The following is a 286,594-nucleotide window of genomic DNA, read 5'->3' on the forward strand; positions in this document are numbered from 1 at the left end:
AATTGATGTTTTTGAACTGTGGTATTGGAGAAGACTCTTGAGAGTCCCTTGGACGGCAAGGAGATCCAACCAGTCCATTCTGAAGGAGATCAGCCCTGGGATTTCTTTGGAAGGAATGATGCTAAAGCTGAAACTCCAGTACTTTGGCCACCTCATGCGAAGAGTTGACTCATTGGAAAAGACTCTGATGCTGGGAGGGGTTGGGGGCAGGAGGAGAAGGGGACGACTGAGGATGAGATGGCTGGATGGCATCATGGACTCGATGGACATGAGTCTGAGTGAACTCCGGGAGATGGTGATGAACAGGGAGGCCGGCGTGCTGCGATTCAGGGGTCACAAAGAGTTGGACACGACTGAGCGACTGAACTGAACTGAAAGATTCAGAAGCTCCACTGCTAGTTTTTCTTTGTTACAAACTTTGCATTGAATAAATAATTCTAATGGCAAGATGGATGTGCAGAGCATGCAGATGTCAGCAAAATGGCCAAATTCAGGCAGTATTAAAGTTGGGCCCCAAGAACTAAGAGATAAAATGACAAAGGAAATAAGAATATTCATCGCTGCCTGAAAGGCAAATATAGAATGGTTCATTTTAGTGTCTCCGACTTGCTTACATCAATTTCCCTTCTAGTCATGTTAATGGGGTGACTAAGTGCCATGGTACAAACCACATGCACATGAAGTGAATGAGCCCCAGCTGGTAAACATGACATGGAGAGTCATAGGACTATGTTGAGTATGTGTATATCTATCACATGTTAGACAAAGAGAAGAAAATGAAACAGAAATTTTTCCCTTCTCAAGGTAGTCAGTTCAGTTCAGTCGCTCAGTCGTGTCCAACTCTTTGTGACCCCATGAATCGCAGCACGCCAGGCCTCCCTGTCCATCACCAACTCCTGGAGTTCACTCAGACTCACGTCTATTGAGTCGGTGATGCCATCCAGCCATCTCATCCTCTGTCGTCCCCTTCTCCTCCTGCCCCCAATCCCTCCCAGCATCAGAGTCTTTTCCAATGAGTCAACACTTCTCATGAGGTGGCCAAAGTATTGGAGTTTCAGCTTTAGCATCATTCCTTCAAAAGAAATCCCAGGGCTGATCTCCTTTAGGATGGACTGGTTGGATCTCCTTGCCGTCCAAGGGACTCTCAAGAGTCTTCTCCAACACCACAGTTCAAAAGCATCGATTCTTCGGTGCTCAGCTTTCTTCACAGTCCAACTCTCATATTCATACATGACCACTGGAAAAACCATAGCCTTGACTAGATGAACTTTGTGGGCAAAGTAATGTCTCTGGTTTTTAATATGTTATCTAGGTTGGTCATAACTTTCCTTCCAAGGAGTAAGCGTCTTTCAACTTCATGGCTGCAATAAGTGTAAACCCAGAGTAACCCAACTCTTGGGGCTTTTAAGATGTAAATATGTCAGGAATATATTTTTCCAAAAAGAATCCCCAAAGGATGGCTCTTTGTGTTATTCCCCTTTGCTGAGCAAAACATGATTTAAATTGTGAAAAATAGCAAGTACAATGAATATTGCTATTAATTGTGTTAAAGTGAAAGTGAAAACGCTCAGTTGTGTCCGACTCTTTGTGACCCCAAGGACTGTAGCCTACCAGGTTCCTCCGTCCATGGGATTCTCCAGGCAAGAATACTGGGGTGGGTTGCCGTTTCCTTCTCCAGGGGATCTTCCTGACCCAGGGATCAAACCTGGGTCTCCCGCGTTGTAGGCTGATCCTTTACCTTCTGAGCCCCAGGGAGGTCCAATTGTGTTAGAAGTGGTGTGGTCACTACTAGCCACTATGCTCAGGAGTTTTTTTGATGGATGTAATTTCAAAGCGAGAGGTAGGGGGGCATTGGGTTTCTGTTAAAAGCAACTCTTGTGTGTTACATGCTCCAGAGATGTTAAATACAAGACTTCCCTGGTGGCTCAGACGGTAAACCGTCTGCCTACAATGCGGGAGACCTGGATTCAATTCCTGGGTCAGGAAGATTCTCTGGAGAAGGATATGGCAACCCACTCCAGTACTTTTGCCTGGAAAATCCCATGGGCAGAGGAGCCTGGTAGGCTACAGTCCTTGGGGTTGCAAAGAGTCGGACATGACTGAGCGACTTCACTTTCACTCTTTTTTTGGAGTCTTTGTTTGCCATGCATTCAAGTTAAGGTAAAATCAACACAGAAGAAATAGGTGAATGGATGTATAATACTGAGATTAAAATCAATGGGTGCAGATTAAGTTGCTTCAGTTGTGTCTATTTGTGACCCTATAGACCGTAGCCTGCCAGGCTCCTCTCCCATGGGATTCTCCAGGCAACAGTACTGGAGTGGGTTGCCATGTTCTTCTCCAGGGAATCTTCCTGACCCAGGAATCAAACCCACGTCTCCTACATAACAGGCAGATTCTCTACCATCTGATCCAGGGAGGCCCTTTAAAATTAATGTTAAAATATAAATAAAGTGTCAAACATGTGTTAAAAAGAATAGTAACAAGCTGAGAGCCCTCTTAAGTCATGTGAGACATTCAGTTACTCTGGCAGTAATCGTGGGGGCCTCCCTCCTCATAACAACTGTATTAAATACATCCTCAGTAGTGATAATATTTGTTGAAAGTTAACTTGATTTTAACAGTTTTACTAGGAAAATGATCATTGATTTTGTTTTTCCCTTTCAAAATTTTTGAGTCATTCTTTCATTCCTTTTGGAGCTGGACCATTTTCTGCCCCCTCTAAAAAGCTCCTGGAGTTTGGGCGTTGAGCTGATGGAGTCTAAGGGATGAAACAGCCCTGTTACTGTGGATTTTGGGTCTTAGTTTCCTCATCTGTGAAGGAAGTGTTTGCCAAACTGAAACACACAGTGGCTTCATTGGGATGTAAATCCTCTCTCGTGGGCTCCTGGTGGAGGTGGGGGCGGGGTTGGTGGAGGCAGGGATGCATTGCATTGGAATCTCCTTCTGAGGCAGGGTCGGGGTACAGAATTTGCCTTTGGTGAGCGTGTCTCTAGGATCCTGCTATGGCCAATGTTTTCCTGAAAAATCCTCCATGAAGTCAGCTGTCTAGCCGCATCCCTTGCATTCCCTGCAGCTGCCCTGTCCAGTACGGTAGCCAGGAGCCACAGGTGGCTGTGTAAATTTAAGTTAATGAAAATGAAATAAAGAATTCAGTTCCCCCCTGGCAATAGACAAGCTTCCAGCAGACACGCTGCACAAGGCCAGTGGCCACTGCACGGGGCGGTACATGTGCTGGCCACCCCCATCACTGTGGAAAGTCCAGTCGGACGGTGCTGTTCCATAGTCTTGGCGTCTGGTTTCCTTTCAAAGGAAACCACTTGCTCTCTCAAGAGCCAAGTGAGTTAAACAACAGCAATGTTTGTGAAGTATAATGTATACACCCAAAAGCTCATCCATTTTACGTGAACAAGTCAACGATTTTTAGTAAATTTACCAGAGTTTCTTTTCTGAAGCAGAAAACACAGAAAATGATTAAAGTGACAGTTCTCCCAAGGATGGTACATAGCTAACACAATTTCAGATGACAAGGAGAAAGGCTGATCCATTATACACTTGGATGGGTGTCTTAGGATCTTGAAGCGTAATTCTCTCCTGGAACTCCAGGTGAAAAAGACAAAGCTATTAATAATTTGGCAGCATTTTAAATTATATAAGAGAAATATAAATAAATACAGCTGAATATCCCTAATTCAGACAGCGGTGCAACTGCACTGTATAACCAAATTTGGCAACTATTGTGGTTATGTTGCAATATAGCACAACCTTTCCCTTCCTTCCTTCATAAACAGAACTATCTTTCTGAGAAATGGAGACCTCATAACCATCACATATGATTAACGTAAAACTGCTTTGAATCTACTCACACACTGCACTGTTATGTCAGTATTAATACTGCATTCCTCATGATTCAGGTATTGTCTTTGTTGTTGCATAAGCATTCTTTTTAACGCAGTTGTAAGGGATGTTGCATGTTGTTTTGCTTAGCCTTTGTTTACTTCATGCATCTTTACAGTCTCATTTTCTGGGATATCAACAGTATCTATAGACTTGCTACAGAGCATTTTATTTCATTGATTTCACACCATGTTCTTACCCTGGCCCCTATTTAGTGCCATGTCCATATTTCCAGTGAATTGGCCTTATAAGTAAGGCTACAGTGATAATACCTGTTGCTTAGGTGTGAATATTTGTTCCTCCCCCTCCCCCTACCACCCTGACAAATTCACATGTGGAAATCCTGACACTCAGTGTGATAGTGTTATAATTCAGGGCCTTTAGCAGGTGATTAAAGTGAACAGGGTGGGGCCCTCATGAATGGGATTAGTGCCCTCATAAAAAAATATCCCACAAAGCTCCCTAGCCCCTTCCTCCATGGGAGGACATGGCAAGAAGATGCTGGCTATGAATCAGGAGTTGGATTCTCATTGGAAAGAGGCCGTGCTGGCACCCTGATCTTGGACCTCCCAGCCTACAGAACTCAAAGAAGTACATTTCTGTTGTTTATAAGCTACCTGTATTTAATATTTTGTTATAGCAGCACAAATGGGATGAGAAACTTATATTCATTTTTTTCTTCCAGGTCATTTATAAATGTGTATGTTATTTATATATATACATAAATACATATGTATATATAAATTGGTATGTATATACATGTGTATAGTTTGTGAAATATTATCATTATCTATGTTGTCTTATCCAAAATAGTAGCCATTAGCCACATGAAATATAGCTAGTCTGAACTGATATGTGCTTTAGATGTAAAATACACACTGGATCTTGAAGATTAATGTGAACAAAAGAATGGAAAGGATATCATTAATAATTTTTATATTGCTTATATGTTGAAATAATAATTTTCATATTCTGGATCCTATACATTATTAAAATTAATTTCCTCTGTCTCTTTGTACATTCAAACTGTGGCTATTAGAAATCTTAAATTACATATGTGGTTCACATTATATTAATATTTCTTTTGGATAGCACTGGTCTGATGCCTTTAAATTATTTCTGGATTTTCAATTTATTTAATTAATTTTTGCAAATAGTTCAAAAGAATCCGAAATGCAGTTCTTGGGTGCCATCTCGAAAATGACAGAATGATCTCTGTTGGTTTTCAAGGCAAACCATTCAATATCACAGTAATCCAAGTCTGTGCCCCAACCGCTAATGCCAAAGAAGCTGAAGTTGAATGGTTCTATGAAGACTTACAAGACTGTTTAGAACTAACACCAAAAAAAAATGTCCTTTTCATCATAGGGGACTGGAATGCAAAACTAGGAAGTCAAAGAGATACCTGGAGTAAAGGCAAGTTTGGCCTTAGAGTACAGAATGAAGCCAGGCAAGGGCTAACAGAGTCTTGTCAATAGAATGCACTGGTCATAGTAAACACCCTCTTCCAACAACACAAGAGAAGATGCCACTCATCGACATCACCCGATGGTCAATACCAAAATCAGACTGATTGTATTCTTTGTAGCCAAAGATGGAGAAGCTCTATACAGTCAGTAAAAACAAGACTGGGAGCTGACTGTGGCTCAGATCATGAACTCCTTATTGCCTAATTCAGACTTAAATTGAAGAAAGTAGGGAAAACCACTAGACCATTCAGGTGTGACCTAAATCAAATCCCTTATGATTATTCAGTGGAAGTGACAAATAGATTCAAGGGATTAGATCTGATAGACAGAGTGCCTGAAGAATTATGGACAGAGGTTTGTGACATTGTATAGAAGGCAGGGATCAAGACCATCCCCATGGAAAAGAAATGCAAAAAAGTAAAATGGCTGTCTGAGGAGGCCTTACAAATAGCTGAGAAAATAAGAGAAGCTAAAGGCAAAGGAGGAAAGAAAAGATATGCCCATTTGAATGCAGAGTTCCAAAGAATAATTTACTTATACAAATACTTTATCTCGCTCAGTCGTGTCTGACTCTTTGCGACCCGTGGACTGTAGCCCACCAAGCTCCTCTGTCCATGGGATTCTCCAGGCAAGAATACTGGAGTGGGTTGCCATTTCCTTCTCCAGGGGATCTTCCTGACCCAGGGATCGAACCCAGTTCTCCCACATTGCAGGCAGACGCTTTAACCTCTGCACCACCAGGGAAGCCCCTCCAAAGAATAGCAAGGAGAGATAAGAAAGCCTTCCTCAGTGATCAATGCAAAGAAATAGAGGAAAACAATAGAATGGGAAGGACTAGAGATCTCTTCAAGAAAATTAGAGACACCAAGGGAAGATTCCAGGCAAAGATGGGCACAGTAGAGGACAGAAAAGTAAGGACCTAAGAAGCAGAAGATACTAAGAAGAGGTGGCAAGAATATACAGGAGAACCATACAAAAAGGATCTTCATGACCCAGATAATCACGATGGTGTGATCGCTCACCTAGAGCCAGACATCCTGGAGTCTGAAGTCAAGTGGGCCTTAGGAAGCATCACTATGAACAAAGCTAGTGGAGGTGATGGAATTCCAGTTGAGCTATTTCAAATCTCAAAAGATGATGCTGTGAAAATGCTGCACGCGATATGCCAGCATATTTGGAAAATTCAGCTGTGGCCACAGAACTAGAAAAGGTCAATTTTCATTTTAATTTCAAAGAAGGCTTTGCCAAGGAATGTTCAAACTACTGCACAATTGTACTCACATCACATGCTAGCAAAGTAATGCTCAAAATTCTCCAAACAAGGCTTCAACAGTACGTGAACTGAGAACTTTCAGGTGTTCAAGCTGGATTTAGAAAAGGAAAAAGAACCAGAGATCAAATTGCTAACATATGTTGGATCATAGAAAAAGTGAGTGAGGTCCAGAAAAACATCTATTTCTGCTCTATTGACTATGCCAAAGCCTTTGACTGTGTGGATCACAACAAACTGTGGAAAATTCTGAAAGAGGTGGGAATACCAGACGACCTTACCTGCCTTCTGAGAAATCTGTATGAAGGTCAGGAAGCAACAGTTATAACCGGACATAGAACAACAGACTGGTTCTAAATTGGGAAAGGAGTACATCAAGGCTGTATATTGTCACCCTGCTTATTTAACTTATATGCAGAGTACATCATGAGAAATGCTGGGCTGCGGGAAGCACAAGCTACAATGAAGATTGCCGGGAGAAATATCAATAACCTCAGATATGCAGATGACACCACCCTTATGGCAGAAAGTGAAGAAGAACTAAACAGCTTCTTGATGAAAGTGAAAGAGAGTGAAAAAATTGACTTAAAACTCAACATTCAGAAAACAAAGATCATGGCATCCAGTCCCATCACTTCATGGCAAATAGGTGGGGAAACAATGAAAACAGTGACAGACTTTATTTTCTTGGGCTCCAAAATCACTGCAGATGGGGACTGCAGCCATGAAATTAAAAGACACTTGCTCCTTGGAAGAAAAGCTATGACCAACCTAGACAGCACATCAAAAAGCAGAGACATTACTTTGCCAACAAAGGTCCATCTAGTCAAAGCTATGGTTTTTCCAGTAGTCATGTATGGATGTGAGAGATGGACTATAAAGAAAGCTGAGCGCTGAAGAATTGATGCTTTGAATTGTGGTGTTGGAGAAGACTCTTGAGAGTCCTTTGGACTGTGAGGAGAGCAAACCAGTCCATCTAAATGAAATCAATCTTGAATATTCATTGGAAGGACTAATGCTGAAGCTGAAACTCAAGTACTTTGGCCACCTGATGCGAAGAACTGACTCCTTGGAAAAGACCCTGATGCTGGGAAAGATTGAAGACAGGAGGAGAAGGGGACAACAGAGATGGTTGAGATGGTTGGATGGTGTCACTGACTCGATGAACATGAGTTTGTGCAAGCTCCGGGAGCTGGTGATGGACAGGGAGGCCTGGCGTCCTGCAGTCCACGGTCACAAAGAATTGAACATGCCTGAGCGACTGAACTGAACTGACCTGAATAGTTCATACCTAATTCCCGTGATTCTTATAATTATTTTAATAATTTATAGTAACTTGAAATATAACATGAGTACAATGATACCTTTAGATAGTACTTGGCATTAGTGATTTCTATGTTTACAGATGATGTGTTCCACAAATTTATAAAGTTCTACATATTTATATCATGAGAACTTTTACTTTATAGTTCATTAAATCTTTTCATTAGCTTAAAAATATTGTTATCTTTTCTAATTTTAGGCTTTGCAGGTACCTCATTTCTGCTTTATTTATTATATATTTATTTTTCTATTTGTATTTTACATATTTTAAGCCAATTTATTCTGAGTTGACATCATTGACTTTTTTCATTTTTTAATAACTTTTTATTTCTACTTTCTAAATATAGCTGCATTCACTTACCCAAACAGAATTTAAAATTTCATTTTTTTCCTGTTTTTATATATGATTTTTTTTCTTCCGGAATATAGCGAGCTAATTTTGTATTTGACTTTTGCTAAGGTAGTAATCTGCATATTTTGCTTATTTTTATGATTAATTTTTATTAAATATTTTGCTATAATATACCAACTTTGCATTCTTTGAATAAATCCTGCTTTTTCCATATTGGACAATTTTCAAACCTATTACATTTTGTTTGTTAAGATTTTGCATCTTTGTTTCATTAATGAGAATTTCTAGCCCTGCTAAGGCCCAACAAATTTACTAAGGAAATATTGTTCCCTACAGAAACAAACCATACTTAAATATATGTATTTGGGGAATAATTTAAGTAGTGTAAGGGGTTATTTATTCTTCAAAAGCTAGAAAATTCTCCAGTTAAGTGTCAGGGTCATATGTATCTCACTTTTCCTGTTCATATATCATGAATTAACAATATTTTCTGTTCCTTACTGCATATGTTTTTTGTTACGTTTGTAAGAAATCATACGCACATGATTATTAAATCAATTAGCCGTAGACTTATAGCCAAGAGCAGCTTTACACTCTTTACACTCTTTATTTTTACGGACTTAGTCACACTCCTTATTTGTTTGCTTTTACACAAAGATGAGTAATCATAACAAAAAATGGCAGCTGACATTAAGTGGAAATTTGCTCTACACCAGAAATGCGGTGGGTTCAGTATCTTCTTCGCACCTTCAGAGAAACTCCAGAAAGTAGACACTATGTTAAGCCTCACTTTACGGAAGGTGAGGCTTTGAGAGATGACATCCTCTTCCCAAGGTCACCCAGGCAGTCAAAATTAAATGAGCTCAAACCCAGGCTTGTTTGCTTCCAAAGGCATGACCAGCATAAAGCACAATGAAGCCTACGGTGTGAACAAGAACGAAGCTGGAACAGATTTGCCCGCCGTCACCCAGGCCCCCCCGGGCTTGGTGTAGTGTGAAACCCAGCTGCTAAGTAAGAGTATGAGAGAAATTCACACTCCCAGTGAACTGGTGCTGAATAAATGAATTACCCTTGGCCTCAGAAAATAAGCCTTCAAACCTCTGCATCATTCTGTCTGAGCAAAACTCCTAGGAAGGAAGATCCCTCTGCTTAGGCCAGGTCACAGGAGTGTGGGTCCCTCAGACCTCACTCCCCTGCTTCAGATCATCCGAAGCATCTCGAATCTAAGGGCCGAGATGCTGTCTGCCGGAGAGCCCAGCTTCCTCTTCCTCTGTCCCCGTTTACCCACCACTGAAGAGGGACATATATTCCACAAATACCCTGAGTGCTTCTGAACACAACTTTTAGCTGTTGCAGTTGTCTTCTTCCTGATTACACTCATTTGTAATTTCTCCTTTTCATTAGGCCAATGATTGATCAATTTTGCCCATTTTGTCAAAATGCAAACTCCTATTCTGTTGGTTTACTGTGATTATCCCTCCCTTATTTAAAAACTTCCGGTTGTATCTTTTTTGCTTTCCTACTTTAGTTTGGTTCATTACCTTATTCCGTTTTAAAGCTCTTTAGGTACAGAATTAATTCGTGATGTTTCTGTCCTCATTTTATTGTTAGTATATATTTAAGGAGATACATTTTCTGGCCACAGTTCTGTCGGCATCTTATTAATTGGAAGGATCTGTTGCGCTTGTATGGTTGCTGTGTTAAAAAATACCTTCGCTGCTGTAACTTTACTCTATGTAGTTTAATCCAGGATTTAAAATTTTAAGTCCCATGTGATTTGTTTCTGCAGAATTTTATTTTTCCTACTTAATTATAATTGTATTGTTACATTGTGGTGTGAGAATATGGTTTCATAGATTTCATGCTATTGTTTTCTGCATTAAGTTCATTTTCCTGTCCCAGTATATGATTAATTTGTATGACTAGAAAGAATCTGTATAATCCCTTGTCCCGTGATTCAATACCTTCCCTGTGTCTGTTGGCTCTGCTTTATTCCTTCTATTTTTCAGCTACGGTTTCTCTTTATCCACACACTGTTGTATTCTTTTAGTTCTGAAATCTACAGTTTCTATCAGTTTGTCCTTGCACTTGGCCAGCTGTGCCTTAGTCAAGCACTGGCTTCAAGGTCATTCCAACACATGCAGTGTTACAGGGTCCTACTCTCGGAGGGACCCTGTACTTAGCGTAATGCTCTGCTGCTACTGTTTTGAAACTCTTAGTAATGTCTGAGCAAAAGGTCTTGCGTTTCCATTTTGCAATGGGCTGCTACAAATCATGTGGCCGGTCCTGCTTGTTCCTTATATCCTGAGACTTTATGGAGCTCATTTTTGTTACGAGCTGCTTGCAGATGCTTTGTTGGATTCCCTAGATAAGCCATCCCATCATTTATGTGAGAGCCTCTTCCAAGGTGTCCCTGGTGGCTCAGCTGGTAAAGAATCCACCTGCAGTGTTGGAGACCTGGGCTCAATCCCTGGGTTAGGGAGATCCCCTGGGGAAGGGAAAGGCTACCCACTCCAGTCTTCTGGCCTGGAGAATTCCACAGACTGTATATAGTCCATGGGGTCGCAAAGACTCGCACCCGAGTGAGTGCCTTTCACTTCACGTCTCACTTCCAGCCAGGCAGCTTTGGGAAAGCCCTGTGGTTAGCTCTTGCCCACCGGCAGGGTGGAATCCCTGCTGAAAGTCCTCTTGCCTCCTTCACGTAACGCGATTGATCTTTCGTTACTTCCAGGGGCGCTGGAGGAGCTTGCGGTCAGCTGTCGCACCGATGAGCCTCAGCTCAGCCTCAGCAGGACTCCTCCCTCGAGTTGCAGCAGGAGCCAAAGTAAGCTGGGCCCCTCGCCTCGCGCCCTCCCGCGCCCAGGTCCCCCGGCCTCCCCGCCTCTCACACAGAAAGGACGGGGCTTGCTCCCCCTTCTGCTCTGCGCTTGTCTGCCTTAGCTGCGCACACCGTCTGAGGGGGCCCAGATTCACTTCCCTTCCAACACAGCCATTCTCATGAGGAGCAATGGAGGCAACGCGTTTTCCATGTATCCTGGGAGTCAGAACCGCCTCCAGGCAGGATGGGGTTAAAACCCACTGGAGCATTCCTGAAAATCTGAACTGGAGATGGGCTTGTCTCTTATCTATGGGCCCGAGGCAGTCACTTCACCTGTCTGAGCCTTCTTTACCTGGTGGTGGTGAAGTCGCTCGGTCGTGTCCGACTCTTTGTGACCCCGTGGGCTGTAGCCTACCAGGGTCCTCTGTCCATGGGATTCTCCAGGCAAGAATACTGGAGTGGGTTGCCATTTCCTTCTCCAGGGGATCTTCCCGACCCAGGGATCGAACCCAGGTCTCCCGCATTGGAGGCAGACGCTTTAACCTCTGAGCAGCTTCAGTCGTGTCTGACCCTATGAGACCCTCTGGACTCTAGCCCGCCAGGCTCCTCTGTCCAGTGAAATTCTCCAGAAAAGAATACCGGAGTGGGTTGCCATGCCGTCTCTAGGGATCATCCTGACCCAGGGATTGAACCTGAGTCTCTTATGTTTCCAGCACCGGCAGGCGGTTCCTTACCCCCAGCACCACCTGGGAAGCCATATAAAGCGTTAGCCGCTCAGTCATAGCTGACTCTTTGTGACCGCAAGGACTGCAGCCTGCCAGGCTCCTTTGTCCATGGGATTCTCCAGGCAAGAAGACGGGAGCGGGTAGCCATTCCCTTCTCCAGGGGATCTTCCCGACCCAGGGATGAAACGTGGGCCTCCTGCACTGCAGGCGGATGCTTTACCGTCTGATGCACCAAGGCAGAGGGAATGAGAGTGGCTCTGCGTCAGCATGTCTGTGATGGTGAGGGTTGGGGTTCGGTTCAGCTCAGTTCAGTTGCTCATTTGTGTCCGACTCTTTGCGACCCCATGGACTGCAGCACGCCAGGCCTCCCTGTCCATCACCAACTCCCAGAGTCCACCCAAACTCATGTCCATCGAGTCGATGATGCCATCCACCCATCTCATCCTCTGTCATCCCCTTCTCCTCCTGCCTTCAGTCTTTCCCAGCATCAGGGTGTTTTCCAGTGAGTCAGCTGTTCGCATCAGGTGGCCAAAGTATTGAAGTTTCAGCTTCAGCATCAGTCCTTCCAATGAACCCTGCTCACAGAAATCCTACCTCCAGATCCTGGAGACAGAGTCTTGATGAAACAAACCCATAAAGCTTGAATCTCCAAGCAGGTCCACCCCAGGGCCTGTTTATTCACCCCCGAAGGGCATATGTTTAGGCCTGGATTAGGGTTGAGAGGCTGCTTCTCAGATGTCCTGCTCGTCTCAAGATGCCCTCATGGCCTGCCCTGAGGCCTGAAACGATGTGCATTTGCCCGGGGACACTAACCAATTCGTGTCCCATCCCTGCCCTCTACTCAGTCCAGAATCAAGCAGGGCTCTCAAGCCAGCCCTTCTAGGAACCCTCCAATTCCACTAATGCTTGCTTTCATTTCGGTGTGTTGGAATAATCCCATTTCCAACCCAGTAGCTGTGTTCGTCATCCATCTTTCCAGGTGGATAAGTGGTTTTCCCCAGTACAGTCACTGGTTGCTGGGCTCGCCTCTCTGTTTCCTCTTGACGAGACTGTAATTTAGGACACGATTTCTGTCCTCTCGTGGTTTTATGTTTCTCTCTCTTAAGAATCATTAGCTTGTGAGATGCGCTGGAAAGACTAATGAGATTTTACAACACACAGTGTGCCCACCGGTGGGTTAGTGGGCAGTCTCGGAATCCCCAGGCCAGCGTAATGTACGTTGAAGTCAGTTGTCAAGGTCATTAAGGGGATGGAGTGTGTATGTTCCAACAAATACCCATGTTTTGCGATTGAGCAGACACTTACTACATTCAAAGTGAAAATAAAGGGGGCCATTGACTGGGGCTCTGAAATGTAGGGGCATGGAAACTTTTACTGGTAAATGGTTTTCACACCCCAAACTCACCTTTATGGGGACCAGTGAGGAGGGAAGTACATTCAATACAGATGTGGCTGAGACTTCCTGTGTGTGCTGGAGGCAGAAATCTCAGGGGTCTAATTGACCTTTGGGGGAAATGGCTTGTGAGCTCAAATTGCTACTTTTTGATCAGCGTTCCTGGCCTCCTTTAACTTGTCAGCGTTGGTCTGCACCCATCCCAGGGGTCAGGTTGGGAGGCAGGGCAGCCGTTTTCTTCCCTGTGTGACCAAAAAGGATAATGAAATCCCTATGGTTTAAAGGATTTGTCTTACGACAAACTGACCAAATGGCAAGGGTTCAGACTGGAGCTCCCCAGCCAAAGCATCTCGGGTCCGGGGGCTGAGTCACGCAGCCAGACTGCTTCTTGACACCCTGCCTTGGCCAGAAGGTTTGAATTTCCCGACAAGTAGGAGTGAGAACAGTAGATTGTGGGAACGAAATGTTTATACACCACGGCGGAGAAAGGGGCTTATGAAAGACTTAAGATTTAAGCTGTGTGTTTAAAAGGAAAAAGGAAGCAGAGCAGAGATGGTTGGGCTCATTTTTATGGCTGAAATGTCACTGTAGATTAATTTGGTCTTTGCAGGGAGAATGGATGAATTAAAGAACACAGAGATGATGGATCAGTGTGCAAAGTGTTTATGGAGGCAATAAGCCTGAGTTTGACACTGGAGAATATGGTGATAACATGTTTTATTTTGGATACAACCTAGAGTTAAAAACCCAAGGTACCCAATATTGGACCTGGGGATTGAAGGCGATTTCAAATTATTCCACATACTCTAATTGTATTAACGTTGTACTCGGCTAGACACTTTAATTTCCCCTGTTACATAGACATCAAGACCTCAGCATCAAAGAAGTGACCATGTCAGGGAAAGGACCCTTTTATAATTCACCAAATGGAGACTCTTCCCAGAGAAGAGAATGTCCTGGGATAAAGACAAACCAGGGAACCTAATTTAAACAGTAGGAAAAGTGGACAAATTTAGTGCAACGATTGAACTCAGACTATGGGAATACATGAGTGCAAAGGCGTTCCATCTCAAGACAGCAAATGATAGAAAAATCACTTCTCTAGTCAGAAATACATAGCTTGGGAAAGAAGGCTCACACATGACATTACATGCAATAGTAATTCCACTAAAATGAAGACAGCCAAGAACAGGAAAAAAAAAAAAACCAAAACAGCCAAAGAAACAAAAAACCCAACATCTAATTTGACTTTAAAAAATAGTTTAAAAATCTGTGACTAAACACTCAGAGTCAGCAGGTCAAAGGAGTCACTCATATGACCTTTTGCCTTCAGGCTAGAGCGGTTCATACCATCCTGGTAGATAATTGCCTACCCTATTCTTAAGGTCCTTGTGCAAAGGAAATTCCAGGGCCCTCCGGTGCGGAGGACTCGCGCCTCGTGGCACAGAAGGATTTCCTCTCGGTGGAGCCTGACGTCCCCGCGGCCCTGGTGTGTCCACTTCCTCTTGCTCTTGCGCTAGTCCCCGCTGAGCTCAGGGTCCTCTGTTTTTATGATCACGTGACATGAGAGATCATTTAAGGCTCCCTCCTTCTAAGGTCTTGACAAAGGTCTGAAAAGGCAAGGAGCATCTGCACAGCAGCTGGGGTCAAGGCGGGGGCCTTGGGTGGGTCTGAGTTTGGGCCCTGTCTTCCCCAGAATGACCTTCTGAACCTTGTTCAACAAGCCAGCCTGTTGCTTCCTGGCAGCCTCAGTTCACTCGTCTTGCTCCCACCCCAAGCCCCCTCCGAGGTGTTACTGTGTACCCAGGCAGATCGCAAAACGGTGAGCCTGGCTCTCAATCTCTTCGCACTTGCCCCAGATTCCTTCTCTGTCTTCTGAGTTTTGAGGGTGGTGGTGTGTGTCCTGAACCCTGTCGGCTGCCTCCTGGGTAAAAGGGTTTACCCGCCTTTGCTCTCTCACGTCGTCTCTACGTGTCTCTGCTGAAAAGGCCAAGGTGGCATCTGGCTAACTTTTTGCTTACGTCTATGAGAGTGGATGCTGTCTAGGGAAGCTTCCTTCTTTTGCCAGCCTATTCATACATCTTCACAGCAGCCTTCTGGAGACTTTTGTCTTCTCTCCTGGGCTGTGACTGCTAATGGTGGGAAATTCTAACTCATTAGAAAGGAGCTGGGCAGTGTGCCAGGCTGGAGGGGGTCATGGTTTCGGTCTGGTCAGGTTTTGCTGCGTTGCACCTCTCAGAGCTAGGTCAGGATTTCTACTGACCCATGGCAGGGCTGGGAGGACTCCTTTAATTGATTCTTTGAAACTACTTTTTAAACTGGAGCTGTAACACATGCATAGGAAATAAACCTCCCTTTGACCCCAAACTCTCAGCTGCCTCCCCCATAGCATCAAGCACAGTCCTTTCTATGAAGTACATGCATGTTTAACAGACCAAAGCTTCGCGGATGCCTTTATTTGTAATAGATAATATGGAAAAACAAGAGTAAAAGTCAGAAGGCAGAGAGTAACACATACTCGCAGATCCAAGGAAAGAGACCTCAAGGGACTTCCCTGGCAGGCCAGTGGTTAATTAAGCCTTTGCTTTCCAAAGCAGAAGGGTGAAGGTTCAATCCGTGGTTGGGAAGATGAAATTCCCACATGGCTTGTGGCCAAAAAAAAAAAACCCAAAACACAAACAACAGAAGCAATATTGTAACAAATTTAATAAAGACTTTAAAGATGGTCCATATTAAAAAAAAAATCTTTAATAAAAAAAGAGGCCTTATGAAGAAAAAAGATTTTATAAGGATATGAAGGACAAAGGTGGATTTTCAAAAAAGGTGTATTAAAATCAACAAATTTATTGAGAAGCTATTTATGTTCAGGTTCTGGGGTGGTACAGAAAGCCTAAAGCTGAATCCTATACTGCTTTAAGAGCCAAGATGAGCCACATACTATGTCTTCTGGCGTCGGGAACATCTGAGCATAGGAGGACACATTTGTGTTTCTTGAAGGATGCCTTTGAGTCTTCCCATGGAGGTAGGGAAACAGGAATTCTAAACCTAGCAAACACCATGAGCAGCCAACAGAGGGTGAGGGTGGGCAGCTTTTCGGGGAAGTAGTCAGTGTGACTACTTTGGAGGAGGCAAATCTGGCTGGAACGCGATTCCAGAATGGAAGCCAGGGGCAAGGTTAATGCGGGCTGTGGGTGCCTGAAAAGAATGAAGTCTTTCTTGAATTGAAATGTTGGAGACTTTCACTTTGAGAAGTGATCCCTCCAGGGACAATTCTGATGGTGGTTTGAGAGCTAAATTGAAGCTGGGAGGGACCAAAGTCGGGCAGGATTAGGAGGCTGCTGCAACAGTCCAAGCCAAGTGTGGTGAGACCGTGAACCAGCCACACTGGTGGAAATGGTTTGAGAGACCTTTCTGGATGGATTTACACGTTTAAGTGGGCCAGGGGGATGTGAGGACTTGAGGCCCACTCTGAGTTACACAGGCAGGCTGCTGTGTACGTAGGATGCTGTAGAAAGAAGCACGCAGCACGGGAGAACAGGTGAGGGCAGTGCGAGTCTGGGGGCCTCAAGCTAAGGCATGTTGAGCGTGACATTCCGGGGCCAGTCAGGCCCAGCATCTCAGCAGGGAAAGAGGAAAGGCAGCATCACCAACTGTTTCACAAAGGTCAAGAAAGCTGGAGATTTAAAAAGTAGCCATTGGGTTGGTTACTTAGGATGTCAGTTTTGACCTTTGGGAGGGCAGTTTCAGCAGAAGCAAAAGGAAGTCAATTACATAGACTGGTAACTGAAAACTTGGGGAAGGCATTCGTATTTAAATACAGAAGGAAAGCGGCTAGTGGAGAGAGAAGTGGATGAGGACACGGGACCAAGCAAGGCAGGAGAGACAGGACAGCAGCCCCAGGCTGCCAGGTTTGGAAAAGAGAGAAGCCGCGCCTCTGCCTCGGGGTTTCCCCTTTCCTCCCAGAATCTCCTTCCTGGTGCTGCAGCCGTCACACTGGCTGTGGGGGTGGGGGAAGCCGCGCCTCTTTTTTTCACTGACCATCTGTCCCTGTATCCACAATGGTGAGCTGGGAGGAGGTATGATACCTAACCCCTCCTCACTGACAGGTGGGGGGAACCCACCACCAAGAGCCAAGCAAGATGCCTCTCCTTAGAGCCCGCATTTCTGGCCTTAGGGCGTTTCTGATGAAGGCAGCTCTTCCCTTCCTGGCTCCTGGTCGCTGCCCTGGGGCACCCAGGGCAACTTGAGATGCCAGACTTAAGAGCAGGTGGACCAGAAGGCTGGAAGCATTTCCTCTCTCTTTGGTCTAAGGCTGCCTTCCTAAATCTTGATTCTTGTCCTTACCTGATGGACACTGAGACTGGCCACTCCCCCAGGGAGGACCCCACTCCAGCTTCCACCCAGAAGAAGGTTACCAAACCCTTTAGTACCCCACAACCCCTGCAAAAAAAGTCATATCAGAAGAGTCCAATAATGATACAAGACATTCATAGACCATTTCTGACGTGATGTGTGGTTAGCTTAAGACATGGGGTGGTGGGTTAGGTAAGGATACACGGGATGGAGGAAAAGTGAAACCAGTTCACTTCTTGACGTGTCTTATTGTCTCTGTGAAATCGGATTGTAGGGCTACTGCTGAGATGGAGGGGCAGTGGGTGAGTGGGGATTTGGAGAGGAACAGTTTGGAGAATGGAAATTGGAGGCAGTTAGCAAAGAGGAGCATGCCGCTTTCACAGCACCAAAGGCCCCACTGGACCCAGAAAGCATACACCTGTCCAGTCAGCAGAGCTAGGTTTTTTTTTTTTCCGTCCAGCAGAGTGACCGCCTTGGGCAAGCAGAGGGAAAGTCATGGTTGGATTCATGCAAAGTGTAGAAGGGCCTGGGCTGCTGGTGAGAATGGGGTTCAAAGTCTTGGTCAGGAAGTAAAGACAGGAGTGCTGATGAACTTGAGAGAGGGACAGGGGGCGGAATACAGGTCTTAGGAGGCTGGCAGGTGGTGCGTCTGGGGGAGGAAGGGCAGCGTTGTTGGCTAGACGTGGGTTGTTTCTCCTTCGGCTGCGTGGGGTCTGTTATAGCGCAGGGGCTTCTCTCGTGGGGTGCAGGCTCTAGACCGAGCGGAATAAATAGTCGGCATTTAGGCTTAGCTGCCCTGCAGCCTGTGGGGTCTAGTTCCTTGACCAGGGGTCAAACCCGCATCCAATCCCTGCATTGGAAAACAGATTGTTAACCACTGGACCACCAGTGAAGCCCCAGAGGTGATGTGTTTCTGAGTTTCAGCTTTCAGAGATGAACTCGTTCTGGGGCTGGACTGTGTGAGTGGGAATGCAAAAGGTAGAAGGTCGGGAGCCATCCACCCCACGCTGGGTGGGATGCAGCGAATGACGTGGTCATCAGACTTCCTCCACTCCTGAAAACAGTCTGTTCTTGGAACTCAGATCAACAAGACCGAAACACACGCCAGATCTGGGAGGCATTTGTTACACTTTGCTTATCATGCAGTCAGCAGCTGGGCAGGAAAACGTAAGCCTCTGTGTAGACCTTAGGTGAGACCTTGTTTTGTGGGTGTCCTTAAGAGAAGGCACTAACCCAATATCAAGTTTTCTATTCTAGAATCTTGGTTTCTCTGAAAAGATTAGATGATCTGAGCAGCACTGGGCCACGATTTCCTCTTGGCAGCAAGACTCCTCACCAGGGTATGTGAGTCCCCATGGCTCCGTAATGCTGCCTCTCACCTGGTTATCCATACCATCTTTCCTTCAATTAGGAGGGAAGTGAAATATTTCCTAAAACCAAGGCACTTTTAAAAACTGGAAAACCAGAGATAAGTCAGGATTCCTCTGTATTTGACATGGAAATATGTCACTGCTGACAACTATGATGGTATTAGGAAACAAATCCTTCCAGCTTTACCTGTTACATTATCTTCCTGGCTCCTACAAGCACTTGAGCTTGCAATGATTCATGTAATCAAATAACAGTGGAAATACAATCCCACACATGAACGTTTACGAAAGCAGAGCAGCAAGCGACAGTAACTTTTAGAGCAAATCATACTGTTACTTTTGCTAATAAACTAATCTTACTGAATCTCCGGTCATTAATAGATTCCCTCAAAATGCTACCTAACTCAGTAGGCACTGAAAAACACTTGATGAATTCACGCAGTGGCTCCTCAGAGGCTGGAAATCGTTGATGTAATTCCCTGAGTGCCTAACTTCTTGGCAGCTATATACATGTGTAGGTTGAATCCAAGCAAAATGGGTGAAGGATCTTCAGCATAAGAGGAGAGGAAGAATATGAAAATGAAAGTTGTTGGCAGGTCTAACTTGCCTCATGGGTGCCGAGGAAGAAAGGCAATTGATACATATTTCTTGCTGAGGAGCATGAAAAAATTACACATAATCCCAACCCTTAGGACCATAGTAGATTCAAATCAACGTCTAGGATTAATTTAGGAAGCAAATAGGTAGCCAGTGTGGGCCAGCACACTGATTTAATCTGTTATTTCCTTAAAGCATTTTGGTCTCCTACCTTCTGCTGTAGTTAAGGCTCACATTAAACATATGGGGAGCAGTCAAAAATGAAGGCTCAGAATTGTACTGCATCTTGAAAGAAATACAGAAATAAAATGGGGATAGAGGCTTGAGAAATGGAAATTATCATCACACATTGAGGGAAAAATAATCTGAAGGCCAAGTGTTCAGTGAGTCAGAAAAATTTAGAGTCGTAATGTTAGAGGCTGCGAACTGGAAACTAGATACGAATTCATAACCTACAAGGGTATCAGTGACGGCAAGAAGTCGGTAAGCAGCGTCAGTGTTATTTTGGGAGGCCGCAGGAAGGCTCTTACCCAGCAGGGAGCCTGCAGAACCCGTGTTTGAGGCACCGGATTTAAGTCACAAACAAACGGAACATCGTGCTGTCCAGGGTGACAACAATGATTAAAAGCCCAAGCAGACTGCAATCTGAAGAAAACTTAGAAGAGATGAATTGATGGCATGACAAAAAAAAAAAAAAACACGGGATTTTTAGAGGTATATATTTACTTTAAACATTATGAACAAACGACTGATTCATCAGCATCTTACCATTGGTATACAGAGACAATAAACTGCCATACACACCATATTCAGAATGAGCATTTTACTGATGTCTTGCCTATCTCTTATTGCTCAACTCTGAAAAGTCATCGGAAGGGACCATTCGACAGTATTTGCTGAGAGAGGACTATGACATTTTGGCTCCTTTTCTAATTCGAACTTCTATGAATTTTACAATGCCATAAAAACACTTCAGCGAGAATTTTGGCAAAATACTTACAATTTTTTTTTCGATAACACTGCTCATGGAATAGGAGAAGTGGAAAGCAATCACTTAGTAACTGGAGAAACAAGCAGAAAGGAGGAGGAACAATTGCTTCCTGTGCTGCTTGGGATGAGAAAAAAAAAATCAGAGTTTAGCTATTAAACAAAGCCTGCTGCGGGCTGAGCACGGTGCGCGTGATGGGAACACGCTGCTTCCCATGACCAACAGGGAAGAATGGTGCCTACAGCCTGGCCGTGTGCGTGACGCAGAAGCACGCCTCCAACACCTGCAGGCGTGCGACCAGCGACTCGCGGAAGATGGCGCTTGGGGGATAAAACAGAACCTGGCACAGGCCTTGGGCTTCTGGCATCATTCGGTACAGGTCTGCCAAGATGCTTTGGGAAACGTTTTAATTTAAATGCCAAGTCTATTTCAGTGACGTCTCCCTGGTTTGACCTGTTGGGAATCCAGAATGAGATGGATAGGTGTTCATTTTGGAAGCATTAGGAGAATCAGGTTTTAGAAAGAGCACCCTGTAGCTTTCAGTCTATATGTCCCCCTCACCCTAGGAAACTCGTGGTATGAGTTGCAAAGATATGACTCTCATAGCATATTACTGGTGATTGATAAATGCAGGAAAAGGTTGGAAATATCTTCAGATGTTTACTCAAAATATCAAAATTAGAAAACTGTAAGGATAAAGGCCTAGCATTCTTCCTTTCCTCCCCACAGCATACTCACAGGCTATTATGCCTATACATTTGATAAGGCAGCTTCAGAACCTGATTTGAATTATTTGAATATATTTTCCTGCAAAAATATCACAAGGTGGAAAAAAAAAAAAGGAACCAAACTAGAAAAAAGGGCAGAAAGAAAGAAAAGGGATATGACTGAATAAAATATTCAAACACTGTTGTTCATTGATGTGACATCAGATGTTCACACGTAGGCCCAGATTTGCAAGAGAGGGATAAAAGTCTGATAGGTTACGAGAACAGGAATCCAGATCAGAACCAAAACACCCCCAAGAATAACAGGTATCTGAAGTTGCTTCAGAGGCAGGGAAGTGGGTATGTGTATGTTATGGAAAGCTGCTTTCCTCCTCAGAGGCTCCTTGGCAGTTGGCTACAACATCATGCTAATGAAAGCAGGGTCTTTAAGTTCAGCCCCCAGCGGACGGTCAGTTTCTCCTTCGCGCCCTGCGGGAAGCGCATTCCCGGAAAAGGAAACGCACGCGCTGGAGAAGCGCTGGGGCGCGGGGAGAGGGCTGGAAAATGCGGGCAGGGCGTCTGGGGTGGAGAGCGGGGCGCCGAGCTGGGGATGTGGGCCGTGTCTGGCTCCAAGGGTGGACAGCAGGGGTGTGTGTGTGGAGGGGGGGGCGACAAAGAGACAAGATCGGGGTGTTCATGCTGCTGACTCGACCTGAAATCCTGGGGGAGGGAGGAGGAAGGAAGACCCGGAGGGGCCTGCTTAGCGATCCAAGTAGGGTTTTTCTCCCAAAGCGGAGGCTGACCCTGGGCGCAGGCCGCGGACCAGCGGGCATTCCCGGCGGCCGGCTCGGGGAGGGCGCTGGGGGGCGGACGATGTGACGAACCCCTGGGGCCCCCGGCTGGGCTCTGCCCGCGTCCCCGGCTTCTCGTCTCTCGCTGTCCCCTCCGCCGGCCCCAGCGTCCTCGCCACGGGTTGACCCCGCTCACAGATGCCCGGTTCAGGAGAACCGAGCCGGTTTCTGCACGTGCAGCGGGTCTGGCCCGCGGAGGGGGGCCCCGAGAAGAAGGCTCTGGGGCCTCGTCCCGCGCGCAGGGCGGAGCCGGCCCGTGGCCTGCTCGCTCGCGGCCCCTCGGGGCGCCGGCGGCTGACGGGCGGTTGCCAGAGCTCCGGAGGGGCCGGGGGCCTCCGTCGACCCTCGGCCGCCCACCGTCGCCGTCTGCCGGGCAGCGAGGTCCCCGCGGCCCGATGAGCCGGGCCGGCGGGAGCGGCCGCGACGGCGGCGACCTGGAGCGGGAGCCGGGAGGCCGCGGTGCGTCCGGGGAAGGGAGGGTCCCCGCGGCCCGCAGGGGGCGGCGCGGAGCCCCGAGGAGGCGGGGGGGGGGGGGGGGCGGGCGGGTCCCGGGCGCCCTGCCCGCCCTGCGCTGACCCCGGGGGTACGCGGCGGGCCCGGCGCGCGCCGCCCTCAGCGGGGTTGGGGTGAGGGGAGACGCCCCCGCCCGCCCGGGGCCGCGGGGGCCTCGGGAGGAGCCTCCGCGTGGCCGGGGCGCGTCGGGGCGCCCGCTGCTGCCCCGAGCCCGAGGGGTCGCCCCTTCCCCCCCGGGCCGCGCGGCGTTCTTGGCGCCCGCGGCGGCTCGTGTGCCGGGCGTGTTTCCGTCCCGGGTGGAGCGCCGGCTCGGGGCGCCCCGTCCCTCGGGAGGGCGCCCCGTCACCGGGGTGGGCGCCCGGTTCCCCGCTGTGGGTCCCGCGCGGTGGGTGCCCGGTGCCCCCGCGGTGGGTGCCCCGTCCCCTGGAGGGCGCCCCGTCCTCCGGGTGGATCCCGCGAGGTGGGTGCCCGGTGCCCCCGCGGTGGGTGCCCCGCCCCATGGAGGGTGCCCGGTCCCCAGAGAGCGCCTCGTCCCCGGGAGGGCGCCTCGTCCCCGGACAGTGCCCCTTCCCTCGTCGCCCCGGGCCGCGCGCTGCCCGCGGCGCGTGTGCCGGGCGTGTCCCCGGGCCCCGGGCCGCCTGACCGCGTCTCTCTTCTCCCCCTGCAGGAACCTTCCGATAGTCCCGCCGCCGCGGCTCTGACCGCGCGCGAGGCGAGCCCGAAGCCGACAGCACATCGAAATTAAAAAAAAAAAAAGAAGAAGCGGAAGAAGCGGCCGAGGCGGCGGCGGGCGGAGCGGCGGAGGAGGGGCCGCGCGGCCCGGGCGGCGGGGACGCGGGGACGCGGGGACGCGGCTTTGTGCTGGCGGGTCGCGGGGCGCCCATGGCGGAGCGCGGCCGGGGGGCCGCCGGCGGGGCCCTGCCCTCCTCCCCGGGCCCGGTCCTGGCGGCCAAGGGCGCCCTGCGGGCCGGGGCCGGGGAGGGCGGCGGCGCCGGGCGGCCCGGGCCCGGGCGGGCGCACTGTGACAGCGCCGGGGTCTCCAACGGAGACTGCAGCCTCGGCGCGCCCGGGGGCGAAGCCCGGGTCAGCCCCGCGCTCGCCGCGGCCCCCGGCCCGGCTGCCTGCCCGCTCCCCCGGGACAGCAAGCCGGGCGGCCTGCCCCGCCGGAGCAGCATCATCAAGGTAGGTGGGAGAAGGGCGCGCGTCGCCCGCCCCTCGCCATCCGGGGGCGGGGGTCCTTCCCCGGGCGGCAGGACTGGGAGGCTGGAGGGGGAGCCCCCAGCTCCCGAGAACCGGGGCTGCGCCGGCGGCGCTGCGGGCGGCAGAGCGGGGACCGGTGCGTATGGCGTTTGGGGAGGATGGAAAGGGGTGCAGGGGAGCTGTGCTCAGACCCCCGGGACTCGGGGCTGTCACCTCTGCAGGGCTCGCCTGCAGTGATGGCCCGGTACCTGCCCGGCAGGGCACCCTCTGCCAGCGGTAGCCTTGGCTGGTGGAACAGACCCCCTGCCCGGTCTCTATTGTATGTTAAAGACAGTTGGTGATCATGTGAAACATTTTCTTAAGAATCGCAGGCAAGGGAACAGAAATTCTTCAGTAGGGTTTTCTTCCGATGGGTCTGTAAGTTGCCTCTTGCCAATGATGAGACTCAGAGGGTGCACAAATCCCTGGTCAACTGAAGAGAAATGGAGTAGGTTTCTGAAGGTCCAGGCACCTTTCAGTTTTCTTAGGGTCAGAAGCTCTGGGAGATTATAGTCCTGCAGGGTTTTAATCTTTTGGTTGCTGCAGCAGGCAGGCCTCCAGTTCTGTGGAAGTTCTTTTGGGTGGTTTGCTTGGTATTGATATCTTTTTGCCTGGTGTTATTTGGCAGAAGGAAGTCAGCATTTGGTGCCTCTTAAACTCCAGGAGTAATACTAGGAACTCCTGAGTTTGTGGTGATTTCATTCTAACATTATTTTCTGGTCTGCAGGGTAAACCTATTTCTCGCGACATGAAGTGAAAAAAATAAATGATCCATGAGCTGATCAGATCAGAGCCTTTAGGCAGGACCAGCTCTTTCTGCTCAAGTTTGGAGCAAATATGAAAAAGTTGCTTTCTGAAAACTGAGAGGTCACCGGGACAGTGAGCACCAAAGCACCGTGATGGGCCTGCACCCACCCTTCCTGTGGGAAGGAGGGTAGGATGGGCCCCAGTGAAGAGGATTGGCACTTGGGGTGTTTGAAACTTAACTGGACCTACAGGGACCTTCTGAGGAGTGTGTCAGTGTCCGATGGTGCTATCAGCTTCTGCACTTATCTGGTGAAATATAGCACCTTGCAACTCCATGTAACAGGCAGTTGTGAAACTGCTTTTTGCTTTGTCATCTGTTTGCCCAGTTTACCTCTGAGAAAGGGCACGGTTGAAGGACTTAAAGGTCAAGTGCATGGACCATCTGCAGGAGGTGTTTAGAGTTGAACTAAGGAAAGCAAAGTAGATGTTTGCTGCACACTCACCTGGCTTTTAGTGACTTATATTTTCTTTTACTCTGTCACTTATGTTGCCATGGGAGTTGCTCTCAGCCATGCGTGGTAATCAATCCCATTGACAGAGTTACGTGTCATACCTGTTTTTATTGGTTGCTAGATAACTTGTGGTGATTTTGCTTTGTGGTGTTAATGAAGTCTGAGGTGGAAATTCCAGAGAAGGTGCAAGCTCATCTTAACGCCTCTGCCTCAATATTTTTGGAAGGCCTGTGTTTGCACTTCAAAAAAAAAAAAAAATTCAGATTTTATTGGTGTCTGCAATGGGGTTCACAGTGTAACTTATTTAATTATAGCAGCATCTGTTTTAATTTTACATTCATGGGAGATTAGGAAGGATGGTTTACCAACATTTCTGATATGTGGAATTGAGAACTTGTTGGTAGATATTCTTTCTTCCTTGAAGATTCTAGAAGCACATGGGGAACTGATTAATTACTCAGAAATCAATGGAATTTTGAAACTTACCCAGGTATCGTCATCATTTTTCTTCTTTCTAGTGAAGGCAGTTGTTCCCTTGTTCTCAGGTGTATCCCTAGACATTCATTGTGAGGAAGTTAGGGGTTCAGTATATTGCTTCCTGAATGAATGGAGAAATGGTAAGAAAGTATATGTTTTTTCTAGGTTCTTTTAATTTCTAAAATGGTTGGTTGGAATTTACCAGTCTTACCTTATTTATTGTCCTCTGTCTCCCAAATTGACTCCTTTTTCTTGCCCCTACTTTCAATGTGCATTTTCTTAATACCCTTTAAGATTATGGAAGTAGTGTTGAAAGTTGCTCAAGCCTGGGTTGGAGGGCAGGGGTATGCTATATTTAAATAGGTAATTACTCGGTATCTACTGCCTTTTAGTTGGCGTCTTGAAGGGTCCAGCTTTTTGAAATTTAGCGTGGCGTTTTCCTAAAGACATGGCAGCCTAATAGAATAAAGAGATCTTTTACTTTAATATCAGATTTCATAAAGCAGCAAATAGTGCCCAGATGTTTTTGTCACACGAATGGCAGAATTACATTTCACTTTTGTTGAACAAGTAATAAACAGCTTAGCAGGAGCGCGTGTGAAGGAGCAGTAGTGATCTCTCCTTGGTTTCTTTTGAACAGCGGGATGGATGCCGGCAGGTGATGGAATGGAGAGGCGGTAATACACTCGTGGGCCTGGAGAGGATGGGGCTTGAGGGAATGGCACGGAGTCTGGGTGCTCACTCCTGAGCAGAGGCCGTGTGGGTGGGTGCGCGCATCACCGTGCTGGGCTATGCCTGTTTTCCTGGCTTCCATCTAGTGCCTTACAGTCTTGACCTTCCTCTTAGGTGGGGACCCCCACGTGAGAGAGAGGAATAACAGCGGAAATGGGCTAAACGGTGGGCAGAGGAGGGGACTGTTGCTGAGTGCTGGACATGTGCAGAAATCCGCTGAAGGCTGACCAGAATGGTATTCCTTATTTAAAATTATTTCTTTGGAACTCCATCTGTTTTGTAAATATGGTGTTGAGAAAGAAATTGTTACAAAACTACATTTTCTGCCAAAATAGATGTACAGATTCCTACTAAGAGAGCTCCTTGCTTATGATAAGAGTGTCGGTGGAAATTCAGAGTGAGCAGCCTGGTAGGACCTTTCAAGTACCTTGTGAAGAAAAATAAATCATGGAACTCATCACCAGACTTTTCTGCTTTTCCTTAGCTGGTTGAAAATAATATAACACTTTTTTAGATTTTTTTTTTGCAGAGGTCCATTGCTAGATTTTTAGGGGAGAAGTCATTATATTTGTCATCTTAAGTAGTCTAGTAAACGAAAACATCACTTTCATTTTCTCTTTCCGTATTTCATCACACCATTCACTACAATCCACGCTTTATTTTGAAACAGTTAATTTGGTTAATTGTTCAGATGGCATTCTTTTTTTTTTTTTTAAACAAATAGCTCCATCTTTTAATTCTAGAGTTTGATCTAAAATTATGAAGTGGCATTTTAAGCCTTGGATTTTTTTTTTAAGTTTTGAAATAAATGAAGTTTAAATGTCCATTAGTTTGGGTGGTTTACTTTAATCAAAACTAATTAAATATTTTGGATGGCACATCAGAAAGCATGCTATGATCTGCATAAAGTAAAATTCACTCTTGCTACTGCCTGGTTCTGTGCGCCTTGACCATCACACGCGGTCATGTAACGGCCGCCGCAACCAAGATCTGGAACGATTCTGTCGCCTCATACATTTCTCCCAGTCTCTTCTCCTGCCCCGTCCCAGACCGCAGCAGGTGCTGATGAGGGTATTGGTAAAAATACGTTGGAAGTGTAGCCACTATGCTATTTTGGTATTTAAAAGTGATGAGAGCAGCCACTGTTTACTAAACACTGTTCATATGGGCGAGGCACGTGAGAGAAGTGTTCAGCTGGATTCTGTGGCCTGGTCTTGCTCCAGCCACGGGGGCTGAAGGAAACCCGCGCTGGGGGGGCTCGCTGCTTGCGGCGGGGCTGGTGCTAACTGTTGGACTCCGTGGGCATGGCTGCACGTTAGGCTGGCGGCGCTAACTGTTTTGTGTAGTTAAGGTAGTATTGATTTGGGAACACCAGACTTGATTTTTCCCCTTTAAATGTGGGGGATTCTGGAAGGGGAGAAAACATGTCACTTTCTGCTGTCAGAAGAAGTTGACAGATAACATAGCCAGCCAGCTGTCTAGTCCAGAGCCTCCAGTTTCACTGGGTCCAAAGGTTTAGCCTTGTCCAAGGAGGCAGCCCGTAGTTTCCCCTAGTATCTTTGGTTGTCCCTATTAGAGTATCACGGTGTGTAGGAGAAACTTCCAGTAACTTGCCGTGAACATGGATTCCCTACACCTTGATGCTGAGCCCCCAGCGTGGGAAGGCTTTTCACATCTATTATGCATATTTAAACAAAATATTTAAAATGTACCTTATGGTTTAAATAAACTAGACTCTCTGCAGGCAAAACCTGGGCTATATTTCTCTGTTCTGCCTAGAAAGCCAGCACTCAATAACCCTGTTTTCTGAATTTTATCTGAAAAAGTAGTATCTCCATTTGACTTTAGACTCTTTTTTTTTGTCTGAATGGGGGCCCCCCGGGGAGAGACTGCTGGGGGAGACAGCACCACCCAGCAGGCCTGCAGGTGTGTCATGAACATTCAGCCCACGGTAACCGAGTGACAAGGTGGGTTTGTCTGTAGACAGGCCGCCGGGGTCGTTTAGGTCAGAACCATCTGATGGCCCCTTGGCTCTGTCTGATGAGCCTGGCCTGGCTCCCTGGCTGCTGGGAGGCGGCGCGCCGGGCTCAGCCACTCAGAGCCTCCTGCACGGTTCAGAGTTCAGTTTCAGAAGGCGTCAGGGGTGTTCCTTTTCAGACACTCAAAGCTGCTTGCCCCCTTTTCGGCCTGCCTGCCCTGTCTCCCAGCCTCGCCTCCAAACACTTGTGCTGGCCTCCCGGTGCTTCTCGCCAGGTCCAGAGGCACACCGACAGGAAACTGTCTGGTTTTCTTTAATTGCTGCTTTTGGCCTCTCAAGTGAGTTTCTTAGAATGCTCCCTCCCAGAATCTGTTCAGTTCCTTTTATAGTTCTCTGTGCTCTACAAGGGGTCTAAACGAGACTGTTCTTTTTCACTTTTGCTTTTGCTTTTTTTAATGCTCAAGTTCCCCGTGCCTCAGGATTTGACAAAATAGGGCAGTGCTATCTGTAGCCCAAAGGCAGGTATAAGTGGAGTGTGAACATTCACGTTTCCCTTCAGACTCTTATCTTACACCTTTGTGTCCAAGAAGAGATGCTGTGCTCCTTACTAATGCTAACTTTTGGCTGTTATTATTTGCTTGTCTACCAGACCTCCGGATGAGTTTAGCTATTTTCTTTTTATTTCAAATGAATGGATTCTGGCGTACAGGGCGTATTCAGATATTTTTACCAGTCAGCCTCAGGATCTAAAACTGTGCACACGGCCTGGCGAGCATTTTCCTGTTGATGATAACGGTGAATCGAGGGTGTGGTGCCTGACACGGGTGTGTGTACTGACTCTGACGTGTCAGAACCCCTGGAGGGGTGTCAGAAGGACCTGTTTCCCTTGTGTCAGAATAATTCCATCCCTTAAGGGGACTCAGAGCATAGAGTGACTGGCACTCAGCTCCGGCGACAGCTGTGTGAGCGGGCCCGTCTGCTGGCAGGACGCTGGGCACCCACCTGTCTCAAGGGGCAGAGCAGGGCGGCTGCGAGGCCTTGCTGGCCTCTGGCATGGGGTCCCGTGGCTGGGACTGAGGCCAGACCTGTTCCAGGAGGGAGTCTCGGCCGGTCTGGACAGGCAGACCAGCTTTAGCTGTGCTTCGCTTGATGGCGCGTCGCGGGTAGTGCCCTTCTTACAGGTTGAGGGTTTCTGGCAACCCTGTGTCCAGCAAGTCTCTCAGTGCCATTTTTCCAACTGCATTTGCTCATTTTGTGTCTCTGTGTCCCATTTTGGTAATTCTCACAGTAGTTTAAAAAATTATTATTATATTTGCCGTGGTGATCGGTGAGCAGTGGTTTCTGATGTTGCTGTTGTAATTGTTTGGGGGCATCCCACTCTACACCCACATTAGACAGTGAACCTAACCCGTGTTGTGTGTGTGTTCTGTGTGTGGACTGTGGTGTGTGTGTGTGTGTCCTGACTCTTCTCTCTCCCTCCCTTTGGGCTTCCCTCTTCCCTGAGACACAGAAAGACTGACGTTAGGCCAGTTAGTAGGCACGCAGTGTCTGCTAAGGGTTCAACTGAAAGGAAGAGTCACATATCTCGCACCCTGAATCAAAAGCTAGAAATGATTCAGCTTAGTGAGAAAGGCATATCAAAAAGCCCAAACAGGCCAACAGGTAAGCCCGGTGCACTCAAGTTGTGAATGAATGCAAAGGAAAAGTTCTTGAAGGAAATTAAAAGGGCTGCCTCGGTGAACATGGGAAGGATAAAGTCAAACAGCCTTCTTGCTGGTGTCAAGAAGGTCTGAGTGGTCCAGATTGAAAATCAAACCAGCCACCACACCCCCTTAATGCAGAGCCACCTCCAGAGAAGGATCCTAATGCTCTTCAATTCTGGGGAGGCTGAGAGAGGTGAGGAAGCTGCCGAAGAAAAGGTTGAAGCCCTGAGGTTTAGGGAAAGACTCCGTCTCTGTGGTCTCAGAGTATGAGGTGCAGTGGCAAGGGGTGGTGTAGGAGCTGCAGTAAGTTCTTCAGAAGATCCAGCTCAGGTAATTCAAGCAGGCGGAGACACTAAGCAGCAGATGTGCAGTGTGGATGGAACAGCTCTGCATAGAAGATGATGTCCTCTAGGACTGTCGTCACTAGAGAGGAGAAGTCACTGCCTGGCTTCAGAGTTTCCAAGGACAGGCTGACTCCTATTAAGGGCTAATGCTGCTGGTGACTTTGTGAGGAAGCCCGTGCTCATTTACCATTCCTGAAATCCCGGGGCCCTTAAGAATGATGCTAAATCTACTCTGCCTGTAAATGGAACAACAGCGCTTGGATGAGAGTACGTCTGCTTCTAACACGGTTTACTGAATATTTCACGTCCACTGTTGAGACCTACTGCTCAGAAGAAAAGATTCCGTTCTAAACATGACTGTTTATTGACAATGCATCTGGTTACCCAAGAGCGCTGGGGGAGATGTGCAGTGAGATTCATGTTCCACACTTGTCAACACAACATCCATTCTGCAGCCCATAGACCAGGGAGTAACTTCAGCTCTCAAGCCTTACATTTACGAAATGCATTTCCTAAGGCTGTCGCTGCCATAGAGAGCGATCCCTCTTGATGGATCTGGGCAGTCAACAGAAAACCTTCTGGAAAAGAGTCACCATTCTAGACGTCATGAAGGACGCTCGTGATTCATGGGATTCATGGGTTCAAATACCAACATTAACAGGAGTTTGGAGGAAGTTGATTCCAACCCTCAGGGAAGACTTTGCGGGGTTCAAGACTTCAGTGGAGAAAGGAACTGCAGAGGTGGTGGAAACAGCAAGAGAACTGGAATTAGAAGTGGAGTCTGAATTGCTGAAATCTCATGATCAGACTTGAATGCATGTGGAGTTGCTTCTTATGGATGCGCAGAGAAAGTAGTTTCTTAAAATGGAATCTAGTCCCAGGGAAGATGCTGTGAAGGTTGTTGAAATGACAAAGGACTTAGAGTATCACATCAACTTAGTTGAGAAAGCAGCAACAGAGTTCGAGAAGAGTGACTGCAATTTTGAAAGAAGTTCCGTGTGGGTAAAATATTACCAAACAGCGTTGTATGCTACAGAGAAATTGTTCATGAAAAGGAGAGTCAATTGATGTGGCAGACTGCATTGTGTCTTATTTTAAGACATTGCCACAGCCACCCTAGCCTTCAGCAGCCACCACTGTGACCTGTCAACGGCCATCAATGCCGAGGCAAGACCCGCCACCAGCAAAAAGGTTACAGCTCGCCGAGGGCTCAGATGATGGTTAAGCTTTTGTTTTTAAACCAATAACGTATTTTAAAATGAAGGTATGTATTTTTTTTTAGACACAATGCTTTTGTCCACTTAATAGTCTACAGTATAGTATAAACGTAACTTCTGTATGCACTGGGAACCAAAAGATTCCCGTAACTCTCTTTATTGTGATATTCACTTTATTGAGGTGGTCTGGAACAAACTCACAGTATCTCCAAGGTATGCCTGTATCCCGAGGGTCTTGATCTGTCCTCAGGACACACATTGCATGTCCAGATTATTTGGGGGGCAGAATAGGCGGGAAACTAGAGGGTGTGAAGTTTGGTGCTTGGATCAGATTCTGGCTTCCTCTCTTCCTTCCTGTTGACCTTGGGCAAGATATTTAAGTCTGTGTGTCTACTTAATCCGTCTCTAAAATAGAGATAAAGAAATCTCCCCTGAACTGTTGTCATGGAGATTAAATGAGATGATGTATGTGAAATATTCAGAGCAGCATGTGGCCAGTGATAAACACTCGATAAGCAGTCCCCCCATATGCTTGTTTTTCTGATTTTTAGTTTCTCTCGTTTAGAGTTGATCCTGAGATGCGCAAACTCATTTGGCTTCCTTTGAAATGGAGATCGCTAACACTGCCATCTCCATTTTGAAAGCTTTATAGTTTGAGATAGAAAGAATGTACCCGAATAAACTTCGCAGACTTATCCTGAAGATGCTTCGCGAGTGACTTTTGTTTCGGTGCCTTTGGAAATCTTGATACATCATTATAACGGAGCACATACCTAAAAAGCTCCACTTCAAACGTCGGAGGGCGCTGGACATTAGTTTTCTCGAGCCAAGCACTCACGTGTCTTGGTTTGCCCAGGACAGTCTGGATTTTACACCTTTTGTCCTGACAAAATTGTTAAGAGTGCCTCCTTCCGCTCTCGAAGGGGTCCCAGCTTGGATGGTAAACAAGGTGGCCGCCCTGCTTATCTGCTTCTCAGGAGCCCTTTGCAACACCCTGTGCTGAAGCCCTAGGAAACGGCTCTGTGCCTGAACCTAGCCTGCCCTGGCCTCTCTCTTCTCAGCTCTAGTTCTGCCCCAGGGCTTGGCTCAGTCACCCGTCGCTCTCGATAGACTCTCTGCCTCCCATCTGCCCTCTGCCTGTATGCTGATGCTTAATGTATGGGCCACTCACCTTATTCACTTTGAGCTTATAAAGACACTTAGTTTAATATCTTGTGGAAAGCCTGTATTTAAGTATATATTTTTCAGCGAACATGTGCCCTGGTGAATAAGTGGGCACAAATGACGTGACTTACCTTGGGAGTTTGATGAAGGCATTGTTTAGATGTAGCTCCAGCTGGTTTCGATTGGAATATAAAACTCCGTGGGCTGTGCATTTCAAAGAAGAAATGTATTTCATATACATAGTTTTGGAAATGGAAGTACCTTCATTTAAGTTGGATCCAGGACTTTGGTTGGTTCCAGAACTGTTCTGCAAGATGTTAATATAAATGACCTGTTCCTTTTGTGCCCCTGAAATAAGAACAGATCTTTGAAATTTTCTTTGGACTTACGTTCTGCTCACAGAGTTTAAAAAGCATGGTGGGAGAGCTTTACCGTTTGTTAAGGCATTTAAATACAGTTTTTGGTATTTGGTTTCGTTGATATTTTCGGTTTTTGTTGAAGAACTAAATTGCTTAAACTTTCATCGCCATTGTTACTGTACTGTTCGGAGATATCCATTGGAAGTGCTTGCTGTATAGCGTTAATAATAGAGAAGGAAATGCAGAAAAAACAGCGTACTGGCCGCCAGAGCTGCGCAGGTGGAGCCCTGACTCCCTCAGCACATCGTGCCCCACGCTGCTGACATGACGTGAGCGGCTCCCTTTCCATTTCGTTTCTACCTGCCATTCGACCTTTCACTGCGACTCAAGGACTGGTGAGGATGAGCTACCAGGACACGCACTTGTCTCACACAAGTCGCCCCTCATCATGGGGGAGCGGTTGTTGGTCCCTTTTTATGCGCGAGGAAGCCTGTTCCTCAAGTTGTGAGGGTTTCCAGGCAAGATGACGAAGCCTGCGGGGCTGAGCCAGCGCCCAGACCGCTGCGATGGACTTGGAAGCCCAGGCTCTGCCTGCCTTTCCCCCTTCCCCCTTCATCTTCTCTAATGTAGACCTGACTTTTCCCTTGTTTTCCTGTTCGTCCAAGCTGCTCGGGTTCCTCAGTCAGAGTCACTTCTACCAGTCCTAAAATATACGGCTGATTTGTCATTAAAAAAGCTGGACCTCTTGTAGCTGAATCTTGAGATGAAGCCAGCGTGGCCCAACCAATAAAAGGCTGTAGCCATAGTCGTCCACCCCACAGGGTCATGTAAGATCTGCAAACCAGAGTTTTGTTCTCTCTGCTCTCTTTTGATGGATTTCAAAGCTTAACAGAAGGGGATTATTTCCTTTTTTTTTTTCTTTTACAAATTTGAGTTACACTTTTTAGGGTCCTGGAAGGTAAAGCAGATAATAGTAACTATTTGTTTTTAGGTGAGTTTTTTTTTCTGGTGACATCTATCCCCACTATTGTTTTGGGATTGTCAAGTAATTATAAAATTACAGAACATGGCTTTAGCACTTTCCTTGCTGTGAATTCAGTATTCAGGCATCTTCTTGGAGTACAGTGAATATATGGATTTGGGAATAGTGGATATTACCACCCCAGAAACTGAGCAGCTGGATTTAAAAGTGATTAATAATGTAGATTCATGGGATTTTTAGAGCAGAAAGAGATCATGTAAAATTCTTTTGTAGTTAGAGATACACAAGGCCATGCTGATCAGTACATTTAGCTTCTAGCTATGGTTGAGTTCATCTATTTGCATATTAGCATAACAGAATTGGAAAAAAGTTGTTATGTAATACTGCAGTATGTGAGTATTAATGGCACAAGATGTGGCCTTCCAAACATCTATCTTTGAGAATTTGTTTTTTTGCTATAGATAGCCGTGTGTGTACACATGCTGCACTCGCGAGAGCATATACTCTGAAGACTGTTTATAAATAGGAAAGATGAAGAGTGAACCAAATCGCCTAGTGGTGGTTGGCACGCGTGCTGTCTCGTGAGAGACTGATGGGCGGCAGGTGGCTGCGCTCTAAACTGAAAGTGCCCAGGCTGGGGCAGCCTGTTTTTATGGAGGTTGCTGATGAGGCTTCTGTTGCTTTTGACCAATTAGTGTGGCCACGGAGGGATAAGTGACCTCGTTTGCAGCTACCATTAGAATCACAAGCTCTGTGACTCTCTTCATATGGTTCCCTGCTACTTGTGATTTTTTATCTTCCTTCTAAGCGCTGATATCCTGTGGGCATAAGTAGATGTAATTTTTCTAATAGTTAAAATGGTTTACTGTTTGTTCTTGGAGGAAATACAGTGAGTTGCTTAGGCTTTTATTTCTATTAATCCATGCTAATAGATTATATTAAATACAAATAGAATTATTTGGAGGTTTTCATATTGGAGCTAATAGAATTCTTGATGTAATATGGGTTTAAAGGATGTGTTTGTCTTTGGAGTTTTTGGTGGTTTGTTGGAAGAGATTTACAGGTTCTTTGAAGGCCTTCTCTGGCTTATGTATATTCCCATAAATGTATTTTCTGTACTTTAAAATGGCATTGGAAGTTGAATTGCTATGTCATAGAATATGTGTATATCCCGCTTCAATAAATATTATCATGTGGTTTTCCTGACAAAATCAACTGACACACCTATCGGGTTACGTGAGTTCTAATTGCTCTAAATGCCTCCTAGTTCTTGGCATTGTTCGTGGTTTTGTTGTTTTTAAATTGTACCTGGGATGGTTATGTAAGTGTATCTCAGAGTGGCCTTTATCTTTTAAAAAAATACACTTTATTTTAGAAGCTATTCCTCGTGGGATATTGTAGTCTAGCACTCATTCTTTTTTTCGAGGGGTTTTGATAGTTTCAGTTATTGACTTTTATTTAATTTTTGTAGGCGTGTGGCTGCTCTGCAGTGGTGCGCCGCAGCGCCGGTCCGCCGTGTGAGCATCATGCCTGCGTCCCCTCTTAGACTTCCTTCCCGTCTGGGTCGCCGCAGAGCAGAGTGGGGAGCCCGTGCTGTGCGGCGGGTCCTCGGCGGTCGTCTGTGTCAGCTCCAATCTCCCAGTCCGTCCCACCCGCATTTCCCTCCTTGGCATCCACGAGTTTGTCCTCTGCCTCTGTGTCTCTGTTTCGTTCGCAAGTAAGATCACCTGTTCCATTGTTCAGATCCCGCGCTTGCTTTTCTCTGCGTTACTGTATGGCAGCCTCCACGTCCGTCCCCAGCTGCACAAGCGGCGCTGCTTCGTTCCGCGGCGTGGCGGCGCAATGTTCCGTCGTACATGCGCGCCGCGTCTCTGTCCGTCCCTCTGCTGGTGGACACTCAGGCTGCCTCCAGGTCCTGGCTGCTGTGAGCGGTGCTGCAGGGGTCAGTGGGGTGCCTGCGTCTTTGGGAATGGCGGTTTTCTCTGGGTGTATGCCCAGGAGTGGGGTTGCTGGGTCCTGTGGTGGTTCTAGTTTTGGTTTCTTTTGAGGAGCCTCCATCCTGCTCTCCATAGAGGCTGCACCAATGTACATTCTCCCCAGTAGTGTAGGAGGCTCCCTTGTTCTCACACCCATTCCAGCGCTGATGGTTTGTAGATTTTTTGATAATGGCCATTTGGACCGGTGTGAGGTGATACCTCCTTATAGTTTTGATCGCATTCCTTTCTCTAATAATGAGAGACGTCGAGTGTTTTTCTGTGTGTTTGTCGGCCATCTGTGTGTCTGCTTTGGAGAAATGTCTGTTTAGGTCTCCCCCCCATTTTTGACTGGGTATTGAGCTGCATGAGCTGTTTGTGTATTTTGGAGTTTAGTTCCTGTGGGATGCTTCATTTGCGCATACTTTGTCCCATTCTGAGGGTTCTCTTTTTCTTGTTTATGGCTTCCTTTGCTATGCAAAATCTTTTACGTTTAATCAGATCCTATTTGTTTATATTTGTTTTAATTTTCATCACTTTAGGAGGTGGATCAGAAAATCTTCCTGCGATTTATGCAAAGAGTATTTTGCCTCTATAGGGTCAGGTCTTCCATTTAGCTCTCTGATCCATTTTGCGTTAATTTCTGTTCACCGGCCTTTAGGTTGCGTTTCCCTGATGATGAATGATGTTGAGCAACTTCTCATGTTTTCTTGGCCATTAGTATGTTTTGCTTTGTAAAATGTCTGTTCAAGTCTTTTGCACATATTAAAAAATTGGGTTTTTGTATTTTAAAAAATGGATTTGTAGGACTTCTTTACATTTTCTGGCTATGCCTTTTGTGTCATATGTATATGGAACATTTCTTCTAGTGTGGGACTTTTCACTGTCTTAAGGGATACTTCTTAATGAATGTCAGTTGCTCAGTACTGTCTGACCCTTTGCAGTCCCAAGGACTGTAGCCTCCCAGGCTCCTCTGTCCATGGAATTCTCCAGGCAAGAATACTGGAGTGGGTTGCTATTCCCTTCTCCAGGGGATCATATTGTCCAAGGATCGAACCCGGGTCTCCCACATTGCGGGCAGATTCTTTACCACCTGAGCCACCACGGAAGCCCCTCTTAATGAATAATAGTTCTCGATTCATGGGGTTGCAAAGAGTCGGACACGACTGAGCGACTGAACTGAACTGAATTTTAGTGAAATCCAGTTTATCAGCATTTTCTTTGTGGTTGTCATTTTTTTTGTGTGTGTGTATTCTATTTAAGATATTTAAGACCATGAAGATATTCATCTATTTAACTTCTAGAAAATTTATTTTTCAAATTTAGATCTCCAATGTATCTGGAATTTATTTTTTTTTTAATGGTATGAGGTGGGGGTCAAGAGTTTTCTTTCCGTATAAGCATGCAGTTAATTTATCCAGCACCATTTATTTGAAAATACCATTTTCCTCCATTGCATTGCATCAGCCGGTTGTCATATATCAAAAGACTTTATATGTGTGGGTTTGTTCTGAGTCTATTTTGTTAGATTGGTCTGTTTGCCTATTCTTTTGTTCATACCACACTGTCTTTCTTACTAGGTGTATGCCCAACAGATGATTAGTCCATTTGGGTATCAAAAGACATGTATAAAAATGTTTGTAGCAGCGTTAGACATAACAGCCACAAACTGGAACCAACCCGAATGCTTGTCCTGTGAAATAAGCATATCACACAATGGAATACTATGAGGAGAGAGACAGGGAGGGCAGAAAGAGCTGATGACCGCACTCTCGCCCCTTGAGATAATGTTGAGGGAAACAGGCCGACGCAAAAAGATGCAAGGAAATGGCAACCCACTCCAGTGTTCTTGCCTGGAGAATCCCAGGGTTGGCGGAGCCTGGTGGGCTGCCGTCTATGGGCTCGCACAGAGTTGTGTCCGACTGAAGTGACTTAGCAGCAGCAGCATTTATGCAGAGCACAGAGACAGCCAAGCTCACTTGTGCTGGGATAGAAGTCATCATGCGTGAGACACGCAAGAGTCGTGTCTGACTCATTGCGACCCCATAGACTGTCGCCTGCCAGGCTCCTCCGTCCCTGGGATTTTTCAGGTAAGAGTCCTGGAGTGGGTTGTCATTTCCTTCCCCAGGGGATCTTCCCCATCCAGGGACTGAACTTTGCTTCGAACTCTTGCGTCTTCTGCCTTGGCAGGGGGGTTCTTTAACCCTGAGCCACCTGAAAAGCCTAGAAGTCGTCATAATGGTCCCATTTAAGACTCACGACTGGCAGGCAGGGACCCAAGAGGCTTCGGGCCGTCAGTTGTTTTGGTTGCTGGGTCTGAGAGTGAAGGTTCCATTTTGTGAAAATCCGTTGAACAGTGTATGCCTCTACATATTTCTGGGGGTTGAATTCTGCAAATCAACAAATGGTTGATTTGCACAATTGTGAATATTGATCAAAGTCAAATGCTTACAGGTTGCTTCACCCTGCACTGTTTAGGACGGTGCCTTTCACACTCTCTGGCTGTCCTGTTGATAAATGTGGAGACCAGCTTTTGGCTGCAGAGGGTCACTCAGGCTGTGGCGTGACCTGGCGGAAGCCCGAGCTGCGTGATGCTGTGGAGGGCAGGTGGGAGCCCACTGAGAAAGAGCGCTTGGGTGGCATCCTTCCCGAGCTGCGTTGGGAACAATGAAGGAGCCGGGCCTGGGGAAGGGCGGCAGCCTCTCGGTCACTGCTGTCCTCCGGCACTGTTGTGGTCGCCGCGGGCTTTGATGATTGCCGTGGTGTGATTCTGCGTGTTTCCATGCCTCCGGGTGCACGCAACAGGTTTGATATTCGAAACTGTGCCGCTCGCGCAAAACCTGGAGAAGCGCTCATCTGTGGAGCACCTGTTCCGTGTAAGAGTTTTCTCAAGAGCACTTTTGGTCTCAAAAGCAGTGAACTAACAGAAACCAGTTATCCAAGGTCATAGACGAAAGCGAGAGTTTGGGGTTGACCACCGAAGAGCAACCTACCTGGGGTCACAGGTGGTCAGCAGAGTTTTGGCTCTGCTGGCATTTATTAATATCTTGTCCCATCGAAATGGTCCTTCAGGTTGGGAGAGCACTAGCTCTTCAAATGGGTCCCGCTGGAATTCTTAGGGCACTGAATTAACCAGGATTCTAAAACATACTAATGTGCAGATCCACGCCAAACCAATTAAATCAGAATTTCCAGGGTTTTCCTAAGGCACCCTGGGAGATTTGAGAATGTGGCCAGGGTTCAGAAACGCTGGGTCCTTTCTCCTGTGTTGGGTCTTGGACTCTTTGGCTCCGTTAGGTATGAGCGAGCAAGCAGCCCCAGAGTCGTGGAGGTTAGGTGGTTGGTGGTCCTGTCGGTGGTGGGGAGCAGGGGTGGGGTCCAGCCTTCAGCTGCCTCAGCGGAGCCTCTCCTTCAAGGAGTCGAGCTGCCTTTTTCCGCAGCTGATACTTTGCTCCGTCAGGTCAAATCTGGAAAAACCAACTTACTCGTGAAAATGACCGTCTGCCCTGCATGCTGATCACCGTACCCTATGAACGTACTTTGGCTCCAGATAAAGGCGGAGGTTGCATCAGTGCCAAAAAGACGCAGGGTTCCTTCCTTGGAGCCTCAGCCTACCTGGACCGATCATCACTGTGCAGCTCCTGTCTCTTGGTCCATCTCTAGGCCCTTTGCCATCCCTCGCAAGAGGAGAGCTCTGAGTTCCTGGGCATTCTGTTATGGAAGAAGAACCTCCGCGGGAAGACTGGTTTTTGAAAGAACGCATTTGACTGAGGCATGGTCACTGTTTCTAGAGAGAGGCGACTGCACATTTCAAACTTTGCTGAAATGAGGTCTCGCGTTTCCTTTAACCACCTCAGGGGGCGACATGTAGTAAAAACGCTGTTTGCTCCGGGAAGATTGTACGTCGAACCTTGAAGACAGCTGTCTGTGCCAGTAATTTCTGCTGGTGACGCTTCAGTGCACCGCACGGTGGTGGGCCAAGAGTGGGGCTGGGTGATCTTAGGGCGAACGCCTCCTTTCTGAAGGCTGTAGCCTTTTCCTTGTGGTCAGGAGAAATGGCCACCGAACTCCCCAAACATCTGCAAACTCTGGTTTGTTGACGGCAGAGCAGTGATGGGAGGGATCCTGTGGCCTTCATAACTTGATGATGCGCTCTCTCTGGGACTTGACCGACCACCGCCCTTCATGCTCGTCCATGTAGGTCAGTCTTTTCTCTCTTCCAAACTACCGTGCGTGGATATTCCAGAAGAGAAGCTTGAGTCCCCTTGCCCTCGGTGGGCCCTGAGGAAGAGAGGCGATGTGAGAAGCCTTAGTCTTTGGAGACCCCCCTCCTCTCGAGGGTCCATGGTCTGCAGCAGGGAAGTGTCCTCAGGCTTTCCTGAGCGTGGTTGGGACCCAGGTATGTCTACCTAATTAGCACACCTCTGATCGTAGCTTTTATTTACTCATTTGTAAATGGGAGGAAGAGTGGAAATGAGCTATAACCTTCTTTGGGGAAAAAAGCCTACAATCTTTCTGTGAAAGTTTAGAACTCGCTAATATTTATCAAGCTAAGAACTGCAGGGTTTTGTTTCTTCCGGTGTAATTAGCCAGATCTTACCCGTCTTCTCTGTAAGGGAAGAAAGTATTGCCTTGCTTGTTTTTTAAATCTTGTTTGTTTTTGGCTGAGCTGGGTCTCCGTCGCTGCCTGAGGGTTTTTCTCCAGGGCTTCTGGTGGGCGGGGCCGCTCCAGTAGCAACGCGGGTGGCTGCTCTTGTAGGGCCCAGGCTGCTCACTGCGGTGACTTCTCTTGCTGCCGAGCGCAGGCTCGGGGCCCACAGGCTTCCGTAGTCGCCGCCCGTGGGTTCAGTAGTCGCGGCTCCCCTGCTCGAGAGCGCAGGTTCAGTAGTTGGGGCACAGGGGGCTTAGCTGCTCCACGGCACGTGGGATCTTCCCCAGCCCACATCCCATGCACTGGTGGGCAGATTCTTTACCACTGAGTCATCAGGGAAGCCCAGAAAATAGTGTTCAGGAGTATCTTAAAACAGTTAAATTTTGCGCACACACCCCCCCCCGCCCCCCCCCCCCCCCCCCCGGCCAAGAATACCTGCCATTGATGAGTGACGCCCGCAGAGGTTTAGAAGCAGGAGGGTGGACCAGCGCGAGGCAGGTGGGCAGGTGGCCCCGCCGGCCCCCCGCTCAGTGGAGAGGCATCCCCCTGCGTGGCCACTCCCTGACCCTGGCGAGCTCATCCCGCGTCCCCTTCGTTGCTGCTTGGGCCAGACAGCAAGGCTCAAGCAAGGAGGGAGGTGGGGCAGACGGAGCCGTCCGCAGTCACAGACTCCTGACCCAGGGTGCCTGGCGACGCCCAGACCTGCTGTTCCTGGGGCCCCAGGGGCTGTGGGGCCCATAGGTGATGTCCAGGGGGGTAGTGTCCACCTCTTCTTCACCAGGCTGCGGGAAGGATGTCGTTGTGCAGCTTGGTTTGAAGAGATGCCATCTGGCTGGAGGCCCCCACCAGCCACGGTGAGGCCAGAGACGGGAGGTGGGGGGCTTGCAGGATCAGCGTCCTGGCTGGCCTGTGCCCCGCCCCAACCCAGGGGCCCCCAGGGCTGTGCCCAGACAGAACGCCTCTCAGGAGGCTGTGCTTTCCGCGCCGCGGAGGGGAGAAGAGAGGTGTGAGGGGAGGTGTGGTCAGCTCCGCGTGGGCGCCTGGCTGCCGGGGTGACGCCCTCCGACACCCAGCTGTTGGGGCCAGTTTCCTCTGGCGGGGCTGGGAGCTCGGCCCGGGGAGCGGCGCGGAGCCCTGCAGACAGCGCCCCCGGGCAGACAGTGCCGGCCCTGAGGACTGCGCCCGCAGACAGACAGGGCCAGCCGTGCAGACGGCGCCCGCAGACGCAGCTGGGGCCTGGGGCAGCGCGGGCACCTCGGGAGCCCAGCGTCTGTCCGCCTGGCAGCAGGAGCCACGTCGTGGGCGGAGGGCGCGGTTAGCCCGGGCATGTGCTCCTCTCCCGTATCTGAACAGAGCCGCAGGGGCTTCTGTTTCACACCATCAACAGAAGCGCCTCAGGCAGGCCGGAGGCTGCGCTCCTGGGTTTCTTTGCACAGGCTCAGACTCAAGACGGAGACCCCAGTTCCGGTGCTCAGGGCGCCGGTCTGTGGGCCCGGGGGCTGCGAATGGGGAGCCCGGGGCTCTGGTTTGGGGTTCGTGCCTCCGCCTGATGGGATGTACCAGGCACCGAGAGGACTCATCCGTGCCCTCTTTTGCACACGGAAGGTGTGGATTCTTGGCTGGCAGTGTTGAGGAAGGTGCGGATTCTTAGGTGACGCTTGGGTCAGTACTTTGAGTGACCGATGTGGTCGGTAAAACCCGCAGGGATCTCGAGGGGATCCCTTTATCTACACGATTTGCTCATTGCCGCCTCACTGTCGGTTCAGTTCTTTGCGTGAGAAAGGCCAGTGCTGTTCCTGTTGGTTCACACGCGATTCACTCTCCATCTTCGAAATCCTAATGAAGGACTCTACTGTATTTTAAGGACTTCCCAGGTGGGGCTAGTGGCAAAGAACCCACCTCCCAGTGCAGGAGATGTAAGGGACACACAGGTTTGATCCCTAGGTCGGGAAGATCCCCTGGAGGAGGGCATGGCAACCCCCTCCAGTGTTCTTGCCTTGGAGAATCACGTGGAGACAGTCCCACAGGGTCGGAAAAAAGTTGGACCTGACTGAAGCGCCGGGCCTCACGGTACACCCTGTTTCGAAGGTCGCGTTTAATTTCTCGCCTCTCTCATCATCTGTAATTTACGGTGTTTTCAGTACTCCCAGTTCCACCTTATTTGAATACCGTGTTTTGGTTTCATACTTTTGATCTGTTCCACTCTGGCTCTGGTTTGCGTATGGTTTCAAGTGGAAACGTGTGACCCCAGGCTTCATGCCTCACCCCCCAGCCAGTCACTTTTGTTGCCTTTCAGCGCTCAGGGCTGGTGAGTTGGCCTGCATAGTCATGCCCAGGACAGAGCTAGTGAGGTCTTCATCTCGGGAGTTGTGAAAGGGTCCATTATGACCTGAGCAGGGACTGTGATACTAAAGATAATGACCTCCATTTTTTTTTTGGACAAAGTAACAGTTCAGAGAGAATTTAGGAAGCCTCTTAAGATGGTAGCAATCATTTAAATGCAGTTATTTATGAATTTGCAGTGTTTTTCAATAGATTCAAAAAGACAACACAATTTTTAATTAATGGAATTACAAATTACACTTTTATTTTATTCTCGTAGGGAGTATCCCATTGAAGATAATAACGAATCTGAACTTCAGATCGTATTTTTGACTTTTAAGAAAATCAGTGAAATTCTCTGTATCTCACTATATTCTCAATACATTGAAATAAAGCTGTGTTAACCTACTCACTTCATGATTGTCCTGATGTTTGGAAATAACTTTAAAACTCATAAAGCAAGATGTTATGGAAATAAAAAATGGTGGTAATGGTACTTCATAATTAAAAACAAAACAGGAAGGTTCCTGTGTAAGCTAATAACACCTCACGTTTGCATAGGTCTTTCATCTCCACTAGGCGTTGTTAACACCAGCTCAGTTTGCACTCTCAACTCTCTTGTGTTCCTGTTTAACAGGTGGAAGAGTTGACCCACGTGTGCAAAGATCGCCCGGGTCACGTGAAGCGTTAGCAAGATTGGGCTCTGGCCCCAGGTCCCCGCCCTGTGGCCTTGGCCTCCCCTGCCCCCGCCACCCTTGTGTGTGTCAGCTGGGATGGTGGCCCTGCCTCCCTCACCTGCTGGATTGACAGGACACAAAACAGAACCCGGTCCTGGAACGGTGCTCTTTGGGAAGCTGCTCCCTGAGGTGGTGGGCTGTCCAGCTGATGGAAACACCGATGAGCTCCCTTTCAGCTGTGAAGGGCCTCGCGTTTAATGCCATGAATGTTCTGTGTGTGCCCTGCTCCTATACTGCTTAGATAAGCCAACCGCTTCCCTGCTTCTGGTGAGAAGACCGAGCATCTGGACATCCTTGAAGTTAGCAAAAAATATTTCTGCACTAAATTTGAGTGGCACCTACCAGTCATCCCAGGAAGGTGTAATAGCGTCTTGTCTGGTCGTTGGGAGGCCACCTGTTGCCTCCAGGACCACGGGGAAGCTGTTGCCCACCCTCTCCCCCCCGCCAGACCAGAGACCCTGCAGGATGTGGGGGGCTGTGTGTGCTTCTGGGAGGGGCCGCATGAGCTGTGGGGACGAGGCCACAGGCTGGCCTCCTTGGAGCTGGGGGGACAACCCCGCCTGCCACCACCCACCTCTGCGGCCCCTAGTCTGGGCGGGTGGCCGGCCCACCGGTGGGCCTGTGTTGGCAGGACGAGCTGCCAGTGGCCCTGCTCTCGCCTCCCCGCCCCTGTCCTTGGATGTGTCTTACCCCGTGCTTCTTAGGGAAGCCCCCGGCCTCGTCCTTGGGACCCATGCACCAGCCGGTGTCCCCTCCACGGTGCTGGGGGCTGCCTTCTCCCCGCACCGGCAGCCAGGTCCCAGCCTCTGCGCCTGTGCGTCTGTCTCCATGGTTACGTAGACGCGCTCAGGTTCCTAGCCCCTCTCTCTCCGGTCTTTGGCTGAGGCCTACAGGAGTGTCAGTGCCCCCTGCACTGGGGCCCCGCTCGGCGTTGACCCCCGCCCTTGCCCTCCGTGTGGGTCCTCGGGGCCCATGGGTGCTGGGCTTCCTCCCCCATCGGGCCTCATCCTGACCCTGCCCGCAGCCCCGCAGCGTCGCCGGGGACCTCCCCGTGACTCCCCGGCTCACCGCTGCCCTCCAGCCCCGGAGACAGCTGTCCTCGCGACACCTGTCCCTGTCGCCCCGTCGCCCGGCTCAGGCCCCACGGCCACCCACACCTCTCGTTTGGAGCGCCTTAGCTTGGCGTGCAGTGCCGCGTCCATTCTCCTTCCTTTGTGGTCAAGGAGTCAGTCTGGATGAAAGAGTTTTTTTTTTAAGGAGGTGGAAAGCTTAAGAAGTTATAGCAGCTCTTCTTTCCTAAGAAAGAAATGCTTGCGTTTACCTTTATTTTTTTTAAAGACATGATAGGTTCTGACATATGCTTAGTCCCTCAGGCATGTCCGACTCTTGGCGATCCCATGGACTGTAGCCCGCCAGCCTCCTCTGTCCATAGCATTCTCCAGGCAAGAATACTGGAGTGGGTTGCCATGCCCTCCTCCTGATATATATATCACTATTAAAGCTAAATAAAGGCATGATTTCTATAGCAAGAACACAGGCTGATTGAATTAAAATGGTTTGGCTGTAGTATAGCTTTCTAGTTTTCATTCTGAAATGGTTTGGATGGAATTGTTCCGGGTATCTTGGTATTCATCTGCCTCTCCCCTCAACCTCCAGTTAATCTCTGAGAGTATTTTATGGCTACTTGCCAGGCATTTGGTTCACTTATGTTGGCAAAAAAGCAAAATTTAATTGGCGTCCAGCTCAGAGACATTTGTCTCCTGAAGGAAAGGTGTTAGGAGTCGGCAGCGGGGCTATCCGTGACCCAGAGAGGAAGAAGCATTTTAAGCGTTTTGAAAAGGAGAATCCGCGTGCAGAAACTATTTTCCTTTAAGGCTCCCGTTTGGATTCTAACCGTCTTTAGATGAGGACAGCGGTTCTCGTTCTGTGATCCATGATGTGCCGTCATCTCGTGGATTTCTTTCTCACCGAAACTTGCTTCTGTGAAGGAAATTATTATTATTGTGTGTGTCACAGATAGCCCGAGACCGTGCTGCCACCGGAGAGTGTCAGGCGGGGTGGAGCCACCCTCTGCCTGGGCTGGGTGACCCCTGCAGGGACCTCCAGGCTTGGAGCTGCCTCGGGCGCCCTTGACAGGCGCTGCCTGTGGAGGGATGCTGGGCGCCTGCCTCCTCTGACGCTGGAAGATGCCGAGGGCAGCCAGGCGCGGCCCTTCCCGCTTCCTCTCCTGCCTGTTCCAGACTCACGGGAGGCCTGTGCTGGCGTGCGGCGGGCTCCCCACCTCCGTGTGGGCCCGCGGGCTGCCCAGGGGTGCTCCGCGGGCAGAGGCGCGGCAGGCCTGGGTGGGAGACGCCGCGCCCGGCCGGGGAGCTGGGTCGCTTCTGTCCCGGCGGGGCCTCTAGCCGTGCGCGGGGCGAGGACGGAAGCCGCCTGTGTCGGCTTGTGTTTCTAGAACTTGGCAGCAGGCTTTGGCAGGACGGGTCCCTTCCAGCCGCACCTGAGTGAGCCCGTGAGCAAGCATCCTTTATCCAGGCCCCCTTAGGTGTGCGTGGAGATTCAGAGACTTCGTCTTTGGTGATGGCTTTTCGGAGAGTGCGGTGGCCACGGAGGCCTCTGTCATGCAGAGCCGTGATGGGAAGCCCCCGCATCCCGGGAGCCTGCAGCTCTCTCTGCCCCTGCCCAGCCTTGTCAGAGCCTGCTGGCCGGGGCCCAGGCGCACGCCCGAGGCCTGCGGAGCTGTCTGCTCGGCCTGAGCCAGGCCCTGACCTTCCCTCCTAACCTTTAGAGGTCCTGAGTGAAGACCGCAGAGATCCCCTGGTCAGCACGGAGGGCCAGTGTGAGCAGCGCGTGCACGTGTCGGAACGCACCTTTGTTGGGAGAACGGGGGACGCCTGTTCCCACCGGAGGCCTTTCCTGGTGAGCCGGCTTGGTGGGGACCCGGCCCTGGAGTGAGGCCCGTTGCCCAGGTGCGGGCTTTGGATGCTGCCGGCCACCCGCGTGCCGGACGCCGCTGGGGCAGGCTCCAGGAAGCTCCCCGGGATGCTTCTGAAGGTTGTTTTGGTTTTACGGGGACGTGCGGATCGAGCCCTCTGGTTCGTGACAGGGACAGCACCCCCGTGGTGTGTGCGTGGTCCTGGGCAGTGATGTGAATGGACTCGGGAGAGAGGTGGGGGCTCCCCGCCCCTTGGCCCTGCCCGTCCTGGCCTGCTGGGCTGAGGGGCCTTCTATCATCACACGGAGGCTGGGACTCAGGGCAGCTTGACGGTCGGAAAACAGGACTCCGTTTCACCCGCAGTATCAAAGCAAAGGAGCTGCCTTTTTTCCCTGAAATTTTCTTTTAGAATGTGGTGTCCTTTCTGTTTTACATGCACTATTTAGATATATTTCCGTTTTCTTGAAAACAACCAGTTAATTTTGTATTTAAAACGAGAGTGAGAGGTATTATTCTTTACAAAGTTTTAAAAAATCTTCTATGTGAAGGAAGTGAATTTCCAATGATGCCATCAGTTGTATGCAAAGTGTTTTCAGAGGCATCGAAAAAAAAAAATCGATTCAGAGGGAGACTGCTGTGGTGGCTCTGCTTGTGGTTTAAGCCTCCTCCGAGTACAGGCAGTGAGTGTGTGGGGAACCAGTTAGTTCTGACCCCGCCCGTCTTTGAAGGAGACGGGAGATGGGAGGGGGTCCTTGCCCATGACTTTCTGGGCCCAGCCAGGGCGCCGCTAACCGTCTTCTGCTCTGAGGAACACAGCCCAGGCCCACGGGGAAAGGCATTTGGGACAAGAGAGTCGTGTGTGTAGCTGGGCTGCTGCACAGTCACTGGCGCGAGCCCAGCTCCTTTTCCTTGGAAAGTGGCTCCGTCCTCCATGGAAACGGCTTCCCTGGTGTCTCAGCTGGTAAGGCACCCGCGTGCCAATGCAGGAGACGCAAGAGACGCGGGCTCGATCCCTGGGTGCGGAAGATCCCCTGGAGGAGGAAATGGCAACCTGCTCCAGTATCATTGCCTGGAAAAGTCCATGGACAGGGGAGTCTGGCAGGCTACACTCCATGGGGTTGGACCTGACTTGAGCACACACGGACATCTCCATGAAAGAAAAACAGACTTTTAAAGTTATATTTTGCGACTATGTTGGTGTGAAGACAAATCTATTCATGTTATATATGAAAACGTTTTAAGGTTTCTTTTTATTCCTTCTAGTTTTAAAATAAAACCTTTTCTCGTGGCCTTCTTAGGAGTAGGGGTCTTAAGCATTGTGTCTACTGCCCAGTGGGTGAATTGGCCCTGATTTTCTTTCTAAAATAATGGAAGAGGTGGAATATCCAAATAAACTTGTTCTTTTTACTTCCAACCTGTTATTCTTAAGTAAAATTGAGAGAAACAGTTGGTTGTATTGTGAATGTAAATTTTGGAAAGAAGTTTGTGTTAGGTGATACACAGCTTGCGTTTTCAAGAAACCATTGGTTGTATTGTGAATGTAAGCTCTGGAGAGAAGTTTATTTAAGGAAATGTGTACCTTACGTCTTCAGTATAGGTTTGTTGTGCTGTTCAAATTTGCAAAGGAGTTCATTTTCAAAACTGTAGTAAGATCTGAGTTTAAAAAATTAAAAATTTATTGTATTAATTCCAGGAATTAATATTCTACAGAATTTAGTAAGGTTTATTCTTTTGAGTATAGTCAGTGGAAAATATTTTAAGCATTCTTTCTAGTTTGTTTTATGAACATATAATACATTCTGTGTAATAAATTATTTTCTAAACTAAGTCAGCTTTATGTAGGAGCTTATATATGTCTCCTCCTGATTGTATGAATTGAGTAAATATCGACTTTAAATGATAACAAGCAATAGTTTGTGACTTGGGAATTTCAGAGTGTCCAGGAAAAGCGTGCTAAAAATAGCTGCTGTGTTTATTTACTCTCTACTCCGCCCAGTCTAAAACATAGCCATGCGGTTTGCAGACTCGGGGAAGCTCAGTGGTGACTTGGAGGGTGTTTTTTTCCTCTTTATTTCCCCTGTTGCAGAGTTGAAGGAAGAGATCATCCTTTTAAGCTGTGAATCCTGATTCCTTCCTTTGGCAACTCAGATGAATTATTTTCACGTGCTGCTACCTAAAAATGAGTTTGACTTTTACGTTAGTTTAGTTTGGGGGTTCCTTACCATCCTCCTCTCTATTTATGGTTGTGATCGAAGCTTTGTCCCGTGAAAGGAAATTTTGAAATTGTGGGTTTTACTAACAATCACGTTTTTTTGAATTTGTCAGTTGATAGTTTTTATGCTCGGCTGTGTTTTCTGCGACAGTCTGGAAGGATGGCTGCTGATTTGGCCGTTGTGCTCAGCAGGCTCTAGAGGGTGAGTTAGATTCTTGCACAGCCTGATCCCCGGGACCGGGGTGTGTGTTGAGCAGACTAGCCTGTTACTTGTGTCACGAATCACGAGCACCTTGGGGGAGGCGTGCACAACTTCATGCAGAGCCGTGACCAGCAGGAGGGCAGCCCAGCGGTGTCACACGTGTTAGTCGTCAGGCGACTGAAAATGTACACCAGCGTCAGGACTTTCTGCCCAAGTGCACTTGGCTTTGCCAGCGCTATAGCGAGGCACAGGGTGGTGGTGATGCCAGCTCCCCAGAGCGCTGCTTTGGAAGGAAGGGCTTATTACTTAGGCTGTGGCATTAGCTGGCTCGGGTGTGCGTCCAGGTGGGATCAACTACCAGTTTTCGTTTCCCAGTCTCTAACTGCGCACATACAGTGAGGAGATCGGTGTCCCTGGACTTTGGGGAGAATTAATTGAGGTCATACATGTAACATTCAACCTTCAACATTCAGCCATTCAGGTTTTAGTGAGTGCTTTTGTACTAAGTCACGGAATAGCCAGGGTCTAAACTTACCATTTCAGGGTAACCCCTTTCAGATGGAATTTGACTGTTTTACTTACCTGCCTTCATGATGATGGCATGAAAGAAATGCGCATCAATTCACTTCCGTGTGTTTCAGTTCCGTTTATCTCAAAATGCATCTAATGACTTTTCACTGCATTTTTTATTCTAATGATATCTGTTCATTCCAAAGTTCTATTCCAAATAATGTTTAAGCAGATAAAAGTGAAAGTTTTATTTCGCGGGCTGATTCGTCACTATCCGGCCGTCCTTCCTGTGGCATATCTAACTCGCTCACCTGCTTTCACGGTTCTGCTTTCTGTGGAAAACAGACGCAAATGGAGAGGAGGGTGCCGTGAACCCGGCGTGCCCCTCCGTCGGCTTCGGCCGTCACCGCCAAGGGCCAGCCACGCTTCCTCTGTGGTCCTCCCCGGCAGCCCCCCATCCTGTGTCACCGTGTCGCAGCCCCCAGAGGCCATGCTATGCAGCAGCGTATTCATACGCGCTGCGTCTTTATTATACCAAGAGAGTAACAACAATTCCTTATGTCATCAAATATCCAGTGTTCAGGTAGTCAACTGCCTTTGAAAGTCACACCTTTAAAAATATATAATTTGTTCGGTTTACGGTTCAGACCACGTCCCTCACGTAGCAATTGGTAGACATGTCTCTGAAGGCTTATCAGTCTTTCTCTATGTTGGTCGGCCGGTGCCAGTGGACAGGGGGCATGATGCCCGGGCTAGCTGAGGTCTCTGGCCCTCAATACACTGAGCGGCTGGGGTGTGGGCAGGGCCGCAGTGTGTCCCCTACCTGGGGAGGATTTCTGGGCGGAGGGAACAGGGTGGGCACCGCCGTGTGAGCGCCCCAGCACAGACGTCTGGGAGAGGGGTAGGCGTTGGCTGTCCTGGAGGCGGGTGGCCTCGGGGAGGAGATGCTGGGACTGAGGCTGTGTCCCAGCTTGTGGTTTATCACACATTTTTTTTTCCAGTTCAGCTACATTTTATTTAAGTTAAATATTAAAAAAATTTACAAAGATATCTTATATTTTTGATGGTGGGCTTAAAATAGTGTGTTTATTCAGATGAAGGTGAAATTAATAAAAATGTGATGATGGCAGAGACTGTTGGAAGCATGCAGTGTATCAACTCAATGTCTGTTTTCTGATACTGTCTAAATTACCAGAAATATATATGATAGTTATGGTAACACTCTATGGTAATATGTCATAAGCACTGTGGCGTCTAAGTTAACTGGATGCTTGGGACAGAGCATGCTTCAGCCTTCTTTCTGCTTCTCCCTCGATTATACAGTTGCTGTTAGGAGCTGATGACATCCCAGAGGACGGGCTGTAGCAACTCCTGAGCCCCAGCAAGGTGCTTGAAGGGCTTGTGTTATCCACCTGCTGAACCCGGGTGAAAGTGGAGACATTTTGCCACCTGAAGAGATCAGTATCTTTATGTTTCATATAAACAGTTGTTATCCCCATTGATGTTCTTGAGCTGAGTTCTTGATGTGATACCTTAAAATGTCTACTTTTAACATAAGAGTTTTTGCTGTTTCGTGATAGCAAGACCTGGGCTTGAATTCTGTCTCCCACTTACTGTCAGGCAAGTGAAGTAACTTCTCTCCTTGCAGCTTCATCATCTGTGAAAAGGGGAAAAAATGGTAGTGGTGCTTCCTTCAGAGGCTTGCTGTGCTGGTCCAGTGAGTCGGGTGCATTACAGCGCTTGGCACAGGGCACGGCACATAAAGCAGGGTTTTCTGTGACATTATTCCTGTTCTTACCGTCACTGTTTTCTTTTCTTTTGAATAAAATTTATTGGAACACAGTCATGCCCATTCATTTCATCTATTGCTTCTTTTGTGGGGCAGGGTGGTGTGCACTGTGCGGCTAATGGGATCTTAGTTCCTTGAGCAGGGGTCTGCCTGTGGCAGTGGAAGTTCAGGGTCGTAACCACTGGACCGCTGGGGAATTCCCTGTCACTGTCTGCTCGCTAAGTATCTTTTGGAGTCTTGAGTTAAGGTGCATGGAACAGATCATGACTGAAGAGGAAACTTAGGAACAAGAATATTAACATTTGTATATCCTGGGGTTGAAATTTGTACCTTACAACTCAGATGTGCTTCTTTCATATTTTATAAATTCTTTTATGTTTTATAACCAATTTAAAGTTGCTCTGGAGTCCCCATTCCTGTTCAGCAAAAGGCAGCAATATGTCAAAAATGTAGTGTAGTAGTGAAAGTCGCTCAGTCTTGCCCGACTCTTTGCAACCCCGTGGACTGTACAGCCCAGAATTCTGCAGCCCAGAATGTTGGAGTGGGTAGCCTTTCCCTTCTCCAGGGGATCTTCCCGACCCGGGGATCAAACCTAGGTCTCCCACATTGCAGGCGGATTCTTTACCAATTGAGCCACAAGGGCAGCCCCATGTCAAAAACCGTTCTGATTTAAAACCGCCTCTTTTGAATTAAATGTATCTCTTTTAGATGAGTAGGAACCTTGGAGTTCAGGGTGGTTTCTTCCCTCTGTAAGGGGTCTTGCCTTCCCATCTCTGAGAAGCAGTAGAATTAGTCTGATCATCGCTACCGTTACTTGATCACAGCCCACTCATTCATCAGCATCACACCCACACCGTCTGCCTTCCTGAGCATCCCCAGGATGAGCTGGCCTGGCTTCCCCCTGGAGTCAGTCCCCACGGGCAGAGGACCTTCGCCCTGCTCCCCTGCTCGGCGCATTCGTAGAGTAGTTCTCTGCTCCCCCAGGGCGTCAGCTGTCTGCCTGCTGGGTCATCTCCACCGGCATCGGCTGTTCTGGGGCTTACTTGTTCCCTGTTCCCTCGTGCCTCTTCCCTGCTGGCTGCTGCCCAGGTTCTCCGTCTCCCTCTGCAGCAGAACGGCTCGCAGACCCGCCTGCCCGCTGGCTCTGGTGCCTGGCTCCCGCGACTTCGTGAACTGCCTCCCTTCGAGCCCTTAGCCCCGCCGCTCCCCAGAGCTGCTCCGGTAAGGCCACGCACCCAGGCCTCCCTTCACTGCCGTCAGGAGTGTGGGACCCGGGCCCTCCTCCCCGTCTTGACACCCTCTCTTCCCTGGCGTCCAGGGTTCCCCACTGGCCCAGCATTCCTCCTGCCCCGCTCATCAGCTTCTTCCGTCCCCTTGGCAGATTCTTCCTCTCCAACCTGGAAAGGTTGCAGTCATCTTAGTCTTTCCTCTCTGCTTAAATGCTCCTTTGAGGATCTCGTCCCGTCTCCTGGCCTTCGGCGCCGTCTCTGAGTCCACCACCCTCGGATTTCCTGCTCTGGCTCAGTGTCTCTTCTGCACCTGGGCTTGCGTGTCCAGCTGCCTGCTGGATGCCTCCACTTACCATGTCTCAACATAGCTCTCCTGCTTCCCTTCCATCCACAGCCTCTATCCTGCGATGGCCGCCTTCTCATCCATCCCTTGGGGTCTCTCTGACTCCTCTCTCTCACTCACCAGGTCCAGTCTATCAACCAATCCTTTTGGTACGATCTTCAAAATATATCTAGAGTATAGACTATTATCCCCGTTAGAGAGGAAGTCACAGGCGCAACTCTGATTTTCACTGTTATTTTGCAATTTATCATATTTCTTGTTTTCTGTTTGCATTTTTTAAAAAATGTCATAGCTTGATGGGAAAGTGGAGGTGGAGACACCATTCGGAACTAAAGGGCAGGAAAATATTCCAAGTGTCTTTAGAATTCACTTCCTTGGTCTCCCTCGTTCTAGGAAATTTAAATCTAATTCATAGATTAGACTCTGTTTCCTTCTGAACAAATATGGGTCTTCAAGAAACAGGAGTTGAGAAACTCCTCCTTCCAGTTAATAAGCTGAGTTAATAAGCTGTAGGCATTACTTCTGCTGTGATGGTGTTGGGTGCTCAGGGATGGAGCTGTCAGCCTGAATGAACAGGGGAAACCTGTCTCTAGTGACTGTTTGGTGGCCTTTGTGAGCAGTCTTCATGCCAAATGAAAATTACCACTTCTTTGTCCCTTTGCTGTCGTAAAATAGCATATGGACGTCTTGCCTCATAGACATCGTGCCCAGTGGCTTGGTGTAACCATTAAGTGGTTTTGGTTTTAAATATTTGATTTGGATTTGTGGGAGCATTTTGTTTGTCGATTTTAAAAAATATCCTTGTAGTATTTCAAAATTGTATCACAGCTGTGATTGGTCTTCAAACTCAGAAGCAATAGGTGGTTGCAAAATGGTGAATTTTAGTATTGATGTGTTTGGACATCAATGTTTTCATCAAAACAAAAAAGCATCCAGTATGATAAAATTGAAAGTCTATCTGGTGCCTTTTACAAAGATTTACTTATTAGCGGTTTAACATTTGTAGAGTAGTTTTCCTCCCAAGCTCTTTATTTTACCGATCTGAGATTGGGGGCAGGAGGAGAAGGGGATGACAGAGGATGAGATGGTTGGATGGCATCACCGACTCAATGGGCATGAGTTTGAATAAACTCCAGGAGTTGGTGATGGACAGGGAGGCCTGGTGTGCTGCAGTCCACGGGGTTGCAAAGAGTCGGACACGACTGAGCGGCTGAACTGAACTGGCTGAGTTTGTTTCCCTTCATTAACGACTCACAAGTTGTACGCGTTTGCTTTGCCGTTTTTCCTTGAGGGGGACTGAGACCTGTTCCAGTGCACAAGGTGGTGAGCAGCATTGCTCAGAAAGCCAGAAATAGACTGAGACCAGGTGAGCGCCACTGAGCTTTCCTGCTTTCTTTGTTTTAAAGAATGTTATTAATACATTGTACTGGATAGCTAATGACTGAGAGGAGTCTCTGGCAGAGTTATAAAAAGGTACTTCGTTGCCAAACCAAGCCAACCATCCAATCAGGACACTTGTTGAGATGCTGCTGTGGGCGGGTGGCCTCCCGCTGGCTGACGTGTTCTCCTTGTCCCCCGTGCTGTCCCGCCGTTTCTGATGCCGGTGCCAGGCTCTTGTCCCCGCACGCGTGGGCCGCCGACGCCTGAGCCCCTTCCTCCTCCCGCTCTCCCTTCCCCGCGTGTCTGTGTCCAGATGGTTTCTAGGTTGCTGCTCGCATAGCACTGCCTGTCAGTTTCTCACGGAGCAGCTCTGCGGTCCCCTTTGCTTTCAGAAGGGAGCCTTGGCCCGCACTGTGGTTTTGAGGGTACCCCTCCCCGCATCTGTCAGTGGTGTTCCTCCCGGACCCCATTGCTGCTTCTGGCCAATCCCCGTTCTAGTCCCACGGGGCCTCGTAGACTTCGACCATTTTTTATCCCTTTAGTTTTTATCCTGTGTCCTATTCCGGAAACGCGCTTCCTCTCCTCTTGGTTAGCAAGCCGAGCCCTTGTCCAGGGCACTTCGGGCTCACTGCATGAATTTTGGTTGTAGGGCTGGCCCGTGTCTTTGATACTCCAAACCTCTGCTGCAGGCTTACTCATGTCTTCACTTAGAAAGTAGGATCACTGCCTCGTGTGGGGTGTGGTGGTCAGTTTTTCTTAATCACACCGTCAGATTATTGTTGAGACTCTGTTACGACTAATAAGCATGTAAATTAATATTTTAATGGTTAATTTGCTTTCTCATATGTTTACTTGAAACCGTATCATTTAACATTTGGCCGTTAAGGGAAGCAAGTGTTTAAATTTAGTCAAAGATTTTGTGAAATGTGACGTGACTTTGCTTTGAGAATGGGAAATTAAATCTATGTAATGAATATGAATGTGTAAGTTTTTGTGTGTATATATATATATGAATATATATAAAACAGCTTTTGTGAAGTCATTTTTATGACAGTGTATTGCTAAAAAAATCCTCATTATCATTTTTTTAATGGAATACTGTGGTGCTGGGTTTAGGGATTTATTTTGTGGAAGTAAAAATAATCTGCCTGTAAATTTTGTTCCTATTAAAAAAGCAAAAAAACCCCTCTATTTTAGATTATTGAAATCCAGAGACTGTTAATGTTTTTCTTTTTTAAAATGTTTTCTTCAATACCCTGTGATGTATGACTTGAAAGATTCCTCTGACAGCGGGAATCTTTAACAACCATAGTGTGTATTACCATGTTTTAAATTTGGTAATTACAAAATGCAATTCAATTGTCAGTTCAGTTGCTCAGTCGTGTCCGACTCTGTGACCCTGTGGACTGCAGCACGCCAGGCTTCCCTGTCCATCATTAACTCCCAGAGCTTGCTCAAACTCACGTCCAACGAGTCAGTGATGCCATCCAACTATCTCATCCTCTGTCGTCCCCTTCTCCTGCCTTCAAACTTTTCCAGCATCAAGGTCTTTTCCAGTGAGTCAGTTCTTCGCATCAGGTGGCCAAAGTATTGGAGTTTCAGCTTCAGCATCAGTCCGTCCAATTCATCTTTTCCTTTCTTCTTATTTAATGTGGAACTTTTGATGTATGCTATTCCTTATGAGAAATTGTTTCAGTTGTGAGTGGAGAAAGTCATTGGAAGAGAAGTGACTCTAATATAGATCTTAATATAATCTATAAATTTTCATGAGGATAATAAAGTACATGGAGAAATATATTTTAACAGTGAGGGGAGAAATTAGGGAGAATCATACTAATTCACCTGAATTTTACTAAGCACTAATATTATGTAGAAGAAAGATGAGGTTTCAAAAGATATATTATGTAAGTTCACCCATTATTAAAAGTAGTATATTGAATTTAATTGTGAGCTTATGAAATATTAGTGTTCTTACATGATAAATTAAATTTGAGTTTTCAAGTTTTCTCCCCATGGTGGTCTAGTTTTACTGGGTTAAATATATGGGTATCTGTATTTTTTGTATAGAGTGTGAGAAGTCTTAGTTTTCATGAAATTGCATGATGATAGAAATGAATGATTAAGAATTCTTACAGAATTTGTTAGAGAGTTTTCTTGTTATACAGGATTCAGAGGATATGTGTGGTTTAAATATTTAAAGGTAAATTGAAAAAATACCCCTTAATATTGTAAAATAGTACTTTCAGTTTAGAGGAACAAAGATTTCCTCTGCTTGTAAAAGCTGTATTTGTCGATGTTGCAATACATTGGTTAAAACTTATCTCCTCTAGTATGGTAAAGAAAAAATAGCATAAACCAAACAGTGCATAAGGAATATTCTTTTCTCTATGAGGTTAATGCTTTGATTCAAGGCCTACAAGTTGCTAACACTTCATTGTAATCTCCACCTTATTCTCAGCCTTGCTTTAAGGTGAGTATTCTGAGTAATGATGTCCATACATTCAATAATGCTAACATGTAGCCAAAACCTGATATAGAGAAAGTCAGCGTGTATTTGCTGTGAGAACTGCTGGAATTTTTCAGTGAGGATTTCATGTCAGAGTTTTCCATGCTCCATAATTCATGGGTTTTTAAGGCATCGGAAGGAGTTACTTCCCTGAAGTCTAAACATATTCTCTGGTTGTGTGGGTCGGTTTGTTTGGTGTTCTGACTAATATTTTTCCTGTAATTTTATGACTTTTTCCTCTTTTTCCTCAGATAATGTTTCATGTCTGTCATTAGGAAATTGCTTCTCGTGGATTTATTCTGTTTATGCTGGTTTTCCTTTTATTCTCTTTGTTTGAACTTGGGAAACGGATTACTTCTGGAAAAGGTGTTTGGCACTGTTGGTCCAGGCTGTCAGGAAGGGACATACCTGCCCTGTGCCCACCGGGGTCCCACTCAGACCCGGGAGAAGCTGGAGAGAAGAGGGAGGTCACCCAGCCAGCCTCCTCTCAGCAGCAGCGGAAGCTACAAACAGCATGAGGAAAATCCAGGCCCAACCTGCTCAGACCTCAGGAAATGATTCACCAGCATCTGCAACAGTCCCATTATTTTTAATTAATTAAACCAAAGCATGCTTTGTAGGGCCCTGTAGTCTTTAAAAGTGTTCCGGGTTTTGATCTGGCTGATGGCTTGCTGGTTTGTTCTGTTTGCATTTTTGCAGGCTGTTAGTCTGTTTTAATGCTGTGGCACCAGAACGAACAGAGGTGCCATTGACTCAAGAAACCTGTCTCACTCAGAACAGACAAGTTTGGGAAAGAGCTGGAAATATGGGTTATACAGCTCTTTCTAAGACAAGGAATGACCCCATGTTTTGCTTTTAAGCTAATTGTTTCTTGTATATTTTCATCAAGAAGATATCCTGTGTTGGGTTCTAGGTTTTGCTGGGGGAACTCATCGTTCATCTCCTTCAGAGTATCTTTCCTGGGGTTTTAAAGTAAGAAAAATGGTCTGTAGGATGGAGAAATGGTCAAGAGGGAAGCAGCCTCTCCCTGGAGTGTTTCTGATGGGAAAACACATGCTATAGATCGGCCCCGAACTTGTCATATGGCCAAAACTCCAGTCGTACTTTCCCGCCAAGAGTGTCTAGTGCGTTAAAGAGAAGAGCCTCACAGAGGAAAACGCATACCATCCCTGTGAACCGTCAGGGGCATTGTGGCATCGTAGGAACTCCATCAGAGCTTCTTGTCTAGAGTGAATATCCAAATGGCTGGTGATGACTCTTGGGAACTATTTTGGCACGAGTTTCCTGGAGAGACTTAAAGTGTAAGTATATTGTCAACAAGAATTTTGGGGGGTGGAAGGTAAGGACAGTTACAGCGCTTCTCCCCACCTTTGGTGTTGGGGCCTGTCTGCTGATCATGTCCTGGGCTCCCTTCTCGCTCTTGGTGACACCAGCCACGTGCCGCCCTTTCCTCAGAGGGCGAAGGGGCGCTGTGTGTCTTGTGCCTGCCCCCCTCCCCTTGCCGGGTTTCTTGGTCTCAGGAGCCCCTTGGCGACCTGGAGCTTCCCCAGGCGGATCCCTGGCCGGGACTGCGGACCGAGACGCTGAGCTGGGCAGAGCCAGAAAAGGCGCCTCCTCCCCGGGCCCGGCCTTTTGCTGGTGCTCGGGCCTGCTCTGTCCTCAGCATCCGGGTGTGCACAGGGCACAGACCCTCTGCTGAAGGGCAGCCACACTCTGTGCACGCGTGGACGGCTCTTTCTTCCAGTTAGGGTCGGGCCTGAAGGGCCAGCGAATCTAGGAACACGTCTTACGACGCCTCCGCAGTGAGGGTGCGTTGCCAGGTGTGTTCTGAGCTTTTTGTCCTTTGGCCAGGACCCGCCCTTCTGGTTAGCTGCAGCTGTAGGGCAGCCCGCCTTGAGCTTAGCGGCTTGGAGCAGTTGCTGTCTTACTACGATCGTGGGTGCCCTGGGTCAGCAGATGGGACCGGACATGTCGGGGACGGCCCGTCTTTGCTGCCTGATGTCTGAGGCTGCATCTCAGGAAGACGTCAGTTGGGGGCGACTCAGAACGGGGCAGGGCAGGGAGGGTCCCTGACGCGGTGCCCCTCCACGGGGCATGGGCTCATGGAGCTGGCGGTAAGGACGGGCTGAGCTCAGCCAGGACTGTCCACGGGAGCGGACAGTGTGGCCGTCTCAGGGGGTCGAGTGTGCCCCAGAGCAAGCCTCCCAGAAGAACCAGGTGGAAGTTGCCGTCTCAGGCGACCTAGCCTCAAGTGTCACACTGAGTTGCTTGTGCCGCTTGCTTTAGGTTACGGGCGAGTCATTGGCTGGCCACGATTCGGGGAGCGGGGGTGAGGTCCCGCAGAATCAGAGCGTGGGGTACGGGGGACACTGGCACCGTCACTTTGGGGGCTTAGGCCAAAGGGGAAGCTGCATCTTGATATCTGGGTACTCTAATGCCAGATGTGTGTTTTCTTAGGCAGATCATTCAAACATCTCATCCTTTATTATTTAGTATTGTGTAATATTTTCTGCATAATATTTAGTATTATGCAGAAAAAAATTTGAATGATTGCCTGAATCGTCTTTATATCTGTGTGTCTTAGAATCTGACACACCACTTCTGTGTGACTGCAGGATCAGAGGAGGACTGCTCAACTTGGGTTTAATTCATACCCTTAATCTGAGAAACTGGAATAAGATGATGAGATTAGGCCAGGTTACTATAAGAAGGGGCAAATTGTCACCATGAACTTTACAATCAACAAGGCACTTATACCAGGAGGATAGGAGAGAAACATTAAAACGATGGAAATATTTGTCTTTTTGGATAATGTGCAAAAACTCCCCTTACGTCTGATGGATGTGCTCATTCTGAGTCCTTTGCAGAGACACATGCTAGGCTTCAGCCCCTGCCCTGTGCCGTCTTAGGAGTGGGGGTCGTGGGCAAATTGTGTTCCCCGTAGCACGGAAGTATCATGGCTTTGTGTTGGAGGAAAGAGACTAAGCTAATGGAACAGCCTGGCAACCCGTCACCTCAGCGGGTCTCAGCTTTGTCATCTGTAGAATGACGGGTGGCGATCTCTTCTAGCTGTAGGAGAGCTTTGACTTGTTTGTACTTACACAGCACTGGAATAAGGCAGTTATATGACAGCTCAACGTTAATATTAAATACAGAAATACAAGGGTCATTCAGTCAAGTTCCCGTTTACTCTTGGCTATATGTATAGACAAACTTTTATTAGCAAGTCCCCAAAGGTACATAGAAATACTGTGGGAAAACTGAATTAGGTCAATTATTTAAAAAGATATGACATCATTCTTTCTTTTGAATACTTATGAATCATTATAGATATGAAATATTCTAGTTGAAAGTCTTGGTTTTACTCTTTTGAACAACAACTCTGAATTCACTGATTTGGAGCCAAAATTTCAGTTTCTAATCTTGTCCCATCACTTCATGGGAAATAGATGGGGAAACTGGAAACAGTGGAATCAGTGTCAGACTTTATTTTTGGGGGCTCAAAAATCATTGCAGATGGTGACTGCAGCCATGAAGTTAAAAGACGCTTACTCCTTGGAAAGAAAGTTACGACCAACCTAGATAGCATATTCAAAAGCAGAGACATTACTTTGCCGACTAAGGTCTGTCTAGTCAAGGCTATGGTTTTTCCTGTGGTCATGTATGGATGTGAGAGTTGGACTGTGAAGAAAGCTGAGCGCCGAAGAATTGATGCTTTTGAACTGTGGTGTTGGAGAAGACTCTTAGAGTCCCTTGGACTGCAAGGAGATCCGACCAGTCCATTCTAAAGGAGATCAGTCTTGGGTGTTCTTCGGAAGGAATGATGCTGAAGCTGAAACTCCAGTACTTTGTCCACCTCATGCGAAGAGCTGACTCATTGGAAAAGACTTTGATGCTGGGAGGGATTGGGGGCAGGAGGAGAAGGGGATGACAGAGGATGAGATGGCTGGATGGCATCATTGACTCGATGGACGTGAGTTTGAGTGAACTCCGGGAGATGGTGATGGACAGGGAGGCCTGGCATGCTGCGTTTCATGGGGTTGCAAAGAGCCACACACGACTGAGCGACTGAAAGAACCGTTCGGGCTTCCCTGGTGGCTCAGTGATAATGAATCCACCTGCCAGTGCAGAAGACGCGGGTTTGATCCCTGGGTTGGGAAGATCTCCCAGAGAAGGAAATGGCAACCAGCTCCAGGATTCTTGCCTGAAAGATTCCTGAAAGACAGAGGAGCCTGGTGGGCTACAGTCCATGGGGTCGCAAAAAAGTCAGATACCACTTAGTGAACGACAACAAGAACAGTTTAATAGGAAATAGTGCGGTCGGGCTTATGGGGCCTGTTTTGTCTTCCTGGGCTTTCACAGGGCCTTTATAGAAATACTAGCAGAAGTCTAGGCACTGCACTGTTTTTATACTGTTTGGTTATATGATTTTAGGAATTTGTCCATTTTGCCTAGATTTTCAAATGTGTTGGCATAACGCGCATCATACTCCCTCACCTTTTCACAGCCCATCATACTCCCTCACCTTTTCACAGCCCAGTGTCTGTGGTTATGTCCTTTTCTTTGCTCTTACTGTTCATTTGTTCTTTCTTTTTCTTGGTCGGCCTTGCCCACGGTTTATCAGTTTCATAAGTGTTTTCAAAAACCAGCTTGTGGCTTTGTTGATCTTCTCTATGGCTCTGTTGTAGCCCTTTTCTGTTTCATGAATTTCAGCTTTTGTTTTCTGTTACTTCCTTTATCCTTATTGTTTCTTTTCCTTTATTCGGGTTTAAATAGAGGAAAAGAGACATTATATTTGCTGTTTTTCCCACTGGTAAAATTGTGTCTCTGGCTCTATAATATTTAGCCTTCCTTAGGGTGTGAATTCTGCGGCTCATATAGCTGGCTTACAGAAAATGGATGAGTTTTATGACTGGCGTTTTTTGAAGTCTGGTGGGGAGGGCATCTGGATTCCCGGAAGGGCTTCCCCCAGAGTAAGGAGGAGTCGCCCTGGGGAGCAGGATGTGAACGTCAGGTCCAGGGAATCCTCACTGCAGCGACCGTGTGGATGTGGGCTGCAGAATGGTGTTTTCTGGAAGCTGTGGCATAAAATAAGCAAAGCAATTGAAAATTTGTTCAAATTATAAAATAACTCATACCATATCTAGCACCTGTGTACAGTTTAATCACCAGAATATGCTCTTGCAAAACAGCCCAAGTTGTTTTTTTTTTTTTCCCCCCATCGCTGCTTCTGAGGGTAAAAAAAAAAAAACCCAATGAGGCAAAGAGCCTGTGTGTTTTAAAACACATTTAAAAAATGTGTCCATAATGTTTTGTTAGCGGTACTGTTTGTAGGTTTGATACTTTATTGTCTGTGCAAAGTCTTCCCTATTGGAGCAGGGAAATGTGACAGACCCTGGGGCCGCTTGACTGTGGACCACACATTTCAGACAGACTCTGTTCTCAAGGCTGGTGAGGGTAGTGCCTCTTGGCTTTAGAATATCACTTAATCTTTAAAACCTGTGTGCATTATTTAACAGATATGCTGATAATCTTTGCTTTTCTTCTTTGATTGTTAGATAGTATGACACAACTGTGTGAACTTCATAAGATGGTATGCAACTTCACTGTGTTATATTCCACATAAACATGTGAACTTTATTATTTAACATCTGATAAACTTTTATTTATTGAGAATCTAAACCGCTAGAAAGATCAATCCAAAATTTAGAAGCACGTATACAGATGAAAGAGAGCACGAGAGGGCAGGAAAGTGAGCCCTGTGCCCCTGTGAGCGGCTCCTGCAGCCTGCTGCGGCTGTCGGTGGGGCCAGCCCCACGGGGAACGTGCTCACACAGGCAGGATGGCAGTGCTTGTGTGCGGTTTGTATTCATTTTAAAAATAGATTTGCTTCTTGTTTAACCAAAAAATAAATTTACTTCTCATTTAACCAGAGGCCACCCAGTTTCTCAAATACTATGAAGAAATAGGAGTTTATGGTATTGATAACCATTGTATCATAACCACTGCTAATTGAGAATGCAGTGAAGCATTTTGAATATTAATTCCTCAGTATCAAATCACAATCTATGAATGTGTTTTTAGTTATCCCACATTCATAATTTTCCTTTGTCCTTGCCACTTGGAAGAAATTTAGTATGTGGTATCTCTCATTAAAATGATACCAATTATATCTCACCTTCAATTAAGGGTTGAATTAAGAATTTCATTCAGAAGGACGGGAAGATCAAAACCATAAGAAATAGCTTAGCATTTTGACTTAAAAACATCTTTGAGCATTATGTAATTTATTTGTATAACTCATGGTGAATTTTTCCAAGGATAGGAGACCAGCTCCTCTGCTTTCTTATGTATGGGTTTTTAGCAACAGATACCTGGTAGGTAGAGAGATGCTAGTCATCTATTTTAATCATATCTTTTAAAATGGGCAGTTCCAGAATAAAGTTGCCTTTGTAGAGAATCTTTCTTTAAGGTAGTTACCCATGTGGATTGTTTTTCATTTAATCATCTGTCTTTATAAAAAAAAAAAAAGGCTTTAAGTACAGTAACTAAGAGGTCAAGTGGCTGGTGTATTAGAAAGATGATTTACATGCTTAATGGGAAATTGTGAATTGGTGGTTCTCATAGCCAGTCTTGGCAAGCTAATGAAATATCTATCATGTGGTAAGATCATTGAACACATGAGCTGAGAATAAGCTTTGGAGGAAAGCAGCATCCAGATTTCCCTGAAAGGAGATCCTGTTTCACCAGGCTTTCAGAATTCTTCAAAAGCTGGGTCAGGACGTGGGTGAGAAAAGCAGGAGATACTCTGCTGCCTGTATTTTAGAAAAATGTGATGCAGAGGCATGGTTGGCTTTGAAAGAACAAGGGTCTAAGTTCCCAGAACATCACTATTCATTTTTATATGCAAGTGCAAAAATGCTTTCTAAAGACAGGTGTGGGTCATTTTAGTGTGATCTTGACTATTACCCCTTTCTATTAATCAGGGTATTGGATATAAAGAATTGGATTATGAAAGGTCCAAATAAAAATATTGTCTCTTTAAGAAGAGACACAGGAAGTATTAAGATAGCTGGGCGGAAGAATCTCATCCAAGAAACTGGTGGTTATGGGAAAACGAAAGTTGAAGATGCTTTGATTTTGGTTGGTTGGTTGAGTTATGCACATTTTTAGCAGGACAAAAAAAAAAGAGAGAGAGTTACATGCAATTATTTAAAAAGGATGTGATACAACAAAAGCTATTTTTAATCTGTGGCAGGGTAGAGGAAGATTTATGCTCTTTAATAGTTATGCACTTTTAAAATTAATTCCTGTGAAGTAGAATCTTCACTGCTAGAAGAATTTGACTCTGCAGTTTTTGCTGCATTAAGACTTATTCAGAATTTTTGTGTTCAGAATTTAGCACTGCGATTTAGAGTTTATGATAGCAATAGAGTTTATAATCCCTACCCAGGGATTGAACCCGGGTCTCCCGCATCGTGGGCAGACGCTTTAACCTCTATCATAGTTCCACCAAACAGCTATGAATGAGACCACATTTGGGAAATTAATCTTTGCATGCATGTGTTGATAGTATAATGTGTTTACCAGAGGGCTTAGAAACTATGCTATTCGGTGCTATTGAAATATATCCTACTTGATCACGGAGTATGATTCTTTCTATGTGTTGTTGGGTTCAGTATGCTAATATGTTGTTGAGGATTTTTGCATCTATATTCATCAAAATTATTGGCCCATAATTTTCTTTTTTTGCAGAGTCTCTGGTTTTGGCACCGAAGTTATAATGGCGTCATAGAATAATTCTGGGAGTGTTCTCTCCTCTTTAGACTTTTGGAAGAGTTTGAGAAGGATTGCCCTAAGTTCTTTGTGTATTTGGTAGAATTCCCCAGTGAAGCCTTCCAGTCCTGGACTTTTGTGTGAGGCAATGTTTGAAATTACAGATTCTATTTCATTTCTAGTGATCAGTCTGTTCAAATTATCTATTTCTTCTTGAATCCGTTTTGACAGCTTGTGTCTAGAAACTTGTCCATTTCTTCTAGGTTGTCAAATTTTTTGACGTATAACTGTTCATAGTATTTTCTTATGATTTTTTGTATTTCTGTGGTATCAATTGTTATTTTTCTTCTTTCATTTCTTATTTTATTTATTTGGGTCATGTCTCTTTTCTTCAAGACGTTATCATATTTTGTATATAGTGTGAGGGAGTGTTCTAACTTCAGTGATTTACATAAGCCCGTCCAGCTTTCCCAACACCACTTGCCGAAGAGACTATCTTTTCTCCAAGGTACTTGCCTCCCTGTTGGAGATTAATTGACCATGGGTGTGTGGGTTTATTCCTGGGCTCTCTCTTCTGTTACATCGACACATATGTCTGTTCTGGGGCAATACCATGCTGTTTTGAGTACTGTAGCTTTGTAGTATTAAAGTGTGGGAGGGTATACGCCTTGCTTTGTTTTTTCTTTTTTCTTAAGATTGCTTTGGCAGTTCTGGGTCTTTTTTGGTTCCATGTAAATTTTAGGATCCTTCATCCTAGTTTTATGAAAAATGTCATGGGTAATTTGATAGGGAGCACGTTAAATCTGTAGTTGGCTTTGGGCAGTATGACCATTTTAACAATGTTCATTCTTCCAGTCCAAGAGAATGAGATTGCTTTCCTTTCCTTTAAATCTTCTTCAGTTTCCTTTATCAGTGGTTTGTATTTCTCAGTGTAGAGGTCTTTCACTTCCTTCAGTTCAGTTCAGTTGCTCAGTCGTGTCTGACTCTTTGTGACCCCATGGACTGCAGCACACCAGGCTTCCCTGTTCATCACCAACTTCCAGAGCTTGCTTGAACTCATGCTCATTGAATCAGTGATACCATCCAACCATCTCATCCTCTGTCATCCCCTTCTCCTCCTGCCTTGAATCTTTGCCAGCATCAGGGTCTTTTCTAATGAGTTGGTTCTTCCCATCAGATGGCCAAAGTATTGGAGCTTCAGCTTCACCATCAGTCCTTCCAATGAATACTCACCTCCTTAGGTAGGTTTTTTCCTAGGTATTTTATTTTTTTGATGTGGTATTAAACAGATTTTTTTTTTACTTTCTGATATTTCATTGTTAGTATAAAGAAATGCAACTGATTTCTGTATGTTAATCTTGTATCTTGCTACCTTCCTGAATTAAATGATCAGGTTTAAGAGTTTTTGTGTGAAGTCTTTAGATTTTCTATATAGAATATCATGTTATCTGCATATAATAAAACAATTTTACCTCTTCCCTTCAATTTGGATGCCTTTTATTTTTTTCTTGTCTGATTGTTGTGGCTAGCACCATGTTGAGTAGAAGTAGTGAGAGAGGGCATTCTCATCTTATTCTAGAATTTAGTGGGAAGGCTTTCAGCTTTTCACCGTTGAGTAGTATATTGGCAGTGGGTTGGTCATAAATGACTTTTATTATGTTGAGATATGTCCCCTCTATATCCACTTTGGTGAGAGTTTTTATCATGAATGGATGTTGAATTTTGTTAGATGCTTTTCTTCTCTATTGAGATGACATGTGATTTTTGTCTTTTCCTTTCTGAGGTGGTGTATCACACTGGTTGATTTGCATGTCCTGAACCATTGTGATCCTGGAATGAATCCAGTTTGATTTCTCCAAGAGGGTATCATGCTGAGTGGAGTCAGTCAGACAGAGAAAGACCAAAATTGCATACTTATATGTGGGATCTAAAAAATAATACACAGAAGTTTATTTATAAAAGAAAAACAGACCTACAGACATAGAAGACAAATTTATGGTTACCAAAGGGGTGAAGGATGAATTATGAGATTAACAGAAACCACTATATATAAAATAAACAGATTTATTTAAAATAGGTTGACTGTATAGTGCAGGAAACAAAATTCAGTAGCTTGTAATAGTCTATAATGTAAAAGAATCTGAAAAAATACGTGTATAATTGACTCGCTTTGCTGTATATCTGAACTAACGCAGTATTATAAATCAATTATTCTTCAGTTTTAAAAAGAAACATACCTGCAGGTATATTTCTGTCAACAGAAAAATCATAATTGGCAACAGGCGAATGAAACATTCCATCTTTGAATGGACACAGTATCTTTTCTTAACCCATGGTAATTGAAATGAAAATATTTTATTTTAGGGAAAAAGTAGTCTTTTAGAGACAGCTAAATATGCTATCTTTAAAAGGATTAAAATACAGGGTTTAGTTGAAGACTATTTCTCTTTCATCCTTCCTCCATCACAGCATCCATTAATGCTTTGGACGGACAGACAGCTTCTGGAAGCAAAATTTTGCCTATAGAACCCTGGTTTCTCTATTGAGACCTGCCATAAAGGTAGAAAAGGGTTCACTGGAGAAAACAGTAACCCTTTCATAATAATAAATAAATAAATATTCCATAATAAATAGTAATATATAATTTCATAATAATTATTATTTCATAATAAATATTTAATACATAGCATCTTTTTCTACCAATGAGTTTAAATGATTACTAAGTATAGTGAAATACTGCAGGTGCTCAGAGTCAGCTCCCTTTCTGCCCCCTCTTCAAGCCGTGACTTAAGCGTAGCTCGTGTGAGACGTCTCTGCTGGTCCCGACCGGCAACCCTGGTGGCCTGGCGGTGGTGGGCGGGGGTCTGCAGGACGGTGGGCCGGCGGTGCTGGGCGGGCGGTGCTGGGCGGTGGTGGGCGGGGGTCTGCAGGACGGTGGGCCGGCGGTGGTGGGCGGGCGGTGGTGGCTGCCCCAGGGGCCGGCGGGCGGGGCCCAGGGGCCGGCGGGCGGGGCCCAGGGGCCGGCGGGCGGGGCCCAGGGGCCGGCGGGCGGGGCCCAGGGGCCGGCGGGCGGGGCCCAGGGGCCGGCGGGCGGGGCCCAGGGGCCGGCGGGCGGGGCCCAGGGGCCGGCGGGCGGGGCCCAGGGGCCGGAGGGCGGGGCCCAGGGGCCGGAGGGCGGGGCCCAGGGGCCGGAGGGCGGGGCCCAGGGGCCGGAGGGCGGGGCCCAGGGGCCGGAGGGCGGGGCCCAGGGGCCGGCGGGCGGGGCCCAGGGGCCGGCGGGCGGGGCCCAGGGGCCGGCGGGCGGGGCCCAGGGGCCGGCGAGAGGCGGGGCGGCGCAGACGGAGGCCGGGCTGTCCGTCTGCGTCTCTGCCTTCCTACCCGGAGGGTCTTCACCCTGGAGTCCGGCAGACGGGCGGCACCGCGCGCCTCTCACTGGGCTTCCGTCCACAAGGCAGAGTCTCCGCTAAACTCTCGCTCCTCCTGTTCAGAACCTCTCGGGGGCGCAGGACTCGGTTCAGTCACCTCACAAGACCACCACTGTTAACTGTGCCCTTAGGGAAATAAACTTCCGTTCTTATTTTTAATCGCCGTTGGGAAGCTTTCAGCCATTTGGTTCCCTAACTCTTCCTCTGCCTCCCTGTCTTCTTGTTCTGGAATTCTCCTTATGCACGTGCTCTGTGACTGCTGTGTCCTGGAAGTCTCTCAGTCACTGCTCACTTTCCTTCCCTTTCTTCTTTCTGCTCCTCAGTTCAGTTCAGTTCAGTTCAGTCGCTCAGTCGTGTCCGACTCTTTGTGACCCCATGAATCACAGCACACCAGGCCTCCCTGTCCATCACCAACTCCCGGAGTTCATCCAAACTCACGTTCATCACGAAGAAGGCAATGGCACCCCACTCCAGTACTCTTCCCTGGAAAATCCATGGACGAAGGAGCCTGGTAGGCTGCGGTCCATGGAGTCGCTAAGAGTCCGGCACGACTGAGCAACTTCACTTTCACGTTTCACTTTCATGCATTGGAGAAGGAAATGGCAACCCACTCCAGTGTTCTTGCCTGGAGAATCCCAGGGACTGCGGAGCCTGGTGGGCTGCTGTCTATGGGGTCGAACAGAGTCGTACACGACTGAGGCGACTTAGCAGCACGTCCATCAAGTCCGTGATGCCATCCAGCCATCTCATCCTCTGTTGTCCCCTTCTCCTCCTGCCCCCAATCCCTCCCAGCATCAGAGTCTTTTCCAATGAGTCAGCTCTTCTCAGACAGGTTCATATGTCTTGACCTGGTTTCAAGGTGTGGATTCTGTCTTCTGCCTGGTCAAATCTGTTAGTGAGCCCCTCCATTAGAAATTGCAGCTCAGTGATAGTCCTTTGGAAATCCAGAATTTCTATTTGGCTCCTTAAAAAAAAAAACAGTCATTTATATTTATTGATAATCTCTGTTGGATGAGACGTCACGCTCATGATTTCCTCTAGTTCTTTATACATGATTCTCTTTACTTCTTTGTGCATATTTAAGATCATTGATTTAAAGTCTTGCTCTAGTAACTTCAATATGAGACCTTCTCAGGGACAATTTCTTATTGCCTTTTCCCATTCCATATATGGGCCATACTGCTGTATTTCTTTACATACTGTGTAATTTTTTGCTGTTGAAAACTGGACATTTTTAATATTGTAGCATGGCAATTCTGGAAATAAGGTTCCACTTGTTGCTGCGTGTTGCGGTTGCAGTTGTTTGTTCAGTGACATTTCTGTGCTAAATTGGTGAAGTCTGTGTTCTTCGTCCTGTGTGGCCATTGATGTCTCGGTTTTATTGGCTTGGCAGTCAGCTAGTGATGGGGCAGAAATTTGCGACTCTGTCTCACCCTTTACTTCCTACTTGCATAGAATGTAAAGGTCAGCTGGAACTGAGAGTTTTGGGCTTTTGGGGGGCTTGCCTGAATACTTACCTAGCCCCATGCGTACATGTAGCTGTCTAGATTCCCAGGAATGTGTCTGGTCTTTTTAAAGTCCTCACTTGCCAAAGCATCTTATCCTCCAGCCTCTTCTCTTCTCAAGCTTTTTGATTTGCTGATTGTTTACCTCAACTGTTATCCATCCCCCACCCCCACCCCCGACCCCCAGGCAGCAGCCACAAATATATTTGCATTTAAGTGTTTTTGACAAAAGTCCTAAGGTATCTGCCTCAATGCTGATAGAGTTTCAAGTTGGGAGAGGTTAAGTCAAGCCCTTTGAGCGGAGCCAAAGAACCGGACGAAAACAAACAGCCGCAGTTCTTTGGGATAAGCTCTGCTTTGCTGCTTCTGGTGGTGGTCTGCGGACTGGGAACGTGGGCTGTTCTCTTCTAAGCGCCCCCACCACTGAGCTGGGAAGGAGAGCTAGTTATGATACCACAACGCTGACCTTCCCCTTGAGATTGAGCTGGTTTTTTTTTTTTTTTAAATTAAATATTCCCTTGGTTTTGCAATCTTTTAGCTGTTCCCACAGTGCCAAAAAAGTTGTTGGAGACAGTTTTGCCAGTTTATTTTCTGTGGAGGAGGGAGCGTTTAGAGCTCCCTGCTCTGCGTGCCCACTGCTGTCCCTTGGCATCTGACCTTGGTTTTGCCGGCTGCTGTCACCCTCAAACTGGAGCTGTTCAGCATCCAGCCCCGCCCTTCCTGATGAGTCTATTCTGCTGAAATGCATGAGTGGATACCCTCTTTATTGCTTATGTATTTTGCACGGCAGCATTTGCTTTTCTTAGTATATACTTTCCAGAACACTCTAGAACCTGTAAGTGTTGTAGCCATGCGTTCTAGGAAACAAACTCACTCAGAAGGAAAATGCAGATAGTGGAGTCCAGTTTATTACACTGGTGGGCCCAAGGCAGAGTCTCCTTTTAGCCAAAGACCCGGGCCTGTTTTTGTGAAAATCTAAGTGTACGTCCCCAGATTCTCTGAAACTAGTCTGAACAAAGGAAAAGAAAGATACAATCTAAGTTAACCTGTGATTCATATGCCTTAAGCCTAGGTAGTTTACAGTGGACAATTATCAATAGGCTTGTGGCCATACCCCAACAGGCATAATAGAATTTATGATTCTATTCGGTTATACAGATCATTAGAGTATTCTTTTAGGCCATGGAGAGTCTAGGTACGAGCCCTGGGGCTCTTTTCCGGGGGGGTCTGGTTTTCCTGTTGGTGTGTCGTTTCCATAGATACTGGGCATAGAGCTCAAAGTCCAGAGTCCGGCCCAGGATGGAGTCCTGCTTTCAAGATGGAGCCTGTTCTGTCTGTTTCCTCTTTCTTTAGCACTGCGCTCATGAAGGTCACGTTCATCTAGGTCAAGTTGATTATCCCAAGTTAATGTGATAAAAATTTAAAGTCTAATATTTTGTTTTAATAAAATAAGATTTCCTTGCATGACAGTGAATAGCATAAAGTTTAAATTCTGTTACTCTAAGATTCAGCTTTCCTAAAATTTGTCTAATTTTGAAGTCAACAGTGTTCAGTGCACATATTTTATAAGATATTTATTTATTTGGCTGCATGGGTCTTCATTGTGACATGTAGGGTCTTCAGTCTTGGTTGCAGAGTGTGGGATCTAGTTCCTTGACCAGAGAGCAAACTTAGGCCCCCTGCACTGGGAGCTTGGGGTCTTAGCCACTGGACCCCCAGGGAAGTCCCCAGTGTGCACTCTGAATGTGCATTTCACCGTTTGATTCATGATGCTCTTGCCCACTGGCCTGAGAGCCCTTTGGCGCAGAGACAGTCTCTGTTTTCACTCACCTTTGTGCCCCTAGCACTTGGCATGGTGCCTGGCACATAGTAGGTACCCAGGGAGTGTTTGTAGAATAAGTAAGGGGACACAGAGGGTGTTGGATGAGGACTATGGGGTGTAGGCTTGTACTGCTTGAATCATCTAAACCTTTAAATTGAGTTAAGTCGGATAATGGAGTAATGGGAAAGTCTCCTGGGTTTTAGCTTTAGTTTTTGTGGATTACTTAGGAAAAAACAAAACACCAGATTCTCTAGGACCCGTCTCTTTTAATCACTTCCAGTTGGACGTGTCAGGATAAATTTTTTTTTCCCTTGTTTTGAAATGAATACAAACTGCTCTTAGGTCATCTAACATCTTTAAGAGAGTGAAATCTAAAGTGGAAGCCCAGGATTTTAGCATTCCAGGCCTTGGAACTGTCAGCTGTGAGCAAATCAACTTTCCCACGACACACGGTCAGCCTCAGCGGTCTGTGCTGGATGAGGCCCGTTGGCGTGCATGGTGGGTGGTGCCTCTGCCCCCGCACCCAGCCCTGCTGGGAAGTGCAGCATGGCCTACTGGTTTACCAGTCTTGCTCAGCGTAAGTCAGGGACTGGGGGTAACCAGATACCTCTAGGTCAGAATTTCAGGTTTCATTCAACTATATTTCATGTATTATATGAAACTTAAATCTACACAGTTCAGGGCTTAAAAAAAAAAGGTATAAAATGATCTAAAGTCATTATGGTTATTCAGTGTGTCCATTTAAAATTCCAAAATCCCACCAGTAGACATATTTATCTTAGTTCAAGTTATAACTATATGCTTTATTGTTCATTTTGTTTATTGCATTTATCCAGTGTGTTTTTTTTCTTATTGGGTCGTGATTCACATAATTTCACCCTTTTAAAGTGCACAATTTATTGGTTCTTAGTATATTCAGATGTGCAACCATCAGCGCTACCTCATTCCAGACCATTTTCATCTCCAGAAAGAGCAACACCCTGCTCGTCAGTAGCCACTGCTGGCCCTGGCAACCGCTGGTTGACTTCCCGTCTCTTTGAACTTGCCTATTCTGGACTATTCATATAAGTGGAATCATATGACATGTGGTCGTTTGCAACTGGCTGTTTTTTTTAACTTAATCACAGAGTGTTCTCAGGGTCCCTCCACGTCACAGCAAGTGGCATCAGCACTTCGTGATCTTTCTTATGGCTGGATGATCTTCTGTTGTGTGGGTCTGTTACGCTTTGTCCGCTTGCTACCTGATGGACGTGCGGGTTCTCTTCATCGCTTGGCTCTTACGAGTAACGCTGCCCTGACACTTGTGTGCAGTCTTTTCTGTGCGGACAGTCATTTGCATTTTGCTTTGGCTTCACCCCTAGATGTGGAATTGAGGGTCAGACGGTCACTCTATGTTTAATTTTTTTGAGGATCCAGATGTTTTCTGAAGCAGTCCAGTTGGCTTTCCAGTGACCGTTTCAAGTTCACAAAACAAAGGAGTTGGCCATATTCGCTCTCAGTTCTATGAACTAAACATTCCAAGTGCTAACAATTTATTGGGAGCGTGTCTGCATAAAAACAGTTAAAATTATTTTCTTTTGATCACCCTCTTCCAGGACATCTAAAGGTTACTGCCATGCCCGTGAGAATGGAATCTTTTGCTGATCCTTCATAATGACTAGTGTTTCTTTTCTCAATATGTAAATAGTTATTAATTTATTTGGCTGCACTGGGTCTCAGCTGCAGCACGTGAGATCTTCAGGCTTCATTGCAGCATCTGGGGTCTGGATCCCTGACCAGGGATCGAACCTGGTCCTCCTGCATCGGGAGTGTGGAGTCTTAGCCGCCAGACCACCAGGGAAGTCCCGGTGGCTGGCATTTCTGCGTGAGCGGCTTTAGATCGCTCACAAGCAAACAGAACAAGGCCTGTCACTCATAAAGTCAAATACTCTAGAATCAGACAGAGGTGAGGGCTAGCTCTGCTGTTAGGTTCCAAGCAGTGTCACTCTGGGGACTGATTCCCTTTCGTGAACCTCAGTTTCCTCCTCTGTAAAATGGGATCAATAATAGTCCCTACTGCCTATAAGTCTTAGAATGAGATCATGTGTGAAAAACACTTGCCTGACGCTTCCCACGTTCTCAATGCATGTTAACCATTGTTAACCTTATTATTACTATTGTATCATTATTTAACTGCAAAGACTTTCGTTAGAAGAATACATTAAGTAATACTTAAAAACACATTCCTGACACTGCTTGGAGATGAATCTTGCTTTACTATCATGATCATGTTTTCATTCTAGCAAACAATTTATACTCAGAAACTTTTAAGGCGAGAGGAGAATGGGGGAAGGACAACGTAAATCCATTTGAAATTGCTCTTTGGTGATTAGTATTCATCTTATCCTTCAGTGTATGTAAAATTAAAGCATTTTTTTTCCTTTCCTTCTTTCTTGAAGCAAATGAAGTTTAGACTCAGAGAAATTTATTTTTATAGTGAAAATGAAATATTGAAATCATCCCTCCTTTTTGCACTACTTAGTTATTCTTTAAGAAAGAACTGGGTAAGTCCTTCACAGAATGTTTGCAAGACATTTGATTGCACAATAGGTTGTCAGCAGTCACATTTCTCTTTGGTTTTGCTTTACTTGTAAGTAACCAAAGTGATTTTTTTTTCAGTTATTGCCACATCATGTAACGCTACTAGTACAGTGTAAATAAAATATCGACAAAATGCAAAAGTTATAAGCATATGAAATAAACAGTTGAAAACAAAAATGAAAGCCAAGAACAGTTGGCAAACATTCCGGTAACACCCTGCTTGTCAGTTTGAAAGGAATGCCTCTTCGCCCAGGCTGTGTGCAGGATGGCCCGTTGTCTCCATCTGAAGTGCCGAAGTATGTTTCTGTGACTCTGTAGCATCAGCAGGTTCAGAGCTGGAAGGGGCCTGGATAACAGAGAGCCGTCTGGCTCAGGGGTTCTCAGCCCGGGCATTGCAAACATCTGGGGCTTGTAGATCTTTGTATGGGGGTGCCCTGTGCCTTGGGGGCTGCTGAGCAGTGTCCCTAGTCTCTACCCCAAGATGTCGGGGTCGCTCTCCCCCCGCCCCCTTTACTGACAGCTAAAGCTGTCTCCAGCTTTGCCAGATGTCCTCTGGGGGCAACGTTGCCCCCCACTGAGAATCGTTCATCTAGTGCGTGCCATGGTGCGTACCCCCTGGAGCACCAGGCAGTCTGCAGGGGCTGAGATATCCCAGGAGAAGCTTCTGCGGTCAGATGAGTTTGGAGACCCTCGTTTAAACAAGGGAAGATGGGAGAGCTGTCAGCATGCTATCTAATGGCAACCCGGGGACACACCGCAGGTCTCGTCTCGGCTCCTTTGCCTACAGGCCCCCTTCAGAGGGCAGCTCGCAGGAAGTGACACCCTGCTGTGCCCCTGATTCACTGCTTCCATTTTCCAGGTGGGGACACTGAGGCCCAGGGAGGATGCCTGCCTGGCCAGAGGCGCCAAGGGCTCCTTGATCGTTCACTGGGTCGCTGAGTGAGCCCTCGCCCAGCGCGAGGCCCCGGGGGATAGCGCTAGTCCTCTGGAGGCCCTGCAGGACGCTGGCAGCTCACAGGAAGGGGCCTGATGGGCCCCCGAGGCCGCCCCGAGCCTGACCGTCGGCGGCGGTGCCAGAGGACCCGTCGGGGAGGCCAGTCAGCAGCCTGGCTGGACGGACGGGCGGTGATTCCCCCGCGTAGTAACAGGCCGGGAACAGGTGAGGGCTGGGACGGGAGCCCCGGATGGAGCTCTGGGGGGCCTCCGCGTGTAAGGGGACCGCACCAGGAGCAGCCCCAAAGGCAGATGAGAGGAGGGCGGGGGAGACGCGGAGATGGCGCCTGTCAGCCTCAGACTAGATCAGGTCTGTGCCCCCAGGGCGGCGGGCGCACAGGGTCAGCCTGGAGGGGTGGGAGGCAGACGGGCCGAGGCTCCCGGGGGAGGGGCCGCGTGTGCGCCTGTGATTCAGCTTGAGGTTGGACAGCAAACAGCGAAATTCTGTAAGGAGAAGGCAATGGCACCCCACTCCAGTACTCTTGCCTGGAAAATCCCATGGATGGAGGAGCCTGGTGGGCTGCTAAGAGTCGGACACGACTGAGCGACTTCACTTTCACTTTTCACTTTCATGCATTGGAGAAGGAAATGGCAACCCACTCCAGTGTTCTTGCCTGGAGAATCCCAGGGATGGGGAGCCTGGTGGGCTTCCGTCTATGGGGTCGCAGAGTCGGACACGACTGAAGAGACTTAGCAGCAGCAGCAGTAAGGGGTTATCCTGCCCCCGCCCCCAACCATGGGACCCACCGTGTCCAGTGCCCTGGAGGTTGTGGGTGACCTTGGCAAACACTCATTTCATCGGGTGATATTTTGAGGGGGAGTGGGAGAAAAGTGAAGTGGGGAAAAGTAGAGACTAGAGTTCGGAAAATTTCTCGTTTAGTGGTGAGTGGTTTGAGGGGTGTGGCCAGAGAGATGGATTGTGAGGTCAGGCTTAAAAGAAAAAAAAAATGGGAGAGGCTTGAGCATATTTAAATGCTGGGGTTTGGGTCCTTTGTCAGGACTCGCCTTGGGGCATCCAGATGGAGCTGAGGGTGGGGTGTGTCAGTCAGCTCAGTCCAGTCCCTTACACGCCTGGCCTCCCTGTCCATCACCAACTCCCGGAGTTCACTCAAACTCATGTCCAGTGAGTCGGTGATGCCATCCAGCCATCTCATCCTCTGTTGTTCCCTTCTCTTGCCCTCAATCTTTCCCAGCATCAGGGTCTTTTCAAATGATTCGGTTCTTCGCATCAGGTGGCCAAAGTATTGGAGTTTCAGCTTCAGCATCAGTCCTTCCAATGAACACTCAGGACTGATTTCCTTTAGGATGAACTGATTTGACCTCCTTGCAGTCCAAGGGACTCTCAAGAGTCTTCTCCAACACCACAGTTCAAAAGCATCAATTCTTCGGCGCTCAGCTTTCTTTATGGTCCAACTCTCACATCCATTCATGACCACTGGGAAAACCATAGCCTTGACTAGAGGGACCTTTGTTGGCAAAGTAACGTCTCTGCTTTATAAGATGTGTAGGTTCCTGAAAATCACCCGTTTACTGCCTACACAGAGAGCCTTTCCAAATGCAGAGAAGGTTCCTGAGAAGGTAAAGTGCTCACACACGTCGGGGACAGACTCAGTGTCTAGTTTTGCCTAACATGAGAAAAGAGCCTCCAGGAGAAAAGAGCCACCCAGGTCTGACCGTGTCACGTGGCAGCCATCCGCTGTGTCCTTCTGGTGCCTCCGTGCATGGGAAGGACTTCGCCACCGCCGTTTCCTCTCCCTTGGGAGGACGGTGCGTGTTTTCTGACCAGGGGCAGCAGGCCCTTTCTCCCTCTGGGGGCCCCCCGCACTAGGCAGGAGTTCTCACCACCCCTGAATCTTGGACTGAAGAGGTGTGGTCCTCCCAAAACGTAAAGAGGGGAGAACATTCTCTCCTTCCCCAACACAGGATCGTCTAGAGCGTCCCGGGGTGCGCCCTGCCGAGTCCCTAAGGAGCAGGAGCGAGGCGGCTGCATGCCCTGCACAGGCCGGGACCCTCCCGGGGGCCTACGGTTGCCCCACGTGGACCCTCCCAAGGCCTTGCTTTGCGGTGGGGGTGCCTCCGGGGAGGTCACACGCCCGAGAACTGGAGGAGTCACCTGACCCTTAGGGCACGTTCTCTTAAGCCAGAATGTGCCGCCTGGCATGTCTGCCCTTCCAGAACCCAGAACAGGCCCTTCTGAGGTCCTGCCCCTGGTTCGTTCCCTTTTCGTCTAGTCTGAAAGGTCCTGTCGATAGAGGATGCCTTTGATGAATTCCCCGTTCAACCTGGGGAAGCAGCCTCCTGAGCGCTTGTTTTCGTCTCGCTCATTTTGCAGGCGGGCAAGCTCTCCCGAGTAGCTGGCACACCCGGATTTTCCGGCGCGTTCGCCGTGCGTGATGCCCGTGGCTGCGAGGCGGGGCGGCGGCCTCCCGCTCCGCCGCGCTGGGGCCAGCTGTGTTTGGAAGCCTCCTAATTGTTATTTATTCTGCCTGTAGGTCTGCAGCCCCACACATGTGCGAGTAGGACTCGTGCGGGTCATCTCGCTGTTTTGATCAGAGCTGCCGTAAATAAGAGCGCCGCAGGGCACTGTGTTCCCAAACGCCGGGCTTTCACTGCGAGTCAGTGTTTCTCTTCTGACGCCCCTCCTCTCGCCTCCATTCATTTCTGGGAGACTGAACCGGGAGTGGTAAAGAAGTGACGCTCCTGTCCACTCCCTGAGGGGCTTTCCCCAGATCCGAGACCCCCATCCCTCCTCTCAACCCGAGCTGCTGCTTTCCTTATTCCTCGTAGAGTCTCTTACAGCGTGGAGTCCACCGTGTCCCAGACACTGTTCATGATTTTCTGCTTTGGCCTGCCTTTCCTCTAATAATTCCTGTCTTATTACTGGCATCCTTTTTATGACCCAAGCAAGAAGCCTTGGAGCCACAGTTATGTCCTGTTTTTTTAACCTTGCCTCCTGTGTTCGTTTGATTACCCCATGCTCTGGGATGTCGCTGGACTGTTTTCCTCTGTCAGAGCAGGTGGTGAGTTGGGCCCTTATTCTTCCGTCAGTTCTTTTGCCTGACGCTCTCTTACTCCTGGCCGGTCCTCACTCCTTTGCCAAATGTTACGACCTCAGCAGAGCCCTTCCTGCCCCTTCCCCCGGCCCCCAGCCCTTTTCCCAGAAGATGCATTCATTCTCTTACTCTGGAGCCCCCTTTAATTATTATTTTACTCTGATATGCATGCCACTGGTCATTTTTTCTTTGCAGGTCAAGCTCTTCTGCTAGGTTAGGAGATTTTTGAGGGCTGGGACCCTTTTGGTGCTTAGAAACTTGTGGCTTAGAAACTACGCCAGCGCAGAAACTTGGGGCTAAATTTAATTGACTTGAATTTAGACAGTTATATGGAATAGAAGAGGAACCGTTGAGTGATGCTTATTATTTCTTGTTCGATCTCTTCTTAGTCTTTTTGTTCTCTTCTCCATTTGCTCCTCTCACTTAGGAAAAAAAGAAACACATAAAAGTTCCATTGCTATAAAAAACAATTTAAATACAGACTTTCTATATCTGCAAGTAGAATAACCCGGTTGAGGTATCCGTTCTGTCAAAAGACAGTTTAATTAGCATTTGTTGACATTAAGGAACAAAAGAAAACCTCATGAATAGCATTCGTAGAAGAAAGTCGTTGGTCTCAGAACCTGGGTGCCCAGGTTCCAGTCTCGTCGCCACTTACTGCCTGAGTGACCCAGCAAGGCTGCAGTGTCTTTTAAGTTCAGCTTTCTTCTCTGCAAAGTGAGAATAATAATACCTACTGGACAATCGTGGTAATGTAAGTTGGTATAACCTCTATGGAGAATAGGATGGGGGCTCCTTGAGAAGCTTAAAACGGAATTACCGCACATCCTAGCAATCCCATCCCTGGTCATAAATCTGGAAGAAGCCAGAACCCGAAAGTATGCGTGCAGCCCAGTGTCCACGGCAGCCCTGTTTACAATTTCCAAGGCATGGAAGCAACCTGAATGCCCATGGACAGATGAACGGGTAGAGAAGATATTATATCTGTATATATATAATGGAATGTTAGCCGTAAAAAGAATGAAATAAAGCTATCTGTGGCAACGTGGATGGACCTAGAGATGAACATACTAGGTGAAGTAAGTCAGACTGAAAAAGACAGATGCCTCATTTAAGAATTTCCAGGATACTCATTACGCCCTCCCGTGTTTGGGTGATACTGAATTAATGGCATCCTTTCTAAAAACTTGGTGATTAACTTTGGCAGTTTTGATTTTGCGGAATTTATTTTCATATCGGTGGGAAGACAGGAAACAAGGTGCTTCGTGGTATCGTTGTGTTTCGTGGGGTTTCTGCTGTGTTTTCTCTCCGTTGCAGTCCTCTGTGGGGAGAGAGCCTCCTCTCCATAGCCACATGCTGAGCACACAGAGATAGCACGGTGCCTGGTTGGCACTGGGGTTTACGCGGGTAATCCAGAGCTTGTTGCTCCCTTGCACACATCCTTAAGATGTAGGGGAAACACAGCAGAGGCATGAATTACAACTTAGCAGTGATAGATCGAGTCTGCAACGTGCCGCTAACAGAAGGAAATCGGCTTACCCTGCTATCTTGCGTGTGCCAAGGAAGAGGAAAACTCTTTACTTTTCCTGTTCTTGTTTCCTTTAGTCTCTCCGTTCATATTTTCAGCAGTTTACCCATTCGTTTTTAAAATTGTAACATGGGCTGTGAAAGCAGAAGAGATAGGTAGCACTGCTGGGCCGACAAATTCAGAGCTCTGTTTCTCCTGCGAGGCGGCTGTCAGCACCGCTCACCGAGAGGAGAGCCTGCTGGCGTCTCAGGGCCCCAGCGAGATGGGTGTCCCGAGGCTGCCCGGCGGCAGAGGCAGGGCCGCGGCTCCCCTGGGGTGGTCAGCGGGCAGGGCTGGGAGGGCGCTGGGCAGACAGAGGGAGAGGCTGTGGCCATCCCCCGGGGTTCTCCTGAGCCACCCCTGGAACACGCTGGCGCCCGGCCCTGGAGCTGCAGGGCTCTGTTGGCGGAAAGGGGACTTGTGGAAGTCAGCCTTTGTGCTTCTTATATGAAAAGAGCAGAGGATGAGATGGTTGGGTAGCATCACCGAGTCGATGAACATGAGATTGAGCAAGCTCTGGGAGATAGTTGAGGACAGAGGAGCCTGGCGTGTTGCAGTCCGTGGGGTGGCAAAGACTCAGACAAATGAGCAACGCCGTATCTACTGAAATAAAATCCAGCATAAGCTATCACTGAAACATGCAGTAGGTTACCAAGGCCGGACAGTGGGAGCTTACACATGGGACCGTCTTTCTCCCCATCCTGGCCCCTGCCGCCCAGTTGCACGCCTCACCCCGGCGCGTTCTCCTGGAGACGTTTGGTGTGTGAACCAGCACGCACGCACATGTGCCCCCCTTAGAGACACAGCAGGCTCTTCCAGCGTCCTTCGTCACGCTGCTCTTTCCCGCGTCACAGTGTTTTCCGATGTTTCCGAGTGAGTGTGTGTGCAAAGAGTTTCTCACTCCCATAGCCTCCAGCCCTGTGCCTCACTGACGGATGCTTGATTTAATCAGTTTTCTCGGGAACACTCACTGCTTTTCCTCTTTAATTATCACCAGAGGTGCTAGTAGGAAGGGACTATTTTTAAAATTCTCTCCCTGGTTTGTGAAAACTGTCCTGTTACACAGAGCACACTCTTGATATGATTAGCACTTTGTCCTAGAAACAGGAAGAGCAGGAGCCACGTGGGATCTCTGGTTCCAAAACCACAAACACAGTTGATCACGCTTACAGGGTTTCGCCTTTGATGAAGATCCAAGAGCCACACAGGTGGTCTGCCGGACGCACAGTGGTGGTCCCTGTGCCCAGAGCCGCATGCTCTCAGGCTATGACTGAGGAGGGGTGAGCTTCTGGGCACACAGAGACGTCTGTGTCCTCCGAGGGCTGAGCAGTGGGCAGGGTGTCCCAGGCTACCTACAGACCCCGTGGCCCAGACCCTTCGTTCCCACCCATCGTGATCAGCACAGTGACTAGACAACTGCCAGGCGGCATTCTTGCTCCAATGTGGGAGGGCAGAGGGTCCCCAGAGGACGAGCCCACGGCTCTGTGCCGCGAGGATGCCCTGGAGGAGGACGGGTCAGCTAAGGGGTGGGGCAGTGTGGGGACAGGAGAGGGAACATCATGGGCGTGGGGACCGCCCAGCCTGTCTCCAGGCCTTCCGAGTGTGTTCTGGCGGGGTCACCAGGGGTCAGCAGAGCCACAGCTTTTTGAAGGACTGAGGAGCTTGGACTTCAGGCTGTAGGTGCCCTTGGAATGCTCTTTGCCAGGGGTATGAGGTTGCCTGATGCGTGTTTTTAAAATCTTCCAGCGGTCAGGACAAGGGATACTGACCTGGAAAGGGGCAGATGGCATTTAGGGAGCAGTTGGCATCGTGTGAGTGCAGCACGGCGGGGCCTGCACGAGGCTGCAGGCGGCAGGGGTGGGCGTGGGGAGCCCGTTAGACTGTGGGGTCAGCAGGGGGCTGCCAGAGCTGGATGTGCTGAGACTCAGCCCCTGGTGGCTTAGTTAGAATGGTGAGCAGTGCATTTAATACGTGCATCTTTACCAGTGTCTGACGTTGTTTTTCTTGGATAAACCCTGGAAGCAGAACTGCTGAGTCAAAGGAAACAACATTTTAAAATCAAATTATCTCTGTGAAAGCTTTGGCTGTTTACAAGGCCCGCTGGCAACGAGGGCCTCGCTGCTGGCTCAGTGGTAAAGAATCTGCCTGCTAATGCAGGAAATGAGGGTTCGATTCCTGGTCAGGAAGATCCCGTGGAGGAGGAAATGGCAACCCCGTCTAGTATTCTTGCCTGCAGAATCCCAGGGACAGAGGAGCCTGGAGGGCTCCAGTCCAGGGGGTCGCAGAGAGTCAGACAGGACTCGGTGACTAGAAACCAACAGGCAAGGAGGAAGCTGGGGTCCCCTCCAGCCTCGGCCTCAACAGCAGTGTCCCCATCCCTCTGAACTGACACCAGTTGCTCGGCAGAGAACGCCTGTCTTGTCTTGTTCTCATCCGTGTTTCTGTGCGTACTGGCAAGAGGGAAGGTTTTTATGTGTATTCCCACCAGCTGCACGTTCACGTTTTTGCTTATTTTTATCGTCAGCCATCTAGCCTCGCCTTTTCTCTTTCTTCGGGTGCTGTAAGCACATAGCTGCTCCAGCTCCTCTCTGTGTGTCCGTTGTGGTAGGTCCCTGGTTTGTTGTAGCGTCCTGCTAGTTGGTTACGGTGCTTACTTTTGCTTATATTGTTTTGTTGATGACGCGAGTTTTTCTAAAATGGAGTAAACTGTTTTGCTCATGCTTTCTGCCTCTTTTTTGTTTGATTTTGGCCGTGTGGCTCATGGCGTCTTCGTTCCCTGGCCAGGGATTGAACCCAGACCTGGCAGTGAGAACACCAAGCCCTAACCTCTGGACCTCTGGGGATTCGTGTGCTTTCTGTCTTTAGTTTAGTGTTGAGAGAGTGCTTCCTTGAACTTGGCTTATCTAAGTAGTGGGATTTGTATAAATATTCATGTCTGTGTGCACTTTTTACCTTCAAATCTTTAATCACGATTTTTCTGATGTAAGATGTCTTGTAGAAATCTACCTTTTCAGTTCCCAATAGTTAAAAAAAAAAAAAGACACCACTTTTTCTAAAACCAAAAATCAGGACACACACCTACCCTAAAAGAATTTTTATGCAGTTTGTGAGGGAAGGCAGTCTCAGAGATGAGATGTAGAGGTATTTGAATTTCTAAGATATTATACATGGTTAAAAAACAATAGAATATTTGAAATCACCCTATGGGAAAGTTCAGGTCGTAAATATTGCTCATGGTTTATGTGGTTGCAGCCTGCATTTCACTGAAAGCTCAAAGTTCCTTCCTCTTTTAAACATTAATTTAAACATTGAAATGACTTTTCAAGTGGTTGGTGACTCTAATCTTTACACAATCATAAGTTCCTTTCTACGCAAAACATTTGAGACAGCCCCTTCTTTTGCCCATGGTAGAGGAAATCGGACCATAACCAAAGACTGGGGAGTCTTAACCCACAGGGTTAAATGGAGCCTCAACAAAACTGCTTAAAAAAAGAAAATGCTGCCTTAAAACTCAACCTTCAAAAAACTAAGATAAGGGCATCTGGTCCCATCACTTCATGGCAAATAGACAGGGAATATTTGGAAAGTGACAAATTTTTTTTTCTTGGGTTCCCAAAGCACTGTAGATGGTGACCGCAGCCATGACATTAAAAGATGCTTGCTCCTTGGAAGAAAAGCTTTAACAAACCTAGACAGCTTGTTAAAAAGAAGAGACATCACTTTGCTGACAAAGGTCCGTATAGTCTAGTCAAAGTGATGGTTTTCCCAGTAGTCATGTATGGATGTGAGAGTTGGACCATAAAGAAGGCTGAGCACCAGAGATCTGATGCTTTTGAACTGTGGTGTTGGACAAGACTCTTGAGATTTCCTTGGACTGCAAGGAGATCCAGCCAGTCCATCCTAAAGGAGATCAGTCCTGAATATTTATTGGAAGGACTGATGCTGAAGCTGAAACGCCAATACTTTGGCCACCTGATGCGAAGAGCTGACTCGTTTGAAAAGACCCTGATGCTGGGAAAGATTGAAGGCAGGAGAAGGGGACGACAGAGGATGAGATGGCTGGATGGCATCACCGACTCAACGGACACTAGTTTGAGCAAGCTCCGGGAGACAGTGAAGGACAGGGAAGCCTGGTGTGCTGCAGTCCATGCGGTCGCAAAGAGTCGGACACGACGGAGCCGCTGAACACCACCACCGCCCCAGCAGAACTGTGGAAGTCTCTGGAAATAAAATGCCACAGCCCCTTACATTTATCATCTTGGCAGCAAGGCAAACATTTTCTGAACTTTTAGAAATAATTTAGGTGCCTGATGGAATTCTAAATAGTTAAATTTGTTTTGTTTTTAAATTCTGGAGCTTGATCGGTCTTTTTCCTAAGAGAGAGCACTGTCCCGGTCTGGCTGTTTAGGAGAGATCTCGAGACGGGTCTGAGGATGGGCCTGTCTGTTGACGTGTGCTTGGCCTGGCCCGTGTTGTCCACTTCAGCCTGTGTTCCTGGCTGCCTGGCGAAGCCTGGCTTCTCAGTAAACGCCTTGCATGGGCCCGAGACGGGCTTCCGTGGCCTTCAGGCCACCCAGAGGGCCATGTGTATCTGTTTGATAAACTCTGTGGTTTGTCTGTTCTCTGTGTTTTTGCCAACTGGTTGTGAAAAAAAGAAAGAAAAGCAAGCAAGCAAACATACTATGTTAAGTGTTTTTCATTTTGCTTGAGTTTATGGAAAATGTAATTGCATTTCTAAAGCAACAAAAGATTGTTTCTCTGGGGAGATTGTGGGGGGCATTTAGTCTTTTTTTTTTTTAAGGCTGTGAATATTGCCTATGAAAATGGATATATGATCTTGTGAGGACGTTTATTTCAGCAGGCTAAGCAGTGTTTGTTCCCAGAGCAGGGCTGTAGCTGCTGACGCTGGCGTGTCAGAGGCTGGGAGGGGCTGAGGTTGGGAGGCATCGTTTTGCTCCTTAGACACAGGCTTCCGTGTTGTCCAGGTGTCGGTCCTGACCACTCATCTTACCTTTGCAGTTCGGGGTTTCCAGACTCAGCATCCTTGACAGTCGGGCTGGATGATTCTTTGTTGCGAGGGGATGTCCTTTGCATCCTGGGGTGTTTAGCAGCACCCCGGGCCCTCCTCACTAGATGCCAGCGCTCCCCTGCCCTCGCCAGCCCCGACAGTTGGAAGAACGTCCCCCTGTGCCTTGTGGAGTGGCGTCTCCGGGGCCTGTAATCCCCGTGTGAGAGGCCAGCACACAGGTTTGCCTTTTCCACGGAGTGCTTTCAAGTCGAATGGTTATCTTCAGGGCAGTAAGGGGGTCCTGGGAGGCACCTTTCCGTAGCTTCCGTGGAATGTCAGTGACCTTTCACAGCCCTGCAGTTCACTCCCTGAATGTGTTACGTTGCAGATGAGGCCTGTGAGCTGAGGGGTGGGTGGAGGCTTTGGGGGTTGTTTTCTAGAAACGCTGATCTGATGCAGGCGTCCTTCGACGCCAGCTGAAGGTGGGAGTCACACGGTGCTCCTGTGGTTGTTGAACTTGGTTCCTTGCTGTGCTCGTGGCGTCAGTCACGAGAGCTGGAGGCTCCTTTTCTAAACAACCTGCCTGCCCTTCTGGGCTGTGCGGGATGTTCAGGTCCTGGCCTCCTGTGGACGGCTGACCTACTGAGATGAAACGTCTGCCCGCTGGGGAAAATCTGGAAAGTCAGACAGAGCAGGCAACCAACCCGTACCCGACCGCGTGCCTTAAGGGCTGCGAGTTCCGCACTCAGCCAGGGTTTAGCGGCCTGCGTTTTCCTCACATGCGGTTCAGCTCCCCTCTCACTGTTGCCGATTTTTAAAGCTGCTTCCTTCTCAAATTCGCACTGACAGGACTGTACGGATCAAACAAAATGCAGAAGAGCCGAGTCACAGGCTCAGTCTCTAACACGAATGCCGTACTTGCATTAAGTCTGGATAAGATTTATGGTTTTCTGTTGGGTTTTTCTTAATAAAGCGATAATTACTTCATGAAAAACTGGTCTGAAAGGTGGCCATTGATGGGTAATTTTATGTTTCACATTAAAATTTACTTGTCTTGCATCATTTTTAGTATTTCTTTCAAGCATAACTGCCTAGATAATGCAATTATATTAACTTATTGCTAAATGTATTTTTATTAGTTACATAACTGGAGTGAATTACAAATCTCTTGCCAAAAGCATTGCTTTGCTTATACTGGACAAGCAGTTAATCATGTTTGGATCTGCTTTTCTTAACAAAGTTTTGATGATGTTGTAAAGTTTCTTGATGATTAGAATAAGGTGAACTATTGCTGCATTGTGTAAGGTGCCCGTTAATGTATTTTAAAGGACTATGGAATAATAATTAGAATTATAGTCAACTTTCAGTGATCCCTTCAAGGATGACTGCTATCAGAGGGAAGAAGAGGTGTTACAGAAAATGAGAAGCATTGGAAAGAAATACAGGAGACCTGGCCGTCCCAGCCTCTCTCTCCAGACCTAATGTTTCGCCTACGGCTGCAGGGGCCTGGGCCGTAGAAGGGGAGCCGCAACCTCAGATTAGGAATCTTCTTTGGAGGACAGGCACGCGCCGTCTTTTTTCCTCCTGCCTAGCAGATTCTGATCGGCCCTTGTCAGAATGCGCATCTGTCTGGACCCCAGAAACAGGCACCCATTGTTTGTTCCCTATATAATGCAGAGGTAGCATTTAGAAGCGTTTACTGAGGCTGACCCCAGGGTTGGGCGTGGCTGGATGCCTGCTAGGAAACGTGGGGAACAGGAGATGGTTTCCAGGCCCTCTCCCTGGCCCTCTTTTCCTTCTGTTAATGTCTCACCCACGCATGAGTATTCTCTGTTTGAGGATCTACATTCAGTTTATGGCTTTCAAGAAAGAGAGACCGCTAACACCGTCGCTCTAAAGATTAGAGAGGAAGAATCCAGAAATGTGAGGACCGTGTATACAAGCGTTTGAGGGGTGATATTAGCCCTGTCTCTAACTTATTCAGTGCTTGTGGGCAGCTAGCTAGCAATATAGTTTGTTTGAATCATCTGACCTTGTCTCTGTCTAAATATAGACATTTCAGGAATACAGCCCATCCATGCTTTCTGTCTGGCCTCCTGAAAATCAACCGAAGCCCACACGTGCTTGTATGGCAGAAGTGTGCGCCTCTGTGTAGACAGGACGTCGGGTGAAGGGTGGTCACACACTCTTTGTGGCCTCGTCTTCTTTTAGGGCAGTAGTCTAACAGCTGTTGGAGCCTGGATAGATTCAAACTCCGAGTGTTTATAGTCTGCCAGAGTTTCTAGATCTGTTGATTCAGAAACAAATGTAAATCTTTAACCTGTGGATTTTTATTTTTCAATGCTTATCTTAAAGAAGTCTGTTGGTTGAATTTATTTCAGAGAAGGTCATGGGCTTGAGCTCTGTATCCAGGACTTAGCTTTGCAGATTCCACGCTGGCGTTGTACTGCCTCCAAAGAGATGGTCTCCAGGGGGCCGTGTTCAAAGACGGCATCCTCTCAGCCCACAGATATCTGTGAGTGTCTGATGTGTTGGGTGCACACCAGGAAATAAGACGAAACATAAACATGTGAGCAAATGGGAAAACCATCAGATAAGGCCCACGCATTGTTAAAATTGAGTGAAGCCATCAAAAGATAGTTATTTCTGGAAAGAAATCAATAAAGATGGATTAGGCCTCAGCGGGACAAGAATGGTGGTAGAACTGTGGAGCGTCCGAACGCACAAAGGCCCAGGATGTCACTGTGTTCACATTACACAGAGTATTGGGGACCGTTTACATTGGAGCGATGTTTTCATTATTTCCACCCTGCTTCCCTGAAAAGTGGCGTATTTCAGAAAACCTCAGGAAAGTGTTTGCTCGCAGACACTATCGAGGAACAAGGAACTGCAGGGCGGCGGGGAGCCGATGGGACACCTGGGCCTGCAGGCAGTGGGTGGCACCTGAGTCCTTTGCTCTAAAGAAAAGGATTCATGCTATCTAAGCAAGAAATTCTGTATTTGAGACGTGCAAAACCCCAAATGAGCGGGATTTGAGGGAAACCAGAGAGGATAGGAAAGGACTCAGTAAATGAGAGGGAACGTCTGGATTACTTTCCTGTGCGAAGGACCCAGGCACGCCCCTCCCCCAGCCTTGGGGTGGGGGTTGGGGAGGAGAGAGCCTCTCCCCCAGGACCACCGCCTCCCGCCCCCGTTATCCCCTGGACCTCCCCTCACCTTCCAGGGCTTTCTCTGGACGGGCTTTCCTTGCAGCCTGCAAGGACGCCTGCCTTGCTCACACTGTGCACCAGCCCTTTCTGCAGGGCACCAGCCCCTGTGTGCCTCCCTCCTTGTCATGTTTATGGAAAAAGGAGTCTGCTCTCTGCTCTCACAGTCTCTCTTCCTGTGTCCCCCCCAACAGCTGGGTCATCCTGTGTTTGCTTTTGCAGAGGCTGCAACTAAGTTTCACTAAGTCAGTCCTTATAATAAAATAGGTCTACGGGTGAGGCCGGCACAGCTTTGAATACTGGCTCAGCACCCAGCAAGATGTTCGAAATACAGACTTGTCACGCAGTAACTCAGACAGTAAAGAATCTGCCTGCCAAGCAGGAGACCTGGCTTCAGTCCCTGGGTTGGGAAGATCCCCTGGAGGAGGGCGTGGCAACCCACTCCAGCATTCTTGCCTGGAGAATCCCATGGACAGAGGAGCCTGGTGGGCTAAAGAGTTGCACACGACTGAGCGACTAAGCTCACGGAAACTGTTTCTGTTTCCCCCATGGATTGTGAGTCCCTTAAGAGCAACACCTGTTCTTAGCTTTTCAGCTGTGATGTTTCACAAAGTATGTTGTCAGATAGAAAGCGTGTCACATGGAATCTCAAAGAAGCGAGGGTGATGGGAAACAGTGCAGCCCTGGGTTCCTAGGGTGAAAGCAATGGTCATGTGAGCAGCTGCCTTCCAAAATCTAACTAGGTTACTGACCCTGGGCCCCCTGTCCATGGACCAGTCCATCCCCAGGTGGGAAGCCTCCTGCGAGAGCCTGCAGGGGAGATGCTGCGGCTCTCTGTCCACACACCTGTGAGCAGACGCTCGGTGGTTCCGGGGGGAACGCGGCTCCTTCCTCTCTTTAGAGAAGCGGGGTTCTTACCGCATCAGGATGTGGAAGGGCCTCCCTGCGGCCGGGGTGTGAGAGGAGGAGAGGGCCGCCAGGTGGAAGGGTCCACAGTCTTCCTGGTACGGTTTCTGCTGGTCGACCAGGAGGCCCGCCCGAGGAGCAGGGTGTGTCCCTCTCCCGGGCTCTGGGGCCTCCACCTGCCCCCTGCCTTCCCTGGTGCCTTCCTGAGCTGGCCGGGCCCGCTCACTGCGCTGTAACGCGTGCCCCCTCCATTGTCCTGTTCTCTTTCTCAGGGACCCTTTCCTTCCCAGTTCCATATTCGCTTTCAGTGTTTAAACCGCTTCCTCTCCTATTTTCAGTCCACGGGGTCGCACAGAGTCGGACACGACTGAGCGACTTCACTCTCTTTTCCTTTCTCCTGTTTTCACCAGCTGTCTTCCTGCTTTGCCTTTTTGCTTCCCTGTTTTATCCCATGCCTGCCCTCTACCTCCTCAAAAGCAGGGAATAAAAGAGACAGCCGTTCACAGAACTTGGGAAAGAACGATGTTATCAGATGACAGTCCAGGTCACCGGGGCGCCTCCCCTTAAGACAGGGAGAGGAGTCTGTGACAGTGTCGCAGGCCACGTGTTAAAAGCGGCATTGGTCCTGAGCCGGCGCGCCTTCGTATCTTGGTCGTCACGGCGCTTAGCCGGGCGTGTGCACAGAAGGGTGAGCTCGGTGACGGAGTGCCGGCCAGCACACGCGAGTCGCTGCGTGTTCACACGCACGAGGCTCTGATGGCTTTTGGACTGCCTTGGCCCTGAGCATTTCCCCTGATTTCTGGTTCACGCCCTTCGCTGCCTTCTCCTTTTAAACGGTATCTTGGTGCTTTCCTTGATAATCCTCGAATAACTTTGACATAAATCATCCTTCTTTAACTCTTGACTGTGTGACTGAGGGCACACATACACGTACACACACACACACACACACACCTGTCCATGTAATTGGTGTGTAGCTCATCCTTGTTTAACTCTTGGTTGGTGTTTTACTGTAAGATTATTCCATAATTTTCTAACCAGCTACATTTATGCTATTCCCATTATTTTTGGCATTATAAAATATAGAGCATATTCGAATTCAAGTCTCTTCTGGGGAGCTTGGATGGGACAGATGGTTCAACCGCCTTTGGGATCTATGCTGCTCCTCCAGTGTGGGGCTGAGCTTGATGCACTCTTGCCATACCTAAGCTTGGTTTTGATCATATCTGTGGCTTCCTGCCCTCCCTCGTGGCTTTCTGTGCAGAGGAATGCAGACCGCAGTCAAGGGCACGCCTGCTGCATGCAGGGTGCTGGAACCCGAATCCCTTTTATTCACCTTGCTGTCTGAGTGACTTGGTGCCTGTCACGTCGCCTTGTCAGGGCTTGGCTTCCTGATTTGTGAGTGGGGATGGTAACCCTGACATTGAGTGCTTCAGTGAGGATTCAGTGAGGTAGTGAGCGTAGAGGGCTTAGTGTGGTGACTCACACGTGCCGAGCACCCCGTTCACGTTAGCGGCCTTTCTACGAAGGTCGACGGCTAAGCGGATGTCTGCCGCGCATGCCCGCCTCTGTGTGTCATTCAGTAGCGGGCTCAGGTGGTGCTCCGTCTCTCCCCTTGATCCGGCCAAAAGGCTTGGTGCCCACGACACCGCGTGTGTCTACCTGAAACAGGTATGGTTGGATGGCGTCACCAACTCAGTGGACGTGAGTCTGAGCAAACTCCAGGCGACGGTGAAGGACAGGGAAGCCTGGCGTGCCCTGGTCCACGGGCTCACAGAGCGCTGGACATGACCGAGTGACTGAACAACGCCAAATAGGGTTGTGGGAGTCTCAAGCCCCCCATGCCTCAGACTGTGACTGTATTTGGAGGTAGGGTTTAAAAAGAGCTGGTGAAGGTTAAGTGAGGTGATTGGTTTGGGCTCCAATTTCAGTAGGACCAGTGTCCCCATGGGGGGACCCCACGTGACGGCAGAGGGGGCCCACGGTGTCCCCAGGACAAGGAGGGAGGCCACGGGTCAGCACCTTGGCCTCAGGCTGCCAGCTCCCTGAGCCGTGAGAAAAGGGGTCGGTGTTGTCTGAGCCGTGGCCTGCAGCGCTTGTTACTGTGGTCCAGGCAAACCCACGCAGCAGCTCTCCTCCTGCGTCCCCCACTCAGTCCATTAGAGAACCACCCCCCCCCCCCCGCCTTCTCCAGAGCACGTCGACCTCTGACCACCTGTCCCCTTCACTGCCTTCACCTGGGTCCCAGCCCGCGCGTCTCCAGCCTGGCTTGTCCCAGCAGCTGGAGGGTGTGGTCAGGCACATCCCAGCACCCGTTTCCCTTATGTTCAGCTCATGCGGAATCATGTCAAAGCTGTGGTTTCTCCTGTGGTCGTGTATGGATGTGAGAGCTGGACTATAAAGAAAGCTGAGCACCGACGAATTGGTGCCTTTGGACTGTGGGGTTGGAGAAGACTCTTGCGAGTCCCTTGGACTGCAAGGAGATCCAACCAGTCCATCCTAAAGGAGATCAGTCCTGGGTGTTCATTGGAAGGACTGATGCTGAAGCTGAAACTCCAATACTTTGGCCACCTCATGGGAAGAGCTGACTCATTGGAAAAGACCCTGATGCTGGGAGGGACTGGGGGCAGGAGGAGAAGGGGACGACAGAGGATGAGAGGGTTGGATGGCATCACTGACTCAATGGACATGAGCGGACTCCAGGATTTGGTGAAGGACAGGGAAGCCTGGCATGCTGCAGTCCATGGGGTTGCAAAGTCGGACACGACTGAGCGACTGAACTGAACTGAACGCAGAGTCAGAGCTCAAATCCACGGTGTGTCCAGCAGTGATCCGGCCGCTGGTTCCCTCCAGCCTTTCCTCCCGCGATTCTCCAGCTCCGTCTCCTCATCACCCTGTGCCCCCACCCCCTGCTGGTCCTGCCGCAGGCTCTGCAGTGCTCCCCTTGGCCTGGAGCACCCCTGCTGCAGACGTCCGGGCACACAGCCGCACCTCCTTCAAGTCGTGGCTCAGACACCGTCTTCTCAGTGAGGCGCTTACCAGCATTTGTCTGTCCCCTACCCGTGGCCTCCTGTTCCCCTGGCTTGTTTTATTTTTCTCCATCATACTCATAATCATCTCACTGCACTGTAGTGGGCTCATATTTTTACGTATTGTGCTGTGGTTGTTGAACATCTCCTGGGTTCGCCACGCAAAGGTTGTAACTGTGGGCACCGAGAAGAGCTCCTCGGTCCTGGGTCAGGGTGCCCAGCAGGGCCTCCCACGCGCCGGGCACACAGTTGCTGAACAGCTGCGTGCATCAGAGCGCTCACACGGAGGAAGGCTTTCCGGCCCCGACCACAGCCTCGCACCCTGGGCGCGTGGTCCGGCTTCCTGCGTGGGAGGGGCCTTTCTGACCTGGGCTGTTTCCGCCCCCGCAGCCCCGTTCCCTCCTGCCCTCACCCTGGACCCCTTGGTTGGCAAGGGGGGACAGCTGCCCCGCCAGTGGGCATCCCGGGGGAGCAGCGGCCCCCTGCAGGTCAGGACCCCTGCAGGCAGAGGGGCCTCTGCGGGGGATGGAGTGATGGAGAGCGAGGCCGGGACACAGCGGGGTTTGGGCAGAGGGTGAAGCAGGAGAGGGTGGCGGCAGGACGTGGGGAGCGGAGCGGAGGCGGCCCAGAGCCCTGTGCCAGCCCCAGCTTCTCGGCTCTCGGGTCCCAGGGGCCTTGGGTGGCCCAGCTGGGGGCTGTCTGGACCTCGCTTCTCTCTACCTGCCCTTGATTGACGAAGAAGAGCAAAGCGAAAGCTAAAATCTTATTTTTAAAAAATGAATTCAGTTTATTTTTGTTTGGTTTACTTCATAGATTTCAGAGCACTTTGTCCAGTTGGAAAGTTTTCTTTATCTATCGGGCTGTGCCGGGTCTCCGTTGCCACACTCAGGGTCTAGTGCTGGAAATCAGGGACCCCCTGCGTTGGGGGTGTGGGGATCTTATCCCCTGAGCCACCGGGAAAGACCCTCTGCAACGTTAGTGTGGCCTGCATACATTATTTTAGCCACGCCGAGGGTCAGATAGGCCTGTCTGGGTCGCTCTGAGATCCCAGGCACCGTGTACCGTGGGAGAGAACGGATGAGGAGCTGCAGGCAGATGGCTTCCTCGGAAGCTCCGGGCCTCACATGTTGCTCGTCTCGCATCTAAGTGGGGCCTGGGGTGGCCGTTTCCCTTTGATGACGTAGTCCTCTCTACTGCTCACCGAAGAGCCCGAACAGGTAATCAGTCCTGTCGCAGGTAAACGGATTTCACATTTCTTCTTAGGCTAGAACTCTTCCAAAGGATTGATGATTTTTTTCCTTTCTGCCTCTTAATCAGATAATAATCAGGTCGTCGTTGTTTTATATTTCTCCCCCACATTGGAGGAGGAAGTGAATGAACACAGGATTCAAGACTTTTTCTGGCCAGTCACCCTTGTTTGCTGCTGGAGCTCAGATGGAATTGCTAGAAGAGCAGCAAATAAAGCTTTCCTGAAATGATCACCTTCAAGGGGTTGGGCCGCTTACCAGTGAGTTCCTTAGGAGAAGGGATGGCGCCTTCGTCTCTGGAAGCTCACAGAGCAAATGAGGCTGACGGCATAACAGTTTGTACTGAGCCCGGCAGGAGGCAGGGGCGGCCTGCAAAGTCTTCCGATGGCCTCGTCTCACCTGTCTGGTGCCTTTGCCCTTTGGAAGGGCAGTTCATTTGCTTCCATGGGGAGGAAGTGCTTGAAAAAGCATCGTATCCTCTGCTTTTCAGTAGTTCTGACTCCTTTTATTTTATCATTCCAAATAATTATTATAAAAATTCACTGCCAGTTAAAGTGTGAAGCATCTTTGCCACCAAAATGTTCTGTTACTGCTGCGATTGGAAAGATTTAAACAGCCTCCAGACCCCGCCCTGCTACAGTCAGAGAGCCCTTTCTCTCCGTTCTCATCGGAAAATTCTAATCAGTAAATTAATTGCCAGCCAAGAGTGTTTCTCCAGTTAGAAAAATTCATTTCTTAAGATTTAGTGTTTAAGAGAAGGTTAATATGAAAGCCAGTTATGGTTAGTATGATACCAATGATTGTTTCCTGTTCATTATTTTTTTTTTTAAAAAATGGCTCATTTGATTCATTAAGGATTACTTGTTTGGATGAATAAAGAAAAACATGTACTTTAATTGTCCTGCTTTCTAAATCATCCAGCATACGTTTATATAGAATTGTTCAGCCTTTTTTTTTTTTTTTTAATAAAAATGGGAGCATTTGGGGCCTTCCCTGCAGTCCAGTGGTTAAGACTCAGTGCTTCCATTACAGGGAGCACAGGTTCAGTCCCTGTTTGGAGAACTAAGATCCTGTGTGTTGTGCAGCGAGATACAAAAAGAAAAAAAGAAGAAGAAAAGTAAATAAATAAAATATTCTTAATTTTTTTAAAAAAAGCATTTTGACTCATACATGAATGTTCATAGCAGTGTTATTCATAATACTCAAAAAGTGAAAACAACCCGAATATTCATTAGTTGGTGAATGGATAAATAAAATGGGTTCATCCATTCCATGGAGTATTGTTAACAATAAAAGAAACATGAAGTACGTGCTGTATGTAGATGAACACTGAAAACATTGTATGTTAAGTGAAAGAAGCCAGTTACCAAAGGCTGCATATCTGTGATTCCAGAGGGCGCATCACTCTGATTCTCAGCTGTTGCCATCTTTGAAAGCCTTGCAGTTTTGTTTGGCACTGGACTCCCCCCTCCCACCTCCAAACTGTCTAGTCAGTCCTACTGATACGTTATTTTAGGTTCAAGTCTTTAATTACTCTGGAATTTGTGTGTGTGTGACTTGTGTTAAGAAGAAACTTTATTATTTTTTATTTTGTGCTTTTTGCAAATGGAAAACCAGTTATCACAGCACTGTTTGTTGAGTAGTTAATCCTCTTCCCATGATTTAGAATGCCACTTTGATTATATTTTGAATTCCCTGTATTCACCAGATTGTCTCTCAAGTATATGTTCTTGTCTATGAATCTGGTCATCAATTCCTGCGCCAGTATCATGCTGTTTTAATCACTATGTATTCACAATGGGTTATGTGTGTGTGTGTGTGTGTGTGTGTAGTAGTAGGGTAAGATGTGTTCTTTCTTTTTAAGATTGCCTTGTGCTTGCTTTGGTAGCACATATTAAAATTGGAATGACACAAGGAAGATTAGCATGGTCCTTGAGCAAAGATGACCTGCAAATCTGTGAAGCATTCCATATTTTTCTTAACGTTTTTAAAAAAAAAAAGATTGCCTCAACTATCTTGTATGTTTATTCATTTGCTTTAATTATTTGTATCAGCATGTCAGATTTCTTGTAAATTCCATTTGGTATTTCTAGAGGATTTTATTAAATTTATAAATAATTTGGGGGAAAGTTAAAGTCTCTGTGTGTTTCCCTGGCGGCTCAGCTGGTAAAGAATCCGCCTGCAATGCGGGAGACCTGGGTTCGATCCCTGGGTTGGGAAGATTCCCTGGAGAAAGGAACGGCTTACCCACTCCAGTATTCTGGCCTGGAGAATCCCATGGACTGTATAGCCCATGGGGTCGCAAAGAGTTGGACACGACTGAGAGACTCTCACTTTCACTTTCAAAGTCTCTATACTATTGAGTCTTACCACCCAGGGACAAGCTACGTCTCTGTTTTAATTCTCTATATCCTTTAGTAAAGTTTTATTTTCTTCGCAACAGTCTTGTATATCAGGCATTTTCAAATGGGCTTATTTCTAAGTCTTTCTAATTGATCGTTGCTAATGTACACAGAAGATAATAATTTCTATTTTTGATCTTGTATTTGGCATCCTTGCTGGCTGGCATCTTAAAGGATCTCATAGTTTACTGGTTGGTTCTCTTGGCTCTCCATACAGACATTAAAAAAATCTGCAGATAAAGACTGTTGTGTGTCTTTTTTCACTGGTGTATGTCTTACACAGGAGCTCCCAAGTGGCTCACCACTAAAGAATTGCTTGCTAATACAGAAGACACAGGTTCAGTTCCTAGGTAAGGAAGATCACCTTACCTAGAAAAGGAAATGGCAACCCATTCCAGTACTATTGCCTGGGAATCCCATGGACAGAGGAGCCTGGTGTGCTATAGTTCATGGGGTCACAAAGAGTCAGACATGACATAGCAACTAAACAATAACAACATATATTGTTCTTTTTCCTGAGATACTGCTTTGGCTAGTACAAGTCAATTCTTCAATTCTTCCAGCATTTCATCATTAAATAAAAAGTTTACCATTGGTTTTTTGTAAATTCCTTTTTTCGGGCTAAGGAAAATTTCTATTTCTGGTGTGTTAAGAGTCTTACCATGAATGTGTTTTGCATTTTATCAGATCTTTTCTCTGTAATCATTAACAAATCTTGTGATTTTTCTCTTGTATTTTATTAATACAGTAATTATCTTCATAGAATTTTCTCTTGCAAAACCACCATTGTATTTCTGAAATAAATTCTGCCTGTTCTTGATAAATTGACTAACCAGTATTTTATTTAGGGCTTTTGAACCTTTGTTTATAAGTGTGAATGATCTGTTGTTTTTGTTCTGGGTTGTTATTGTCTGGCTTGAGTATCAGGGTCATGTTAATCCATTCAGTCCACGGAGGAGCCCCTCTCTCTCCCAGCAATTAATGATCCTGTCCAAAGTGTCAAGAGTCCTGAATCTGAGAAACTTTCTGCTAGATTCAGAGAAGAAGCTGAGTGGCCTTCTGTTTTCCCCTTGAGTTCCTGAATAGTTTATCTAACATAAAATTTACCTATTATTTGAAAGTTTGGTATAATTCACCTAAAATGACCTGAGCTTGGTTCCTTTTCAGAGGCTACATCTTCGACTACCTTTTTGATTTTTTTCTACAATATTGATCTCAATGGTTTTCTTCTTTCTGAGCTAATTGTAATAATTATATTTTCTTGGAAAACTGATTTTTTCATTTGTTTCTAATTTATTCATATTAAATTGATTACATTTTTCTGGATTTAAAAAATAATAGTTATATTGTTACTGTTTCAGTCACTATGTCATGTCCAACTTTTTGCTACCCCACGGATTGCAGCACGCCAGGCTTCCCTGTCCTTCACTATCTCCCAGAGTTTGCTCAGACTCATGTCTATTAAGTCAGTGAGGCCATCCAACCATCTCGTCCTCTGTCGTCCCCTTCTCCTGCACCCGGTCTTTCCCAGCATCAGGGTCCTTTCCACTGAGTTGGCTCTTCACATCAGGTGGCCAAAGTATTGGAGCTTCAGCTTCAGCTGAATAAATATGCAGGGTTGATTCCTTTAGGATTGACGGGTTTGATCTCCTTTCATAGTAGTTATATTCTTTTTCTTTTTAAAACGCATTTTGACAAAGATTTATTTCATTTGACCTTGAAAATTAGCAAGTTTGGGGCTTATTGATCAGTTCTACTATTTTTTGTTTATTTTCTTTGAATTTTGGTTTCTCATTCTTCGTCTCTGTTATCTTTATTAACTGCCCTTGTCTATGTTTATTTTGTTTCTCTTTTCTAGTTTTTTGAATTGAAAATTTAGGCCACTTACTTCTTTATTGAAGTATTTATTTGCGGTGTTATATTAGTTTCTGGTGTATAGCAAAATGATACGTGTGTATTTTTTAAGTCTGATATATATACATACCCTTTTCAGATGTTTTATTAGCGTTTACCACATGATAGTGAATACAGTTCCCTGTGGTACACAGTGAATTCTCACGGTCAGCTGTTTTGTGAGTAGCAGTGTGTATCTGTTAATCCCATGCTCCTGACTTGTCCCTCCCGCCTTTCCCGTTTGGTCACCTGTAAGTTTGCTTCCTGTGTCTGTGGGCTCGTTTCTCTCTTGTGTGTCTGCTCACTTGCACTGTTTTGTAGGTTGCACATCTGAGAGGTGTCATGCAGTATCTGTCTATCTGTCTGGCCCCCTTCACTCAGCCTGAGTCTCCAGGTCCGTCCGTGGAGCTGCAAGTGGCGGCATCTCACTCTTTGTTACGGCAGCTAGTATCCCTTGTGCGTGTGTGTGTATCATTATCTTCTTTATCCCTTATCCATTCATCTGTGGATGGACATTTAGATTGCTTCCATGTCCCAGACACTATAAATAGTGCTGTTATAAACATGTGTGTTTTTGAATTAGAGCTTTCTCTGGATATATGCCCAGGAGTGGCATTGCAGGGTCATATGGTAGCTCTCTGTTTATTTTTTAGGGAACCTCCATACTGTTAACTGTTCTCTATACTCACTGCACCAATTTGCATTCCTACCAACAGTGTGGGAAGGTCCCCTTTCCTCCACACCCTCTCCAGCTTTTCTTATTTGTAGACTTTTTGATGATGACCATTCTGACTAGTGTGAGGTGGTGCCTCATTGGAGTTTTGTTTTGCATTTCTCTAATAATTAGCAATGTGGAGCATCTTTTCACGTGCCTTATTATTTTTTTTATTCTTATTTTCTGAACAGGGAGTTAAGGCAAAATTTTCCTAAGTGTTACTTTTCCAGCAGCTTGATGGTTTTATGGTTCATTTTTAAGCAGTGTTGTTTTGTTTTTTTCCCTCTAACCTGAAAGTTGTTTGCAAGCGTGTTTTAGAATTTCTACATGTATAGGATTCTTTTGGTTATACAAATTCTGTCTGATTATTTGGCCTGGATGTTTTCTGAGTTGAGAGTGGTTTTGAGTGCTCCTTTGTGGTCTAATTCAGAACCATTTCTGTGAAGGTAATAAAGACTAACACTTGTAAATGTTTATTCAGATGCTCTTGTCCCTAGTTTTCTGTCCTTGATTGATGGTTTCTGAGAAAACTATGGTAAAAGTCTTTCCATGATTACTGCTTTGTGAATCAAATATAATGGTATTCAAAGTTATGAACAATTTTGCAAAAATAAAAATGGACACGTTTATAAATAAGAATTTCAGCCGAGCCGTGGTGCCTGCCTTATGCCTAGGAAGTGACTCATCGCCTACATGGGTGGGGCTGGGTCTCCACACGAAGACACCCTAAGGGGTTAATGGCACAGAGACACTGTCATCATCCTAAGACAAGGAATCTGTTCCAGCCCTCTGAGGAATCGCTCTAACCTCACAGAGTACTCAGAGGTGTAGTCCAGTAAATCTTTGTGCATAATTTATAGTAATGAAAACTCAGAAATAAAAATCCAATGGTAACTGTTAAATAATTTAAGACCTATTATGTGGGCTTTTAAAATCATATTCTTTAAAACACTATTAAGTGGATAATCAAGAAGGACCCTATCTATGTATACCAAGGGAAGTCTGTCACCAGTCTGTAATAACCTATTTGGGAAAAGAATCTAAAGATGAATAGATACATGTATGTGTGACTGAAAAAGATTCTGTACACGTCCAACCCATACAGCACTGTAATCAATGTTACTCCAATAAAAAGTAGACATTAGTTTAAAAGAGAAGGAGGGGATGTATGTATACCATGGCTGATTCGTGTTGATGTATGGCAAGGACCAACATAATACTGTAAAGTAATTATCCTCCAATTAAAGATAAAGAAATTAACCCTAAAAAAGAGGTAGTGGAAAAATTTTTTAAGATTATGGGGTTACTATTCCTGTTAATTTAATAAATCAGCATATAAAATAGTATATATTATGATCAGCTTTTGAGAAAACCTATACAGGTGCATTAAATATATACCTAGAATAAAAACATTGTCTCTTAATGATGATATAATTTCATTTTATTCTTTATATTTGACTGTTTCCTCAAAATTTTTCCAATGGTGATTTATGTAATAATAAGATTATGTAATAATAAGACCTTTGGAAGCATCTTTTGTCACATAATCACTTTTGTCTAGAACGTATGTAACCCAGGATCAGATGAGTGCTGAAATTTAATAGTGAAATGCCTAGTTATAAAGACAGAAGTGCTTTAAATGATTATGGCGGATTTAATCTAAAATATACGCAGTGAAGTTTAAAATAGTATCAAGTGGACAGAGTAGAAAAGCCTGATGCATTTTGTGTCGGTGAACGCAGGCGGGGAATAGGTGTCCCGATCTGCCGTTGGGTGCGGTGGTAGGCAACTTGCGATGGCCAGTTCAACAACGTCTGTTAATATCCTGGCTATTTAATAGTCCTTGACTCAAAAAGTTCTCTGCTATGAATTAGTTCTGCAGCAATTTTTATAAAAGTACTAAAAGATTTCACTGTTTATAATAGTGAAAAAATCTGAAGAAAAATATCCTAATATCCATCAGTATGTACCTGCATGCTAAGTCACTTCGTGTCCAACTCTTTGTGACCCTATGGGCTGTTGCCCACCAGGCTGCTGTGTCCATGGGAGTCTCCAGGCAAGAATACTGGAGTGGGTTGCCATGCCCTCCTCCAGGGGATCTTTCCGACCCAGGGATTGAACCCGAGTCTGTTACATCTCCTGCACTGGCAGGTGGATTCTTTACCACTAGCGCTACCTGGGAAGCCCAAATGGCCAAATAGATTGTGTTTTATCCAAGCAAGGGCGTACTATACAAGCCTCAAAAAAGAGAGGGGAACGTTATGGATAATGACGTAAAAAAATGTCAAAGATGCATTTCTAAGTGAATGAGAGAAGTTGCGAAACACTACGTATAGCATAACCGCATTTTTGTAAAGAATGGGATGTATGTGTGCACATTTGCACACACACATATTTGCAAGCGTCAAAATATTTTTCAAGAAATACGTATGAAATAGTTAACTTACCTGTTAGCCAAGGGTAGAACCTGGGTGACTTTGTGTATTACTGTAATTTTGGATTATTATAATCTTAACAATAAACATGAGTTACTTTAAGCAAATTTTTAACTTAATGAATTTTGATTTATTTTTCTTTTGGTCGCTGCTTGCTGGCTTTCTCTGATTGCAGCGAGCAAGGGGAGGTGCCCTCCAGGTGCAGTGGGAGGGCTGCTCACTGCGGCGTCTCCTCTTGCCATGGAGCGCAGGCTGCAGGCACTGGACCTCAGTAGTCACGGCTCCTGGGCTCGGTTGCTCGGCAGCACGTGGGGTCTTCCCAGGCCAGGGGTTGAATCCATGCCCCCTGTTTTGGCGGGTGCATTCTTATCTCCTGTACCACCAGGGGAGTCCTCAGCAAATTGTGATAAAAAGAAATTTTAAAAGGTAAAAAAAGAAATGCTGTCACTATAATCAGATATTTCTTCTGCATTTCCTTTCTGTGTTTGGTGGTGTACCCAGCAGTGTGATAAGCATATAAAATAGGATGAATGCCCTGGAAGAGCTTGACCTCAGATTCTCTTTTTCACATGTATACAGCATTCACGTAATTATTTTTAATGGGTAGTAATATACTTCATTTGCTACAAGTCACATAATTACAATTCAGTAATTTAATATTTTGATTTTAAAAATTGAGATATAATTGGCATGACATGTTAGTTTCAGATGTACAATGCAATGAATGACTCAGTATTCATATACGTTGCAGAGTGATCCTCATAGTAAGTCATCTACAACTGTTTACCACCATGTATAACAATTTGAAAGTGAAGTCGCTCAGTCGTGTCTGACTCTTTGCGACCCCTTTGGCTATAGCCTCCCAAGCTCCTCTGTCCATGAGATTTTCCAGGCAATAGTCCTGGAGTGGACTGCCATTTCCTTCTCCAATAACAGTTTGAATTACTGGAGTAGGTTGCCATTTCCTTTCTCAGGGGATCTTCCCAACCCAGGGATTGAAGCTGGGTCTCCTGCATCCAGGCGGATTCTTTACCAACTGAGCCACCAGGGAAGATGGCCACCATTAACAGTTTGATAATTTCTTATTCAATGAACTAGTGCTAATTTCATGGATGTTTATCTTCTGTGAGTCAGATAATTTCAAGGTGGATATTTAACTTGTCTGAGAAAGGAATTTATTAGTGCAGACTTATGAAAACTCTGTAGGAGTTCCTATACAACATAATAAGCTTAGAATATCTGCATCATTGTATTTTTCATAGTAGACTCAGAAGTATCTTTGTTATTTATGATGGGTCACGAGTATCATGTAAAGTTAAAAAGATTAGTGCAAATATTTAAATTTTGTTTTTTCACGTTCATTTAATGTACCTGCTGAACTTTAAAATATCCATTAATTATACGGTATTAAACTATAATTTTCATCCAGTGGACTTAGATTTCTTGAGAAGTTCCATTAGTTATCCCTTCCTTAAATGCCTAGCTACCATAAAATTTTAACTAGAAGCCAAGCTTTGAGAAGGAGCAATAAGCCATTAATTGTAGGTTATTATGAAGCTGGATTTTAAAGCAGTGTTTATAGAAATGTCACATCAATACAGCTTCCATACTCTGCTTTATGTCTCCTTATATTTCTCATATCTGTGCTTTGTGCACAGGCTATGTGGGTGCGATGTTGAAAATAAACCTGTAATAAAGCAAATTGTAAATAGAAGCAAAAGGAACAGAAAGTAATTTCGCCCGCAATGTACTGCCTGAAATTTAGCTGGGAAATTAAGTCATTATTTTCTTTAGCATCATTGGCAGATACTCGAAATCAGTGACATTTGGAATGATTGAGCTAAAGTCCTGATCTGATGATTATAAAGACGAAAAAAATAGTTCATGGCCTGAAGCAGTGATGCCAAACTCTTTTCGTATGAAAAGTCAAGTCACTGTGGGTAATCTTGCAAGATTTCCACTTTTTAAAGTCAGGCATTCCTTTTGTCTTACTCTGTGGCACACCTGTTATCTCTAACTAAGGTGGAAGTTTGTTTGGGGTGAGTATTTAATTCTGTCCAGGACGCCTGGCTGCGTCAGGAGCGATGGTGAAACAGGGTTTGGGAGCTGCCCGAGGTGGTGTCTGGTTCCCTGTAGCCTTGGGTAGACCTTTCCCCGCAGCTCCGCACTCCTTTTGTTGGGTTAGGTCATCCCTTGCGTTCCGTTTGCCACTTCCAGAGCCTGACTTTGACGTGAAGCCTCGGAGGCACCTGGCCGTCCCTGGCTCTGTATGTGAATGGCGCCTGTCCTCCCGTCCAGCTGCGGAGAGGAGCTGCCCGCGCGCCCGAGCAATCCCCCTGCGCCCGGGGGCATTGCCCTCACCGCCGAGCTCTGGCTGCCGCGCACCCCCACCGGCTCCAGGCTCCTGTTCACCCCTCTGCCCCCGGCCCCACACGTCTCTGCGTCCATCATAGTATCTGCGCCTTCTGAGCTCTCTTCTCCTGTGCTCCTTTTTGCTCCGAAACACACACACAGGACGGAGGATCAGGCCTGCTGCCTCCCGGCCTCCCCGAGCTGATTTTCGCTTCCACGGCCCACCAACCGCTTTTGTCTTCTGCCGGAAAAGCCCCAGGCTCATTATTTCTCGCTTCGGCCTCCCCGCGGCGCTATGCTGCTGACTGCCCCTCGCGAGACCGTTCTTCCCCTGTGGACCCCGCGTGGCCCGCGGTAGTTCTCCCGCCGTGATGGCTGGTTGCGGGTTGCTGCCGCTTCCCTGTCTGGCGGGGCGCGCTCATCACCGCTCTGCCCCCGGTGCTCGCCCTCCCCTGGGATGCTCCCCCCAGAGCTCTCAGGGCAGAGGCACCCCCCGCACCCTGACGCGCTCTTGGCCCCCCGTCCGCCCGGGGCTCGTCCTCACCCGGCTACCAGCGCTGCACCCGCCTGCGCTCTGCACTTCCAACCGGGTGTTGCCCTCTAACGCCCTGTCCAGCTTGAGGACCCGTGATTCTTTGGCTAGAAAGAATCATCTTCTCCAAGAAGCTAGTTAACCTGTAAACATCTTTGTTTTAGCAGAGCACTCTGATCATTCTGCTCTGTGAAGGACACCACCTTAACCAGGGGGTTCGCGGAGCAGTGCAGACGTCTCTGACATCAGCCCCGGCTGTTACCCTCCACGGGCCGGGAGCTGACCTGCGGCAGGTCCCCAGCCCAGAGCCCGCCGAGCTCTGCCTCACCGCGCCCATAACTCCTCTCCAGGGTCACCGCCGTCTGATGGTGCTTCCCGGACGCCCCCGGAGTCAAGCTGCTCATCATCCAGCTGTCCCTTCTTCGCTGTGATTCTGTCTTAGCTCCTTTTCTGAAGCCTTTCCATTTTACACCGTTTCTTAAACACATTTTAGTTGTGTTTTCCCCGCTGTGCTTTTAGCTTCTTGAGGGTAGAATACGTTTCATGCCCTCCTCTCCTGTGACTACTTATTACACGAAGTGTCAGTAACTGCTCACTTATTGAGTGAGTGTTGGGCATCCTAGGGTAGAACTTCAAGCAATCCAGTCGTCTGTAGTCAATGAAATGCCAGAAGTTTCTGCTAGTTAACAGGCCGGGGGCTTAACATTCTTGGGGTAAAGAACTGTCTTCCAGCTGGGATACTTGTCATCAGAGCGTCTGCCTCCTTGTTTCAGGGGAGAGCCTGCCTTTTGTCTGGGGGTCACCTTCTAGCATCTACAGCAGAAACCCCTCCTGCTGTAGGTGCTGTAGTCGCAGAAGGCGGGTGCCGGAAGGGGCCTAAGCGGGAGTCTTGGCAGAACTTCGTCTCTTACAACTGAAGCCGGGGGACGTTCAGGGACAGCTTCTGCCACTCACAGATGTCGGGGCTGGGACTGGAAGCTGGTGTTCTCAGATCAGATCCAGAGCCCTGTCCACTGCGCGTCTGCGTGTGTTCCGCCCCTTCCTGCATTCCTGCAGCACACCGGCGTGTGTCGGTCCCTGCGCAGCGCACGGAAGGCGGCAGAGAACAAGCAGAGTCTGCCGGCCAGGTGGATGCCTCGACGGCCCGTGGAGGTGCCGCGGGGCAAGCGGTGGAGGAGGCGCTTTCCTCCTCTGTTGTTTTCACAAGGACGGGTCTGGGGAGGCTTTAGGCTGAGGGACGGCACCAGGAGGGGGACGTCTGCAGATGTGGGTGCAGGGCGCCCCTTTGAAGGTGTGTGAGGGCAACGGGGTCTGAGCCCTCAGGGTGGAGCCTCAGGTGGAGCCTCAGGGCAGACAGGGTGGCGTTTCCAACCGGAGCGGCATCGCAGGGGCACTGGAGCCCAGGGCTCTGTGCCCACCCGGCGCCTCTCCTCTCTGGTGCGGGCGGTGAGGCCTTTGGCCGAGAGGAGGGTGTGGAGAGTGGGTGAAGCTCCCTGGGGGTGCACGCGCTGACCCCCGGGCAGGAGAGAGGGGGGCGGGATGCAAGCCTGAGCAGCCCTCGCAAATGCCCGCAAAGGACCCCCCAGCCGGTGGCCAGGGCTTTGCGGGGCGGGCGTCGGGCCTCCCGAGGCAGCCGTGCCCCGGTGCCCAGGGTCGGCTCCCGTGGGGAGGAGCCCGGGGCGACGAGCGTGGTGAGCGGCGCTGCTGCAGGGCTGGTCCGAGGTCTGTGGTCCTGGGCGGGCCCCGGGCAGGCAGCAGCGGTGCTCACTGAGCAGGTCCTTCCCCTTTTGCAGCAGTTGATCCAGAAGGAATAGACGAGTCGACCGGAGGAGAGGAAGAGACGGGGTGTGAGTGAAGCCGTCGTGTTTGGAAGGGATTTGCTCTGAACTGTGTGGCCAGTTGATTCGGCTCCAGGTGGAACCCGAGGCCAGCAGGGATGTGCTCTCGAGGGGGCCGGGTCAGGGCGCGGGGTCTCCGTTAGAGGGGGTTCACTCAGGGTGCGCGTCTCTTATTAGAGGGGGTCTGGTCAGGGCTCACATCTCCTCTAGAGGTGGTCGGGTCAGGGCACGCGTCTCTGTTAGAGGGGGTCTGGTCAGGGCTCGGCGTCTCCTCTAGAGGGGGCCTGGTCAGGGCGCAGCGTCTCTGCCCGTGAGGACATGCCCCCGTGGTGCGTGCCTAGGACCAGCGTTGGGTGCTCTGGGTGCTCCCTGTTGTCCCCAGCAGCGTTGTCTAGGATCCAGGCCTTCCAGGACCTTCTGTGTTGGATCGTTCTTCAGTATGAATCCTGTAGCCAATTGATTTTAATAAGCTCACTGTAAATAATGAGTGCAGAGAGTTAAAGGCATGATCTACTCCTTGATCTGTTCATAACCCTCGCCCTGCCCTCTGGCATTGCCTGCTACTGATCCCAGTGAAATACACATGTGAGGAGAGCAAAAGCAATTAAAACAAAACCGCTAGACCATTCAGGTATGACCTAAATCAAATCCCTTATGATTATACAGTGGAAGTGAGAAATAGATTTAAGGGCCTAGATCTGATAGATAGAGTGCCTGATGAACTATGGAATGAGGTTCATGACATTGTACAGGAGACAGGGATCAAGACCATCCCCATGGAAAAGAAATGCAAAAAAGCAAAATGGCTGTCCAGGGAGGCCTTACAAATAGCTGTGAAAAGAAGAGAGGCAAAAAGCAAAGGAGAAAAGGAAAGATATAAGCATCTGAATGCAGAGTTCCAAAGAATAGCAAGAAGAGATAAGAAAGCCTTCTTCAGCAATCAATTGCAAAGAAATAGAGGAAAACAACAGAGTGGGAAAGACTAGAGATCTCTTCAAGAAAATTAGAGATACCAAGGGAACATTTCATGCAAAGATGGGCTCGATAAAGGACAGAAATGGTATGGACCTCACAGAAGCAGAAGATATTAAGAAGAGGTGGCAAGAATACACAGAAGAACTGTACAAAAAAGATCTTCACGACCCAGATAATCATGATGGTGTGATCACTAATCTAGAGCCAGACATCTTGGAATGTGAAGTCAAGTGGGCCTTAGAAAGCATCACTACGAACAAAGCTAGTGGAGGTGATGGAATTCCAGTGGAGCTATTTCAAATCCTGAAAGATGATGCTGTGAAAGTGCTGCACTCAATATGCCAGCAAATTTGGAAAACTCAGCAGTGGCCACAGGGCTGGAAAAGGTCAGTTTTCATTCCAATCCCAAAGAAAGGCAATGCCAAAGAATGCTCAAACTACCTCGCAATTGCACTCATCTCACATGCTAGTAAAGTAATGCTCAAAATTCTCCAACCCAGGCTTCAGCAATACGTGAACTGTGAACTCCCTGATGTTCAAGCTGGTTTTAGAAAAGGCAGAGGAACCAGAGCTCAAATTGCCAACATCTGGTGGATCATGGAAAAAGCGAGAGAGTTCCAGAAAAACATCTATTTCTGCTTTATTGACTAAGCCAAAGCCTTTGACTGTGTGGATCACGATAAACTGAAAAATTCTGAAAGAGATGGGAATACCAGACCACCTAACCTGCCTCTTGAGAAATCTGTATGCAGGTCAGGAAGCAACAGTTAGAACTGGACATAGAACAACAGACTGGTTCCAAATAGGAAAAGGAGTATGTCAAGGCTGTATATTGTCACCCTGCTTATTTAACTTCTATGCAGAGTACATCATGAGAAACGCTGGACTGGAAGAAACACAAGCTGGAATCAAGATTGCCGGGAGAAATATCAATAACCTCAGATATGCAGATGACACCACCCTTATGGCAGAAAGTAAAGAGGAGCTAAAAAGCCTCTTGATGAAAGTGAAAGAGGAGAGTGAAAAAGTTGGCTTAAAGCTCAACATTCAGAAAACGAAGATCATGGCATCCAGTCCCATCACTTCATGGGAAATAGATGGGGAAACAGTGGAAACAGTGTCAGACTTTATTTTTGGGGCTCCAGAATCACTGCAGATGGTGATTGCAGCCATGAGATTAAAAGATGCTTACTCCTTGGAGGAAAAGTTATGAGCAACCTAGATAGTATATTCAAAAGCAGAGACATTACTTTGCCGACTAAGGTCCATCTGGTCAAGGCTATGGTTGTTCCAGTGGTCATGTATGGATGTGAGAGTTGGACTGTGAAGAAGGCTGAGCGCCGAAGAATTGATGCTTTTGAAGTGTGGTGTAGGAGAAGACTCTTGAGAGTCCCTTGGACTGCAAGGAGATCCAACCAGTCCATTCTGAAGGAGATCAGCCCTGGGATTTCTTTGGAAGGAATGATGCTGAAGCTGAAGTTCCAGTAGTTTGGCCACCTCATGCGAAGAGTTGACTCATTGGAAAAGAGTCTGATGCTGGGAGGGATTGGGGGCAGGAGGAGAAGGGGACGACAGAGGATGAGATGGCTGGATGGCATCACGGACTCGATGGACGTGAGTCTAAGTGAACTCTGGGAGATTGTGATGGACAGGGATGCCCGGCGTGCTGCGATTCATGGGGTCGCAAAGAGTCTGACACGACTGAGCGACTGAACTGAAGTGAGCTTCTAAGCCGAAGAAACTGTGAAGAAGAGGTTCGAAAAGCAGTGCCTCAGAGCAAATAAAATCTCCTTCTTGATTCCTAAAGATAATTGGGTCTAGTTATAGAAAGTAAAGAATGTATGTGTGTGATATCACAGGTGTACATGTTTGTATGTACACACATTTAAGTATTTGAGGCAATATGTCTTACCAGACTTTGCAAAAAGAAACAGGCCATCCTAGTCATGAAAAAATGGCCCGAGAGAAGGGGAAACTGTATATTATTAGTTCATGAATAGATAATAAAATGGCAGGTTCAGATCCTATGCCAGCAACCTCTATATACCTGAGCAAGTACAGCTTGTCTGACTCTATGTTAAATTAATTTTTTTTATTAATCATTTATTTGCCTTCTTGACTGAATTCTTTGAAAGTGGAGAGCAGTCTGATTTAACTATGTCTCCAGCCTGTTCTCATAAAAGTGATCAAATGAACCTGGATGCTACTCCAAGGCCTGCATCACATATAGGGCAGGGGACGTGTTTCTCCGCTTTCTATTCCTGATGCCTAGCACTGTGCTCAAACGTTGTAGTTAGTCAACAAAAGGATTTTGACATAAAGAACAAAAAAGCTTTAATATTAAGATTTACCCAGATGTAGTGAATGAATGTTTCTTTAACTGTATCAAGTATTGGCAATTTCTGTATCTCTTACATATTTTAAAATCATGTTTAAGATAATGAAAGAGGGGGAAATGAGTCTAGAGAGTGTTGTTTCTGGAAACACTGAGGACCCTCCAGTGCGATCAGAAGGAGTCCTGTGGGAGTGAGAACGGGCACAACGCAGCTGCTCCCGCTGCCGGCCGCGTTCGCGTGACCTGGGGCCCCGTGAGGTTCATAGACCCATCACTCAGTGCGTTCTTATTTAGGGCCAAATCTCTGCCCCCGAGCTGGACATTGGGCACTGTTTCTAGCACTTGCCCAGTGTCTAGGAGCTTAGAGTCCAGTGGGAGAGACCGGCACGCATCGTGGAATGAAACTGTACATATAAAATGATAATGACAGATGTCGAACAGGCGAGGTCCGTGGCACTGAGACAGCACATCATAAAGAGAGCTGGACTTAACTCCGGAGACCAGGAAGCGACCATTGTTTTGAAATCTGAAGACAGACTAGGAGTTACCCTGGGCAGAGCCGGAGGAGAAGGAGGAGGCGTGCAGGCCAAGGAGGAGCCCAGGCCAGGCCGGGGGACTGCAGGTGGGAGGTGTCGGGCTGGGGCTGAGCCTGCACCCTGCGGCCCCCGCAGCCTCTTCAAGGCGCGTCACCTCCGTCAGAGGCGGAGGGAAACGGTGGGGGGCCGCGGGCAGGCGGTGTCCACACCGCGTCCCCGGCCGCGGGTGCGGCCCTGCCGTCTGGAGGCAGAGTCGGCCCGCAGGGGCGGGCAGGGGGCGGCTTGGAGCTGGACTCGGAGGGTGGGGAAGGATGGCTGGGTCCCAGACTCTCCGGGCTTCCAGCCCGGGGGGCGCGGCGTTCGCTGAGCAGCGGGCGTCGTTGTAGGACCAGCTGGCCCGTCCTGGGGCTGAAGGACCCTGAGACCACCGGGAAGAGGTGTCTGGAAGCGGCTGCACCCGCAGGTCAGCCTCGGGCACCGCGGCTCTCGTCCCGGATGCGGGGTCGCCGACCCCCAGATCCCACGGGCGCCTCTCTCGCTGCCGCTGCCGCTGCCGCTGCCGCTGAGAGTTCCTGTCTGGGGTCGCGGTTCTCTTTCGGAGCCTTGCGTTGCTTCCTCAGCGAGATCTAAATCCAGAAGTCCTGGCCCAGTAGCTCTAAGATGCAATCCCCTTGGAAGATGCAGTTACGTCTCACCTCGCCTAACACATGAAAGAGGCTTATGGAGCAGTCTTGAGAGCTGTCCTCCCGGGGCCCCCGGTGCTGGGAAGGGGGAAAGGCGGGGTCTGCCGCGGGCGCCCGCCTGCCATCCGCCGGGTCACAGACCTCCTACGTGGGGAGGTCTGCTCACGCAGGGGAGGGGCGCTTGCTTCAGGAGGTCGGGCTGGTCAGGGGTCTGCGTGTGGAGGAGAATCAACCTGGGCTCTTAAGAGCGCTGCCTCCTTCCCCGTCTCCAGGGACAAAACGTCCCGAGCCTCAGGTCACACCAGGGCAGAGGGAGGGCGACGGACTGGGTGGTCATGCAGACTTTCACGGGGCTGCTGGAGGCAGGCCTTGGGGGTCCTGTGGCTACCCCTGAGTAAAAGCTCTGACAAACCTAGACAGCATATTAAAAAGCAGAGATAGCACTTTGCTGACAAAGGTCCGTCTAGTCAAAGCTGTGGTTTTTCCAGGAGTCATGTATGGATGTGAGAGTTGGACCGTAAAGAAAGCTGAGCACCGAGAAATGTATGGTTTTGAACTGTGGTGTTGGAGAAAACTCTTGAGAATCCCTTGGACTGCAAGGAGTTCTAACCAGTCCATCCAAAGGAAATCAGTCCTGAGTATTCATTGGAAGGACTGATGCTGAAGCTGAAACTCCAGTACTTTGGCCACCTGATTTGAAGAACTGACTCACTGGGAAAGACCCTGATGCTGGGAGGGATTGGGGGAAGGAGGAGAAGGAAATGATAGAGGATGAGATGGTTGGATGGCATCACCGACTCAGTGGACGTGAGTCTGAGCGAGCTCCGGGAGATAATGGAGGACAGGGAAGCCTGGTGAACTGCAGTCCATGGGGCTGCAAAGAGTCCGACACGATTTAGTGACTGAACAACCCAGAAGAACAGGACCGTTAGGTCATGTATGTGTGTGAGAGAGAGAGAATGAGAGATGGATTTTATGGACTTGGCCTGAGTGCTCATCAGGCTTGCCTGTTTGGAATCATAGAATCCGCCAGCCTCAGGCTGGAGACTCGCCAAGAGTTGATGTCTTGAGTCTGATGTCAACTCTTCCACGCTGTCGTCTGGAGGCTGAATTCCCTGTTCTTGGGACACCTGTCTTTGCTCTTAAGGCCTCAACTGACTGATTGAGGCCCATCCGCACGATAGGGGCTAATCTGCTGAACTTCAAGTCAACTGACTGTAAGTGACAATCACAGCTATACAAGCGTTTGACCAAGCCTGTTCCACCCAAGTGAACACATTAATTGACAGCGTGATGCCCCGGAACATTGTCATCTCTCAAAGGAAGGAGGGTAGTTAAGGAACCATTTCCCCTTCGACATGGAGTGGAAGGTGGAGGAGAGGAGCGTGCTGCCCTTACCGGTGGGGTTTATTTGTCTCCATCTCTCGCTGCTCCTTGAAGCTTGGATCTTCCATTGGCCTCACTGCAGCGGCACTGGGGGGGGTGGGGGTGGGGGGTGGCCTACCATAGATCACCTCCTCCTATCAATAAAAAGCCTTCTCTCACCGGTGGCAGGTAAGAGTACCAGCCTCCTGGCTCCCAAGGGGCTGTGTAGAATCCGTGTTCGGTCATCATGGTTACCCCATGACGTGTCTTGGTGCTCAGCCTCATCCGTGATGGACGTCATTTATTCAAAAAGGTTTCACATCTTCCAAGTTCAAGATGTGAAACCACTCACTGTAGGAGGTATTAGAATAGCCACTGCACGTGTATTTATTGAGTGAACAATTTCGTATCACTTTGTGTTGTATGTATTTTCTTTCTTGCCAGTTGGAGGGGAATGATTTCACACTGGGGTATCATGGAACACAGACGCCCCGTGAGACTTTCCACTCTTGCAGCCTTCCTTTCACCTGGAAGGTCCGTTCTTGGCAGTTCTTTCTGGTTTTGCCCTGTTCAGACCCATGATTGAGGAGATGTGAGCTCAGAAGCTGCTCTGTATTCAGAGAGTCACGGCTGCTTCATAGACCTCTCTTGCCATACTTAGCATTTAGGTTTGTTTTCTTTTTTAAAAAAGGTCCCCTTTTGCTTTTTAGTCGTATGGCTGCGCTGGGTGGTAGTTGCGGCTCATAGGATCTCTGGTCGTCGCCGGGGCCTGCGGGGCCTTTTGCTGTGGCCTGCAAACTCTCAGTGTGGCATGTCGAATCCAGTTCCCTGTGTGTGTGCGTGCTCAGTTGCTTCAGTCGTGTCCGACTTTTTGCAACCATGTGGACTGTAGCCCGCCAGGCGTCTCTGTCCATGGGGTTCTCCAGGCAAGAGCACCGGAGTGGGTTGCTGTGCCCTCCGCCGGGGGATCTTCCTGACCCAGGGATTGAACCCGCGTCTCCTGCATTGCAGGCAGATTCTACTGTCTGAGCCACCGGTCAGCCGTCTAGTTCCCTGACCAGGGAGCAAACGCAGGCCGCCTGCATTGGGAGCGTGGAGCCTTAGCCACTGGCCCACCAGGGAAGTCCCATCACTTTGGTGTTTCTTCCAGCCTCTGTGTTGAAAGCTGTGCCTTGTTCCATGTTGTTTCTTGTATCCCTGCTTGGGACCTGGCCGCCCTCAGGAATGAGTGGAGCGGAATTCACCGTGGCCTTTAGCGGTCCTTGCACTGTGTCTGACCTGTGTGTTAGAAATCTATCCGGCCAGTGTGCTCTTATGTTGAGCTGATTGTCCAGTTCCTGGATGAGCTCAGACACTGCTTTCCTTCTTATATTTGGAATGGAGTGAGAGGAAGGAAGAAGGAATGAAGATCCTTCATTTTCTGTTGATAAGAAGCTAGTTACCCTTCAGTTGCTCAGTTGTGTCTGACTCTTTGCAGCCCCATGGACTGTATCCCGCCAGGCTCCTCTGTCCATGGGATTTCCCAGGCAAGAGTGCTGGAGTGGGCCATTTCCTTCTCCAAGGGACGTTCCCAACCCAGGGATCAAACTGGCATCTCCTGCTTGGCAGGCAAATTCTTGACCACCAAGCCGCCTGGCAAGCCCTTGACAAGGTAGTTGGCCGCAAACCCCACTGATATGAAGGTTTAAAACGAATGGCTGCAAGACAGCTCAGACCGTTGTGACTTTTATCAGGGGGCCTCGTTTCCATGAACTCGCACCAGTCAGTTCTTGGTGCTCTGCCCTGGGGGCCGGGGGCAGCGAGCCGAAGCTTCGTGTTTCCTGTGACTCATGCTGATCCGCCACCGGGAGCTCTCGGTCCAGCGGGACGAGAGGAGGCAGAGGAGAGCGGCTCTGACCGGGGGTGCAGGGGGCGCCTGCCTTCCTTTGCTGCTCAGAGCCTTTGGGTGCGGCCTGGGTGTCACCCCCAAAGGGAGGAGAGTGTCCTCACGGTGGAGGAGCCCTGCGGGACGGCGTTCCCGCGCTGTGATGACGTGAGGACAGCCTGACACGCTCGTTCCTTTTCTTACGGCAGAGACACTGGTGTGCGCACGTGCTGGACGACGCTGTGTCGGTACAACAGGCCCAGAATCCTGGCAACAAGTTTAAATGTTGGGAACCGATTGGAAATGACTCTCTTCACATTAGGAAGTTTTGTTGGCAGAGAGCAAAGCAGATTGTGCCCTTTGCCAAAGCACAGGAAGCCTTGTGTGCAGGCTTCTTTTGCTCAGCCCTGGCTGTTTTGTTAGAACTCTTGGCTGATGCAGGATGCTCACCCAGACAGAGAAACTGTCAAGTAAACATCATTGGAAGCAACGATGAGTCTCGTTTCTGGAGTGTTTCCTTTTCCATAGTTTTCAGCAGTATGTTGTTGCCCTGTTTACTTGGGGCTGGTATGCCTCTTGGACTATTATAAGCCCAAGTAGGAATTTATAAATTTGACTGTTATTTCAGAATCACCTGATGATGTGACTTGGACACTATAGGGGCATAAGGCACATTGCTTTTGTGATTAAAAAGCCTAATTAAGTCTCAGACTTGAACTCTTCTCTTACTTTGTATTGATACTTTCCCCTCCTCCCAGGGGGTTTGGCAAATATGAACTCTTCTTTGGTTTAAACTACAACTTTGAAAACGTAAAACTTATCAAACCAATTTTAACTATAGTCGTCATGACCTGTATTTGTTGGAGATACGTTTGTTTAAGTAGCACAAGACTGATAACATGTGGATCGAGTAGCAAAACCAAAGAAACATGCTCGCTCCCACCAGTTTACTTTCCATTTTAATTTAAGCAAATTTTGTATCTTTTTTTTTAAAAAATAATATACTTTGAAGTTTTAGATTGAAAGTTTGGAAAAAGAAAGCCAACAATAATCTCATAGCTAAAATTGTGACTCCATCTTCATTTTCACCTGGAGAGGGAAATGTCAGCCCACTCCAGTGTTCTTGCCTGGAGAATTCCATGGACAGAGGAGCCTGGTGGGCCGCAGTCCATGGGGTCGCAGAGAGCCCCATGAGGGCGTGTAGGTCGTGTCCGACTCTCTGCGACCAACACACTTCATTTTCACTGTCTATGAAAATGAGTAGTTTCTATGTTAGTGGGGCGTCATATGAAATCTTTAAAAAGGAATGAAGTTTTCTATGAATTTGGTTATTTGGTCCAAACGTGGGTGCATTTCCCAGAAGATCTGTGTGTGGCTTGCAGCATGCCTGGAGACCGTACTTGAAGGTTAATTTAGTTGTGATTAACTTTTAAAGTTTCTCTTTCCTGAGCAGGAAAGTAACTGCTGTCCACTTTATTTTCCAGTACTTTTTATGCAAGAAACACGGGATGAGTAGCATCTTGAATTTCGTTCCTGAAAGTTTTTCTTAGCAGGCGCTTTTGCTTGCTTCATGTTGCTGGGCAGTAAATATGAGTAACTCTCTGTTAATTGCCATTTGTAACTTTTCCATCCCCCAAATTTAGTTGATTCACGTCAGGTGTGTGGTGCCATCTTGTCTTAAATTCTCTTTAGATGTTCTGTTTTCTTCACTCCAAATTATCCTTTTACATTTTGCTGTAACCTTATGCCATTCAGGTGTGTAGGCAGGCAGGGTGCACACTTCTGAAAGCATGCTTTCTGGTTAACATGCCCATCCCCGGGAGGGGTGCAGAGGAGCGTCTGGGGCCGAGAGCGCACTTGCTGTCGTGTTCTTTAGACAGTCCCAGCCCAGAATTGCTGCCTGAGCCCCTGTGGATCGAGGGGCTGCACCGCATGCTGGATCCCCCCCAGACGAAAACCAAGACCCGTCCCCACCCGTGCCTTTCTGACTTCATCTGGCCTCTGGCCTCTTTTTCATTTAGCCAGTTGACTGAGACTTCTGCAAGTCTTTAGGAACCATGATTCGCCCTCTGAGGGCTCCGTGGGTGCTTCTGAGCCGCGGCATGCACAGGGCTCGCCTCTCTTGTTCCCTCTTCCTAGTTTGGGGTGAAAGGGGTGGTGTTTATCATCATGAATGCAGCCGTCGGGACCTACTGCGTTTATCAGAACCCAGGAGTGTGGCCCAAAGTCAAGGCAGAAACGCACATTTCTGGGCAGAGGGCTTTCCAGTGTCTGGAACTGATGAGCACGTGTCAGAAGCAGAGTCTGGAGCAGCCTGGCCAAACCCGCCTGGTGCAAGTTACTCGTTACCTGTGGGCCCCTTGGCGCAGGAAAAAGTGACTTCCTTTACCAGTGAAGTTGATGGCTCTGCCTCGGTGATGAGCTTTCTCCCCTTCTCTTTGCTCGGAGGACAGAAGCTACAACAGGCTCCACGTTCTCTTATTAGAAAACTGAAAAACTCAACTAAAAAGAAGAAAGCCATAGTGCAGGTTTCTAAAAATGAAATCCACCCTTCCTCATTCAATGAGAAAAATAAGCTTCCTTTAATCTGTGAATATAGTTTTAGTTCTGTCTTCACCTGTTTCTGCATTTCTGTATTCTGTATAGATACTAATCTGATAACCTACCATTAGTGGGCCTTTTGAGTTGTTTTTCCGCAGCAGTGGCATTTTTTTTTAATGTCTGAAAATGTTTTGTATTCATTTAAAGATGGCACCTTGGAGGAGGGCATGGCAGCCCATTCCAGTCTTCTTGCCTGAAGAATCCCATGGACAGAGGAGCCTGGTGGGCTACAGTCCATGGGGTCACGAACAATTGGACATGACTGAAGCAACTTAGCACACGCAAAGATGGCGTGAAGCGTGTATTAAAGAACATTTGAATAGCAATCCCTCTGGGTCGCATCACTCCCATTCAGCTGTTTTTACTGGTGCACATTGCCTTCCAGGTGTCTGTCACAGCCTAGAGGTTGTGAAAGGATGCTTTCTGTTTTGTTCAGGGTTTGACTTGTCCAGATCCAGCCTCTAATTCACCTCCTCTCCCTAGGATCTGCAACACGCCCAGGCATGTTAAAAAGAACAGCTGTGACTTGCAGCCATTTCAAAGCAGAGCTAAGTGACTCCCATGGAAATAAAATGGCCCACAGGGAGTAAGCGCTTCAATATCGTTAGGACTGTGCTCCAGCCGAATAAGGTGGCCCTAATTGTCCACCACTGGCCACTCATTTTATCCCTTAACCTGAGATGATTTTAATAGGGAGAGAGAAATTCTCATTGGGAAGACCTTTTCTACTTCATCCAGAAAAGCATTCCAAAACACTCATAAGATATTATTTGAGCAAGTTCTTATTTCTTAATTGACATGAGATACGTCGAAGGCTTCTGTGGCATTTTCGTCACATTTTTGAACGTAACGACCTTGTACCTCATCACGGGTCAGCAGCAAGCCTCACTTCTTTTCCGTATAAGACACCGAGTCAACATCTGAAAGCTGTTTATTTTCAACCATTTAGGTAAATTGTTATTTACAACCAAGACAGGGAATGGGATAATTCTAGGGTTTCTGCCAAAAGCCATTTTCTTATTTCTTTTCATACTTACATGTATGGAGAGAGTTTCTTTTCTAATAATAAGACCCCACTGACAGGTGTTGAGACTTGTTTTTAAAAGAAATGAGGAATTGTATAAAGAACTGATTTGTTTTTCAAAATTATGATTTTTTTTTGAAGAAGCAATAAAGGTCTAACAGTCTAAGAATAAAAGTAACTTACAGTAGCTATTTTAACCGGCTCTTCCTTTCTATTTCACCTATTGATTTTGCTTAGTAGACTTGTAATTGGTTGTAAAATTTGGAATTTGGGGGAAAAAGGTTTTATTAAGTAATGCATCATTGCCCTGGGTTTTTTATTGTAAGGCTTTCCGTGTGGGTGGGAATGTTAGAGTTTGCTGTTTCTGTGTGATTCTTTTCAGGGTTTACCTCTTTGGGCAAATCTACTTAGCTTCTGATCTTCATACATTAGAACATGAGAGTGACTTCAATCCATAATTGACATGAAAAGTCAGAAAGAAGAGGAGGATGTCATCAGTCAGGGAAAAGCGGGTTATGATTTAAGAAACAGACCCAACCCTCGCAATGTCAGGCATAAAGAGATTACCGAAACGAGCTAAAATGAGTCGCTTTTGTGAAGCAGAGGGCCAGGTAGATTCATTCCTGATTTTGGACATAGGATTGTTTCTTTGGCAAAGACAACTTTTCATAGAATTTCTTTAATTGCTTCTCTTCAGCACAGAATGCAGTAACTTTGGCGGTAGGTGTTTCACTTGTCTTCCGTGATGGTTCAGCTGGTAAAGAATCTGCTCAGAATGTGGGAGGCCTGGGTTCGATCCCTGGGTTGGGAAGATCCCCTGGAGGAGGGAAAGGCTCCCCACTCCAGTATTCTGGCCTGGAGAATCCCATGGACTGTATAGTCCATGGTGGCGCAGAGTCGGATGCGACTGAGCAACATTCACCTTCAGGAAGCTTCTGTGGACGTCTCGGCTGGGAATGGTGGCTGTCCTCCGGGTGCCCACCGCTCCCTGGGCGTGCCTCTCCGTTGCCTCTCATCACAGGCTTCTGGATTGTTCTTTCTGCCACCTCTGCTGTGAGCTTTTTAGTATTGATGCTTCCACAGGACCTGGCTCATGATACTTTGTTTGCTGAAGTAACTGAAAGCCAAAGAAGCGTTAAAAATACCCTTGAGCACACGCTTTCACTGTTACACACTGAAAGCACTGAAGGGTGCCCGCGAGGGAGCCTTCGGGCCCAGGGCTCTCATCCTGTGTCCCTTGCCATGTGTTTTGGGCCCGGGGCTCTCATCACATGCCCCTTGCCACGTATTTCCTCGGTGAGCTGAGTCTTACAGCCGCGTCGGTGCTGAATTTGCGGACTCCACACGGGGAAGGTGTGAAAAGGGTTTTGACTTGTTGGCTCTGCCAGGAGGCCTGCAGCAGCCGCTCTGCAGGGGCGGGAGGTGCTTTCTGTGCCCGGAGAGGAGGCCCCGGGGGAGGCTGCCTGGAGGTGGGGACTAGGGCCCGGAGGCTGCGGGCCCTGCTCCAGGGGCAGCTCCTGAGGACTCCGCAGAGGAGGCAGAGCCCCCAGCAGCCCTGAGGGGCAGCACTGGGGACTGGTCGTCCCTCGGGGACTCAGGCAGAGCAGACCAGAAACGGAGCTGGCCCGCGGAGTCGTGACGCCACGGGGTGTCCGTGATCGGCGCGGCCCTGCAGGGGTTGGCCCGAGCGGGCGGCGGGGTCAGGACTCGGGGCCCCTGACCCCTGAAGCGGGGCGCATCCGACCACAGGGAGAGGCGGCGGGGCGCGGGGGGACCCGGGCAGGCCTCCGCCAGGCTGAGGAGGTCGGTGAGCCCGCAGGTCAGAGAGCGGTCAGGGGCAGCGGTGCGGAGCTGTACCTTGTTCGCGGCAGAGAACGGCCCCGGGTCTCTTCGGTGGACATAGAAGGCAGTCGCGGCCGCGTCTTGAAGGGCTGGGGGCTTTGAACGAGGTGCCATGTGACCCCCAGCTCTGCGCCTTCACTGTGGTGTCCACCGCGCCCGTTCCTTCCTGACCCTGTGGTTCTTCTGGAGGGAATCACCCCGGGGGGCGGACTCCCCGCCTCGGGGGCTTGAGCTTCTGTTCGAGGGCTGGTGGAACTGCTTTCCCAGCTCCAGGGGCAGACCGGACAGTAACCTCACCGTCGACCAACAAGGGTCGTGTGTTAGGGACCCTCGGGCCAGGCCCCAGCTGGGGACAGGCTCTCAGGTTAGAGCAGCCCTTCTTACGTATAACTCCAAATCATTTCACATGGCTATTTAAGATGTTCCTCTGGCTCTTTGCTCCAAAGCCAGAGTGCTCCTTTAGTTTAGAAAGCCTTGTGTGTCTAAGGGGGAATGGAAGGAAGGAGGCTGACGTCTGTGGGGCTTCTGAGAGCCGGATTCTTTCCCTCTGCTATCGAACTGGACTCACGGCAACCCTGGGGAGTAAATCATCACCCTTGTGTAAGGGGAGGGGGCGGAATCACAGCTGAGACAGCACAAAGCCGCAATCTAAGGTCATCAGCACCTACCAGGCAGAGCCAGAATGTGGACCCAGTTCTGCAGGTGGTTAATGCCGATATTCTTTGTCTGAAATGCACAAAGGCTCCCTAGAAGGAGAGATTTCAAAGACACGATGGCGGCCCCTTGGCACCATGAGTGCCCGGGAGGCCAGGCTGCATGCTGTGGGTGACCCAGGGCCCAGCCATGCGGCTCAGGGCAGACTGTTCCCAAAGATCTACCAGTGAATGAAAGTCACAGATTCAGGCACAGAACTAATGATTGCCGAAGTGACAGGTTGTCAGCAATATGAGATCTGTCATCAGCATTCTCAAATTATGAAGAACGTGTGACGTGTGTTAGCAGAGGCTCCGCTCAAGCGGCTGTACAGCTCTTTAAAGGTCTGCGTTTAGAATTGCTCAATATGTGGAAAACTGACCGAGGATAACGTTCGGAAGATGCCAGCAGTTTTTCAGATGACTTAAGGGGCACACACTGCCTCTGAAGAGAAGTAAACTGATAAGCCCAAAAATAATCTTTCAAAAAGTAATGATGTAAATTTCAATTCATGTATTTGCGACTTCTTTCCTCGGAGTTGAAATGGTCAAAATTTGCCGTCATGGAGATTTTTAAAAGCACTCAGAATCTGCATGTAAAGGGCAGCACAAATGACTTTCAACCAGATTGAAAATTAAAAATGAATGTAATAATTGAAGAAGTACATATTCTGTGCCAGTTCTTGGCCAGATAAATGAAGCTATTAGCTGTGTGTTCTGTAAGAATCTTGTAAAGGGCTAGCTGAACCCTGGTGTTTTATTAGTAACCATAGAACCATGGATTCATCAAGCCTGGGATCTGGTGGAAATTCGGCAAGATTGAATGAATCAAGTTTTGGATAAATGAGGATTTTTCACCAATGGTGGAGAGGCAGTGAGTGTGGCCGTGAACTGTTGCACTTGGGTGGAGTACTGCAGCCTCGCTTCCCTGGAAGCTGGGAGCTGGAACCCGAAGGCCTGGACGCTGAGGTGCTTTTCCTTTGAATCCACTTGGTCAAAGTGTATTTAGGACTTGCAAAACCAACCCCATCACAGTAGAGAAGTTTTTTTTTTTTTTTTTTCCCAGAGAAAGGCCTCTTCCGAGTGAGTGTCTTTAGTGCCGGTCGGCTTTCCCCTAGAAGTTCATCTCACGGTTTTAATGAGGACGCCAGGTATTCAGGCAGTAGCGGTTTTAGTCACACAGTCGTGTCTGACTCTGCGACCCCGTGGACTGCAGCCCGCCAGGCTCCTCTCTCCATGGGATTCTCCAGGCAAGGATACTGGAGTGGGTTGCCATGCCCTCCTCCAGGGGATCTTCCTGACCCGAGGATTGAACCCAGGTGCCCTGAACTGCAGGCAGATTCTTTCCTGTCTGAGCTATAGGAAGCTATAGGGAAACCAGGTACTCTGCAGTTTACAAACTTCTGGTGAGGCTGCCTGTTTCCTTCTCCGGAGGCGGGGGACGCATCTGGAGTTTTGCGAGGAAGCCGCGGCTGGCGAGGCTGCAGTCTGGGTCATCCTTTGTGGGATGGCCGTGTCAGTATCCAAAGGGGCCTGGCATGTATGATTTCTGTGCCACAGGTCAGAAGGGGCTGTGCTCTTCCTTTGGTCTGGTCTGTGTTGTAGCGCTATAAATAGTGCAATTCTGTGGCCTTCAGGGCCACAGATTATTTTAAAGTGGTTATCTTGACTGAGCAAGCTAATTTGTATCAACTAGGTGAAATGCGACTGTAATTTGCGTGTATTAAACCTCTAAACCTCCAAGTGAAATATGCGTTTAGTAACCCCAAGGTGGGGGGAAAAGTCATCACTGGTCACAGATTACCTGGTTGAAATCTTAAGTTTTCAGTTCCTTTTCAAGTCACGCCTGTGTCCGAGCACACATCACAGCCTCTTCCATAGTATCAGACGTATGAGGTCACTTAAATAGTATCAGATAATTTATCGTGGTCATTTATTGTGGAGATCTGATCAGGGCCATTTTTTATTTCTCTCTTCAGAAACACCTCCCTTCCCTTTTTTTGTTGTTTTCTGGAGGCTAGTTACCCTCGCTTTCCTCCTTGTGTATAGTGCGACTTTGGGGGTCATAGGAGGGTGAGTGAGCCTTTTAGCAAGGATGTTCATTTGTAATTTTTAAAAGTGTAAGACCCACAAATGTCGTCCCAAGACGCTTGTGTTGGCTTTGCCTTCCTTCCTGAACGGCAGCCCTTCTTGCAGCTGTTGATTCCCGAGTTCCGTGATGACGTTGGCTGCGTGCTTTCTTTGGACAATGCGCCAGACTGGAAATGTTCAGAGGAGGTGAGGGGAGGGGGTTAGATGCAGCAGGGTCCTCTGAATCCGCCTGCAATGCAGGAGCCCTGGGTTTGCTCCCTGGGTCAGGAAGATCCCCTGAAGGAGGACACGGCAGCCCACTCTAGTGTTCTGGCCTGGAGAATCCCATGGGCAGAGGAGCCTGGTGGGCTGCAGTCCATGGGGCCGCACAGAGTCGGACACGCCTGAGCGACCAGGCCGCAGAAGCAGCAGCCTCTCGTCAAGGAGCTGGTCCCCTCGACCTGCTCTGTCTGATCCTAGGGCCCTGGAGGCCAGTGATCCCTGAGTGCTGCGCCCTGGTCCGCTGGAATTGAGCTGCGCTCTCGCTGTGCCCTGTGCTGGCCTTCAAAGGCTCAGGATGAAAAAAGAAGGCAAATGATTTTAATATTTTTATTATCTAGTGTGATTTTAATGTTTAATGTTGAAATGTTAGTGCCTGGGGTTAAATAAAATGAATTGTTAAAGTTTATTCATCTGTTTTTTGTGTGTGCATTTTTTAAGGTGGCTGCTAGAAAAATTTACATTACATATGTGACTCTCATTCTTTTTGGACACCACTAAGCTGGACAGAGTGTCTGTCTCCTTCCGGTGGTGTCACCAAGGGAGAGTGTCCGTCTGCCCAGAGATCTCTCAGTGTTTTCCCCGTAAACACTCGTGTTTGTAACCGCAGCAGACAATAGCCGTCAGAGTCTAACAGGATAGGAAATCAGAGTCTGTGTTTCTCATTAGCCCTTTAGTTGGCCTGTGATTATGTAAATATGAGGCAAAATAGCACAGGTTTTCTTTCATGAGTGTGATTAAAAAATAATGGTAGCAAAGATGAAACGAAGGTTCCCGTGTGTTTAGAATCAACATAAAAGAACGGTGAGGGGGGGGAAGCGGGGCAGCAAGGCATCGGCCAGCGGTGCTGGCAGCTGGAAGTGAGGCCCGATGTCCAGGAGGCCAGCTGTCTGGGGAGGATGTGGCGGAGGCGAAAGCTCTCACCAAACCCTCATAAACGTTCACTGCAGGAGAGGAGACTGGTGACGCTAATGACGGCGGGAGTGCTGAGATCAGCCTCGTGGCGTCCCCGTGACCTCTGTCGAGGGCCTCCAGGGCCTCTGCAGGCAGGGCCGCGCTGTCTGGGTGCCCTCCACAGTGGTCCTGGGCAGCAGGTATGGTTGCCAGGCGCTGTGTTCTCAGCCCAGGGGAAGGTCGCTGCACGGGAAGCTGCGGTGGGGAAGTCAGCCCTGGGTGAGGCGGCCGCACAGCCTTGCCGTGTGCAGACACTGCGGGGATCTTCGGCCAATCCACTTCCCTCTTGTTACTGGAGAAAGAGCCGTTTGTGAGCCTGCAGAGAGCTCTTAGAGGGAAGCTTTGTGTAGTTTGTACCCATTTAGGTCCACGAGTTTAACTTGGGGGTTAATTTCAGGTGAGCTCCTTTTGTACTGACCAGTCCTCCCAGTGATTAAGACTTGACGACCCATCAGTGAGGGAAGAGTCTTCGGAAAGTCCGCCTTCACAGTACTTTCACATTTAGTACCAAGCCTTCCGAGCAATTAAGGACAGACAGGTAATTACTTTCCTAGGACTTCCCTGGTGGCTCAGATGGTAAAGAATCCGCCTGCCATGTAGGAGACCTGGGTTCAATCCCTGGGTCAGGAAGATCCCCTGGAGGAGGGCATGGCAACCCACTCCAGTATCCTTGCCTGGAGAATCCCTTGGACAGAGGAGCCTGGCGGGCTGCAGTCCATGGGGTCGCAGAGAGTCAGACACGACTGAGCGACTAACACACACGCTATTACTTTCCTCATTTTATAAAACTGGTGGCTGAGGACTCAGGAGGCTTCCAGCCCTTGCCAAGGCCTCCAGCCGGTCCCCTGGGCTGTGGCCTCACCCAGCGGGGGCTGGTGGAGCGGCAGACCCCCCAGGAGAGCGGGGGACTGGCCACACAGCATTGGGAGCAGGCAGTGCTCTCAGAGCTACACCTTTGAGCCCCAACTCCCTCGGGGTCCTAGCAGAGTAGCAGGGCTCTCCTTGAGTGTTTGGTCGGGGGGAGTTGTGATAGTTGCTGGAAGAACTGCAGGCCTCCAAGGGGGACAGAGAGCCACCCAGAGGTCAGCAAGTGCGGAAAGCATCCCGACCTGCAGGGAGAGGGACAGGGCGGCTGGGTGTGGAGCCCAGGGCCCTGGGGACGCAGAGTGGACGCCCCACGGGGGCAGGGGGAGAGGGAAACAGCCAGCTTCACCCCCTGCAGGCCTGTCGGAGCCTCCCAGGCCATCCAGCGGGGCCCGGGGGCAGAGGGCCCACTCTGCACTGCGCAGGAGGAGGGGCTTGGGGAGGAAACTTGCCATCTGCCTGGGCAAGCATCCGACCTCTGAACTGGGATGGCAGGCCCCTGCCTCTGAGCGGAGGCTCCTGAGGGATCTTGTTTATCGGCGCCGCTCGGCGGAGCTCAGCCCACCGCCCCGCCCTGCTCAGCACTGGGTGCGGTGGGCTGTCGGTACCGGGTGGCCCCCACCCGCAGCTGGGTGACCGGGGCAGGGATCGACTTCCATCCGGTCCTCTCTGACCCCTGCACAGGCCAGGGGTCATCCCAGGCACCAGCCTCGCTTGACTCTCTTCGTCCTTTTCGAAATGTCCTCTTGTCTCAAGTAATTCATAGAGAGCGTCAGTTCACTAAACCTCCACCGCACGACCTAACTCAAGGCCTGCCACTATCGTCCAGGGCTGGGGGGCTGGTCCAGGCTGTGTGGAAGTTGCCTTCCGCACATTCCTAATCCTGTCTTATTTTGAAAAGCCCTTGGTCTCAAGTTCTAGTCTTATTAAATTAAAAACTGCTCTACACGAATGCTTTTAAAATCACAACCAAATTACTTGAAAAACAAATGGATAATTGGAATAAACATGGCTCAGCTGAAGCTCCAGCTCTTCTCAGAGAAGAGAATGTGATTTCCGTGTTGCCGTTATAATTTCCAGGAAACCCACGTGAACTTTACATCCTGTTGAGGGAGGAGGGGGAGATGCCTCAAATCAGATTAAAAGATTAAGGTTCAGGTCATCTAATTGCTAGGTGCGTTTCTCACATGCCATGAGCCACAGACCAACTTAGCAGCAGTTGACATTTTTGAACTTGAGGTGGGTTTTGAGGTGACGGGGGAGAGTCCTAGATGGTTGATGGTGACGCTGGTGATAGGGATGGTGTCGTATGCATATGATATGTTGTGTTTGGATTTGCAGTGAGAGCCACAGAGCACGTTCATGGGGCGAGGGGCATGATTTGACTGCCGGAGGAGCTTCCCTGGGTCGGTTGAGACGGTCAGTTGGAACAGCCCAGCCATCAGCCCCCTCACCCCGCCGCCTCACATCGTCTCCGAGAACCCTTGCTCCCATTAAAACATGCCCTTCCGCCAACCGTAGCCCTTCGTGAAGGGGGCAGGCTGCCCTGGTGTGGCCCCTTGGCACCGCGCTCACCCACCCCGTTTACGTCCAGCAGAACGTCCCTCCCGTTTATCTCACTTCAGGCCAGGTTGTGGACGAGGTGCCAGCTGAGAACGGGGACCCACCCAGCAGTGTGCGGGGGCACGGCATGGGCCCAGGACTCTGGGGGTCATGGAAGAGCAGGGCTCTGCACAGCTAGGAACAGGGGGCCGATTGCACCCCTCGATCACAGCCGGGAGCTGGGCGAGGACGCAGGGCGGCCAGGCAGGCAGGCGGTGGGGCTGAGGGTCCACCCCCAGCAGGACCGAGGATGCAGACGACTGTGGCATCCTCGGAAACAAGCCCCGTCCAGAGGATGGGCCCCATCCCCAAAGGGCCACCTGGGCGCGCGTCCTCGGATTCAAGGCAGCAGCGGCAGGGCTTCCCGGGGGGCCCAGTGGTTAAGGACCTGCCTGCCAGTGCAGGGGACAGGGGTTGTGGCCAGCTGGCGGGCTGCCTGCCAGTCAGGACGGGGCCACGCCTGAAGCTGGGAGTAGACTTTGGTTCCTCCTGGATCCCCAGTGCCCGGCTCTTAGCGGGGATGCCGCACGTTGCTCACAGGGCCATTTTCAAGGAGGGTAAGCGTGGATTTCAGCTTGCCCAGGACAGGCCCTGGTGTGGTGGCATACTTAGTTTTCAGGCTTTTTCTTTTTTTTAATTTTACGACGTTGCGTTGGTTTCTGCCATACAGCAGGGCGGATCAGCCGTAATCACACACACATCCCGCCCCGGAACCACCCTTCCCTCCCTGGAACCCCCTCCAGGTCATCTCAGACCGGGCCCCGGGGCTGCAGAGCACCTTGTGCAGCCGTCCACCCGACTCCGATGGTGCACGCACATGGACGCCACCTCCCCCCTCTGTGGCTCTCGGTCCCCCCCCACTGCATCCACAGTCCTCTCTCTGCATCTTTGTCTCCGTTCCTTCCTTGCAAATACGTTCATCAGCACCAGCTTTTCTGGATTCCATATGTATGCACGAAAAATACCTCCCACTGTGACCCACAAATGCCCCGGTTTGATGTCACTGTGCCCTGGGGAAGTGGAGTCCAGCAGCTGCCAGTATTCCCGACTGTCCCTGGGGTCTGTGGGTTCTGGCCCTGCTGGTGGTCCTCACTGTCCCTGGGGTCTGGGGTGCTGGCCCTGCTTCTGGTCCTGACTGTCCCCGGGGTCTGTGAGTTCTGGCCCTGCTGGTGGTCCTCACTGTCCCTGGGGTCTGGGTGCTGGGCCTGCTGGTGGTCCTCACTGTCCCTGGGGTCTGGGGTGCTGGCCCTGCTTCTGGTCCTCACTGTCCCTGGGGTCTGGGGTGCTGGCCCTGCTTCTGGTCCTGACTGTTCCTGGGGTCTGGGTGCTGGTCCTGCTGGTGGTCCTCACTGTCCCTGGGGTCTGGGTGCTGGTCCTGCTGGTGGTCCTCACTGTCCCTGGGGTCTGGGGGTGCTGGCCCTGCTGGTGGTCCTGGCTGTATCTGGGTCTGGGGTGCTGGCCCTGCTGGTGGTCCTCACTGTCCCTGAGGTCTGGGTGCTGGTCCTGCTTCTGGTCCTCACTGTCCCTGGGGTCTGGGTGCTGGCCCTGCTTCTGGTCCTCACTGTCCCTGGGGTCTGGGGTGCTGGTCCTGCTTCTGGTCCTCACTGTCCCTGGGGTCTGGGTGCTGGTCCTGCTGGTGGTCCTCACTGTCCCTGGGGTCTGGGTGCTGGCCCGCTGGTGGTCCTCACTGTCCCTGGGGTCTGGGGGAGCTGCCCGCTGGTGGTCCTGGCTGTATCTGGGTCTGGGTGCTGGCCCGCTGGTGGTCCTAGCTGTATCTGGGTCTGGGGGTGCTGGCCCGCTGGTGGTCCTGGCTGTATCTGGGTCTGGGGGTGCTGGTCCTGCTGGTGGTCCTGGCTGTATCTGGGTCTGGAGGTGCTGGCCCGCTGGTGGTCCTCACTGTCCCTGGGGTCTGGGGGTGCTGGCCCGCTGGTGGTCCTGGCTGTATCTGGGTCTGGGGGTGCTGCCCCGCTGGTGGTCCTGGCTGTATCTGGGTCTGGGGTGCTGGCCCTGCTTCTGGTCCTGACTGTCCCTGGGGTCTGGGGGTGCTGGTCCTGCTGGTGGTCCTCACTGTCCCTGGGGTCTGGGTGCTGCCCCGCTGGTGGTCCTGGCTGTATCTGGGTCTGGGGGTGCTGCCCCGCTGGTGGTCCTGGCTGTATCTGGGTCTGGGTGCTGGCCCGCTGGTGGTCCTGGCTGTATCTGGGTCTGGGGGTGCTGGCCCGCTGGTGGTCCTGGCTGTATCTGGGTCTGGTGGTCCTGGCTGTATCTGGGTCTGGGTGCTGGCCCGCTGGTGGTCCTCACTGTCCCTGGGGTCTGGGGGTGCTGCCCCGCTGGTGGTCCTGGCTGTATCTGGGTCTGGGGGTACCGGCCCTCCTGTGGAAGCCTAGCTTGGCCACTGCTTTGTTTCCCGGCACCCTCTCTCCAGAGTCTCAGTGGGGCCGTGGTGAATCAGGGCAGGGTTGCAAAATGAACTGAAGGGTCCACCTTCAAACCCCTCAGAAGTCTAAGCACTGTTTAGAAGTGGGGGTAATTCTTGGAGTAAAGCCTGCGTCTCACTTAAGAAGGGCTTTGGGGGATTAGTTTGCAGGCAGACCGAGAATAACGTCCACAGAGTCACACAAAGTCGGACTCGACTAAGGACACGCAGACCCAGAAGGAGTCCTTGTTTTTACTTCTGGATAACTTTCGTGAAATAAAATGCAATTTAATTAAATGTGGCATTTTTAGCTTAGGCTAGCAGAAATACATATAAGGTCCATGCATGCCTGATAAGTGCCTATATTTCATTCTCACACCAGAATTCTGAAGCATGTTAGTAAAAAGCGCTTCAAGTTCCATATCTCAAAATGAAAGTCTGCAGCATTACTTTGTAAGATTGCTCGAACTTCTTGGTTTTGTAATCAAGACAGTATGAGGCAGAGACCTTTGCTAATAGTGTGTTCTGTGCGTTTGGGGTGAACTTTGTACCTGCTGCGTGATGAATCGTGCATGGTGGCTCGTCACGTCTCAGCACTCGGGGCTTGGAGCAGCGAGGGCTAGAAACGGTGACAGGAGATTTCACTGAAGCCTGAGACTGCTTCAGTCACTGGCGGCACAGGCCCATTTAAAATGTATTAATGATGAGATTTTGCTGGGTTGTAAAACTGCTTTTCATTTCAGTTTGATGAGCTAATTAATTTGGAAGGGACTCGTGGTTTTAAAAGGGTCCTGGCTGATTCAGGGGAAAAGGCAGGACCAGACCTTCTGCCATCCAAATTGGCATCGCTCTGTTTTCCAAATGCTCTGGATTAATCGCTTGAGCCTTATGGATTCCTGCCATGTAGGCATTGGCATTTCTATTGATTTCTTAACCCAAGTGTAGCTTTTAATTTAAAAGAACGGGCCTTACTTTGGGCATGACAGAGAGCATGTGTATATTGTTGCTTCCCTCATAGCTCAGTTGGTAAATCATCTGCCTGCAGTGCAGGAGACCCGGGTTCGATTCCTGGGTTGGGAAGATCCCCTGGAGAAGGAAATAGCAACCCACTCCAGTGTTCTCGCCTGGAGAATCCCGTGGGCAGAGGAGCGTGGCAGGCTACAGTCCACGGGGTCGCAAGAGTCGGACATGACTGAGCGGCTCAGCCACCACCATTGTTGCTCATAGGGAAGTTGTTTTTGTGACATGTCAGTAGCTGTTTGCGTTAGAAAATCTTCTATTTGCATATAACACCTCTATATAGAAAAGTGGTGAGTTGTAAATTGACTATAATTTTAAATTTTTTTCAACAAATAAAGAACTTCAATAGTAATAATTTTTTAAAAAACTTACTGTGGTAATCATTGCATGATGTATGTAAGTGAAATCACTGTGTTGAACACCTTAAACATTTACAGTGCTGAGGATGGAATTATAGCTCAATAAAACTGGAAGGGGAAGAATTTGGATTATAACAAGTATAACTTTTTGAGATAACTGTAAGTGTTTAAAGAGTCATTTTAAAAGGATAGAGCTTTCTCTTTGGTGTTTGAAGTGATGAGCCTGTAAGCAGTAATCTTTGAGTTCATTCATTCATTTGGGGGGTTCAGAAATAGTGGAGTGTTTTATATGCTTTAGCTCAGTTGTTTTAGGCTGTGAAGGCAGAAATACCTACCTGAATGGGCTGTTGACTCTTAAAGTTGTAAAACAAATGAGGCCTCTCTCGATGTGTTAACCTTTTACAGCAGGTGGTGACTTGTCTTTGCACGCAGAAGACGTGCACTGGATTTTCAGCTTGGTACTTATGGTTAGTTCTTCGTCCATGGCTCTGACACGTGGGCTCTGGGCTGCAGAGGGCCTCCCAGAGGAGGCCCGAGTCCTCCGCAGGGCTGTGCTTCGTGCTGCAGGCCTCTTGCCTGCCTCCCCTTCTCCCCCCTTTCCCCAGGCCCCCCGAGCTTCTTCAGGCACCGCAGGCTCTGTCCCATCTCCTGCCTTTGCATCTTCGGTTCTTTCTGATTAAACGCCTCTCCCCTCACATTTCCCAGGGGTCCCACTCAGAGTCATCCCCGGGGTAAGCTGGTGAGGGCCCCATCTCCTCTTGCTTCGCTAAGGACTTTGCTCCTTCAGAGATCAGTTCCCTCCTCCAGGATCATTACTTTTCTCTTCTTCCCTGAACAGATCCCTTCAGCACGGAAACCTCTGAATAAAAAAAGAAACACATGCTCTGTAACTACTGATTCCTTTCCCTGGCTCCTCCTTTGCCGAGGTAACTGCACTCACCATCTGCATTCCTTATTAACCGCTGTCTCCAGCTCACTCTAGAGGCCTTGTGGCCTCTGCTCCTACCCTGAAACTGCTCTTGCCAGGGTCAACAAAGAGTTCTGTGCTTCCAGACCTCAAGCACCTACCACTAACTTAACATCAAAGAAAGCATTATAAAGGGGCTAGAGAGGTGAAAAGACATGGGGCAGACAGCAAAGCAGGTTGCGGAGGTGCATCCAGCTGTATCAGTGATGCCATTAAATGCGAATGGATTATGTAATATACTCAAAGGCAGAGACTGTCAGAGTGCGTTTTTCTTTTTTTTTAAGATGCAACTAAATTCAAAGATAAAAATAGTTTGAAAGCAACAGGATGGGAGAAAATGTATTATGCAAGCAGCAACTGTAAGAAGGCTGGAGAGGCTCTGCTAATATTGAGCAAGCTTCACTTTCTTGACCTTAACCTCTCAGGAGCATCATTGACTGTTCTTATATAGACACTTTATTTTTTGGCTGTTATAATACCACAGTATTCTGGCTGCTATAATACCTCCAGAATACTAGAAATTACATTTCTAGCTTCTGCTTTCTTGCCTCTTTTGGTAGTCCCTTTCTATACCCAACCTAAATTATTAGAATGCATCAGATTAAATCTGAGGTCATCTTTTCTGTCTCTCCTCCTTCAGTAGGTAATCTGCTGGGGCCATCAAGGTGCTGAGGCTTCTACATTTTTAGGCTGGGCCTCTCTTCAGATTTCCAGATTCATGCATTTAACTGCCTAATTGATATCTGCACTTGGATATCTAGAGGCATCTCAAACTTAGCATATTCAAAATAAAACTACTGATCGCCCCTCTCAAAAAACTCCTCCTTAATCTTCCCCGTCTAAATAAGTGGCGTTACTGTGCACCATTTAGTCAAGCCAGAAACTTGGCAGTCGTCTTCGATTCCTGCGTCCCACTCGTGTGCCTGTCGGTCCGTCAGCGAGTGTCGCCAGCCCCATCACCTAAGTCATCCTGAAACCGTCTCTCTCTCCGGCTCTGCCGTCACCTCTGTGCCCCCAGCTACCACCGTGCTTTGTCTGCGGTTCTGTGGTTGTCTTTTCACCACTAACATCTCCCTGTCCTCACTCTTTCTTCTTTCTAATCCACTCTCCACTGGGCACTGTTTGAAAAGAGTAAATCAGACCACGAAGCTCTCCTTTAAGCCGCTGCTCTTAGGATGAAATCCAGATGCCTTCCTGTAAGAATCTGCAGGGTCTGGTCTCTGCGCCTCCCCGTGGCCTCCTTCAGGCTCGTCCAGCTGACTGCAGCTGCTCTGGCCGCCTTTCAGTGCTGGAGCGCTCAGGCCCGTGTGAGCCTCAGTGTCTCTGCGCTTGTCACTCCTTCTCGAGGGCAGAGTGGAGTGAGTGGCAGAGGGCAGATCCACCAGCGGTTAGCGTGTTGGAGGGGTCTGTCCAGAAACCTGTCTGAATGAAGACCTGGAAGAAAGGGGAGGCACGGAGCCCCCAGCCCAGCTGGAGATGGAATCTTTGGAGAAGAGCTGTAGGGATTTTTGGCTGAGGGTTGCAGGACAGGGAAGGGACCTCCAAAGCCCTATGGGCCTTGAGCGTGGGACTCATGGTTTATAGCAGTAGTTGCTAGGTTGGGCAAGCATGGAAGAAAATATTAGGACTTCAGTTTAATTTTGTGAATGTTTTCCAGCCTGTACACTCTGTTAATAGACAGCACATGTATTTAGTTTATAAATAAATAAACAGTTTAGCAGACTGGTCAATAATGAGATCATGTAAATGAAAAGCACTTTGTTGTTGTTTTTTTTTAAATAAGTGCTTTGAATTTGTGAAAATCTCCAAACAAAGAAAAGGCCAGAAGCAGATGACTTCACTGGTTCTACCAAACATTTGAAGAAGAATTGACACCAATCCTCAAACTCTTCCTTTGTGGTTCTGTGTTATCAATTGTAACATTGATCTCTGATTTTACTTGAGTTCTCTTTCTCTTTTTCTTGGCAAGTCTAGCTCACGGGCTGTTTGTTCATCTTAAAAAAATAAATAAAGCTGCGCTCAGCCTCATGAATCTTCTCTGTTGTCTTTTAAGGTCAGTTCCGTTTATTCCCACTCTCATCTCTGCTCTTTCCTTCTGCCAACTTTGTTCTTAGCCTGGTCTTCACCTTCTGGTTCCTTGAGGTATAAAGTCAGGTTGTTTGTAAGCTTTCTTATTACGGTGGCCACTTGTCCTCATGAAGTGCCCTCTTAAACCTGCTTTTGCTGCATCCCATAAATTTTGGTATGTTGCATTTCCATTTTCATTTATCCCAGGTGTTTTTTATTTCTTCTTTGACCCAACAGGTGTTCAATGGCATATTGTTTAATCTCCACCTGTTTGTAAAGTTTTCCTGTAACTGGTTTTTAGTTTTACACCATGGCGGTCAGAAAAGATCCCTGATACGATTTCACTTTTCCATTTGTTAAGACTTGTTTTGTGACCTAGCGCGTGATCTGCCCTGGAGAATGTTCTGTGTGCGTTTGAGAAGAATGTGTGTTCTGTTCCTCTCGGATGGGATGTTCTACTATGTATCTGTCAAGTCCATCTGGTCTCGTGTGCCATTTAAGAGCAGTGTTTCCTTACTGATTTTCCATCTGGATGACCTAACCATTGATGAACATGGGGTGTTACAGTCCCTTACTATGATTCTGTTGCTGTGTATTTCTCTCTTTGGGGTCTGCTGATGTTCACTTTCCATGCTTAGGTGCTCCATCCGGTGCTGGGTACCTGCGTATTTACAAGCGCCATATCCTCTTGTTGGACTGACCTCTTCATCACTGAGATAAAAATTCATCAGAAGGTGTTACTGTTCTGACTGCTTGAGTTGGTCCAGCCAGGGGTTACAGAATATAAGATATGGCCCATTCCCGCAGAAAGTTTACTTTCTATTTGAGTAGATAAGACTAACCCACATAAAACAGTTGGAGATCTGACTATAATTAAGTGTCAAATTCTAAGGCAGAGACTATACATTCTGCATGAGTTTGGAGAAGAGACAACATTGAGGCCTGGACTACTACAGGCCCATGCATGGCCTGAGACTGAAAAGAATATTTTGTGGAAAGCTGAGTTTCCCTTTCATATGAATTGTGCTTTTTTTCCCCCTGATACTCCCACGCACCCCCCGCCCCCAACACATACACTAATTTCATATGCAAACAAACCACTGGGTTTAAAAAAAAGCCCTTGAAAGAAGGTGTTTATTTTTTCCCCTTCAAGATAAGATAGAAAGAAAATAATAAACAAGAGGGTGGCATAAAAATATTGTTGGTGAAGCAGTTTTCCTTTAGTCTTTTAATTTTAAAATAGCTGTGGAATTATTAAAATCCCTGACTGAAAGATCTGCTGTTCTTCTTTGTTGTGATGGGTACAGCCCACAGAGTAGCTTTTCCTGCGTCCGGATCTCTGTGGAAGCTTTGCTTCTGACTCCTGACTGTCCTGGACTGCCATCACCTTCCTCTCAGTGCAGTGATGGATGTGAGGATTAAAAAAATGAGGAAAATGAATTCTTCCTCCTAAGCTACTCTGACGTTGTGAAGAATCAGGACGATTTAGGGGGAGAGCTGTGACTGAGAAGGTACTCAGGTTAGTAGCTAAGAACTCAAATTATGTGATTCGACTTGCATACCTTTAAAAATTCAGTATGATTTACCAGAGAATTATTAACAACTGAGGTTATATAACCACATCTCAAAATAGCTCTGTAGTATAGGAAGCCTGTGGTCAGCAGGATTTGTAATGTGCTAAATAAGGAATTATCATACACACAGTTGAGAAACACTGACAGATTTCACCTCAAAGTGGGCCACTTAAGCACCATTATTACAGATTACGGATTAAATCATCAGTGTCAGTATTTTCGCTGGAATGTGGAGTAGCACAAGTGTAGTTTATAGGGGCTCGTTGTTCACCCTTAAGTTTTTCATTACTGGAGAAATCCAATGAATTTTATTGCAGTTTACGTTTGACGCAGATATGGATGACAGGTTTGTAAATTTACTTTGAATAAATAGTTTGGTTGCAGTGAAACTGTTTCACCAAAAGAATGTTGTCTTGAAAGTATTATATTCCATTATGGTCCACTGATTTTATAATTAAAACCCCAGTGTTTTCAAGGCAGGTGTAACCTATTGCATTGAATGATTCGGAAGCTTTAACCTGACCTGGAAAACTTCATTTTATAGGAACTGGGAAACTACCTTCTTTATGTGTAGTTGTTTGGAACACTGTAGGAAACGATATGGGAGTATGAAGAAGAAGGGATCGTCTGAAAAATTCTGATCAGAGGGTGCTTTCAGTGGTCATCGGATTATTTCTTAGATAAAACTATTATGGGGATCGTTGCTTCAGAACTTTTAAAAATGGTTTTGCCTACGTACCAGTCTTGGCTGGGCCTTTTCTGGCCGCACAGGCGTTTCCCTGGCTGCGGCGAGCAGGGCTACTCTAGTTGCGGGGCGTGGCTCCTCGTTGCGGTGCCTCCCGCGGCTGCAGGCTCTCGGGCGCGCCGGCCTCAGTGGCTGCGGCGCATGGGCTCTGTGGTCGGGGTTGCCGAGCTCCAGAGCACGTGCTCCGCAGCACGTGGGATCTTCCGGGGCCAGGAATCGAACCCGTGTCTCCTGCACTGGCAGGCAGATCCTTTACTGCTGAGCCACCAGGGAAGCCCGGCGGTTTTTACATACGAATAGTTCTGCTGCTAAGTCTCTTCAGTCATGTCCGACCCTGTGCGACCCCGTAGACGGCAGCCCACCGGGCTCCCCCGTCCCTGGGACTCTCCAGGCAAGAGCGCTGGAGTGGGCTGCCATTTCCTTCTCCAGTGCATGAAAGTGAAAAGTGAAAGTGAAGTCGCTCAGTCCTCTCCGACTCTTCGCGACCCCATGGACCACAGCCCATCAGGCTCCTCCGTCCATGGGATTTTCCAGGCAAGAGTACTGGAGTGGGGTGCCATTGCCTTCTCCATGAATAGTACATGAGTTAAATTGTGCCGCTGAATTGATGGGATTTAAAATTAACAGGTTACTTTTAAGAAGGGGCTTATTTCTTTGTTCTTTCTGGACAAGGAGAATGCAGCCTTCTGAAGCTTCATTTTGAGAGGGTATTTGGCTATTTTGACAGGTTCTCGAGGTATCTTGTGCGTCGCATCTATTTGGTTGTGCTGGGAAGTTCTGTGGTAGCATTAAGTAGTGGCTTCAGTTGAGGCCCAGAGAGGGTGCTGTGCACCCTGATTCTTCTGGGATGGGGCCAACGCTCCACAAACCCTAGGTGATTTGAGTACTGCAGCGGCACATTTGTGACAGTGTTTCTTTTTATTCTTCTTTCATGAAGAAGTTCTTTCAGCCTGAAATGTATTTATTCAGTTCAGTTCAGTTGCTCAGTCATGTCCAACTCTTTGTGACCCCATCGACTGCAGCACGCCAGGCCTCCTTGTCCATCACCAATTCCTGGAGTTGACTCAAACTCATGTCCGTTGCATCAGTGATGCCGTCTAATCATCTCATCCTCTGTCGTCCGCTTCTCCTCCCGCCTTCAGTCTTTCCCAGCACTAGGGTCTTTTCCAGTGAGTCAGTTCTTCACATCAGCTGGCCAGAGTATTGGAGTTTCAGCTTCAGCATCAGTCCTTCCAGTGAATATTCAGGACTGATTTCCTTTAAGATGGACTGGTTGGATCTCCTTGCAGCTCAGCAGGGTCTAACACAGAGTATATAAAAATTCAGGCAGTGTTTAGAGAACTTTCCCAGTATGACCTCATTTCATCATTATAACAACGCTATGAAGCAGGGACTGTAAGTAGCATGTGGGGGGCAGGCGTTTTTTAATCCCTGTTTGACAGGTGGGAAATCTGAGGGATGGGGAGCATGTAATGCTAGCTCACACCTTGTGACTCATCACATTTCCATGGGTAATTCCTAGACTAGAAAGTCCATAGATTGCTGGATTATTTTGTTCTACCTTGGAATAGAGACCATTTCACAGCTATAAATAAGAGCTCTTTTGCGATTGGTTGACTTTGCTGTTTTTATTAGCGACACTCCATTACTGATATGCATAAAGGATGTCGTTCTCTCTTTCCTGTCTCTTAGTCCGCCATTTCTCTTTTGGATAACCTTAAAATTACCTTTACAATCCTGTAAAACCTTTTATCCTTTGCCTTTAACATTTAAGGTTGACATTCTTTCTTACGAAATGATAAATCTTTATCTTCTAAAATTTATGTTAATAAAGCCAAGAGTCTAAACTTCTTAGAAGAAGTGAGATGGGTTTGCAAATTACTTTCAGAATCCAATCAGTTTTGTGCAGCCTCTGAAACTCACCTGTGACTCCTCACAGACCTACATTTTCGTTAGGGACACCTTCATCTGGGGAATTAGAGGGAAATTCAGGGACTACGACCCTTTAAAAGAGAATCGCTTTTCTCATCAGCATTCACTGCACGTAGCACATCTGCAAACAGGATCCTGTAGGCAGCCTGTGGCTAGATGTGAGTGGATCACCTGGAATCCGCTTGAGCTGTAGTGCTTACCTCCATTCCTCCGTGTTTCACGTTCTTTTTCACTCTGGCCACCTTAAACTTTTCTCTTTGTATGTATTTTTCAGCAGGTTGACTCCAGTACGATAAGTCCAGGAGTGCGTGTGTGTGCCGTCGTGCTGGAGTTTCTCGGATCTAATTTTGGGAAATTCTGGGACATTCTTTCTTCTCATGCTGCGTCTCTCTTATCCTGCTGGGACTCAGTTTCCACATTTGTTCTACAACAACTCTGGGATGCTGTTTTACATTCTCTACTTTTAAAATCTCTTTGTGTTTTATTTTGGACAATTTCTATTGACACCTTTTCAAGTTCACTGACTCTTTCCTTGGCTATGTTCAGTGTGCTTATAAGCCTATCAAAGGAATTCATCAGCTCTGATATTTAGAATTTTTAAATAGCATTTCCATTGAACTCGTTTTTATAGTTTCCATCTTTCTGCTGAAATAGCCCATTTTCATGAAAGGCTCCTGAATATCGTCTACCCCCCATTCCTTTGTATATTAATACGAGTTGTCTTAGAGTCCCCGTCTGAAAGGTCTGGGTTCCCTCTGAGTCTGACTGCTCATTGCTTTGTCTCTTAACAGTGGATTTTTTCCTTACCTTGTGTGTGTGTGTGTGTGGTCTAATTTTTATTGAACGCTAAACATCATGTTTAATGGAGACCAAGGTAAATACTATTTATGCTCAGAAATGAACGTGCCTCTTCTTCTTCTAGGTCTTTCTTGTTTGGGGAAGTTGAGTCACTCTGGTCAATAACTGATCTGGGCTTGTGTTTTAAGTTGCCATTGTTACCTTGAGAGTCCCACTCCTCCAAAGTCCCCTACCTGCGGACCATGCCACCACGGCCTTGTGTCTAGGCGGGGACTGGGGTCCAGGGGGGTCACGCGAGGCTCCTGCTCTGCCATGGGCTTCCAGCTGCAGCGCCTGCGTCAGGAAGAGGTCTCTCTCCATGGTCTTGCCCCTGCCCCAGGGTGCACCGCTTGCCATGTGGTGCTTGACTTCTTCCGGACTCAAGGGGGTTCTCAGCCCCCCGGTCTAGTTTCAGTCTTAGGAAGCCGTGTGCAGCTGGGCTTCAGGGCTGGGACCCTTGGGCACCCCGTCCTGCTCCCCGAGTCACCAGGCTCCGCTGTGTCCGTGGCGCCGTTCCCCCTTCCGCTGGTGGTGGCAGAGTTCTGCATTATTGGTGCAGGCTTCCCAGTCCGAGGGGTGGTCGGTCTTGGCCCGCGAGCCTGCAGAAGTAGACGGATTTTGCTTCTGCCTTTCCCCGAGTGGCCCAGGGGAAAGCAGGCTTGCCGCAGTTTCCACTGTAGCCTAGGCTTAAGGCTTTTGCTTCTGGATGGGAGCGGGGCTGGGGGAGTGGTCAGCTTCCATGGTGACCCTTCACCTGCTGCATTCCTGGGCCCTAGCAGGAGGGCTCCCTCCCGCTCTGCCCCTGTCTTCCTCGGGAGCAGCCCACGAGGCTTCCCTGGGAGTGCCGTCTCGCCCTGTGTGTGTGGCTCCCAGTTACCCAAGCTGATGCAGTGAGCAGCCTTCAGGGTTTCCTTACAATTGTAAGTGATCTCTCGTATGCGCTTCTGTGATGGCCCCCCTTCCTCCCGCGCTCTGAAAACTGTGGCATGACAGTGTCTGTGTCTTTCCTGTCCTCGGAGGGGCTTCCACTCCTCGGCGTTCAGGTCCCTCGTGACCACGGTTCTCTGATGGGCATAAGAAAGGTGGTGACCTTGTTGACAGCCTGGTTTGTTTCTTGCCAAGTGGGAACACGTTCCCTTTCGGCTTTCTGGATCAGAAGCCGCCGTCGGAGCTGGACCCGCCTGCCACGGGGACTCTACCGACACCCGCCGGCTCCCAAGCCGTCAGCAGGTCGGTGAGGGGTGCGTCCGCGGGCCGAGCAGCTTTCTGTCGCTCACAGCGAAGGGCCCCTCCGTGCGAGCGGGAGGCAGCAGTCGGCCGTACCTCGCTTTCCTTCAGGTCATTTTGCTCTTTGTCGATTCATCTGACGCGGTGAAATGACCTTCAGAGTGACCGGTTTTGTTCCAGATCTTTGCTTTTTTTTTTTTTCCTTTTTGCTCATCTTGGAGAGCACATCAAAGTTTTAAAGATGTATGAGAAAACCTTGCAAGGTAACCCTGATGTGCCCGGCGTGACGTATTCCTTCAACTCAGAGCTATCTTTACTGAGCTACAGAAAGGTCAGGCCTTGCTGTGCCTTCTTATGGGGCTGCAAGTTGCTTCTGGGGTGTTTTGTTTTGTTAAAGATAGATGTTTCTCTAACTCAGTGTTTCTAAACTCTCTTTAATTCCCAGACTCCCTCCAATAAACGTAAAGATCTCATACTCTTGTCTAATGTTACTTACAAATCAGATTAAATAACTGAACTCACACAGACCAGAAGGGTAAACGCTGCTCCGTCCACAGGCTCCCACCCCCGTTCTGTCAGTGCCCCACCCCCCCTACAAGAACCACCGCTCCTTCTCCCGGTGTATGAATCTCGATGTTGATTCGTCATTTTCTCACAGTGTTTACTGAGACACTCCCTGATCGCTCCGCTGGTAAAGAATCCGCCTGTGATGCAGGAGACCGGGGTTCCATCCCTGGGTGGGGAAGGTCCCCTAGAGAAGGGATAGGCTACCCACTCCAGTGTTCTTGGCCTTCCCTGCTGGTTCATCTGGTAAAGAATCCGCCTGCAATGTGGGAGACCTGGGCTCAATCCTTGGGTTGGGAAGATCCCCTGGAGAAGGGAAAGGCTACCCACTCCAGTATTCTGACCTGGAGAATTCCATGGATGGGACAGTCCATGGGCTCGCAAGGAGTTGGACACGACTGAGTGACTTTCACTGTCTCTGGCAATCAAACAGAAGATGGAAAGAAATCAGCTAGAAATACAGGAGGGCGACCTCCCTGGTGGTCCAGTGGTTGAGAACCTGCCTTGCAATGCAGGGGACGCAGGCTCGATCCTGGGCTGGGGGGTGGGAATCCCACATGCTGTGGAGCAGCTGGGCTGCACACAGGTCTAGGGGGGATCCCACGTGCTGCAGGTGCTGACGCCCAGGCACTGTGGAGCCTGCGGGCCAGCGCTGAGCCCCGCTATGACTGGGGTCCATGCTGTGCAGATCCTGCCTGGTACAAGGAAGACCCCGCGGGCCAGCTCTGAGCCCCGCCACGACTAGGGATCCGTGCTCTGCAGCGAAAGATCCTGCCTGATTCAAGGAAGACCCCGCGGGCCACGGCTGAGCCCTGCCACGACTGAGGGTCCATGCTCTGCAGATCCTGCCTGGCATAAGGAAGACCCTGTGGGCCCCGGCTGGAGCCCCGCCACGACTGGGGGTCCGTGCTCTGCAGCGAAAGATCTTGCCTGATTCAAGGAAGACCCCGCGGGCCACGGCTGAGCCCCGCCACGAATGGGGGTCCGTGCTCTGCAGATCCTGCCTGGTACAAGGAAGACCCCGCGGGCCACTGCTGAGCCCTGCCACACCCAAATACATCAGTAATTTTGAAAGGAACAAAGAAGGGACATGTAAGAGGAATGCCTTGGGACTCGGGAGGCCTGTCCCTCCCAACCGGACAGCAGCTCCTGGTCCTTGAGGCCAGGCTGCGGCTCCTTGGGTAGGTGTCCCCTTCTCCAGGAGGTGCCTTGGTGGTTGTGTTGAAACCGAGCCCCTTGGAGCCTGCAAGAGAGTGAGGCCCGTGTGTCTGTCTCCTCACTCCAGGATGAGAGTGTTTGAAACCGCCCACCCCCATTACGGACTGGACTGTGCCCTCCAAAATACCCCGTCAGCACTCATTTTAGAGGTGAAAAGGTAGTGACAAGCCTCTGTTACATAAAGTAGGCAGTCTTGTTAGAAGCAGGTATGTTTTTCCACTGGGCTCTGTGTGGCCACTTCCCTTTATAATGTTAGACATAAATTCTATGAAGGTTTTCATTCCTCCTGAGCTTGCTGTGGTGCGGAAGAGCTTGCTTATTGCCTCTTTCTAGCTCACTGCTTTCACAAAATTATTCCTGGTCCTAAAGTGTTATTCTCGATACGTGTGGGTTAAATGTATAGATGAGTCTTTCAGCTTCTGTCCCACTCAGAATTCTGTGATCCAGTATCGAGAATTTCAGGGTTGCCGCGGAGGCGGGTTCTTTCGGTAGCTGGCTTTCTTTGACACGAGACCTCACGTTTGTGTTCCTTCTCTTGGAGTGAAAAGTGCTGATGGAGCAGCAGGGATGCACCAGTGGCCCAGGATTATTTACAGGCTGTGGTTCTCACCTGCCAGAAGCTCAGCTGACGCATGCTTACAACATTCAGAGCCAGTTCTGAAGCGTCACCTGTACTATTTTTAAAAGTATTTGGAGGCATCTCCATCTCAGCAGAAAAGCATGTCTTCTTAACTCTGATGTTAGGAGAGTTAGTGCGCCTAAGTTGTATGAGTTTAGTTTTCCTTTAGTTAAGGAACTGTCGGTGTAGCACATAGACTTTCATCACTTTTTAATTTTAAATTTGAGCTCAACCCACTCCAGTACTCTTGCCTGGAGAATCCCAGGGACGGAGGAGCCTGATGGGCTGCCGTGTATGGGGTCGCACAGAATCGGACACGACTGAAGCGATTTAGCAGCAGCAGCAGCAACATTCAGAGGCAACATAGAAAATAGATTCCGATTCTGCTGCAGACGAGCTGCTTAGCTGAGGCACATGATCTCTGCTAAAAGTGAAAACCAGTGGAAATAAATACAAGTGGGACCAAGATTCTGGGACAACAGAGGCAAGGAAGACAGTAGCAAAGATCAGAGACTACAAGCTGCTTCTTAGAAAAGATAAACAAAATTGATAAACCTTCAGCCAGACTCATCGCGAAAAAAACGGAAAGGGCTCAAATCAATACAACTGGAAATGAAACAAGGAGATTACAACGGACCCCGCAGAAATACAGAGATCATAAGAGACTCCTACAAGCAGCTGTATGCCAATAAAGCGGCCGAGCTGGAAGAAATGGGTTCGTTCTTAGAAAGGCAGAGTCTCCGGAGCAGGAGGAAACGGAGAGTGGGGACAGAGCAGTCGCGAGCACTGGCGGGCACGGAGCACTCCCGCAGACAGAAGGCTCTGGGGCAGACGCGGCCGGCGGGGCCGGGTCTCCCCTCCGCGTGCACGCCCTTCCTTTCTCGGGGCCCCGGGGGCGGCTCGCCCTCATGTCCTGCCGCCGCTTCCGGCCAGGGGTCCTGGTCCCGCCCGGGATGAGGGCCAGCTCCCCCGTCGTCCGTCTCTAGGCACGCACCCTTCTCCTGCGATGCTTTCTCATAGCTTTGTCTGCCGTTGGGCAGGGAGAGACAGCCTCCGGGTGCTGTGGAGAGAACAGGGGTGGTTCTGGTCGGGAAGGAGGGAGGTGCGGCCTCTGCTTAGGGCAGCCCGCGCTGTCTCTGCCTCAGCCTGGACTCGGGGGCCGTCACGTGCCTGTGGCGGGGTCAGGGCCCTAAAGTCACCCAGCAGAGCCTGTGAGGAGCAGGGTTGTGTTTCTGCCGCCACGAAGATGCAGCTGGAGCCGCTGCTTGTCCCGTGGATGTGGGCGGGCAAGCACGCGGGGGCGGGCAAGCACGTGCGGGCGTTACTAGCCTGCTTTGAGACTTGGCTTTTCCATCTGAATAGCAAAGAGGTTCCAAATATGTTGTTGTAATAAATTAGAAAGTGGTGGTCCAGTGTTAAGCAATATGTTGAGAACGACAGAATGAATGATTACAATGCTAGAAAATGCTGTATACATATTTCAGTGAATAAGTGGGTCAGTACCTCCATTTAGCTTTGTGATTCCTTTTTACTAATGGCAGCTTTGAGATATAATTTATAAAAATTATAAAGCTACTTAATTAGCATGTCGTCCTTATGAAAGTGTGTTGTTGAAGGTAAAGACAACCCTCACTCTGAAACTCATGCTTTTTTTCATGCCCTTATGCATGGCTGGTTATAACCTTAATTTCATGCCAACTTGCTTAAGTAGATAGAAGACAATCTAAATTTAAGGGATTGGAACAGCTATAGTACAGTGTATCTATGGATACCATCGCTGCAGTTTTACTGTCTTCTGCACTTTATTGTTCTGAGGATACAACTGTAAAGAAATACTCGGCCATCCAGCCTTTCTATTTTATCTTGACATTCAGATCACAAAAGCCTCTCAGGTTCATTTGGAAACTTTGAGGGAAACGATACCTATGTGATTTAAAGTTTAATTACCTCTGCAAATTGCTTTTGGAAGTATAGGTATTTGAAAACTAAAAGTGGTTTTAAATTTCAGACCTAACAAATAGCTTAATCACTTTTCAAAGTGCAGAGGTTTTATGCAAAATAGATTCTCTCCAGAGCAGGAAGGTTAGAATGCCTTTGTATGAGATTTTGCATGCTCTTTACTTTATTGCCGTGAAAGTCATATAATCCCAATCTTTCTCTCTGTTTCTTATTTATGAATATAATGACTTACTGAAAATTGATCACTAATTTCATATACCTCCTGCGAGGCAGTGTCAAGTTTTAGGGTTAAACTGTGAAAGGTGTAGCGAGGTCATCTGAGCATTTTTAAAAAATAAAATAATAAAGACGTCTGTACAGGGAAAGAACTTAAATACATACGTAGATGTGGCGTCAGCTCCTCATGGTGGACACCCATGACATTATGCAGGGAAGCTGAGGAACAATGCAAAGCGCCTTAGACGTCCGGTGCTGCCTAACATTCTCACTTGGTAGTGCTGCTGCTGCTGCTGCTGCTGCTGCTAAGTCGCTTCAGTCATATCCTCCTCTGTGCGACCCCATAGACGGCAGCCCACCAGGCTCCCCCGTCCCTGGGATTCTCCAGGTAAGAACACTGGAGTGGGTTGCCATTTCCTTCTCCAGTGGATGAAAGTGAAAAGTGAAAGTGAAGTGGCTCAATCATGTCTGACTCTCAGCGACCCCATGGACTGCAGCCTACCAGGCTCCTCTGTCCGTGGGATTTTCCAGGCAGGAGCACTGGAGTGGGTGCCATCGCCTTCTCCTGGTAGCTTTAATAGTCTGTTAGTATTAGGAGACTTGTTGTAATCACTCATCTGGTGCACGGGAGCAGGCTTTAATCGAACTCCAGAATTTTAGAAGCGCCGCCACCCGAAGTCTGTGGCTCCCACCCAGACTTAAAATAATGGCAGAAGTAAAACCATATCTATTTGAAGTATTTAGGAGCGTGACTAATCTAATATGAAACTCTGAAGAGCCAGGAATTGCTGCTGGAATTCCAGGGTCTACTCATGTAACACATAATTTAATGGCTCATGCCGAGTTTTCCAGACGCAGCCCAGACAGCTCAGTGAGTCCACGTGGTTAGGGAGCGGTTTTAAGCTTTACAGTACATTCCTATTGCCTAGACTGATGCCTAACCTGTAAATGCCAGGGCATCACCCCTTGGAGAGCTGATTCCATGGGAATTCTAAGGAAAGTGGTCTAGTGACACCCTTTTGAGAAGCCTGGTTAGGAGAAGGGTATCCAGCAGGGCCTGCTGAGTGGGTGTGTGACCCGTGTGTGACTCGGGCCCTACAGGGGTCTTAATGCCCTTCTACAGCCTTCTTAAACTCAGTTTCTGAACACCGAGTCCTGCTTGGTCATTTTTCCTCTGAGCCCTGCAAACCATGTGGCCAGTTCTGTATGCAAGCTTTTATTGTGTTTTGCTTTAAAATCGTGTCTCTTGACATTTATGGATTGCAATTATTCCATAATGATTTTTTTACCTGTCTGTATTAGGCTGTAATGGAGAAGGCAATGGCACCCCACTCCAGTGTTCTTGCCTGGAGAATCCCAAGGACGGGGGAGCCTGGTGGGCTGCCGTCTATGGGGTCGCGCAGAGTCAGACACGACTGACATGACTTAGCAGCAGCAGCAGCATTAGGCTGTAAACACAGAGGCCGCTTCTAAGCTTCAGAAGTGAATGAGCGCCATGCATTTCAGGACATACAATAGGAAATCCTAAGAGTATGAGTTTTCTCCCAAGGAAATTAAATTTCTGTTCCTAGTCTTGAACACAGAAGCCTACGTTTGTGCTCTTGTAATCCACTGTGGTTTTTCTCTCCTAGGATGGTACCAAACAGAAACGGGAGCGGAAGAAGACCGTCTCCTTCAGCAGCATGCCCACAGAGAAGAAGATCAGCAGTGCGAGTGACTGCATTAGTGCCATGGTGGAGGGCTCCGAGCTCAAAAAGGTCCGCTCCAACTCTAGGGTTTACCACAGGTATTTCTTGCTGGACGCCGACATGCAGAGCCTGAGGTGGGAACCATCCAAGAAGGATTCTGAGAAAGCCAAGATTGACATTAAGACCATCAAGGAAGTGAGAACGGGGAAAAATACAGACATATTCCGCAGCAATGGCGTTTCCGACCAGATATCCGAAGACTGTGCGTTCTCGGTCATCTACGGAGAGAATTATGAGTCACTCGACCTGGTTGCCAACTCTGCAGACGTTGCAAACATCTGGGTCACGGGACTGCGGTACTTAATTTCTTATGGAAAACATACCCTTGACATGTTAGAAAGTAGCCAGGACAACATGAGGACTTCTTGGGTTTCACAGATGTTTAGTGAAATTGATGTAGATAACCTGGGACATATAACTCTATGCAGTGCCGTGCAGTGTATCAGGAATCTCAATCCTGGCTTAAAAACAAGCAAAATCGAGCTTAAGTTCAAAGAACTGCATAAATCCAAGGACAAAACTGGTACTGACGTCACAAAGGAGGAGTTTGTTGAGGTTTTCCACGAGCTTTGTACTAGACCTGAAATTTATTTCCTTTTAGTTCAGTTCTCAAGCAATAAAGAATTCCTTGATACCAAGGACCTGATGATGTTTCTGGAGGCAGAGCAGGGTGTGGCGCACATAAATGAGGAAATAAGCCTGGAGATTATCCACAAGTACGAGCCATCCAAAGAAGGTCAGGAGAAGGGCTGGCTGTCCATAGACGGGTTCACCAACTACCTTATGTCACCTGACTGTTACATATTTGATCCAGAGCATAAGAAGGTCTGTCAGGACATGAAGCAGCCTCTGTCTCATTACTTTATAAATTCATCTCACAACACATACCTGATCGAGGATCAGTTCCGAGGCCCCTCTGATATCACAGGGTACATCCGAGCTCTTAAAATGGGTTGCCGGAGCGTGGAGTTGGACGTCTGGGACGGGCCGGATAACGAGCCTGTGATTTACACGGGCCACACCATGACCTCTCAGATTGTCTTCCGCAGCGTCATCGACATCATTAACAAGTTTGCCTTCTTCGCTTCCGAGTACCCGCTCATCCTGTGTTTGGAAAATCACTGCTCCATCAAGCAACAGAAGGTCATGGTGCGGCACATGAAGAAGATCTTAGGGGACAAGCTGTACACGACGTCGCCTAACGTGGAGGAATCGTACTTGCCGTCCCCAGACGTCCTGAAAGGGAAGATCCTCGTCAAGGCGAAGAAGCTGTCCTCCAGCTGTTCCGAGGTCGAGGGCGATGTCACCGACGAGGATGAGGGGGCGGAGATGTCCCAGAGGATGGGCAAGGAGAGCACAGAGCTGCCCAACCACTTGCCTGCCAAGCGCTTCCAGCTCTGCAAAGAGCTGTCGGAGCTGGTGAGCATCTGCAAGTCCGTGCAGTTCAAGGAGTTCCAGGTGTCCTTCCAGGCTCAGAAGTACTGGGAGGTCTGCTCCTTCAACGAAGTGCTGGCCAGCAAGTACGCCAACGAGAACCCCGGGGACTTCGTCAATTACAATAAGCGCTTTCTGGCCCGGGTCTTCCCCAGTCCGATGAGGATTGACTCCAGCAACATGAACCCACAGGATTTTTGGAAGTGCGGCTGTCAGATCGTGGCCATGAACTTCCAGACCCCCGGGCTGATGATGGACCTGAACGTGGGCTGGTTCCGGCAGAACGGGAACTGCGGCTACGTGCTGCGGCCAGCCATCATGCGGGAGGAAGTCTCCTTCTTCAGCGCCAACACTAAGGACTCGGTGCCGGGGGTCTCCCCGCAGCTGCTCCACATCAAGGTCATCAGCGGGCAGAACTTCCCCAAGCCCAAAGGCTCGGGCGCCAAGGGCGACGTGGTGGACCCGTACGTGTATGTGGAGATCCACGGCATCCCTGCCGACTGCGCCGAGCAGAGGACGAGGACCGTGCACCAGAACGGGGACGCGCCCATCTTCGACGAGAGCTTCGAGTTCCAGGTCAACCTGCCCGAGCTGGCCATGGTGCGCTTCGTGGTCTTGGACGACGACTATATCGGCGACGAGTTCATCGGCCAGTACACCATCCCCTTCGAGTGCCTGCAGACGGGCTACCGCCACGTGCAGCTGCAGTCGCTGACCGGCGAGGTCTTGGCGCACGCGTCCCTGTTCGTGCACGTGGCCATCACCAACCGGAGAGGGGGCGGCAAGCCCCACAAGAGGGGCCTCTCCGTGCGGAAGGGGAAGAAGTCCAGGGAGTACGCGTCCCTGAGGACGCTGTGGATCAAAACTGTGGACGAGGTCTTCAAGAACGCTCAGCCCCCGATCCGGGACGCCACGGACCTCAGGGAGAACATGCAGGTAGGCCGGGGTCCGCCTCCGCGGAGGCTCAGGAGGCTGCTAGAGGGTTTCGGCGAACAGCTGTGTATCTGATTGAAAGTACTTTGTGAATTCCAGTTACTTGTGAGAATGCTCACCCACTGATGTCATTTTTTTTTTCCCCGTCATGTAAATTTCCAAAAGGGCAGTTGGGCCTTCAACACGTTGATGACACTTGGGAATGAGCTGGCCTTGTTTCTGAGCCCATAGAAGGCTCTGGTCCTGGTAGCCCCTAAGGAACACTTTTCCTAAAAGCGCAGGTGGGAATCTCTCCTATTTCTGGGCACTCCTGAGCTGGAGCGCACGGACAGCCTGTCAACATGAAAGGACACGCCCCGCCCTTTCTTGCCGGGCGATCCTGCTGCGGGAATGGCAAGGCTGTAAACAGCCAGTGTCTGAGTGTTGAGCCTGCACTTGACTCTGGAGCCCAGCAGTCTAGTTGTTTGAGTAAGAGACACATGATGCCTATATGTATTAGACATCTAAGATAGTAACCACCTCTGAACCACATAGCAGCTGCAAGCAGTCAGTCAGGATTATGTATGTAAGTATTGTCCACGTGTCTAGCAGGATATGGGGGCTGCCAGTGATGAGAACAAGGTGTGAGGCTGCCCCCCCACACATACACACCGACACACACACACACCAGCCCCCCCCACACCCACACACGCACACCAGCCCCCACGTGTGCACACACACACCCCCCAACCCCAGCACACACACAGACACAGACACACACACACCAGCCCCCGGACACACACACACATACACACCAGCCCCCGCACACAGACACACACACCCCAACCCCAGCACACACACACACACACACCCCAGCACACGCACACACACACACACTAGCCCACACAACACACACACACACCCCAACCCCAGCACACACACACACACCCCAACCCCAGCACGCACACACACACACACCAGCCCACACACACACACCCCCCAACCCCAGCACACACACACACACACACCCCAGCACACGCACACACACACACACTAGCCCACACAACACACACACACCCCAACCCCAGCACACACACACACACCCCAACCCCAGCACGCACACACACACACACACACCCCAGCACACGCACACACACACACACACACACACCAGCCCACACAACACACACATACCCCCTAACCCCAGCACACACACACACACCAGCCCCTGCACACACACACACACACCACAACCCCAGCACAGACACGCATATACATCAGACCCCGCACACACACACACCAGCCCCTGCACACACACACACACACCACAACCCCAGCACACAGACACACATACCCCAATTCCAGCACACACACACCCCAACCCCAGCACACACACACACACACCCCAGCACACACACACACACACACACACCAACCCACACAACACACACATACTCCCTAACCCCAGCACACACACACACACACACGCACACACACCAGCCCCTGCACACACACACACCACAACCCCAGCACACACACACACACACACCAACCCACACAACACACACATACTCCCTAACCCCAGCACACACACACACACACACACACACCAGCCCCTGCACACACACACACACACACACACACACCCCAACCCCAGCACACACACACACACACACACACACACACACACACCAGCCTCTGGACACACACACACACACATACACACCAGCCCCCTACCACAGACACACACCCCAACCCCAGCACGCACACACACACACACACACACACACACACACCAGCCCACACACAGAAACACACACCCCAACCCCAGTACACACACACACAGACACACACACAGACACACACCAGCCCCTGGACACACACACACACATACACACCAGCCCCCACACACAGACACACACACCCCAACCCCAGCACACAGACACACACACCGCAACCCTAGCACTCACACACACAGACACACACAGACACACACACCAGCCCCCGGACACACATATACACATACACACCAACCCCAGCACACACACACACACACACAGACACACACACACACACACATCCCAGCCCCTGGACACATACACACACATACACACCAGCCCCCGACCACAGACACACACACCCCAACCCCAGCACACACACACACACAGACACACACACACCAGCCCACACACAGAAACACACACCCCAACCCCAGTACACACACACACCAGCCCACACACAGAAACACACACCCCAACCCCAGTACACACACACACACAGACACACACACACACACACCAGCCCTCACACACAGATACACACACCCCACCCCAACCCCAGCACACACACACACACACCAGCCCACACACACCCCCCCAACCCCAGCACACACACACACACACACCCCAGCACACGCACACACACATACACTAGCCCACACAACACACACACACACCCCAACCCCAGCACACACACACACACCCCAACCCCAGCACGTACACACACACACACCCCCCAGCACACGCACACACACATACACTAGCCCACACAACACACACACACACCCCAACCCCAGCACACACACACACACCCCAACCCCAGCACGCACACACACACACACACACCCCAGCACACGCACACACACATACACTAGCCCACACAACACACACACACACCCCAACCCCAGCACACACACACACCCCCCAACCCCAGCACACACACACACACACACACACACACCAGCACACGCACACACACACACACACACACACACCAGCCCACACAACACACACATACCCCCTAACCCCAGCACACACACACACACCAGCCCCTGCACACACACATACACACCACAACCCCAGCACAGACACGCATATACATCAGACCCCGCACACACACACACCAGCCCCTTCACACACACACACACACCACAACCCCAGCACACAGACACACATACCCCAATTCCAGCACACACACACCCCAACCCCAGCACACACACACACACACCCCAGCACACACACACACACACACACCAGCCCCAGTACACGCACACACACCAGCCCCCACACACAGACACACACACGCACCAGCCCCAGCCTGTGTGTCCATCCCAGAGACACATGTGTGTGAAGACACACGTGTACATGTCTATGACCATTAAGAGCAGGATGCCAGCAGCAAGGAAAACTAACAGAGCTTCCCGCAGCGGAGAAATGGTATCGTTTGTCTCAAAGCAAAGCATGATGGGAACACGGACAGCTGCGCCCCCACCCGTCTCCGAGGCTGCCGTGGTCAGGGACCTCAGCTCCCGAGGCTGCCGTGGTCTCGGACTCAGCCCCGAGCAGGCTGCAGGCACGCCGGCGTGTACGAGAAGCTGCACGTCGCCCTTCGGGGGCTGCGTGTGTCTGCACTGTGCGTGTGCTGTGTGCAGTTGGCGCTGTGCCTGGGCCGTGGCGCCTGGGTGGGCAGGACCCCGCAGGTGCCTGTGGTTGGGGGGTGGGCATTGGGAAGGGGCAGCGGGTGGGGAGCAGGAGACGAAATGACCAGGGTGACGGCAGGTGGAGAAGAAGTCAGGGGGCTCTGAGGGCCCCCCAGCGCTCCCAGGAAGGACTGTCACTGGCGTCAGCATCCAGGATGCTCAGCTTGATGATCGTATTTAAAGTAGCATCAATCAAACGTTCCCATTTCAAACCAACATGCTGCTCATCTCTAAGGACTGGGGTGTTTGAGCGCAGAAGGCACAGGTCTGGGGGGCTTGGACCCCTGCCCCCTAGGCGCCATCCTCAGCCCAGGTTGGGACCCAGGCGCACCTGGATCTCCCGTGTTTCAGTTAGAATGTCCCTGTTGCGGCAGCGCAGGGTCGAGAGTGTTGGCCTCGTCCTGAGCCGACTTCAGGTACCAGCCTGACCCCCTCCCCTGCCGGCCGTGTGACCCCCTACGGACAAGAGGCCACAGCTGATGCTCGGTCCCCGCGGGCCCAGCGTGGTGGTGGAGGGTCAGATGGGGCCACGTGTAACGCACGTGCCTCCAAACGGCACTCAAACACCTGCTCACGGCTTCCGCTAGTGATTAGAAATAAAGGACGTGGAACACAGGAGGAGCAGTGGGACCCCCGGAGACGGGGCGATGGGCAGGGCAGGCTGTGGTCCCCGGGTTTCCCGCCCGAAGCTGCAGCTTCCCCCAGGTTCCTCTAGCTTTAGAACCAGCGGGTGTAAGCAGCTGAGAGGGACTCGGGTTCCTACCTGCCAGATGCTCCTCTCCTTTTTGGATGGCTGGCCTACTTGATACTTAGTTGAAGACTGATTCCATGTTTTTCTCATCTTTTTGAAAGCAGAAGCCATTTTTTTTTTCTTGTAATTGCATATCAGTGTTTGCACTGCTGTGAACTTTGATCTGAAAAGTGGCTTTGCCCTTCAAAAGAATTTGACTTGTTTGCCTTTTCTGCCCTTTGGATAAATTGGTGTTACAAATGTCTATGACTACGTTTACTTTGGAAAATAGCCCTTTTTCCCCAGGATAAAATAATCATTAACCACGTCTGTCGTAACACTGACACTAACCGTTGCGCCAGGCAGCCCCAGGATAACCAGGTGCGTCGAGCACAGCATCCTTGGGAAACTCAGCCCCTGCTGAATTACAGAGCGCCTTCTTTCTTCCCACTGAGCAGAATGCAGTGGTGTCCTTCAAGGAGCTGTGCGGCCTCTCCTCTGTGGCCAACCTCATGCAGTGCATGCTGGCGGTGTCTCCCCGCTTCCTGGGACCTGATAACACGCCCCTGGTGGTCCTGAACCTCAGCGAGCAGTACCCCACCATGGAGTTGCAGGGGATCGTGCCTGAGGTTCTGAAGAAGATCGTGACGACTTACGACATGGTGAGTGGCTCTTCCCACTTTCAGGGTGCCCCGGGGCAGAGAGGCGTCTCGGGCCAGTACCCTTGATGTGCTCAGGAGCTCTGGCTGAGGACTTTGCTTTATCTGTGCTGGAAGCGTGACTCCCCAGACCTTGCTGCATTTGAAAGACTTTAGTGTTTCGTTGTTGCTGTTCTAGAAAGCAGGACTCAGACACGTGCCTCCATTGGATCCAATAGTAGTCAGCTTTTTAGGAATACATCTGAATTGCTTTCTAAAGCATACACGATTTTCGACACAGAGTAAGGATTTTTTTTTTTAATCTTTCCTGCAGCCAGCCATTGATTCACCCATATTTTGTTTTCATTTTTCAAACTGGCAGGGGTGAGAAAGTTAGTTTTTTTCTAAAATGCCTTTTAAATACCCTCAGAGGCAGGTGCCTCCACCACGTGCCTGGACTGTGCAGTGCCCTCCCTCCTGACGGCAGCCACCCCGTGGTGCCCATGATTGGTAATCAGCTTAGTGTCAGTGAGGAATCCTCGGGACACCCAGAATGCTGCATTTTTGCACTTGAGGTCTGTCTTGCATTTTCTTAATCTCATCCTGCTCTTGCTGTCCTTTTTGATTGATTGTAACTCTGAGGGAGGAGTTGGCGGGTGAGCACCGCCCTTTGGAGCTCATGGTGTAGCTGCAGCTATCTGAACCCCTGCGGGCGCCAGCGGTCAGGGTTGAGGGTGGGGTTGGACGCTCCCCTCTCAGATGGGCGAGGCTGCCACCTGTGCTCAGAGGCCACAGGCCTCACCCACCCCACCTCCACCCTCGAAGCGGGCGTTCAGACCACAAGACTCGAGGCTGCTTCTGCCTCAGGCTGCTGTGGTCTGAGACGGATCGGGAGGGGCTTCGTGAAGTTTAACAGAAATGTTTGCTCGCTGTTCCATACGTGGATCAGAAAGTGGCAATTCAGAGGACTTGATACAATTTAAAGAAAAGAAAAAAAAGGCTTTCGATCAGCGTTTCCCACACTGTGTGCTGAGGAGCCTTGGTGGGATGTTAATGTGTCCCCAGGGAGAAACGATTCCGTGTTGCAATAATTTAGGGAAATACCGGTTTGAGTAAAATCAATCAGATGTCGTCTCTGTGGGCCTACATGGGGCCTTTTGTTTGCTGGCAGTGGCATTCCAAAGGCTGAAGGGTGTAGCATGCCCTGTTTCTCGCACTGACTTGCCATGGAGTACTATTTCCTAAAGCGAAAGTTTGGGAAGTATTTTTATTCTTGGGCTTCTCCACTTGGCCTTATTCATTGACGTCTTTGGGTGAATAAGGTTTGGAAGTGCAAATCAGAACAATGCACCGGTTTTGTTGAGAAATAATTGACTTTCATGTGTAAGTTTAAGGCATGCTGCCTGATGGTTTGATTCACACACGTTGTGAGATGGTTACAGTGGGCTCAGCGAACATCTGTCTCCTCAAATAGACATAATTTTAAAAATAAAGAAGAAGGGAAAAACATTTTTCTTGTGATGAGAGCTCTTAGTTTTCCCTCTTGACAAGTTTCCTGCATGTCAGTCATCTTGTGCGTTTCATTCCCAGGACGTCTTTGTCTTGCAACTGGAAACGTCTGGCCCTTGACTGCTCTCCTTCGCTTCTCGGCTCTCCACTTCTGGTGACCACAAGCCCCGTCGCTTTCGCCGTCAGCTTGGCTTTTTGTTTCTGTCTTACTCTCTACGTGTACGAGAGGTCGTACAGCGTTTGTCTTTCTCTGACTTATTAACACACGTGCCTCCAAGGTCCATCTGTGCTGTCCCGGATGATAGGGTCTCTTCATTTTTTATGACCAATATTTATATGTATAATACGTGCGTATGCAGATACGTGTCTGTCTCACAGCTCCATTATCTGTTGATAGACACTTGGGTTGTATCCATGTCTCGGCTGTTGTAAGTCATGCTGCTGAGAACATGGGGTGCAGCTGTCTTTTTGAGTTAGCACTTTCATTTCCTTTGGATATGTTCCGAGAAGTGGAATTGCCGGATCCTATGCTAGGTCTATTTTTCGTTCTTTGAGGATCTTCCTGCCGTTTTCCCTAGTAACTGTACCAATTTACATTCCCACCAATAATAAGAATGCAGGGTTTCGAACAGCTCATCAGTTCATTAGCTTAAGGGAAAAAGTGGCGTTTGAGGCCGATGCTTGCTATCTCCTGCTCTCTCCAGCTTAGAGCTCATGGGGACGTCAGATAAATAAGGACCGAACAGTGGACCCTGCAGGCACGCTGCAGGGAGTGGCAGTCACCCCCGACGGGAGGGCTGCGGGGCAGAGATGTCTGTAGACCTCAGGGGGTCGGGGGGGACGCTCCATGCTGGGTGCTGCAGCGGCCGCAGGCATGAACACGGGGGAGCTGTCCTGTCTGCTAGGATGGCAGCTGGAGGGAAAAACATAAGAAGCTCCTGCTGAGATTACTTTGAGGAGAAAAGGGAAAGATAGGAAAAATGAAGTCTAAAGAACCTTTCCTTGCCACGACTCAGGCTGCCTGGTCAGTTTTATGAGAAGCCAACAGAAGTAGCTGATATCTGTAAATGCTTTTAAACCTTAAGCCACAAATAGGATCTTTAGCTGTTTTGCAGATCTGTGTCGCTGACCAGCCTCTAAGATGACTCACCCGCTTGGGTGTTTCACGGGTCTCAGAGCACCGTTTCTTCCTGGTAACCTGTTTAACAGGACCTCCCTGAGAGTGGGCTGTGATGTCCCAGGGAGGTGAGAGCTGAGCGAGGGTTGGTACCAGGACCTGGTCCGGGCTAGGGGCAGAGCAGGAGGGATCCTGGTGAGCTTGAGACAGCACCCACCGCGGTACTTGGCACAGGAGTTGCTCAGTACCCCCTGCTTCCCCACCCTACCCTCTTCTTGGGCTGGTGGATGATAATGCTTATTATGTAATTCCAGTTTGCTCGTGACTTTAAAATTGTGTTGTTGCAGAAATGATAAGACAATTAGCTTGCTTGAATTTTTAAAGTTGTGAAATTAGTCTTACATAATGTTTAAATATCTGGGCTGTGTTATACCCCTAGCTTTAGTGACTTGTTCTATTTTTAATTCTCCCTGATAAACTAAGCCATAAAGTACTTGAAATTAAATTCAGATTTTTATAATTTGCATTTAAAAATTGTCACATTGTTACAGCAATAGTATAGCTCTTGTAATATTTCATAGTCCATTTATTGGTGACTTAATTACTTCTCACCTTCTGACAGTTAATTTATTAAAGCTAGCTAAAGAATAGAGGAAATATTGATGGGAAATGTAGTAAGGTCTTGGATAGCCTCTATTTTTGTGATGTTATATTGAGCTTAACCCAAAATCAGCCTTGGAAATAAGATCCTGTTTCATTTGGCTGACTTCCCATTTATAGTCTGAAGACTCCAAGTAAGACCTTCTTTCCTTCTGCTGACTTCCCTTTGTAGTTTGAAGATGCCAAGCGTAGGTGTCATGTGGGCAGTGCCCCCCTCCCCCGCCAAGCCCTGCATTACTGCCCGTCTTCACCCTGGAGGTGCCCCAGTGGGGGGGGCTGGTGCTCTCACCTAGGTGGCTCGAATATGTGCTTATGCTCTCAAGATGGTGGTCCCTTTCCTGTGTGTAAACTATTGAGGGAACTAGGGTGGCTGAAACGTGCCCATCTCTGTGAAAACGGAGAGGCAGGGAAGGGGCTGACTGTGCACCTGTGGGCAGTGTGGAGGCGGGAAGGGGCACAGAGCCTGCCTGCACACCGCCGGCCCCAGCAAGATTGTGAACAGCCCTCCCTTTCACCCTTACAAGTGTCCCTGTTTAGATAATCAGCAGTGTGATAACCCTGCCCATGGGCCCCAGAGTGTCCTGAGGGCCCTTACAATTCCCACCAACAGACAAGTCTTCAGAATGGTCCAGCTCGTGTTTGTCTCAGCCTATTTGTAGATCCTCCTTGGGTCCTGGAAGTGGCGAGGTTCGAGGCTGGGACCTCACTCGGGAAGGTGGGTGTCAAAGTCGCTCGGGAGCAGAGGAAGAAGTCAAGCTCAGACAGCTTCTGAAACCAGGCAGATGGGCTAGAAATAAAGACGGGCTGGTCCGGAGAGTGGGAGCTGCCATGTGGTCACAACAAGGGGGATTCTCTCCCCTGGAAGAGGTTACAGCTTAGTGGGAGAGAGGACGTGTATCCCTAGATAGTGAGAGGAGAGATGCTAGATATTTTAAAATAGGTAAATGATTTTGAAAATGTTCATTTGAAAAGACCCTGATGCTGGGAAAGATTGAGGGCAGGAGGAGAAGGGGACGACAGAGGATGAGATGGTTGGATGGCTCAATGGACATGAGTTTCAGCCAGCTCCAGGAGTTGGTGATGGACAGGGAGGCCTGGTGTGCTGCAGTCCATGGGGTCACAGAGAGTTGGACACGACTGAGTGACTGAACTGAACTGAAATAAATTATTTGGATGTTTATGAGAGAGAAAGGTCAGTTTAAAGTTTAGGGCCTGGAAAGGCTTCAAGGAAACATTGGCCTTTGAGCTTGACCTTTATGAATGAGTCAGACTTCAGCAGGTGAAAGTAAGAAGGAAGACTGTTGCAGGCGGGATCACAGAGAGAAACGTGCTCAGGAATGGGAAGCAGGTGTCCTGGGAAACTGACGTGTGGGCCGGGGGAGTTCCTGCACATTTTTGAGCAATCAGGGGTCATGCTCAGAGTCAGGATTTTGGGGCTGTGAGAGGGCTGGGTGAGGGAGAGCTCAGAGGTCACCCGCCTTTATCGTGCAGATGAGAAGATGGAAACACAGGGGTGCATCGAGGTAACGTTGGAACCAGCTTTAGGGCCCAGCTAGCCTCTTTGTCCAGTTTATCCCCCATAGTCCAGGTCAGGAAAATGAGCTGTGTGTGCGGTTTGTAGGTGAATGATGAGTCTGCCCATAAAGCCCAAATAGCTCCAATAATCATGATCTGAAATGGTTCGGGGGGGCTCTTGGAGTCCCAGGTAACTTATTTCTGATTCTTGCTCCCCCATGAAGGCGGGGAACAATTCTTCTTGGGTACCTTGGTGGTTTTATTTTTTTTTTTTTTAGCATTTATTTATTTTATTTTTGGCTATCAGATTGCACCACTGGGGCTTCTCTCTCGTTGTGGCTCACAGCACATGGACTTAGTTGCCACACAGCATGTGGGATCTTAGTTCCCCAATCAGAAACTGAACCCAGGTCCCCTGCGTGGGAAGGTAGATTCTTAACCACTCGACCCCCAGGGAAGTCCCTTGCTGCTGCTGCTGCTAAGTTGCTTCAGTTGTGTCCGACTCTGTGCGGCCCCATAGACGGCAGCCCACCAGGCTCCTCCATCCCTGGGATTCTCCAGGCAAGAACACTGGAGTGGGTGGGCATTTCCTTCTCCAATGCATTAAAGTGAAAAGTGAAAGTGAAGTCGCTCAGTGGAGTCTGACCCTCAGCGACCCCATGGACTGCAGCCCGCCAGGCTCCTCTGTCCCTGGGATTTTCCAGGCAGGAGTACTGGAGTGGGGTGCCGTTGCCTTCTCCTAGGGAAGTCCCTTGGTGTGTGTTAAAAGGCAGCTTTGATGAGCTTAAAATAGGGAGGACTGTGTTCAGTAGATCAAGTTCCACTCAAAGGAATCTGATAAGTATATCTTTTATATTTTTACTTCAGAGACAGAAAATCTAAAGATTTTACTCAGAGCCTATGTAAATGAACTTGACTGCATCACCAGCTGAGAATTAAATACCACGGTTGAACGTGTTCTCTCATGGGTGTAAAGGCTGGGTTGAAGAAGATCAGGATTGTGTAACCTGAGTAAGAAACTCTGGTGAGCGCGTGGGTCCTCCGTGACACCCAGCACTCCTGGAACGGTCCTCCCAGGGTTTAGGACACCTCCCCCTCCCACCGACGTGACTTCATTCATCACTGTTTTATGCCAAAACGATGTTTACCCTTTAGTGTTGATGAAAGTACCAATTCAGCTCCCCGGCTCTTATTGCTTATTTGTTTCAGATTTACCAAATACTTTATGCTTAATTAAAAAAAAAAATTGAGATCTGTACTAATACATAGAGACCAAGATGTCAACATTCTTCCTCAACAGAAAACATTGGAAGTTTACATATTTTTGTGAAGAGTTACATAAAAAGAAAGTTCTTACAATTTTTTCAGTTGGTCTTTGAGGGCTGTATTCTCAGGGAAATAAACTGGATACAAAAAGACAAGCCCTGCAGGATTCCACATATGTGAGGTATCTAATGTAGTCAAGTTCATAAAATCAGAGACTAAATGGTCATTATCAGGGCCTACGAGGAGAGGGAAATGGAACATTATTAATTACCAGGCATGAAGCTTTAGTTCCGAAGCCACCTCACTGAAGACCTGTGTACCACGCGTGCCTCTAGTCAGCAGGAGTGTGTTATCCACCGAGCAGGTTAAGAGGGTGGAGCTCATGTTGCTGCTAAGTCACTTCAGTTGTGTCCGACTCTGTGCAACCCCAGAGACGGCAGCCCACCAGGCTCCCTCGTCCCTGGGATTCCCCAGGCAAGAACACTGGAGTGGGTTGCCATTTGCTTCTCCAAGGCATGAAAATGAAAAGTGAAAGTGAAGTCGCTCAGTTGTGTCTGACCCTCAGTGACCCCATGGACTGCAGCCTTCCAGGCTCCTCCGTCCATGGGATTTTCCAGGCAAGAGTACTGGAGTGGGGTGCCATTGCCTTCTCCAGGCTCATGTTAAGTGTCCTTATCACGCAAACATTTTTCAAAGCAAAAGGTGTTTTTCCTGATTTTGCTACCATGTTTCTGCACTCTGCAATATGCTTCAGTCATTGTCATTAAACTGACGATGAATTCATGGGGAATGAGAGGAGAGAAGGGGAAAACGGAGAGGAGAGGATGCCCAGCTCCGTCAGAGACAGCGCGGGTGTTGACGCTCAGCAGTGGACTAGCCGCTGCCATCTGCTCGGAGATACCCATGAATTCATTCCTGTCAATGCAGTTCCTTTGTCTCCACTTTCTGTTTTAAGTTAATTTGTTTCCATCTTTTAAAGCTCTGCAAAAATCCTGATTTTAATTGCCTTCATGCTTAATTAAGAGAGCACTCTCTGGGGAATCCATTTATCCAGTTGAGAACAGTAATTTTTTAGTGTTTAAAAAAAGAAAGAACAAGTTGCTTTGTCTAAGAGCATGTTTGCTCACTGTGAATATTTTTACATAAGTTATAATTGTCCCTTCTACCTCATGGCTTTGCATATTTCTTAGATAAAGCAAGGTCCTTTAAATAAAAGACATGCAGTGCAGGGTTTTGTCCTTACACAGACAAGCCAGCATCAAGCGTGCTCTGCTGTGTTGCTGATACGGTTTCCTGTATTTGGTCTGGCCACTGCCTGGCGCAGGGAAGAGAGAAATCACACTTCATGGTCGATGGAGCCGGCCCATCTGGACCAAGCAGAGATGATGTGTAATAAGGTTCCCATTGGTCCCCTTCTCCTCTGTAGCTCCTTTTATCACACTTCTGCCGCAGAACCTGACATCAAAAGCATCTTTTAATTGGCGGTGTCAACTCTCCCAATTTTTATAACTGTGGAAAACCAGAGCATTATGCCTTGGGCTAAGACTGAGCTATAAAGAGGGTAGGGGGAAAGATTAGGGGAAAGGTGGATATACCCTGCTACAGGAGCAAGAGCAGAAACCCGGAGGCTCTAGTTTAATTCAGAAGAGGAGGTCTAGCCACTGACGCTTCCAGGAGCAGTTTCTCTGGAATCATCAGAACCGTACAGCTGACCTACTTCAGCCCGCAGGAAGGGAAGGAGATGTTTAAAGGCTGGGTGTGCGGATGGCGTCCCCCGTCCCATCAGATCAGACGCAGAGGCTGCCCTCAGCCTCCGGGAGCAGAGAGACCGAGACGCCTCGAGAAGATGGCGCTTTACTGGGAGCCGATGCTGGTGATCGCACGACCGGGTCTCTCGTCCGCTTTTCGCGTTTCCGGCGTCTCCACAGAAACCTTCAAAGGACGCCTGTGTAGACGTGTTCCTAAGCACACACACGCAGACCCCAGACACTCAGTGAGAGCGACGGGGGAAGGAGGCTGGCAGGGGCTGGTCGGTGCCCCGGAAGCGCCTCAGCAACCGGTGCCCTGATGCCCAGCCCGTGTGTCCGGGAGGACAGGGACGCAGACCTTTACGCTCTCCTCCAGCTCGTCGACTGCTGTCTCCAGACGGGAAGCGGTAAACGGGCCTGAGCGGCCCCGGTGTCCCCGGCTGCACCGGAGGCCTGGCCTCTCGTTCCCGAGTGACCCGGGCAGTGGCCCCGTGTCGGCAGGCGAGACGCAGGAGCCTGCGGCTGGGTTTCCTGTGATCCAGCCCCAGGGCAGCGGCGGCTGGACGGGGCCTGGGACCCAGCACTGGGGGGTCTGCTCCGGCTTCTCCATTAGCACCTTGCTGCTCTTTTGAGAGACCAAACAAGCTTGCTTGCTTGTGTACTGGTTGCCCGGATCTTCGCTGCTGCCTGAGGGTTTTCTCTCGTTGGGGCAAACAGGGCTGTTGTCTAGGAGTGTGCAGGCTTCTCCTTGGGGCGGTCTCTTTTTCAGGGCACGCAGGCTTCAGGAGTTGTGGCCCACGGGCTTCACTGCCCCAGGGCATGTGGGATCTTCCCGAACCAGGGACCGAACCCATGTCCCTGGCACTGGCAGGCAGATTCTTAACCCCTGGACTGCCGAGAAGTCCCAGAGTGCTTATTTCTTGAACACTTTATTTCACTGACTCTAGCAGGAAATGTATATAAAATATACCTGAGGCCTAAAGCTCCGGGAAAGGGAACTTTATTTTCAAGTTTATTTTCTTCTGCATTACGGAGAAGAACACTACCAGATGTTTGATAAAACTAAGATCGCTGGAGCACGGTCGTCCTTTCACTTCCTGTGAACAAGCGAACGGATTGCCTCCCATGTCCACATCAGCTTCTCTGAATACGGGATTTTGCTTTGGTACTGTTCCTTCAGCATTTACTGTTGACAAATACATCCTCTTTTTGACCAGAAAGTGTTTCTTCAGAGGCTGAAGATGCCCCCTTACATTGTTTGCTGAGTGCTTTCCTCAGAGACCCACCAGGACCTCTCAGAGAGCCTGTGTGCATCTCCAGAATGCGGCGCGCCCTCCATCAGTAACAAGCTGCTTTCCTAGGCCCGGCGCGCGGTGCGTCTGCGGCCTGTCGACGCGGGGGAGCCGCGCTCGCCTCCTTATCCTGGTGTGTGCCGCCGGCTTCCTGCCGCCATCGGGCTCTGAGGAAACGGGACTGGATGAGCTTCCGGGCGTCACTCCTTCAGGCCTTCAGCGCCTCCGCCTGTGGGGCGGGCTCGAGGTCTGCCCAGGCCCGCAGCTCGAGCGAGGGGATGCGGCCTCCCGGCTCTCTGAAGGGACGCGGCCTCCCGGCTCTCTGAAGGGACGCGGCCTCCCGGCTCTCGGAGGGGCAGGCGGCCGTCCCCTGAGTGAGGGGACGCGGTCTCCCCGGCTCTCTGAAGGGACGCGGCCTCCCCGGCTCTCTGAAGGGACGCGGCCTCCCCGGCTCTCTGAAGGGACGCGGCCTCCCGGCCCTCTGAAGGGACGCGGCCTCCCCGGCTCTCGGAGGGGACGCGGCCTCCCGGCTCTTGGAGGGGCAGGCGGCCGTCCCCCGAGTGAGGGGACGCGGCCTCCCGGCTCTCTGAAGGGACGCGGCCTCCCCGGCTCTCTGAAGGGACGCGGCCTCCCCGGCTCTCTGAAGGGACGCGGCCTCCCCGGCTCTCGGAGGGGACGCGGCCTCCCGGCTCTCTGAGGGGACGCGGCCTCCCGGCTCTCGGAGGGGACGCGGCCTCCCGGCTCTCGGAGGGGACGCGGCCTCCCGGCTCTCTGAGGGGACGCGGCCTCCCGGCTCTCGGAGGGGACGCGGCCTCCCGGCTCTCGGAGGGGACGCGGCCTCCCGGCTCTCGGAGGGGACGCGGCCTCCCGGCTCTCTGAAGGGACGCGGCCTCCCGGCTCTCGGAGGGGCAGGCGGCCGTCCCCCGAGTGAGGGGAAGCGGCCTCCCGGCTCTCGGAGGGGCAGGCGGCCTCCCGGCTCTCGGAGGGGACGCGGCCTCCCGGCTCTCGGAGGGGACGCGGCCTCCCGGCTCTCTGAAGGGACAAGGCCTCCCCGGCTCTCGGAGGGGACGCGGCCTCCCGGCTCTCGGAGGGGACGCGGCCTCCCCGGCTCTCGGAGGGGACGCGGCCTCCCCGGCTCTCGGAGGGGACGCGGCCTCCCGGCTCTCTGAAGGGACAAGGCCTCCCGGCTCTCGGAGGGGACGCGGCCTCCCGGCTCTCGGAGGGGACGCGGCCTCCCGGCTCTCTGAGGGGACGCGGCCTCCCCGGCTCTCTGAAGGGACAAGGCCTCCCCGGCTCTTGGAGGGGACGCGGCCTCCCGGCTCTCGGAGGGGACGCGGCCTCCCCGGCTCTCGGAGGGGACGCGGCCTCCCGGCTCTCTGAAGGGAGGTGACCTCCCCGGCTCTCTGAGTGGGGGGCGGCCGTCCCTCCGTTTAGCTCCCCTTGGTGAACCTGGTCCATCAGTTCACTGATGGGCTTTGGCTTGTCATCGCTCAGCTCCGCGGTTAAACTGCCGGGCCTCTCAGACTCTGTGTCCCTCCGCTCCTCTGAGAGGCGCTGTTGGTTGGGGAGCGGCCGGCAGCCGAGTCTCCCTCTGTGTCCTTTCTAAAGCTGGTCCTCCTGCGCGCCCCACCCTGCCGTGCCCTTGGGGCTGGTCTGCGCCAGGGTCTCCTGGCTCCGTCCGCAGGTTCCCGGGGGCGGCTGCCCGCGTCCCGCGTCCTCCCTTAGGGCTGCAGACCCCGGGCCCAGCCCTGGGCAGTGGGGGGCGTTTCCCCTCCTCTAAGGCTGATGCTCTGGGATCAGGCATGGGTTGAGTCTTGCGATGTTGAGATTAATCTAGATAAGAGTTTCTTCTTGACAGATCCTGACTTTCAATTCTGTTGTTTTGGTGGGAACCCAGATGAAAATCTAATTTGGCCTTTAGAACTGAGAAGTGTCTCTGTTTTTACAAAATAGCTGTTTTTTTTCTTTCTTTTCACCCAGCCTCTGAAACTCACTGTTTGAGTAGGTGGAAAGCCCCCAGGGCAAATGATTTATAACCTATGGCAGTGTGTCTGGGAGAAAAACACCCTTGGCCCTCCCGTTACACTCCCCTGCGGTCCCCACGCGGCTCGCGGTGGCTGGGTCCCCATGGCTCGTCACCTCCTGGATTCCCAGAAAGACAGACCTCCCCAGATAGCTCCTGGAGGGAGACCTGGGTGTTGAGACAGAGTTAGCAGTGGCAGCTTTAAGAACTTAGGGTTACGTGACGACCGTGAAGACAAAGGGAGTCGGTACTTTGAGTGCTGTTGTTAGGCCAGTAACATTCTTCTTAGAGTGTCTTGGACACGTGACCTCCTTCCGGTGTGTTGGGATTGATAAAGCACCTATGTTAAGCATAGAACTTGCCAAGAGAGGGAAAAAGGAGCAGGGGAAATAATTTTCAGGGCGTGTATCCCAGGCATATAGTCTGCTAGCACTTGAAGTTTTCCAGGATTAAAATTTGATTTGCTATTGAAACATACATCAAGCCCCATGAATAATATACAACCCTCCCTTAAAAGAGAGTGCTTTTTAAAGCTTGCAGAATTTGTTTGACATTTGATTTGCTATTGAAACATACATCAAACACCATGAATAATATACAACCCTTCCTTGAAAGAGAGTGCTTTTTTTAAGCTTCCAGAATCTGTTTGACGTCCTGAAGTTTGTGTTCACTGGGGTGGTGTCCACAGCCTGGTGCTGTGTCTGCAGCCAGCTTTGTAGATCTGTTTGACGTCCTGAAGTTGGTGTTCACTGGGGTGGTGTCCGCAGCCTGGTGCTGTGTCTACAGCCAGCTTTGTAGATCCTTTTCAAACCAGGAAAGTGACGGTCCAGAAACAGAGGACTGAATCAGCTTTCAGCGTGTGATAGATAGTTTGTGTGTCTTCAGGAGCGTGTGAGTTCTGAACCCTTTCAGAGCCACAGGAGTGAAAACTGGCCCACCTAGAACCTGTCCTTCAGGGCTCACGGTGTGTTCAGCCCACTTCCCTACCTCCACCCCGGTCTGGGAGCCCGCTGGCTTGCCACGGTCTTGGGCCCAGAAGGGAACCCCGTCTCTCCTTGCCCCTCCAGCCTGTGCTGTGGAGGCCGAGGGGGCCGTGCCAGCCTGTTCTGGCCACTTTGAGAGGTCAGTGTGTTCCTCTTCTTCACCATAAGCTTGCAGGGCTGTGGACAGAACCGCTGGAGGACCCAGGAACTGCACTTTCGCTGTTCATCTTGGTCTTCCTGGGATGGTGGGGAACTGGGGACACGAACCCCTGGTGATTCTTCATCCCAGCTGGGACAGTGGTGATTATTCATCCCAGCTGGGACAGTGGCTCACTTTGCCACCCGAGCCAGTGGTTGGCCCTGCCATCTGGCTCCGTGCAGGATTCAGAACATTCTCCAGCCAGTTAAATGGGGACATTTTGCCCAAGTGATTATTTTAACAGTGCTGACTACAACTAACCAGGAAGAGTCACACAGGTAAACTTCTCTTTTTTCAGAAGTATCTTTCTTCTGTCAAAGATTCATCAAAAAGATGAATGGTTTAATATTTTGTTGTGTCCGATCACTGTACCCAGGTTGGAGTTGAGAAAGAAGATAAGTTTCAGGGATAACAGAATTTTGTGTAGCATCTCAATGTTCTGATATCATTCCCTGACTTTGCAAATGCAGGATCTGTTCATCAGATGGATGTGATTTATCAATATCCGTTCTTGTGTAGTTTAGAACAGCAAATGCTTTTCCATTGAGAAGTTTGACAGTGTTGCAAGTCTCCTTTGTAGCTGAGTTGGAAAGATTGAAATTACTTGGATACAGGTAGAAAATGGTTAGGGGTTGCTCATGGATTCGTTTGTAAATGCAATGATGAACTCCTCTGCTTTCGTGGACACATACTCTCTGGATGCACAATCACATTTTAGGAGATAGCTCTCTAAGAAATGGGATAATTTGGATGGAATCTGCTCCATGAACGTGAAGCTATAGGAAAATATGGAGCTATAGGAAAATACGGAGCTATGTGAAAATCATACGTTTCAGATTGTTTCGTGAGTACTACGTGTAATTGTTGACACTTACTTGGGTCACCTCAGACGTCACTTCTTGGCAGTAAGATGTACTCATTTCTGAACGTTTTTCCTGTCTCTTATGCCCCTAGCTATGACCTGGAAATTTTTTAAAAGGTGTTTTTCCACAATCTTCTGAACAATGAGGTGGCAGTAATTTTTCTCTGCAGCTGGATGCTCTCCTGTCAATAACAGTTGGTAGTTTGTGTATTTTAAGCCTGTATTTTGTTGACATCTGACCTCAGGTTTATGAGACATGAAAGCTAGCACTGCCTGTGGATTCGTGCCTCGTCTCTGTGCGGAGGGGAAGGCTAACCCCACGCCCGCAGCCGGGACGGGTCTGGTGGCAACTCCCCACCACACACACCAACCGCTGTGCCGCCCGGACCGCGGGAACCGCCACCCGGGAGTCTGTTTTAACAGCTCCTGGTTTTCATTCTGTTCACTCATATTCCCCCAGATTGCAGGGAAATAATTAATGCCACTCACCCCACTAAAATAACCACCCTTGACACTAAAAATCTGATTTTATTTCCACACGAATTTATCAGGGATAAAAATAGCACTTTGTAATGGTTTTAAAGTCTTTTCTAGCTTAATTAAGGCAGTTAAAATTCTGAACCATAAGAAAGCTACTCTCCCAGTCAACTCAGTGGGTGGACAGTGTGATGTGTGAGGAGTTAAGTTTAACTCTATAAGCTTAATTATCTATTAACTTAAAAATAACATGTTAAGTAGTTCAAAACATCTATTTTCCTATTGCGTTTAATATTAGTCAAATCTTTAGGACTGTTACAGATTTTTATGTGGAGATTTTTGTATTTTTTATAGATCCTTTGTCTTCTTATGGAAATCTTTATTTCCTTTGAAATTAGTGTTGATTATTCTAGTTTTCTTTATAATTATGGCACTCCTACATTAAAGCAAATGGAGTGTGGTACCATCATTTACGTCATTGAAAGAAAGAAGGTGAAAGTGAAGTGGCTCAGTTGTGTCCCACTCTTTGCAACCCCATGGACTGTAGCTTACCAGGCTCCTCCGTCCATGGGGTTTTCTAGGCGAGAATACTGGAGTGGGTTGCCGTCTCCTTCTCCAGGGGTTCTTCCCAACCCAGGGATTGAACCCCTGCATTGTAGGGGTTCATTGTAGGCAGACACTTTACCATCTGAGTCACCTGGGAAGTCCAGGTGACATATAATTTATGTGATTATATGACAGAAAAATAATTTTAGCTTTGAATAATCACTTATCTGGTGCCTAAAGCAAAAGAAAAAAAAAATCTTTGTGAGTAGTCTTGGCTATTTTGAGTGTTTAGCTAAATGCAGCCAAGATGGTAGTAACTAAATTTTAGTTGATTTCCTAGAGCTAACCTGTGAAAAGTCAACAGCGTCAGATATGTGGATGATACCACTCTGATGGCCGAAAGCCAAGAGCAACTAAAGAGCCCTTTGATGAGGGGGAAGGAGGAGAGTGAAAGAGCTGGCTTAAGACTAAATGGTAAAGAAACCTGAGATCTTGGCATCCAGCCCCATCACTTCATGGCAAGTAGAAGGGAGAAGGTGGGAGTGGTGGCAGATTTCCCCTTCTTGGGCTCCGAGATCTCTGCGGATGGCGACTGCAGCCATGAAATGAGAAGACTGCTCCTCGGCAGGAAGGCGATGATGAACCTCGACAGCCTGTTGAAAAGCAGAGACATTACTCTGCCGACAAAGGTCCGTATAGTGAAGGCTACAGTCTTCCCAGTGATCATGCAGGGTTGTGAGAGCTGGACCATAAAGAAGGCAGAGTGCGAAAGAATTGATGGCTTCTAACTATGGTGCTGGAGAAGACTCCTGAGAGTCCCTTGGACAGCAGGGAGATCAAACCAGTCAGTCTTAAGGGAGATCAACCCTGAATACTCGTTAGAAGGACTGATGTGGAAGCCGAAGCTCCAGTAGTTTGGTCACCTGATGTGAACAGCTGACTCGTTGGAAGAGCCCCTGATCCTAGGAAAGATTGAAGGCAGGAGGAAAGGGGCATCAGAGGATGAGCTGGCTGGATGGCATCAGCAATGCGATGGACATGAACTTGGGCAAACTTTGGGTGGTCTGGTATTCCCATCTCTTTCAGAATTTTCCACAGTTTATTGTGATCCACACAGTCAAAGGCTTTGGCATAGTCAATAAAGCAGAAATAGATGTTTTTCTAGAACTCTCCTGGTTTTTCAATGATCCAGCGAATGTTGGTAATTTGATCTCTGGTTCCTCTGCCTTTTCTAAATCCAGCTTGAACATCAGGAAGTTCACGGTTCATGTATTGCTGAAGCCTGGCTTGGAGAATTTTGAGCATTACTTTACTAGCATGTGAGATGAGTGCAATTGTGCGGTAGTTTGAGCATTCTTTGGCATTACCTTTCTTTGGGATTGGAATGCAAACTGACCTTTTCCAGCCCTGTGGCCACTGCTGAGTTTCCAAATTTGCTGGCATATTGAGTGCAGCACTTTCACAGCATCATCTTTCAGGATTTGAAACAGCTCCACTGGAATTCCATCACCTCCACTAGCTTTGTTCGTAGTGATGCTTCCTAAGGCCCACTTGACTTCACATTCCAGGATGTCTGGCTTAGGTGAATGATCACACCATCGTGATTATCTGGGTCATGAAGATCTTTTTTGTATAGTTTTTCTGTGTATTCTTGCCACCTCTTCTTAGTATCTTCTGCTTCTGTTAGGTCCCTACCATTTCATCAGGGTTTGTTCAAATGAGTCAACTCTTTGTATGAGGTGGCCAAAGTATTGGAGATTCAGCTTTAGCATCAGTCCTTCCAGTGAACACCCAGGGCTGATCTTTAGAATGGGCTGGTTGGATTTCCTTGCAATCCAAGGGACTCTCAAGAGTCTTCTCCAACACCACAGTTCAAAAGCATCAGTTTGTCGGCGCTCAGCTTTCTTTATGGTCCAGCTCTCACATGTGCAGGTGACCAGTGGAGAAACCATAGTCTTGACTAGACCGGCCTTTGTTGGACCATTTACTTTATGTATTAAATGAGTGAAAAATAAAAGTTCATGACATCATACGGAATTGAAGCCTCAGTGTCCATAAGGAAATTCTGATGGCGCGTGTCCATGACACATCCTGCATCTGCTTACACGCGGTGACGGCAGAGCCGAGCGGTCACCTGACGTGTTTACTAGTTCTTTACAGGGACAGTGTGCCTGCCCCGCAAAATGAGAATCAGGGAAAAAGTCCTTAGGGTATTTTAATGCACTGGTTTCCAGTTTCACTTTGAGCAGCTTAAATCATGACTTTAAAGGTTTCCTTTCTTTTTCTTCTTCTTTTGTTTTGATCATGTACTCGGTGTGTTTTGAACATGGATCTGCACTCTTGTCTGGAAAATCCCACGGATGGAGGAGCCTGGTAGGCTGCAGTCCATGGGGTCGGGAAGAGTTGGACACGACTGAGAGACTTCACTTTCACTTTTCACTTTCATGCACTGGAGAAGGAAATGGCAACCCACTCCAGTGTTCTTGCCTGGAAAATCCCAGGGACGGGGGAGCCTGGTGGGCTGCCGTCTGTGGGGTCGCACAGAATCGGACACGACTGAAGCGACTTAGCAGCAGCAGCAGCCGCAGCACACCATTCTGCCTGTCACCCCATAGAGGAGGGCACCTGAGTTCTGTCCTGGACGAGACAGTGGGCCCTTGAAGCAGTAAGACTTTCGGTGTCGGAATTACAACATTGGAGGCAGGCCTTGGAGAGGAGAGCCTGTGAAAATCCATGTTTGCTCATGGTGCCTGCGAGGACAGTGTGCTGTTCCAGCAAAGAGTGGTGACCATCAGGCAGGGTATTGTGTTATAATCCAATAAAGCGTGTAGCTAAGTCCTCTACACAATGGTAGCCAGATGTTTAATCCTGGTTCTGCTTGGTAATGAGACTCGGAAAAGGAGTTGGGGACGGCTGCTCCTGTCTCAGTCAGATCAAGCCCCTCCTTCAGTGAGAGGGGAGCAGGCGGACTGGGTGGGCAGGCTCTGCTTTCTTCTGGAAACGCCAGCCTTCCTCTCCCCTTCCCCTCGGGCAGGCGAGGAGGAGGACTTTCCCTCTGCGTATGAAATCTAGGCCTTGCTAACCACGTGCCATTTAAACCCCACTCCAGTATTCTTGCCCGGAGGATCCCATGGGCAGAGGAGCCTGGGGGCCACAGTCCACGGTGTCGCCAAGAGTCAGAGATGACTGAGCAACTAAACCACAGCGACCCTCGGCTGGGACTGAAGCGCACGGGCAGACCCCGTGCCCCTCGGGGAAGGGCGGCTCCCTGGGGTCACACGCCCGCCTTGCTTCTGTCTTAGGCTCATCACTAGCTCTGATCGCGCATCCGTTGATATGAGTCCTTTTTGAAAGGTACCTCTCTCCCTCCCCCAGATCTGGGCCTGAGTCTGGCAGCGACCACGTGTGTCCTGCTCACCACCACCGTCAGCACCTCTGCAGGGACTCAAAATATGTTTATGAGTGACTGAAGGAGTGAGGGAAGGAAAGCGCCCTGGGTCTGGAGGACACAGCGCTCAGGGGTCCTTCCTGCCCTCCGTCTACGTCCCAGGGTGCCTGCGTTTCCCTGATTTCGGCTGGTCTATGTGTTCATGGAACGCCCTTCTCGGGAGGGCCAGGCTTGGGGCTGGCAGGACCGCAGGGTGCAGGGGCCGCCCCCCCCCCCCAGTCAGTACCGGAGGGTCCGGCGGTGCCCACGCTGAGGTGGTGAGGGCACCTGGGCCTGGCCGGGAAGAGGACGCGGCCCGAGGCGGCGGGGGCATGGCAGGACCCGGGGCTAGAGGCTGGGAAGGGGGCACCGGGGTTCCCGCACCGCGGGGCTGGAGAGTGGAGGGGTGAGGAGGTCGGCCAGGAGGGCAGCGGGACCCAGCGCAGGCCCCGGGATGGGAACGTGGCTTGTGTACAGAATTCTGTAATCTCCCAATGCGTCCTGGGAGAATGAGCGCCTTGTGAGCTCACAGCGGGCAGTGGGCTCCTGGCGGCCGCACCAAAGCCCCTGGCGCCACATGTCTCTGTCTGTCCGCTGCGTTGCCTCGCCCCTCACCCCCAACGCCCGCCGGCCCTGCATGCAGCATCGCAGACTGTGAGCCCCCCGCGACCAGACTCTGTCCTGCCCTTCTCTCCCCGGGGTCGTGTGCCGACTCCCCGGGCAGCTGGCCCCCGGCAGGCGTGGGCTGCGGCGTTTGGCCCAGGGCACGCCTCAGTGAATTCAGTTTTGTGAGTTCTTGCAGCCCTGGGCAGGTGTGCCTGGTGTGAACACACGTGCACGACACCGTTGTTGCACGGAGACGCTGGGACTAGCCGCTGGGGGACAGAGGGGGAGCGTGCTTGCATCCCAGGAAGTCGGTGAGTGGGGGGCTGGGGGCATACCCTGAGCTCGAGGGGTCCCTGCCCTGCCTGTTGGCATGTTGCGTCTCCATCTGCGGCGCAGGCGGGGTCTCCCTGCCTCGGAGGGGATGAGGTCGCACGTCAGCAGCCCAGAGCACGGGAAGTTCTCAGGGCACAGCGGTCAATACCCGGTCAGTGTGTTTCTTCAAAGGCTAGAAGTGTGCAGCTCTTGATGCGCTGAGACCTCGCCCTGTGTGTACATTTTCACAGCACTCAAACCTCAGAGCACCAGCCTTGCCGTATATGGAGATGGGGTTACTCCATTTCATAAAGGCAGGTTTAAAATTTCGAAGTGAAAAGCAGAAGGTTGGGTTTCCCACCACCTTGCTCAGGGAGTGGCCTCTCTACTCAGAAAGCGGAAGACGCAGGAGCACGTGAGCTCTGTGGCTGGCCCGGGAAGGGCGCCTGGGTTTGTACTGTGAACACCGTTGTAGCCTTGCCCTCCTCCTTCCTCTGCCGTTCCAGAGAACTGTGGACTCTTTACGGTGCTCAAAATATACTGCTCGTCCTTACGGAGACGTCTCTGGTTGCTTTTCTCTGTTAACTAACATCTATATTTAGCTACCGCAGACCTGAGAGAAACTAATGACAGCCTTACAGTAATACTGTGATTGAATTACTGCCTGTTAATTAGGAGTTTCTAAATCACCTTGGTGCCCTTGGAGAAAAGCCTTGATATAAGGAGATGGTAATAAAAGTGGTACTATTTTAATTCAAATTGTGTCTTTTGGAATTTAATTAATTTGGTAGTAATAGTTTTAAATGAGCGAGTCGGAGCTCCAAACGGCCCTCGGTGACTTGAAAGAGTCGTGCAGCATCCAGAAGTTCCTGATACAGCCCCCGGAAGTAGCTTGCTCACCGAGTTCCCCTTTTCTCCTGCAGGGGTGGCTTAAGCCAGGTTTTAAACCTCCTCCGTTCTTTGGAGATGCTCCCCCGCATCCAGAATGCAGCCTCTGAGCCCACCAGCTTTAACACTTGGGGCACGGGGGAAATCCCACTGGGGCCCCACCCTTCTCTCCCTGAGTGCCCGGGCGTGGACCCCAGCCCCCCAGCCCCCCGCTGCCCACCCGGCCCAGTGGAGAGCTCCTTTTCTGGCTGGTGAGCCTTCACAGACTCATATACCTTCCTGCTCTAGTGACCACAGGGACTATATGAGCCCACAGGGCACTCAAACTTCCTGCTGCTATGTGTGGAGTCTACAAAGATGGTACAGAGGAGGCTACTTGCAGGGCAGGAATAGAGACGCAGGCGTAGAGAACAGACTTGTGGGCCCAGTGGGGCAAGGAGAGGGTGGGATGGATTGAGAGTGGCGCTGACGTGTATTCACGACCACGTGTGAGACAGAGCTGCTGGGAAGCCGCTTGTGGCACGGGGGCTCAGCTCGGTGCTCTGTGACGGCCTGGGGCTGGGATAACACCGGCGGAGGAAGGCTCAAGGGGAGGGGGGTGCGTCTACCTGTGGCTGGTTCACCGTGCTGCACAGCAGAAGCTAGACCACATTACGAAACGGTGGCTCTCCAGTAAACTTCATGCTGAGATGGTGCAAGGGTGTCACGTAAGCACACTGCTGCCATAGTTGGCTAAAGTCAGATGAACTTTTTACAGTGTCGAGGGGCTGCTATGACCAAGGGCCCCCGGGGGACGATGGGGGTGTGTGTGCACCACTGAGGGCACCATATTGCGAAATGATTCATCATGTGCTCTAAAGGAGCCTGTTTAGCACGAGAATGTGGAATACGGCTTCCCACAGAAGTCATGTGCAAAAACGACTTGCAAGGCCCTGAGCTGTTCCCTAAGGAGACTTCCGATCACATGAGGTTGGTCATAAAATGGAGAAATAAGAGGGTTATTACCATCTGAGTGCCTGCGAGTGTGCTGTATACATGCTCTCTACACAGAAAAGCCCAGGATGGCGTGTTACTCGCGAACTGGTAGTAGTTACATACTTTTTCTGGATAGTTTTATAGTTGCATCAGGGTTCCTTTTTAGTGTTTGGCTTCTGTTTTATTGCTCAATCTTCACCAATTTTGTTTTCTCCAAATATCATATTATGCAGAAAGCAGTGCAAGATCAAAATTCTTTTCAACTTGTTGACATTCTGTGTACTTCTGAAGCTAGAACTGTGCAGAAAATTTAAAACTTTGCTAACAACTAACAGTGGGATGAACATCTCAAATCTGTGCGTTGACGCTGTTACTAGTCTCGATGCAGGGGAACTCCCGGCTTCCCAGAGCCCCCTTCTGTCTTCCCCGCTCTGTTCTGCCATTCCCAGCTTCAGCCCCGAGCTCACCGAAGCCTGTTTAGGAACATGGAGGCTTCTAGTGATGCCAAGTCTCAACTAATCTGAAGTAAGAGTGAATTCCTTCCGCATCAAAGTTTGGTTCTGGCATTACTGTTTATTCACCTGCCTGCATACATTAAAGCTTTCTTATCTGATTTGATGGATGGTTTTTGATGTCACCCTGTGGCATTCCCTGTTTCAGTTCCTCTGAACTCTGACTCTGTGATTTTATCTTTTTGCTTTTATTCCTCTGTATGCCCCCCGACACCTCCTTCATTTCCTCTTTATGATGTTTTCTCTCCTCTTTGCCTTTCTCCTCTTCTCCAGCCTACAAATGTGTATTACTAAGGACTTCTAGTGGCTAATGCTGGAAGTACCTCTCAGAAACACCCACAATGTAAACATGTGATCCATCCCAGTGCACCAGGAGGCAAAGTGTCTAGGAGAAAGAAAGAGCCTAGGGCAATAAATTGGTTTTTTTGACTACATGATACTATTTATTTCCATGTTTTATACTAAATCCAAATGGTTCTCTTGGCGAGTATAAGCAAAACCTATATTTTCGGTTAAGTCACTAAGTCATGTCCAACTTTGTGACCCCATGGACTGTAGCCCGCCAGGCTCCTCTGTCCTTGGGATTCTCCAGGCAAGAATACTGGAGTGGGTTGCCATGCCCTCCTCCAGGGGATCTTCCCAACCCAAGGATCAAACCCAGGTCTCCTGCATTGCAGGCAGATTCTTTACCATCTGAGCCACCAGGGAAGCCTGCAACCTCTATTACTCTGTGTATAATAAGCCTAATGTCTCTTTGTTTTTATGTTGACCTGGTAACTCACTTCAGGAACTGCAGTTTAAAACTTGACGTTTAATCTGTGAGTTGAAGCCGTAAGTGTGTGGATATAGTAGTATATTGCTTTGGTGTGAGGAGGGGTAGATGGAGTCATTCATGGTGGTGTAGGGGAGGCTTTCCATTGTGTGGAAATTCAGCTGAATGCCTGCGGATGGGTCGGGATGCTACTTACGGGGTTTGGTCTGAAATGTAGTACCTGAGAGATCCAGGCTGTAATTTTGGTCTGAAATGTAGTACCTGAGAGATCCAGGCTGTAGCTCAGGCAAGAGTTTTGTGAGAGGCACAGCCCCGCCCCGAGGTGCGTGTGGCCCTAGCTCTGCAGTGAACTTCATGACAGATCAGAGCGTACTGAGAAGCCAGAGAATCCTTGGCTTCCTGAATATGGACCCTGGGTCACTGTTAACTCAGAATTTGCTCCAGATTTATTACAGCACTTGGCACCTCTTCTCTGGCAAGAAACGATTGTTAAGAGAGGTGAGTGCAGTGTGGAGGCAGGCTTCTGTGGTGCCAAGAGCACCCTTCAGCTGAACGTGATAGATACTGAGAGTTTAACTCTGCTTCACAAGAAAATGGCATGATTTTTGAAATGCTCTTATACTCAGTTATAACCCCTGTTTTGAAAATATAAATTTATTTGAATTTGACAGCGGTACATTAGGGAACAATTTTAACCTAACACAATTTTAACGAATTTGTTTGTACTTGTGCGCTGTTTTGACCATGAGAAAACACTAGTGGGCACTCACACCGCAGCTCCGTGAGCAGAGCATGCACACGCCCCTGAGAGCCACCGGCTGCATCGGATCACTGCGTGCGTCCTGAGCCCCACCCCCAGTCCAGTTCATTCAGTCGTTCAGCACCCCTTGAACCGCAGCACGCCAGGCCTCCCTGTCCATCACCAACTCCCGGAGTCCACCCAAGCCCATGTCCATTGAGTCGGTGATGCCATCCAACCATCTCATCCTCTGTCGTCCCCTTCTCCTCCTGCCCTCCATCTTTCCCAGCATCAGGGTCTTTTCAGATGAGTCAGCTCTTCCTATCAGGTGGCCAAAGTATTGGAGTTTTCAGCTTCAGCATCAGTCCTTCCAATGAACACCCAACACTGATCTCCTTTAGGATGGACTGGTTGGATCTCCTTGCAGTCCAAGGGACTCTCAAGAGTCTTCTCCAACACCACAGTTCAAGAGCATCAATTCTTCGGTGCTCAGCTTTCTTCACAGTCCAACTCTCACATCCATACATGACCACTGGAAAAACCATCGCCTTGACTAGACGGACCTTTGTTGGCAAAGTCACGTGTCTGCTTTTCGATTCGCTGTCTAGGTTGGTCACAGCTTTCCTTCCCCCACATCTCAGTTCAAACCTCTCATCAGACCTCAGACCCCTCCTCGGGCCCCTCACAGAAACTCACAAGCTGCAGCCCTTGGGCCCGTCTCCGGGTCTTTCTGGAGGTCGGGTGCCGCTTGCCGCGCTGAGGGCCGTGGGTCCGCGCTCCGTACCTGCTTGGCGTGCGCGACGCAGTGTCTGCCCTTGCCCTTCCTAAGGTGTCGCTGCAGAATGGCGGGGTGTTCTGCCCCAGCCCCGTGTTGGCCACACGGCTTGTTTCTCGGTGCGTGGTTCTCAGGAGCGTGTCTGCCGCATTCCAGCACAGCCGGCCGTGCCGCGCCGGGACTGTCCAGAGTCACCCCTCAGCCGCGGCGAGCTCCGGACCCTGCGGACCTCCCGGAAGCCCCCTCCCAGCCGCCACCCGCTCAGCGGCCTTGTGCCGCCCAGCCCCGGCGCCGCCGCCCGCGGCTCTGCCACTGGTTCCCTCTGCGTATTAATCTGAGCAGCTCTGCAGCGTCGCCTGCTGTCTTCATTTATCTTTAAAATCCCCCTCAAAGATGAGTTCATTTCAGCCGCTACCTCCGTGCAGAACACTCGCAATTTTCCGACCCCTGAACCAAGCTTTCCCAGTTTCCCGCTGTTGCAGAACCTTAAAAGACCAGCCCCACCCCGTGCCCCCCCACCCCCTACCCCCCCGGAGCCCAGTGCACCGCCAGCTCCCCCAGCCAGTTGGTGCGGGACTCCACTTCCTGAGCGGGAGCTTCAGGAACGTGGGGCGCCACCACCATCAGGACGCGTGGCAGCCCTGGAAGCCCGGCAGGGTCGCCCTCTGGGTCTCTGCTCTTCCTTCTGGGCCCCGGGCGCGCCGACGCTGGCGCCGCCCTGCCCCTCCACACCCTCCGCAGCTCTCTCCAGCCCGCCTCTCTTGCCCACCCCTTTCACACCCCACCCCACCCCTTCCGTGCCCTTTGTTCACAGCCTGAAGTTCTGCCCTGATCACAGCACACCTCAGCTTAGAGGTGTGACCCCGTGTTCCCCCAGGCTGGCCCCTTTCTCGCCACGCCCCGCGCCTGCCTCCAAGGCGAGGGGAGTGTCTGCTGACCCTGGTGAGGCTGCCCGTGGGTCTCCGACCTGCCCACTCCCGTCCCGCCCCCGGGGGCGTGCACCAGCCGTGTTCCTCTGTGCTGCTCGGCTGACAATCCAGTAATGCCTTCCGTCTGCCAGAGTTCTTTCCCTTTCCTTTAAATTTTATTTTTTAATTGAAGTATAGTTGACTTTTTTTTTTGTTTGTTTTTTTGCCTCTTCATACCCTCCATGGGCAAGAATAGTGGTAGGGGCTGCCATTTCCTTCTCCAGTGGACCACGTTTTGTCAGAACTCTTCAGTATGGCCTGTCCGTCTTGGGGGGCCCTGCGTGGCACGCAAGCCCCTTTGACTCAATGGATCGTGACTCAGTGGACATGAATATGAGCAAAGTCCAGGAGACGGGGGAGGACAGAGCAGCCTGGCCTGCTGCAGTCCACGGGGTCGCAAAGAGCAGGACACAGCTTAGCGACGGAACAATAGCAGCAGCATGGTTGGTTTACAGTGTTGTGTCAGCTTGAGGTGCATAGCAAAGTGGTCCAGTCACACATATGTACAGCTACATGTATTCAGTTACACATTTATACACATTCTGTTTTAGATTCTTTTCCATTATAGCTTATTATAAGATGTTGGGTATAACTCGCTGAGCTACACAGTAGGTCCTTGATGGTTGTTTATTTTATATATGATAGTGTGTGTGTGTGCTTGTCTCCTCCACCTCTCCCTGTTGGTAACTGTAAACTTGTTTTCCATGTCTGTGGGTCTGTTTCTGTTTTGTATAGAAGTTCATCTGTATCGTGTTTTTTGATTCCGCTTATCAGTGGTATCATTTCATATTTGTCCTTGTCTGGCAGAGTTCTTTCTCGTTTTTCTGATAGAGGGTTTTTTCCCAATGGTTTTCTGTAGTGTGCGTAGTGAAAACGTGGAAGTCAAGCTTCACAGGGAAACTAGGGCAAGTCCCTTTGGAAACGGTTTGCTGTTTGGAAAGTGTTTTCGCAGTGAGCTCGCTGGATGGGGTGATGAGCCGGGCCCTGGGTGGTGTCCCCCACTGTCCCGCCGTGTGAGGTGAGCTGGCTGCTGGGCAGAGAACCCACAGCCTCGTGAATTTTGTGGCCTGGTGCAGATGTGTGATTTTCGTATTCTGTTCAAGTATTAAAAAGCCACGTTGTGATTTCCAACAAGAACTTCATAAATGGTGTCTTTGCCATCAGTTCAACCGTGTGGCGTTTTGCTATACTTGGAAGCTTTCGTGAAAGATCACATTACCCTCTGCATTTCAGTTTAGAAGTCCTGGGTCCCAGAGTTCCCACATTTGATTTGAAAATTCTTCACCTGCACAGTAATATTTATTGTAAAGTGATAAGGAGAAAAGTAGTGTTGTTAACTCAGAGAGGACATTACTTTCAAGAATACACACACACACACACAAAACCTGCTGGAGCGGAAAGACTCCTGAGGGAGTTTCGCTCTCAGCGGTGGGTTGAGTCATCCGTCCAGGGAGCACAAGGGTGGCGGTCCTCTCGTGGCGCTGAGCCTCTCGTGGCGCTGAGCGTAGAGACTGCCGCAGGGTAACCGGGATGGGTGGGAATAGCTGCTGTGGACTGAACTGGTTTGTCTCCTGCAGACCTTGGCCCTCGGTTCAGGCGTGCCGTATGGTTAGCCGTCCCTGGGGTCCTGAGAGGGGTCCACTTGGTCCACGCCTCCTGGGGGCGTCCCTGAGCTGCTCCTGCCGCCGGGGCACCCTTGTCCTCCGAGGACAGCCATGGGGCTCTGGGGTGTGGGGTGATGGGGCAGCGGTGGGCGGCATATCGCTCGTGCCAGCTCACTGACGAGTTTGCGAATGACGGCCAGCTGTTAACGTTTGAGAGGTGGAGACAGGTACCTGCTGTGTGTCACGTGGTCACAGGGTCTGTGTCACAGAACCCCCGCTTTATGCTGGGTGGTCATTCTCCTTCGCAGCAGCCCTAGCCCTTCTCTGACTCTGCGTCTTCACTGGAAGCAGCTGCAGCGTCCTTGTGTCAGGACGGGGTGGGTGCAGGAGGGCTCGGGAGGAAGTGTCCGAGATCTGAAACTGTCGGCCGGCTCGAGGGGAGGGGAGTCTAGGGCTCAGAAGACGTCAGCGCTGTGGCCGTGGGGCTGCTGGCACCACAGAGTCAACGTTGCTAGCAAGGTTCTTTTGTAATCATCAAAATATGGGTCCCTGGGGTGAAAGGAGATTTGGGGTCTTGTCCAAAATCTGACATAAAGTCCTTACAAAAAAGCATAGATTTGCTTATTCTGAAAACAGGATGTTCTTACTTAGATGCAAATTATAAACAGAAAGTAAGCAAGTGGTCTACAGTAATATAGTAATATAGAATATATTAATTGGTAATAGTTCTTCTCATAACTATATTTAAAAACAGAGATGTTTGCCTGATACTAACATGAGGAGTTAACTTTCAAAACAAGGCATTTTTATGAAAGGCATTCCTGATTTCTTTTCAATTTAATAAAATGTGAATTTTAATTTGTACTTTGAGTTTAGTTGAAACTGCCTACTTTTCATCTGCCTGAGTCCTGTCCTGAAACCTTATCTTGAGGTTGACTTATGAAGTGGGTTTCTGGGCTATGTTAAATCTATAGATTTTCCTAACACATTAGTTCCAGAAATTCAGGAGGTACTCGTAACTGGACATTAATATAGAATCCACTGTATTTAGTCGCTCAGTTGTGTCCGACTCTGAACCCACGGACTGTAGCCCTACAAGACTCCTCTGTCCACGGAACTCTCCAGGCAAGATTTTGAGTGGGTTGCCCTTTCCTGCTCCCGGGGATCTTCCCAAACCAGGAATCGAACTCGGGTCTCTTGAGTCTCCTGCATGGGCAAGGGGCATTCTTTACCACTGGCGCCACCTGGGAAGCCCTTAACAGCACTGTAGAAGCATCTTGCGCCTTGTAAACACTACGAGGGTCCATGTGGTAAGTCACTCAGGCTGGCAGCTGGGGGTCTGATGTCAGCGCTGAGACTTAACACCTGTGCATTTAAGGAGTGTTGGTGAATGTATTGGCATTAATGCAAATCATGGTTATAAAACCAGTCACTCTACCGGGCCTTGCATTATGGTGATATATTAATGTAATATATGCAGAGAAAATTAGATAACTGAAAGCAGTTTTTCCCTTCAGCTCATCCCTGATGTCACGCCCCATCTATTTGCTTTTGTCTAGCCTGAGATGCGTATTCTATTGGTTTCACATTACGCATAAATGACTTCTGTTTTTTAATAATGAATTGATAAGTGGAGCTCAGGAAATTGTTTACCGATGTCCTTAAGAAAATAGCTTCGCAAAGTGCTTTGTAGAAACGTTATTTAAACCACACTCATGGGCCCACATCAGGATGGAGGTGATGTCTGTCCCGTGTGTAGCCTGTTGGGAGGCCGAGCGTCCCCTGCCTCTGGCCCCTGTCCTGGTTGGGGTGCGCTCTCCTCTCGGGCAGCTCTGCTTGTGGTCAGGAGCCGGCGTGGTACCGTGGGCGCCCCAGAGGCCCCGAGTCACGCACGATATCTGTGCCCCAGCCCTTAGTTACGGCCTTTGCCCGCACGCCAGGCGGCCTTGGGAAAGCGGCTTTGCTCTGGAGTCCTCCAAGTTCACATCCGTGGAACCAGTGCCACCGCCCGCCTCCCGTGGGCCTGGCGAGATGAAGAGGGCCGGTAGGTCCCCGGGGCCAGGGAGGCGTGGACACGCTCACTCTGACTCGCTCAGCGGGCACTCAGACCATCAATAACGGCGGCGTTGCAGCCTGGCGGACCCGGCCTGAGGGTGGTCCTGCCCCGAGCTCATGACGCCCCACGCGTCCCCGCCTCGCCCTCAGCGCCTCTGGGCAGAGTTGTCAGCCAAGTGGGAGCCAGACCTCGGCCCGCCAGGCAGGCGGGTGGGAAGGCCAGCCCGGCCCAGCCCTCCCGGCCCCAGGCCCTCCCAGGAGCCGGAGGCCCGAGAGCGTTCGTGGAGTCATGCCGCTGCAAAATGGGCCAAACCGGCAGTTCCTCCTCCCCAGGGGGATGCTGAGTTCACTCTGTGACAGGTGGGGCAAGGGAGTCGCCCCCGCTGAGGCCTGGGGGCTTTCTTCCCTCCCATGTCTGGGCTCTGCTGACTGGTGACCCCGTCTCCTGGGCCGGTCCCCGTGGAGCCCCGCTGCTCTGCGCCGCACTCGGTGATGGGGCTGCCCTGCCTCCTCCTGGTGCCTGCCTCCCTTCCCTGGGCTGTTGGCCACCTTCGTGGTGTAGATGCTGCGTGCAGCTCAGGGGCCGCTCCGTCCCCAGGTACTGGGAGGAGGACTTGGTGCCGAGCCAGCCCATGCCATGCTCTGCCTCAGGGGTCTCGGTGTCGGCCCGGGAGCACGTGGGCAGCGGCGGTAGACCTCGGCTCTGTGAGTACCATCTGCTTGGGGCTCCGAGCCTCCTGCCCTTCACGCTCGCTCAGCACCCTCAGGGTCCCCCTTGGGGAGCTTCAGGGCCTCGTCGTCCCCAGGGCAGAGGACGGGTCCTCCCGCGTCACAGAGCTCGGGCAGGGGGTGCTGTCTCCAGCTCCTCGAGGTGGAGCGTGTGCTTCTGAAGCCCTGCTGTGTCTTTTGCACTACAAGGTGCAGCACCTTTGGCGATACCTGAAACTGGAAGATGCTTCTAAGAATAAAAATGTGAGCTGTTGTTGCTCTGAGCCTTGTCACAGCAGGATTTGCAAACAAAGCTAGTATCAGTGAGCGCAGGACAGGAAGGCCTGCTCATTCTGCTAACCTGGGGCCTCTGGAGGTGCCTGGCCCCCAGGTGGGAGGGGAGCCCCCGGGGACATTGCTGTCTGCAGGCTCCAGCCACAAGCCTCCCCTACTCTGATGCCCGCATTATTGTGAATCCTCATCATGCCTTTCATTAAACTCAGCTTGCAGGTGGGAAATAAACTATGGCTTGCCACATTTATGGTCTCACGCTCGGTGACGAAGCCAAGGAACCCACGTGAAGCTGCGCCTGTCCTGCACCCCCGCTCCCCCGGCGCGGACCTCTGGTGACCACCTTCCCGCACAGGCTGCCTGGAGGCCTGAGTCTTCCCTCGAGGCTGTTACCACTCCGGCACTGCCCACTTGTCTCATGGCCAGGTGCCTTTCGTTGCTTTTTTCCTCTCAGCTTGAATGAGGGAGGCACGATTGGCCAGTTCTTTGACACTGAGCTGGGACAGCCAGCATCCTTGCTGGAAGTCGTCCTGGCTTCTTGGTGTCTCTTATTTGGCTCGACATCAAAGCTGAGAAAGGTTACTGATGATGGTCTGAACCTTTTCAGTATGCAAATTGTGGAATGGTACAAATGACTTTCCATCGGTATCATCGAGTTCTGAACTATTCGTTTTTGTCACTGCCTGTTCAGTATGTCACGCTGCAAAGTAGAATATTTTAATTTACAGAAATGACTCAGATCTTGAAGAGCAAGTGTGGAAAGACTGAATTCCTAAGCGGGAGGCCTGCCATGGGGCTGTAGACTTCCTGCAGACAGCGACTGGGTCCTTTAGGTTGCAGGCCCCAGTGTGCGTTCAAGGGCTGCCCCTAGGGAGCCTCACAGGTAATGAATGAAGGCCTGAATGAACACCTGCTTTGACCTTCAGACTTCACAGTGTTTACTGTTATTTTCTTAGAACAGTGGAAGTCGATAAATGCTGTGTGACTCACTTTAAGAATCTGGTGTACTTCTTAAGAGGCATGTTGATTATGCTTTAGTTTAAATAAGTACAACTAATAAAATATGGTGCTCTTCAAGTTATATAAATAATCCAACCTACATACATTTAGTTTCTATAAAATAATTACTGTGGCAGCCGGCGATAAGTACTATAAAGCAAAACTAGGCAGAATTTAAGGAATGGAAAATGTTGGAGTGGTGTTTGTTATATAAAGTAAAATGGCCATGCAGCAGAGATGAGTAATATTATCCCATGAAATATTTGGACATTTAAATACAAAAAGCTAATAATCAACTGGGACCTACTATATAGCACAGAGAAGCAAACTCAGTATTCCGTAATAACCTGTATAGGAAAGGAAGCAGAAAAAGAATGGATATATGTATAACTGAATCACTTAGCTGTCCATCTAAAACTAATACAACATGTAGGTCAGCTATGCTCCACTATGAAATGAAAATTAAATTTAAAAGGATAAATACAAAGAGCGAGCGTCTACCCTTAAGGCGAGGATTATAACTGTACCTATTTGACTCATGGGCACTGAATCTGGCCTTCCGATTTTCATAGCAGTTTCAGAGCCAAAAAGTTTACTTCAGACAGATCTTTTCCCAACACTTTGGTGAGTAAAATAATGGGTCAGCTGCACCCTGTTCCTTTTTCTTAATTCAGACACAGCTCCTAAAACAAGCACTTGCATTGTGGAACAGGGGCTCAACGCTGGAATTCTAAAATCACTCATAGGCACATTGCAAACACTGGTCTGGGTGACGGCGTTCCTGATGCACCACGTAAATGCTGGTTTCGATCCTCATCGGAAGTTTGGAACCGCTTCTCAAACAGAGGCATCTCGGGTGAAGTGAGTGAGGCATTTGGGCGCTGCAGCTTCCCATAAGGTGATGAGGTTTTACCAGGAAGGACGGATCGGATGTGCACCCATGTCCATTTCTTTTCATACTGAAAGGGACTCAGTTCGGTGCTGGCTCGAGGGTCGCGTCCAGTGTGAGCACCTTGGGGACACATTCCTCACAGTCTGGTCTGGGCGCTTGTGTAGCGAGGTGTGACTTGATCGGTTTCCCTGTGAACCTGAGTGGGATGTCAGGTGGGGGGGGCGTGTGGCCACGTTCGCTCGGCCAGGCCGGGGGGAGCGCCTGGCCCCAGCAGGGACCCTCCTGCAGCCAGCTGTCCGTGTGACCGCCTGTCCGGGTGTTTCCCTTCCAGATGATCCAGTCTCTCAAAGCGCTGGTCGAGAATGCAGATGCTGTGTATGAGAAGATCGTGCACTGTCAGAAGGCAGGTGAGTGAGAATCTCTTTCTTTCCCTCAACGTTAGTTGCATCGTCTATTTTGCCCCGAAGCTATTTCATCTTTTTGATAACTATATTTTTTAAAAAAATCAGATATAAAAATTGTTTTTTCATGGCTAAAGAAAACACTAATTCCTTGGTTCTCAAGGAATTCCTTGGTTCCTTGGTTCTGCATAACAGACTTACATGGGATGTGGGGGGTATGGGGAGAGCTTTTAAAGCATGTTGGTGTGGTCTGGGGCATGGCTTAAGAGTCCACGGCTGGCAAAGCATTCTAACCTGCCACTCAGATTGAGACCCGAGCACTCATCTGTTCCTCCTGCGTGTTCTCTGAGCCGCCACCCCCACCAGCCACGACTTCATAGCAGACGCAGGGCAAGAGAGACCGGGCACAGAAGAAATGAGTTCTTAGCAAGGAGAATGGATCCCAGTTACTGCCTCTTGAAACTGTTAATGCACTGGCATTTCCACACGCTGATGGATTCCTTTATTTCACAACCAAATGTTACGCTGGATTATAAAATTCTGCTGATGTAAACAACCATCTCATTAATTTTAGCTATGATAAAACCAAAAGGTCAAGTGTTCCGCATTATGGTACGAATAGGCAGAATGGACTTCTTTCGATTTTCAAATTTTGAGTGTCAATATGGAGAATATTCATAATTCATAAATAAGGAAACTATCCTTAATTTCTTGGGGTTTTGGTTGCTGATCTTTCAAATCAAGAGACCATAACTATTACCTGGCCTTAAAAAAGTCATCTCTCATTTCAGAAATGAACTCTTTTAAAATCGATTAAAGGCAAAGATAAGTGGGACAATTTCTCTTTTGATGTTTATTGAAGAATATGGACATTGGACGAAAGTCCTCATCTTGTTAGCAAAACATCATTATATTAACAAAGTAATCTTTTTACGCCTAGTCCTTTGTGAAACACCACAACTAAAGCAAGTTGCGACAGTTACCATATAATAATTACCATTTTTATCATGCTACTGCCCTCCATAAAAATCATCAAATCTAAAGTTCTGACCGAACTTCTAAGTTCCTATGCACGGTCACTGCTGACTGGCCCATTTACTTTGCCAATCTTTTATGTAAAAATTATCAATTCAATCATCTGTTCATTTAATAAATGTGTTTTGAACTTGTACTGTGCATAAGGTACTTGTAAGACCTATTACATACCAAAATATTAAAAAACAAGATTTTTGTTTTCTAGAACCTTCAGATCAAACAGGAAGTATGAAAGTAAGCACGCAGTCAGATACAGTCCTTGGCGTGTGTGACCCTGGGCTTGGCTGGGGTGGCCGTGGGGGACCCTGGTGTCTGAGTGGAAGGGGAGACATTGAGCCTTTAGTGATGATCACGGTGGCTGGTGCAGAGGGCCACTGCGGGCAGGCCTGCAGGAAGGGGCAGGTACGGGTTGGTGGTCCAGCCAGGCTCTGTCTGCTCCCCTGTGTGTTTCCACGCCGACCCCACAAGTCAGGGCCTCTGCCCCCTCCCGTCAGCCTGTCCTCGTCTTCCTGTGGCCTCAGCCGTCTCCCACGAGGGCTTTCCAGGGCTTGGGTCATGGACCTGTTTTGTTCAGCTCCTCAGACGTGTCTGGTTCAGCTGACGAGCCTCTTCCATCACTGCCTCTTCTGCTAATGTGTCCTGTCTTCCGAACCGGGCAGTGACCTGCGCACCAGGCTTGCAGGCTGGGTGACTCTTTTCACCCCTGACCTCTGCTTTAACATCTGTGCGGTGGAGTCGCTCAGATAGAAACTGGCTAAATGTGACTTGGCTTTCATGAAGTATTCGATTCTATTAAATGCACGTACTGCTATGAGAATTGTGGACTGTTAGCATCTGAAACTACATTTACTGGGGAAAAAGGAGCTGGTTATTCATTTAACAATCTGAGTTATTGGCAGGTCTTTGCAACTTCATTGGCTTATGACATTTGATGATGTTTGGCATCGTGCAGCCTTATATTGTTTTTCTGTTTGGTTTTAGTAAGGGATATATTTGCTTGTATTTAAAAAGCTGTGGAGTCTTGCCTGTTAAGGGTTTTGCTTTGGGTGGGGGTGCGGATACCCAATGTAATGGTCTGAGCTGCTCTGGGTTGAAAGCCCTTCAGAGTCACGTCCAATCATCACTTGGTTTCACAATTACTGCCGGCCGCCTACGTGGGCCTTCTGTTATCCCAAGTGCTTATTTTAGAGCCCCGGAACCTTTGCTTCTCGTGTTTACAGTTATCGTAAGGCAGACCATTCTTAGTCATCTGAAGAGTTGCTAGTCTGTACTGGGCTCAAAAATATTTGCATAAGATTTTACTTTTGGTAAGTAATTATTCTTCTGCTCCCAGAGCTTTAATCTTGCAATGAGAAAGTGAAGATTAGGTCTCCAAAGTGCTACAAGAGAGGATTGTTCTAGAAGTATTCCAGACTTTTAAACACAAACCTTTGTGTAAATAGTTAAGTGAGAATAAAGACTTGCAAACCCACCTCTTATGGGTATGCACCCAGTTAAACTGCACCCAGTATGGACAGGTTCTGACTCCCCGCTGTGTAACTGATGTTTCAGAGCTAGAAACGTGTCTACTGATGCTGTCACTGGGAAGAGGGACTGAGGCTGGGGAGGAACCCTGGGAAGGGAAGACCCACAGCCAGCGTTGGGTCAGGGACCTGCATGCCAAGCAGTGACCGGGAGGAACCAAGGGAGAGTGGTGGGGACAGCCAGGCGGCGACCGTTGGGGCTCCTGAAGAGCCCGCTCTTGAAGGAAGAGAGTATGGCAGCACGGACGTTTAGAGGATTAAAGAGAAAGTGAAGTCGTTCAGTCGTGTCTGACTCTTTGTGACCCCGTGGACTGTAGCCCACCAGGCTCCTCCCTCCATGGGATTCTCCAGGCAAGAGTACTGGAGTGGGTTGCCATTTCCTTCTCCAGAGGATCTTCCCCACCCAGCGACCGAACCTGGGTCTCCTGCATTGCAAGCAGATGCTTTTACCATCTGAGCCACGAGGATTAAAGGGAAATCTTAAAAAGAAACTATGTTCCTAGGAATGTGGAAGATCCAGTGAAGAGGCAAAGAGTGAGTATGAAAGTCGCCCAGTTGTGTCCGATTCTTTGCAACCCCATCAATTGTATAGTCCCTGGAATTCTCCAGGCCAGAGTACTGGAGTGGGTAGCCTTTCCCTTCTCCAGGGGATCTTCCCAACCCAGGGATCAAACCCAGGTCTCCCGCATTGCAGGTGGATTCTTTACCAGCTGAGCCACCAGGGAAGCCCAAGAATCCTGGAGTGGGTAGCCTATCCCTTCTCCAGGGCAGGCAAAGATGACGATGCTAAAAGATGCACCTGGGATGAAGGATGCAGGAAGTGAGGAGGGCAGGCGTCAAGTGTAGCCGTGAAACGCTTGACCCTAGAAAGTGGGAGACGCGCCCTTCTGCGATGATGCAGAGCTGTGCTGTGGAGCCTTGTGGAGGGGAGGGGTGTCTTCCCCTGAAAAGGGGGGACACAGCTCTGGGGAGGGCCAGAAGGCGGAGCCAGGGCTGGCAGGGTGTGGAGCGTTTGCTCAGAGCTAGAGGTGCCAGCGGCAGAGACTGACTGCACGTTCGGATCACAGGGAGGGACGTGGGCTGAGTGAGTCCTGGCCGCCACGGGGTGCAGGAAGGGTCTGAGTTGAGTAACAGCACACAGCCTCCTGGTCTAGCAAGGGCTGTTCTCCCAAGAAGTAGCCAAGTTGGGGGTGTGGGTTAGGAACAAGCCTCGAGAGGCGACAGCACCGTCAGTGTTCCCTCAAGGCCTTTCTAAAAGTCTGTAAAAGCTGACGAAGGATTAGCCAGCCTCTTCCAGGGGAAACATCTTTTCCTCTTTCTAATATCTAGCTCTTTCTGTCCTTCAATGCCTCCAAACCTGGCAGCCTGTGTTTGAATTTTAATTTTCTGTTTAGTCAGTTGAGTCGATCTGTTTCATTAAAGAGATAGGAAGATGATCTAGAGGGAAGGCCAGCCTGCTCCGCTTGGGTGCACTGGATGCTTTAAATGGAAAATCATCTGTTCTCTGGAAAGAAAACAGAAATCAATGGCTAACTTCCTCTCCAAGATGGTGAATTAACACATCCACTTAATCTCTGCTCCATTCTGAGCCTCATTAAAATGACAGCAGGGTTTTGTTTTTGTTTTTTCAATAAGAACAAAGAAAATGGGGGCAACAAAATTTTGGAAACTGATAACCAGAGAATTGGCGCAGCTGATTCGAGAAAGCTGAGCCTGAAGCTGGCGGTGGCGGGGGAGCCAGCCCGCAGTGCGACTTACGTGCCTTTGGGAGTTGGGGACTAGGCGGGGATGAGAGAGGACAGCTGTTGGAAAGCTGGATTCAGAAGCGATTGGATCCCAGCTGGCGGGGACGCCCTGTGTCCTGTGCGTCCTGACGGTAGGGGAGGCTGAACGCAGCCCAGTCCTCCTCCTTCGTCTGGGCAGGAGGCCATGCTTGCTTCCCCCAGGCATTAATAGGTAATGCTTGGGAGAGAAATCTCAACAGTGGAAGTGCGTTGCTTAGAAATATGGAGGGGCTTCCCTCCTGATCCGCTGGTTAAGAATCCACCTGCTGTGCAGGGGACTGGAGTTCAATCCCTGGTCTGGGAAGACTCCATGTGCCCCAGGGCAGCTAAGCCACGACTGTGGGCGTGTGGCACGACTGTGAGTATGTGTGTGTGCCCCGGAGCCTGAGGCCACGCGCCCTGGCGCTCCAGGACACGAGAGGCCATGGCAACGAGGAGCCCACGCGCTGCCCACAGAGGGAGGGCCCCGCTCAGGCGGCTCGAGAAAAGCCCGCATCGCCACGCAGGCCCAGCGCAGCCAAAAATAAAATTTAAAGGAAGAAACGTGGACCCAAGTGCTCAAGAAGGACGCACACTCAGCTAACGGGGCTGAAAGTGGCTGCTTCTGGAGAGGGGGACAGGGGACTACTCTTCGCTCTTTAAACTGCACGTGTGTGTATGTCTCACAAGCATTGAGTCACTACTCATTTTAACTGAGTTTACTAAAGCTACGCAGGAGGAAAGCAGGGCAGCAGGGGCGGGGGCTGTGGCAGGAATCCCTGGCCACCGTGGTCCTGGAGCAGGCGTGGCCACCCCCCAGGCTTGGGGACCGGGGGCGAGGCAGGCGGTTGCCCCCAGGGAGCCCGGTGCACAGGTGGGGTCCGCGCCCGCTGGGCAAGAGCCCGGCTCCTTTTCTGGTGGGACAGTCCATTCCCTGCTGTCTGGGGAGGACTGTCAGGAATTGGGCGACGGAGCTCTAAATGAAAGAAAGCCCGGGACCCCCCACCTGTTCAGAGAGGTCCCTTACTGGCAGGGATGCAGCCACATGGAGCGGGACGGAAGGCAGCTCGGAAATAACGCAAGCTTTCTTTACCCTTCGTTTCCATCCGTTTAATGGACGTTTTCCTGGACTGGGTTCTAAACCATCCCTGCTTCCTTAAATGCGGCTCCCAAAAGTCATCTGAACTTTTGATGACTCAGGGTCACCTTGAGACGTGTCTGTTATTTGCGGTGGGTGATGCAGCCATATCCCCAAGAGCCTTAAGTTCTGGGGGGACCCTTTACCTGCACACTGGGGCTTCCCACTCTGCCTGTTAGGACCCCATTCCCAGGGGTAGCACCCCATTCCCAGGGGTAGCACCCCATTCCCGGGGGCCCTGTTGGCACCCCATTCCCATGGGTAGCATCCCATCCCCGGGGGTCCTGTTGGCACCCCATTCCCGGGGGTCCTGTTGGCACCCCATTCCCATGGGTAGCATCCCATCCCCGGGGGTCCTGTTGGCACCCCATTCCCGGGGGCCCTGTTGGCACCCCATTCCCAGGGGTAGCATCCCATTCCCAGGGGTCCTGTTGGCACCCCATTCCCATGGGTAGCATCCCATTCCCGGGGGTAGCACCCCATTCCCGGGGGCCCTGTTGGCACCCCATCCCCGGGGGTCCTGCCTCACTTCCCACTCTCTCCTCCCACCTTCGCTCCCCACTGCTCCTGCAGCCCCTGCTGCGTCGGCCCTGCCCGTCTGACTCCTGTGCTCTTCCTGATCGGCCACCTCTGGTCTGCTGGCCTCTCCCCGTGATGGGGCTTGATAGATGCATCTTACCTCGAGGCAGAGTGTGCCCGACCGCGCGGTGTCGGGTGAACAGGCAGGACGCCGGGCAGACCCCCATGAGCAGGATGGGGCTGCTTGGAGCCCTCTGTCAATTTGCAGACTCCTCGGAGCTCAGTGTGCTCGTAGGAGCCGGGGTTTCCAGAGAAGTGACCTGTCACCATCCATCACTTGCTTTGCTCACGTCCTTGTCTCACTCAACACAGCACTCGTAAAATCGTCTCTGGAGGTCATCCTGGAAACACTTCACAGGTGTTCTGTTAACGAGGTTTGATGAAGGGATCCCAGGAGCCTGTGACTTCCGTCTTGGTGCACCTCAGGCGGTTTCTCAGCCCTGGTCCACGGGAGCGGGAGGCTTGTCCCTGGGGACCCGCGTTCTGGGCGCTGCGTGCCGTGCCCCGCTGCGTGCCGTGCCCCGCGTTGGTCACTCAGCTTCTCCGGCTCCCTTTCCTCCTTCTAAGCGACAGTGGGCTTCCCTGGTGGCCCCAGGGGTTCTAAGATGCAGCGACCTCAGATCAGTGGCCGATGCAGCAGTTGAGCGCCCTGATCACGGGCGCTTAGGAAGAGAAGGAGATTGACAGGTGAGCCCCGCTGCGACACAGCTGCATGAGCGGCAGCCCGTCGGCGCGCTTCCCAGGGAGCGCGTGCCTGACTCTGACCATGCAGAGTGCGCTCTCCAAAGGCGAGGCGCGGAAGCCTTAACGCCTCTGAGGCCCTCAGCACGCTCCTCTCCTGGAGGAGCCGCCAGATGCGCCCCAGGCACTCTAATTAACCGGCAGTCAGTGACTTCCCTGGTGGCTCAGCTGGTGAGGAATCTGGGTGCAGTGCAGGAGACCTGGGTTAGATCCCTGGCTTGGGACGATCCCCTGGAGAAGGGAGAGGCTACCCACTCCAGTATTCCGGCCTGGAGGATTCCATGGACTGGATGTTCCATGGGGTCGCAAAGAGAGCGCCTTTCCCTTCACTCACAGTGAAACCACAGACGCCAAGAAGTCGTGAGGGCGCTGGGGGGACCAGAGCTCAGCCAGCAGTTGAGCTGGGAGGGCGGCCTGTCCGGGAGCAAGGCTGTTGGAGGGGGAAACCCAGGGTGACTACCCGCAGGGGCAGCCGGGCCCGGGTCAGCAGTGGCCGCGACGCAGACGGGTGTGGGAGCAGCAGGCCGGAGGAGACACCAGTCCAGAAGCTTTAACGAAACGTCCGCACACACGAAGCACCTTGATGGCTTGTACCGCGTGGGAAGAGTTCTGTACGGCAAAGGCGAGCGGAAGCACAGCCGCACCAAAAAAGAGAAAGTGAGAAAAAATGCCAGCGCTACGTTCCGGGCGGGGGTGGGGGGGTGGGGGGGGGCTGACGTCTCTGACACAGGAGGAGCTCCTAAAGCCGGAAAAAGGCCAGCAACCCCGATGTTCGTGTTCTCTGCAAAGAACAGGAGCACAGGTCACAGCCAGGGAATTCAGAAGACTCGAATGAAATGAGAGGATGTCCAGACGCACCGTAGATGCCGCAAACCTGTGGCCGGCAGACGGACGGGTGGGAACACAGCGTCTCAAGCCGGCCTTGTCAGAGCGGAAGTCAGGCGGTAGACCTGAGACCAAGCGGCAGAGTGAAGACAGCGCTCACGGGGTCCGTCAGTGATGACTGTTCTGGGATCAGTGAGGCCAAAGGCACAGGGCGTGCCGGGCAGGGCTGGGGGCGGATGGCTCCTTTCCATCCGGTGTTCAGCCCAGACCTCAGGGAAGCAGTGACCTCCGTGCAGGCTTGACTGCAGGTGGCGAACAAGTGTTTCAAGCCTCGGGAAGGGAAGGGGATGATCTCAGGCAGAGGGGCCGTGAGCCGGGGCGGGGATGGCAGGACCAGGCTGCACCAGCCAGGCTGGTGTAGGGAGGCCGGCCCTGCTCTCAGAGAGGGCGCTTCTCCTCGGTCAGGGTGGAGGTGTGGCCGCATCAGACACACGGGGGTGGGCAGGGAAATGCACATGCCGGAGGACCCCCCGGGAGGCTTTTCTCCCACCCAGCCCCCCAGACCAGCACTGCGGTTTGACCCGGGGTGGTTGGGGCGATGACGCGCACATGCTGGGTACTCTGATGGTCACGCTCCCAGAATTTATACGTGGGTCGGACACGGGGCAGCAGAAAGGGAGGAGGGTGGGCCTGCAGGGTTCTTGGCTGGGTTCTGTTTACCAAGACCCTGGGAGAGAGGGCTGGAGGGGGGCCGATCAGCGGTTTTAGGCATGTCAAATGTGACGAGCCTGGTCAACTTCCAAGTCTAAACGTTGGAGAGCAGTCCCGACTGGACACAATGAATTTGGAAACCATAAGCGCAAAGGTGGTCTTCCAAGCTGGGAGACCAAGCTCCTCGGAGAAGGGATGGTGAAGAGAGACGACACAGCCCTGGTCCTGAGCGTGTGGATGTTGGGGAGACAGGAGAGTAAGTGTGGGGCATCAGCGCTCAGTCAGACAGGGACGGGAGGGCGCTGAGCTTCCAGAGAACGAGGTGCTTCAGGGAGATGCCAGTGTGCGAGGCTCAGAGCCAGTCACATCACAGACCCCAGAGTCCCGGCACACAGGGACTATGACTGACGGGGAGGGGGGCCCCCGGGCCGCTGAGGACTCTCCCCTGGTCACGGGCGTGATCCGGTCCACACCTGTGAGAGCCACATGGCAGTAAATTTCAGAATCACCAACGCTGCACACCTTGAGCCAGCGGTTCCTAGTCAGTTTATGCCATGGCTTTGGTCCCGTATTTAAGGAGATACTTATGCATAGAGTTTTCTTTGTAACATCGAGAACAACCTCAACGTTACTACCTGAGTTGAGTAGGAGGGTTCTTGTTCGATACATTACAGCAGATCCATGTGATGAGACCTAAGCAACCACTTCAAAAAAGTCGTGTGTGAGTGTATATTTACCTGTGTGTGTGCATACACACACTCCATGTGTACACGTATGTAAGGAAGATGCTATACATACATAAAGGCAAAAAAAGCACAGGTATCAATAGTATCAATATACGGGTATGTGTGTATACACAGACATAGTTTTAAAAGGCAAGGCAGACGGTGCGTGCTATTTGCTGCTGCGGGTGGTGGTGTAGTTGCTAAGTCTTGTCCAACTATTGCAACCCCATGGACAGTAGCCCATCAGGCTCCCCCGTCCCTGGGATTCTCTGGGCAAGAACACTGGAGTGGGCTGCCATTTCCTTCTCCAATGCGTGAGAAGTGAAAAGTGAAAGTGAAGTTGCTCATTCGTGTTTCACTTTTAGTGACCCCATGGACTGCAGCCTACCAGGCTCCTCCGTCCCTGGGATTTTCCAGGCAAGAGTACTGGAGTGGGGTGCCATCGCCTTCTCTGGGTGCTGTTTGCTAAGGTGTTTCAAAGGCCTGGCTGGAGACTGGAGCCCCGAGCGCTGCTGAGGGCTCCACACTCTGGACGAGGCTGCTGGAGAGGAGGTCACAGTGGTTGCCCAGGGGAGGTGACAAGGAGGCCGGGGGTGGGGACAGCCCGTGTACCAGTCTATGCTTTTTGAATTATTGCGCCATGGGACTTTCATATGGTCAAACATAAGAGGGGAAGAAGGAAAGGGAGTGGTGGGCAGGGTGGTGTCTGGAGGGCCTCATGTGGGCCTCCAGCGCTGGTGGGGGGACTTCCCGGGGCGTCCAGACATGGAGTCCCCGGCGGGGGAGTCTCATCTTGGGGGGTCACCGCAGGGAGGGGGCCGTCTAGAGGGGCTGCCGTTTGCTCCTCCTCTGAGCCTCCGGCCTGCGTTTAGAGGGCGGTGTGGGGAGGGGCCCATGGAGGGTTAGTGATGCCTGGACCACCTCACCTGGACCGTATCACCTGGATGGTCGTGCCTGGACCGCCGCCGCCGGAGCCCTGGCTGCTGCCGTCTGCTCACCGAATCGCGAAGTCCGGCAGCTCTGCGCCTCCGTGGGGCCTGTGCGGCCTGCACCCGGGAGGCGCCCCGCTTCAGACCGCGAGGCTGGGCGCGCAGGGCGTGGGTGGCAAAGCCCGCTCCTCTGGGCAGGCTCTGCTTGTGAACCAGGCGGAAAAAGTGATCCCTCGTTTGTCCCCAGGGTACTTTGATGGTGCGCGCTGAGGCCAGATGGTGCCTTTAAACCGTGATGAAACGAGTCCCTGACAGACTTGTGTTCCATGGAATTCCACCTTCCAGGAAGTAGCTCACTGAACCTCATTTGGAAAATTTGAAACATTAAAATGATCGATACATATCTCTCTTTGTCACCGTTTGAAGTATCCCTATTTCTGGCTTCTATTTTCAACGCACACACAAAATATTTCTGCATGGGACATGTGGGTGATAAAAGAGCTTTCTAGGACAGCAAAGTACAGTTTCAGGTGAAAAAGTAATCTTTCAGTGTATACATTTGAGATCGATTTGTCCCTTGTGAGTATTTTTAAAAAATTATAGTTGCTTCTGAAAATTCTGAACCATGAGCTACATGGTATATCTTAGATTCAGATCATTTAGATGGGTATAGAAATTCCATCCAGGATGTTTGAGAGGGCATCCGCTTCATATTTGGCATGAGAAAATGCCATTTATTTTCTGCAAAGAGGAAAGGCTGCCATGTTCCTGCCTCAGCCTCCCTTTCCTTTAAAGCAAAGCCCATTCTTCATATCTTAGGGTTGTATGTATCATGTATTTTACATTTTTTATTTTTATGACTGCTTGGTTTTCATCTAGATTTATCCGTGATGGGAAGCAGGAAATTTGATAGGAGTAGAAATTTCTCTCCACTCCATTATATGCAGCTGCACTCATGTTCTCAGCTAATGTAATTATGTATCATCTTGGAAGGTTTACACTTCTTTATTAACTTTTTGAAAAGGTGATAATCTATCAGCATTGCATTTCATCTCTTGTCATTAAGCTTTAAGCCCCTCAAAAACAAAATATTTAAATTACAGTGTTTTGAAAGAATAATTGGAAAATTATGTGAAACTAGCACCTGCTTCTATAAAAAATCTGAGCTGTTTAAATTTTTGAGAGATGATGTGGAAAGAAGCAATAAATTTCTAAAATATAGTTTTTTACATGGAAATCAATCTAGTTTTGCAGGGCCATACCAATTTTTAAAATCTACCATCGTAGCTATAGTTGGAAAGGTCCACCGGGGTCCCAGGGAGTGACCTCCTGTTTATTCACGTGGCCTGTGTGCTCCATTCCCTGCAGAGCAGAGTGAACTGGATTCTTGTAGGAGCACTGCCTTTCCGTTTGCTTTCTGTCTTCTGTTCGATGCTTCCCTGGTGGCTCACGGCTAAAGAATCTGTTTGCACTGCAGGAGACAGAGGTTCGAGCCTTGATTGGGGAAGATCCCCTGGAGAAGGCAATGGCAACCCACTCCAGTACTGTTGCCTGGAGAATCCCATGGACAGAGGAGCCTGGCGGGCAGCAGTCCATGCAATCTCAAGAGTCGGACCCGACTTACCGACTAAACTGCTACCACTGCTGCTGTTTGATGATCTGTTCTCAAGTTCATTTCCACAAAGGAACATGAGCAGCTTTTCTTTTTGGTTAACATCCCTGAAGAAAAATAACCCATGGCTTTCTTCTGGGAACACAAACTTGGGGTCACGGAGTCAGAGGAACCTAGCCATAGCGTCTCTGGCACAGAACAGCTGGGGCTCAGAGACAGTCCTCTTGACAGAAGAGCTGCTGCAGCAGGCGCCGCCGGGTCTGTGCTGGGGGTGTGGCTGTTCACTGCGTTTTGAACTTTTACGCATGTTTTAGTCCATGTTCCCAAGCACATCGTTGGATTTGGGTAATATGCTCACAGCCCTCAGACTTCGTGCTTTTGAACACACTGTATATTTTGACTGTTAAATGATGTCGCACGTTGAAATTGTATCACATCATGTTTTCCAGAAGACTGTTTACATAGTTAGTATTGGTGTTCACATGGAGTGTGCCCAAACTCAGCAGAGATCTCAGTTTCTTTGACCAGAATTAGCGGTTACCTTTGTCTTGCCTGCATGGCAATGTTGAAGTAGAATCAAGGAACCTTCACCAGCCTTGTTGAACAGTTGTCCCACATGTGACCTTCTGCCTTTGAAGCAAACGTGGGCACGTAGAACATGCTTCATCTGAGGCCCTGACAGTGCCGTTCCGTTCAGATCAGACCAGGGAATGGGGCAGTGATGAAGACAGAGACGGTTACTTTGTTAAACAACCAAGCCGGGCAAGCAACTCCCCGTGGCTCTAAAACGCGCAAATTTATGATGAAGATGTGTGGGCATCGTATTTGGAAGGTCCTTGCTGGGAAATAGAACTTACTCCTGAAAGAAAACCAGCGCCTCTTCTTCCTGCCTCAGTGTTGCTGGCCTGGTTTCTGTTCTGAGACCTGCAGGCTGGTCCACGGCGGGAAGCTTGCCTGCCTCTGCTTCTCCCCGAGGCCACCAGGCTGTGAAAGCTAAGAGCGACCTTCTTTCTGCAAGAATATGAGATGGCTTTGGGGTTAAATCTGCTTAGAAACTTTGAAATACTGATTTTGCTGATGGTCGTCACCAAGAAACCTTGAATGAAATTCTGCCTACATTCAGAAGAAGGAGGCTTTTTTCACTAGGATTCACGGATAACGCACGCGCGTTTTGGCGTCGGGAGGCGCCCTGTGTCAGCCCCTCCTGCCACAGGCCAGGGAGCAGAGCTTGCGCAGAAGCTGTCTTGGTCTGCGTCTCCCCGCCGCACCAAGGGGAGCTGCGGCGTGTGGTCCTCTACCAGCTGAGGAGAGACTGGTTTGGGTGGTTTTCCTGCCTCTCTTCTTACCCTTCTTAGACCTGTAAAGACTCCACTGAGCAGCATTAGCACGAGGCTGCCTGCCTGCGAGAGCTGCATCCGGGCTCCACGCCTGTGTAGATGGCCCGCCCCTTCCCAGGGTGCAGGGCCGGTCACCCCAAAATACCAGCAGCCTAGGTGGACAAAAGGCACGCTGATAGCTGGTGAACTCGGGGCATGCAGAAACCCACATACGTACTTTGTGTCAATACAAAGGGCTGCGTGCCTGCACCTGGAGAGACTGGTGGAGTTAGTAAGAAGGCGGGGTGCAGAACTGACCTCCCTCCGCTGGCCCAAGGGCCAGCACGTAGGACTTGTTCCTGAAGAAGTAAGGGGGGCCCCGGCGTCCTGAAACCCAGCTAGCACCCCAAAGCCACAGCTGAGCGTCCTGGCTGCTCCCAGGCCCTGTCTGGGGGGACAGACACCCACAGTCGCCTTTCTTTAATCAGAGTTCAGCATGCTTGTTACTCCACCGAGGACATGGTCAGAACTCCCTTTCTGCCTTGTTATGTAACATAACTGCTGACGATTTCACCACCAGAACGAGGGCAGTCAGCTACCAGAGGTGCCGTTCACTCTCATTTTCTCTCCAGTCACTAGTGAAAACTCAGAATGGACGTCCTCAAGTTTTCAGACATTTAAACTTTTCTGGTTGATTATTTTTTTAAATATTGAAAGATTAAGCCATCTTTACATTGCCAGTTGCTTGTAATTTATTTTGTAAAGTCTCACGTTGTAATATGTACTCCTTAAAAGCCTACTAAATCTTACATACTATATTTCCTCATGCAAAAATCCTCATTTGCAGCTGCACCTACTGAGTTTATTCTGGCATTGATTTTAAAGAAGCAGAAATTATGTCTTCTCATGTCATGATTTTAATGCTACCACCCTCTTCAGTGCACTAATGCCTCTACACTCAGCCATTGTATTCCAAAGCAGAGTTGCAAAGATCTCTGCAGGAAAGGACTGCCAGATAATATAGGCACTAGTTCCCTTGCCCGGGCTTGCTTCCCGTACTTCCAGAAGTCTGAGCTTTTTACAGTGTTCAGCACGTTTAAGCAATGGGGCTTAGTGGGACTTAACACAACCGATGGTCAAATGACCTGTATATGGTGTGTGATCAGTAAGTGTTATTGCCTGCCCAATTGGTGTTAATACTTCAGACACCAAAAATTATTTTCATTATCCAAACTGATGAGCCCTTTTGTATCTTAGTATTATGAATATTGACTGCTGAAATACAGAACTACTATGAAAAGTCCACCTGTCACAGAAATCCTAGAGAATAGTTCAGCTTCACCTCTTCACATAAATATTCCTGATTGTTTCATATTGGAGTTCTCTTTTACAAAAAAAAAAAAAAGAAAAGAAACTAGAAAACATTTAAAAAATCTTGTTCAATATAAAATAATCTGGAAATAAATAATTATGTAAGCTGGGCCAGTCATTTTAAAAAACAGGATCTTGACTGTCTCGTGTGTCTGGCACCAGAGCTCGCAGGCCTTTGGGTGGAGGCTTGGTCTTGGTTTTCAGATGAAGTCTATGAGAAGGCTCTTGCCTGTTAATGTTCCATGGGGTCAGGAGTTCTCTGGTGGTCCAAAGTCCTGGACTTTGGTCTCCCACTTCGGGGGTTTCAGTCCAACCCCTTGGGTTTCAGCACCAGGACTTCACAGGCCACAGAGAAGACATGACCCCAAGACTAAAGGTGAAACAACATCGAACAGCCAAGAACACCCGAAGAGATTCACACACTTACAGACGGAAAGGAAGAGAGGAAAAAATGAGAAGCAACGGGAGTCATGAAAGAAGCAAGGAATCAAGCCAGTAATCAAACCCTTAAGGGAAAATGGATGCTAAAACTAGACTCCCAGAAATGCAGAATGGAAGACAAAACGTGGGAAACAAAATCTAAAGCATGGAAGAAATTGCCGTGTCACCAAGCAGTACTAAGCAGTAAAATTAGGAAAATGAAGTGAATTTCTTTTAAAATAAGGCGCTTTTTTTTTTTAAAGCAGGAAAGGCTATACAAATTAAAGGAGTAATAAAGAACAACATCGTAACACTATGGGGAAAAAGGGGGAGGGAATATATATAGGATATATATGAGAAGAACGTCCCTGTGACTCCCCCGCTTCCCTGCTCCGGTCAGTCTGCCTTCTCGGAAAGTCCTCCAGTATTTTCAGGAAGGTCTCTGAGTCTGCTGTGGGCACTGTGGGGTCAGCTCAAACTCAGAGCCTGCCTTGCTCCAGCTTCTACTTATTCCCAAAGTCTAGTTGCTCCTAAAGTCCACAATCTGATGCTCAGTTCAGTTCAGTTGCTCAGTCATGTCTGACTCTTTGCGACCCCAAGAACCGTGGCACGCCAGGCCTCCGTGTCCATCACCAACACCCGGAGTCCTCCCAAACCCATGTCCATCGGTGATGCCATCCAGCCATCTCATCCTCTGTCATCCCCTTCTCCTCCTACCTTCAATCTTTTCCAGCATCAGGGTCTTTTCCAGTGAGTCAACTCTTCGCATCAGGTGGCCAAAGTATTGGAGCTTCAGCTTCAACATCAGCCCTTCCAGTGAACACCCAGGACTGATCTCCTTTAGAATGGACTGGTTGGATCTCCTTGCAGTCCAAGGGACTCTCAAGAGTCTTCTCCAACACCACAGTTCAAAAGCATCAATTCTTCTATGCTCAGCTTTCTTCACAGTCCAACTCTCACATCCATACATGACCACTGGAAAAACCACAGCCTTGACTAGACAGATCTTTGTTGGCAAAGTAATGTCTCTGCTTTTTAAGATGTTGTCTAGGATGGTCATAACTTTCCTTCCAAGGAGTAAGCGTCTTTTAATTTCATGGCTGCAATCACCATCCAAAGTGATTTTGGAACCCAGAAAAATAAAGTCAGCCACTGTTTCCACCATTTCCCCATCTATTTGCCATGAAGTGATGGGACCGGATGCCATGATCTTCGTTTTCTGAATGTTGAGCTTTAAGCCAACTTTTCCCTCTCCTCTTTCACTTTTGTCAAGAGGCTCTTTGGTTCTTCTCCACTTTCCGCCGTGGGGTGGTGCCGTCTGCATATCTGAGGCTCACAGTCTGACGCTAGTTCCAGGGAATTCACCTGCTGCCCCTGTTGCATGGGCCACTTCCCCCTCTTCCCTTTGCTCACACAGCCTCCTGCTGTTTTGCTTTGGCCCTGGGCCTGCTCCTGCTTACAGGTCTCTATTCTCGGCCAAGACATGGGGGTGAAAGGAGCCGGTTGGTGGGGCTCAGTCACGCTAGGGCGTTTGGGGAGTACCTGCTGTGCCTGGAACTTGCGGGAAGTCACCAGGGGGCTGTGTGCTTTCCCAGAGGAGTTGGCCCTGTGTTGGGGGCCCCTTAGCAGGGCCAAGTCTCTTGGTCTCGCAGGTAGACGCGCCTTTTGCCTTCGAGCACCCGCCCTCGCCATTTCTCCGCCCTCTGGAGTTCCCAAGCTCCCCCGTGACGCCGCCTGTGTGGGGTTTCCCAGTGTGCAAACGTGTCCTCCTTCACGATTCCCTGCCCTGGAGCAGACCCCTGTCCTGGAAGCTCTGTCTCCCTTTCTGCCTCGGCCTTTTGCCCTTGCCCATTCCGAGGACGCCGATTGGCCTTTCGGAAAGTACGGGGTCTTCTGCCGGCGTGCCCGAGCTGTCCTGTAGGAGCTGCCCCACACGCAGAGGGTGAGCTTTTGATGTGATCTCCCCGTCTTGAAAGTCTCCTCCGAATTCTTCTTTACCGTTTACTCGGGAAAGTTCCAGAGCCTCTCTCCAGGTTTCCCGTGCAGTGCGCGTGAAGTGCTTGGTGAGTGGCCTTTTGCTTCCCTTGATCTTGTCTCTGGCCTGGACTTGGCGCGTCACAGGAGAGCAGTGAGCAGCGCAGTCATGCTGTGTAAGTCAAAGTGAGGGCCTTCAGATCCGAAGTCAACATGTGCTGCCTGTTAGCGGACTGGCAGAGTGTTTACAACAGTCCGTCTGTAAGTTGATAATGTGGAAATTCTTTTAAAGAAACACATATATTATGTAGCAGACCAAGGAATGAAATACCTACCAACGGAACAGATAGTCTTGGCTACTTTCTAAAATATAGGCTTTCCTATTTTTAACAAAATTTTCCATTTTTCAGCTCATCACTTTTTGTGCCCACTTTTAAAGAACTTCATTATTAAATATACACATATACACTTACACACAAATACACTCACACAGTCACACATACACATGCTCAGTCACATACACACACACATACACACTCTTGCACACACAAACCCACACACATCCTAACCCTAACTTTTTGCCTCCTTTTGGACTTTTATTTGGCTATATAGATATTTTAAGGAGGGGAAGATAAGGGTGAAATGTCTTATCTCACTTTTAAAATGTTTTAATTGGAGGACAGTTGCCTCACAATATCGTGTTGGTTTCTGCCGCACATCAGCGTGAATCGGCCCTAGGCGTACACAGGCCCCCGCCTCCTGAACCCCCGCCCAGGTTTTCCTGCGCACCAGGTCTGAGCTCCCAGCGTCCGCAGCGGGTTCCCGCCGGCTGTCTACTTCCGGTGTGATAACGGATGTGCTTCTTGCTGCTCTGCCCCCCCCCCCCCCGGGACCGCCCCCGCTGTGTCTGCAGGTCCGTCTCTATATCAGTCTCTGCTGCTGCCCTGCAAATAGGGTCATCAGTGCCGTTTTTCTAGATTGCATATATACGCATTAACGTGTGATACTTGTTTCTCTTTCTGACTGACTTCACTTGTATAATATAGGCTCTACGTTCGTTCCTCTCATCAGAACTGACTCGAATGTGTTCCTTTTATGGCTGAGTAATATTCCGTCGTGTGCGTGTCCCACACTTCATCCGTTCACCTGTCAGTGGACATCTAGGTTGCTTCCATGTTCTAGCTGTTGTAAATAGTGCTGCAGTGAACACTGGGGTAAATGTGTATTTTTCAGTTATGGTTTTTTCAGGGAATATGCCAAGTAGTGGGGTTGTTGGGTCGTATGGCAGTTTTATTCTTAGGTTTCTGAGAGCTCTCCATACCGTTCTCCATCGCGGCTGTACCTTAATGGACGTGTAGAATACAAGCTTTTTAGGCAGCTGTACTTTTTTTCTTAAATGTTTCCACATTTCCTCTTTATCAGCATCATTTTTTAATCATCCGCACTGTTTTTCTTCCTTGAGTCCTCAGTCCTTCCCACGGCAGCCCCTGGCTCTTGTTCTTCTGAGCTTTCTGAAGGCTGCCTCCGTGCAGTCTGGGCTGGACGCTTGTCTGAGCTCAGCCTGTTAACAGAGCGTTACTGCCCCACCCGCTCCCCTGCCCCCTCTCTTTTCCATGTTCCATCTGGACGCCCACCTTCCGAGTCTCAGTGCTGCTTCTAAGACCGAAATGCTTCCTGACTACCCGAAACATGGATATTAAAGACTGATATCCTGAAATCCAGATGATGCCGAAATATTAAAACTAAAGAACCATTGGGGTCTTATTGTCAGGGCCTCGTCTGGCCACGTTCTAGGAGGTGGATCTGAGTCATCAAGGCGTGTGCCAGGGAGTCTCTCAGACCCACCAGGGAGATGTGTGTGTGTGTGTGTGTGTGTGTGTGTGTGTGTTGCTTTAGCAGAAATCCTGGATTTTAGAACATAATTCCCACCTAGTCATGGTTACTATTTCTCTTTTATTTCAGTGTATTAAACCAAGAACATCCAGGGAAGGTCGGAAGCAGATAGGGAGGATGCGACCCTCTATGTGCCAGGCTTCCAGCAGTGGGCTGGGGGGGAGGTTAGTGACCAAGCTGGGGCATTGTCCAAAGAGAGGCCGAATGCAGAAGGGTCATTGTGGGAGTTTCTTAGACAATGTAATGACTTCTGCTAATTACTGTTCCTTTTTAAACCAATGAGCTTCTTAAGCTTTATTAGCATGACAGGAATTAGGGCCCTGGCTCCTCTTAGGAGAGAGAAAATGGAGAAGAGGCAAGACAAGATTGGCAGGTTACTATATTTCTCCTGTACGTCAGCTCTTGTTCACTGTGCAAAGACACTAAGGAATACAGTTCCTGTCAATCACTGTGTAAAGAGCTGCTTTGAAGCAATGCTGCATAGAGAGGGAGTGAGAAACTGGGGGCCCAGCTGAACAGGAAAATGTACAAAAGAGCACGGGGAATGTCTTGTGAAACGACAGCTGCTCCAACATTGGTTGTAACAGCGAAAGATTGGAGACCACGTCCATCCGTGAGGGCTGGTTCGTCTCCACAGTGTGTGTGTGGAGGGGGGGCGCTCTGTCGGTGTCAGCAAAGGGGGAGAAGGGCTTGATACGTGGGCAGTGAGCCATCCCCGCTGTGGCTGCATGAACAGCCAGAGAGCGCTGTGCACGCTGCGCTGCTCTTGTGCAAGACATGGGGGACTGTGGGTATATGGACACCTCTGCGTGGATCTTCAAGGAGAAAGAGGACAATAAAAGATAAGCTAAGAATGCAGAAAAATGTGCAGGGGGAGGGAGGGATTAGGGTAGAGGAATCCAGGAAGAAAGAAAGATTTACCTGAATGCACCTTGATACGCTGCTGGACTCAGGAATCATAAAAAAAAAAATTTATCCAAAAAAGCAAAAACATTTCACACTCCCAAATGCACAATGGGATAAAAAGGAAACAAATGAACGTAACTGTACTTTGTTACGGACATAACCATGTAAAGAAAACTACCTTGACTGACCTTAGAACACTGCTTTTATTACATTCTCAAGGAGACGTGCTCTAAGGACAAAATAAATGTAGAGTTTAATTGTATTTAGCAGTCTTACTATTAGTTATGTTGATGTGGTTAATTGAGATTGTCTGCCAAACAAATAAGTCTAAGATTTAAGGAAAAAAATAGTTGAAAACATTGTATCTGTAAATCTGAATTAGAAGTACAAGCAAGATCTTATTCTTCCCTTAAAAAAAATAGCCCTGTACCTAAGACATGTTCACTAAAGAGCCTGGGAAACAGTGGAAACCCAGCGACGGTGAGCACTCCTGGCCCCCAGATCGTGGTCTTTGAGCACCGTTCTCTGCTGTAAGAATCCAGGTCCCTGGAGAAGTGCCCGGCTCCAGGCCCGGGTGAGCAGTGTACTTGCTAACTCTAGAACGTCTTATGCCAGAAGCAAGGGACGTGTCAAGTCTAATCAGTGACCTCAGAAGGACTTAGAAACCCACCTGCAGGGTTCCCATTGGCCAGCAATGGGATAACTGACTGCAGTGAATATGTAAAAAGAAAAAAAAAAAATGAGTTTTAATGGTATTAAATCAGGAAGAGGACGTCCCACCACTCTCGCGTTCACGCTGTTTTGAATGGCGGTGAGGAATGTGCACTGATTATGTGGCTTACACAGAGTTAGGCTGCCCTGGCTTTCTCTCATCCTCTCCCCTCTGCTGCAGGCCTGGTCTCGGACCTCAGGTCGTCTCACTGCGACAGGACACAGTGCTTTGTGCTTTTTTTCATCCCTAATTGCCAACATTGAGACCTCGGTTCAGTTCAGTCGCTCAGTCGTGTCTGACTCTCTGCGACCCCATGGACCACAGCACGCCAGGCCTCCCTGTCCATCACCAACTGCCAGAGTTTACCCAAGCCCATGTCCATTGAGTCAGTGATGCCATCCAACCGTCTCATCCTCTGTCGTCCCCTTCTCCTCCTGCCCTCAATCTTTCCCAGCGTCAGGGTCTTTTCAAATGGGTCAGCTTTTCACGTCAGGTGGCCAAAGTATTGGAGCTTCAGCATCACTCCTTCCAATGAATATTCAGGACTGATTTCCTTTAGGATGGACTGCTTGGCTCTCCTTGCAGTCCAAGGGACTCTCAAGTCTTCTCCAACACCACAGTTCAGAAGCATCATTGAGACCTTGGTGGAGCTAAAATCAGCCTCCGAGATTCCAAAGCCTGGCCCTGGTCCACGGTCCCTCCCGCTCCCTCAGCCTCAGTCTCTGAACCTGGCTGAGTCTCTTCAGCGCCCCCACCTCTAGAGGAAGGACGCGGATGGTCATCTGTGCCCTGGGCAGCCTCCCAGTCCACAGGCACGCACTCAGAGATGCCGTCTGCCTCGCTGGGGCTGTGAATTGGCATCGCCTCCCCTGCGGGAACTTTGTTATTTCGTCCTCTGTGAAATCCCAGTGGAGACTGGAATCTTTCCCGCTATACCTGGAAAGATAGATATTGCCGGCCCATGGCCACAGGTTGGGTGGGGAAGTAACATCCTCTGTCGTTCTGCTTCTTTCAGCCATGGAGTTCCACGAGCATCTGCAGAGCATTGGCACCAGGGAAGGCCTGAAGGAACGCAAGCTGCAGAAGGCCGTGGAGAGCTTCACCTGGAACATCACCATCCTAAAGGTGCTTTCCGAGCCGCTCCTGGCGCTCCCGAGCCTGCAGCTCTTTCCCGCGCATTGCTTCCCACTCGTCAGTGTCCCCTTTTCTATGCTGTGCGTCACCAGCCCATCAAGGCTGCAGTTTGTCACAGAAGTCCAGTGAGGACTCTGCTCTCGGGAGAGTGTGCGGCACGGTTGCTGCACAGGCGGCTCACGGGGAGGACAGGGATCGAGCGGCTGGCACGCTGTGGGTCTGCCGGGAAGGGGAAGGGCCTTGCGTTTCACCCTTGAGACACTGCGGAGTTCATAGCTGCCAGTCGCTGCCTGGGAAACAGCACTGATTACAGGGAAACGACTGGGAATTGGAAGATTCTAGTTCCTCAAGTTTCATTCTACGCTTGAAAGTATAATCAGAGCCTTAATATTAATGTGATCCCAGGAAAAAAAATAGGAAAGAATCGTGGGGGGCGTACTCGAAAGAAGTGTGTGAAGGGAATTGCCATTTGAAAGACATTTCCCTCCAAGGGAAAAAACATCCATAACTGATTATCTGCTTCCTTCCTCCTTCCCTGCTTCCCTCCATCTCTATTTCAACATGACCACTTAAAAATTAACTGTTATTATTTTTATTATGAAAGTGATGCATTTTCATTACAGAAAATGTCAACCTAGCGTAGCCATAGGGAAGCATAGTCTCACCATCCAGGGTCTTCTGCTGTGCGCCCCCAGCCCTTTTCTCTGTGGGATATAGTATATGTTGTTTAGTTGCGCAGTCGTGTCCAACTTTTGCAGCCCCATGGACTGTAGCCCACCAGGCTCCTCTGTCCCTGGGATTTTCCAGGCAAGGAGGCTGGAGTGGGTTGCCATTCCCTCCTCCAGGGGATCTTCCCAACCCAGGGATCAAACCTGCATCTCCTGCATTGGCAGGCGGATTCTTTACCACTGAATCACCTGGGAAACCCTGCGTATCATGACACGATTTTAAAAATACTGTTCTGTGTGTGCCTTGGGGCTTCTCTGGCGGCTCAGATGGTATAGAATCTGCCTGCCATGCAGGAGATCGGGTTTCGAGCCCTGGGTCGGGAAGGTCCCCTGGAGGAAGGCATGGCAACCCACTCCAGTATTCTTGCCTGGAGAATCCCCGTGGACAGAGCAGCCTGGTGGGCTACAGTCCAGGGGGTCTCACGGAGTGGGACACGACTGAGCGGCTAAGCAGCAGCAGCAGCATGTGCCTTGGAGCGTTTCTGTGTTTTGTCTCGATGACCTTTTCTTCATCTCAGTGTTTGGGACCTTGAATAATAATAACACAGAAATATTATTTGTCTGGACCTTGGACAACTCAGCGTAAAATTACTCTCTGGTTCACCCTCCCAGCTTTCTTCTCAGTTGAATTCAAAGCTTTAAAGACGTTATCACAGCTGCCTCTTTTAATTTTCCTGTTCCCCCTTCAAGTTAAAGGATGCACCCTGCAGCAGACAAGTTTTCAGATTCAATTTAATGAGGAGTCACCCTGCCCAAGCTAGCCAACTTGCACTTTCTCATCTTGACGCCCCTGCTCATTTGTATAATTAGTCATTTTCTGAACTTCTTCAAATACTTCCCTTCCTACACATGTACTTTTTAAAATCTCTAGATCTTCTGCTTAGTATTTAGCTCTGATCACTTGTAGTTCAATAAACAGCAGATAGAGAAATCTACAGTGGAGAGGCATTTGGCTTTACAGCTTGCTGGTACACTGTAAACTTCCTGCAAACCTCAGGGGAAAATAGCGCCATAGTGTGTAGCCCCGTGATAGGAACAAAGGCTCATTTGGCTTTTTTTTAAAAAATAAGCTCCCAGGGGATCCTTACGCACATTACCGTTTGGGAAGCACTTTTGGCTGAGGACCCCTGGACATGGAAGCCTGGTGCACACAGTCGTGAAGAACAGCCGGAGCAAAGTAATGGATCAGATTCTAGAAACAGGACGTTGAACCGAACGGCTGCACTGAGGAAACCATTTTCTTATGAATTATGTCCAGGAGAGAGAACTAACACCCCAGACTTGTGTTCATATGGAGACAAATGCATAGGGCAGGGTAATAGGTTTTGGAAGTCTCCAGGGCAGTATCCGCTCTAGGCGGTGGTTGCGCATGGCAGAAGCAGGCCTGGAGTGGGGAAGGGCTGCACAGATCTGCGCGTCTTTTCTGTTCGGCGGGAGGGCCTCGTTCATGGCCGCGTAGTTCACGGGTGTAAACGTGCTTTGGCCAGCCCGGTGCTCGCGGAGTTTTAGACGCGGGCCTGGGCTGAGCTGCCAGCCTTCTCTGGCAGGAGGGTGTGGCTCTCTCGCGTTCCTCTCCTCACCTGTCCTTTGCACGGGGCTGGTCCTCCGGGGCGCCCTCGTGGGGCACAGAGGCTTGGGGAAGCCTCCAGGCCTTGCCTCGAGACGTGCCGGGCAGCCCCGGGGCGGTGCGCGGGTCTCCTGGGCGCCTCCCGCGCCGTCTCCCGCGCCGCGCCGCAGACCTCGGGGCCGGCGTCTCAGGACGGCCGCCGCACTCCTGGCCTTCAGGGCCCCGGGGGCCGAGCAGAGGGCGCAGCCGCCTTCCGAATCCGCGGCGCGTCTGAAGCACGCGGCGGGCAGGGCGGCCGGGGTCGCAGGATGAAGGACTCGCAGCGGGGGGATAGCGGATGAGACCCCTGGCCGGAGACGGCTTTCATCCGAGGGTGTCCAGCCCGGGTTTCGCGAGTCTCTGCTGGCTTCATTTAGTTTTTTCGGTTTTAAGGATTACTTTAAAATGCAGACACGGATGAAGGAGAAATGTCTATCTGAGCCCACACCCAGAAGGACCCCCTGTTAACATCTTGGCGCACTTTCTTTAAACGGTTTATGTGTGTATTTGTTTTGGGGGCGCCGAGCCTTCCTTACCTGCCCTGAGTGTTCTCTAGGCGCAGCCAAGGGCGCTGCTCTCCAGCTCGGGCGCGTGGGCTCCTCGCCCCAGCGCTTTCTCTGTTGCCATGCACAGGCTCAGTAGTTGCGGTGCTCGGGCTTAGTTACCCCACGGCAGGTCGGGTCTTCCCGGACCAGGGATCGAACCTGTGTCCCCCGCATTGGCAGGTGGAGTCTTAACCATCGGACCACAGGGAAGCCCAACATCTTGTATTTACTTCGTTTTTTTTTCCTTCGAATAAAAATAGTTTTTGTGAATATGTCTTCATTACAAAGAACATTTTTAATGTATAAAAGATTAAGTTTCTAAATGACCTCAGATCCTCCGTCTGAGAAATAATTGCTTTTAAACGTGTGACCTTATTCCAGGAGCTGTTTCATATGCATATGGGTGGGTGAACTGAGACATATTTTATTGATTCTGAGTCATACTTTTTTCCCATGTTTTTCACATCTTTGATATTTTTGCATATCATATAATTCATGGCCTCTTTGCATTGTAGCCTACTTTAATTGGAGTGATTTTCTTCCTCGTGAAAGTCGCTCAGTCGTGTCCAGCTCTTTGTGACCTATAGTCCATGGGATTCTGCAGGCCAGAACACTGGAGTGGGGAGCCTTTCCCTTCTCCAGGGGATCTTCCCAACCCAGGGATCAAACGCAGGTCTCCCACATTGGCAGGCGGATTCTTTACCAGCTGAGCCAACAGGGAATGTATGTCTTATAAGCATTAGTGTCTCTGATATTATGAAATAAAGTATATCAGTAGACAAGATCCTACTATAATTTCTCTATTTAATTTTTTAAGTACTAAATTTCACTTTGAAGTGAAGTGTTAGTCACTCAGTCGTGTCTGACTCTTTGTGACCCCATGGACTGTAGCCCTCCAGGCTCTGTCCGTGGGATTCTCCAGGCAAGAATACTGGAGTGGGTTGCCATCACCTCCTCCAGGGGATCTTCCTGACCCAGGGACTAAAGCTGGGTCTCCTGAATGCAGGTGGATTTTTTGCCATCTGAGCCACAGGGAAGCCCAAAAGCAACCATAAAGAAACTGAGTGAATTGCTGAACAATTTTTACTCTAAAGGGTATTTATTTCCTATAAAATCCCTCTGAGGTTAAGAATAAAGATTGTGTAAAATGTTAATTGGAGTCATTTTTGAAAGCTATACATTTGGGTTTTTTGGGTTATACATTTGGATTAATTGAGTTTTTTTGAAATCTACACATTTCACTTATAAGATTTATTGGTTGACCTTCTGCTATGAAAGATGAGAATATTAACACTTGCTACTATTTCTGGGTGGGAAGGTAGGCATATTGTTACTTTTCCGTTGTCCAGGTTTAAACATCCCTGTTGGTCCCAGGACTGTGGTTCCATGTTGCTCACTTAAAGCTCAATATTTAAGCTGGTCTGCTGTCGCCAGCAGCCCAAGAAATCACCCATGCTTTCCTGTAGCCCGAGGGAGCGGCCGAGAAAGGAGAAGTCTCAGCTGGTGTCAGAGACAGCCTTTGTTTGGGTGCTTGGGCCCAGCTTTCTCAGAGTTTGTCCCTGTCCTGTTTTAGGGTTTCCGCTGATAACTGGGGAGAGGGTGTCATTCATCCCCACAGACTTCTGATTGCCTCTTTAATTCAGAAACCAGCCCTCAAGACCTCACACTCATTAGACAGTCAGCACCATTCTCTGTTTTGATGAGCTTTATTGAGTTATAACTTATGTAAAATAAAATTCACCAGTTCTAACTGCAATTCAGTGACTTCTGACAAGTGTGTGTAGCCATGCAGCCCAGCACAGTGATGGCAGACGTCACCCCAGGAGTCCCCTTCCGCCCTGTGTGGGGAGCTCCCCTGCCTGGCCGCCTGCTGGTCTCGCCTCTGTCTCTGGGGCCTCCCCTGCTCCAGAATGTCACAGACGTGGAGCCGCGTGCTGGTAATCTCTGTGCCCGGCCTCTGGCATTCAGCAGAACACTTCTGAGAGCCATCCAAGTTGCTGTTTCAGGGAGCTTTTCCTTTTTACTAATAAATAGCTAGTATTCTATCCTCTGGGTGTGCCACACTTTGTCCACTCACTGGTGGAGGACATTTGGGTCACTTCTAGTTTTTACATATTACGTATACAGCTGCAGTGAACATCCACATGCAAGTCTTTGTGTGAACACAGAGTTTCGGTTTTCTTGGATGAATACCTATGAGTGGATTGCTCAGTTGTTAACTGTGGGTGTGTCAGATTGTGTAAGGAATTGCCAACTGCTTTATGAACAGTCCCATTGAGGAGCCCCAGCAGTGGTACAAGAGTTGCAGCCACCCCACACCTTTGTCAACACTTGACACCGTCAGTTTGCAAGTCTAGTGAGTGTATAGAGTTTGAGCATCTTTTTGTCAGGTCTTTACTTTTTTAAGATTTTTAAAGCGCTCATGATGGGTCTTAGTGTGGCTTTGTTTTTCTGCTTAGAGTTCTTAAGAGTTTTCTATCTCTGGCTTTATAGTTTTCATCAAACTTGGAAACATTTCAGCCGTTGTTTCTTTAGACTCGTTTCCATTTGCCCTTGGCCGCCTCCTGTGACTCGCGTGTGTGTCTGTGCTGTTTGGTATTGTCCCACAAGTCGCAGTGACTGCTCACTTGACTGAGGCCTTGCGGCCGCGTTTCTTTTCTATGGTTTCTAGAGTTGCTGTCGCTGTTTCCTGTAGCTTCCAGCGTTGCTGTCGCTGTTTCCTGTAGCTTCCAGCGTTGCTGTCGCTGTTTCCTGTAGCTTCTAGAGTTGCTGTTGCTGTTTCCTGTAGCTTCCAGCGTTGCTGTCGCTGTTGCCTGTAGCTTCCAGCGTTGCTGTCGCTGTTTCCTGTAGTTTCTAGAGTCTTCAAGCGATGTTGCTGGGTCCTCCACAGCACCTCATCTGCCGTCGACCCTGCCCAGTGGGGTCTTTGTTTCACTTTCCTGCTTCTGCCTTCTGTGCTCATGGCGTCCTCTCCCTCCTTGAGCGTGTGTATTTCCAGTGGCTGCTGTGTGCCTCCCTCCTTCTCTGTTACTCTTGACGGCACCTCGCCTCCCTGAGCTCGGGAGCAGACTGCCGGGCTGCGTGTGGGAAGCTCCCCTTGCACTGACCTTGCGTCTGGACCTGTCCTCCCAGGGCCCCCTGTCTCGCACTTTCTAACAATCATTGCTTTATACGTTGCCTCTGGTTTTCTAGTTTCGTGTCAGCCCCATCCCTAACTCTCCCGTGTCGCCTCCTGCTTCCCTTCCTCTCCTCTCCTTCATCAAACAGAAGCAAAAAGAGAGACCCTCGGTCTGTATCTCTCCAGGCTGCCTGACTGTTGTAATTGAATTACCAGTGTGAGCTCTGTGAGCTTTAGACATTAATTCGGCTGTGTTACACCCTGGTCTCTGTGGGGTGGCTGCTTGTGTTTGTTTTCCAGTCTTCCTCTTTCCGCTCATTTCATCACAGATGTGGGAAGGAAGTTCTGTAAGGCCTGACATGTTTTATTTTGTATTGGAGGATAGTTCATTTATAGTGTTGTGTCAGCTTCAAGTGCAAGCAGAGTGATTCAGTTACACGTGTAGACCTATTCTTTTCAAAATTCTCCTCCCATCTTAGGTTATTGCAGAATATTGCGTAGAGCCCCCTGAGCTAAACAGTAGACCCTTGCTGGTTATCTGTTTCCAATACAGCAGTGAGTGCGTGTCAGTCCCAAACTCCTGGTTTATCCCTCCCCCAGCCTTTCCTCTTTGGTAACCATAATTTTGTTTTCGAAGTCTGTGAGTTTGTCTCTGTGTGGTAAATAAGTTCATTTGTATCATTTTTTTAGATTCTGCATACAGGTGATAGCACGTTTGTCTTCCTCTGTCTGACTTAACTCCTGTAGTGTGATAATCTCCAGGGCCGTTCATGTTGTTGCAAATGGGATTACTTCATTCTTTTTAATGGCTGAGTACTATCCCATTACTCAAGAATCAAGATTGCTGGAAGAAATATCAATAACCTCAGCTACACAGATGACATCACTTTATGGCAGAAAGTGAAGAACTAAAGAGTCTCTTGATGAAAGTGAAAGAGGAGAGTGAAAAAGTTGGCTAAAAACTCAACATTCAAAAAACTAACACCATGGCATCCAATCCCATAACTTCATGAAAAATAGATGGGGAAACAGTGGAAACAGTGGCTGACTTTATATTTGGGGGCTCCAAAATTACTGCACATCATGACTGCAGCCATGAAATTAAAGACGCTTGCTCCTTGGAAGAAAAGCTATGATCAACCTAGACAGCATATTCAAAAGCAGAGACATTACTTTGCCAACAAAGGTCAGTCTAGTCAAGGCTATGGTTTTTCCTGTGGTCATGTATGGATGTGAGAGTTGGACTGTGAAGAAAGCTGAGCGCCAAACAATTGATGCATTTGAACTGGGGTGTTGGAGAAGACTCTTGAGAGTCCCTTGGACTGCATGGAGATCCCACCAGTCCATTCTAAAGATCAGCCCTGGGTGTTCATTGGAAGGACTGATGTTGAAGCTGAAACTCCAATACTTTGGCCATCTGATGCGAAGAGCTGACTCATTGGAAAAGACCCTGATGCTGGGAAAGATTGAAGGTGAGAGGAGAAGGGGACGACAGAGGATGAGATGGTTGGATGGCATCACCAACTCAATGGACATGGGTTTGGGTGGACTCCAGGAGCTGGTGATGGACAGGGGGGCCTGGCGTGCTGCAGCCCATGGAGTTGTAGATTCAGACACGACTGAGCGACTGGACTGAGCTGAGCTGAATGCCCCATTATATGTGCGTGTGCCACGTCTTCGTCAGGCATCCATCTGTCAGTGGACATTTCAGTTGCTCCCATGGTCTGGCTGTTGTGAGCAGCACTGCAGTGAACAGCTGGGACGCATGCATCCTTTTGAACCATGTTTTAATCCAGATACATGTCCGGCAGTGGGCTTGCTGGGTCACATCGCAGCTCTTTTCTTAGTTTCTTAAGGAACCTCGACACCGTTCTCCATGGCGGTGGCACCGACTTACATTCCCACCAACAGCGGGGGAGGGCTCCCTTTTCTCCGACGCCCTCTCCAACATTTATTGTTAGTCAGCTTTTTGATGATGGCTGTTCTGATGGGTGTGAGGTGATACCTCATGGCAGTTGTGATTGCATTTTTCTAATAATTAACGATGTTGAACATCCCTTTATGTGCCTCTTGGCCAGTTCTGTTTCTTCTTTGGAGAAGTGAAGTGTCTATTTAGGTCTTCGCCCATTTTTTAAATATATATATATATGTGTGTGTGTGTGTGTGTGTGTGTGTGTGTGTGTGTGTGTATATGAGCTTCATGAGCAGTTTGTAAATTTTGGAAATTAAGCTCTTGTCAGTCGGACACGACTGAGCAACTTCACTTTCACTTTTCACTTTCATGCATTGGAGAAGGAAAAGGCAACCCACTCCAGTGTTCTTGCCTGGAGAATCCCAGGGATGGGGGAGCCTGGTGGGCTGCTGCCTCTGGGGTCACACAGAGTTGGACACGACTGAAGCGACTCAGCAGTAGCAACAGCAGCAGTCACGTTGTTTACAAGTATTTTCTCCTATTTTGTTTTGTCATTTCCTTGGCTGTGCAGAGCTTTTGACCTTCATTAATTCCCCTTTGGTTTTCTTCTTATTTTCATTACTGTAGGAGACAGATATTGATGCAATTTATATCAGAGTGTTGTGCCTGTTTTCCTCGAAGCGTTTGTAGTCTCCGGTCTTACATATAGTTCTTTAATTCATTCTGAGTTTATTTTTATGTATGGTTCTCTGTATTTTAATGTAAAGAATATTCTAATTTCATTCTGGACATGCAGCAGCCCACTTTTCACAGCACCGCGTACTGAAGAGACTGTCTTTTCATCAGCCTATTTTCTTGCCTCCTTTTTCATAGCTTAGGTGACCACGGGTGCCTGAGTTTACCTCTGGGCTTTCTAGATCCTGTTCCATTGATCTATATTTCTGTTTTTATATCAGTACCATACTGTCTTGATTACTGTATTTATGTAGCATAGTCTGAAGTCAGGGAGCCTGATTCCTCCAGCTCCGGTTTTCTTTCTCAGGATTGCTTTGTTTGGAGTCTTTTGTATTTCCACACAAATTGTACGATTTTTTGTTCTAATTCTGTGGAAAATGCCATTGGTGGTAGGTAGAGATTGCACTGAATCTGTAGATTGCTTTGGGTAGATACTGGCTTTCACAGTGTTGATTCTCCCAGTCCAAGAGCATGATGTGTCTCCCATTTGTTTGTGTTGCCTTTGATTTCTTTCATCAGTATCTCAGTTTTCTGTGTACAGACCTTTTGCCTCCTTATTCCTGGATATTTTATTCTTTCTGATTAGATAATAAATGGGATTGTTTCTTTAACTTGTATTTCTGATTTTGATTTTGTGTTGTTAGTATACAGAAATGCATTAGTTTTCTGTGTATTAGTTTTATATCCTGCAACTTTACTGACTTCACGGATGAGCTCTAGTAGTCTTCTGGTAGCATCTTTAGGCTTTCTGTATATAGCATCATGTCATCTGCAAATAGAGACATTTTAACTTCTTTTCCAATTTTGATTCCTTTTATTTATTTTCTCCTTCTCTGATTGCCATGATAGGACTTCCAAAACTATGCTGAATGAAAGCAGTGACAGTGGATATCCTTGCCTGTTCCTTACCTTAGGGGAAATGTATCCAGCTTCCCACCAGTGAGAATGATGTTAGCTGTGGGTTTATCATATTTGGATTTTTTATGTTGAGGTGGGTTCGTTCTGTGCCCACTTTCTGGAGAGTGTTAATTAAAAGTGGGTGTTGAATTTTGTCAAAAGCTTTTTCTACAACTACTGAGATTATCATATGACTTTTATTCTTCAGTTTGATAATGTGGTATGTCACATTGATGAGTTGTAAATACTGAAGAATCCTTGCATCCCTGGGACAGATCCCTACTTGATCATGGTGTATAATTTTTAGTGGATTGTTGGAGTCGTCAGTTAGCTAGGATTTCTTTTGAGGATTTTTGCATTCATGTTCATGAGTGAACTGGCCTGTAATTTTCTTTTTTGTGATATCTTTGTCTGGTTTTTGTATCAGAGTGATGGTAGCCTCATAGAATGAACTTGGGAGTGTTCCTTTCTCTGAAATTTTTGGAATAGTTCAGAAGGACAGGTGAACTCTTCTTTAAATGTCTGATAACATTTGCCTGTGAAGCCATCTGGTTCTGAACTTTCGTTTGTTGGAATTTTTTTAAATTCACAGTTTCAATTAATCACTTGTGATTGGTTTGTTCTTACTTGCTGTCTCTTCTCTTCTCGTTTCAGTCCTGCAAGATTGTACCTTGTTGAGCGCTTGTCTGTTTCTTCTAGGCTGTCCATTTTATTGGCTTATAGTTGCTTGTAGCAGCCTCTTACGATCCTTTGTATTTCTGTGGTGTCGGTTATACCTTCTTTTCCATTTCTAATTTTATCGACTTGAGACCTAAAGGTTTACCAATTTTATCTTTTCAAAGAACCAGCTTTTAGTTTCATTGACCTTTTCTATTAATTTCTTCATCCCTATTTCATCTACTACTGCTCGGATCTTTATGAGTTTTTTCCTTTACTAATTTTGGGTTTTGTTTCTGCGTCTTTCTCTAGTTGCTTTAGGTATAATGTTAGGTAGTTTGAGATTATTCTTATTTTCTGAAGTAAGATTGTACTGCTATAAATTTCCCTCTTAGCCCTGATTTTTCTGTGTCTCATAGGTTTTAGATCATCAAGCTTTCATTTTCGTTTATCTGTAGGTATTTTATTTCCTCTTTGACTTCTTTAGTGACCTGTTCGCTGTTTTGTAGCATGTCTCCATGCGTTTGTGTTTTTTACAACACAAACACAAAGGTTTTTTTTTTATAGTTGATTTCTAATCTTATAGTGTTGTGGTTGAAAAAGATGCTTGATACAATAGTTCTCTTAAATTTACTGAGGTTCACTTTGTGACCCTGCTTGTGATCAATCCTGGAGAATATTCCATGTGTACTTGAAAAGATTGTATATTCTGCTACTTTTGGATAAAATGCTGTGAAAATAGCAATTAACTCTGCCTGGCCTAATGTTCACTTGAGGTCTGCGTTTCCTTGTTGACTTTCGGTCTGATGGTCTCTCCTCTGAGGCAAGTGGGGTGTTGAGGCCCCCCCACCCCGTACTGCTGAGTTACGGCCAGTGTCTCCTTCACGGCTGCTAGCATCTGCCTCATGCACCGCGGTCCTCGTACGTCAGCTGCAGATGTATTCACAGTTGTTATATCTTCATCTCAGACAGATGCCTTTGTTGTGTAGGGTCCTCCTTTATCTAATAGTTTTTGTCTTAAGGTTTATTTCATCTGACATGAGTATTATTATTCCAGCTTTCTTTTGATTTCCATTTCCATAGAATTCCTTTTCCCATCCCCTCACTCTCAGTCTGTATGTGTCCCTAGGTCTGAACAAGTGCGTCTCTTGTAGACAACATATATATGGGTCTTGCTTGTGTATCTATTCAGTCAGTCTTTTCATTGGAGCATTTTATCCACTTATGTTTAAGGTAATTGTTGACGTATGTTTTCATTGCCGTTTGGCTACTTGTTTTGAATTTGTTTTTGTACGTCTTTTTCTTCCTTTTCTCTTTCGTCTTGTGATTTGATGGCTAACTTTAGTGTTGTGTTTGGATTCCTTTTTCGTTCTCGTATCTATTGTAGATTTTCAATCTGCAGTTACTATGAGGCTTCGATAGAGCAGCCTATGAATGAACAAGACAGTGTTAAGTTGCTGGACTTTTCGCTTCAGACGCATTCCCCGTGCCCTCGTTGGCACCCTGCCCTCGTTGGCGCCCTGCCCGCCTCATGCTTGCTGGTTCTGACGGCGTGTTTGTGTTCAGGTGATCTTCTACCTTCACTTCATGTTTGCCGTTATCGGTGAGCTTCCCATGTGTAATCTTTTCTCTACTCGCGACCTTTTCTTTTTACCTAGAGAGGCTCCTTGAGCATCTGCTGCAACGCTGCTGTAGTGGTGACGAACTCTCTTAGCTTTTGCTTTTCCGTGATTTTTTATTTCTCCATAAGGTTGATTGCGAGCCTTGCTCAGTATCATCACTTTAAATGTACTGTGCCAACTCCCTGCAGAGTTCCTGCTGAAAAATTATGGGAATTCCCTTGTATGTTATTTATTGCATTTCCCTTACTGCCTTTAATATTTCCTCTTTGTCTTTGTCAGTTTGATTACCAAGTGTCTTGGCATGTTCCTCCTTGGGGTTCTCCTGCCTGGGACTCTCTGCACTTCCTCGACTTGGGTGACTGTTTCCTTTCCCAAGCTAAGGAAGTTTCAGCGACCATCTCTTGAAGCATGTTCTCAGGCCCTTCCCTCTCTTCTCCTTCTGGGATTTTCCCATAATGCAAATGTGCATTTAATGTTGTTGTAGAGTCTCTTGGACTGTGGTGCTTTCTTTTCGCTCTTTCTTCTTTATTTTGTTCCTTGGCGGTTGTTTCCTCCACTCTGTCTTTCGACTTAGTCATTCATTCTTTTAGCTCAGTTTCGCTGCTCTTGATTCCTTCTTTCACGTCAGGCCTTACACTGTTCCTGTCCGCCGGCTTATTCTCTAGGTCTTCTGGCTGTTTGTTAAACATTTCTTGTGTCTTCCTGGTCTGTGGCTCCTTCTCCTTTCTGAGATTTTGGATCATCTTTGCTATCATTCCTCTGAATCATTTTTCGGGTGTGTTGCTTTTCTCTGATTCACTCAGTTGTTCTTCTGGGGTTTTAACTTGTTCCTTCCTCGGGGACATAGTCTTCACTGTCCCATCTTGTCTGACTTTCTGTGAGTGTGGTTTCTGTTCTGTAGGCGGCTGGTCTCGAGGTGTGTGCAGGCCTCCTGGAGAGGGGCCTGGTTTCTGCCCGCTGATGGCTGGAGCTGGTCTTGTGCCTCTGGTGGGCAGGGCTGTGTCAAGAGGTTGTGTTGAGTGGGCACCAGTGGGACTGGGCAGAGTGTGAGCAGCACGTCTCCCAACGGGCAGGGCTGTGTTCCCGTCTGTTGGTTGTTGGGCCTGAGGTGTCTGCCAGCTACTGGGTTGGGCCAGGTCCTGGTGAGAAAAGCCTGTCTGCAGGAGGGCTCAGAGCAGGGAGTACTGTCCAGAGCTCTGCCCCCATGTCTGTCCCTGCCATGAGGCCTCTGCTTTCCCCCAGGTCCTGATGCACACGAGACCTGCGTGTGCCCTCCAAGAGCGCAGTTTCTGTGTCCCTCAGCCTTAGGGACCTCCTGTGATCAAACCCCGCTGGCCTCAGCCAGATGCTCTGGTGGAGCCTCCCCCCAGCCAGACCCCCAGGCTGGGGCGCTTTCCCTCCTGTGTGACGGCCTCTTCAGCCTGCCGTTGCGCGCACGGCGGGTATGGGGGCTGACCTTTCCACAGTCGTGCCTCGCGCCCTCCTCGCCATGGTTCTTCTCTGCTTTGGGGAAGGGGACCCCCCTCAGTGGACGGTGCCGCTGGCCTGGGTGCGGGCGGAAGGCGGAGGCCCCCGCGAGGCTGCCGGCCGCCCCACCGCCGTGCCGGGTGTCGTGCTGCCGTGCCGGGTGTCGTGCCGCCGCGCCGGGTGTCGTGCTGCCGGCTGCCCCGCCGCCGTGCGGGTGTCGTGCCGCCGCGCCGGGTGTCGTGCTGACCAGGTGCAGCGTCTGCTGTCTCTGACTCTCCCACCGATGATGGCTGCTCGCAAGGCAGCCCAGACGGCCGCGCCCCCTCCTTCAGCGCCCAGCAGACACGCGGGACCGCTGAGCCCTCTCTCAGAAGCCGGATTCAGGCTGACACGGCTCTTGGTCCCTTCCCCATCGGGTCCCTCCATCTCCTGAAGGCTCTGGCTTGTCAGCGTTCTTCCTAAGATGAGGTGGCCAGGAGCCCCCCAAACTTCAGATGCCTGGTGAGCTAATCCTCCCAGAATGAGACTTGGAGGTCTGATTTTGCCCGAGTCTGACAACTGTTACTAATCTAGGCCAAAATCGTGTTGGACTTCACAGCACCCGTGTCCTCTCATGGACCTCAGTGAAGCTTGTTACAACCCAAGATGTTTTCCAGGAGAACTGCTGCCAAGACAGCGCTCCCCAGCTCTGCCACTCCATTCTCAGAGAAGGACTAAAACCAGAGCCTGAAAGTCATTCGAGATTCGTTCTCTTTAGGAGTGCAAGACTCCTGCCAAAAATAAATAATTAACCAAATGACTGTTGCATCAGTAAGACGTTACTCGCTAAGATGTTACTTATATGTGTCTATAATTGATTGACAATGTCGTATTAATTTCTGCTGTACAGAAAAGTGATTCAGTTGTGTGTGGATATATATGTATGTGTGTGTACACACACACATGGCTTCTTTCATATTCTTTTCCATTGCGGTTTATCTCAGGACATTGGATATAGTCCCCTGTGTTGTGCCGTGGGACCCTGCTCTTCACTGGTCCTGTGTGTAGCGCTTTGTGCCTGCTGGCTCCCGCTGCCCCCACCCCCCCAGCCCCCGCCAGCCCCCTTCCCGTGGGTTGTGCAGTCTGGATATCTCAGGACATTGGATATAGTCCCCTGTGTTGGGCAGTGGGGCCCTGCTCTTCATCCGTGCTGTGAGTAGTGTTTTGCCCCCAGCCCCCGCCAGCCCCCTTCCCGTGGGTTGTGCAGTCTGGATATCTCAGGACATTAGGTATAGTCCCCTGTGTTGGGCAGTGGGCCCTGCTCTTCGGCCGTGCTGTGAGTAGTGCTTTGCCCCCCTGGCCCCCGCCCCGCCCGCCCCCCTCCCCTGGCAGCACAGTCTGTCCTCTGTGTCCGCGAGTCTGTTTCTGTCTCATAGACTGTCCGTCTGTGTCGTGTTTCAGATCCCACACGTGAGTGATGGCGGGCGCTTTCTGTCTCTCTCTGTCTGGCTGGCTTTGTGTAGGATGATAGCCTCTCAGTCTGTCGTGCAGTGGCAGCTGGCAGTGTCCGTCCCTTTCCTGTGGCTGCACAGTGTTCCGTTGGATGCGTGTGCGTTGAATACGTCTGCATTTCCTGTGTTGGTGGGCACTCGGGTTGTCTGTCTCTCGGTCGCTGTGAACACCGCTGCTGTGAGCAGAGGGGTGCATGTGTCTTTCTGAATCGTGGTTTTATTCAGGTATATGCCCAGGAGTGGGACTGCTAGCTCATATGCTAATTCCGTTTTTTATTTTCTGAGGAACCTCATACTGTCTCTCAAGTGGCTGCACCAGCGAGGATTCCCTCTAACAGGGTAGGAGGGCTCACTTTTCTCCTCACCCTCTCCAGCATCTGCTGTTCTCAAATATTTTAATGATGGTCATTCTGCCTGCTGCCAGGTGGCATACCTCACTACAGTTTTGATTTTCTAATACTGAGCTATGTTGAACATCTTTTCATGTGCCTGCTGGTCATCTGTGTGTCATCTGGAGAAATGTCTGTTTAGGTCTTCTGCCCAGTTTTCAGCTGGGGTGTTTGTTTTCTTGTTGTTGAGTTGTATGAGCTATTTGCATATTTGGAAATTAACCTTCTGTGGATCGCATCATTTGCCAGTATCTTCTCCTAGCCTGTAGGTTATCTTTCCATTTTGTTTATGGTGCCCTTTGCTGGACAGAAGCTTGTAAGTTTTATTAGGTTCCATTTGGTTACTTTTGCTTTTATTTCTATTGCCTTGGGAGACTGACCTCAGAAAACATCGGTATGATTTACGTCAGAGGATGCTTTTCCTACGTTCTCTTGTAAGAGTTTTATGGTGTCATATCTTAAGTCTTTAAGCCATTTTGAGTTTATTTTTGTGAATAATGTGAAGTTGGGTTCTGACTTCATTGATTCACATCTGGTGGTCCAGCTTCCGCAGCACCACTTGCTGAAGAGGCCGTCTGTTCTCCACTGTGTATTCACGCCTCCTTTGTTGAAGATTAATTGGCTGTTGGGGGCTTATTTCTGGGGTCTGTGCCCTACTCCACTGATCCATATTTCCGTTTTTGTGCCCATACTGTGCTTGCTTGATGGCTGTAGCTTTGTAGTTTATCCTAAGGATTATTTATATCTTCTGGTTGTGTTTTTGAAAGAGATTGTTTACATCCCCTTTCTGATACTTCATCGTTAGTGCAAAGAAATGCAGTTGATCTCTGTATGTGAATCTTGCGTCCTGCTGCTCTGCTGAATTCTTGATCGGTTTTTCTTTTAAGAGTAGCTTTGTGTGGAGTCTAGAGGTTTCTATATATAGTGATGTATTACCTGCATATCGCAACAGTTTTGCTGCCTTCCTTCCGATTTGGATGCCTTTGATTTCTTTTTCTTGTCTGATTGCTCTCTCTAGGACTTCCAGTACTGTATGAATAAAGTGGTGAGAGTGGGCCTCCTTGTCTCGTATCAGATTTTAGCAGGAAGGCTTTCAGCTTTTCACTGTTGAGTATTATATGGTTGTGGGCTTGGCATAAATAGCTTTTATTATGTTGAGCTATGTTCCCTCTGGAGAAGGCAATGGCACCCCACTCCAGTACTCTTGCCCGGAAAATCCCATGGATAGAGGAGCCTGGTAGGCTGCAGTCCATGGGGTTGCTAAGAGTCGGACATGACTGAGCAACTCGACTTTCACTTTTCACTTTCATGCACTGGAGAAGGAAATGGCAACCCACTCCAGTGTTCTTGCCTGGAGAATCCCAGGGATGGGGGAGCCTGGTGGGCTGCCGTCTATGGGGTCGCACAGAGTCGGACACGACTGAAGCGACCTAGCAGCAGCAGCAGCATGTTCCCTCTACGGCCACTCTGGTAAGAGTTTTCACCGTGAACGGATGTTGAATTCTGTCAAGTGCATCACTGAGATTACCATGTGGTCTTCATCTTTCCTTTTGGTGATGTGCTTCATCTCACGGGTTGATTTCTTCCCACGGGTTCATTTGTGTGTGTTGAACCATCGTTGTGAGCTTAAGACGAATCCAGGTAGGTCTTTTTATCTGTTGTTGGATTTGATTTGCTAATACTTTGTTTAAGAGATTTTGCATTTATGGTCTTCAGATATTGGCCTGTGCTTTTATTTTTTGCAGGGTCCTCTGGCTTTGGCATCAGGGTGGTGATGGCTCCATAGAATGTCTTTGGGAGTCTTCTCTCTTCTTCTGTCTTTGGCATGGGTTTGAGGAGAAGCAGTTTGAGTCCTTTTTTGTCTGTTTGGGAGAATTTGCCTGTGAAGCCATCTGGTCCTGGACTTTTGTTTTTAGGGAGTTTTTAAATTAATGATTCTGTTTTGCTTGCAGTGATTGGTATGTTTAAATTATCAATTTCTTCTTATTCCATTTTGGTGGGCTGTGTGTTTCCAGAAACGTCTCCATTCCTTCTAGGTTGTTGAATTTGCTGGCACACAATTTTCCTGGCATTCTCTTAGGGTTTTTTGTGTTTCTGGAGTATTGGTTTTCTTTTTGTTTCATTTGCGTCTGTCTTTTTTTGGTGATCCCGTCCAGAGGTTTGTGTGCGACATTAATCTTGATTTGCTTTTACCTGTGGTGCAGATTTACCTTGAAGACCTGAAGAATAACACTGGTTTCTGAAAATTAGACAGTCTGTGTTCCACTCCTTTCCTGATGCTAATATCCTACACTTACTTCATGTATTATAGGTAATTGCTTATGTTGTCTGTTTTTTGGGGAAAAGCTCTAAATCAAACTACAGTAGTGTTTGTTGCTAGGCAGGCCGCCCTTCCTGACTCATTTAAAACACAGTGGAACCTCGGACATTTGGATCCCACTGATGTGGAATTTGTGGTTACTCAGCTAATGTTTAATTATGCAGAGGCATGCTTGGAAGGTCCCTGGGGCGAGGGCAGTGCTCACATGGAAGTGCTTCCCAGCTTCCCAGCGTCCTCCTTCTCCCACCCTGGCCCTGTCCAACGCCCCCACCTTCACCCTGGCCCCATGTCCCCTCCTGCCCTTGTCCTCTGCCTGCAACCCCCTGGCCCCCTCTCTCTGCGTGGCTGGACTCAGCTCTGCCACCTGGAGACCCTGCTGACTGCTCCCAAGACCCTCGTCCCATCCCTGTGCAGGTGGGCGCCTCTCCTTTCCCAGGTCAGGCCTGTAACAGGGAGGGCGGTCGCAGTTGCAACTAGAGGGCTTCGTGGCATAGAAGCCAGGTCCCTACAGTGTGGCCTTGAGGTGCCATCTGCGGGTGCCACGGGGCCCCACGTGGAAGGCGGTGTCCTGTGCAGCCCCCCGGCCTGCTGGGGCTCAGCTCAGACTTGACACGTCCCTGGGCTGCCTGGGGGCACCCACCTTCCATCTGTGTCGGACGAAACGTCCAGTTGTGCTCTGGAGAAAGGCATTTGTTCTTAATTTAAAATAAACGGAACCTTATATTTAAATGTTTAATTGGTTAACTTCTCTACAAACTGTGGAGCACAACAGTTGTAAAACTGAAGAGTATCAGTTAAACGTGAGAAAAGAGCCAAAATATTGGCCGGAAGCCGGGGGACAGTGTCACGGGGGGCTGCCCTCAGATCGACCCATGGGTCCTGCATAATCGGGACGTAAGTGAGTGAGGTCAGGGATTAGCAGCTGCGTCCCCAGAGAAAGTAGCGGAAAATTTGAAGGAAACCTTCTCCTGTGGAAAAGCTCGTGCCCCCATCCCCACTGCTCCAGCCTTAGGTGGTGACGGTCAGGGGGTCTTTTCTAAGTGGCAGGTTTATTGAGACTTTAGTGGTAAGAAGCCCTGACGAGCCGTGGGAGGGGGGCTTCCTGACTCTGGCTGACTCATCAGCTGCCCCTGGGACCCCTGGCAGAGGAGGCTCCATCAGAGTGTGGTAGGTGGCGGTTCAGAGCCAGTAGCCAAGATTCCCATTCACTCTGTGGCCTAGTCTACAAAAAATGAAATCTAGATTTCTGCTCCTGCGTTTAATCACAGGAAAAGTGCATTGTCCCCGCCATGGGTGATATGCTGAGCATGTTCAAAATGCCATCACTGTCCCACACTGTTGGCTTTAAAGTGTCACCTGTAACTTGCGGGGCTCAGCTGCCTGTAGTTTGGACTCCTGGTTTAGTTAATCCGAAGAGAAAACACGCACACCAGTTGTGTGTACTTAAGTATTTAAATTTTCTATGTCGACCCTGCGCTTGGGCAAGGCCCTCAGTCTCTCTACACCGTCTCCTCAGCTGCGAAATGGGGATAGTGATGGCACCTCTCTTGCAGAATGGAGCGACTGTCATGAGAATAATCTTTGTAAAGGGCTTAGTTCAGTGTCTGGCACTCAGGAGTCACTTGGTAAATGGTTTCTGTTGTTCCCAGCAGACTTTGTTGGTATGCGTGCCTACCTGCCTAAGTTTTGAAATATCATAGACTTTGTGGTTTCAGATTCTGGACCGTAATTATGCTCACAGTTCTTCTGAGTTGTGGGTGTAAGAGATAGAACATGTTAGTTTCCGTAGCCCTCTTAAAGGAGGTTTACGAGTTTGGCTTGTGATCTTGAATACTCATGAAATACTGGATTGAAGTGTATTCAGTTTCTTTATGAGTCTTGCATCACCCCAAAGAGTGACTAACCACAAATTACTTACTAAAACGCACTTTGTTTGTGACCACATACTATTAATATTCCAGTTAAATAACAGTAAAGAAGCTGCAACTTCCTGTCAACCTGGCTTTTGTTTCCATCATTAGAAAGGGTTTGACAAGTTCACTCTTGGGTTTTCATTGCAGAAGTGCTTGAGGAGGACGGTAGTGGACTCCAGACCAGCGTGCATGACCCCAGAGCTGTGCTCAGGGGCGCTGAGCTCGTGGACTTGCAGAGTGCCAGGGAAGCTGAGGCCGTGTGAGCACCAGGAGGCCCGGTGCGGCTGGGGGCGAGGCCCACTGCGGGTGGCCGCCTCTCCGGGCCGGGGCCTTCTCTCCTCTCTCTCTAGGCCAGAGGCAGCCTCAGCTCACAGGAAGCAGAGTGTTAGTGCCCGCACGTGCACGGGCGCGTGCCCAGGGCACAGATGGCAGCAGCGCGGAAGCATCAGAGGCCACGTGGAGAGGCGCCGTGGCCGCCCGGGGTGGGAGGCGGCCGTGGCCCCCAGAGGCGCTGGGCAGCAGCGGGGAGGGCGCGCTCCCGGGGCGGCTCCGGCGCGGCCCCCGCTCTCTGCCCGCCATGGCCCCTGCTCTCTGCCCGCCGCCGCCGCGAGGAGAACGGGGCCGGGGCTGGGCACACAGGCGGGTTTCCCTTAGGGAGGTTAGCCCACCGGGAGGAGAGCCGCAGGCCCTGGCAGCGGCAGGAGAGCGGGTCCGACGCAGCCCGGAGAAGCCAGGCTCCTGGCCGTGAAGGAGCGCGTCTGAACTCACATCCGCAGCGGCTGCCCGGGAGGTGTCACCGCCAAGATTCCCGAGGAGATGCGAGAGTCGGGGTCTTCAGACCTTCTCCTGAAAGCTCTGGCCGCCTGAGGGTCTGTTCCGCCAGCTCCTCTCAGAGCGCTGGGAGCCTGCGCCCGGCCTGCACCGTGATCTCCTCGCAGAGGACGCTGAGGGCCAGCGGCTGTCCAGGCTGCTGACTCGGTCCTGGAAGGGGCGGGTGGCAGGGCTGCCTCAGGCTCCTAACCTTGCACGTGGTTTGGGAAGCATTTCGTGGTCGTTTCCTCCCACAGTGTTAGGAACGCTCCTTATTAGGTCAGGCCGGGGTTTCCTTGATAGGCTTTTGCTATTCCTGCACTCAGTTCAGTTCAGTCGCTCAGTCGTGTCCGACTCTGCGACCCTGTGGACTGCAGCAGGCCAGGCCTCCCTGTCCATCACCAACTCCCGGAGTTCACTCAGACTCACGTCCATCGAGTCGGTGATGCCATCCAGCCATCTCATCCTCTGTCATCCCCTTCTCCTCCTGCCCCCAATCCCTCCCAGCATCAGTCTTTTCCAATGAGTCAGCTCTTCACATGAGGTGGCCAAAGTACTGGAGTTTCAGCTTTAGCATCATTCCTTCCAAAGAAATCCCAGGGCTGATCTCCTTCAGAATGGACTGGTTGGATCTCCTTGCAGTCCAAGGGACTCTTAGGAGTCTTCTCCAACACCACAGTTCAAAACCAGCAATTCTTCAGAGCTCAGCCTTCTTCACAGTCCAACTCTCACATCCATACATGACCATAGGAAAAACCATAGCCTTGACTAGACGGACCTTTGTTGGCAAAGTAATGTCTCTGCTTTTGAATATACTATCTAGGTTGGTCATAACTTTCCTTCCAAGGAGTAGGTGTCTTTTAATTCCATGGCTGCAGTCACCATCTGCAGTGATTTTGGAGCCCCCCAAAATAAAGTCTGACACTGTTTTTCCACTGTTTCCCCATCTATTTCCTATGAAGTGATGGGACCAGATGCCATGATCTTCATTTTCTGAATGTTGAGCTTTAAGCCAACTTTTTCACTCTCCTCTTTCACTTGCATCAAGAGGCTTTTTGGTTGCTCTTCACTTTCTGCCATAAGTGGTGGCATCTGCATATCTGAGGTGATTGATGTTACTGCACTAGGCCTTATTAAAAGTAGCCAGAAGGTCTTGGACCAGCTCTCTTACGGTTACGGTCCGGGCAGAACATCCCTCTTGTTGCTTCTTCCGTGTCTCGAGCTGCGCGTTCTGGGCGGTGCTCTTTACAGAACTTGGCATCAGGTCACCTGCTCACCATTATTTTTATCAGAGGTTCAGTCACACACTTGGTAACGCAAGGAACAACTCTGTAAAACAGCCAATACATAAATAATATAGCTAGCAGTGTTCGTAGGGACTTAAGTTGTTAGAAATATCTCCTGGTGTTGGCCAGACTCCAGGAGGGGATGTGTTACTTTCTCTCTTGCAGCCATGCACGGGTGGTCTGGGCCAAGATGGTTCCTGTGAGCTGAACAAAGTAGTTTAACAGTCAGGCACGGGAGCAGGGTTCCCTGAGTCAGACCATTCACGTGTACTTTAAGCCGTAGGCAGCATCTCCTTGGTGATTAACTTGTAGCAGAAGCAATAGAAGACAAAGGTTAAAGGAAAAGAAAGAGCCCTGTTAAGGGTCAGGTCTGCCCTTCTCTATTGCAGCCCCTCGCTCTCAGGGCCGCTTCCACAGTCTTGTGGGGAAGGGGCAGCGGCGGCTCTGGCTTCTGCTGAACGGAGGCAGCGGCGGCTCGTCACAGCATGGGGCTGATCAGCCTTCGGCAGGGAGTGCTCCTTAGAATCCTCAGTAGGTGGAACCGTTCTCTTTCATTCTTTATCTACGATTATTTTTACCTGATGAAACCCTTTAGCCCTTTTGTTCCCTAATTTATCACTGGATTTGGGCTTCCGGCTCCAGTTCCTACACAGAGCTACTAATTTTACCTTTCTGAGTGCTGTAGCCACACTAGATGCCTGTTATTCCGTTGAACAAGACTCAATAAATAGGCTGACTCACCCTTCTCCAGCTACAGTGAACTGCAGTCTCAATACTTATCTTTTTGAAGAGCAGTCTCCAGCCTTCCAGGGGTTCACAGACCCGCTGCTCTCCAGGCCCTTCAGGAGGTGGGCCGTCTTCTGAGGACGTGGCGCTGTTTCAGTCAGCGTGTGACGGCCTCACGGCTCTGCCCCGGCTGCCTTGACCGATGAGTGTGGGGTGGGTGATGCGTGTGAGTGTGGGGCAGGTGACGCGTGTGTGAGTGTGGGGTGTGTGAGTGTGAGTGTGGGGTGGGTGATGTGTGTGTGAGTGTGGGGCGGGTGACGCGTGTGTGTGTGATGCGTGTGTGGGGTGGGTGACGTGTGTGTGAGTGTGGGGTGGGTGACGCGTGTGAGTGTGAGGTGGTGACGCGTGTGTGAGTGTGGGGTGGGTGACGCGTGTGTGAGTGTGAGGTGGTGACGCGTGTGTGAGTGTGGGGTGGGTGACATGTGTGAGTGTGTGAGTGTGATGTGTGTGTGGGGTGGGTGACGTGTGTGTGAGTGTGGGGTGGGTGACATGTGTGAGTGTGTGAGTGTGATGTGTGTGTGGGGTGGGTGACGTGTGTGTGAGTGTGGGGTGGGTGACGTGTGTGTGAGTGTGGGGTGGGTGACGTGTGTGTGTGTGTGGGGTGGGTGACGTGTGTGTGTGTGTGATGCGTGTGAGTGTGGGGTGGGTGACGTGTGTGTGAGTGTGGGGTGGATGATGCGTGTGTGTGTGGGGTGGGTGATGCGTGTGTGTGTGAGTGTGATGCGTGTGAGTGTGGGGTGGGTGACGCGTGTGTGAGTGTGGGGTGGGTGACGCGTGTGTGAGTGTGGGGTGGGTGACGTGTGTGTGAGTGTGGGGTGGGTGACGCGTGTGTGAGTGTGGGGTGGGTGACGCGTGTGTGAGTGTGGGGTGGGTGACGTGTGTGAGTGTGGGGTGGGTGACGCGTGTGTGAGATGGGTGATGCGTGTGAGTGTGGGGTGGTGACGCGTGAGTGTGGGGTGGGTGACGTGTGTGTGTGGGGTGGTGACGCGTGTGTGAGTGTGGGGTGGGTGATGCGTGTGTGAGATGGGTGATGAGTGTGAGTGTGAGGTGGTGACGTGTGTGTGAGTGTGGGGTGGGTGACGTGTGTGTGACTGTGGGATGGATGATGCGTGTGAGTGTGGGGTGGGTGACGCATATGTGAGTGTGGGGTGGAAGATGCGTGTGTGAGTGTGGGGTGGGTGACGCATGTGTGAGTGTGGGGTGGGTGACGCGTGTGTGAGTGTGGGGTGGGTGACGCGTGTGAGTGTGGGGTGGATGATGCATGTGTGAGTGTGGGGTGGGTGACGTGTGTGTGAGTGTGGGGTGGATGACGTGTGTGAGTGTGAGTGTGATGCGTGTGAGTGTGGGGTGGGTGACGTGTCTGTGAGTGTGGGGTGGATGATGCGTGTGTGTGTGGGGTGGGTGATGCGTGTGTGAGTGTGAGTGTGATGCGTGTGTGGGGTGGGTGACGCGTGTGTGAGTGTGGGGTGGGTGATGTGTGTGAGTGAGTGTGATGCGTGTGAGTGTGGGGTGGGTGACGTGTGTGTGAGTGTGGAGTGGGTGATGCGTGTGAGTGTGTGAGTGTGATGCGTGTGAGTGTGGGGTGGGTGACGCGTGTGTGAGATGGGTGATGCGTGTGAGTGTGGGGTGGGTGACGTGTGTGTGTGTGTGGGGTGGTGACGCGTGTGTGAGTGGGGTGGGTGATGCGTGTGTGAGGGGTGATGCGTGTGAGTGTGAGGTGGTGACGTGTGTGTGAGTGTGGGGTGGGTGACGCGTGTGTGAGTGTGGGGTGGATGATGCGTGTGTGTGTGGGGTGGGTGATGCGTGTGTGAGTGTGTGAGTGTGATGCGTGTGTGGGGTGGGTGACGCGTGTGTGAGTTTGGGGTGGGTGATGCGTGTGAGTGTGTGAGTGTGATGTGTGTGAGTGTGGGGTGGGTGACGTGTGTGTGAGTGTGGGGTGGGTGACGCGTGTGTGTGTGGGGTGGGTGACGCGTGTGAGTGTGGGGTGGGTGACGCGTGAGTGTGGGGTGGGTGACGTGTGTGTGAGTGTGGGGTGGGTGACGCGTGTGTGAGTGTGGGGTGGGTGACGCGTGTGTGAGTGTGGGGTGGGTGACGCGTGTGTGAGTGTGGGGTGGGTGACGCGTGGGTGAGTGTGGGGTGGGTGATGCGTGTGTGTGTGGGGTGGGTGATGCGTGTGTGAGTGTGTGAGTGTGATGCGTGTGAGTGTGGGGTGGGTGACGTGTGTGTGAGGTGGGTGATGCGTGTGTGTGAGTGTGGGGTGGGTGACGTGTTTGTGGGGCGGGTGATGCGTGTGAGTGTGTGAGTGTGATGCATGTGAGTGTGGGGTGGGTGACGCGTGTGTGAGTGTGGGGTGGGTGACGTGTGTGTGTGTGTGGGGTGGGTGACGTGTGTGAGTGTGTGTGTGATGCGTGTGAGTGTGGGGTGGGTGACGTGTGTGTGTGGGGTGGATGATGCGTGTGTGTGTGGGGTGGGTGATGCGTGTGTGAGTGTGTGAGTGTGATGCGTGTGAGTGTGGGGTGGGTGACGCGTGTGTGTGAGGTGGTGACGCGTGTGTGAGTGTGGGGTGGGTGACGCGTGTGAGTGTGGGGTGGGTGATGCGTGTGTGAGTGTGGGGTGGGTGACGCGTGTGTGTGAGGTGCTGACGTGTGTGTGAGTGTGGGGTGGGTGACGCGTGTGTGAGTGTGAGGTGGTGACGCGTGTGTGAGTGGGGTGGGTGACGTTTGTGTGTGTGAGTGTGATGTGTGTGAGTGTGGGGTGGGTGACGTGTGTGTGAGTGTGGGGTGGGTGACGTGTGTGTGTGTGTGGGGTGGGTGACGTGTGTGTGTGAGTGTGATGCGTGTGAGTGTGAGGTGGGTGACGTGTGTGTGAGTGTGGGGTGGGTGATGCGTGTTTGAGTGTGTGAGTGTGATGCGTGTGAGTGTGGGGTGGGTGATGCGTGTGTGAGTGTGGGGTGGGTGACGCGTGTGTGTGAGGTGGTGACGCGTGTGTGTGGGGTGGGTGACGCGTGTGTGAGTGTGAGGTGGTGACGCGTGTGTGTGGGGTGGGTGACGTGTGTGAGTGTGTGAGTGTGATGTGTGTGAGTGTGGGGTGGGTGACGTGTGAGTGTGGGGTGGGTGACGTGTGAGTGTGGGGTGGGTGACGTGTGTGAGTGTGATGTGTGTGAGTGTGGGGTGGGTGACGTGTGTGTGAGTGTGGGGTGGGTGACGTGTGTGTGTGTGGGGTGGGTGACGTGTGTGTGTGTGATGTGTGTGAGTGTGGGGTGGGTGATGTGTGTGTGAGTGTGGGGTGGGTGACGTGTGTGTGTGTGGGGGGTGGGTGACGTGTGTGAGTGTGAGTGTGATGCGTGTGAGTGTGGGGTGGGTGACGTGTGTGTGAGTGTGGGGTGGGTGACGCGTGTGTGAGTGTGGGGTGGGTGATGCGTGTGTGTGGGGGGCGGGTAATGCGTGTGTGAGTGTGTGAGTGTGATGCGTGTGAGTGTGGGGTGGGTGACTTGTGTGTCAGGTGGGTGATGCGTGTGTGTGAGTGTGGGGCGGGTGACGCGTGTGTGACGTGGTCCTGTCCAGCTGCTGTCAGCTCATGTTCAGGCACTTTTATTTCTCTAGGCTTTTCAGGGCGACTTGGTCTCCAGGTCAGAAAGGCCTGCTTCAGCTGGACAGACCTGGAGGAGGCAGGCTGATGGCCGGAGGTTAGTACACGCCCCGAGTTAGCGCAGTTAGCAACGGGTAGGTCTTCAGAGCAGCTGCAGGCCCTCCTGCCTGGGCGGACACTTGGGAACGGCCCACCGGATCTCACAGGGGCTTAATTTAAGTCTTCTTCAGAGAGCCATTCTAATCCATAGCAGGGCAATCAACAAGGCCTTATCCCAAGTTAATCTCTTGACATATTTAAGCGGTGGTTCTTCTAGAATGTATCATTTCTGGCCGTGGATCATGGGGCATCTGATATTTACCCAAAGGTAGAAGGCTGGGATAAGCTTCAGAAATAAACTTGAGTGTCCTTCTTAATAATTCGATTAAACTTAACAATTATGTAACACGGCAACAGGTTTCCCTGGTGGCTCAGATGGTAAAGAATCCACGTGCCACACAGGAGACGCAAGTTCCCTCCCTGGGTCGGGAAGATCCCCTGGAGGAGGGCATGGCAGCCCACTCCAGTGCTCTTGCCTGGAGAATCCCATGGACAGAGGAGCCTGGCGGGCTGCAGTCATGGGGTCACAGCGAGTCGGACACGCCTGAGTGACTCACAAACACATACCATGGCAACGAGGAACTGTCTGAGAAGTGAGTCTTAGACAACAAATGCAGGCTTCAATGAGCAGAATCAGAATCTGATAGTCATTGACACATCTCTCTAAAATTATCCCCATTGTTATCAAATACAGCCAAATTAAGATTGGTTTGTTTACAAAGTGAATCTGGTTAACTGACCATATTGGTTCCCTTAAATTGGCTGTGTTGGAATTTTTCATGAGGAGTCTCAGACTGAAATTTTAAGTCTTCCCAGGGCCAGGTAAGCCATACCAAGGGCTTGTCCATAGATTTCTGCCTTACAGATTATAGGTGAATTCCTCCCTTTTTGAGGTCCCTGAAATACCTTGAGATTTTTGCACCTGTTAGGAAGTAGGTCCTTCCTAATTTACCCGACAAAGCTGCTAGGAACCTGGGAGTTTCCAGTATCTGGAGGGATCAGGTACAGAGAAAAAAAATATTTCCATTGTGCTTATAAAGGTGTACTTTACCAAACTGCTGTAAATCATAATTAACTTAAGGGGAAAGGTTTCCTTAAAACCAAAAAATCACAGCGATCTTCATCAGTTTACTCAGTCCTGTATACTTTTTTTTACTAACAGCTTTATGAAATCAGAGTTGTCTTTTAAAATATCTTGCCTGGTTTAGCATTATGATTTAAAAGTCATCAAAAACCTGTACTTGTCAGAAAGCTCTTTCTGTGACCCTGCTTAGAGCTGAAGCAGTGTGCACAGCATCGCTGTACCTGCCTGTGAATGATAAAGGGCTTAAGAAGGCAAGGTTGGAGACTGACTATAACGCTTCTTGACAAAGACGCTTAACTAAGAATCGGCCCACAGCGTGTCCACCCGCGCCCCGGCTTTCGCAGTGGCTGGCGTCACGGTTGTGGTTCTCCTGCTGCTCCTTTGCTAGAGGAGGCCTTTCAGCCTCTCCCGTGGGACAGGCCTAGTCAGCTTCTGCTTATGCGAGGTTCTTTTTCTCCTTCTAAAGGATAATCTTGCGTGTAGGTTCAAGGTGGCAGTTTCTCCCTTCCAGGGTTTTGCACACACCTTGCCACTCCCCCCGGCCTGCGGTGTTTCTGTAGAGCAGTCAGCCGACCGCCCTGCGGGGCTTCCCTTGTAATTAGCTCTTCGGGTCTCTCTTGCTGTCTTTGGAGCCCTTCCTTTAACCTTTGCCATTTTCACTGTAGCGCGTCTCAGGGCCGGCCTGTCTGGGTTTATCTTGTTTGGGACCCTCCGTGCTTCCTGTGCCTGGACGTCTATTTCCTTCTCTAGGTTCGGGCGTTTTCAGCCGTAATTTCTTCAGGTGCATTTTCAGCCTTGGGACCCCGTTGCGTGTAGATTGGCGTGCTCTGTGTCATCCCGGATCTCTCATATTGCTTTCTTTCTCTTCGTTTGACTTTCTGTCTGCTCTGGACTGGGTGACTTCTGCTCTCCTCCCAGATCAGTTATGCACTCTTCGGCATTATTCTTTCTGCGATCCGTAGCCTTTAAGTCGGCTTTCATCTCAGTGAATGAGCCTCCTGGTATTTCTTGGTTCCTCTTTAGTTGCTAGTTCTGTTTACAGGAATCTGCACTGTCAACAGCCCTGCGTACCGTCTTCAGTATTTCCACTATCTCCTTTCTGGACGCACCGTCTGTTAGATGGAAGAGGTTTGTTGCCTTGTTCTTTCGGGAACTCTCTTGGCCTTTCAGCTGGGTGTGGCCCCCTGCTTCTTCATTCCCCTCCTGTTTCTCGCCCTGAGTTTGGGGGCACGGTGGTCTGTGGTCTTGGGGGGCCGCTCTTATTTGGCGGCATCCCTGGGCAGCCCGAGTGGGCCGACTGCTTTCAGGACGTGCGCCTGCTGCTCTTTCCTCCGTGCAGCTGTTGCCCCCTCGATGGGGCAGGGGCGGGGGCTGCTGTGGTGCCAGAGCCACCTGGGTGCTGAGCCGGGCCCCCTCTCCCCTGCCTGGGCCGCCACCCTGCTCCTCCCCGGTCGCTGAGCGGAAGCCCCCAGTGTGAGGCCGGTGGGACTGGGGCACTCCCGCCGGGAGAACCCCCGTGTCCCTTCTCCAGACCTGCCCGCCTGGGCGGGTGCCCTGTGCTGTTTGTTGCTGGGGGGGCTCACAGAGGACCTCGTGGCTGGCACTGCCCTTGGCACCCCTCCACTGTGGGAGTGCAGGCAGTTGACCCTGGTGTCCCTCAGGCGCTGTGTTCACAAAGTCAACAGCACAGATGCTAACACACCCATCCGCCCAAGTCAGGTCCCAAGATCGCAGTGGGCCTGCAGTGGGGCCTGTGCTGGGGCTGCGGCCAGGCAGCCCGGGGCCTCTGCGCTGCTCTCTCTTTTGCCGTCAACTGGCAGTGTGCCCCCCTCCGGGCCTTTCTGTCTCAGCTGATGCCCACACGAGTGAGGGGGCTTCTCAGGGTGCCGGCACCTTCCCTCTTTTCCAGCCCCTTCCCAGGGACTCAGGTCCCCTCCCTGTCCCTTTTTCTTTTAATTGGAGGCTAATCACAGTATTGTGGTTCTGCCATACATTCAGTGTCCCTTTAAAAAGAAAACTCTTTCATCCCATCCAGGGGCGTGGGGATCATTCTCGTGTCTCTGGGTATCTCGTATCTTCTTCCAGCATTCGGTAAGGCGTGAGATTGTTTCACAGGTAGATGTGCTTTTGATGTATTTGTGTGAGGAGGGGAGTTCCACGTCCTTCGATTCTGCCGTCTTGATTCCTCCCCCAGCATTTTAAGATAACAAGTAAAATTATAACACTGTGCCAGGACAGGTCCAAATTGTAGGCATCCCATACAACTTCTAGAGCGTCTGTACTAGCAGCGCTCACCCATACCATGTAATCTGAGGAGGTGCGTCACTCATTTGATAGTGCTTCCCATGTTCTTTGGCACACCAAACATTCCTTGTTAGTTTAAGATTTTCCCCCGAGAAGCCTTAGGGGCTCTCTGAAGGATCCCAAAGTTAGCTCAAGGTAAAAAAACTTTAATTAAAATTTGATATTTGGGGATTTTTGTCAGAAAGTTTCAAAACAGTCAAATAAGATCGTAGGTCATTTCCACACAACCCTTATTCCTTAACCAAAATAAGAAGAGCTCTTACAAGTCACTTAAAGGCACAGAAACTCCCAGAATCCGTCATCCGTGGCTGCGTTCTAGGAAAACTCTGTCCTCTTAACAGACAACACAGAATCCAGTTTTGCGCTGGCTTACTTTCACCGATGATTCACTTACTGAATCTAATCTAAACTTAGCCAGTTCTCACCGTGCGGAAGCTTCCATTACTTTCTGCATCCCTATTATTTTGCCCCTTTGTTTTCTCATCTAGAAACCACCATGTGAACTTCCATCACTTAATTTAGCATAACTCTAAAACTGCACGTTACCAAATACCTGGAGAAATCATTTGTATATCAAAGGCACAGGAAGAGAAATGCAGAGTCCTTCTCTCACTGCTTATCCAGAACCCAGCCATCTTTGGGGATTTTCCCCCCAGTTTCCAAATATCTAGTTCAGCTTAAACAAATAAATGCCAGTCACAGACAGTAATAAATATCATCTGCTCACATTCACAGTCACTTTAAGCAAAACGAGGAGAGAACAGGATTTGGACTCAGGTACTGAGACACTCATTCACATACGTCCACACACACCCAAGATAAAATCAACTGCAAAAGTCCCACTTTTCCCACGTTTAAAAATTCACTTTTAATTGGGAAGGATAATTGCTTTACAAAATTGCATTGGTTTGCACCAAACACCAGCATGGAGCAGCCCCAGGTTCGCCCGTGGCGTCCCTGACGCCTGAGCCCCCTCCTGCCTCCCGCCACACCCCACCCCTCTAGGCTGTTTCCGAGCCCTGGTTTGAGCTGAGTCTTGTGGGAAATCCGCGTTGGCTGTCTGGCCTGCACACGGCCGTGTAAGTTGCCGTGTCACTCCCTCCATACATCCCGCTCTCTCCTCCTTCTCCCCAAGTCCGTTCTCAGTATCTGGGTCTCTGTTGCTGCTCTGCAGATAGCTTTATCAGTGTTAGTATGGGATAACTGTCTTTCTCTTTCTGATGTCCTTCACCATGTGTAACAGGGACTAGGTTCATCCACCTCATTAGGACTGACTCAAATTCGTTCCTTTTCATGGCCGAGTAATATTCCATTGGGTATATATACCACAGCGTCTTTATCCATTCATCTGTCAATGGACATCTAGGTTACTTCCATGTCCTAACGATTGTAAATAGTGCTACAGTGGACACTGGGTTACACGTGTCTTTTTCAGTTTCGATTTCCTCGGGGTATATGCCTAGTAGTTGGATTGCTGAGTCATATGGTGGTTTTATTCCTAGTTTTTTAAGGGATCTCCACACTGTTCTCCATAGTGGCTGTATCAATTTGCATTCCCACCAACAGTGCAAGAGGGTTCCCTTTTCTCCACACCCTCTCCGGCATTTATTATTTGTATACTTTGTGATGATGTCCATTCTGACCTGTGTGAGGTGATATATTATTGTGGTTTTGATTTGCATTTCTCTAATAATGACTGACATTACTTTGCCAGCAAAGGTCCATCTAGTCAAGGCTATGCTTTTTCCTGTGGTCATGTATGGATGTGAGAGTTGGACTGTGAAGAAAGCTGAGCGCCGAAGAATTGATGCTTTTGATCTGTGGTGTTGGAGAAGACTCTTGAGAGTCGGTTGGACTGCAAGGAGATCCAACCAGTCCATTCTAAAGGAGATTAGTCCTGGGTGTTCTTTGGAAGGAATGATGCTAAAGCTGAAACTCCAGTACTTTGGCCACCTCATGTGAAGAGTTGACTCATTGGAAAAGACTCTGATGCTGGGAGGGATTGGGGGCAGGAGGAGAAGGGGACAACAGAGGATGAGATGGCTGGATGGCATCACCGACTCGATGGAGGTGAGTCTGAGTGAACTCCAGGAGTTGGTGATGGACAGGGAGGCCTGGCGTGCTGCGATTCATGGGGTCGCAGAGTCGGACATGACTGAGCGACTGAACTGAACTGAATAAGTGATCCTTGAGCATCTTTTCTTGTGTTTCTTAGCCATTTGTATGTCTTCTTTGGAGAACTGTCTGTTTCGGTCTTTTGCCCATTTTTTGACGGGGTGGTTTTCCTGCTGTTGACTGTATGAGCTGCTTGTATATTTTTGAAATTAATCCTCTGTCCATTGTTTCATTGGCTATCGTTTTTTCCCATTCAGAGGACTGTCTTCTCACTTTGTTTAGTGTTCTTTGCTGTGCAAAAGCTTTTAATCAGGTCCCACTTGTTTGTTTTTTTTATCTCCATTACTCTAGGAGGCAGGTCATAGAGGATCGTGCTGTGATTCATGTCATAGAGTGTTCTGCCTGTTTCCTCTAGGAGTTTTAAAGTTTCCCGTCTTATATTTAGGTCTTTAATCCATTTTGAGTTTACTTTTGTGTATGATGTTAGGAAGTGTTCTAATTTCTTTTACACGTAGCTGTCCAGTTTTCCCAGCACTACCCGTTGCATATTCTTGCCTCCTTTGTCAAAAATAAGGTACCCATAGGTGCGTGGGTTTATCTCTGTCTGGGCTTTCTGTCTTACTCCATTGGTCTGTATTTCTGTTTTTGTGCCTGTACCATGCTGTCTTGATGAGTATAGCTTTGTAGTATATAGTCTGAAGTCAGGAAGGTTGGTTCCTCCAGCTCCATTCTTCTTTCTCAAGATAGCTTTGGCTATTTGGGGGTCTTTTGTTTTTCCATATGGATTGTGAGATTTCTTGGTTCTAGTTCTGTGAAATATGCCATTGGTAGTTTGACAGGGATTGCACTGATCTGTAGATTACATTTGGTAGGACCGTCATTTCCACAATATTGATTCTTCCAACCCAGGAATATGGAATCTCTCTCTGTGTTGTCTGATTTCTTTCGTCCGTGTCTCATAGTTTTCTGAATACAGCTCTTTTGCCTCTTTAGGTAGGTTTATTCCTAGGTATTTTATTCTTTTTGTTGCAATGGTGAATGGGATTGATTCCTTAATTTCTTTTTCTGATATTTCATTGTTAGTGTATAGGAATGCAGATGATTTCTGTGTATTGATGTTGTATCCTGCCACTTTGCTAAATTCACTGCTTCGCTCTAGCAATTTTCTGGCAGCACCTTTAGGGTCTTCATGTGTACTTCTGTGCGGTCTGCAGTGAGAGCTTCTCTTCTTCTCCAATCTGGATTCCTTTTCTTTCTTTTTCTTCTCTGAGTGCCGTAGCTAGCACTTCTAAAACTATGAGAAATAACCGTGGTGAGAGTGGGCACCTTTGTCTTGTTCCTCGTCTTAGAGGAAATGCTTTCGGGTTTTCACCATTGAGAATGTTTGCTGTGGGTTTATCATATATGGCCTTTATTATTTTGCCTTTCTATGCCCATTTTTGAAGTTTTTTTTTATCGTAAATGGGTGTTGAATTTTGTCAAAAGCTTTTTCTGTATCTATTGAGATTATCATATGGTTATCTTTCCATTTGTTAATATGGCTTATCACATTGATTGGTTTGCACATACTGAAGAACCTTTGCACCCCGGGGATGACCCTGACTTGACCAAGGTGTATGAGCTTTTCAATGTGCTGCTGAACTGTTAGCTGGAATTTTGTTGATGACTCTTGCGTCTGTGTTCATCAGTGATACTGGTCTGTAATTTTCTTTTTTGTGTTGTCTTTGTCTGGTTTTGGTATCAGGGTGATAATGGCCTCAAAGAATGAGTTTGGAAGTATTCCTTCCTCTGCAATTTTGTGGAAGAGTTTTAGAAGGATAGGGATTAGTTGGAGGATTAATGGAGGATACCTAAAGATTTCCCAGTTTTGCAAGAATATGCCAGGGGACTGTAGGATGGAGCAGAGCTCTGATCATCCATACCTAAGTATTCATGATTGATGCTATCAAATATCAAGCAAACAGTTCAGATCAGTCGCTCAGGGTCAGTTCCCTAGTCACAAAAAGGGAGAACCCTAACCGACGTCCCATGAGAAATGAAGCAGAATGACCTTGTCCAAAGAGGAAAATTCCAACCAATGCTCTGCCACAAGCAAAACCCACACAACGGGGACACCACACACAGGCCTAGCATGCACGAGCTGGAGCGGCTTAGCCGGCCCCCCCGGCGTCACTGAAGGGGGCCCCAGCGCTGCAGCTCTCAGTTCCAAGCAGCCTTGTGCCCTGCGGTGGTTTGCAGCTGTCAGGGGCACTGCCTCTGACATCCCCAGAGTGAAATGTACCCTGGCAGCTGCTGGGACTCAGGGAGGGGGCTGCCTCTGCCTGGGGTCAACCTGTCACCGGCACAGACTCCTGGCTGGTCTATGAAGATTCCTGGTGAATGTGTCTGTGTGCCTGACTCACAGTGAAGCCAGACAATACCACATGCTGGAGTCTGGAGCAGAGGAACGTTTACTGTAGGGTCATGCAAGAAGGGAGCTGTGTCCACAAACCCCAAACTCTCCAGAGGGTTTCAGCAAAGCAGTATTTTTTTAAATTTAAATTTATTTAATTGGAGGCTTTACAATATTGTATTTGTTTTGCCATACATCAATATGAATCTGGCACGGGTGTACACGTGTGCCCCATCCTGAATCCCTCTCCCAACTCCCCCCCTGTACCATCCCTCTGGGTCATCCCAGTGCACCAGCCCTGAGCATCCTGTATCCTGCATCAAACCTGGACTGGCAATTTGTTTCATATATGATATTATACATGTTTCAATGCCATTCTCTCAAATCATCCCACCCTCTCCCTCTCCCACAGAGTCCAAAAGACTGTTCTATACATCTGTGTCTCTTTTGCTGTCTTGCATACAGGGTTATCATTACCATCTTTCTAAATTCCATGTATATGTGTTAGTATACTGTATTGGTGTTTTTCTTTCTGGCTTACTTCACTCTGAATAATAGGCTCCAGTTTCATCCACCTCATTAGAACTGATTCAAATGTATTCTCTTTAATGGCTGAGTAATACTTCATTGTGTATATGTACCACAGCTTTCTTATCCATTCGTCTGCCGATGGACATCCAGGTTGCTTCCATGTCCTGGCTATTGTAAACAGTGCTGCGATGAACATTGGGGTACATGTGTCTCTTTCAATTCTGGTTCCCTTGGTGTATATGCCCAGCAGTGGGATTGCTGGGTCATAAGTCAGTTCTATTTCCAGCTTTTTAAGGAATCTCCACACTGTTCTCCATAGTGGTTGTACTAGTCTGCATTCCCACCAACAGTGTAAGTGGGTTCCCTTTTCTCCACACCCTCTCTAGCATTTATTACTTGTAGACTTTTGGATCGCTGCCATTCTGACTGCTGTGAGATGGTACCTCACTGTGGTCTTGATTTGCATTTCTCTGATAATGAGTGATGTTGAGCATCTTTTCACGTGTTTGTTAGCCATCTGTATGTCTTCTTTGGAGAAATGTCTAGTTCTTTGGCCCATTTTTCGATTGGGTCATTTTTCTGGAATTGAGCTGCAGGAGTTGCTTGTGTATTTTTGAGATTAGTTGTTTGTCAGTTGCCCAGCAAAGCGTTTTTAAAGGCCAGGGGAGGGAAGGGGTCCCAGGGTATGTGGTCGCTCGTGCACAGCTCTGACTGACTGATGGTGTGAGGTGATGGGGCAGTGTCACAGGGGTTAGCGTTACCAGTCCTTAGGCTCCAGGAGGCCTGGGGGCCGTGTGCTCAAGGTCATCAGGTAGGCAGCACCTTCCATTTGGTGGGGGCAGTCTCACATCTGTGAAATAGTTTAGGGAATGTGCATCAGATGCAGTTGTCTGGGTGCTTCAGAGAGCAGCTAAAGCAGCGGGTGGGGGTGGGAGGGAAGTCCTGTCTGGGGAAGGCCCCACAGGATCCAGCCTGGTTACGCTAGTGGACAGGAAGGGGCAGCCTGGAACCCACCATCCGAGTGAGCCTTCAGCTGGGGGCTTTGGCTCCAGAGCAGCCTCGAAGTCCTCGTGGGCCCCAGACACGCTGAGCTCCAGCCACTCATAACTGCACTCCCGTTTTCCTGAAGATCAACAGCACTTGACACCTGGTGCCTCCTTCTGAATGCCCTCTTCCTCTTCCTTCCGCTGTGTGTAATGTGAAGGAAGGTGCCAGCCAGCCCCGGGGCAGCAGGTGGCCGTCTCTGCTCTCCGTCCTCAGCCACGTGATCACTGCACGTGATCACTGCACGTGGTGGCTGAGGGCAGGAGAGCCTTTGTGGCCACACTGGTCACGCCCCTCAGAAGGAGGGCCCTCCATTTTTCTGATACTTTGACAAGAAAGCTTTGACAAACGTACCTGAAATAACAGCACCCCTGATATTTTAGCTCAGTAAGAGCAATGAATTGTGATTAAAAAACTGCACACCACCGATATGCTTTGAGACGCTTTTATTAATAACGAGGACATCTTTTGCGGTCACATGGTACGCTTGTTGACGGGCCCGCTGCTGCTGGGCGGCTTGCTGGCTCCGGTGCTTTGCACCTGCTGAGGCCATTCCTTTCCCGGCTGCTCCAGCCTCTGCCCCAGCCCTGGTTGGGCAGCGGTCAGCAAGAGCCCTGCCTTCAGCTACATTGTCTAGAGATTATTTTCTAAATGAGAACCTTAAATATTTGACCTGTAAGGTTGTTGTAAGTCTTTCAAGGTACAAAGAAAATGGAATTAGTTATAAAACTGGAAGCAGAATGTGTGAAACCAAATAGCGTTTCAGTTTCTCAAATGAAAACACTGCCAAGCCAGCGTGGTTGGTGTGTCCAAATCCAGAGCCCCTGGGTCGTGGGTGGGCGACGGCATTTTCAGTGGCCTTTGCTCTTCCGAGGGGCTCTGAAGCGACGGGAGTGAACGCCGCCGCAGTGAGCGCCCTCTCAGCCTCAGACCCTTCTCCGCTCAGCCTCGTCCCAGCGCCAGGTCCGGGGGCCTGGAGCTGCAGGCGCGCAGGGCAGCGTAGGAGTGAGGGGGCTCCCAGGCCTGGCTTTGTCACATGTAAGGGTCCTTGGTGTTGCCGCTGGACAACGGTCTGGGCTGTTGACAATGTTGTGATAACTTGTCTGAACATGAGAAATGTAAGACTCAAGCAGATAGAGAACTCTTGTTATTACCACCTTAATCACCCGAGACCATCTGGAGCATTTTAAAAATTCTGTCAGCCTATGGTAGATATGTATATACTGACATGGAAAGATTGCCGAGACGTGACTTTTGGTGGAAAAAAAATAAAGGAAGCTGAAGAAAAATATAACTGCTTGATTCCATGTATGTAAAAATAAAATACCCCAGAAAGTGGAGAGGGCCGAACAGGCGGCACAGCGGGAGTCTGCTGTCGAGAACTGGGAGAGCTAGCTTTTGTTGTTGTTGTTAAACTGACCTATTTGGAGTCAGTGCTCTCAGAAATGAACGCACCCTCTTGAGGCCTCAAATGTTTCCGGCCCAGCGGACGCCCCCCGCTGTCTGACCGCGAGCCGCGTCCCCGCTCACACTGTCTCATCGTCTTTCACCACAGGGACAAGCCGACCTCCTGAAATACGCCAAGAATGAGACCGTGGAGAACCTGAAGCAGATCCAGTACGCGGCCGTCTCCTGTGGGCTCAACAAACCAGGCACGGAAAACGCCGACGCCCCGAAGCCGCGGCGGAGCCTCGAGGTCATACCCGAGAAGGCAAACGATGAGACCGGAGCATGAGGGGACCTTCTAGAGGTGATCAGAGTCTGTAACTCTAGGACCAACTGTCCGCCGGATGGGACATTTGCTTTGCACTCAATAATGGAAATAATTTTGGGGATTTTAAAGCACAACTGGAATAGCTAATTGCAGTCTATTAAAACTGTGAATGTATGTAGCAGCCCTGCTTATGGAGGCAAATAAACTCTTTAACAAGAAATTCTCTTCCGGGCCCAAATATGCTGTGTTTGTATACAAAGACGTCATAATTCAGTTCCATTGTGAACAACAGACCAGCCACTCGAGTTCCTCTGAAGACAGTCTCCTAACAGAAAACAGCGTCTTAAGATGCAGATGGACTGTGTGGTCTAATCAGTATTTACTGGGGGCAGCGGGGAGGAACCAACTCCTAAAACAAGTTTTACTTGCTCATGTATGATTGCTGGGGCCTCTGGGTTCTGGATGATTCTGGCAGCATGCCTGCTGAGCGCCAGAATGTGCAGAGCCACGGGCTTCAAGGGCACCGCGGGGAGACGGCGCTCCTGGCTGGAGACCCCGCTGGGTGCGCAGGCCGTGTAAAGGCCTCCGGTGTGGCAGCAACATGCTGTACACAGCTTTTCACTGTACGAAGCAGTGGCCACATTAAAAAGGCGTTTGATGATATTTCTCCAACAGCAGTACGTGCATTTAATGAAAGTTTAACTTTAAAATTTTCCAGTTCAAGGTAATTCTACTAAGAGTGGCCAGCGACTTGGTAAACAGCTTTGTCAGAAGCGTGTCTGGTTTGGCATTTTGCTTTCGGTACATACAGTGGCCCTGACTTTACACAGTGGCCACTATCTGTGAGGCCACCAACCCCTCGCCCCCGTCTCAGCCTCTCAGGTCCTGCGGGGCGAGCCTGGACCCTGTGTGGACCGTGGCCCAGGGGCGCGTGGAGCGGCTGCAGCAGCTGCCTTGTTCCTCCGGCCAGCTGAGTCGTTAACACCAGACTTTATTTTTCAGATCAGTGAAGCGCCACACTATTCTGGAAAAGCTACTAGACACTGCAGCCTAGTGACTGCTTCTCCCAAACCAAACTGCTCGCAAATTTTGGAAGGGTGGAAGGTTTCTAAATCCTCAATAACTGCCTTTCGATCTGTCCATTTTCTTCTCAGCCACTCGTAAACTATGTGGGATCTGTGCTGTGGCACCTCACCGTTTGCTCATGGCATCTGCTCAGGCTGATATACTGGATTTATTTCTGCCCAGACCCTGAAATGTCCTTTGACAAAATAAGTCCTCGGCCTGGCTCCTATCATGTGCCTGTTGATAGTGTGCTCAATTAAGGTGTGCGTCTCCACTGGTCTTCACTCAGTATCGTTCCAGTTAGACAATTAAACCTGTTACTTGAATAAAAATAGTGCAGTTTCCTGCTCACACGAGTGAGCAGCCAGCCAGTAACCGAGGCTCTTATTCTGAAATGAACTCTACATGGAAAAACAAAACGAGTGGAAAACAGTAAAAAATTAAAAGTAATTTGTAGACTGAGAAATAAAATAATGTGTGATTTAGATTACTGTTAGCAATCCCTGAACTTATCTGGCTGGTAAATAGCAATATTCACTGAAAATCCAGAAATCATAAAAAAAAACTTAAAATATTAAGAAATTGCTACATTTATAGTAACAGAAGGTATTAGCTAGTATGTGACTTAAATGACAGAGCAAGGCACATGTCATTTTTGCTGTTCACACAGGCTTTTAGCATCAGCAAAACTGAGAACCCGAGATCATTCCATCTGACACTTCCTTTCCCTGATGCAGAGGCTGTGGACAAAGGCGGTGAAGCGGGCTGCCTGCACTCACAGAGTCTGGCGGGGGAGTGACCCAGCTGAGGGCCAGTCCGGACTTCCACACTGCAAAAGTCAACCCTCTTTTGACCTTCTCTTCAAAGGGATGAGCCAAGCAACAGGGGAAAGCGGGGCCTCCCGGGAGCTGCCCTGCTCCTGGAGGCCCTGCTGCAGGCGGCGCCATCGGGTCGTGCAGCAAGGCCAGCTAGGCGCTCGCGGCCTTCGTTTCCGACGGCTGTCTGGGCTGTCCCAGGAGGGGCGCTGACAGCCAGGTCCGTGGGGTCTGAGGCTGGAGAATGCTGGAGCCCTGCTGCGCTGTGCCCAGCGCCCCAGGGGAGGCTGGAGGCCCGCTCCCCTCCCCCGAAGGCCCGGGAGTGCGGAGGAGAGGTGGGCGCTGCCTCGAGGGTGGCAGCCGGCGTGCGCGCAGGGGCGTCTCCGCGGCAGCAGGGTGGCCGGCGGCCGTCAGAGGTCCAGGGGGCTCACGATGGTGAAGCCCGAGTCCTTGCTGTGGCCGCTGCTGTCGTCGTCAGGGCTGGAGCTGGGGTTGCTGGACGAGGCGGAGGCCGGGCCGGTCAGCGGGTCGGAGAACACGAGCACCGGCCGGGCGGCGCCCCGGAGTGGCCGCAGCGGCTGGGCCTGGCCCGCGGGGCTCGGCCCGGCGCCGCGCTCCTCGCCATCCTTGGAGACCAGGACGAAGTCGTCCGCGCCCGGCCGCTCCCGGCGACCCGGGGCTGCTGGCGGGGCCTGCAAAGGGGTCAGGGCAGGAGGGGGCACGGTGAGGGGGCGCTGGGCAGGCCCTGGGCTCCTCCCGCGGGCAGGGGGCTCCTTCGAGGGGTCTGGGTCTGCCCCCTTCCCCCGCCCCCGGGGGCCGGGCTCTGGCCTCGCCCCGTCCTGTGCGCTGTCTCCCAGGACACTGTGCGCACTGGGAGCGTCCACACACACATGGACCCGGAAGGGCCTCCGCCAAAGAGCACGAGCCTGCGAGAAAGGACCTCAGAGGGCGCTCTGCTGGAAGAGCACTCTAAAAGCTGAAGGAGCCCCATTTGAAAATGCCGTTCTGCTTCTTTAAATCATAAAAAAGAATACAGCTTGTAAGCATCCGGATGCTACTTTTTGAGAAGGTAACTTGGATGAGATTTTGCTAAAATATTCACTCCCTGGGCCTTCACAGAAAACGTTCCCTGACCCACGTGGCTTATGGGGTGATAGACACCAAGAAGTCCCTCCCCTTGAAGGCCAAAAAGCTTTCCAGACGGGGAAGAAGGGTCAGCACTCCCCCTGCTAAAGGGGAAGGGAGGCCAGGGCTGCAGCCAAACCGGAAACAGGCAGAGAGCCGGCTTTCCTAACAGGCGGCGGAAGCCCAGGCTGAAGCTGCTGCTTACAGGCGTGCGGGCTGTGCGCTGCCCAAGCACGGGAGTCGCCCGTCCACAGCGGATGGCACCGCCCCGAGTCCACACCCCGCACAGCTGTGTGCGGTACCCGCCATGTGCGGTTCCAGGGCTCTCGCCCTCCCGCGTGAGCGCCCCCAGGGCGGCCTGCCCCGCCCTCGGAGCCCTGGTACCTGCTGGGCGGCGCCGCTGGAGCAGTAGTGGTCGTCTGCGATGCTGATCTGCTCGTTGTCCTCGGCCTCCAGCTGGCTCTGGTTGAAACGCAGGGAGCCCTTCAGGATGTCTTTGATCTGATTTCAAAGAAGACGATCCATGAGAAAGACCAACGGGTCTGCCTCTAAGCGTCACCTAAACCTCGGGTACATCTGACCCCGACTCCACTGACCAGTCTTGTTTTTTTTTGCTGTGCCTTGAGGCTTGTGGGGTCTCAGTTCCCTGACCAGGGACTGAACCTGTGGCCCCTGCAGTGGAGGCATGGAGTCCTAACCGCTGGGCCACCAGGGAGGTCCCCTGAGTGGTCTTCTCTGACGTGGGTATGAATATACGATGGAAAGAAAGAACAAGAAAACACTCCGCTCTGCCTTATGGATGGCACTGAGCCGTCCCAGCCCGCACGGCCAGGCCCTCACGGGGACAGGCATGGGGCAACCTCTGGGGTCCTCCTGGAGGGGGAGATGCCCCGCGTCCACCCCGGCGCAGGGGGCGCCCTCGGCTCTGGGGGGGCCCGCCCGGCTGAGGGCCAGTCAGGTGGGCTGACGGTGAGAGCCTGCACCCCTTCATTGACATTGCTGCTCCATCTGTCTGCCAAGTACGACCCTAGAGGGGCCCAGGCTGCTTAGAGGAGGAGATTCTTTGGGCCTTGTGCTCCCAGGACGTCCACGCGTCTACAGGGGCATGACTGGACTTGAGCGGAACACACCCTCCACAGCAGCGTCGGAGAGGAAGGGGTGAGAGGCTGGGGGCGGGGGGACTGAGGACCAGCCTGGCTGCGGGCTGCTCAGACATGACTGCTGGGAGGAGCCGGGCCACGCAGGAGGATTCCGTGTGGAAGGCAATGGGGGCGGGACGTCCATGCCTGGGGTGCCCTCCCCCCATGACAGGCACGAAAGGCTGGCCTGGGTGACACCGGGTCAGGTGAACGGACATACCTGCTTTAGTCCGGCCAGGGAAACCAGAATCTGATCCTCCTTTTCCAAATTTTCCTGTAATATCACATCTTGAATATTTGCTGAAAAATAAAAGAATGATATTTTATAACTAATGCCCTGAGTATAATTTATCTGGTGCCGCACCATCACTTCAGACCAGTCAGGGAATTCCTCTGCCACACTGCACAGCAACTCTGATGCTCTGCCCAACCAGACACAGGGCAGGGGCCAGGTAAAGGAGAGGGGGCACAGAGCCTGGGACACAGAGCCTCCCACCAACGTCCCATGAACGTGTTCTCACAGTGACAGGTGTGTCTCACTTCCGCTGAGAGCCCAGAGCTGCCCTTGCTGGCCTGCGACAGGGCGGACAGCACGGAGCATCCACCCGACGTCTCCGCGAGGCTCCCTACACTTACCAGGGTTCAGTGCTGTCAATTCACCCCTCTGGCTAAAGACCAGGTCTTCCTGGTGACAGAAGTTAAAGAAACTATCTAAAAATAGTGGAGACAGTGGCAGATTTTATTTTCTGGGCTCCAGAATCACTGCAGACACTGACTGCAGCCATGCAATTAAAAGACGCTTGCCCCTTAGAAGAAAAGTTGTGACAAACTGTATTAAAAAGCAGAGACGTCACTTTGCTGACCAAGGGTCCATATATGGTTCTTCCGGTAGTATGGATGTGACAGTTGGGCCATAAAGAAGGCTGAGTGCGGAAGAATTGATGCTTTTGAACTGTGGTGGTGGAGAAGACTCTTGAGAGCCCCTGGGAATGCAAGGAGATCCAACCAGTCCATCCTAAAGGAAATTAAGCCTGAACATTCACTGGAAGGACTGATGCTGAAGCTGAAGCTCCAATACTTTGGCCACCTGATGAGAAGAGCCAACTCACTGGAGAAGACTCTGACGCTGGGAAAGATTGAAGGCAAGGGGAGAAGGGGACAGCAGAGGATGAGATGGCTGGATGGCATCACCGATGCGATGGGCATGGGCTTGAGTAAACTCTGGGAGTTGGTGATGGACAGGGAGTCCTGGCGTGTTGCAGTCCATGGGGCCACAAAGAGTCGGACACGACTTAGCAACTGAACAACAACAATCTTTAAAAAATATAAACGGTAAAGTATGTTGTCAATTCAACATAATGGTAAAAAGAAAAGGACAAACCCATGGCACTGTGGTTGTCGCCAAATAGCGATGCCTGTGGAGTCAGCAAGACTTAACCCCCTCACCGGAGCTGTCTCTCTGTGTCTGCGTGAGGCCTGACCTTCATGCCGACTTGACCTGAAGACCCGCTGAGCCAGCTCTGAGCATCGGCGTCATGCTGAGCTGCTCACCGAGAGCTTCAGCGAGTGAGGGTCGTGGACTTCTGCACAGTGCGCCTGAGCCCCCGGCGCTGCTGGGCCTGTGCTTCTGGGGAGGGGGTTCTTAAAAGAGGGGGTGTGTGAGTGAAAGTGCCCCCCACCCCGCAGGGCTCCTCTGGAGACTCTTGGTTGGGCTGTTGCTGCTAATTCACTTCAGGCGTGTCCAACTCTGTGCGACTCCGTAGACGGCAGCCCACCAGGCTCCCCTGTCCCTGGGATTCTCTAGGCAAGAACACTGGAGTGGGTTGCCATGTCCTTCTCCATCTTGGTTGGGGGCAGCAATTAAAACACCTTTTTACAATGACACCGTCTGAGCACCAAGCCGAGAACCCGTGCAGGAAGAGGCTCACCCTCCACTAAAGCTGCTCCCTCCCTTCCTGGGGCCGTACCAGGAGCCCAGTGACTCGGCCTGTGAGCCTGGCTCTCGGCCCTGCACTCGGTCACGCTGTCCGAGGCTCCGCTCCAGGCCTGGCCCCTCAGCCTCTGGCGCCCAGGCGAGTGGGGGCATCACTCAGCCTGCCTGGGCCCGGGGGCTCCATCCTTAGCTCTCATGCATCCTCCTGGGAGAGGCCTTCCTGCCCACCCAGACTGTGTGCCCAGGCCACCATCAGGGCCCCTGGCGTCAGCTCCTCTATGGCGCTGACGAAAGCGCTGTCACACCCGACGCTGGCTTATCGGTCGGCTGTCACCCCTAGCGGGGTCCGGCTCAGGGCTACACCCAGCCCTCAGCAGGATAGCTGGCAAACTTCAGGGGCACGGTGAGTAGTGACTGACTCAACAAACATGGAAAAACACCCTTGGAACCTGCATCTCGAAACACTGCAGGCCTTGTTGCTGCTGTTCAGTCGCTCAGTGTCCAACTCTGTGCGACCCCACAGACTGCAGCACGCCAGGCCTCCCTGTCCATCACCAACTCCCGGAGTTTACCCAAACTCATGTCCATTGAGTCGGTGATGCCATCCAACCATCTCATCCTCTGTCGTCCCCTTCTCCTCCTGCCCTCAATCTTTCCCAGCATCAGGGTCTTTTCCAATGAATCAGCTCTTCACATGAGGTGGCCAAAGTACTAGAGTTTCAGCTTCAGCATCAGTCCTTCCAATGAACACTCAGGACTGATCTCCTTTGGGATGGACTGGTTGGATTTCCTTGCAGTCCAAGGGACTCTTAAGAGTCTTCTCCAACACCACAGTTCAAAAGCATCAATTCTTCGGCACTCAGCTTTCTTTATGGTCCAACGCTCACATCCATACATGACTACTTGAAAAGCCATAGCTTTAACCAGATGGACCTTTGCTGACCAAGTGATGTCTCAGCTTTTTAATATGTGATCTAGGTTTTTCATAGCTTTTCTTCCAAAAAGTATTTCCAGCAAGGGGCGAGGCGAAGACTAAGTCCCATCAACATAAGTCCAGCCTGACAGTTTATTAGAATCTTCACCAAGAATAAATTTACAGACCATGCCGACAAGTCCTCTTACAGACAACAGCAGAAAAACAGCAGCCTGAATTTATTCAGAATGTGACTGGAGTTTCTGGCTATTAGAAAGGCCCACTTCAAAACAAGAAAGCAAGATGAATGGGAATGGGATAATAGATGTAATTAGAGACTGACTGGTTTTGGTCTCCTTAAAAGCCTGTAACAATTTGCTCTCTCTCAATAAACACAAACACACAAAATCCACTCAACAAGACATTAATGGCAACCAAATGCAGAAAATTGACGAGACAGTTCTGTAGGTCTTTGGGAGGACTGAAAAGGTTGCCTTTGTGTTGACGACTCTGCCTGGGCTTTTAGGGCTGAGCTGGGAGGCAGAGGGCTGCCTGGGAGCTTCGGAAAGGCAGAGGTTCAGCTCGCTGAGCTGCGAAGGTGCCGGGCTCTGCTCCCGGGGCCAGTAGGGAGTCCGGCCGGTGGGTGTGAAGGTTCCAGGGCCTCGGCAGGAGGCCCAGGAGTCTCGTGCCTGAGGATCTAGCGGAGGGAGGCCCGTGGAGCCCACATGTAGCTCCGGGGGCCAGGAAGAGAGGTGACTGTGGACAGCAAGTGCCCTGCGCATCCTGCTTGCCTGGGGGACCGTGACCTCCTGCTGCCTCCTGGATGGTCTGCTGGGAGCACCGCCTGAAGCCAAAGGCTCGGCCATAGTGCCTGTTCCTGCCTTCAACGTGCTGGGACCCATGGCTGAAGCACTAAGGACCGAAGACCTTCAGGGCCGAGGCTTCAAGCCGACAGGACAGTCAGAGGCTCTGGCAGGGACAGAGCTGTCCGCAGAGGCCAGCAGGGACCGGAGGGCACTCAGAGGCCCTTCCTCCAACAGAGACAAGGGAGGCCTTGGAGTCCTGACCCACCCCAGCGAGGTGAGGAGACAGGGCAGAGAAACTAGCTGTGGGCCTCGGTCCAGACGAGATGGGCGACCAGTAAAGAAGCAAGTCTGCCTTTAATCGGCAGAGTTAGGCCTCGGGCTGCCACTGCTGGGAATGGAACTTCGGAGCAAGAGTTTCACACATCTGAGTGTGTAGACTGACTCTCCCACTCAGAGCTGAGGTCTCACCACGTCCTGCTGGCCACGCGGGACCAGGACTCCATGGACAAGGAGCCCCGCCCCCGGGACGCCCCGCCCCGCCCCCGGGACGCCCCGCCCCGCCCCCGGGACGCCCCGCCCCGCCCCGGGACGCCACGCCCCGCCCCCGGGACGCCACGCCCCGCACCCGGGACGCCACGCCACGCCCCCGGGACGCCACGCCACGCCCCCGGGACGCCACGCCTTGCTGGCAGACTCCCATAGGCCCCAGGACTTCAGGGAGCAGTGGCGGTGCTGGCGGGAAAGCAGAGGGCGGCGGTTGGGCAGCGGTGGGTAAGGAGCCAGAGCAGCAGAAGCCTCTGGTCCATCGGCCTCCGTGGGAAGCCCCCCTGGCTCCTCAGGGCTTCCCCTTCCCGTGTTCTCTTCCGCCGACCTCACGGCCGCTGTCTCTGGAGTCTCAGGCCGGCGCGCGCTGGTGGGCACCCCCCAGCCCCTCGCAGACGCCTCCGTGCCCCCGGCCCCGGGTGGTCCTCGGACAGCCGTGGCCCGCGCCGTGAGGGAAGCCCCAGGAGCCTCTGGGAGGCGCCCCGGGGGCTGCCTCTGTGCCTTTGGGGCCTCCCCTGCCCGCGTGCCCCTGGAAGGCAGCAGGAGCCCCGAGGGTCCTCTCACGAGCCCAAGGACTAGCCTGCCTGTGGGCTGCTCTGCTTTAAGAAAAATTCATAAATAGCTTCCTGGTGTCTGTTGTCTTAGGGGTTAATGGACCAGAAGCTAACGGACAAGCGTTGTGGCTGAAAACGGCGGGGGAACGTGCACTCGCGGCGGAGGGCCGGGTTAGAGCCGCGGTGCGGGCGCGCTGCCCTCGGGTCCCTGGAGGTGCTCCCTCCTGCCCCTCCTGCCGTCCTCCCACCGTGAGGACGTCTGTCCAGACCCCACTTCCACAGAAGGTCACCGGCTCGGATGCGGGTGGATGAGAACTGGATGGGACGCCCTCGGCCTCGTACAGCAGCCAGACCGCCCGGCCCCGGGCAGATCGCCCAGGCCTTCTCAAGGAAGGGGCTGCGGGCAGGGCGCACCCCGAGGAGAGGAGCCCGAGCGCGGTGTCCTCAGCAGGGCCTCCCGCCCGGCTTCCTGGATTCAGTCAGCGTTCACCTTTTTGAAGCTGACGGAACGAAGATCTCCCCCGAAAGCCGACACAGACATAAAACGTACACTTCATTTTCAGGCTGCGAGCTCAGTAGCTCAGTCATGTCCAACTTTTTGCGGCCCCAAGGACTGTAGCCCACTGGGCTCCTCTGTCCAAGGGACTATCTCAGCAAGAATACTGGAGCGGGTTGCCATTGCCTTCTCCATCATTTTAAGGCTAAACCTAAGCTCTAATAAACTGAGCTGACTAGCTGCACATAAGCAATTCAGAGTTTAGAAACCCAAGTCCAAACGGATTACCTTCAGAGGCTGCTAAATGTCCTGAGTGCAAACATTTTTATTTAACTCACAAACTACTGACCGAGTAAAGCCTTTGCCTAGCCAGTTCCACCACACAGTGATTCAAGGCAGTGTTCACAACTGTTTCATTAATATAAAACTTCTTAGTCACTAATGCACTACTTTAAGTCTAATCTGTGTGTAAAAAAGGAAAAACAGTATCTTTTCATACCTCATAAAATTAAAGGCAGAAATGTGAAATGTTTAAAATTTTCAAAGTAATGCACATTTTTCCTTCTAGTAAGAGGCAGAATAAATGATGATATAAAGGCTCTTTCCTTTTGTTTCTGTGAAGTAAGATTATGTTCTCTATAATCTCCTTATATGTAAGCATTACCCATTACAGATGTTGGGACACTGAAATAAAAGGGGGAAAAATTCGTAAAACTAACCACTTCTGTGGAAATTCCACAAAAATCTCATCAATGTAACAGTATATCAATATAACCCGTTCAAGCATCCGGGCTCCCCTCTGCAAGGACCCACTCGCTGGGCCTTGTCCTGCTTATCCTTCACTCTTGTCACTGTCGCTCAGAGACGAGGCCCCATGACTAAAAGTCCCCCGAAACCGGCCGGTTCTGCATGGCACATCCTGGTCTTCCGTGGCAGACAGGCCTGCTCACTGCGTCCCTGGACTTAGAGCGCCAGCCCCCAATGCCTCAGACCGCTGGTGCTCCGGGGGGACTGCTGGCTTCCCTGGAGCCACGTGTCACCTGAGGCACTGCTAATGAGGCAGACAGTCTCTGTGCTCTCTCCCTCCTCTGGAGCTTCGCTCTCTTCTTCCGTTCACCTGGAGCTTGACTTTAAAGGCACTCCTCCATTTCACTCCACCCCCAACCAACTGCTCCCCAAACCCATTTTCACATCCAAGGGCAGGTACTGAGGAAATACTGGCTGAATGGCCAACATGAGGCTCTCCAGCCAGCATGAAGGCTGGTTCTATCTCCTGAGGAATAGATGAGGGTGAGATATTTTTCGGATGAAGAATGAAGGGACATGAACGTGATCACATGGGTCCTGGATTGAGGGGCAGGCGATGTGGTTAGTGACGGTCTGCAGTCTTTTCTTGATTGTCTTGATTATCTCCCCAGATAATCAAATCTGGGGAGAAACGCCTTCCACGAGGAGAGAGCAGGGCAGGAAGAGGCTGAGCACAGCGCCAGTGTTCGGTGTGCGCAGGCTGCCTCAGATGGTGGGGGGCGGTGGGGGGAGCACTCCTCCCACAGAGTTCCCGCACGTGTGCCTGCAGGGCGGGGTAGGGACCCACTAACAGCGTTCGGAACACACGAACTGCATTTTGCCCCAATGATCTTAAGTTCTCTTGCTGCCTGCTGCTTGGTGTCTGTCATGGGTCAGGATCACCAGGTGCCCTGGGGGCTGTTGGAAGTGCAGACCTTCAGACCTTCAAGTCAGAATCTGCTAACAGACCCTCAGGAGAAGGAGATCTCATCCTGCAATTACATGCAAAGTTTCATATTCTTAATAATTACAGAGAGCTTTCAGCACCCACCGTGTGGTTGGCAGAGGGAGAGCCGCCTGGTGATCAGTTTCCTTCGCTGTCTCTCAGATGTCACTAGTTAATTGCCTGTTGAACACTTTTAAAAACATCTACTGAATGCTATTTTGCTAAATATCAGCAAATCAGATTCATAAAGCTCTTGCAGAGGCAAATAAACTAATTTTCAAAAATGACCTCCTCGTACCGCTAATTCCTGCATAAATATTATGCCAAGTGCAAAATCGGCGCGAGGTGTGCACTAAGACTGCAGACCCGAAGTCTGGCCCTGACTGGAGCAGGGCCTCCGCAGGAGCGTTGGAAGAGCGGCCGAGACCTGGGACGGGCCCCGGGCGCCTGCGCCAGCGGGCTCTGTGTCCCTCGTCCCGCCCAGGCCTCGCATCTCGGTTTCTCGTCTGTGAAATGAGCAACAGCCCTGAGGGCCTGGAGGGCGTCCACCTCGACGACAGCCTAAGGTCCGCTGGGCGGCATAGCTCTACCTCTCCTGATTCACTGCATTTCACCCCCCACTGTTTGGGTGACCCACCAATGAAAGGATGAGCTGCCGCAAACTAAATGCCGACCCCCTCCCCCGGGAGCAGGCCCGGCTGCTCGCAGATCAGAGAAGGGTAGGCAGCTCACCCACATGCAATTCTGTGTGAGTGACAGCAAGCCTAAAAATAGCCCAACTCAGCCACCGAGGCGCATGCTGTCAATTGTCAGGATGACAGAGAGGGGTGTGACTATAGCAACAGAAAAATGAACACGTGAAGAAAGTCTTGTCAAGTTGATGGAAAAGTTTAGATTTAATAAAAGACACATTTTCAACTCCTGTCTCTAAATCTTTGAATTGACAAAGCTCAATTACGTGGAGGCAATAAAATGAGAATTTTGGTAGATTTTTGATAAAACAAATAATGCTTTCAGTTTTGGGTTCTAGAACCATAAGGAAATAAAACTGGTAATGAGTCAGTTTTATTACCTCTGTAATTAAAGGGCCATTTAAACAAATAGCTTTCTGTAATTTTTAACTGAGATGCTTTTCTCTGTATCTGTTTTGTTAAAAAGACAGTCTTGAACTGTACTTGACATTTTAAGATATCACTGCAGGTCTGACGATAACATAGACTGATACAAAATTTCCTTGAGAGGAACTCAGTGAAAATACTTAATGTCAGAAAAGGGCAGGGGCGGGATGAGACTCTGAGGCCACCTCGGACCCCTCGGGAGCGGGCGGCCAGGCTCAGCAGGGCTTTTGCCGAGGGGAGCAAAGGTGCCATGCAGTTCTGGGCCAGCTGTTCTTGCTCAGAGAGCTCACACACCTAACGTGAGGCCCTGCAGATCCAACCCCAGCATCTCTGCACGTGGTCTGACTGAGGGACATTCAACAGGGCTGCTCCCAGCTCTCGCTGTCCAGCCGTGGGACCCCAACCAGTCACTGCTCAGCTCCTCTGGTCGCAGGCAGGCGGGGTCTCCCAGGATCGGCCACATAGAAGGCACAGCTAAGAGTTGAGGGGAAGGGGACTTCCCTGATGGTCCAACAGCTCAGGCTTTCCCTTCCAGGGCAGGGGGTATAAGTCTGATCCTTGGTCAGGCCTTGGGGCCAAAAAACCAAAACATAAAATGGAAGCAACAGTGTAACAAATTCAACAGACTTTAAATTAAAAAAAAAAATAGCCAAGAGGAAGGAGAGGATTTGTGTTGCACACTCAACCAGTGCTGGCTTGATTTATTTTTTAGGTGTGGCTTCGTCGGGTCCTAGTTGCAGCACGCAGGCTCAACCGTGCTGACACGCGGGTTCCGTAGTGTGCAGGCTTAGCTGCCCCGTGGCATGTGGGGTCTCAGTCCCTGACCTAGGACTGAACCTGCATCCCCCGCACTGAAGGCAGATCCTTAACCACTGGCTACCAGGGAAGGCCTTGTGCGAGGCTTTAAAAATGTCTTAGTCTTGGCAACGAACTGGTGAGATAGATCTTGGCAAACCCATTTCATGTACAGTCACAAGCAGGCTGATCTCAGAAGTGACAGAGTCTGGTTTCAACCCCGTGCCTGTATGGTGCTTGTGAGCCTGTCTCTCCTGCTTAGGTATCACTGCAGCTGCTTTTCTTTTTCGCTCTGCCCATGGCATGCAGGATCTCAGTTCCCTGCCCAGGGACCAAACCCACGCCCCAGGCAGTGGCGCGCTGAGTCGTCACCAGCGGACCTTCAGGGGAGTCCCGGCAGCTGTCTCAGAGGGGACTCGTGCCTGCAGTATGCAGATCGCCCCCATGGTGCCAGCCACAAGCACTTGAGGCACCCGCAGGTTTTCCAAGCAGAGAGGAAGGCTAGCCCCTTGGAAAGTCCCTCTGTGCTCTTCCTCACTCAGGCCACCACAGTCAATGGTTATTTCTACATCAAATATATTCTACTGTGCCACCTGCTATTTCCACTCCATAATACATTATGACCATCTCTTTATGCTTATGTGTCTACCCTTTATGAAGACTGCATTACCATACTCTAATCAATCAATCACTAGGGATTTTCAGTTTCAACTGCTGTACTACTTTACTAATCAGGAAAAACAGAAACGTTTATATGGAGAAAAATATGAGAGTATTAAAGTCATTTTTAAAGGATATAATAAGTAAAAAACTAAATTGAGAGCTTCACACCTCAACCTTTATGCTTTCCGCAAATTTTTGCTTAAAATCCAAACTGCCTACAATCCAGGAACACCCTGTGGTAAAGCGTTACACATGCAGATGAAATGGAATGAATCCATAGGCCCCAGGACCGGGGATTCTCAACCCCACCATGAACATGCAGTCAGGCTACTTCTACAGCAAAGAGAAGTCAACAGCCCTGTGAAGGGATTCTGGCTGAAAGTGAAACATATACACAAAACAAATCTGCTTTTGTGGTTAGCTGAAAATTCACAGCTGATAAGGGCTTTTCTTTAACTAAAAAGTGCTTCTCCATCCCATGCAATGAGAAAAGTGTTCTTTTAGTGCTGACGAAAAGAGTAAAAGCTGTTTGGAAATCCTGAGGCTTAAGTAAAGCTGCTTTAAAAGCTGCTATGTGGACCAAGCAACTTGGAAACATCCCACTACTGGACTTTTCTAGAGCTCCTGCAGTAAATGTTTACAGGCACTTCTCTGTTCTTCTACTTTGGTCAAATCCCAAAACTGAGTAACACAAAGGTCACCCACGTAGCCAGAGAAGCAAAAATTACAGTGTGTGCACACACACATATACTCATGGTTACTTTAAAATTAAACTTGTATTTAAATAATAACATTAACTATGGAATATCAGTTCAGTTCAGTCGCTCAGTCGTGTCCGACTCTTTTTTTTAATATATGTAGCTGTTCATGTATGGATGTGAGAGTTGGACTGTGAAGAAGGCTGAGCGCCGAGGAATTGATGCGTTTGAACTGAGGTGTTGGAGAAGACTCTTGAGAGTCCCTTGGACTGCAAGGAGATCCAACCAGTCCATTCTGAAGGAGATCAGCCCTGGGATTTCTTTGGAAGGAATGATGCTAAAGCTGAAACTCCAGGACTTTGGCCACCTCATGTGAAGAGTTGACTCATTGGAAAAGACTCTGATGCTGGGAGGGATTGTGGGCAGGTGGAGAAGGGGAGACAGAGGATGAGATGGTTGGATGGCATCACTGACTCAATGGACGCGAGTCTGAGTGAACTCCGGGAGATGGTGATGGACAGGGAGGCCTGGCGTGCTGCGATTCACGGGGTCGCAAAGAGTCCGACACGACTGAGCGACTGAACTGAACTGAACAGCTACATATGTTAAAAAAAAAAGTCATGAAAAATGCCAGCTCCTGCTCTGCACATAAAGAATTATGGAACATACATCAGTTATTTATCAACTACCTCTTCATTACTTCTTTCTGATGCGCTTTAAACTGCGATGCTGTAAGATTTGTGTAAAATTAATTCTATCTGAATTTAAAAAGTTGACTGTGAAGAAGCGTACGAACAGTTTTGGAGTGGCAGGGAATGGATGTGAAGGGACCCGTCTTTAGGGTTTCTCCCGCTATCTCCTCCTCCGGTGCCCTCTCCCTGGAGGACGGAGGGAAGCCGAGGAGGGCAGAGCAGGGAGGGGACGCGGCCCAGGGAGACGCGGGGACGCAGCCTGGGGAGATGCCGGGAGGCAGTCGGCCATGCGGGCCACGTGCGTTTCCAAGCTCATAAGAGATCACTCGTTACTGGCTCGAGGCCAGTGCGTTTGGGCTGCGTCTGAACGAAGCCATTTTGGCCGCATGTAATGGACTCATTGCCTGGCAGGCTGGGCAACGGACGGAGTGTGATGTACAGTCTGTCTCCAGTGAAGGCCCCGAGACGGGCCCCGCTGGGGACCCCGCTAGAGGGAAGGGCATTCGGTGGTTCTCTGGTGCGCCCTCACAGGGGGAGTGTGTTTCGACTCCTCACGATGCTTCACACTCACAGAACAGCACACTGGCATGTCCATGAGAGCATGTGTCTGATTTCCCTAACCTTCTCCCAAACTACGATGCTAGACCCTGAAAGACGGAGGGAAAGGATGCCCGCGAGCGGGCTGAGAGTGGTCACAATGTGGAGTCTAAACGTTTTGTAAGCAGCAGGGAGTTCCTGAAGCAAATCGGAGGTAGAGACCTTTTCTAACAGTAGAGACCTTTTCTAACACAGAACACAGAGCTTTCACGAACGTAGCAAGTAAGGCCCAGGACTCCACGGTGTGACACAGGCCGCTCACGTGTAACCTGAAGGGCACACGAGGACACTTCTCAGAATATCGGCACAGTCAGAAGGAAGAAAAGGTCCCGACATGTATTTCAGACAGGTGATTAAAAAATATATATTAAAAAAATAAAGAAAGCACTGCCGAAACAAACACGTGAGTGATTACAGGCAGACCAGCACAACAGCAGAGCTGACTGCTTGACCTCGAATGCTGTGTTTGTCTGTCTGAGGTTAGAGAGATACTTAGAAAGGGCAGTGTAGCCATTAAGAGCTGAAATCTAGAGTCAGACTGCTTGATTCTGAATTTCTGCTCCACTGACTGGTGTTATAATTTGGGAAATTTGATTAATCTCTGCGCTCTGGTTTCCTTGTTTGCAAGGGTGACACGAGGTAACTCATGGGAAGTACTCGACACAGGCGCCCGTGGCCGGTGCTGCCGCCGTTCCCAGGGCCGGAGCCCGCACTCACCAAGATGAGTGTCCATCGCCTTCGCACAGTATTTGCACATGGCCTCCAGGTCATTCAACTGTCCCTGAAGGAAGGAAATTTGGGCTTCTAATTCTTCTTCCTAAAATGAAGGGGGCAAAGATATGAAAATGAAAACAAAAATCAAAGAAAATCCCCTAAGTCCTCCAAAAGGTCTGGACTGTTTTAAAGAGCTGCCATCCATGTCATTTTAGTCCTAGACAAAAAAAAGGAAGCCACAAATGAACAAGAGCAAACATCACCTCCACCGCCAGTGAGACAGAGGAGGAGTGAAATGAGATTCACAGCAACTCTGGACTTTGAATCGAATGCTTGCTCCGTGCCATGTGTAAATGTTTACCCAGGCAGACTTGTATTGAAAAAGTACATAAAATACCTTCAATAACTTTTGAGCCAAACAAATTGAGAGTCAATGGGACTTCAGTGGACCCAACTCCCTAGACAGTTGGTACAAAACCATTACATTTCCTCATACACATTTGAGAAACCAGAGATTTCCATTTAAAACAAATCTCCTCATTTTCTAGACCATGATAATCTCTTAAAACATGAGATTTCCCAAAGCACTTGGGAAAGTTTTGCCCCCACAGCCGCTCTTACATCCCCTCTCTTGATAAGAGTACTAGAGGATTTTATTTTTTTGACTGTTTCTAGGGAAAAATAGTCTGGGTGGGATAATTATCTAAATGGCGGAAAGACAATCTAACTGTAAGAAACAGATAAAGCCTGGAGCTTTTGCTTTTTTTAAGAAAAAAAGTAATGCATGTGAAAAATTTCCCAAGGAAATTTAGAAGATTAAGGGAGTTTTTCTCAGAGAAGAGAATAATTCTCATAATGTAAGACATTTTAAACCAAGTTAGTTGGAATACAAGGAAAGGACGTTGTCAGAGCTGGACAAGGCTGGCAGATGGGTTTTCCAGGGTCAGGCACTTCTCTCTCCAGATGAGAATCCTCTGTTGTCGAAACAAAGTGGAGAGAAACCTCCCAAGACACGCTTTTTCTTAAGAGACTGAACACAATCTGACACACAGATGGAAATTAATGGCTGAAAAGATGACTTGTAGGTGTACCACGTGTTAGCAACACACATACCTAAAAACACTGTTTTTACTGGCTGCCTGGAAGATGAGCCTTTAGGAACATGCATTCAAATGCTTGATGCAGAAAACAGACACAGCAGTCACTCTAAAAACAAATTATTGTGAATGCCCACTGTAGGATGGCCCAAGCTTGAATCCTGTACTTTACATACTGTAAAGTACACCCCGATGTACCCTGTACATCCCACCAAGCACAACGGCCTCTTTTCTGATACTCAAGTAAAGACCAAGCAACCAGGAGCTCAGCCAGGGAATGAGGACTGTGGCCTCGGGTAGCTGTTGCAGGGCACTTTTCTTCTCCTTTTTCTCCTTTGGGTCTGCACAAACTTGAGCTTCCCTGTTCGCTCAGGACCCCACAGGAAACCGAGAAAGAACACTACATCTGTTGGTTAACCTTGGTCGTGATTCGTCTCTGAAGATGGCCACCATCCATTCCTTCCTCGAGGTACACGCTGTTCTGCTCATCAAGAGGAGGGGTCTACTTCCCTTCCCCACAAATCCCGGCTGTCCCGTCACTTGCCCTGACCCAGAGAGCACAGCAGAAGGCACACTGTATCAGAGGCCGGCCAACTTCTGCTTCCTTCTGCCTTCACTAGAGGAAGGCAGCTACCATAGTTAGTTGTAAAGAAGTTCAGGCTATGACAACGAACAAGAGGAGAGACAACATGGAGAGAAAGCGGCCACAGGAGACACAAGGAGGTTCTAGACACGTGAGTGATGTCTTTCTGGACCTTTCAGCCCAGCCCATCTGAAGCTAGCCAAGTGAGTAACCCAGCAGGCGGCGCAGAAGAGCAGCCCAACCCAGCCCTGTCCGCACGCCTGGCCTGAAAACCCGTGAGCAGCAGCAGCGCTGCTTTGAGAAGTGGGGTTTGCGGTGGCTTGTTGCGCAGCAACGGGTAACTGGCACGGCAGTGGGATGGAGGGGCGCTGGAGTGGCACAGCCATAAGGAAGCCTGAGTTCTGTTTCCAGCCCTGCCAGTCACAAGTCACGCAACCTTAAATAATCCTCCACCCTGCTGCTGCTGCTAAGTCGCTTCAGTCGTGTCTGACTCTGTGCGACCCCACACATGGCAGCCCACCAGGCTCCCCCGTCCCTGGGATTCTCCAGGCAAGAACACTGGAGTGGGCTGCCATTTCCTTCTCCAGTGCATGAAAGTGAAGAGTGAAAGTGAAGTCGCTCAGTCGTGTCTTGACTCTTCGCGACCCCATGGACTGCAGCCCACCAGGCTCCTCCATCCATGGGATTTTCCAGCAAGAGTACTGGAGGGTGTGCCATCGCCTTCTCCGAATCCTCTACCCAGTAGGGGCCTGACGTCAGCACTCTCTGGAGAAGGTAGAAGTGAGATACTTTGCTCTCAAGAGGCTTCCAAGCTTGGAGTTGGAATAGGAAAGGTTTACAGTTGCCAGACTATGAGGTAGGGCACATGAAAATCTTAGAGAAATGAGAACAGATGCTCTGAGAATCCTGGTCCTGGCCTCCTGTGCCTATTTAACAAGTTGCCTCTTCAATGTGTTACAGATACGAACCCACCCAGCAGAGTCTAGAACTGTACTGAGGCCAGCACGTGGCAGTCTCTTGAGAGGGGCTCTGGCTGGAGTTTGTCCCTGCCCTTGGCTTCCAACTGGGGTGCTGACAGCCCAGAATGGACAAAGGACACCAGGCATGTACCACCAGCTGGTTAAAATCTCTTCTCCGTTTACTCTATGTATGAGTCTAGTTTGGATTAAGTGATCACTTTTTGTGAGATGCAAAAGCCCTTGGTAGCCTTAAACCCCAGCAGTCATTCCTACCTAAACGGATTAAGTGTATTCAGTGTGGTTTCTTAATAAAATCTGGGAGGGAAGAAGAGCTGGAGAGGAGACAGAGGACACAGTCCAGCCTGTGGATGGTGAGGTGCTGACTGCGGGAGGGAGCACAGAGCTCAGGGAGGTCCATTCGTCCAAACGCGTGACTGTGAGGAAAGTGGGCTGAGACTGAGGCTGGCGCCCACTGCACTGTGCCATGCGCGACCTGCCCGAGCGCGCGCTGGCTGAGCCCGCGGGACACAACACAGGCCTCCAGGCAGGCACTTTGGCTTAGACACTGGCAGCATGTGAAGAGCGTCTTGCTTGCCTAAGTCCTGAGTAAACCTCAGTACAAACGGAATCCACGTGGCAGAAAACAGCAGTTTTCATTCCTGTAAGGCTTTCTTTTTCAATGGAAAGCTGACACAAAAGCCCATCTGTGAGACAAAGAGTAGCTGAAACAGGCGGAGGGGCCCAAGAAACTGTTCCATTTGGAATATTAAATCCAGTACACGATCTTGCTGGAGTTTGCCTAATGAAAATACACCCAAGCCCTTGGACGATCACTCAGACTTTATAAATAGAAATGGAATCACTTGGCGCAAGGGTGGTTTGTCATTTATTCTTCACTCTTTTATATAACTACAGATAAAAGAAAGAGCCAAGAATCCAGATTCTAAAATTGTGGAAAGAGACTTTCCATTTCTATCTCAGCTTCTGAGGCTCCACACGCCTCAGACACAGACAGCTTTAGTCATTTGCTTTCATTAATGGCCCTCTGTAATCAAAAACAAATGCTTGGCTAATTGCCTTGAAATTTTATAAAACCAACCAGTTAGTGTCATTTTTACGTATAAATAAGATATGAAGAAAAGTTCTCGTTATATTTGCTTTCGCATACATGTTCTGCCTTCCGTTACGGGAGCGGGATGGTGGAAGTGGGTGGTGTGCAGGAGCAGACCCACCTGGGTTCGAATCCTCTTTCTGCCAGTTTGAGGACACTGGCTGTGTAATCTCAAACAGTTTCACCTTTTCCCCCAAGGTACTGATGAGACCCAAACGGCAACACGTGGAGAGTGTCTGGCACAGAACAGGTACTCCACAAAGGACATTATTCTTTAATGTTTAAAATCAGGTCAAAACAATAGAACTGATTTTTTTTTCTATTACAACATCATGATTTATTAAAGCACAGCATTCTGTACAAGAAAGGGCCTTAACAGTTGTCTATTCTCAGCCAAATTTCTCTGTGAGCTAGTTTCTCTTAATAAAAAACATGTTGTACTTTAAATTAGTAATTTAACTCATAAGGAAGTAGAACCGATTTTTAATACGGAGGTTGGTGATTCACTCTTAGGAGACACTGGTCTCTGGTTTAAACATCTTTATGTGGTCCACGCAGAAGGATGAGTTAGGACTTGGGAGCCCACCACTGACTCAAGTTCTGCAGAGCCACTGATGTGTGGGGCGAGAAACTGGTGGAGGATGAGGAGGCGGGCCGCCGGCAGACCGTGTGAGCAGCGCAGCACCAGAGGGGCCTGGCAGCCTCCGGGGAAGGAGCGCGAGCATGGGCTGGTCTCCGGAGGAGCACACCGCCGGCTCCGGGCCCTTTCGCGGGGCTGTGGCAGGCCCAGCCCTGGGCTCTGCCGGCAGGCCCTCACTCACCCCTCACAGCGAGCCCATGCAGGGGGTTCTCTCACTATGTCCCACATGACACGGGCGCCTCCGCATGCCACCTCCTCTGAGGCAATGCCAACGTGGAGGCGGCGCTGTGAGAGCCCACGTCGCCTGCCCCCGACTCCCAGTTCTCCCCTGTACATATTCCTCCTCACACTCGATTACCAGGCCCTTCCAAGGAGTGCCTTCGTATCTCAGTTTCCTTTAGGAGAAGCTCACCATTTACAGTGTTCAGACCCATCCCTAAATGGCTTACTAAGTCATTTCCCTTCATTCAGGTATGATTGTTTGTGTTCCGTTTCGTTTCTCGAATGATTTCTGTTTAGACTGTATCTGGAGAAATGTGTTTTGAACTTGCTTTGTAAAAAGTGGTATTTCTACCACCATTCTCCCCTGAATAGCTGATATATCACGACACTTTCACTCATATATTCTATGCATCAAACTGTTTAAATTGTTTTCTAACATGTGGATTTTATAGATCAATTTTAAGTGCTTCCATGTCTTTATGTTCTTTCTTGGTTAATAACAGGATGAGCTTTTGTACTTTATTACTTATTTATTAATTCATTTCTTCAACACATATATTCAATGGTACTGCATTAGGGCTTGTGGGAAACACAGTAATGAGCAAGAGATGTGTTCTGGACTCTGCAAACTCGGGAAGAGGCAAGACTGCACGTCGGGCGCGAGAGGCGCGAGGTGGCGCGAGAGGGGTAAGGCATCAAGCTTCACAGCAGATATGAGAGGAGCCTTCACCAGCACGGGCAGGGCAGCCGGCTTTCAAGGAGTGGAGGCGGAAATGAAAGATTTTCAGCAAGCAGCAGCATTTCTGATGAGTCTTCAAGAGGGACTGGGCTTGGAGGAAATGAGGAATAAAGATGTTTCAGGAGGCAGGGACCCAGTGAACAAAGGCGTACAATCGGAAAAGCCGGGAACCAGGGCAAAGAGCCCGCAGCTGGGTGAGGAGTGGAGAGCAGATGTGGGCTGGGCTGGAGTCTTCCCGCCCGTCATCTCCTTCAGAGACGGTGCTCTGGGGGCTGCGCCCGACCCCACCCTGCCGGGGACCCCCGCAGCAGCAGGGCCTGCCCACTGCAGCCCTCAGCGCTCCCGGTTTGGAGAAAGGGGGACAGGAAGGGCCCGAGGGCGGGGTCCGCGGAGCCCACGGGGATGAGACCGACCCCACTGGCAGGGGCGGGCTACACACGGCGGCCAGCAGACGGGAGAGAGCCCGCTGCCCGCGGATGGTCAGCAAGGGGCGGGCGGGAAGGGAACGGAGAGGCTGAGGAAGCAGAGTGCAGAGGCCTCGGTGTCCTGCGGAAGCCGTGGTCACACCAGGGCCACACACACACACAGACACATACAGAGACACACACAGAGACACAGACACACACAGACACAGGCACACACACAGATACATACAGAGACACAGATACACACACACACACAGACACAGGCACACACAGAGACACAGATACACAGACACACACAGACAGACACAGGCACACACAGAGACACAGATACAAACAGACACACACAGATAAGACACAGGCACACACAGAGATACAGATACACACACACACACACACAGACACAGGCACACACAGAGACACACACACAGACCACAGAGATACAGACACACAGAGACACACACAGAGACACACACAGACAGACACAGGCACACAGAGATACACACAGAGACACAGATACACACACAGACAGACACAGGCACACACGGAGACACAGACACATAGAGACACATACAGACACAGATACACAGGCACACACAGAGACACAGACAGACACAGGCACATACAGACACACACAGAGATACACACAGAGACACAGATACACACACACACACACAGACAGACACAGACAGACACAGAGACACAAACAGGCACACACAGACACATACACAGACACAGACACACAGACACATACACATACACAAAGACACACAGACACACAACACACAGACACATACACAGACACAGACACACAGACACATACACATACACAAAGACACACAGACACACAACACACAGACACACACAGACATATACACAGACATACACAGATACCACAGAGACACACACACAGACACACACACACACAGAGACACATAGACACACAGAGAGACACATAGACACACACACAAACAGACACAGACAGAGACAGACACACACAGACACAGCTGTGGTTACACCAGGGCCACACACACACACACAGCCAGACACAGCTGTGGTTACACCAGGGTGACACACACAGCTGTGGTTACACCAGGGTGACACACACACAGAGACATAGCTGTGGTTACACCAGGGCAACACACACACACACACACACACAGAGCTGTGGTTACACCAGGGCAACACACACACACACACACACACACACACAGAGACACAGCTGTGGTTACGCCAGGGCAACACACACACATAGACATAGCTGTGGTTACACCAGGGTGACACACACACAGAGACATAGCTGTGGTTACACCAGGGCAATACACACACACACACACACACACACACAGCTGTGGTTACACCAGGGCAACACACACACACACACACACACACAGAGACACAGCTGTGGTTACGCCAGGGCAACACACACACATAGACATAGCTGTGGTTACACCAGGGCGACACACACACACACGCGCGCGCGCGCACACACACACACACACACACACACAGCTGTGGTTACACCAGGGCGACACACACAGCTGTGGTTACACCAGGGTGACACACATAGCTGTGGCTACACCAGGGCCACACACACACACAGAGACACAGCTGTGGCTACACCAGGGCGACACACACACACACACACACACAGCCAGACACAGCTGTGGTTACACCAGGGTGACACACACAGCTGTGGCTACACCAGGGCCACACACACACACAGAGACACAGCTGTGGCTACACCAGGGCGACACACACACACACACACACACACACAGCCAGACACAGCTGTGGTTACACCAGGGTGACACACACAGCTGTGGCTACACCAGGGCCACACACACACACAGAGACACAGCTGTGGCTACACCAGGGTGACACACACACACACAGTGCGATGGCGTGTTGGCCAGAGTGCCCTACGTCTGCAGAGGAGGGCCCACAGGAGAGCCGCCGGGAGCACTGCGGCTGCTCAGCAGCCCTGCACTGTGTGCACCTCACAAGCACGGACAGTCCTTGGGCCTGCCCCACAGCCCAGCTTGCTGAGCTGGTTTCCTGGGGACGATTGGGAATAATAATAACCCCTAACTCAGCGCATGCTTGGGGACTGAATTATACGAGACGTTCCAGATGAGGTGCTTTGCACACGGTAAACGCTCGATAACTGTTCCTTTCGCTGTCTCTAGATTAACATAGTCCTATACAGTTATTCCAAGGAATTACAGACACCTGTGTGAACAGTGCCAGGAAATTCCTCACCCTGGTGATGGCAACACGCACGTGCATATTCCCAATGCTGACCACCCAGTGAGAGGGGACTCGGGTGAGTGGTGGCACACTGATGCACAGAGCATCGTGCAACTTAAAACTGCACGTTCACATGGGAGAGCGCTTAACAATAACGCATATACTGATGGGTTTTCTCCAAACGGCAGCATTGCAGGTCATTTTTTCCTGGATTTTGTACAATGAAATCAGATTATGTTTTTGTAATAATCAAATCAAAATATTATTTAAATAATATAATAAAGAAATAAGAAAAAAGTAAAAGGTGATTACCAAGATATATTAATATTTTTAAATTACCAAAATGTATTTCAAGTCAAACTCTAAGCAATACTACAGTCTAAACAAATCTGTTCTCCAAACAATACTAAGTGGTGAGAATGAGTTAAATGAATAATCTGTGAAAAGGTTAACGGTTACAGTGTTTGGTCTGATGTCTGCGGTACAACCCCGGAGCGGCAGTTTCAGGGTAGTGGTGTTTCTCTCTGCACGTAAAGTGGGAGCATCATGGCTGTCTGGAAAGAATGGGACTCTTAAAGATGCTTAAAACAACAAAGACGGTTATCAAATTCCCAGTAAACAAAATGGCTCCTGTTTTCAAACAGGATGTAAACAAACATGGTAAATGTGAATGAAAAAGAAATTTCATTTAGAAATTTAGGACTGAAACTCAAAACTTAAGGTACTTAGCAAATCGTATCATTTCAGTGCTGGAATTTCCTTTAGAGATAACTCATTTCAACCCTTTGTTTTATAAATAAAGGTTGATATGGCTAGGAGGCTAGCTAGGAGCAGAACGCACACAAGCAGACACTTTTGTTTCTCCGCCACTGAAGCGGTGCTGTGTCCCAGCACTGAGACGCACAGCACCTGTGGACACCAGGTAAAAAGGTAGCCTGCAGAATGGGAGAGGCTGCTTGCTGACCATGTGTCTGATAAGGGGCGAATACAGAATACACAGAGAAGGCTTAGAACTCAACAGCAAGGAAAAGAAACAAAAACTCAACTTGATTAAAAAATGTAGGAAGGACTTGGACATTTTTCCTAGGAAGATATAGAAATGGCTAACAAGTACATGAAAAGATGTTCAGCATTACTAAACACTAAGGAAATGCAAGTTGAAACAATGACCTACCATCTCATAGCTATCAGGATGGCTACTATCCAAAAATCAGATAATAACAACTGTTGGTGCGGATATAGAAAAATTGGAACCCTGGTACACTGTTAGTAGGAATATAAGGAAAGGAGTATGCTCAGTCCAGTTCAGTTGCTCAGTCGTGCCCAGCTCTTCGAGACCCCATGAATTGCAGCACGCCAGGCCTCCCTGTCCATCACCAACTCCCAGAGTTTACCCAAACTCATGTCCATTGAGTCGGTGAATGCCATTCAGCCATCTCATCCTCTGTCATCCCCTTCTCCTCCTGCCCCCAATCCCTCCCAGCATCTGGGTCTTTTCAAATGAGTCAGCTCTTCGCATCAGACAGCCAAAGTACTGGAGTTTCAGCTTCAACATCAGTCCTTCCAATGCACACCCAGGACTGATCTCCTTTAGGATGGACTGGTTGGATCTCCTTGCAGTCCAAGGGACTCTCAAGAGTCTTCTCCGACACCACACTTCAAAAGCATCAATTCTCTCAGGTCTCAGCTTTCTTTATAGTCCAATTCTCACATCCATACTTGACTATTGGAAAAACCATAGCCTTGACTAGACGGACCTTTGTTGGCAAAGTAATGTCTCTGCTTTGAATATGCTGTCTAGCTTGGTCATAATTTTCCTTCCAAGTAGTAAGTGTCTTTTAATTTCATGGCTGCAGTCACCATCTGCAGTGATTTTGGAGCCAAAAAAAATAAAGTCTGACACTGTTTCCACTGTTTCCCCACCTATTTGCCATGAAGTGATGGGACTGGATGCCATGATCTTCATTTTCTGAATGTTGAGCTTTACGCCAACTTTAACACTCTCTTCTTTCACTTTCATCAAGAGGCTCTTTAGTTCCTCTTCACTTTCTGCCATAAGGGTGGTATCATCTGCATATCTGAGGTTATTATATTTCTCCCGGCAATCTTGATTCCAGCTTGTGTTTCTTCCAGGCCAGCGTTTCTCATGATGTACTCTGCATATAAGTTAAATAAGCAGAGTGGCAATATACAACCTTGATGGACTCCTTTCCCAATTTGGAACCAGTCTGTTGTTCCGTCCAGTTCTAACTGTTGCTAGTTGACCTGCATACAGATTCCTCAGGAGGCAGGTAAGGTGGTCTGGTATTCCCGTCTCTTTAAGAATTTTCCAAAGTTTGTTGTGATCCACACAGTCAAAGGCTTTGGCATAGTCAATAAAGCAGAAATAGATGTTGCTTTCTGAAATTCTCTTGCTTTTTCAATGATCCAACAGATACTGTCAATTTGATCTCTGGTTCCTCTGGCTTTTCTAAATCCAGCTTGAACTTCTGGAAGTTCACAGTTCACATACTGTTGAAGCCTGGCTTGGAGAATTTTGAGCATTACTTTGCTAGCGTGTGAGACGAATACAATTGTGCGGTAGTTTAAACATTCTTTGGCATTGCCTTTCTTTGGAATTGGAATGAAAACTGACCTTTTCCAGTCCTGTGGCCACTGCTGAGTTTTCCATATTTGCTGGCATATTGAGTACAGCACTTTCACAGCATCGTGTTTTAGGATTTGAAATAGCTCAACTGGAATTCCATCACCTCCACTAGCTTTGTTTGCAGTGATGCTTTCTAAGGCCCACTTGACTTCACATTCTAGGATGTCTGGCTCTAGGTGAATGATCACACCATCGTGATTATCTGGGTTGTGAAGATTTTTTCTGCATAGTTCTGTGTATTCTTGTCACCTCTTAATATCTTCTGCTTCTGTTAGGTCTGTACCATTTCTGTCCTTTATCGAGCCCATCTTTGTATGAAATGTTCCCTTGGTATCTCTAATTTTCTTGAAGAGACCTCTAGTCTTTTCCATTCTGTTGTTTTCCTCTCTTTCTTTGCACTGATTACTGAGAAAGACTTCTTATCTCTCCTTGCTATTCTTTGGAACTCTGCATACAGATGGGTATATCTTTGCTTTCTCCTTTGCCTTTAGCTTACCTTGTTTTCTCACCTATTTGTAAGACCTCCTTGGACAACCATTTTGCCTTTTTGCATTTCTTTTTGTTGGGGATGGTCTTGAGTCCTGTCTCCTGTACAGTGCCATGAACTTCTGCCCATAGTTCATCAGGCACTCTATCATATCTTGTCCCTTAAATCTATTTCTCACTTCTACTGTATAATCATAAAGGATTTTATTTAGGTCATACCTGAATGGTCTAGTGGTTTTCCCCACTTTCTTCAATTTAAGTCTGAATTTGGCAATATGGAGTTCATGATCTGAGCCACAGGCAGCTCCCAGGCTTGTTTTTGCTGACTGTATAGAGCTTCTCCATCTTTGGCTGCAAAGAATATAATCAATCTGATTTCAGTGTTGACCATCTGGTGATGTCCATGTGTAGAGTCTTCTCTTGTGTTGTTGGAAGAGGGTGTTTGCTGTGACCACTGTGTTCTCTTGGCAAAACTCTTTTAGTCTTTGCCCTGCTTCATTCCGCATTCCAAGGCCAAATTTGCCTGTTACTCCAGGTGTTTCTTGACTTCATACTTTTGCATTCCAGTCCCCTATAATGAAAAGGACATCTTTTGGGGGTGTTAGTTCTAGAAGGTCTTGTAGGTCTTCATAGAACTGTTCAACTTCAGCTTCTTCAGCGTTACTGGTCAGGGCATAGACTTGGATTACCGTGATATTGAATGGTTTGTCTTGGAAACGAACAGAGATCATTCTGTCGATTTTGAGACTGCATCCAAGTACTGCATTTCAGACTCTTTTGTTGACCATGATGGCTACTCCATTTCTTCTGAGGGATTCTTGCCCACAGTAGTAGATATAATGGTCATCTGAGTTAAATTCACCCATTCCAGTCCATTTTAGTTCACTGATTCCTAAAATATTGATGCTCCTTCTTGCCATCTCCTGTTTGTCCACTTCCAATTTGCCTTGATTTATGGACCTAACTTTCCAGGTTCCTATGCAATATTGCTCTTTACAGCATCAGGCCTTGCTTCTGTCACTAGTATAAATATTACTCAAAAAGTAAAAATGGAATTACAGAATGATCCAGCAATCCCACTTCTGAGTATATACCTACCCCAAATAGTTGAAAGCAGTTTCAAAAAAAAAAAAATCTTTACAGTCATGTTCACTGGAGCATTATTCATAATAGCTAAAGTGTAAAAACAACCCAGGTGTCCACCGACACATGGACGGGTAAGCAAAACATGCTGTACACACAACGGAATATTATTCAGCCTTAAAAAGGAAGAAAATTCTGACATGCTACAACACGGGCAAAACTTGAGAATATTACGCTCAGTGAAATAAGTCACAAAAATACAAATACTGAACCATATTTGCGTAGAGTAGCATTTACATGAGGTACTTAGAGGGGTCAGAATCATTAAGACATAAAGAAGAATGGTAGTTGAGAGAAAGTTACTACTGTTTAATGGGTACAGAGTTTTAAATTTGCAGGATAAGAAGAGTGATGCAGGCAGACACACTGTATCATGAAAGAATTTAATGCCACTGAATGAGACACTTAACAATGATGCAGGTGGTAGATTTTACGTTGTGCCTATTTTACCAAAATAAAGAAGGAAAGACATGCTCCTTATAAAGTTAAAAGTCACCTGCCATAAAACAAGCCAGGAGAGGCAGAAACCAGGTGCCTGCCAGCCAGGCTCTCTGGTCACGCTGCCTCAGCTGCTCCCCAACAGGGACCATCCCAACCCGCCGCCACAGCAGCCCAGGAACAGGCGCGGGCAGGTCACCTGGAGAAGGGAGGGAGACGCTCATGTTTCTACACAGACAGCTTCTCTTCCCAATTGCCAAGTGCCTTTCAGCAATTCCCTCAGATTGACCAAATGCATATTAAATCTACACTCACGTCACTGGTCCACATGTGAAAGAGTTCCAATACCCTTTTGAAGTCAGGTGTGGGCAGGTTAAAGTAAGTGACTCCAATCACGTGCTTGCCACGGGTGGGACACAGGGGACACAGATTAGAGACATCTGACACGTAGAACAGGCGGAGCTCACAGAATGGAGAGAAAGAAGTTTCCCCTTATCCCACTGCCTCTCATTTTTATTGAGGAAGTAAAAGAAGACCTTAGTGTCTCATCTGATTTCAGCCTTCTGGCTCTGATAAGGCAGAAGCTACCCATTGTCCCGTCATGCCCAGTAGCTTTCTTTGCAGATGGGATTTCAACACAGCTTCTCTATGCCTCGGTTCTCTCATCTGAGAAATGGCGATACTTCTAGCACCGACCTCAGGGCGTCTCTTGAGGATTACAGGCGCTAATTCGAGCCAAACGACCACAAAGCAGAGCACACGCTTGGAGGGCACGTCCCCATCACCCACCAGAAGAACATGCTCACACCAGAGCGTATCTGAAGCTGGCTTTATCTACAGAAAATCTCATTTTTCTGATTTGGTGTTCCGTCAATCTTAGACACACTCTTTTCAGCATTTAATAGGCATGAAAGTCACCTGGAGAAGTCTCTTTAGCAGGTCTGACTGGGGCCTGAGCCTCAGTACTTCTGACAAGCTTCCGGGGTGACTACACAGCTGGGCTGGGACCACACTCCGAATGGCGGGGATTTAGGTGTACTCCTGAACACAGTTTCCAGCGCCTCTGGGAAGGTTGTGAATCGCTTCACTACGTCCCTGCTCTATGTTTTAACCGATGGCTGCGTGGTTAGATGCCCACTTGGTGAAATCCAAGGGACTCTTCTCAGCGTGCGTGGGATGGGGGCGAGAAGCACAGTGACAGCCTCCCAGGACAGCTTTCCCAGCTCCCTCAGCCAGGTCTTCCAGAGTAGCCTCACTGTCCTGTTCAGAATTAATCCTTACACTGTTAGGGACCAACTCATTCTACTGTACACACAAACACTTATTTTAAAGCCAAATGTGAGATAATTTTGTTGGATTATGCATGTTCTCCCCTTTAACTCTTGATAGACGGAGGCTGTGTATGAGTATCAGAGAATAAAGGATGCTTTTCAAACACAAATGTAATAAAAAGAAAATGGTTCTCTGTGTTCGTAATCTATGGTGTTTAAATTTGTTTAAATTCATCCCAGAGTTTCTGAAGATATTTTAATAATCATAAGTAATGTGATTGAATTATTAAATGATATGATTATTAATAATATGATTAAGTAATATTAAATTATTCAATACGCTGAGCTTTCAGAAATATGCTTTTTTGCCTATTACCACTTCAACATCGTGAGCTACTTTAGTCTAACTCTGCGCTTCTGGAGGTTGATTCCAAAAACAATAGTGTAAACAGAAAAAATAAGAATGATGACAGAAAACTGGATCATGTATCATAAATTCTAAAGTAGACTAAAAAAAACTTACATTCCTGAAACAAAAATATTAGACATTAAAATAAAATCTTTAACTAGGGCAACCTCACATAGATTAAAACAAGAATAAAACCATACTTGCATAGTTACAAACCTTAGTATTTTCAAAAATCCTGTTAATGCTCTTTTAAATAAATAATCATATGTGTATGGTGGGTCTTAGGAATTTCCTAGCCTTTAAAAATTCAAAAGGTAGAAAAAACGTTAGGTACAGTTGTTAAGGCAACTGCCTGTTTTCTGAACATTTAAACTGGGGGGAAAGAGCTCTCCTAAAAGGGAGTGTATTTAGCAGGCTAATTAAAGGGCATTTGTGGGGACATGTCCCCATCTTTTGGCCACTGAGGCCATCACCTTCATGCTGTGTCTTTATAATTAGGAACCTGACCAATCTTTTGTAAACCGGAATGGTTCTCTCCTCCACCATGCCAATCAGCACAGATGTTAGTTCATTTATTGAGGGTTTTCCCCTCTTCTCTTAAACGTGATCAAACCAACTGACGCAAGCACGCAGCCAGCACCGGACCTCCAGCGGGGCTTCTCAGAGCTGCTGGCCGGTATCACCATCTGCGCGCCTCCCCTGCTGTGCGGAAGGAGGTGTCCGCACAATGGCTGACCCAGACCGGAGGGCCACGGCCAAGCCTGCTTCTCTATAGCGAAGCTAACTGACCCGTGTGAGGATGCAACGTGCACCGTTCTCTGGGCTCACTGACCCCGTATGTTCCATTAGGGAGAAACAAAAAGCGTGTCCCATGGAAATACCAGCTGAGGATCAAGCATGCTTAAATACTTGAAGTCACAACTGGTAAAAGGAAAGCAAGCGTTGGAATGGCTTTGATGAACACAAACGTTACCAATTCTGAGACTTCTGGAATTAAAAAAAAAAGAGATGGAATAATTGTCTAAATTACTGGTTTATTCACACACCTATCACACTTTAAAATATTCTGTCCATAAAGCTAACTTGTAAACCTCCCATTTCTCACTGTGTACCAACAGCTCTTGATAGTTTCCAGATTTCAGGTTGATGAACGCCACGGGGCAAGAGGTGACTTTTTTCCTTCCTAAAGATTTTTTCTTTTTTTGAAGTGGACCATCTCTAAAGTTTTTATTGGTTACAACATCATATCTGTTTTATGTTTTGGTATTTTGGCCACGAGGCGTGTGGGATCTCAGCTCCCTGAGCAGGAACTGAACCTGTGCCCCTGCACGGGAAGGTTTAGTCTGAACCACTCGGCCACCAGGGAAGTCCCAGTGAGGTGACTTTTCAGGCTTCAGCAAAGGCCCAAAGGAAGTCTAAAGCACCTGAATCCCTGCACTGCACAAAAAGCCCTCAACAGCCTTCACTCAACAGCCTTCCTAAATACTTACCAAGTGCCAGACACAGTATCTGTTAGTGTTACTGTTACAGACACAATTAATACGAAGGCTGAGTCTTACATTATTAACTAAATACAAGCAGCTCTCTAACAGCGAAAGCAAAGGAAGCGTCTGCAGATAACCCTGGACATACCCGTCTTCCGAGGTTAGGGGATGACTGGACTCTTGAGCTTCAGTAGGCCCACAGCGGCCTCCTGAAGTGCCTGAAGCTTCAGGAGGGCGGTGGGAGGGCTCCGTGAGACAGAGGTGCTTGGGCAGAGACCGGCGGGAACTCCAGGACTCCTGTGCCCATGTGACTCGTTCCGGTCAGGAGAGAAGGTGCAGGAGAGCAGCCCAGGCTGGGTGAGACGGCGCTCGGAGCGAAGCGCCTGGGACAGTTGCGCGTCCCTCGAAGGCCGAGGCTCGGAGCGGAGCTTGAGCCAAGGCTGCGCAGGGCAAGGGTGTGAGGGTCCTGCAGGCGCACCCCCAGACGGATCCCAGGGAAGGAGCCCCCCAGAACTCTGAGCGGGATGCAGACGCGGAGTCAACCCTTGGTGAGAAAACTGGGGTTAGAGACACCGGGGGTGGTGGCTACAAAAGAGTGGATATGTGTGTGTGTGTAACCGGGTCACTTTGCTGCACACCTAAAACACAACCTTGTAAATCAACCGTTCCCCAATAAACTGAAAAAAATGGTCTTACTCTAAAAGTTCTCATCAGCAGTATACTGTCACTGAGCAGAGCACTGAGAACAAAAAATTCATACGGGAAGTGTAACCTTTTCGTATTTTCCTTTCCTCAACCCAACCCAACTCAGAAGCTGCCCAGCACACCCAGAGTAGAGACAGTGCTGTTAAGATGTTTGCACTGAAGATGTGAGTTTGTTCCAGTGAGACTGGTGGATGAGGGCACATGGGGCAGAGCGTGAATCCCAGGTTTGCTTGTGCAGGGCTGCACCCATGAGAAACACAGGGTGAACGCAGAGAACAGTGCGAAGCTGGACCCAGACGCTCAGGAAGACAGGGTATACACATGTGCAAAGCTGGACCCAGACACCCAGGAAGACGGGGTGTACACATGTACGAAGCTGGACCCAGACACCCAGGAAGACAGGGTGTATACATGCACGAAGCTGGACCCAGACACCCAGTAAGACAGGGTGTACACATGTGCAAAGATGGACCCAGACACCCAGGAAGACAGAGTTTACACATGCATGAAGCTGGACCCAGACACCCAGGAAGATGGGGTGTACACATGTACGAAGCTGGACCCAGACACCCAGGAAGACAGGGTGTACACATGCGCAAAGATGGACCCAGACACCCAGGAAGACAGGGTGTACACATGCATGAAGCTGGACCCAGACACCCAGGGAGACAGGGTGTACACATGTATGAAGCTGGACCCAGACACCCAGGGAGACAGAGTGTACACATGCATGAAGCTGGACCCAGACACCCAGGGAGACAGGGTGTACACATGCAGGAACCTGGACCCAGACACCTAGGAAGACAGGGTGTACATATGCATGAAGCTGGACCTAGACACCCAGGAAGACAGGGTGTACACATGCGCAAAGCTGGACCCAGACACCCAGGAAGACAGGGTGTACACATGCGCAAAGATGGACCCAGACACCCAGGAAGACAGGGTGTACACATGCGCAAAGCTGGACCCAGACACCCAGGAAGACAGGGTGTACACATGCGCAAAGCTGGACCCAGACACCCAGGAAGACAGGGTGTACACATGCACAAAGATGGACCCAGACACTCAGGAATACACGCTGTACACATGCATGAAGCTGGACCCAGACACCCAGGAAGACAGGGTGTACACATGCACGAACCTGAACCCAGACACCCAGGAAGACAGGGTGTACACATGCATGAAGCTGGACCCAGACACCCAGGAAGACAGGGGTGTACACACGCACACACTTCACATGTCTGTCAGTGACCCTGGTTCACAGCCTGTGTGATGAGCAGCACACGTCACCCTAATGTGTCAGGTTCCAGAGGACTCTCCTTCCACCCCTTCATCATAACGCACGAGCTGTGACCTCTCCTGTGCTCACTTCCCAGCCAAGCTGCAGGTGCCGTGCAGGTGAAGGGCCCTATTTATTGCACTGCTCGTTTCATAACCGTTTTAACGTGTCAGACCAGCTGGGTCCCCGCTGCAGGGTCACTGATGACCTTTCTGAGTGCTGCCCCCCAAGCCCGTTTTCCCCATGGGTCCAGGGATTTGCAACGATGCTGCACGGCGTGGTGTTTCGGGGGAACACACAAACTGCCTCTGACAAAACGGTCACGAACATTCCTGTTCCTTTGAAGATGAACACACTCATGACGATCAAATTGATTTATGCTGTCACAGAAGCAACCGCCTGCAGAGCAGCTCTGGTTTGGAGACCAGGGCGCCGATGGCCGCCTGAATGGACTCTGGCTCCTGGGTGGGGGTGGGCGCTGGTGCTCCCCCCTTCACTGCCGGCCTTTCCCACGGGGGCCTTGCAGCCAGAAGCCTCCTGGAAGGGGAGGCCAACCTAAGCCAGGGCCGCGGAAGACATGGCCTCTCTCCTCTCCCTGCTTCTGCATGGAGGACGGGCCTACTCTGAGCAAGGCAGCACAAAGGGTGGCGGGAACCCGGGCCCGGGAAGGCGTCGATGAGTTTCGACATCATCTGCCCCAAACCTCGCCTGCATATCTGAACAACCCCGGAAGCTTTCAACAATTACCAGGATCCAAGCCCCACAGGAGAGATTCTGATTCAGTACTTCCGATCCTGGTGCTTTCTAAGCTCTCCAGGTAATTCCAAGTGTAGCCAAGGAATGAGAAGTTCTTTGTACTTATTTGAGCTAATAACCTGTTTCTATTTGGATCACTTTGAGTCAGGATTTCCATTATATTCAACTGAAAGCATCCTAAATAATGACACCTTCACTGGAATGAAATGCAAAACCCTGCCCTGAAACAGTCTTTACATTTATCAGTCCATCTCAGAACTTTAAATCTCAGTTCCTAGCAAAAAGAATTAGGCCTGCTCATTTATTTGGTGGCGCGGGGGGGGGGGGGGGGGGAGGGGGGGGAGAATCTTGTACTGACCCAACCTTCAACCCTAATTTGGAGACTTTCATCAAGGATATCAAAAAAGGAGTTCAGTCATTATAGAGCCTACAGATGGGTGACTCTGATTACAGATACTGAGAGAAATTCAACATCCATTCATCCTGGGGGGCAAAGAGCTATTAATAGTCTAGCTGGATGATACTAAAGTTTGCTGTCTGGAGATGAATTTAAGACGTCTATAAATGTTAGCATAATTATCTAGTGTTTCCTTGCTGGTTTCATTTTTTTTTCTTCAACTTCATTTTCCAAAGTATTGCTCTTCATGTTTCACAGAGTATGTATCTTCACATGATGATGGATGGGTAAGATGCATGTGGAGTATGCAGACATCCTCCAGCCCCAGAGACTGTCCAGTCTAGACTGAGTGTCTCCTGAGGGGAAGTGATGTCCCAGTTCATTCTGGACTGACTGGGGCACGACTGCGTGCTGGGACCTCGGCCAGGTTCTGGACTGTGTGGTGGTGGGTGTGTGTGTGGGATGCAGGGCAGGTTAATGGTATCGGTTACCAGCTCTTTCCACTGCCTGGTTAGTGGAATCCTTGAGGTAAGTGAGGGCACCCGTGAAGGAACCCAGGCATGCACTGCAAGCTTTCACGGCCTTGTTGACAATTCTGTCCTCGCTGTGGATGGCCTCCAAGAGGGCCTCCCGGAGGGGAGGCTGACAGAGGGGTCACCTGTCAGCCATCCTAGATGCTAGCCTGAGAGCCTGCACTGTCGCAGGGAAAAGGCATTGTCAGAATGGGCTTATTTAGTAAGAGAACCTCAAGCTCACCTTCTGTCATCGGGCACACCAAAATCACAGCTAACTGCTGAGCTATCATCAATAAAAAGACTGGAACCTACCAAAAAAGATATTCTACATCCAAAGACATAAAGAAGAAATCACGACAAGATGGCAAGAGGGGGCACTCGAGATACAACCAAGACTGCATCAGCCGGGTGGGCGACCCAGACCCGGGAGGAGGTGAGACTGCAGCAGCTCTTCCCCAGGAGTGAGTGCATGGAGTCCCAGGCCGGGCCCCAGCCTGTGGACCAGCATCCGGAGGAGGTGCCCCCAGAGCCCTTGGCTCTTCAGGGCAGAGGGGCTTGAATGCAAGAGCTCCGTAGGGCTGGGGAAGCAGACTCCACTCTTGGAGGGTGCCCATGGAGATCCCAGACCTGAGCAGCGACCTCATAAGGGCCTGGGGCAGACCTGGCTGCTCGTCTTGGGGGGTTGCTGGGGGAGGGGGCGGGGGCTGGCAGCAGCTGTGACTTAGCTGGTGACAGACAAGCCGGGGGCAGATGCATTGGGGAGTATTAACTCTCACGGACTCCTATTGGAGGCTGACGTCTCGCTCAGGTGGCTAGCACCAGGGGCTGGCCTCGGCCTGCAGCCTGTGGGTTCCAGGGCCGGGACCCCTGAGGCCAAATGGCCACCAGGGCAGGGACATGGCTCGGCCCTTCAGCAGACAGGCTGCCTGCCTAAGTCTCCCCTAAACACAGCGGGCCTTGCCCACCAGAAGGCTGGGACCTGGCTCCACCCATCGTGGGCAGGCACTGGTCCCTCCCCAGGAAGCCTGCAGGAAGCTCTAGACCAGCCTCGCCTACCAGGGGGCAGACTCCAGAGGGAGGAAACCATGGCCCGCAGCACGCAGACCCAGTCCACCAGCCCAGGCCAGACACTCCCCCGCGACCAGCTGGCCCTGGGCCTCAGCAGATGAACGGAGGGAGCGTGGCTGGGACACAGGGCATGCCCGACAGACGGCCACTCCCCCGGGTCAGGGGAGTTAACCGCCGCCTGCAGACGTAACCATGCCAGTGTAAACCGGCACAGAATCACACAAAGGGAAACTCACACAAAATGAGGTGTGGAAGGAATGTTCTAGATGAAGGAGCAAGACACAGCGAGTCTTAGAGCAGAGCAGCAGGAGCGCTAGCGGAGAGAACACAGGTGGGCAATACGCCCAAGGAAGCCGGGACTCAGTCTAGTCCAGGAACAAACGGTAGGGCTGAGGGAAGAGCGCCCCTTCCGTAACGAGTCTACAGTTGAGATACGCTTCTTCATTCTTTACTGTTTCCAACGGAGCCCATAACGTTTTAGACTTTAACGGAAAGCTAGTTTGCTCATGGCTTATTTTCATCATGCTTTCAGAGACTGCTCTTCAAGTTTCTACCAACTGACCTAAGTAACTTTGGAAAATGCTATTTGACTAGAAATGATAAGGCTACAGACAGAACTGCATTAAGTTGGTGACAATTCGCAGGGAAAAGAGGGCTGGGTTTGCCATCATCTTAAAAAAACAGGAAGTGTGGGAACTCAGTTATATTATCTTCTGGTGATCCATGTGGTCGAGGCTTTTTAAATCCTTCAGCCACACTGTAATGTCCTGACTGAGAATGGTCTTGGTGGTTGCTCTTTTTCACATATTTAAAGTTTGCTCATGACCAATTGTACTTCACAAGCAAACACCTCAGATGAAGGTCAAGTGTATATGAGCAAATTTTATTAATCTAATCAAAGTGATGACAAAGTAATCAGATGCATTTGTAATGACAGACATGCTTATGAAGAGGCTTCAAAAAGCATGAACAGTGACCCCTCTGTGGAAGATCCTGTTTATTATTATTTTCATGGTCAAATAGGTTTTGTTTTTCTTCCCTCACCTTATTAGTTACTGTGTCAATGCTAGCGAGTTTTCCTGACCCATCTGCATTTTTTATCATCACTGCCACAGAATGGAAAGATGCTAAGGTTTCCAACACTGATAACCTCCTCTTGAGGGCCTTTACTAACCCACACTGTGAGTGGCGCTGTGCTGAGCAGCTCAGTCGTGTCTGACTCTGTGCGACCCTGTGGACTACAGCCTCCAGGCTCCTCTGTCCACGGAAGTCTCCAGGCAATAATACTGGAGTGGGTTGCCATGACCCCTCCAGGGGATCTTCCCAACCCAGGGTTTGAACCCAGGTCTCCCACATTGCAGACAGGTTCTTTACCATCTGAGCCACCAGGGAAGCCGAAGAATACAGGAGTGGGTAATCTATCCCTCCTCCAAGGGATCTTCTTGACCCAGGAATTGAACCGGGGTCTCCTGTACTTCAGGCAGACTCTTTACCAGCTGAGCTACCAGGGACACCGTTTCTAACCTAAAACATGCTTTAAACTTAACTAGGAAGAAAGTCGCCTCCTTTGGGTACAGGACTTGGGGAGTAGATACTCCCTCTGGGCTCAGGCTGCCGCTGGGTGGGTGAGCCGCCCCCGCCCTCAGCAGGGCTCCGGAAGCGACACCATCTCTGCTCCTCCCTCCCCTGCGAGAGGCACGGGCTCCCTGGCGCCCACCCCAGTCACGAATGCCTGACACGTGGGCACCTGGGAGCAGAAGACTCGGGGGGAGACAGCAGGGCTCAGGAAGAGGCGTCCAGCCTCTGACCGAGCCTCTGGGCACAACAGCTCTGACGTGGTGGTGCTGCTCACGTGGCTCAGGCGTGTCCGACGCTCTGCGACCCCATGGACTGCAGCACGCCAGGCCTCCCTGTCCATCGCCAACTCCCGGAGCTTACTCAAACTCATGTCCATCAAGTTGGTGATGCCATTCAACCATCTCATCCTCTGTCGTCCCCTTCTCCTCCTGCCGCCAATCTTTGCCAGCATCAGGGTCTTTTCCAATGAGTCAGCTCTTTGCTGACTCACGAGGAATAACCAAAAAGGTGTGCCTTGCCCTGAAGGTTTCCCGGCAAGGGGAAGGCCACCTGACAGCTCCCCGCTTTGTTCAGCAGGCCTAGAATCCCTGTGACAGGAGCGCAGCCATCCCTTCTGGAGGGAGAGCCCAGGGGATGGCAAGTGCAGCTTCCTGGAAAAGGTAAACCGCGGTGTCTCCAGTGAAAGATGAGACGCTAGGGGCAGGAGACTCGGGCTGGCGGGTCAGGGTGGAGCGAGGGCCGCCCGGGAGCCCCTCAGTTCAGCTCTGGCCCAGGACCACAAGAAGCCCTTACTTTCTTCCACGCCACACACAGGTGGACTGCAGGGCAGTTCCTGCTCATCCTCCTGTTCCTGTACCCAAGGCAACGTGGCGTTAAAAGGTGAAATCAACGCCTTGTTTCATGGAAGGTCATCACAAGGAAGCAAATGTTGGCAACGACACACTGAACAGGATAATTCAAACCCACAGAACTCCTGGCCAGGGGTTCTAAATATCTCTAACTGCTTCACTGGAGCTCTCCCCAAACCATCGTCCTCGCCTCCGGGGCAGTGATCAGCATCCTGGTCTTGATGGGGATTATGAGGCTGAAGACAAATGAAGGAGGAGGAAGGCCCAGCATGAGGAGATGAGTGTCTCATCTGTCCCCAGAGGGCGGCCTCTTCAAAGCCTTAAAAAGGGCATTAAGTCAAGGCTCAGCATTCTGCTCCCTGTGGTTCTGCTTTCAGAGGCTCCTCAGAGTTTTTGGTTAAAAATAAATTGATTGATGCACAAAGAAGTGAAAAGTTGGTTATAAAACCTGTTCAACAAAAGTTAAACTTACACTGCCAGCGTCTAGACTGTCGACAACAGAGGGCTCTTCAGGACGCTTCCTCCGAGGCCCACGCTTCTTTGCAGTGATCTTCTGTGGACTGGGTAAGGCAAAAAGATGGAAGACAGGGGAGGGGACACTCCTCCAAAGACGCATGATCCATCTTCCCCGACCCTGAGCTTGCAACATGAGCACGCTTTATATAGCACCAAGTGACAAGCGAAAGACGGGTCCAATACATGAGCTCGTTTTGGCTTTAAATTAAGATTCTATTCTGAGACTTAAAAGAAGCTAGAAAAACTGATGTTTAAGTTCATTTCAATAAACTACCTTAAATGGGAATGTATTTTAAATAGGATTGCACTTTAATCCATTTATCATTGGTATTACTGATTAAATAATGAGAGATTACAATGACATATTAATTGAAAAAAACCCGATAATTAAATACACTCTAGATGCCAGTTTTCAATTCCATCCAGAAAGCCATAAAAAAATCCATGATGATCAGTACTGTCCACATAATGCACCTTCTTGGGAGGATAGATATATTATACTCACTGACTGAAGAGCAAATCAGGTAACTAGGAAAATTCTGACTACTGGGAGGGCCACTGCTCAATCTGTCTTCCAATTACCAGTCCAACTCAGGCTACCTAAAATCCCACAATTAAAACACCATGAGAAACGCTGGACTGGAAGAAACACAAGCTGGAATCAAGATTGCCGGGAGAAATATCAATAACCTCAGATATGCAGATGACACCACCCTTATGGCAGAAAGTGAAGAGGAACTAAAAAGCCTCTTGAAGAAAGTGAAAGAGGAGAGTGAAAAAGTTGGCTTAAAGCTCAACATTCAGAAAACAAAGATCATGGCATCCGGTCCCATCACTTCATGGGAAATAGATGGGCAAACAGTGGACACAGTGTCAGACTTTATTTTTGGGGGCTCCAAAATCACTGCAGATGGTGACTGCAGCCATGAAATTAAAAGACACTTACTCCTTGCAAGGAAAGTTATGACCAACCTAGATAGCATATTGAAAACCAGAGATATTACTTTGCTGACTAAGGTCCGTCTAGTCAAGCCTATGGTTTTTCCTGTGGTCATGTATGGGTGTGAGAGTTGGACTGTGAAGAAGGCTGAGTGCTGAAGAATTGATGCTTTTGAAGTGTGGTGTTAGAGAAGACTCTTGAGAGTCCCTTGGAGTCCAAGGAGATCCAACCAGTCCATTCTGAAGGAGATCAGCCCTGGGATTTCTTTGGAAGGAATGATGCTAAAGCTGAAACTCCAGTACTTTGGCCACCTCATGCGAAGAGTTGACTCATTGGAAAAGACTCTGATGCTGGGAGGGATTGGGGACAGGAGGAGAAGGGGACGACACAGGATGAGATGTCTGGATGGCATCACGGACTCGATGGACATGAGTCTGAGTGAACTCTGGGAGTTGGTGATGGACAGGGAGGCCTGGTGTGCTGTGATTTATGGGGTCGCAAAGAGTCGGACACAACTGAGCAACTGAACTGAGCTGAACTGAACAGACCACTGAGACGACAGCTGGCAGTGCTTTAGGGAAGGAGTTGATAGACCATTTTGGCAATTAATACTTCAGGGATAATGGATTCATCAAAAGTGTCTGGACACCTTTCTCCACCGCCTCTCCACTGTCCGGGACCCCTCTAGCCCTTTCCCCGTGTTGACTGGGTCAGGAGTGGGCTAAGGAGCGGCAGCACATATACACAGTGGAGCATGACTGAGCCATTGAAAAGGATGAATCAGTGCCACTTGCAGCACCATGGGGGGGCCTGGAGTGAGTCAGCCAGACAGAGAAGGAGTGTCATATGACACCCCTCATACGTGGGATCTAAAAGGAAACGACACATGCAAACTTACTCAGAAAACAGATTTGGACTCACAGACTTAGAGAGCGAACTTACGGCTGGGGGGACGGGATAGTTAGGGGGTGTGGGAAGGGCACGTGCACACACCTGCGTCCCCGCTGGATAGCCACAGGTCCTCCTGCACAGCACATGGGACCCTGCTCAGGGCAGCCCGGGGAAGAGGGGGCATGCATACGTAAGGCTGAACCCCTTCCCTGGTCATCTGAAATTATCACAAAACTGCTAATCAGCTATACCCCAATACAAAACAAAGGTTTAAAAAGACCAAAACCAGAGTGGGCCCGGGGTTGACTTCTGGCCAGCCACTGAGGCGGGAGGGCGAGCCTGCTGGGGAGCTTGCAAGCAGACTTCTCCAGAGACAATGCGTGAGTGAAGCTTAGGGCTGCCAGGGAAGCTGGCAGGTTCGGTGGCAGTGACGGGGGCAGACAGGGGACCAGCCGATCCAGCGAGGGGGCAGCGCGGGGAGCTGCAGACACCAGGACCGTGCCCTCCAACACCAGACCTGCCTCTCTGGAGACTCTCGCTATCTGAGACAACGAGCAACAGATTTCTGCATCTGAGACAGCACTTCCTTTCCTGTTTACCAAAAACCACTTGGCACAGTCCCAACCACCTTACACTGTCAGAGGAGGTGAGGAGGAGAGAGCAGCTCTGCGCACACCGCCGCCTGCCTGTCCATCGCGCCCCCAGCCCCTTCTCTCCCCGGAAGTCACGGGGTCTGCACGTAGGGGAAGAAGAAGTGGGCGGCTGCGGTTCAAGTCTAATCTCTCACGTGAAGCTGGTCTAGACCAACAAAGCCCGTGGTGGTCTGTCTTCTGAGCCCGTCTTCCACGCTGTCTTCACTGTTCCACGGTACTGATGCACCTAAGGCCTCTCTCACTGATGAATCTTATTTTTATTTACTTTAATTATGATTTCTAGCGTGTTCTCCCCTCTCCAGCTTCACTGTAAGCACCTTCAGTGAGACTGCTCTCTTTTATCTGTCATATGGGTATGCCTTAAATTTCAATTTCTAGAACATGACCGGGGTAGATCAGTGATATTCAGGGTACCTGTACTTCCGGAAGTATGAGCCTGCTTTCAAATCTGTTTTCATTCACCTGACACTTTTTGTTATTTTGCTGTGATAAAGATGAGATCAATGAAAATCATAATAAACTCTATTAGGATGACAGAAGTATATGTTCGAGCTGCTGCAGGGCGATGGTGGGTGCGCGTGCGGCTCACAAAGACACAGGGTGGTGGCCCCAGGGGTGCGGTGAGCCTGCAGGCAGCGGATAGCTCATTACACACCCTGTTTCTATGCAGGACCTTTCAGCTCAGATAATTTTGATTTCCTGTGGTTTAGAGAGGACTCTGAACCATTTATCAGTTTAGATCTTTGGAGACTGGTGTGCAATTATCACAAACCACAGCAAAATGTCCTGCAGTTCATCTGGAATTTAGAAAAGATCATTTAATTGGCTAATGTGCTTAAATATTAGAACTTATTCACCCACACAAATCCATTTTAGAGTCTTTCTTATATTCTCTATTCTTTAACCTCAGCCAAGATATTCTTGGAAAACGACTTGGCAACAATCATAGAACATGACTAATGGTGCAAAGACAAGTAAAAATTTATTTAGCAGTCGGATGAATGACCAACTAAAATAGATTTCTAGAAAACTGAGTACTGGATGTCATTTATATTACCGCACAAAATAAAGCATGAAAACTTTAGCATCAAAACTGCCAACTTCCTCAAGACTAAAAAATCAGAGCTTTTTTAGTCTTGAGGAAAAATTATATCACTTGGATAGAATTGTGACCTACAGACTTCCAGGAAGCAAAGCAGAGGGAAAATCATTTCCATGAATAAACACCAACCTTCAGAATATACTACTACTGATAAAGAAGTAAGGTCAATTCTTAAACTTCTTACTGGTTTGTGCACATTTCAGAAAAGTACTATAATAATGTCTTTTATAAATAAATGGCAAAAAGCTTAATTTGTTACCTCTCTATAGACTTGGCTGAGTTCTGTGTTCTTTTATTATGCAACCAGATCAGAGGCATTAACAGGAGTGCATTTAAAGAAGGCAGCCTATGGATTACAAAAAGTCTTCCTATATTACAGAAAAAGGCAGTAATAAGAGGAAGTAAGTTCCATGACCTAATACATGATTCTTGTTAAAAATACATCACACTTATATTGATGATGAAGAAAAACCGATTCTCAATGATTAGATCACAAACATTATAAGCAGATTTCACCACTCTAGGTTGACAGCTACCACCAGATCATCTTTGTTTTAATGCCTGTTTTCAACTGCTATTTCAGCCTTTTGTTAGCTGACAGTAATTTATTAACCCTGGGACGTTTTAAGAGATCAACTGAGTCTTAAAATCTGAAAGGCATCATACAGTTTATGGCACCAGGGACCCAAAGCAACAGATGTCTTTGCTTCAATTTCTGGCCACTTGCTGTGAGAGAAACTGGTGGTGATGATGATGTTACTGAAAAATTATTCTGAACTTTTCTGAGGACATGGAATATCCCTGCATCACACCAAACGGGGCTGGAAATGAAAGCAATGGATGGGAGGCGTCTCATCACAGCTCCAGTGTCCCTGGGACCACTCTGGCGGCAGCACTTGGCCCCCCTGGGAGATCGAGTCTCAGGTCTGGACCTGAACGTGTCCAGCCGTGCTCAGGCCAGGAGGAGCGACAGTCTCGGCTCACTGTGCCAGGAGGCAAGATGAGGAAGGGCTCGCAACCACAGGCCTGCCGCTGCTGTCCCCAGCTCCCAGGACAGAGTGGGCCGTGGGGCGGACGGACCACACCGGGCAGGCCTAGCTGGTGCCTACAGTGGGCACACCTAGACCAGAGAGCTTGGACCACAGCCATTATTCCCTAAAACTATAACCTTTTACTTGGAAAACGATGGGCTTTCTCTTGAAAATGTGTCCACCCCACACAAGTTAAGAAAGACATTAAATTCTGAATAATAAAGGGGGCACTCTGTTTCTGGGTTCACAGCAGATCTCTGCAGAGAGCCAGACGTACTCCGTCTCTATTTTTGTCAACTTCTCAGTTTTAAGTTACAGCCGCACCATAAAGTAAAAGTCATTAATTGGTGTTGCAGCCTAACCCATATGCCACCAGAACAGGACGGAACGCAGAGCCAACACGTCTCCATATGCCTCCTCACTTCTGAGTCCTCACCCCCGCTCTTCAGAGACATGCTCTTTGTGCAGGCAGACAGCTCTTCTTCTAATCTATTATGCCAAAATATTCTATTTTTGTTGTAATTTTTAGCTATCATTTTTAATCTAAGCTACATATGTAACACTTTGAAGACTCAAATGGCTCTACAAGGCTTGTTATGAAAAATAGTTCACACAGCCCCACCCTCCACTTCCTGCTCTCCACGAGCAGCGACTTTCAATTCTTTTCACTGTTTTTTTCCCCCCCCTCACTTTTATAGCTCTAGCTTATGTTGCCACATCCTGATTTTTCTAGAGAGGACTACTCACTGATTTCCAAGATGGAAGATGAAGACGCAGCTCTGACCACCACTGCCCCCTCCTCCCCAGGCAAAGGCTCCCACCCACCTTCTCATGGGACGTGACCGTGATTAACCGTCAACACCTACATGACAGGGTGCATATAAGCTCCTGGCCTGGCTGAGTGACAGGATTCATCAATACCGTTCGTCTTTCCTGTACTCTC

At 49.4% G+C, this 286,594-nt stretch overlaps 2 protein-coding genes and 1 non-coding gene across 4 annotated transcripts in view; 2 read left to right on the forward strand and 1 right to left on the reverse strand.

Annotated features, from left to right (window-relative positions):
• The first annotated feature begins 23,508 nt into the window (after positions 1–23,508).
• PLCL2 (phospholipase C like 2) lies at positions 23,509–241,528 on the forward strand. The gene is made up of 6 exons (XM_068981490.1): positions 23,509–23,808; positions 144,185–146,671; positions 151,314–151,517; positions 182,545–182,620; positions 203,803–203,912; positions 240,915–241,528. The coding sequence occupies exons 1-6, from the start codon at positions 23,509–23,511 to the stop codon at positions 241,092–241,094; spliced, it is 3,357 nt and encodes a 1,118-aa protein (XP_068837591.1). The 3' UTR covers positions 241,095–241,528.
• LOC138093492 (U6 spliceosomal RNA) lies at positions 94,858–94,960 on the forward strand. The gene has a single exon (XR_011146103.1). It is a non-coding gene; the product is annotated as a U6 spliceosomal RNA (small nuclear RNA).
• A 1,815-nt stretch (positions 241,529–243,343) lies between the features above and the next one.
• TBC1D5 (TBC1 domain family member 5) overlaps positions 243,344–286,594 on the reverse strand; it is a 589,263-nt gene continuing 546,012 nt past the window's right edge. The window contains exons 20-23 of one of the 2 annotated variants that reach the window (XM_068981508.1): positions 257,475–257,574; positions 245,438–245,517; positions 244,463–244,579; positions 243,344–243,645 (exon numbers count right to left, since the gene is read on the reverse strand). In XM_068981508.1, coding sequence (XP_068837609.1) covers positions 243,364–243,645; positions 244,463–244,579; positions 245,438–245,517; positions 257,475–257,574 — 579 coding nt within the window. In that variant the 3' untranslated portion in view covers positions 243,344–243,363. Of the gene's footprint in view, positions 243,646–244,380; positions 244,580–245,437; positions 245,518–257,474; positions 257,575–286,594 lie in introns of both variants that reach the window. The other variant, XM_068981501.1, reaches the window with a different exon arrangement.

This window comes from Capricornis sumatraensis, chromosome 1 (assembly GCF_032405125.1).
Source record: "Capricornis sumatraensis isolate serow.1 chromosome 1, serow.2, whole genome shotgun sequence".
Classification (NCBI taxonomy): Eukaryota; Metazoa; Chordata; class Mammalia; order Artiodactyla; family Bovidae; genus Capricornis; species Capricornis sumatraensis.

Excerpts from the sequence above, each read along its gene's own strand:
- PLCL2 (XM_068981490.1), top strand. The coding sequence starts at position 23,509 with ATGGCGGAGCGCGGCCGGGGGGCCGCCGGCGGGGCCCTGCCCTCCTCC. Across the intron at positions 146,672-151,313 it reads ACCTCAGGGAGAACATGCAG|AATGCAGTGGTGTCCTTCAA; the intron begins GTAGGCCGGGGT and ends CCCACTGAGCAG. Across the intron at positions 151,518-182,544 it reads TCGTGACGACTTACGACATG|ATGATCCAGTCTCTCAAAGC; the intron begins GTGAGTGGCTCT and ends TTTCCCTTCCAG.